At 40.3% G+C, this 243,793-nt stretch overlaps 3 protein-coding genes and 1 long non-coding RNA gene across 17 annotated transcripts; 2 read left to right on the top strand and 2 right to left on the bottom strand.

Annotated features, from left to right (window-relative positions):
* Positions 1-5,091: 5,091 nt before the first annotated feature.
* On the bottom strand, positions 5,092-33,361 carry TNFRSF11A (TNF receptor superfamily member 11a). Its single transcript, XM_061449299.1, has 10 exons — positions 32,882-33,361; positions 20,066-20,147; positions 19,479-19,604; positions 18,788-18,931; positions 17,707-17,800; positions 17,243-17,337; positions 16,561-16,668; positions 14,846-14,898; positions 12,356-13,214; positions 5,092-8,169 (listed from the first exon to the last, which is right to left on the bottom strand). The coding sequence occupies exons 1-10, from the start codon at positions 32,939-32,941 to the stop codon at positions 7,790-7,792; spliced, it is 2,001 nt and encodes a 666-aa protein (XP_061305283.1). The 5' UTR covers positions 32,942-33,361; the 3' UTR covers positions 5,092-7,789.
* LOC133267197 (uncharacterized) lies at positions 7,966-15,769 on the top strand. Its single transcript, XR_009742669.1, has 3 exons — positions 7,966-8,086; positions 13,947-14,096; positions 15,496-15,769. It is a non-coding gene; the product is annotated as an uncharacterized LOC133267197 (long non-coding RNA).
* A 7,818-nt stretch (positions 33,362-41,179) lies between the features above and the next one.
* RELCH (RAB11 binding and LisH domain, coiled-coil and HEAT repeat containing) lies at positions 41,180-115,840 on the bottom strand. 6 transcript variants are annotated; one of them, XM_061449293.1, is made up of 29 exons: positions 115,151-115,839; positions 99,054-99,143; positions 91,458-91,529; positions 91,293-91,348; positions 91,064-91,177; positions 89,048-89,251; positions 88,865-88,956; positions 87,564-87,872; positions 83,452-83,527; positions 82,941-83,036; positions 74,799-74,911; positions 70,525-70,615; positions 65,760-65,831; positions 64,833-64,973; positions 64,017-64,181; positions 62,987-63,134; positions 61,357-61,513; positions 60,692-60,815; positions 59,574-59,622; positions 59,023-59,102; positions 58,111-58,217; positions 57,390-57,489; positions 53,233-53,315; positions 52,237-52,300; positions 50,562-50,700; positions 49,520-49,636; positions 48,411-48,499; positions 46,587-46,657; positions 41,180-43,016 (listed from the first exon to the last, which is right to left on the bottom strand). In XM_061449293.1, exons 1-29 carry the CDS (start codon positions 115,650-115,652, stop codon positions 42,896-42,898), a joined length of 3,642 nt encoding a protein of 1,213 aa, XP_061305277.1. In that variant the 5' UTR covers positions 115,653-115,839; the 3' UTR covers positions 41,180-42,895. The 6 variants fall into 6 exon arrangements, 5 of the variants coding, with proteins under 5 accessions (XP_061305277.1, XP_061305279.1, XP_061305280.1 ...); XM_061449295.1 differs by lacking the exon at positions 53,233-53,315 and adding an exon at positions 52,500-52,582; XM_061449296.1 differs by lacking the exon at positions 91,458-91,529.
* Positions 115,841-116,087: 247 nt separating this feature from the next.
* Positions 116,088-217,570, top strand: PIGN (phosphatidylinositol glycan anchor biosynthesis class N). Of its 9 annotated transcripts, none has more exons than XM_061449287.1 (29): positions 116,088-116,106; positions 128,733-128,992; positions 132,304-132,425; positions 133,577-133,675; positions 138,230-138,336; positions 144,860-144,984; positions 148,812-148,942; positions 152,012-152,128; positions 155,667-155,707; positions 157,545-157,604; positions 158,669-158,761; positions 160,602-160,657; positions 175,043-175,121; positions 177,259-177,441; positions 180,729-180,865; positions 181,886-181,985; positions 182,116-182,208; positions 183,650-183,741; positions 186,836-186,947; positions 190,578-190,686; positions 194,490-194,592; positions 197,606-197,708; positions 200,048-200,134; positions 202,358-202,413; positions 202,895-202,970; positions 204,318-204,391; positions 207,355-207,397; positions 209,137-209,189; positions 217,158-217,570. In XM_061449287.1, the coding sequence occupies exons 2-29, from the start codon at positions 128,766-128,768 to the stop codon at positions 217,279-217,281; spliced, it is 2,802 nt and encodes a 933-aa protein (XP_061305271.1). In that variant the 5' UTR covers positions 116,088-116,106; positions 128,733-128,765; the 3' UTR covers positions 217,282-217,570. The 9 variants fall into 9 exon arrangements, with proteins under 9 accessions (XP_061305271.1, XP_061305269.1, XP_061305270.1 ...); XM_061449285.1 differs by having other exon boundaries at positions 116,098-116,120; XM_061449286.1 differs by lacking the exon at positions 116,088-116,106 and adding an exon at positions 123,755-123,988.
* Positions 217,571-243,793: the final 26,223 nt, after the last annotated feature.

Raw genomic sequence — 243,793 nt, 5'->3', positions numbered from 1 at the left:
GATCATAGGAGCAGCCTATTAGGGCAGCAATTTTGGCATTTGGTTTGTTCTCATGTATTGCTATGGCCAATTTCACTTCATTTTCTATACACCAATTTTTTTTGAGACACAAACACAGAGGTCTGATTTCACCTGATGGAAACCCTGGATCACGTGCCGGCTGCTTCTTCCCCTGCAGAAGAGGGGGTATCCAGGTCTCACTGGCAAAGTCTCCAGGATGCTGTTGCCCAGCTTGCCTCCACCAGAGGGGCAAGGGTTTTCTCCCTCCACCCCCACAGGGCAGTGGGAAGAGCAGCTCTTTCAGCATTTCCTCCTTGTACCAGCTCCAACCCTTGCCTCTCACCTTCTCCTTCCTACAGGTAAGAAATTTGAAAGCCCATCCTATGCCCAAGATAGAGCTTTCAGACCTATAACCAAAGGCTCAACAGTGGGAACTCACTGAAATGTTGGGGGCTTTCTGTAGTTTTAGAAACCAGCTGAGGAAATAGCTCTGTTAGAACAAAAGCAACAGCTTCCATGCTTTTGAGGAAAGACAAAATAGGTGGAAGAGGAGGAAGGGTTATGCTCTCTGTAAAAGTGTGATTTGAGGACATAGGCAAGAGGACAGGCCAGCTGAGTACCTTCAGGTCAAAGTCAGAGATGTCACCAATCAGAGGACATGGGAGTGCTTGTGGTGTGGGTGTCTGCTATGGACAACCTGATAGGGAAAGAAAAACAGATGACATTTTCTTCAGACAACTCAAAGACTGAGAATGACATCCTTGGCTGCAGTGCTAAGATCATAGAGCTGAACATCCTAAGGAGTGTGAAGAAGATAAGTAGTAGAATAAAGCCCCAGAACTTGTAAGAGAAGATTTTATCTTGCTCAGGGAGCTGTTTAAAGGTATCCAAGAAGTCTACTTTGGAAGCTAAAGGTATTCAGTAGTACTGGGAGGCTTTCAGAGACAGCCTTCTTCAAGCACAAGAGCAGTCCATCCACCTAAGCAGGAAAAGCAGCCAGCACAGCAAGATACCAGCCTGTGAGCTACTGAGAGAACTGAGATGCAAAAAAAGGAACATGAGAGATAGAAAAGGGAACAAGCTTCCACAGCAAAATATAGAAATACCACTCTGGCATGCAGAGATGAAGAGCAAAAGCCCAGCTAAATATGTCAAGAGTAGTAAGTAAGTACTAATATACTGTATGCATGTTAGCAAGCAGAAGGAAAAAACAGGTCCACTGCTGAGTGGGGTTGGCCAGTTAGTTACAAATGCCAGAGGAAAACGTGAAGGTTTTCCTTCATGCCTTCTTTGCCTTGATCTTTATAAGTAAGGTCAGCCTCTCAAGTTTCTACAGAAGCAGTAACAAAGCAAACAATGAATTGCTGACAGTGGGACAGGGTTGAGTTAGCTGAGGTGTGTTGGTTTCTCCTAGTTGCATTCTTGTCTTTCATGCCTGGAAATAGCTTTCATGAGGACCTGTTCCACCATTTTTCAAGGGACTCAAGTAAGGCTGATTCACTGGTAATTTCCCAAATCTTCTTTTTTTTCCCCTTTTTGTAGATGGGTGTAATATTTGCCCTTTTCCAGTCAGCTGGGACTTCCCCTCAACTCCATGGCCTGTCAAGGACGTTAAGGTGTGGTTTTGCAGTGATGTGGCAGCCTTGGATGCATTCTGCCAAGTCCCATTGTCTTGCATATGTACAGCTTGTCCAAGTGGTCCCCAGTACTCCTGAGCACCTTTTTCCTCCTTGGAAACCTTTCTAACAGTTTTCTAGGAAGTTGAAATCAGGAGCAATTTTGTGTATGATCATCTGTATATAATGTATAGAAATCTGGGACTCCCAATAGCAACATTATGCCACAAACCTGTCAACTTTGATGCAAGTTAAAGTGAGTACAACACCTAAGGACTGATCAAGTGATCAGGCATGTTAAAGAATGAGCCAGAAGGGCTTTGGTAATCCTCAGTCAAAAAAACAAAGAAACCATAGATAGCTAGACAAAAGAAGGAAAAAAGCAGTGTTAAAACACATCCAATCAGACACTGTGGCTTACATTAAAAAAAGAAAAAAACAACAACCAAAAATCAAACCCGAAACCAAAACCATAACAAGTATATGACAATGCAACAAGAATACTGGAGGACCTGAAGGCAAGAGCAGAGGGCTAGCAAACCTTGCTGCGGAGATGACACAATTACTTGTTGGCCACAAGAAGCTTTGGTGCCTTGTAGAAAGAAAAGGCAGGCAATCACACTTACTGAAGTAAGAGCAATGAGAAATACAAGCTAGGGTCTGTCAAGGGTGAGTCCTCATGGGGACCCCTTAGGGTACAAATACTGGACGACAACAGAGGCCTTTGAAGGTACATGCAAAAACTGCACATTGCCCATCAAGGAGTGCAGCCTTGGTTGCTGGATAGAATGGGTTTGAACGCCTAACAATGGTTGAAAATAACATATATTCAGCTCAGGAAAATTGTCCCATACTTGGTGAAAGTAGGGAAAGAAATAAGAAGGTATAAAACCCTCTACAAGAACAGGAAAAAAAGAAGGGCAAGGAATTTCTCCTGCACCATCTCCTCAGGTAAAGACACTGTGTGATCAGCAACACCACTTAAACAAAAGCAGTTCCTCCTCTGAATTCGGGGCAGGAGAGGGGGGAAATGCTCTTCTTTACTTGCCCCTTACAACATTTGTTAATGTGGACTTAGCAATCATATGTAACGTAGTACCTTTTACTATGGAATCAAGTTCAAGAAACTGGGATGTGAAGGAGCTGTTTGCATTTCGTTTTCTGCTTCAGCCTTCCCACTCAACAAGGTGATTGACACTGTAACACAAAGGCACAGTAAAATTTCCTATGGCAGAGCTCTGTGAGAAATCATTTATTGTATAGCAACAATTCACTCTTCATTCTGGAAATAAGGATAATGCCAGGCAAGAAGAGACAATCTTTCTGTCTGAAATAGGACTTGCTTCCATCAACACCTGGAATCACATGTCCCTTGCTTCAGCAGTGATTGTGACTGCTGTAAAATTACCAATTTGGCTTTTTCAGAGATATCATTACAACCCAGCCAAGGTGAATGCCAACTATTGGCATTTAACGTTGTGAGGAGCAGGGGGTGGGAAACCTCAAAGGTCAAATGCTGCCAGGCAGAGCTTTCTAGTGCCAACATGTCCCAGCAAGCGTGCTGTAAAGCAGCGCTGTGGGCAGGTTTCCCTAGCATGTGCCTTTCAGGTCAACATCAAATTACTCCTGGTAGACTGAAAACAGCAACAGCCATTTGGAAGGAGGTTTGGAAAATTAGCTTATAAAGTTTGGAGTGGTTCAGCATCACAAAGTTCAATGAGGCCAAGTGCAAGGGCCTCCATTTGAGTTGGGGCAACCCCAAGCAAAAAGCCAGACTGGGTGGAAAATGGATTGAGAGCCATCCTGAGGAGAAAGACTTGGTGGTGTTGGTTGAGGAGAAACTTAACATAAGCTAGCAACGTGCATTTGCAGCACAGAAAGCCACCTGTATATCTTGGACTGCATCAAAAGAAGCATGATCAACAGGTCAAGGGAGGTGATCCTGACCCTCTGCTCTGGTGAGACCCCACCTGGAGTACTGTGTCCAGCTCTGGGGTCCCCAACACAAGAAGGACGTGGAACTGTTGGAGCAAGTCCAGAGGAGGCCATGAAGATGATCAGAGGGCTGGAGCACCTCTCCTGTGAAGATAGGCTGAGAGAGTTGGGGTTGTTCACCCTGGAGAACAGAAGGCTCTGTGAGACCTTACAGAAGCCTTCCAGTACCTAAAGAAATCTGGAGAGGGAATTTTTACAACGGTGTGTAGGGATAAGGTAAGATAAGGGGGGAATAGCTTTAAACTGACAAAAGGTAGATTTAGATGAGGTATAAGGAAGAGATTCTTCACTATGAGGGTGGTGAGGCACTGGCACAGGTTGCCCAGAGAAGCTGTGGCTGCCTCATCCCTGGCAGTGTTCAAGGCCCGGTTGGACAGGGCTTTGAGCAACCTGGTAAGGTGGGAGGTGTCCCTGCCCATGGCAGGTGGCTTGGAACGAGATTGTCTTGAAGGTGCCTTCCAACCCAAACCAGTCAATGATTCCTTGCAAGAAACCTCAGGCAACTTGATCAAGTACACTGCAAATTTTCAGTGACTATTATTAAGTATCTATTAATAATATATGCTACATATTCCAGAAATAACTTTTTCACACAAAGAGTTTGCAGCCATTTTACCATGTCTAGTATCATGCACTAGCAGAAGTGAATTCTCCAGTTGCTGCAGATGGTTTTTAAGGGTGCTAGTGAGGGTGCACTGCTGCCTAAGTTGAATAGAGGTATCTGATAAAACTACAGCTTTGTTAAATACCTGATTAGCACAGACATCCTTCAGCAGAGTTCTGTTTTCTAATAGGCACAGGAGTGTAATTGCTCAGACACCATCAGTATGATAAAATGAAGGGAACTTGAATGAACAAGTAAAAATTATATGACATTTTAGTGATGCTACTCCCAGATATGCTGTAAGCCTCTTAAAGTGATTTCCAATCTCTATGTGAACATGTAGCAGAGTACACAGATTAACAGCAGTTACTGCTTATACTGATCTTTGCTATCTTGTTTTCCATGTGGATAAGAATGGCTGTTCCAGTGCCCTTGAGCAATAGATTGCTCCTCATTTTTCCATGGTTATATGCAGAAGTACTGCTGCCCTGCCAGGCCTGAAGTAGCTGAGTTTCAAGAGCACCTAGTATATTCATCATTAATAATGCATGTTGTGGCTTCTCAGAATGAAAGACTTGTAAAAATGCATGCTGTGCAGGAGGACACTTCAGGAATGAGCTGGAATAGGTGACCAGTTCTCAGCAGTAAGGCATTACTACACCAGATCTATGAGAGTTCCTGTTTGGTTCTGTGTATGAGCATGGGTTTCTGTTCTGTTAAAACAATTCTACGTGCAAAAGATATTAAAAAGACTTGACTGGGAAAGTTTTTATGTTCACATTAAATTCTTCTTTTTTTTTTGGTCAAAATAGGCATATAAAAATGTATTTGCTTTTGTCCATTAATTTAAAGAAAATCTTCACTTTTTCTCAAGTAGATCTTTAAGATTTTTATTATCATTAATTATGTGTATTACAATAGCAGCCAGAAGCCTCCAAATTAGTGCCCAATGCATAGGGCCCCATTGTACAAACAGATGTTAAAAACCAGCCCCAGCTCCAAACTGATGGCAAATGAAATCATGAGGATAAAAAGTCCCTTTGGATCCTTGTCTAAGCAGCCAGGCAGAGACCCAGGGAACATGCAGCACAATGATGAGTGTGATATGGTTTCTTCACTTTTGGGTAGACTTTATAGGAAATATGGATCTGTTGGAACATCACGTTTCCCATAAGGAAGTGGACAAAATGCCAAGATTGTTATGATCCATTTCTTCACGCTTGATGATCTTAGTTTCAGTCCTTGCTCAGGAGGATCCTGAAATTCAGAGGACTAAGGACACCTAGTAAACGTGCCATTGTCTTCTCTGAAATCAGGATTTTGAGCCTGCTTTCTGGTGGCAGATACAAACTAATGGAAGAAAAAAGCTGCAGAGGGAGAAGGAGTAGAAGATGGACTTGCGGCCAGGTAGTTTAGCCAGAGCCAAGCACAAGAATTCTGCCCTGTAAGTGGTGCTGATATCCTGGATTAATGCTTTCCAGGAAAACATGACTGAAAATATGAAGTGGGGAAGTATCTGCACCACCTTGCATCAAGGTGTTGATGGCTCTGTGTCCTTGTCCCTACTGCACCAGTGCCTAGGGTATACTGAATTAGGCCAGCAGAGGCTAGAAGTAGGTTGTAAAGGATCCAGCAGGAAGGACAAAAGAATACCACAGATAAAAGAGCCTCAGTTACACACCTTCAAAGAGGCAGACGTAGCCATCTGAATGGGACAACCTACCTGCCTGGCTGAGTCTAGGCTAGGAGGGCCATGCAGAGGTGAAAGGGAGACTGGTTGTTCAGTGCCCTTTTTGACAGCCACCCAAGAGAGACTTGAAATTTTGTACTGAACTTTATATCCCAGATATATAAATAATGCAGAACTGTTCTCCTGAGAGGTGAAGTTGTCTAAGCCCTTCCTTTTGTATTATGGGTGACACATCCATTATCATGACACAGTGGTCACCTTGTCAGCTTTATAGGTGCTCTTCACCTGCAGAGAAATACTATTGCAAACAGAGCAGCTACACAGTGAACCCCTCAGCTTTAAAACTTCCTCAAGGAGGAGCCCTCCCTACCAGAGACCTCTTCCATCACACTAGGTAAGAGATCCCTTTACTGTCTGGCAAGAAACACAGCAGTGACCCTCCTGAAGGCTCAGACTGAAGATAGCCTCCTGCAGTACTCACTTGCGCAGGAGAATGTCAGAGAATTACCCCTTGTCAGGAAATCATTAAAAATATTATCTTTTCCTCTTGTGAGTTCCTTGAGACTCTGTTCCCTTCACCTTTCTCTCCACAGTGGCTGCTGGAGGAGGCTGCAGGATACAGGACCTGAACCAAAGCCAATCCAGTAGCTAAGACTCCCTTCTAACTACAACTACTATTATTCTTTAAATCTGAACCTTTGGTCCCATTGCTTATCGGCTCTCATTGTAATGGTGGCTACAGTTTGATTTCAGCTCAGGCAGGCTGAGCTCTGGAAATAGCTTCATGCTACCTAAGTAAAGCTCTGTTTGCTAATGAAAATGTCAGAGGGAATGACAGAATTGTTTGGGCAGATGAAGGCATGTGTGTTTGACCCTGATCAAACTCTCCATTGCTAGGTAATCCCTCCCTCTCCTGTCACTCAGGAAATGACCACAGCTGGTTATCACAGACCCTTCCTCCACCTGCTAGCAGCATTGTGTCTTAAACTTCAGTGACATTATTCATGCAGCAGCATGCCAGGCACTTGTCACTCTCATCTTCAGGGGTGTAGATTCCTCTGGCGAGGTGCAATATGGCAGAGGTGAATCAGGCTCCAAAACTATAAATGATCTTTGCTCAGGATTTATCTAATATGCTTCTAAGGCATACCAGCTGTTTTGCCTGTCACAGTGCTCGTGGGGCAGCATTACACCGATGCTTACCCACACGGTAATAAGAGGCAGGCCAGGATCTTGGCTCTGGCCGTTTGGAGACTGGAACATCTGCTTCCTTGGGGACAGATGGGAAGGGATGACAGCACCTGCCTGATCTCTGCAGGGAGGCAAAGGTTGCCTGTGTCACTACGCTCAGCAGCAGAGGTGGCTGCCACTTCCTTCCACCACAGAGGCATGGAGGAGGCCCAGGACCCACCAGAATGGGCGCAGCTTAGTTACAAAAAGAAACACCCACGGCAGAGCTCAGGGCCCCTTTCAGTGCATCCTCCACCATGTTATCCTCTTTCTGGGAGTGCCCCACATGCCCGGCCAGCAACGTTTTCCTCCTCACCACGCCCTGGGCTACAAGGATCAACCCTCCTTTGCTGCTTGCTGTGGAGAGGTGCCAGGGAGTGGGGTCCAGTGGGAGCCAACCACCTTGTGAGGGAGAGGAGAAAGCCCTGCTGCTGCTTCTGCAACGAGGGCAGCGTGCCTGCTTCACGTGTGTGCCTTTCCCTACCAGTAACCTCCTCAGCAAGAGCACCACCGCTGGCACTTGTGCCACAAGCGTCCTTTCCAGCTGTAAGACTTCCTGGGATACCCCACGGGCAGCAACAGTCTCCATACCTGTAGCAACACCCGGGATTTCGGCAGCCCCATGGCAGCCCCACCACCCCTTGCCGGTTGGCCTCAGTTCAACACCTTCTCCGAGAAGTGTCCCAGCTTCCCCTCCTCCTGCACCGGCCGCAAGGCCTGGCTGCGGCAGGATGGGCTGTGCTGGGGCAGGGATCCGGCAGGCCACCGTGGCCCCCCGCTCCCCGCCGCCAGGCAGGAGCCCTGCTGCAGCTCCGCACACTTCTCCTTGTAGTGCTGGGCATTGCCGGCAAACGTCTCGCAGCGGCTGAGGTTTTCCTCCTGCACCGGGCTGCCCACGTTCTCCTCGCTGGGCCCCGAGGCCGCTGCGCCCTCCTGGGAGTTCTGGCTAAGGTAGACTACAATGATGTCGCCCTTGAAATTCATTACTTGTCCGCTTGAGATAAAGGTGGAGTTACTGTTTCCAGTCACATTTCCTGGGGAAGGAGGGGGAGAGAAGAAGACACATGTGATTAGTGTTTTCCCCTCACAAGATGGACACTCAGCACTGTGAATTTAATCCGCAGTGGTGGCTTTACTCTTGTTCCACTGTTTTTTCCCCGTGACACAAGGATGCTCTTTTAATCTATGTCTTCCACTGTACCTTCTCATTATTTCCATTTTTGCCTCCTTAGGATGAAGTCAGTCACCCACAGGGATCCTGACTGGAAGGCCTGGAAACATTTTCTCTCTCAGCTGTGCTCTTGGAAGCAAAAGTGAGAGCATCAATCTCATGCCCTCCGTGCTGCCCGATGCACAAGCTGCATCCAAAGTGCCTCTGCCCATGATTTGTGAGGAAATGGTCATTATTTCTAATTATGAGATAATTTTTTTAGAGTCCCAAGCAATACATTGGGGTTCTTTTCCCCTTTGGTAAACAATCAATCGCACCGTATGAGCTAGGTAGCAAGCTTCTTGAATATATACTGAAAGACTTAACATCAGACCATACAGTCACACAGTGTCCTAATGACAGAGGCAGTTATCTGATATTGTCCTGATCCTCCCTGTAGGTACACTCTGGTACTCATCTAGTGCTCTCATGGATTTTCTTGGATATCTGCTGACTCCAGTGAAGAGGCAGTCTATATTACAGCAACATAACATAGTTACTTTTTCAGTCTATCTGCCCGTGGTTAGGGATTTGTCAGTATAAATTCAATCTTTCTACCATTCAGGGACTAAGCTGCTGACACAAGTGACAGTACGACCAGGCTTGGGAATTAATAGACTACCCTCAGAGCAGAAAGAAAGTAACTCAGAGCAAACTTTCAACCACAAACTAACAAACTTGTTCAAGTTTCAAAATCAAACCGAAGCAACCAAGTTAAAAAGAGAAAAATCTTCCTAGCCTATGAACACTCTACCTAAGGAATGTTCTTCCTGCTGTGCTTCACTTCATCATTTCTTGCGGACTGATCTGACAGCTCTTAGATGTTTTGTGCCTTTCCTCATTATGATCCTCAACACTTGAGACACTCTTTCACTGCAGCTAAGCATGGCCTAGCGCAGAGAAATCCTGTTTTCCTAGCAGTCACAGGTGATGTTTGCACATCAGCATAGGACACTGGGCTCCAGCTGTGTTGAGTTCGGACCCATATCTGCTCATAGCCGAGTCTGAATGTCCCTCTAAATGTCCCTCTAAATAGCCCCCCTCAAGCAATCCTATTTATTTCTGCTAAACCACTGCATTGCTAGCTCTTCGCTTTCTTTCCAAGTGTTGTTGATTAACATGAGGTGTCAATAGGAGTTTTCTCTGCAGGAGTTTTTTCCCTGCCAGTTGCATCCCCTGTGTTCGATTTGTTTCAGCTGTTTGCCATCAACAAAACTATTAGGCATAATGGGAATACAGAAACAACTGTTTGCCTTCATTCAGGTGTCCTATCACTTGTGAAAGGTACTGCAGAGATGTTTTACCAGTGCTCAGTACGAGGTCAAGAATTTAGAAATATATGTGACAGTGGGGATGAGGGGCAGATTAACACATTTATAATGTCTAGCTGAATGTGGCTGCCAAATCTTCATTGCTTTCTGAAGGCACTGTGATGAAACAAAAGGGTATTTGAGGCCCAAACCCACGGAAAATGGACACAAGAGCTTCCTGGACTGTACTAAGACATGTGCTTCCAACCTGAAAAGTATAATGGACACGTTCAGGGGATAAGTGAAGGCATCGTTCTCTGCAAGGTTTCAGCCTTTTGATCTCTTCATACTACCTGACGATAGTAATTACAATAACAGGTTAATTTTTGCACTAATTATTCACTATGAACTGGAACAATGCAGGTGATTAATTTTCTCTAAGCCATCTGATGGCCTCTGGGTGGTAAGAACTGTTGCTGCCAAACTGGGCTGGTTTGGAATCTGGAAGAGAAAGGCATTCGGAGAAAACCATTCCAAGTTGCAAGTCACCTAAGTCTTCCTGCACCCATGCTTTATATTGTAGCCCTACACATGATTTGGGGTGGTCATGAACTGATGCTTCATGTTGAGACTGTCTTCAGGCTTGGGGGTTTTGAAAGTGCACTTAAAGGCTCACTCCGTCACTGGCAGTGATCCCTCTAAGTGGTACCTGTCTAGAGGTTTACTTTGGTCTTCTAGGATTATTTCACAGAAGGAACAGAGTTTGCAATTTCTATTGTCATTTTGAGTGTTATGAAACTAAAACCAAAACTTCATGGAATTACGGATAGCCTTTTTCTTCCCATTTTTTAAGCCGTCCTCTTTTGAACTGTTCTGTCTTAGCATGACTGTGCGAAGCCTGGTGGCTTCAGTTGCTTTAAGAAGCTTTACAGAAAGTTATTTTGCATGCATGTTTATTCCATCTGGTCACTGCAGAAGGCCCAGCAAAATGACTGATGCCGCTGCAGCTCCACGTGGAGCCCCAGCGTGGCCAGGGTGCTTCAGTGTGGAAACTATGGCTAAGCCCTGTCCCACTCCTTGTGCAACCAGGCATTGCCAGAAGGGCATGGCCGTTCTGCGGACAGAAGAAACCCTTTGCCAGCAAGCCACCTGACCTGCAGATTAACTAACCCACACTCCCATGCTGCCCACAGCTCAGTCAGTACCTTCCAGCATTCATGCCTAAAAAATGGCACATTAGGAAGACAGCATCTGTGCTTGTTTCACCAGATGGCACTGTAGCATCTACATACCTGAAGGCACAGGCACAATAAAAATCCCATAGAAATTATTCTGCTGCAGATCCAAGATGGCACTTTCTAGCATGTCACTTAAATCCAAACTCTCTTGTTTGCCCTACTGTTCCTTAATATTTTCTCTTCCTCTTCCTGTCGGATTTAGAAAGAAAAGCAATAACTTCTGCAGTGCCAAATATGATGTCGCTTTCGGTTGCACCTCAGAGTCACCTTCCAACAACAACAACAAAAGATAATCTTGTGTTCTCTTTACCAGTGCGGAATTTTGTATGGACTAGGCAGTGGAACTGTGTCAGGATTTCAGGAAACTGAAATGGCATAAGGAGTATCTGCTCTCAGAAAGATTGAGACACACATTTTCAGATTCCCACATGGCATGTGCATTGAGAGAAGGGCCTTCCAAAGTGCTGCTTGTGGGCTTTGGCAGACTGACAAGAATGTCTCCGTAAGAAACTTTAAAGCATAACATGGTTTTAAAGAAGAGCAACTGCTTACAACTGTTACGTGTATTACAGTAATCCTTAGACGTCCCAGTCAAAACCAAGGTCTCATTATGCTTGGCAATGTGTTGACATAAATAAAAATAAAGCATTGGACCTTAAGAGATTATAATCTAAAGTGACTGGTAACACATGACAGGCAGATTGCAGACTTTTATAGCAAAAAGAGAGGAAGGTTTCATCCAGAAAAGGCTCATAACATCCCTTCCACCAGTTTTGCTTCAGTGATATTTCACCTGCTTTCATTTGACAATTTTGATATAGTTACACAATTAGTAAATTGACAACAGTGTTCCAGTACTGTTTAGGAGACAGAGCATAGAGAAACAATGTCTGCATGAAATTATTTTTAGGTGAATGCTTATATCATTGCAAATTAAAACAGAGAGCTAGAAGCACAAAACTGAGCATAATCTTTCAGACTCAGTCACGGCCACCACATTAACAGCTCAAGCCTGGAATTTCACTGACCACCACATAAATGTAACTGGACTTAAACCTAATGGCAAAAATGTGAGTGCAGACTGTTGAATGGAAAATTGCCCTTCTGAGTGCTATGCATCCTTTCTTAACTCAGTCTCTAGGATCCTATACTCTCCTCCTTCTCAGTTTTCTCCAACACACACATCTGCTATCACTAAAATAGTTCAGTAACAGAGTTGCCTGGCCTCTGCAGCGACAACCAGAAGATGGGCTTGGCATTGCTGGTTAGATCAGGGCAGGACAATGGTCCTTCACAGTGCTCGTACTTGTCGCAGAAATCATTACAAACCAAATGGCTTTACTATTTCAGGATTCAGTTTGTTGGGTGTTTTTTTTCAGTTTAGCTTCAGGGCAATTAAGTGAAAAGTCATAATTTCATTCTTCTCCCCCCCCTTTTCCTAAATCAGACCTCTGAATAATACTGAGCTAGCAGAGAGAATAATCCTATATGACTGTGTACGGGTCAAGCCTAGTGGGCTTACCAGATGCTGGAGGGAGGTCTGAAGTGCTGCTGTTTGTCCCTGAAGTGCTTTTGTTTGTCCCTGAAGTGCTTCTGCTTGTGTTCTGGTACTTCATGTTGGTACTATCTGAAGATGCATCTTCCATACCATGGTCACTTGCTAGTGTGCTCTGACCAGCAGAGAGAAAATTCAAGCCACAGGTGCACTGTGCATAGGATCCAGTTTCTGGGGAGGTGGAGTCACTGTCAGCTGCAGCAAAACAGGATTTGCTCCACTTTCTGGGAGATTCCCTGTACAAAATGCCACACCTCACGCAGATCTTCTCTGAGTCAGAGTTTGTTACACAATGATCTGTGTCTTTGTTGCCAATTTCCTTTGGGCAACTGTGGGCATGTTGGCAAGATTTCTGAAGAAGTTTGTCCGTGTCAGTGTGTGCCCCATCTGTGAAAGGGTGAAAGCCTTGAGAGACTGATATGTCCTCTGTGCTCCCAATCCCTGAAAAGTACTGATTTAAACTGTCATTCTCCCCTGCCTCCATCGGTTCAGAAAATGACGACACGGTTTTACTGGCAGTCCTGCTCGGTAAGGACAAATAATCAGCGGTACTGAGATCCTTATCCGTGTATTCATCTTCTGTGGGAACTGGTGGGAAATGATCATCATCAGTCTCAGTTACCACAGAAAACCCTTGTAGGCTCCCTCCCACCTCGCACGGTGCCATGCTGGGCCTCCCATTCCTGCAAGGAGAATGTCCGCTGATGCAGCATGAGTTTCCAGGGGCAGGAGAGCCAGCGGGATCCAGGAGGCGCATGCCTTCAGAGGTCTGGGGGACAACAACATTCACGATGTTCATGGTAACAGAGGTATCTCTGGGGGTCTCCTGAAAGAAATTCAAAAGAAAAACTTATTTACAAAACAGATCAGCAGAAGGTTATCTTTCTAGACAGAGGAAAAGGCAAATCTCAGTTCCTTCTTGGTGTGGAGCTGCTGAGGTTTAGGAACACCACTATATTTGACTCTTCAGGGGTAATTCCATTCTGCTGTGAAACTGTGAGCAGTGGTGCTGGGCTCAGTGGGTGTTCAGAAAAATATCTTGAGGCCTCAGGGGCAATAGCATTTAATTTTGGGAGATGATTATTCCTAGCTCTTAAGAAGGCACTTAGGAGTTAATAAATCTAGAAGAGTCACTGCATTCTGTTGTTCCTTATGGACCATCAATAGGAATTACCTAACAGCTTATAAGGGTTTCGAAACTCCCTCTGTGTTTGAAAGGCTGTTGAACTGTGAGGGCCTTACTGGGAGTAAAATCTTCATTATCAGTAATGATGGAAGAAAGAAACTGAGTTGATTCAGAGGGACCAAGACAAGCTAGAAAAAAAGAAGTCACATGGGTAATGTTCCTTGAACCTAGAAAATGTTCGGACAACAAATGCAAAGCCCCACAATGCCATTCATGTTGCCACTACTTGTCAAAGTACAGCTGTATTTTTGATTGCAGCCTCCCCAAAAAAGGTTGGGAAATACTTCAAGGATTCCCTTCAGTTCATGGAAGTTGTGCTGTAAAAACTGTCACTTGGAAACTGATAACCTTTCATCTGAAATGTCTGTTCAGATCTTCCAGGATAAAAAGGAAAGTGTAAATGCTGCCAGCTACTAATTGCTGTTGATTCACTCCTTTGTCTCAGAGGATCTGAGAAGCTGCCAAGGCAGGTTGCACAAAAAATTATGGGACAAAAGAGGAACTTCCTGATCAGAAAGGTGGGTTTATTTGGTATGGGGTTTTTTTAGTAATGGAATTTGAGTCTTTCAACAGCTAAACTAGACAGAGCTCCAGACGGGGTGGTGAGAGCATGCACCTGAACACCTCAGTCCACGTCCATGGTGTGAAGCAGGCAGTGCACATGCATTTGAATCTGTGTCCCCATCTGGGTGTTTCAAGCATGAGATCTGTTTTTCTTCCAGAGAAAAACCTCATACTTTTTTCACATCTGAATAGATAAGAAGGATTTCTGCAAGCACTAGAATGCAGGTGTCTCCCAGCCAGTTTCTTTAACTGATGGCTCTTGTGCTTACTGCCTTTCATGTCTGGCATTCTTGCCATTGCTGCAAGTCCAGGTTTCTCTCCTGTGAGCACTTTGGTATATAAAAATGTGCAAACTGAGCTGAAGCTTTTCCTGCTCTTAGGATTGAGAAAGGCTTTCTGCTAGGTAGAAAGTAAGGTGTTCAGCAACCGGTGGGCTTAACTTTCTCCTCCTAAATATTTAACCATCACAGAGACTTTTCCAACTGTTCAAACTGGCTGAAATAGGAGAGCAAGTTCAGAAGCTCGTTGAGAATGGTGATTTCATATGCCTCACATTTACAGAAAACCAGACTGAAAAAAACCAAGGAGGAACCCAAAAACTTGATTTTTAGCCAAATGTTAATGTGAAGTCTGTTTCAGGAGGGGTTTAAGGAATGCTGCAAGGAAAACATAAACCAAAGAGAAAATGCTAGTGGCTTTGACTTTACCTTTGTGCCTTTTATTTGGCTGCACACTTCGCTAGCCCAATTCTGTAGATCTGCTGCAGGGAAAACAAAAAGAGTAGCTGTTACATATAGCAGGCACTGCAGTTAGCCACAAACCAAAACACCCACAGTCATGCACAGTCCACAATATCATATTAAATAAAAGCCAGCAAGACTGTTTTTACTGACTGTTCAAGTGTCCCAGCATCACTCTAGCTGAGGATTCATTGTAACTGGAACAGGGATATATTTCTGTGGAACAAATGTTTCCAAGCTCCTAAAATAGACCACAGTTAAACTGTGTTCCACATCAAATGGGGTTTCTTTCCTGGTCATATGTCACACCAGGCTATGACTGGCCCAATACCGACCCACTTGCAGCCGTATGGTCTATTTCAAGAGAAGTCACATGGATGGCCAAAAGGCCATTCTCAGACAGGAGTGAGGAGCCTGGGGAGAAGAGGGTAAGCCACTGAAACCACAGGATGGCAGGCTCAAATGCAGCCTATTCCTTAATCAGGTTGTACTTAATGAGGAAATTCATTTAATTGGAGCATTTTCCAAGGAAAAGCTTTAAGTTCAACATACTTTATAGTAAAGGCTGCCACTTAATAGAGTTATCAATTCCTGTTTTCTGTTTATACTTTCAGAAGATTTTTAGGGCTCGAGTCTCATGTACACTTGCTGGTTTTGTATGTCTGAAGATAGATCAGCCATGTAGCCACTGCCAGTTCCCAGCAATGACTCTGTTCTTCTGATGTTGAGCCTGCACATTTACCATCAATTCCCTGTCTTGTCAGGCAGGCAGAGCTTCTTCCTGAGCCTACAAGCCTCTGGGGCTCTGGTTAGCAGAACAGACCACTCAAAGGCAATGAAGGACTCTCACTGCAGAACAGCAGGGCAATAAAAATGTCAAATAAAAAGAACTCCCCCCTAACCTGCTTTGCATCATATTTGGTTTGCAAGAAGAGTCACCATTTCCTCCAGCCCATCCCAGGAATTCCAGATTTAGCACAACCCATGTTTAGTGTGGCAGAGGCACCCTATTTCTAAAACACAGGCTGAAATATACTTTAGAAGACAGGGTTACTGTTCTTCCCTTCCACTGTTCCCAAAACATTTCATATATTGCTAGGGCTTGGGAAAGGAAACAATGGGAAAACTACACAAGGAAAAACATTCCATGTTTCAGGGGAGAAAATAAAATGTGAACAGAACAGTATGGGTATGTCCTTAACTAACGAGATCCAGGGCTTAACAGAGAGTTGAGTAACTGTTGAAGGTAATTCCACTGAATTAATAATATACTGAGAACCCCAATGTCATTCAGCATGTCTTTGCTGAATTTTTTCTGATTTTCTAATTTTACTGTTTTATTCTGTTTCCTTCTAGTATTTCCCCCATACCTCATCAGAACTTCAGCTAAAAACACTGCCTCCATTATGTTTTCAAAAGCACAACAGGCCTTTGTCTTGAAATCCATATTTTAACCTGTCCAGACGTCAGTTTCAGGGGAGGAGGGAGAGTGGGACAAAGGAGACAAGAGGTAGTGAAAGCTACCTGTGTCTGTGTCTGCTTCCCTTTGGCCAAGGGCTCTTCTGTGCCACGTGGTGCAGAGCAGCATGTAGTTAAACATGGTAATGGTAGTTATCCATGAAATCAGAGTGTACAGAGAGCCATGCAGTTTCACATGCATGAATATTGTTAGCTACACGTACCTGTCAGCTTTTTCCCCTTATTTTTGTAGTATACAATGAAGATGACAATGCCAATTACTGCCACAAAAAATGAGACGACAATCAACACGTATAAGATCTGGTTTGTTCCTGCAGGATGTAAAAAAGATAGTGCCATCAACACACAGCTTGTACTCAGCTGTATGACAACCCTTGCTCATTTCAACTGCTTTTCCACAAGAGATTTTTTTTCCTTCCTATTTGATTTTCAGTTTCTGTAATAAAGACAACAGCTTAGAACTCATGCAGTTCTGTGACAAGCAGCCTTACTGAAGGTACCATCTCTATAAGAATCCAGAGTCATTGTGTCTCAGAGAGGTGTGACCCAGTCATATTCCTCTGGAAGTCCTCTTTCAAGCTGCCAGCAGCCCACGGGCTGTGGTTTCTCCCCTGGAGGTCATGGGTATAACAGCATTTCTGCTTGCCATGCAGTTTCAGTTGGAGGTGTAAAGGTCTGCTTAGCAGTAGACATGGGCCCTAGAGCCACAAGGCTTCAAGTAATCTTTAATGGTGGGATTTTCCAAGAACACGGTCTTGGCCTACAGCAGCTCCCCCTAAAGTCACCCACAATGGGAATGGAGTTAAGCCAGCCAAAACCGCTAGTAAACACATCCCTCCTCCTGCCTGCCACTTTCTAACAGGTAACCTGTACAAGAACATGTACCATCTTCCGACGGCTCTGGCACCTTCCATTCTGCACAAACTGCATCTGACTTCTCAGTCCCAGGCATGTCTTCTGTCATTCCTAGGGCTGTACAGCTGAAAAAGAAAGACAAAGAGCCTAGGTTCTCAAAGAGGAAGCTTGTCACAGCTCCTACATTTATGCAGAGTAGCACTTTCTGTTGTAACATACAACATTTCTCCTGCATTTCTCCACCCATAAGAACCTCAAATACCATCTTTATTTTCAGCGGCATCAGCTCAGCAGTTCTGTTGTTACTGCTCTCTCTTACTCCAAGAGAGAGAACTCAAGCTTCAGTGTGAGAATGCTTTTATTGCTGCACTACCAACAGAGATGCTCTGTGTGCTCTGCAGACAGCCTGAAAAGCCCCACTGAAATATGCTTTTACCCAAGCTTCTCCCAGTCTCCTGGATGTTGTGGTCCTCTTACAAGATACAGGGACTTACTTGGTCCAGGATTTACACTCGTCAGTAGATGAAGCAACCTTTGAGAAGTAACCTCTGGGACATGGTATACACATTGTGTCCTGGTCTTGTTGCACTGTGTGGAGTAGAGAAAGAAAAACTTCATAGCTGAATTTCCTTTCAGGTGAGGAGAAGGTAATTATGCTCCCCATCCTCCTGCTTCACCCCACCAGCCCCCTTGAAAGCCTCCCTGACAAGAGAAGGAACTTAGATTACATTGGAGCAGCAATCACAGTCACATGTAAACAGAAAAAAATATGTTAGTCTCACCTGAGTACTTCTCTACATGATCAAAATGAGAAATGACCAGGAGCCATTTGTAGTTGTTGTGAAATAACACACAGCTATTATATCCTTCCCCTTCCATTAACTTCCTCATGTCAATGCTATGCCACAGACAGTGACACTAACTGGTTTCTTCACTTCTGTGAAGCCACAGTAAACAAAATGCTGTATCATCAGGACTTGCTAGAGTGGAGAAAAAACAGCACTACTGTGCTCCAGTCCATGCAGCATTTCATCCTCCATGACTCTATTACATACTGCTTTTTTGGGGTTCCTCACATGCTTGGCACAGCTTTTCTCAGTGCTCATTACAACTTTCAGCTTGCTTATAACACTATAAAATGCCAATGCAAAGTCGTTGAACAAAACCTGATTTCAAATCCAACCTCAGGAACAATCCCTGAAGATTGCTTCTCTGAATGGACTGCTGTTCTGAACACTGGAACAATTCATGACCTAGTGACTCACAGTCAGACACCTCAGCAAGCACTAGAAATACACTGAACACCTTGCAACTAGTGCCAGGTCCACATGGTATCTTGTAAAAATCACTTGATACAAGATACTACTTTAACTACAAACATAGAAGCCTTCAAAATGCAAACAGTCCAGGAGGATCATATGCAGTAGTAAAGATAACTCAGATATGCATCTTCTGTTGACAGTCATCTGAGAGTCCAAAGTGTCCTCTCTAACATCACAATGCACATAATGCTGGCCTTACCTTGTAGGCCAAGGCTGGACATTTCACTCTGTATGTCCCCTTTCTGTATCTTACCAGGATGCTTGACTCCAAATCCTGGAGCACATATGGTATTTCGCTGACAGCAGTCACAGTCTTCATTCCAGTGGTAGCCCACTGTACAAGCACACTGCCTCTGGAAAGTGCTGTTCCCTGGGTTCACTTCTCTCAGGGCTTTCCCTGAAAGAGAAAGCAGATGGGAGTAAAAATGTCTTTGGTAATAAGCCTCAAGTTTATGAACCTCCTGTTCTACCTACTGACTGCCTAAATGCCAGACACAAACCCACCCATGTTAGAGGAAATGTTATCTTTGAAGAAGCATAGCAGACCCTTGATCAGTACAGGGAGCTCTTCACTGATTGCACTCCTGAACAATACTTATTTTCCTTGTTGCTGCTGTGGGAAATAAACCTTTTCCAATAGGGAGATGAATGTGTTAAGAGGAAGTGAATGCACGGTGTGCTGGGCAAAAGGACAGCTTTTAAGATCAACTCACAGGAGGTGAATGGCCCCAGTGAAGATAATAATTATCAGTAGCATGGAGACTGTGGTTGCGGTGCTCAGCATAGAAGCTCTGCTGTCTGGGGACCTCCCTCTCCATCAGGCTCTTCTCCAAGCCCAGCCTCCAGTGCTGGGTACCTGAACAAAGCCACTTCCCTAGATCCACTTTCCCATATTTGTGCTTCATTAATTTGGATTGAAAGGTTCTTCAGTATGAACAGCTCACCTTGATCACATATTTTATGTAGTAAGCATTTATCTTCTTCATTCCAGACATCCATGTACTCATTTGGGCCACATGGCTTGCACACACTATCAGAAGTCTCAGTGCATCTGGCAGACATGTACTTTCCTGTGAATGACAGAAGGACAAGTAGGCCGTTTGCAAGTTGCACACTAGCTGTCTAAGGAGCTTAGGGAAAATAACAGGTTGGGCTAACACTGCTGTGGACAATCATTTCTTCCTGCCACCTTTTCACTTCCTCAGTCTGGCCCCCATCTAGTGTGGCACTGAAACATCCACAAAGCCTATGGCCTGGGAGCAGCCCTACCTACGTTCACAAGAATCAAGTTGCTTTCTATCTCCTGCAGTGGTTAAGTGCTATCCCAACAAAATAACTGCTATGGCTTTTGCTGAAGTCAGCAGGGCCACTCCTGCACCAGAAGGCACTTGTAAGCCTAAAATCATGTACCTGCAAGAGTATGTGCCAATAGATTAGCAGAGTCGCAAGACTGAGCTGCCTTACTGACTCACAGAGCTGGTTTTAATGAGCTCTTCAGTTCTGAAGCTGCTACAGCCCAGCGCCCACATACCTGGCTCACACTTTGTGCAGCACCGTCCAGAGTATTCATAGTGTTGTTCGCTTTCACACAGCGGGGTAATTTGTAGTGACAGCTGGAATAAGGAAGGAGAGAGAACACATGAGAACCAATATATTCGAATTGCTTCAGACCTGCCTAGTCACAGTGCTGGCAGAGAAGAGGAAAACATTTCTTTTGTATAGCATTTTTGATAGCTAAGCAGTAAAAATTACCTAACATTTATGACTTCAAAGGCGCTTTGTAGACATGCTAAGAATATGTACTTGATACTGTACACACAGGGACTTGTAATACAGCCAGGTGGTAAAAAAATAATACAATCTGGCAATTGTCATGAACTTTTGGCCTGCTATATAACCTTTTCTTACAGTACTCTAATATTTGAAATCTATGACTTTAGAACAATTGTAAAGAAAAGAAAATTGGCACAGAGATACTAATTGGCACAGAGATACTTCTGTAGTCTCTTCCACAGATATGACCTCACACCGAGACCTGAGCAACTGACATTTTTAAGGTATAACATTCAGCAAACAAGTAAGGTGAATGATTTATACTGCTGGAAAAGAAGTTCCCAGCTTCCAAGTGGGATATACAACACCCCTGGCTAGCTCCAGGAAACACTAGGCTTTAATTTTGCAGCGTTTTCGAGCTCTCACTGTGTCCTGCAGAGATGATACAATTAAGATAACAGCTTTTTGCTTCTCAAAACTCAAAACCAAACCAGCCCCAAAACACCTGAAACTGTTATGTGAGAGAGCATGGGCAAAGCAGGTAGCAGTGTTGCCTCTAGCTCTTATGGGCCTTCATTTGCCCTCCCTGCTCCCTGGTCCTACACACAGCCGGGCACAAGGTCCTCCTCATTGACCCTGCTTCTTCTGCCCAGGAGTCCCCCAGTACCAATCCTTCAAGCAAACTCAACACCTTGCAAACAGCTGTTGATCTTTCAATAGATAAGATGATTCAAAATCTGACACATAGCAAGCAGTCCTTCATTATTAGATACAGTTGTTAAAATCCCACTTACCTTGGGTAAACTGCAATACAGCTTCTGCTGCTGGGTAAAGTAAGCTTTTGCCATCTAATAGCATAAGACAGCCATAACAATAACACTGGTTTCTATTTTTCTACTTAGCATTCTCCTCTTGTTTCCTCTAAGTCTTTACTTCCTTTCTTCTCCTTTTCTAGTTTCAGCAACAGCAACCTCTTTAAACAGAAATTCTTTATCCCTAAGCCTCTTGCCCTCTTCTAATGCTGGGAAGGTCTTGTAACTTACAGATGACCAAAAAGGTTGACATTTTTCTTTAGAATACCACCTTTTGGCTTGGAGTTTGAGCCATGGATTGGTGCATGACTTGTTTTTATCAAAACTGCACTAGATGTGTCTGGAACAGAATAAGTACCTCAAGTCAGAGGTCTTGAGTTTCTATATTTTTGCAGCTTATGAACAACTTTAAGCCATTTTTCTTTATTATTACAACAATCCCAGGTCAAATTAAAAGCCTAGTCTTATAAGAAACTTTCTGTGGTCTCCCCGTTTCCTTGTCTCTTTGCATTCATTACAGTACCCATCTTGTGATTAGGTTATATAGGTTTAGGAACAAACATTGCGTTTTGTGTTTGTGCAGCACCTCCCAGGAGGAGCACAGGATAACGATCAGTGCTGGCAAGGCAGGAGGTGATCTAGGAAATGGAAAGCTGGGCCAGCCGGGCAGTGGAACAGTGACACCGCTCAGTGTCGCAGGGGAACCACTGAAAACACTCCTGTCATCGAAGGAGCTTGGTTTCTGTAACGCTGTTCAGGCGGTGTCTGCTAAAGCATTAAGCTGTCCAGCACAGGACTGAGGAAATGCTGAGGGACTGAGCAGCAGAGGGAAGGTCTTGACCAACTGATTCGCTATTCCCAGCCATCTGAAAAGGCAACAAAAGTGATGAGACCAACAACAGGTCCGGTCTCTCACTTTTTGTCACAGAATGTCCTCTCCTTCCTTGTTTGCCCCAGTTTGATAGTTCCTCTTCAGAAGAAAGACTAAAAAATTACTGAAGTGTCAAACAAGGGCAAAGTCATCCTTTTTAAGGAAGGATATACAAATAAAGAGCATTCAGCTAGAAGTTCTGGAATAATTACTGAGAATCACAGCTCAGCCTGAGGAGAAGCAGCAATTCCCTGGTGCCAAGGCTAGTGGAGCAGGCGAATTGCTCAGCCACCTTTTGGAAATCATCTCATACCTCTGTGCTTTACTATATAAAAAGGGCTATTGTTATGGTATAACTCACAGCTGCATAAATCTACATTCTATGTCAACAAGTAGTCTCTTCTGTGACTGTGTCCTTCCCCTTTTTACACAAGCCAATGCATTCACAGAGCTACAGTTCTCCCTCCTTTGATTTACGCCCAGCGCTGTAAAGACAAGGCTCTCAGCATCCATGTGCTAACCTCCATGTGAACACAGCCTCCTCCCAAAGGCAAGGGATTTTGCACTGGTATGGACTGACTGGGCCTGCCAAGCATACAGGATGCAAGGGGAGAGAGGACAGGAAAGGAAACAAAAGCCACCTGGGATCTTCTTAGGGTAGGAGCTGAACTTGGGCCCTTTTGCTAACACAGCCCCATTGAAGATGGATTGTCCCTTGTTTATTCTTCTGCAGGGGACCATGCATGTCCCATTGTCAAACAGTAAATTGGCTTCCCTTGGCAGCTAAGATGCACTCGTGCACGAGGACCTGATGCTTCACCGTCACCAGCACATTCCCGCCACAGTGTCCCTCTGAGACGGGGAAGTGTAATCTGTTTCACAGATGAGGAACTTGCACCCAGAGGCCAGCTAGCTTCACAGAGGTGACAGGAAACCAAACCAAGTCTCCCAAGTCTCAAGTTCGCCTCATAACCCCTGGAACATCCTTCCTCTCATCGGGTGCTGGCCTGTGGGTCAGAGTGATTTGGACAATACTGAGAGAGAAGGGGCCTCGATGAATGAGGTGGCATCAACCTCCTCTGAAGTGGTAAGACAAAACCCAACCTGGCTGTTCCTTTAACTGTCTCACTATCGACGAAGCTGCCCATTAAATCCAACCACCATGTGCAAATGAGTGCTTCAAAGCACTCTAGGTAGGTATCATATGTAAATATAATTTGTCACTTTTAAAGTGTGCAAAGCACACAGGTTTGCACCAGTTCCTAACTCCAGTCAGCTTGTCTTCTAATTACCTTCAGGTAATTAACATTACCTCAGAACAAGTATACCTGACAGAGGAAAGACAAACCTCCTCCAGGCCTTGTGGATCCAGTTTGGTAAAGCATGCCAATACCTGCTTACCCTTTGAGCACGTGAGTAGCACCACTGACTTCTCTGGGAAAGCAGGCATGCTCATGTCAAAGTTTGCAGGAGGACTCTGTTTTGGTGTCAAGCTGCAGGCAGACCTTCAGCCCTTTGTTGGTTTTCGTTTATTTGCCTATTTGTTAAAAAGGACGCCAAGCAAGAGTATGTTTGTGCTTGTACGGTTGGAAAGCTGCGATGACTCAGAGCTACAAAGCACCACTCTGTTACTCGGGCCTTGAAAAAACACACACACAGGTGCTTCTGAAGGGGGAACCAGCAGCATTCTGATTCCTGTCCTCAGGCTTAAGGAAATATTTATTCTTTGTGCCGTTGAGCAATCGGATGGCTGCAGAAGCTGTGTGTCATGGATGCTAAAATTACTTTCTCGCTCAGATGAACGTCCAGACAGACATTTCAGAGACGATAGAGTTGCATGGGCCTCTTTCCTTTAAAAGAAAAAATCTGGAAGAACAAGCTCGGGGGTTTCCACAGTCTTTTTCCCATGTCACTTCTGAACAAGACCCTGAGGCCTCAATGAGGATTGCTCATTAGCGATAATCGTAGTTTTACAAAAAACCTGAGATGTAGAGGGACACGCCAAGGGGTAACTACCTTGAAATGACACCTTCCTGATCACTGTAGCTGCTGCTGGACAGCAGTCAAGTCATCTGTCATCATTTCACACGGCAAAGCACATTTTTTTTCTCCATTTAGTATTATAGAACCAAAGCACCTATGGGAGAAACAACTGCAGTCTGTCCTGTCTTACACACAACACTTCTTTGTACTTTGGAGCCTGAGTTTATTCAAACCACTTGCCTTTGAGATCCTTAGACATGCCTGCTGTAGAACTATAATACTTCTGTGGATTTGGGGCTTTATTCACCTTTGTCAAGGGGACTGAGCTTTGACCAGCATTTCTTGGTCCAAAGCAGCTCCGCAAGCACAGCACCTTGGTATTCAGCTAGGATGGCCTCTGCAGTTGCCTGCTGCTTTTTCTACTTCAAATACAAGAAGCAGGTACTGGTTGTGTGCCCGCAGCCTTCCAGCTTCCTACCTGAGGAACTGGGTCTTCAGTATCGCTAAGCAGACCCCAGATTGCTGCGGTTTGTTGCCAGTTTCAGAGGCTTGCATGGAAAATTATTGAAGAATAAAACTAGAATGTGGCTTTCGATGGGTGCTGCTCTGAGGCTGGTGCTCCCTGGCGCTCTGCTGAGGTGCATAACAGAAACATGCACAGTGAATGATGCTGGAAATTTTTACAGTTCTGGGTTTGCAAGGGGAAAGAAGAGTCTTATGTTAAAGGCTTAATCATAATCACATGAACGCTGAATGCAACAGTTCCTTCATAGACAGTCTCCACTGTCAATAAAAACTGGATCAAAGCAGCACAGAAGTCTCAGCTTTGCAATTCCAGTTATTTGCTTGCAGGTCTGTAATTCATCATAAAAATCTTAGATTGTGAATGAGATGCCTTTGGTGATGTCAATTTTCCAGTGACCAGTAAACCACATCACAGAAATACCACCATGTGGTAAAATATATCCGGGAAATGGTAACAGCTAAATCTTAAATATTATTTCACTCTTAAAAAATAGGTCCTTGAAACCCTACTAGGGCCTGAATACCTGAAGTGGCCAGAAAGACCATGAGGGATAAAACCAATAGTAAAAGAGGTCAAGAGAAAACAGTAACTTGCAGCCAGAAAGCAGGCAAACGGTGCCCCATCCTGACTATTCCCCTTGCCCCCCTGTTTTAGTGCACAACAAAAAGCAAATACCTGAGCACAGGTGCTGCTCCATCAGCGGGAAGGACCACTTACCAATCTCAAGCCTACCAGAGTTATTTCTAGCCAGCAGACTATGTGAAGGAGAAGTGCTGCACTGACCACTTTTAAAGCAGCACGGTGTGGGTAAGGCAGACAGGAACCTCAGGTGTATCAGACGGGAGATGACAGAAGTGATAAATGGCAAGGCTGAAATGGCTACTGACTGAACCTGTGAATGAGCCAGCTTTCTTCTGTGGGCTGAAAGTTCACTATCACTTGCACAGCATTCATTATTCAGAGAAAATCATCTGCATACAACAGCCAGAAGGGTACACCTTACATTTTCATCAGCTCAGTGGTTGGTAGCAGCTGCACATTGTGCTCTGGTGCAAAACCTCATGCTTTAAACCTACATGTCCTCACTGCCACAGCAATTGAAAGACTAACAGCCACTAGGTAGAATATTTTAAAGACGAATCAGAAAGCACAAACCCAAAGGCTAACAAAACCAAAACATGTAACAAAAAGGCCTGGCAGCAAGACAACGGCCTGTAACAAACAGAAATAAACCCAGCAGAACAGTGACATTAACAAAGCTAATACCCAGACGTTCTTGAGAAAAGGCCTGCAAAGGCAAATCTCTTCTGGATTAAACAGGTGCAACAGCAGCTCTCAGCAGATTAGTTCTGCAGATTATTTTTCCATGCTTGATCGACCGAAGTTGAATCTTAATGAATAAATGACCATGAGAGATTTCTTGGGTTGGGCTATTTCTGGATGTCAGATTGGAAGTTCAATGGGGACTTTCTATGCTTAAAAATCTGTTTATGTACCTTTCCTTCCAGCCTGCATGTGGGTCAGGGCAATTCCAAGCACAGCTACAGGCTGAGCAGAGATCGAATTGAGAAATGCTCTGCAGAGAAGGACCTGGGGGTGTTGGTTGATGAGAAAATGAACATGAGCCGGCTTCAGTGTGTGCTCACAGCCCAGAAAGCCAACGGTATCCTGGGCTGCATGAAAAGGAGCGTGACCAGCAGGTCGAAGGAGGTGATCCTGCCCCTCGATTCTGCTCTTGTGAGACCCCACCTGGAGTACTGTGTTCAGCTCTGGGGCCCCCAACACAAGAGCAAGTTGTTGGAGCAAATCCAGAGAAGGGCCATGAGGATGATCAGGGGACTGGAGCACCTCCTGTATGAAGACAGGCTGAGAAAGTTGGGGCTGTTCAGCCTAGAGAAGGTTGCATGGAGACCTCATAGCAGCCTTCCAGTATCTGAAGGAAGCCTACAAGGATGCTGGAGAGGGACAGGGGCATGTAGGGATCAGAAAACGGGGAACAGCTTTAAAATGAAAGAGGGTAGGTTTAGATTAGGCAATAGGAAGAAGTTCTTTACAGTGACGGTGGCGAGTCACTTGCACAGGTTTCCCAGGGAAGCTGTGAATGTTCCATCCCTGGAGGTGTTCAAGGTCAGGCTGGACAGGACTTGGAGTAACCTGTCTAGTGGAAGGGGCCCCTGCCCATGGCAGGGGCTGGAACTGGGTGAGCTTTAGGGTCTCTTCCAACCCAAACCAGTCTGTGATTCCATGATTAATCTCTTACACTGTGAGGCAAGATACTGCAATCCTAGCTGAGATGCCAGAGAGAATAAAAAGAGGGGAAGCCTGCTTTCACCACCTGATTCTCTGCTTTGGCATCCTTCTCTTGGATTTTAGCATACCACATGGAACAAATGCTGAATATTTTGCAGGCAGAATTACAAAGAGTAGTGGTAGGGCCATAGCCCTTAGTCTGGAGAGTAGCTGTATAATAGGGATACATATAATAGGGATACATATAATACCCACAGACCCTTCTGCCTTGGTGTGAATTACAGTAAGTATTGCTTGATCAGATCTGCACCTTCTCCATCGTGAAGGAATTGCTGCCTTTATTAGAGGCTTAGGACTTGGTTCATTTACTCTTCAGGTGTCACCATGGGGACCATGGACCAGTCAAGTAGGTGGAAATACTCCTCCCTGATTTGGCTCATTTCCTTGAGCAGCCTGGTTTGCTACATGTGGTATTGCAGGGGAGAATATTTCTTCTGTGAGAGCAAATTCAAGGAATCATCACATCCTTGCTCCTGACCAATGAAAGAACATGAAGAAGAACACGCTGCTCATAAGGCAAAGCTATTTGCTGGAGCAAAATAACATGCTGAAAATAGATTCCTTTGCGTGCTACATAAGCAACTTTTAGGACTTTACATGAACCTAGTAGCACATTTTCCCCTATCTGCATCCCAGATTAATGGGTTGCCTAACAAAACTTCACAGTATTTTTTTTTCCATGCGAGATCTTTTCTTTTCCCTCCACTTTGACCACTGACTAAATATATCCTGCACCCATCTGCAGTCACACATGTTGTTCTTTGTCATTCTTGAACAGATCCTACATACTTCTTTTTCTTTTGGAGTAGCCACAAAGTGGTGAGGGTGAATGACCTCATTTTTTTTTCCCCTCCTTGGCTTGTCGGCTCTTGCAGAGTGGATTAAACCGGCCAGCTTGGCTCTTCTACACAACACTGCCTTGCCTGGGCTCCTTACTGGGATTTTAAGAGGGAAGAAGCAGCCAGCGAGTTCTGCAGAATTGAGAGATGGCTCTGGGTCTCAGCTCTCTGCCTGCCTACTGAGCTGTGATCCTCTGCAGCAGCCCCTGCTCCAGCCTCTCCTTTGGGAATATTGCAGGGAAGAGGCTGGGAAGCACCAGGAACACATTTGGCCAAATGGTGCAGGGTACATGCCTCCACTGCAGGCGGAAGGATACCCAGAGAATAAGGGTGAGGGTTGGTTTGATGCTGCAGCCTGGGTGATGGCAGTCAGCCGGGGGGATGTATCCACTCGCTTCCTGGCTCCGCATGGGCAGAATTCCCTGTGACTTTGGTGGGAAATGGACATGGCTCTATCCTGTGGTGATTAATGATTCTTCAGCTTTGTTTGCAGCCATGACATCCTAAGTGCTGTACAAACACTGAAGAAAGCCAAGCCCTCAGCCCAGGTAACTCACGCCCTGGAAAGGCAAACAGAAAAGGTAAACATGGGAAGCACTGTGAAGAGCAGCTGGGGAAGCTGCATAGGAATGGGACAAAGACCAGGATGTCCCAGAGCACCAGGCCTAAGTCAGCGTTGTTCCTCTGGTGCAGTGCTGAGCCCTCACACAGAATCCCATCACAAATACGACCACATGTTGTGGTGACACATGAACAAATCAGGAAACTTGCATTTGCCCCGAGCTGAAGCATCACACCAAACCCTGCTGCCATGGCACAGACGTCACAGCAGCCTGCCCTGGGTGCAGTGCAGAGCAGTATTCCCTCCTGCAGCCCACCCAGCTACTCCCAGCCACTGCTGCTTGTGGAGGTCCAGCAACATTCTCTCTTCTGCTATATGAACTTTGGACCGTATTCAAAATCATAAAAAGGAGCAAGCTCTTGCAGGCAGGCTATTGTATCATACACACTGAGGCCTAACCAAGTCCATAGTGCAACCTGGTCAAACAGCCCTTATTATACTGCTTTTATAACATACAAATATTTGCCTTTGTGCTTTCCATCAGTAAGAATGATCCATTCTCAGAGCAGCTGCTTTTCTGTGCAGGCAATGCCAACCTTAAACCAGAGGGTGAGCAGCTGCAGCAGAAGTCAGCAGCAGCCAGCAAGTTTCCTTCCATGGAAAGGAAGGGGACAGCCTATGCAAGAAGCACATTTGCAGCAGAGGGCATGATGAACCATCTGCATTTCCCTCTTCTTCCCTCTGTCTGCCTCCAGTAAGCTAAACCAGCCCCTAAAGCAACCCCCTCCTCCAGGCATCCAGCAACCTTCACACTGCAGAGGAGCCCTGATGGAAGGAGGTCTGGATTCTGTGGTAACAGGATGTGGTGGCAGGAACCCTCCTGACTCTGGTCACCGCAAACACCTCCTGGAAACCCAGTCATACAGACAGATGCAGGACGAGGACATCCTTGCAACAGGGGTTACCTTTCATTGTGTTTACACCTGTACCTCATAGAGCAGTGTTTTTCACCACAAGGGACTGATGGATAAATGAGGCAGAGTGACTCAAATACGATTCCTCTAAATATCATTAAAGTACAAATGCCAGAGGGCACCAATTTGAGGTTTTGTGATTTTCTAGGCAGTAGTTACGCACACATCCCTTTTACGGTCTGCACTGTCTCTTGCAGAGTGGTCAGATTACATCCCACTTTTCTGAGCTTGAGGGTGCTCGGGATGACATCAACAGGCAATAGAAACAGATCCTTTGGGCCACAGTTAAATCTCTCTGATTGATCTGCTTTTTCTTGCTCTGTTTTCCTTCTGGCACAGTATGAAGAAAGCCCTGCACCATAAATGATGTCAGTCAGTGCCCTAGAGATGGATGATGAGCTTTGAATTCTATTGACTTCTGAAATGTGGTGAAGGTTTGTTTTGGTCCCATTTGTGGGAAAGAAGAAATTACATCAGGAAGGTGACACTTAACATGAACAGAGAAGTGTCAGAGGTTTCTTAAGTGTATATATTGCTTTTATATGAGATTTTTTACATGTGCTGGGGAAAACTGCAAAGCAAGGAAAACTTTCGCATTTTGCTTGCAAGAACCATACAAATTCAAGGGCACTTTGACACTTGAACTGGCTGAATTACAGTAACTTTGAAACCCATGCTGTTAACAACAGAGTAAATACAGGAGTTTAGATTAGATATTGTAGAAGTTCTGCTCTACCGAGTAATTCCTTTGGCCTTGATCAGAGCAGGAATACTGGACCAGGAGAGCCCACGATATAAGACAGCATGGACATTTTTAAGCTCTTCACCCCCCTCCCTCATCATAAAGAGTGTGTATTTTAGGAAGTTAAAAGTAATCTTTACTTTGGCCAAATCCTTTCTATCTTACAAAGAATTCCAGATGCTTTGAGTGAGCCAACTTGCCCTATAAAGTAAATATTACGGAGTAGTGGAAGAACCCATCCCATTGCCACAGAGGGGAAGAGGAGTCCTTGTCATTAAACCAGATAACTGGTTTATTGCATATTTGCTAATGCACACTCCCACAGGCTTGAACTCCCATCTGACAGAAACATTTATGCTCTTCACCAGTGCTAAGCAAGGAAAGGGATGTGACTGCTCTGCACAAAGAAGCTGAGCAGATGGTGCCTCAGGAAGCAAACCCCCCGTGTCCTCTGACAGGCACCCAAGACAAACCACTTGGAAAGATCATCTTGTGGCTGAAGCACAAGACAAGGAGGGCTGAGCCTTGCTCCCAGCAGAGCTGCTCCACGCTCAGTGTGTGACCCAGAGCAAGTCACGAATTCTCTGTTCCTGTTTCCTCCTTGGTGATATGACGATGATCATGCCTATTCTCAGCAGAACTGTGAGTATTCATTAACTTACATTTCCAAGAGTTTCTCATTCTTTGCAGGAAATACGTTGCAAATATCACTGCCCTACCACTATGCCACCATATTATCAACTCTAAACTAACAAGTGCATCATACAAACTTCACCCCTTCCACACTTACTCTCACAATATGCTCCATCAGAAAACAGCGCTCACAAGAAAGCACTGTTCAGATCAGTCAAACAAAGGAGAACCTGAAAGGCTGGCTGGGAGTAGCATCTCTCCAGGCTTGCCTTGCAGGTTATTAGAATACAGGATATTAGATCAATGGGTTCTTTGACAAAGTACTGCTGCTTGTCCAAAGTGTTGGCTATGGAAAGTTGTGTCCTGTGCAACCACTTACAGACTCGGAATTAAGCACATGTTGAACGCAGTGGAAAGTCTTTACAGATCAGCCCCAAATAAATACAAGTTCCCTGTTTTGCATCCTCTGAAAAGCTATGAAACAAGAGGTGAGAAATAATGAGGAGCTCCTCCTGATCTCCTGGGTTCTACCTCAGAGTACCCAAAACATGCTGGGAGCTACAGGATGGAAATCTGAATTTCCAAGGTTTGGTCAAGAGTTGAGTAGGTTCCAGGCAGTAAGGAGATTCCAAAGGGAACAACTGCCCAAACCCAAATGGCTCCAGAAGGAAGCAAACTGCAACAGTTAGTGACCTGAAGAAAAGGTATGAAGAACACTGAGGTCTGCTCATCACACTGCACTGATCACAGTTGTGAACACCAGGGCTGTGTATCAGGAAGACTGATACAGCAGATACTGAGGAACAGGACAAACCACCTGAAAGCTATGATGTAACTTCACTTGTGAATCATGTGGGCTCATTCACATACATATGGAGGGCACCTGGAAAGCAGCAATTGAAGAGAAGCCTAAGGAGGGAAGATGGTCAGAACTAAACATATGTTTTAGAGGGGGAAAAAAGGCCTGTGTGGTTTTAGGCAACATATTTAGGAGCAGGGATCCAGGGGAAGGGCTGTCAGGACTATGCGGTCAGATATCAAATTGTAAGCTGTAGACACCAGAGGGTTTTTGTTTTGGTTTGTTTCCTTAACTTGTGTTTTCATGAAGCTGCACCTTGTTCTCAGGGAACGCAGCCATGGCCCAGTTATGGCACTGAGCGAGGGAGGCACTTAAAGTGACACAGCTGATCAAGACTGATGAGGCAGAGAGAAATACTAGATGTTCAAATGAAAGACATGCAAATGGTAGCGAGAGTGCCAAACGTTGATTAATGGAGGAAATAAAGTGTCTGTAGGATTTGCAGACAGTCTGCCAGTCTAGAAGGGTCTAAATAACCTGAAGAGAGAGGAGTCATTTTTAAGATGTACAATTAGAAAGAGCAAAGCAAGATTCTGTTTTCAGAATCTGAACTGCTGGAGGAAACCCAACATGTGCCACTCATGAGACTCAGCAAGAGCTGGCGGTAGACAGCAGTCTTTCTGAAGACAGGGGAAGACCAGCCATGGTGCCAACCGTAAAGCACGCTGACCATTAGCCACCTGGCACTGCATGAAGCCGCAAAACAAGCACGCTCTGTTTGCAAACAGCCAAAGAGCCAAACCTTGCTTTGTTCTTTCCCCTCCAGAGGAAAGGGCTGTTCCTGTGGGGCCACTGACCTGGGGCTGGGGCTTGGCTCCCAGCTCGGTCCTGAGCGACACGTGAACCTCCAAGAGGGTTACAGAGCAGATCTGGGCCTCAGTGTTTCGGGGGGTCACAACACAGTCCCTGCTCTTGGGGCTGCACAGGGGTGCCTGCACTGGGAATGGTGGGGTGGTCAGAGCACGAGGAACGCTGGAAAGCTGCAGCGCGGCTCATCCTACATCGGAGGAACAAGAGTGCTCACGCTTTCTTGTATCCATCTGTTTGGTAGGGTGGAGTCTGCCTTAGTTTTACTCCACATGCAAATTATATCCCTCAGCGACCTCACTGCAAACGTTTTCTGGCTTCTCACACCCTTCCCTGGGCAGGAGCGGGCTGCTTTCCCCGCAGATCCTCCGACTTCCTTTGGAACTTTGGGTTTGGGATATTTCGATTTTAGAGAAGGGCGGGAAGGCTGAGACCGGCCAAGCTGCTGGGGAAAACAAAACCAAAACCCAGCCAAGCAGGAGGCAGGAGAAGCCAGGCGAAGCTGCTGTGCTGACACCGCTCTCGCAGTGCCGCAGGGGCCAGATGCCGCGGGATCCGGCTTCGCCACCTCCTCCGAGCGAAGTAACAAACCCCCCGGGCTGTGATGCGACACCCGCCTCCCCCTGCTCCCGCTCACCCTGGCAGCGCACCCTTACCTGCTTGCCAGCAGCAGCGAGGCACAGGAGAAGGAGCCAGCGGCCTGACGGGACGGGCATGTCTGGGTGTCCGTCTCTGCCTCCTCCTGTGGCTCCTTTTCCTGCCACAGAAGAGAAACTAGATCCTTCCAGCCAAGCCCCGGCGCCCCAGCAGCAGAGCGAGGCACATTTGAGCCAGTTACTTCTCTTTCTTCCTTTCCTTCCTCTCAGCTACACGAGGGGAGAAGAGAGAAGAAGAAGGAGGATAAAAAAAGTGCCTGGCTGCAGTTCCCACAGCATTTCCTCAGCCCTGACATGCAGGCTTCCCCCCCGCCTTCTTGTCCCTCCCTTTCCCTTCTCCACCCCCTTTTACAAGAAGTTTAGTCACCATGCCCATGTCCCTCCTCCCGCTGATGGAGACGGCTTTCCCGGTCCTTCTCAGCAGGGATACCCATCCATCTACCTCCCACCTGCTGTGCCTTCCCATCCCAGCCTTCCTCTTACCTGGCACCATCCCTCACCCTCCATCTGCCTGCAACCACTGCCTTCTCCCCACCACTTCTGGATATCGCCATACGCTGTTAGAGGACATCCCGGGCCTCGGGCAGCTTCCCACCTCACTCTTCAATCCACCCTGGTGCAACCGCCCTCTTGCTGGCTCCTGCCTCTGGCATGGGGAAAGCCTCCTATCCTGTCCCATGATCTATCCCATCCCTGCTCCCATGCAAGAGCCCTGCAAGTGGCAGCCTTGGCATTCTGGCACAGCTCGAGGCCTCCCTGCATCCTGTGCTTCGGCTGATGGCCAGAGCTGGAGGGTGGGATTGCTTCCAGGGAGAAGAAAAGTGGAAGACGAGCTTTGAGAGCTCTTCTCAAACACTACACATGGATGGGCCCAGTCCCTGCAACACAACGTGGGGCAGTGCAGAGCAGCCTCCTGACCCCCAGAACACATTCATCACCAACACCACTGACCCAGCAGCAGCTGCCTGTGCTGTTCAAGCCTGGGCACAGCACACAATGCCCCTTGTCTCGCAAAGGGAGCGGGAACCCTCTGTGGTAGGGCAGGACAGGGCAGTGCTGCTTGACAGCACCGATCTAATGGGGGCTGAGGATCTGGCAGAGCCAGCCATGGCATTACACCACCTTCCCTGCCTCCTGTGCTCACATGCCACTGTGAAATGAGCCAGGAGTGTGCTTGACTTCAACAAAAAAGGAAGCTGTTCTTTCACTTGTGTATTTAGATTTAACCCTTGACCAGGAAAAAAAACAGTTACAAGTTGCTCTACACTTGCAAATAAACAAATAAATGTGAAAGATTAAGAGAATATTAAAAACCAATAAAATCCTTTACCTGTGTTGCTGTGGTGGGATTTCTGCACAGAGGAGTGACCCTCAGAGCCTTGGAGCCATGACCTTCACTTCACCTCTACATGGTTTCCAGGTGCCATAGAGCCAGACCCTTTCAATCTTCCTAAATTTCCTTTCAGTAGCTAACACCTGCAAGCGTTGGGCCCTGCAAGCTGCTGAGACCTGTGCTCAGACAGGTCTCAGTGCCCACATTTCCTCATGGTGGCCCCTACATGGGTTTGATGCTCTGCAATGGGCTATGGGGCAAAATGTCTCTGATGTGCTGGCTTAGGGCCAGCACCTACTCCTGCTGCACATTCGCCTCAAGAAGAGCTAGGGCCAGTGACATGCTGGTGGGGTTTAGCAAGCCACAGAGCTTGTGATTGCAGTGTCAGAGCCCTGTTGATGTGCCAGATGAGCTGGTGTTCCACCACTCTTGGGCTGGACAGGCTACAGCTTTAGTACTGAACAGAAACACTGTTGGGAATGAGAGGTGGGAGGGATGACCATGGCACCCAGCTTGCCGGTAGGCAACATGTGCACAGCCAGCTTCACTGTGGGCTTTGCGAGGTAAGGGTCATGTATGTTGTCGTGCCTTACTCACGGCAGCAGCGGTATTCCCCATCGGTCCTACAAGCAGCTTGGCAAGATGTGGGGCAATGCTGGGTGGAGACTCTTCTGCCAGAGCCACATTCATCCACTGCTGACAACCCACAGCCCTGTGCTGGCCAGGGTGTTATAGAATGTTCGTATTTAAGGTACAAGGAAATGTTTCTTTTCAAACAGAACAGCCTGTTGAGCCTGTTCCCCTTTTCATGTTCAGCACAATACCAAGGCCATAGGCTATGCTTATTTACCAGCTGCTCATTCTAACCACAGATTTACAGGAGCAAACTCACACTGCCATGAGCAGTTAGATGTGTTATTGGCTCGCTTTAAAGGTGTTGAGTAAAGGCTTTGGAGGTGTTTAGTAAAGCCAAGCCCTGATCAGCCCAGGGGAGCTCCAGACGGTTCAGTATTGCATGCTAGCTCCATCACTGTTGCATTCTCACTCCTGATCCTGCCTACAGTATTTCATGTTTAGGCTGAAATCTCTCTCCTTTTCTACCACTATGTGAAAACAGCCTCTTTCTGAAAGCTCAGACATTTCCCTCCGAGCTGAACTTTATGTTTCGAGCCAAACCAGCAAAAGCCACTACTGGGTGCTTTACATTCTTAATTATGTATCTCAGTAGGCTGTTAGAAACTGAAATGTGAATGCTAGAAAATATGAACTAGGGAACGCATAGGAGAAAGTGCTGTCAATGCTCTTGCATTTATCGCATGTATCATTCTATGCAGCACAAGTAAAACCTAAATTACACCAAAACTGCTTTGTCGGCCTTTTGTATAGAGTAGGTTTTTTCTATAATACTTTTCTTCAGCTGCCTTTGCCAAGCACCTATTTTGAATAAAACCAAAATGCTTGAAATCTGAAAGCTCTAAACTTACAGTGGTGTTCAGGTGCCTCCTGTTTCCGTTCACCACTGCGGCACGCAAAGCCTCAACTGCACTGGCCTTCGGGATGCTGTTTCTAAAGAAGAGACATGGAAAACCACGTGCAGCCTCAGAGGTGCCACGCGATGGAAACAGCTCCCTGGGTAACAGCAGGATCCCTTCCTTGGTGAAGCCTGCCACGGGAAGCAAACTGAGCATGGCTGACTGCTTAGTAGGGCTGTGGTCAGTACGGATGTCTTCTTGCCTCCTTCCTGGAGAGAGAAAAATGGACATTACGGACTAAACATCGTACAAGAAGTACGGCAGTGCAAAACTGCAAGTTCTGGAACTGTCTGAAAATAGAACCACTTTGTGCCTCTCTTCTGGAGCCTGAATAAACAATGACACACTCCTCCCCTGCCCCTAACCTGCACAAAGCCCCTAACCGCTCACGATGCTCCGTTTCCCCAGGAGGGAGAACAGGAGGCTGCCTGTTAATCCTGGGTATTCAAATGATGTGAAGGAAACCTGGGCAGAGAAGCAAAACTGAAAAGTATGTGGTTGCATCCCAGGATGCCTTCCTTTCACACTGTGCAGGAAGGCTGTGATGGAGCTCCATCCTCCCACCTCTCACGTCCTGTTGAGGGATGGGGGTGAGAGGAGGGGTTTTATTGAATACAGATCAATATTTTTCTCCTGTTAGACGCTGTGAAGGTTGGTTAAAGTTTTGGACTCTGAACTAAACACAGGCTTTGTAAATATGAGCACCTGTCTCTCGGCAGGTGAGGGAGAAACCCAATGCAAAGTTAGAGCTGCAGGAAGGAGCCCTCTAAAACAGGGAGATCCCTGGGAGGCAGGTGGGTCACAGCAAAGCTCCTGCAGTAGCAGCAACCCAGGCACAGAGCTCTCTGTGGGGGCAGGGAGAAGGGCTGCCTCCAGCTGCTTCATCACTTGCTGTAGGGAGAGGGACCTACTGTATGACCCAGTATGTGGAGCTTTCTGCACTGGGCTAAAGAGAAAAAAGGTAGAAAAGTATCTGTGCACTTTTAGTACAGAGGGCTCTAATTTTATTTCTAGCTATTAAAATAATCCATTAAAAAGACATTAAAATCTATTCTTTACAATAAGAAAATCATACACAAAACCATGGCACCAACCTGAAACTGCTTTCTTCCTGTGAAACCCAAGTTTCCATAGCAGACTATTGCCCAATCTCCCCGAGATTCTCAAACGCACACATTTTTCATGACAGAGCAACTATAACAACGCTCCTGTCGCACTGGTGTGGCTTACACACCTTTTACAATCCCACAGAACTGTACCAGTGCTGAATGCCTGTCAAGACCCTGAAGTTTGCAGCATTCAGAAGGTAAAAGCTCACAACCAGCCACCACTAATGTGTCAAATGTTTGAAGTATGTACAAGCGTGCAGTGAGCCTACAGGTTATCGCCCGCCGCTGTGGCAGTAACAATGCCTACATGCTTCTGGAAGGAAATGCAAAATTGTGGTGAGTTTTTAACTTGGAGTATTTGTTCGTGCTTGTAAGAGAGATCAACCCGATGACCTCCGAGACTTACGTCGTATGTTCATCCTTAGGACAAGAGCCATGCTGGCACAAACTGGGGAGCTTGTGCTGCCCAGGACACACCTCAAGCTCTGTCCTGCCTGGAGATGAGTGTTTTAGGCTGGCAAACATCCACCAACCCCTCACTCAGCAGGATAACTGAGACCATAACTCCTCAAGCGCCATTCAACACCCTGTTTCCAGTTCCACAGAACCAGCCTGTCATTTTATCTACAAGCACACTTAATCTTGAGCGCCTTTGAAAACTCACCAGAGTAATGAGATGACTCATACTAAGATCAATAGAGAGCATTCATCCCTCAGCAAAGGATCTAATCTAAACAAAACCTTATTGCCTATTAAACACTGCAGCTGCTTCTTCCCTATCCGCACTTCCCCATCCCTTTACAGCATATTTAAAGGGAAGGTGAACACACCTGGCAGAACGACACAAAGGATCCTACAAGGCACGTACATATTTGCTGCTGCAACTTCAGCAGATCTCCATCGCAGTGCCTCCACCTCAGCTGTAACTGAGGCTGAAGAGGTTTCTCAGGTTTTGGAGAATGGGAAAAATCTCCATTAAAGCACAGGGCAAACAGCAGCAGCACAAGAGTACAATCACTGGTTTTGGAATGGCAATATTAAAATATACTGCAAACAGCCCTATTTGTATACATGCAATATTTAAATGGTAGAACGAAAAAGGTATCTACCTCCGTGGGATACAAAAGCTGACAGTTCGGGTGCAGACCAGCCTGAAATATGAGGAATAAGGGATGTGGTGAGGAGCACATGTGATACCAGTGCTGGGAAAGGAACCAGACTGACCAACCACTGTCACGGTGTCAGCCCTTTAAGCCAGCTTCCAAGTCACCTTTTCAAGTCACAGACTTCTACAGTAGAACTGCTCATGCTCCAAGTTTCTAGGAACTAGACATCTTCAGTCCAGGAAGTCTTTCACTACCTTGGAAGTGAGCTGGAAGCTCAAGCTCAGCATGTAGTGAAGGTCCCCCAAAGATGCAGGCTGTTTGCCACTGACTTGCCCATTACAAACTCTACAAGCAGAACCACCTTTTCTTACAGCTTACCTGTAAGCATGAAACCTAAAGACAAAACTCTTCAGAAACAGCTTCTCTGGAAAACGATTACTCATTCATGGTTACTCATCTAGATTAGTAAACACGATATATTAGCATACGGTACTAACATCGGGGACCCGGTTAGCCTCCTTATCCAACAACAGCCTTTGTTGACCAGTTTTATAGTCTAAACCAAATTAGCTACACATCCAAATCTGTTTGCTAGAACCGTTAGCCACATGCACTCAGTAAACCACCAAACGAGTCCCCTTATTGCCCGGCACCATTCTGCAGTCCTGTAATTAATCAGCATTTGCATCTGATGCAAGAAATCCTGCGATTCTACCCAGGATTAATGCCATGCCAATCAGCTCGCTACATCACCCTAATCAATGATTTTCTGCTCCATGCTGGTAGTCTCTGGTTTATTTAAATACCAGCATCAGTAAGTTTCACATGGGAAATTACTTAGAACAGCTTAAAGTCCTGACACCTACCTTCAGGAACTGCAGTAAAACGTAGAGCCGCTTACTCCTGGAACAGGAAAATGCCATTAACGCTGTCACAACAGCGACAGAACAGAAATATTCCACACTTCTGCTTTTTTCTGTACCATTTTGAATCATCATCCATATGTAGCAATGAATTCCCATAACATATTACAAAAATTGTTATTCACAACAGATCTTTTTTTATGGGTATTTGTTCATCTTTCAATCTTAACAGTTTAATTTGCAAACGTGAGCTTCCTCAGTTTCCAAATCTGTTCAAACCCTGCCTTTAGCTCCCCTAACGAAAATATACTTTTATGCATAGTGATAGCGTGTAGTGCGAAAGCAGTGGGAAGAGGCTGACAAGAGAAGAATGTGCAGCTTTTCTTAAGGAGCTCCCTTTATTCACCTCAATTAGAAGACTGGAAAAGAGTAATTTGCCACATTTATGCTTTAGAAAACAATCTCTTTCAGAACAAACCATGTAACATCAGTCAGCCTTATCTGCAGAATTAAATCATTAACACTCATTCAGGCAGCTGAAGAGCCATTTAGCCCACTGATCATTTTTGCTTAAGAGAGCAAGAGTCAGTCTTTTAAATAAAGATACTAAGACTCTGAAATTTCACCAAGGGCAGCAGGAGACCTTCAACGTACCCCGTATTTACAGCAAACAAGATTCAGAAGTTCAGGCAGAGCTAATGAAGCCATCATCCTGTTTTTACAGAATCCTTATTTAGGCAAAGTCATAAGCAACTGAAGATAAGACTTCGGGGGTGATTTGCTTTCCATGCGGGATATCCAGCTGTTGTCTTTTAATGATGCATTTTCTCCCTCACTTATTTTGTATAATAGGAGGGAAAAAAAACCAACAAACCCAACACTTTTCTCTCCCAACCTTTTCTTTCCCAATTTCACTCTTTTCTCTCCCAGTCCTGAATTGGAACAGTGCCATAGCTAGGAGGAGAAAGAACAAAACACACCCTGAACATTCCAAAAAGCCGCACGGAGCAACTTTTTGCAATCTTCCTGAAAATCTGTCAGTACCTGCTAAGTTAACAAACAGAGACCTGAAATGTAGGAGATAAAACTCCTGAAGACAACCTGCACAATTGTTGCCCACTTAGAAATTTTTTCGCATCAGCAGTTGCTGTGCTGGTCTTCCTGGGAATCTCACTCAAATTCCTTCTTGGATCAATTGGTATGAAGTAAAATGCAGACTAGAAAAAGCTAAACTATGCAAGGGCTTGGAGAGATTGGACCTACCTGGGCAAAGACACTACATTTATACTGACAAACCAGAGTCTCATCCCACAATCGCCCATAGCTAAACTGCTGTCACAGGTTTTTGGCTGTGACATTAGCAGGTTTCCAGACCCTGGCCGAGGTTCAGTGTGGACTAGGGAGTCACTCTCAGAGGCAGCCTGCAAGGCAGCTGCCCTGCTTTGGAAAGTAGAAGTTTAACCATAAAGAAATCATTTTGGTCTCATGACTAGAGAGTTCTCTGGCACTGCAGCTACTGCAACAGACACAGAAGAGAGAAGGAAGAGGGGTGGGGGGGAACACAGCACAGGAGAGGAGGAGGCCCTGCACCCTGCATGAAAATGGCAGTAAAGCCACACGACCAGTCTGCCATCTACTACATAAAGAAATTTCAGCCTAAATAATGCTTGCACATTAGAACTCTCTCCTGTAATAGCTGTTTTGCTGTGACAACCGTATCCTGGGCTGCATCAAAAGGAGCGTGACCAGCAGGTCAAAGGAGGTGATCCTGCCCCTCTACTCTGCTCTCGTGAGACCTCACCTGGAGTATTGTGTGCAGTTCTGGTGTCCTCAACATAAAAAGGACATGGAACTGTTAGAACAAGTCCAGAGAAGGACCATGAGGATGATCAGGGGACTGGAGCACCTCCCATATGAAGACAGGCTGAGGAAGTTGGGGCTGTTCAGCCTGGAGAAGAGAAGGCTGCGTGGAGACCTCATAGCAGCCTTCTAGTATCTGAAGGTGGCTCACAAGGATGCTGGGGAAGGACTCTTCATTAGGGACTGTAGTGACAGGACAAGGGGTGACAGGTTAAAACTTAAACAGGGGAAGTTTAGATTGGATATAAGGAAGAAATTCTTTCCTGTTAGGGTGGTGAGGCACTGGAATGGGTTGCCCAGGGAGGTTGTGAATGCTCCACCCCTGGCAGTGTTCAAGGCCAGGTCAGACAGAGCCTTGGGTAGCATGGTTTAGAGTGAGGTGTCCCTGCCCATGGAAGGCGGGTTGGAAATGGATGATCTGAAGGTCCTTTCCAACCCTAACTATTCTATGATTCTATTATCTTTCTTGGAGAAGACTATAAGTAACAAGACAAGGCAGGTATACAAAACTTTTTATTGACAACAGAACAATAGAGAGGAATGTCACCACATCCCATTCCTCAGGAATGTCTCCATTTCACAGTCAGTCTGCTAAAAGCATACTTTCATGGTAACAAGCAATACGAAGGCATGGAGCTGTCTGTAATCTCAAGAACATGTTTCATTCAGTGCAGTGTAAAGAGACTGACAGTGTGCAAGTGTGCCTTGTCACAACACAAACATGGCAGGCAACTGTATATGCAGAGCCAACAGGCACAGACATGAAGCAGTTAGAAGAAGACCCAAGTTACTTGTTATTTTTGTCTAAGGGCGATACCTGAAGTGCTACTCCATCCAATTCTGCTTCAGATGTGAGTACTTTCTTCCCTCATGCCTTTTGCTTCCCCTGTCCTCAAAGATGTTAATGCTTCCAACTGAATGGAACCATGTCAGAGAATGCCTGAGCTTTCATATTTTGCAACCTCACACCAGTTCATGCATGCACTTAAGTTTACTTTCAGAAGCTTACATCGACATAAAGAAGGAGAGAAAAAAAGAAAGTGCTGCATAGAATAGAAGGATTTAGTTATTAATGCTTCCTTGCTAACAAAAGTATTTGGTAGTTGTTGAAGATACTCCTTGCAATGTCATTTGTATAAAGTATGTATGCAGCCTACCTAACGTTTTAAAGAAACTGCATGTCAAACTTAACAATTTCAAATACTCTGATGTTAAATTTGAACTGAGATTCAACCTAAATGACAACTAAAAGAAAAATCTTAATTTTAGCTTTCATACTACACAGAACTGCACACTGAATGCAAGATGAAAGCACTCTTTCTCCTACTTCCCTCTGCCTGCAGGACTGTTCTGGGACCCTTAGTCCTTAAGTATATTAGCGTATACATTTATTAACCTGTATTAATTTATCATGTGTTTCCTTTACTTAGTGGATGTGCCTCTGGATGTGTAGACTGGCTGTTAAAGTGCTTTAAAATAAACCAAAAAACCCCAACAAAAGAAAACATCCCTCAAAAAACCACAACAGATGTGAGAATATTATCTGAAGGACTTTGTACAGCATTTACAATGTCAGCGTAAAGCATCTGAAACATGAGCATTCCCTGCAGACTGATGCCAAGTGCAAACAGCTCGTACATTAGCTACTGCAATTCCTCTGGATTCAAGATGCACAATACTTACAAAAACAATCCTAGAAGCACAGACAAATGCTGGTGGCTCTTCCTCTTCTTTTTAGAAACATCATAAAAAAATTTGCATTACTCTGTCATAATTTAAATACATAAGTAATCTCCACTTTTATTACTTCATGACAATGACTTCAAATTTACATTATTTTAAGTACCATCATAATAGCTCCATGTATAATACAGATACTTGCTGATATCCTGTCAGAAAATAAAATAAAATAAAAAAAAACCAAAACCCAAACAACCTTCCACTATATAAAAAAAAAATTATTCTGGAAAGACAAGAACACAGAACAGGGACTTGGTACAGACTGATTTCAGTTGTATATCAACCACAGGTAACCCAAAATTAACAGATACACAGCGATATTCAAAAGCAGTGCAAATATCTTTGGAGGTTAGAATAAAATTATACTACAAGAACATAAGACAGAAGAAATTTAAAGGCAAGTACTTCAAGTACAGGAACCAGTCTCTGTGAGGTCCATTTTAGTGTTAGCTGGGGGTTCCTTTTCCCACTTTACTTCTTCCTCTGAAACACATTAGCCAACATTGCACCTGATGTTGTCAGCTGGCCCATCTTGTTCAAAAACTTGGTCTTTGTGTCTTCACTCACAAGGCTCGCCGCAATCGACATTGAGCTAGGAAAGTAAAGATGTTAGTGACATAAGACTACAAAGGAGAAAACAACACTGTGCTGTTATTTAATAAGCAGCTGAATTGTCCTTGCATTCTAGAGGTTTCAACATCACAAAAGACCAGTCCATTAAGAACTGAAAAATCATGAGCACCCAGCCCAAATATACACCGTTATATTGATTATTGTGTTCACATAGTCCTAGTGAAACCTGTAGAATATTTTTGTGCACACTACTTTTCACTGCCTTTGGAAGTCACCACATTAGCACTTGCTAGCTATTGGGCGACTGCCCTAGTGACAAATACCTCTGTGGAAGACTGACTTAATCTCCTCATAAGAAATGTCAATCCTTACACTCAACTAGTATAAGAACAGTGGTACTGCGTCAGAGCAAGGACCTGTCTAGCCCACATATCTTGCTTCCAACAGTGACCATTAGGAGGTATGTAGGGAACAGTAAATAAAAAGTAAGTACAAAACAGTGACCTCTCTGAATTTGCAACTCTCTTATTTTCCAACTATTTCGCCATGAGCAAAGTTTAAAATTGGTGTGGACGGTCAACTAGTAACTTCCAATGAATCTTTATTTAACATTACTTGTTTGGCTTTCTCTCAATCCCCTTGTAAACTTGTAAATCCCACTCTGGAGCATCAAGTCCCACTAGGTCGTTAGCCCTTGTTGGGTAAAGAGCCTTATCCTGGATGGTGTGAATGTGACTCCTACAACCTTTCCTTGCATGTTCTTACTTCATATGCACTAGAGAAAACAATGGAGAGTCCAAAATCTCCGCCAGAAACTGGACTAGAAGGAGCAACCCAATAAATGCTGAGCCTGTCAGATGCTACAACCTTAAACATTACTAAATTATCCAAATGCTGCAATTTATTTTTTTTTTTAATTTGAAATGTATGAGTGAGCTGTATTTCAGATATATGTAACTTCAGCATAGTAGGAGTAATCTGTCTTAAGACAGAGTGTAACAGGCAAAAATATGAGAGCAGGAGTATTAATAAATATTCCATACTTCCTATATTTGTAGTTAAAATGGCAAACATTTTTCAACATTAGACAAGACCAATTTTACAAAACATTCCCAGTGAAATTCTCCCTTGTGAGTCCAGCATGGACTCTGCATTTCAAAATTATACCTAAGAGCAGATCTGTTTCACTGGCACAGGCCAGCTTCCAGAAACTGACTTTTCAGTCTGCAAGGTTATAAACAGTTCTGCAGACACTTCTGCATCAAGGCAGGTCAAATTAACTCCAAGCTGCTTAAACAGAATTTGAATGATTTCTTCAAAGGTAGCAGGGATGCAATCAGTAATTTTTTGCCATTTCATACCAAAAAAAGGTAATGAATACAGGTTCTTTTTAAACAGAGTACTTGAAAAACCAAAAGGGAAGCTTCTCACTAATGCTGTCTTATGGATTTACAGGTAACTTAATTGTATCATAAATATATCCCCTCAAATGTATCCCACATCCCTTCTACTTTTTAAGCGGAATTGACTCCCTGTCTTCTGCAGGACCTAGATCTTTGAAGAGGCCTTAGGTTCACACAGCACATCTGAAGAGTATCACAAAGCATACAGTTGTTAACTGCTAAAGAAAACGTTTAACAAAAGCAGCTATCCAAGATCTAAAAAGACAAAATTTAATCTTTTTTTTTAAAACCTACTTCTGTGACCCTGTATTGTTTGATCAACCTTTTCTAACAGTAAGATGACCAGCGGCATCTTACAACTGCTTTTGCATACAATCTTGGGGCTTTTGTGCATTTATTCTCATGTTGTTAAAAATTAGTAATTTATCTCCTAGTTGTACTTAAATCCTTCATCAAAAATATATTTAATACTGAAATTAGGAGCTGAAATTGGCACGGGCTTAGCAAGGGAAAAAAAACCATATTCATGTATATGAAAAGGTAATTTCTTCAGTGGCAAAATATTTCATGTTAATGTTGTACAGTAAAATATTGCAACCACAGCCTGGCTTTGAATAAGAAAGGTGAAGGCTAATTAAAGAATGAAGCAACGCATTTCAAAGACATCCTTTTCAAATCCTGCAGTTTTCAGCAGCTGCATTCTAAAAGAAAACACACTGGATGTTGAATCATGATTGCATTTATCTGTTTCTGCAAGTGCTTAACAGGACTAACTGCCATTTCAAAATATTTTCATAAGAGGGATTTTAAGTAATACAGACCTCTTACATTTAGGTTGACACATCTTGCACTGATACAAGCTAAAGCAAGGTAAGCCTAAACCTACATAAAAAAAAAGCTGATCACTCAAACTCTAGCCACACAGAGAACAGCTCTGATGAATTAAATAGGTTAATGCATTTGAGGGGCAAAAGCACGCATCAAAAAAGTTAAAACTCTTGTCCAACTGAAGAACATCACTTGAGAACTAGGAAGAGCTCAGCCAAGGAATTTTGTTTCATAACCTTTGGTTTCACAGTTCAGTTAATACAGGTAAGAAAATTAAACTCCCTTCAGGTTAAGATTAATGGTGCTGTTTGAGGAGACCAGCTTGATACCATGTATATTTGCTGCATTCTGGGAATATGACTGCTTGAGAAGGAATCAATTTCATATTTTCGAATGATCTCTCCTAAACGGCTGTCAAGTAGTTGCTTAAGAAATGATAAACATTTATCAGACATAAAAGTTTTATATATTTAGACAGATATATTGCTTTTATTTTTTTCTTTCCATAGTCAAAGTCTGAGGTGGTGGCTCTTTTATTGCACAAAGAATGAAAACAAAAATCAAAGATAAGTATTAGTTAGTCTGTAGAACTTTGAAAAAAAAGAGTCCATAAAATCCCTACAGGGGAAATATTGACAAAGTAATAGATGCCCACGTAGGCAACTGATCCTAATAAATCAATTTGTTAGGCAAAATGTTAAGTCATTGCTTATGTGGAGGGATGTCCTTGCACAGGTTGGTTGGTGAGTCTACAGCAATTGCTTAGCATCAGATCTGCAAAGAGTCTGGCTGTTAATTCTGACTTACCACAACTACCTACTGGGTACCTACTACACCAGGTACATAGTACAGGGAAGACCTTGATGAAACTAGCAGACACTATATGAGGTCACTTTATACACTGGAAGAAACTGTTCTTGTGTACACTAGCCACAAGCAAAACCAGCAGCCTGGAGTAGGTTATTACCATGACCAGAACAATTCTTTCAGCCTGCAGGCCACCCTGATGAAAGTGAGTTGCAAGGTGTGTGCCACATCCATTGCTCTATGCATATAGGTCAAGCATTCCCTGCTGTCTTGGATTCAGGACAGAAATTCAATTATTGGTTTAAATGGATAAACAATTAAGAACTAACGAACATGGGAAAACAAGAGTATCGCTGCAATGACAAAAAAATGTCCTGTGTTTTACACTGGAGACAAACAATCACAAACTGAAGTTCCTAAAATCTGCTTTCAAATACAGAGTATGTCAGTGCTGGATTTCTGGTCACAAGCTTCAGACACCATTACGGAATACACTCTGCAGAACATAACTCTGGAGACATAGAAAAAAAAAAAAGAGAAGTTGAACTTACCCCTGTGGCTCTTGGACTGTCTTGTTTTCCACTTTCTGTTCACACTCTTTTATCATGGAGCTTAAAATAACCTAAGACACATAAGAGATACACGTGATTTTCTTTTACATTAACACTTTGTACAAAATCTACTCCACAACTAATTCTAACATTAGCAGAATTATTTAAAGAGACTCTGTTGTTTTCCAAGTGCATTTAAATTCCAGCTATCTCATAACACCTTATGGCTAGAAACAACAAAACCATTCAGAATAGTTAAAGGAAGAAAATGTTTTTGAAATAGTTATGGGAGTCCAAGACTCCCTCCTGTTTCCCCTGGCTTTTTAAAATAGATCCAAAGCAAACTCACTTCTGAGACACACTTCCTTATCTTCTTTTTTTTCAAACAATACTTTTACTTATTAGCCATTAACTTCAACACACATTCATCTTCCCTCTATTTTCCTTTTGAAAGTTTTCAAGTACCTTTTAAAATTCGTATCTTTACCAGCATTACACATGAAAGAAAAAGCAAGGAAAGAAACCAGTGTGATGGCACCCTGAGACAAGTTTTTAGTGGAAAGGAAGTGCTAAAACCAACTCGGTATCATTTTGCTGTTGTTTTCAAGGGTTTCTGTGAATTATGGCTTTTTTGCTTTACTTAGGCAACTGCAGTGTTAAAGGTTTCTACAGAATATTTAAGACTAAAAACACACCCACACTGACATTTTACATTTCCCCAGCATATCAAAAATAAAGGAATGATTCCCAACAGCAGGCTTTAAAAGAAATCATACCATTCATTGGACAGATATATAACTCTGCTAACAACAGTACTGCTTTAACACATTAAAACAAAAGCATTTGAAACACACAAAGCAGCTGCAATGCAGAGTGTGAAACTATAAACATACATAATGAATGGCAGCTTTCTCTACTCACAGCTCAGGAGAAAGCTAAGCACTTTGAGACACTAAACCTTAAATGTCAAAGCTACAAGCAACTAAAATAGTAGCGTTTTACCAAAACTTGAATGAATACAATGAAGGAAAAAACAATCTCCAAAATACAGATCAGTCACAAATGGTTACTACCAAGTGATAACTATTTAAAAATGGATTTTTATACATAAAAAAGCTGGTTTCTGTCAAATCCTTGTAAGACAGCTGCATCACAAAATATCCTTTGAAACCATTTATTACACTGGTAAGCTGTGGCCTAGTCTGCAGATCAGTGCCACTCGTCACTATATTTTTCCAGAAGTATTACTCTTGACACTTGAAGCAGTTTGGGCAGCAGCTGTTAACACACCCTTGAATGTTTCAGAAAGCAGCATTCAAACATGCGTATGAGTAACACGACTACAACTCCTACTGCTGAATTTGCTGCCCTTCATTTGCATAAAATATGCAAGTACTTAAGAGTACAGAGGTACAAGAGAAATGCATTCATAATTCCAGTGAAAAAGCAAGCTTTTCTTCCTGTATCAAAAGAAAGCCAAGATTTCTCAGTACAGCAGCCATAATTTTTGTTACTTAGCAATTCTACCTGCCTGTTGGAACGCTTCTGCATTTCGTACATCTAAGATGTGTGTTTCCACATGCGTTTCTGGCAGTTGACTATTTCTCCACAGAGGTCTTCAGCACAGAAATACATTTTAGAAGTTTTTCTGTTTTTTAAATTGTGTGAGCTATTCCTTACAACATCCCCCCCAACCCCCCCCATGCTATGTTTTGATACCACTTATAAGTAAGCTGTCCTTAACTTTTGGTTTTAAATACCATTATGCTTCAAATTTTGCTGCCACCTGCATCTCATACTTGGTTAGCAAACATAGCTGCTCACCTCATGCTCTGGAGAGAGATGTTCCATATCAGTTCGTAAACACTTAAGTCCTGGTAAAAAGTGATTGACCATTAGATCCTCTGAAATAACTAAACCCCAGGTGGTTAAGGCATTATAAGGATTGTCTTCTGAAATTATACATTTTTTTTATTTTCTCTGTCTTCTGTTAATGTTCTACTGAACACAAGGACAAGCCACAGCAGCAAAACCCAAGAAAATGACAGCATTTAGCACTTCATGACTAGCAAATAGTAAAAATATCTTAAAACATATTTAACTTTACATATTTCATATAGCTGTGCTATCTTATTTTTTTTTTTAATTTACTGTTTAAGATCAAGGGCTTTGGTTTTGTAGGGTTCGTTTTGTAGGGTTCTTTTTGTGGGTTTTTTTTTGCTTTTTGAAGTATCTAGCAGTTCCACTGTGTTGGGTCTGACTGAGATGTAGTGAATTTCCTGCAAAACAGCCCTGATAGTGCTGTGCTTAGTAGTGGTAGCTAGAAAGGTGCTGACAACACCCCAGTGTTTGGCTGCTCCCAGGCAGTGCTTGCACACCATCAAGGCTGTCTCTCCAACATTGCCCCCTTACCTCCAGACTGGGGGTAGGCAAGAGCTGGGAGGACACAGCTGGGAAGGCTGACCCAACTGACCAAAGGGACAGTACCTACCATATGATGTCTGCTCAGTGATAAAAGCTAAGAGAAAGGAATAGGAGCAGGGGCATTCATTATTATGACATTTATCTTCTAGAGCAACCACTACCTGAACTTGAGGCCCTGCTTCCTAGAAGTGAATAAACCTTGTTTTCCTTGGCTTCTATGTGCAGCATTTGCTTTTGCTTTATTAAATTGACTTTATCTTGACCCACAAGACTTTTTCCATCTTCTTTTCTCCCCACCCTGTCCTGCTGAGGAAGGGATCGACAGAGCAGCTTGGTGGGCACCTGGCCTCCAGGCTAACCCAGCACACTCAGCTTCTGTGAAAACCTCTTCTTTACACTGATCAGATAGTGTTTTACATCACATATTCAAAGACAAACTTAGTTATTTCTCAAGTATTAATCTTTTCCCCACACCAAACAATTAACAGCTTTGCCTAAAAAAAGGATACAACAACAAGAAAGAGCACTGTAAGCTTCAAACAGGTGAGTAGCGATATCCAGTCTCTTCGAATCCACAGACTGCTGGTTGTTAACCAAGGCTAACTTGAGCAAGTGTGGAATAACAACTGTAAAAGTAAATACTGGAATAAGTATTTCAAATTGCTTTCTAGAGACTTGCTTTGCATGAAACAGTTCCTAAGTGGGAATCACAGGCATCTGAAGCATCACACATAAGTGTGGAATAAAAACTGCAAATAATGGCTTTTGATGGCACTGTCCTTGGAGATTAACTCATCAGCTCAAACTCAAACCAAAACTGTTATAATACGACCTAAAATAAGAGTACCTCAGTGTACATTTGAAATAGTAACAGTTTACATAAAATATTTTGCAACATAACTACTCTCCTGCTGCTAAAGCTGTCCAAAATATGCTTCTATTTTACAAATACAGCTGATAAGCTAGTGACAGCAATATGCATGTCATGACAAATCTTCACTGACTACAGAGGAAGCCTAAGGAGTTTATAGCCTGTTAAACTAGACACCTACAGCTGGGAGGTGTGATAGCTCCTCGTGTTTTGTTTATAAGTCTCTTTAAGACAGCCTAACAATCACTTGGCTCTTCCATGTGCTTCACATTTCAGGGCCATGAAAAAGAAGCTGTTTTGTGAATTGGTGCTGTGCTTACATTTAAAGTGTGTTGAATACTTGAAATTTATATGCCGGCAGGGGGTGAAGCAATGGGGGGTGGGGGAAAGAAGGAATTTTGCATGTCAAGTAATTAAAACCAGGTAACTTCAAACTTGCTCTGCAGCAGTGACCAGTCCCCTCTGGCTTTGAAATCATTCATCATTCTGTGCCAGTGACACAGCAATGTTAGGTAAAATGAAAATTGTATTAGCATAGTCTTAAATGTTGCGACAGATCAAACTCTGGAAACAAGTTTTCATCATGCTTTTTTGTAAGTACAAACAAACAAATCAATATAATCAGCATACTATTAGCTTTTAGAAAGAGGAAGACTGCATCCTCCAGGGATGCAACTTACATTCATCTCTAAATCTGGGCTCAGCATTAGGTCCGACTCTTCCAAATGTTTTTATGATTTCTGTATGTAAAGAATGTTGGTCTTGATATTGAGGGTCCTCCAGGAAAGATGCCAGCTGCATTTTTACTCTTTCCAGAAGCTTAAATGTTCCCAGAGAAATAAAAAGTACACAAAAGAATGAAGATACTAGAAACCAGGATGGTTAGTTCAGAGTACATTTATAATCTTCCTTATTTCAGTTGATACACCTTAGGCCTTCTGTTAGTTTACGTTTTCTTTTCTAACAAGATGTTCCAAACTCTTCGAAGCAGCTCTAAGTTTTGAAGGCTATTATCAGTGTTTTAGTCTGCGCTATCTTTAACTACAGACAGGTGCTTCCTTATAGCTGGTCTTTACTTCTGAGGTTTCCTGGTTTTGATACTCACATTTTTTACCTGCTATTAATATTTCACTCTTACTATTAATATCTATGGAGTTTTCCTGTTTAATTAGAACTGAATTCACTTTATTTTTTTGGTAATATCTCAATATGCTGAAAAAAGTTCTGCAGAGGACAGAGATGCAAGATAAGCATCATAAAACCAATGGAATGAAAAAGATTTCTTCAACTACAGGCGAGAAAACCTGAAAATACAAATATATCTAAGATGACATAAGAATTTATTTGCATTAAAAGTTGTAAAAATAACATTTTCTGATACATTTTCAGAGGCAGTATCACCTCTGTACTCTAAGGCTTATTATAATCAGTGCAATGGATACAGTAATTTTTGTGTGGTAACAAAACAGTATTCTTCCCAAAATGATTATAGGCATGCATTCCAAGCTACAAAATTGTAACTTATCCATCTTCCAAGTACTTATGAGTCATCACTGACTTCTTATTCACATTTCCTCAAACACATTCTTTTAGAAGATGTTGAAATTACAGGAAGAATGCAAGCTCTGCAAAAAGCTGCAAGGACTTCAAGAAGAAATGCGATTGTACAGTTTTCATCTAAAACAAAATACAGTGTATCTACTGCTTACAGCAGAATCCTGGGTGCCTTTTTCAGGATTCTGAACTATTAATAAAGAATTGCATACCTATAGTACCCTTAAGGATTACTTCAGTTATGTCACTATGATGTCTTTTAATGCCATCTTGAACACAATGGGCTAAATCGGAAGATGACAGGAACTACTTTAGAAGAGACTTGTGCTCTTCTAAAGTAGTTGGAAGCCAAGCAGGATATCGTAAAGCATCTTGGTAGATGAATCCTATCACATCTTTTGGTTAGAATTTTAATGTAAGACTATTCTATTTGGAAATAATGGGCTTGAATTTCTCAACTCTACTGGAAAATGTTTTTAAAAATAATTTGAGCATGGGACTTCCCATCTTCTAGCATAGGCCTCCCCCTCTACATATTTGGGTTAATTTGTTTATACTTGGTTTGGTATTTAGAGGAAATGTTTTTATTAGTTACAAGAGGGTTGGGTTGTTCCTCTCCTCCACGACCACTGAAAAACTGGAAAGCATTTTGGAAGAGAATATAACAGGAAGAAATAATTTATAAGCTGCATTTTTTTCCTTTCTCCAAGTTCGTTAATATATTACTGGATTTATGGATTTCTAAAAAAATCACCCACTTCTTATGCTACAAAAACAACAGCCTGAGAACAGGTGGCTCACCTCCCTCTGAGTTACAGTTTCCATGATGGTCCCAAAAGCAGGAATTGTTGCAATCCTTACTGAACTACAACAGAAAAATAGAGTCTTTTAATATGTGTGAAACATTAAAAATAAAATCAATAAAAAATAAAGCCAAATTACAAAATTAGTAATTTTAAGTTACATTAGTTTCTAGCAATGACAAAACAAAAAAAAAAAGAAAAAAAGAAAAAGCAGATCAGGAAAAAGACAGGATTAACTCAAGGTCTCAATCTGAAACTCACAATTCAGGATCACTGGACAAGGTAACAAGGGCCGGAGCAACCCGCTTGTCAACTAATGCTTCACTCATGCCTCGAAGAGTCAGCTGTAAACCAGTCAACATGCAATAAAAAATGGTTTGGTAAACTTGAAGAACTAGGTTAGCTGTGACTGAGGATAGGCAGGCAGAGTCTTGGGGTTTTTCTTGGTTTAGTCACCCACACAAGGCATTAAAATGATTAAAACTCTACTCATGCTGTAGCATTTATTAGTAAACCTGTTAGTGAGGTTAGCAAAGCATCCCTCCATAGCTTGAAAGAAATATCACATCAGAATGTCCAGGAAATTAAGTACTATCGTTGCCTATCAGAAATCAGATTCAGCCGAAACTGTTCTGTAATTTTAGTAATGCAGATGACATTTAATTCTGCAGTAGTAAAGCTGATGGCATTACAGAACACATTACTATCCACCTTTCTCCTAAAAAATGATATAAGCAAATTTCACAACTGAGAATATGATTAAATATAAGAAACCATAAACACTGAATGACATTAAGTTTTCTATTTAGAGTTTATTCAGCAGTTTTACCCAATATCTAGGCTGAAATAAATATTTTAATTTGTGAATTATTTAAAAGTTACATTTGTTTAAAAATATATTTCTGTTCAGCTAACTTAAGAAGCAGAACTGATGGTTATTTCTTCCTAAGTATTAAGAGGGATGCTAGGTATGTAAGGCAGTCAGAAAACTTACATTTCAGGGTCACTGGAGAGAGTAATGAGAGCAGGAACAACTCTCTGAGCTACCAGAGTTTCATGTACCCCCTTCACCAACAGCTGAATGGTCGGAGCAGGGGGGTATCACAGGTGATGCACACGGAAAGAGTGAGCACAGTATCATGGGAAGAAGAACGGCACGACCAAGAGAGAGGAAGAAAAAACACAAAAAAGCAAACCAAAATTAGAAGCTAAGCAAATACTGCTACACTAGTGCTTCATATATGCAAAGGCATGGAGAAAGCTGAAGTGGTCTAGCAGTCAGCAGAAACCTAACAAATTACACAACGTGATGATGTTTTCTCTATTTTCAGCTGTTTTAAAACTTGAACTCTCAAAAGTTCTGCAAATAATTATGTATTAAAATACTAATATAATTCTATATTATAATTATGCATCATTAAATACTAAAGTGATGCCAATTTGAGTTTGACAGTTTAATTTAAATGCTGCTACTAACTCAAGAGAATTGTATTTATTATAGTAGGTGGCTTTGACATGAAAATAGATGTCTTTAGGCCAAATGCATGTAGTTTTCCCCATCCTCAGTGATACCTTTCAGACCTTGTATAGTGTGACAAACAGCACCTTCCCAGATGCCATTAAGCCTTCCTTAAAGTCATTCAGGACTGTTTTAGATTGAACCACCATCCAAGCGGTATGTATGCAAAACTTCCCAAGTTTCCCTTGCTGGTCTATGCAAGTAGAAAATGGATAATCTTGTGATTATCCATGATATGTATTTCAACAAGTCTTTCTGCAAACTAAGGAAGGAGATTTATTTGTTGCAATACATCCCAAATGTTAAAATCTGAGATCACAGTGAAATTTATTATCAATAAATACGTGGAAATTGTTTGAATTTAGATGTTCCCAGGTGATTTTTTTTTTGCAGTACTTATACAGCTATACATAAGCACACATTTGCTGCATATGTAGCAGATCCCCTTTAAATGCTTTCAACGTATCAAAACCTACAATTTTTCAAAAATTACAAGTTCCAAACTTTCTTATTTTCAAGAAAACAGGGTGAGTTTTTTGTCTGCGTTAATAAAAAATGGAAAGACTTGATATTTCCATTTTGTATCTCATGTAAGGAAGTCTGCATATATTTGCCAGTTTTAAGAGATAAACATAAAAAGCTTATCTGTAGTCCCTGTGAGAAATCTGAAATGTCATTTGATTATTTATCTGCAATCTAATTACTCAATTTACATCATAAACACAAATTAAACTATGCTTTTCACCCCAGCAGTGTAACAAAAGAACACATAAGATCCACAGGACACAGGGAAATCAGTAGCTGCCAGTATAGCGTGCAGTACTGAAAGCAAGCAATATTTTCTCTAACTAGAGAGGGTTTTACATTCTGCTTTACATTTGAGTGTTCCTGCTTACAAACTCTGAAATTAAACCAAAGTAAATTGTGAAAGACTGCAAGGAACCTGACTTTCCAGAAGCGTTCTATACAAAGCAGTCATTTTCATTAAGCAATATTTCTCTGTGCTCGTACGAGCATGCATGCATATGTGCACACATGCAGAAAACATATTGTGGCCTTACAGATAGTAACTGGAGGAGGAAGAATGGGGAGAAAATTGTTAAGCTGTGTAAAAGTACTCGGAGGGGGACAGCTGCAACTTCCTACACTATCTACTCAGAAACTATTAGGGATGCCAGTTCAAGTACTACATTTTAACATCAGTATATTTCAGGATTATTTGCAGTGGCAAGAATTTTAAGTGCTGATGTGTTGAGCTTATGGGCTAACTCTTCAAACAGCTGTTAAGGACATAGCTCACTGTTTGACTATGATGAACTTACTCTCATATATAGATTTACCAGTCTTCCCATTGCTTAAAATAGAGTATGCTTACTATTTTTAATTTTGAACAAATAGGGAACTGAGTTTTCTTTACTAATCTTAATTTTGAGAAAAGCCTAAAGGTAATACAGTGCTTTGAAATACAAAATGCTTGGGATTTGTAGAATTATCAAACAATTCAGAATGATCTTGCTACATAACTATGTGGACTGCCACACTTCTAATTATGGTAAAGCACGGTAAATACCATTGTTCTGTTTTATAGAAAATAAAACATGCTTTATAATTCAAGTGTTATTCTGAAGATAAGTGTCCCTAGCCTTGAACCTAAACAAATCAGTGAAATTTATAACTCAACTATGAGCTTCACGTTCAAACCAGCAGCAATAAAATCCATTTGCATCAACATTCAAATGGGAAACTACTGACTGAAAACATTAACACAGAAGCAACAGAAACAGCTGGATGGGCAAAGCTGCGTAGCAGCATGTTAAGGTTACAGTGGGACATACAAAGCAAATTTTTACCCTGCTTTGAATTCTCTAGACCAGTGTGTAATAATTACTTATGCACACTACACCTTAAAAATGGTAGCACATAGCTTCCTGCTCCTGAAGGAGAGAAAGGATAGAATGACTCCAAATCACTTCTGTGTCCTTCCACTCCTTAACAGGTTTGGTAATGCAATCTGGTAGGCCCAAATCATGGCAGTCTCTGTGCTGCTGTACAGACCGACCACTGTGCTGCTTTAGAATCTTTATAGCTCCAAGAGCTGTCCTGCAGGTGACAAGCTATTTATTACATTATCTAATTGCTGGGCTTTGCCATTCAGTAGCCTCTGAGGTGTCAAATTCCTTGAATGAAGGAATCTTCCAAAACTGAGGTGACTTCCCAAATTTACGTACTGCCATATATGCGTACCATGGCTACTAAGTAAATGGCACTATAATACTATTTGCAAAAGAGAAAAGGGTCTTCAGCACAGTTGCCTATGCTTTAGTAAAAATTCACCTATACTAGGCAAGAAGCAATCAAATAGCGTGAAGGTCTGCCTAAAAATAATCAACATAAAGTTGAATTTGAAAAGAAGCTGCAATCAGGACAACAAACAGCCTGCTGTAAGTGAGGTTTTTCACACATTTGGCTAATGCTTATTAAAAAAATAATCATTAAAAAAGTGTGTTATTACAAATATAAAATATAAACACTTTACTTGTTAAATTAAAGGAAAAAAACAAACAAAAACAACAACAAAAAACCCAAAGCCAAACAACAACTCAGAAACAGTCTAAGGGTAACCATGGGCAGGGACACCTCCCACGAGACCAGGTTGCTTAAAGCCCCTTCCAACCTGGCTTTGAACACTTCCAGGAATGGGGCAGCCACAACTTCTCTAGGAAACCCATTCCTGTCACCATTTTTGTAGTGAAGAATTTCTTCCTTTAATCTAAATCTACCCTCTTTCAATTTAAAGCCATTACCCCTTGGCTTAAAGATTGTTTACTGCTTATCTGCAATGACTTGCAGAGCTACAGCAAAGAACACTAATGGTTAAGTGTTTTTTTTTTCCTAGGCAAATTTGAGATTTGGTTTTGCAGACAGATACAAGGTTGAAGCTTCAGCCAGAGGTTCACTGCAAAGCTATCCAAATCAGTCAAATGTAGAAGAAACACTGAGAACAGAAGAAAAAATAAATGGACAGTGATAGCGTGATTACAAGTATGTCTAACGTGCAAAAAAAGTAATCTTTGTTCAGCAAGTGGAGTATGTCCCAGAGTTTTTGTATATGCCCCTTTTAATTAACACTTGATGAAACAAAGGCATGATACGGAAATAAAAGCAAACTTATTAGTTAAATGAAACAGTTATCCTGAACAAATATATAGCTATTAAGGGAAAGATGAAGCTGTCACCTAGTGGCAAGTAAAGTAATCGTAAAATATTTTAATTCTCACAAAAAATACAAAACTGATTAAATGTTTTTACCACCATATTTGGCAACAATAGAAACTAGTTTGAATTACCATGCAAGTGTATTGTACAAGTATACACAAAAAGGACGGAAAACTGCTTATTTGTGAATTAGGCTACTGATGTGTTGAATAGCAAAAGCAACAGTTTATCTACAGATATACAGAAAAATGTGCTGTTGATACAGAATACAACTGCACCACAGCTTCGTGCTCCATCACACAGTACACAACTTACAGAAGTTGTAATTTTTAATGCAACAGCATTATCTGAATCACTGTTTTTAAAAATAAACTCTAGTTTTAAAAAGGTGTAAAAAACGTTTGGATAACACTTACCTCAAACATTCTAGCAGCTGTACATCGAACAAGAGCAGAAGTATGGACAACTCCATACCATAAGACTGTTAATAGCAGCTCATGATAAGCTGGGTTTGCACTAAAAGAAAACAGTTGAGCAATCAAAAAAACCCACCTCAATCCCAAAGAATGAAGCACAACCAACAACACCTCCCAAATCCTGAATATGTTCTTGCCTACAAAATGCAGTCTCTAGAATTCATTACTCAAATCGACTCCAACTCCTTTCTGAAGGATACATAACATTTATCTAATTCTGAAGGACATGCAACATGCTGCTGTCTAGAAAACATGCTGCAATTTGAAGTTCATTAAAAAAAATAATCAATAACTTTAAAGAATATAATTTTCAATACATTATGACATTGAACTCAGTGCAAATACATATTTAGAATATATCTTACTATTACAGAAAATACAAAATTAATTTCCATTTTATTCTCGATGGGTGATTTTTGCAGGTTTGTTGCTTTTGTTCGGCCTTTTGTTTGGTTGCTTTTTGGTTTAAATTTCTGAATTTTTTACAACTACATTTTTAATTTGGAGATTAAAAGTTTTAATTTTGTGAAACACCTAGGAATAAAAGCAAGTATACTCCTTTTTCACCCAAAGCATCACAGTTATTACAGACAGATTAGCAGGTTTTGATAAAAACTTCTGATGTATTTAGATCTAGTCAACTCCAAGGTATACTCTTTACCCCAGTTCCACAAAGGAAGCTTTCAGGCTATCAAGAGGAGCATGGGATAGTGAAAGCATGGTCATTACATCTTCTAAGAATCCAACTAACAGTTTGCGGTCTTCTTCCTGAAAGAAAAGCATACAATGTTTAATGTAGTAGAGGTATTGCTGTGGTTCTGATGACCTACAGCTACAAGAAAGGCAAACTATGAATGAGAACAAACTAGATTTAGCCTTTAACAACCTTTTCATGAACTTCAAAAATGCGGTTTTAACTACAAGAACCTTTCAAAGCAAACACAAACCAACACTGTATTTCATCAACTAAGCGCATACTCTTGCATAACTTATTTGAAGTGGTTTACTAAAGAAACTTTAAAGAAGAGGACTTGAGCACTTTCATGGCTCCTGACAGTTTGTGATTGCTCACAGTCCTCTAAACATCTGTGAGATGAAGAAGTATATACTTTTTTCCTATAAGCTATATATATGCCAGTCCATAACTGCTGGTCACTGGAGGATTAGGTAGTATTATTTATGGAGCATTTCTTCTAATACTAGGTAACACTGAAATTTTAAGACTCCAACTATGCTGCCCAAAATCATGATTTACCTACTTATCTGTTTTATGTATTTCAGGAAATTTTTCAAATTTACATTTGCAGGGGTCAGAGTTTAATATCCAAGAACCCATTTACGGAATAACATTAATATTCCTGATAAAGGCACATAGAAGCATATCATCTAAATTTAGTGGACAACCTTACAAGAAAACTTGGCTTTTAAATGTGTTTACAGCTGTCTACTTTACCAGGTATCTTCAAAGCACAAGAACACTCTAAGTTTTCAAAGAAAACAGTAAGTGGGCTTTGGCAGAATATTTTTTTCATATTGTTATACATTTAAGAAAGAAATAGAAAAACAAACCTACCTGAATATAACATGTAAGGACCCCTGTTGCATAGATGGGAACTGTGGCTTTTGTTAGCACTCCGTTACCTGCTGTAGAATCTAATGAAACACAATGAAGAAATCAGCTTTTATATATACATATATGTGTATATGTGTGCTTAATAGATACTATGTATTTTTATATATAGAAGGTAGATGTGTGTGTTATAATGTGTGGCAAAATTGTACCAGTATTATAATAATACATGTGTGTCTTATTATAGTCACCTTTTTTATATATACATGAAGAATTTATATACATATATATATGCATATATACACGCGCATACATGCTAAAATAATGTTTATGTGGTATTTGGATTTGAGATTTTATTTGTACTTTACACACATACACACAATCCACAGCTTCAGAGCATTCAATTCAGATTAAGATTAGATTTTCAACATTTCAGGATAACTTTTTCAGACTGCAATTCTCGAATTTGTTATCTGAACAGGAGATTGACATGTTTTCTTTTCCAGTTGTGGTTTAAAATCAATTTTTATTCATTTGAGTGAAAAGCTACTTACCTATGTTTTCCTCAGACAGTCTTAAGATTTCCTGGAACTGTGGTTTTACCTATACAAAGGATGATGAATCCCATGTAAGAAAACCTGTTACCAGTGTCAATAAATTTAAGAGCAAATTAAGAGTAAAAAAACCCCAATCAACCAAAAAAAAACCAACCCCAAAAAAACAAACCAACAGAAAAAAGACATTTTGAAGGTACAGAAAAAAAAAAATCTTTTAGAAGCATAGCCAACTTTTATGAAAATTGAAAGTATTACATGAGAGCATGATAATTTCTACTGAGTACCCTCATTGCGGTAGCAGTATTTAGCACTCCTGATACCAAAAGTTGAAGTCCCTTGGCAATATTCTTAGCTGGGCTTTAGAGTATACGGTTTTACATGGGCGTGTGTGTGGGGCGAAAGATTTTTGCTTTGTATTTTTGCTGTCTAGTAAATACTTTCCTCCGAAACATAGCTGTGATAATCAGTATCAGAACAGTTTTATAGAAGGAAGGGTTTTAAAGATAACTTAAAGAAAGGGCTTTCAAAGACCAGAGACTGGTTTAAATCTCTCTGGAGGCAGAACATAATGCTAACTCTGTTCTGTAATTTTAGCTTTAGGTAATCTTGTGTTTTACAGTTTGAAATGTTTGAATTATATCCAAAAGTTATTTTGTTAAGAAACATGACGTATTTCCTTGACAAAAATATTCAGATATCATCTATGTAAATATTTGGGGCAGGGAAAGCATTAATTTTAAATTTCCAATCAAGTACAGGCTAGAGTACTTATGTACACCACAAATAGTGAACAGTGTATTGTTTTGAAGGAAATTTTTAAATCACTAGAACTAGGATGGATCTCTCCCACTGTCTATGCCATTCACAAAGCAATATGACAAATACAATTTTGTTGGGCAAGACAAAAAGGCCATTCCAAAATGGTCAAAACCCAGGGCCTTTGTATCAAAAGGATACAAACAAAGATTTAATAATAGCAGGCTTAAATGTACTTATGGAAAAGTATCAGTGTGTCATGCAAATATAAAGTGCAGGTATTCAAACACACTGCAATTATGGAGACTATATATATTATCAGGTGCCCTTTTTGTAGAATATTTAAGATAATATCTTACCTTAGTGTTTGTAAAAATCTTTCCAAATGTCCTACAAAGTCTCCAGAAAAATCTAGAGAACTCATGGACACAGGCAGTTGATGCTACATTGATCTTGCCAACTATTTCTATAAGCTGTGGTAGCCTAAAAATAAGGAAACAAAACCATATTAAACACTACTCCAATCCTTCGTTTCTATTCACTTATATTTGCATAGATTTACTGTTTATATTGATAAATACATACATATACACACACGGAGCACTACTGTTTTTTATGAAATTATGTACATGTTCTGTACAATTCCTGGCCCTTGAAGAAAGCAAGGGTTTAAGTGCCAAAAAAGGGTGATCTATATTTTCAAACTCAGTATTTTTCATGAGATATTCAGAATACAACAATCTTCACTTCAACAGAGAATTGACTACACGCTAGTGCAAAGATGAAATAAAACATTTTCTGGAGCAAGAGGTTACTTACAAGTTCTGCTAGATAGCTGGTATTTTCTGAATAAAATCAAAGTCAACTCGGTATAAAAATAACACCATCTAAAAAAAGTCAAATTCTTAAGCACAATCATACTTAAAATTCTGCCATTTAATAATTGCTAAAAATAATCATGCTTAAGAACTATTAATTTTGACATATTTTAAAATAAGAAATCATGAGATACAAATGAACTCACAGCTGATTAACTACCCATAGCAAAGTCTCCCAGCCTGTGGTACCCTCATGTTCTAGCTGATAATCATACAGTTGCAACAACACTGCTAATTGTTCACGGCTTCCAATGATGATGGCCACATCCTGAAGAGGCGATACGGGTCGGGGAAATCTAGTGACTGTAACAGCAGGGAACAAGCAATCATGAACAAAAGAAGATGAAAATAACTTAAGAGGTGATGTCAGCAAAGATAGCTAAGTGAGTCTGAACCTCTTTACTGCATTCTGTGTAAGGTTATGCAATTGCTTTTTAAAAATCTGTGAGTTAAATCCATCTCTGAAGAGATGGAATAGCCCTCACTTAAAAAGGGAAAATGCTAGTACAGGGAGATTATAGAACTATCATCACCAGCATAGCTTCTACTAAGGGCAAATGTTGCCTGACCAACCTGGTGTTCTATGATGACTAAATCAGTGAACAAGAGAAGAACTACAGATGCCACCTTCACTCAAATAGAGAAATATGCATTTGATGGACAGACTTTTTGTTGGATAAGAAATTGGCTCAATGGTTGCATCAAGAGAGTAGTGGTGAGAGGCTCAGTGTTTAGATGGAGACTGGTGATGAGCAGTGTTCTTCAGGGATCTGTGTTGGGACTGGTAGTTTAGTATCTTCATCAACAACAGAGAGTAAGAGTGACTGCACCCCAGCAACTTTGTAGGCAACACCAAGCTGAGTGGTACGGTTGACACGCTTGAGGGATGGGATGCATTCAGAGGAACCTGGGCAAGCTCAAGTGTTGGGCCCATATGAACCTTGTGAGGTCAAATGCAAGGTCTGGCACTTAGGTCAGGGCAAGCCCTCGTAACAATACAGGCTGGGGATGAAGAGATTGAGAGCAGCCCTGAGGAGAAAGACTTAAGGGTGTTGGTTAATGAAACTTAACATGAATCCACAAGTGTGCACTTGCAACCCAAAAAGCCAACCATATGCTGGGTCATAAGAGGTAGCCAACCTTATGCAGTACCAAAGATGTTGTTGTTGCTTAACTTCTTCGCTGAATAATATTAAGTATACGCTACATGAATTGAGCATAATAAAAACAATGCTAGTATAGCAGAACTTCAATGTCCACATATTTTAATGGTCTCAAATGTTTTTTTGGGGTCTTGCTTTTTATTTGTAAATTATTCTCTTCTGACAATTCATTTAATTAATGAGGTGGGGGAGGGAGTGAGGACTGGCAAAATCTACTTCGTATATAAAGGCTGAAGCAGTTAAATGATTAAAGTGCTGAATCTATAAAAAAAATATTCACAATATGAGAGAAATTTAGGGAACCTCTTTCTCTGTACTTGTTATATATGAAAATACAACATAAAGAACAGGTGGATTAGAAAAAAGGCTTGGGGGCATAAACAGTAAGGCACAAGTCCTTACTGTACAGTGTGCTATAAAAAAAAAACCCAAACACATAGATTCTACAACTTATGTTTGTGTAGTAACCTTAAATACACACAAACCCAAAGTAAATCTAGACTATGGACTACTTCCTGAAATTGTTTCTTTGCAGTTGATAGTGGTTTGAGGTTTGTTGTTGAATTATACTTTAATTTATAAGAATGCCACATACCAGAAATTAATAATTTACCTTCTATTTGTGGTACTTCTCCCTGAAGTTTAGCCTTGCTTGTGAAAGGCGCATTCTGTAGCACCAGTGCAAACAGTGAAGGAATCAGTGACTGAAGAGCAGACAGATACATGTGGAGCTTATGCTCATCCAAGCCATGCTCTCCTTCCTGAAAGAAACAAGATAGTTAAAGTTTTCAGTTTGCATAATCTGTTGCTTAGACATGTATTTCCTGGCAAGAGATCAACAAATCTGTGATGAGTTTCTACACAGACACACTAATTATATAGTAATTTATCCCAACCACAAGCTTACTTTGTGTCACCATCCGAATCTCCTTGTCACCCTTCAGTCACTTCCACTCTAAAGATTCAAGCAATACAGCCTCTAGCATTTAGTAGTTCATATCAGTGAACATATTGATATTCTGAAAGAACATTTTCCAGCACATTTTCAAAATAGGAATCCTTGGTCTCTGAGACCAATGCCTTTTAAAACCTGAATAAACTAGTTGCCTGTATTCTGAAAACAAGCATCTTGGTTAAGCGTGTTAGACTGTTGATACCCTATTTTCCAGGCCTTTCCACGTATCTACCAAATCAAGTATGCAGACAAACTAGCTCATAATTGCAAATGACCTAACTAAACCATTCAATTCTATTTTGTTTAATAAATATTGCACTTTATTAAAAACTACACTATGTGACACTTAAACCAAATTTAAATAAAGGGCAAATGCACTCAGAATAACACACCATGTAGTCACAACCGCAAGCAAGCGTTTTCTGAACTGCAGTTTGATCATTAGGTTATAAGGCAAAAACACTCTTAAAGAGGAACACGTTTGGTTTGGGCAATTTTGGTGTTAGGTTTATTTCCCTTCTTCCCAAGGACAAGTAATAATTACAGAGTTACAACAAGAACCTCCAGAAAATCCCCACCCCCCGCCTTGGGTAGCAATTACTTACCTTTTCTATATATTTTAAAAAGCCTGCTTATATAATAAAGACACAAAGAAAATTCTCCAATGTGGAAACAGCTGAACACATACCCTGAGCAATTTTTCAATTTTGTTAAGCAGTGTAGGTATAAGATGGAATTGTAAATTTCCCAGTTCTGTTGTCCAGGCAGCATAAGCAGGTAAGAATACCTGATGTGTTGCGCTAACTACACGTTCTGAAGGGTCTCCTAAAGCTGAAAGCAGCAGTTCAAAGCCCTGGCAAAAGACAATAAGGAATGGAATTAATTTCCCAACATTTATATTGAAGTCTCTCACACAAAACATGCATGTTAAAAAAGAGTATAATCAATTTTTGAAACTTGACGCTAATAAAAATAAAACAAGGTAGTACATGAAGCCTTTGAACATGTATTCCCACCTCATCTACAAAGGTAAACAGTAGGTGGTTCAACGATCCTGCTAGTACTTTGCAGTCAACTTACCAGAATCAGTACAAACACATTTTATCACTCCGCCTTCAAAAACTCAAGGACAGGATTCAAAGTTCTTTGTTTTCACACTTACCTGAAACATTATTGGGCAGTATTAAGTTCTATTACAACTTAGCAGGCTTTACTGTAGCAGACAAATTTCTGTTAGCAAGTGATGATATCAACCAGCTAATAGCATGTGTGGGCAATTAAGTGGTATGTTCTTGAAGCAAATTATGAACTCCTAGAGAAGCTTCTGTATAATGCTTATACCTTAGGTTGCAATGATACTTGTTAGTATGCGTTTTCTTTTTGTTCCTGGTGATACAATAAAAATCAACATTCATATACACATCAACATCTACTGAAATATTAGGAAAGATATGAAATAATTATATAAGACATTTTCTACGTACAAATCAAAATCATATTATACCTGTTGATATTTGTCTGGATCATCAATATATCCCATAATGATGCCAAGGCTTTTGATCACAGCTTCTCGTACCAGATCTGCCTTATCTTCCATTAGCATTTGCTGAAGCATGGAAAGTACTAATGAACTACGAATTTCTTTCTGTTTGTAATCAAGAAACATACTTGTTAAATCCAGTGAAACAAGAAATGTGGGTTTATATCAATTTTTGTAAAATCATTTGCACATCTATTAGTGCTCACAAATAAAATCCCTTCCTCCAATCATCGATCCCTTTATGAATACTACAGTCACAGTAGCCACATCAGAAGATGAATGAATATAAAATGTCAGACTCATTAGAAAGCCTTTTGTCCTACTAAGCACAGAACTCGGGTCCTTTCATTCATATGGAACCAAAAGTAACTAGGAGCAAAACACTACTACAGGGCTAGACTTAAAACAGAATCTTTAATCACTGCACTGGTAAATTGGAGAAGTGCTTGTTTTTTTTTAAAAATGTAGCTTATTTTCCCCTTTCTCTGAAGCTTCCAGCTCACCACTGACTTAATTTTGCTGCTGCTTCTGACTGACAGAAGTATTCATGGAACATTCCATGCTGTCTGAAGAACTCTGCTATTGAATGCCAATTTTTTTGAGAGATTATTTCCTCTGTTGGTCTTAACTATCTTTAATCTTCACTGAAACAAAGATGATTTTTTCAGAACATCCTGTTTTAAAAGACATTTTATAGCTAGATTGACCTGTATTCCTTTATAGTGACTCAATGTGATTTACTGAATCTCACGTGAGATATAAAGTAGAAGACTGACTGCCTATGCATAACATACACACTTGGAAATATTTAAAATTATAAAGGATGTTTTCATCACACAACATCACCTTGCTTTCACTAGCAAAGCATGTAGAGGCAGTATCGATACTTACTGGTAGGTAAGGTGCTAGAGCTCCACAGGATTCTGCTACCAGTAGCCGTCTCTCTGGGTATTTGTGGTTGATCTGGTAAAGAGAAACAGAATGGTTATTTGCTTTGCAGTAACCAGCATTTAAAATGTGGTTAGAATGAACTGCAACAGAGAAATGCACCTTTTTGATAAACACTGACTATGCCTGTAAAAGTTGTATATGGGTACTAAGCAGCCTCAAATTGTTGCATTGAGGCACAAAGGCAAGACTTTGTCTTGTCCTATAAAATAGAGTTTCTAGTAAGAGAAGAATCGGAGAAGCATGGATGTATATGCAGTAAAAAGAATGGCAGAAAGCCGCATATGGGCTGCTTTGCTTTAAAGAATATGCATAACTTCTGAGCTAGCACATCATGGAGTATTTTGTGTTGCGTAGCCCTTCCGGACCATCACTCCTCTAGGAATCACACAAGTGCCCTCTAGTGTTCTAAGCCAAGCAGTGCAGTGTAGCTGCCTACATCTTGCGCAACTGAGGTCAAAATATGACCCACATACTAAGCCAAGAAGTACTTGCACACTATTGAGGTTCTGCCCAAGTCCAGCATAAATGCGTCACACCCCTAAAATGTGACTGAAAACAGCTCCTATTCCCAAGAACCTCTTGATCCCATGCTACCTCCCCTTTCCACTCAAAAGCTTTTTGAAAACTCTTACAAATTTAATATTGACACTTTGGAACCAAGTTTGCATCCCCATGGAGTTAGCTTTAACAGGCAGCATAATGGTTGTACAATGAAACATGTGACATGTTTCAATATATTCTGTAACAAAAAAACAAAAAGAAAACAAAAACAAAAATGGTGAGAGGGAAATGTGAATAGTTTGATCCTGTCAGATAAAATAGGATATGCATGTTGTGAGATTACTTCTCTCTCTTGCTATGCAGTGCACAGCCTTGATAAGACAACCACCTTAACACAGAAAAAACAAAGGTGCTCACTACCTTCTTTGTCTCAGCCTTTACTGGGAAGACTTGTCTTCAGTAGTCCAAGATCCCTAAACCCCATGTGAAAGTCTGGAGCAAGGAAGGCTTACTTTGGCAAAGAATTATCAGATTAGGAAACATCTAAACAGATTGGACGTACACTGATCTGTGGGGCATGATGGAGATGCAACCTTAAGTGCTGAGCAAGCTGGCGGATGTCACTGCAAGACCACTCTTGACAATCAACAAAATGCTGTGGCAATGGGGGAGGGCTCCTGAGAACTGGAAAAAAGCAAACATCATTGCTATCTTCAGGAAGGGCAAGACAGGATTCAGAGAAACACAGGCCAGTCTATGGCCATTAGTTCCTAGAAAGGTGCTGGAACAATTAATCCTGGAAAGCATTTTCAAACATACAAAGGACAAGAAGGTGGTTGGGAATAGTCAGCATGAATTTATCTAGGAAAAAACATGCATGACCAACCTGATAGCTTTCCAAGATGACTGGCTCAGTGAACAAACCATGAGGAGCAAATATTTTTATGCTGACCTCAGCAAGACTTGATACCATTTCCCATAACATCCTCATTTGCAGATTGATGAGGTCTGGACTAGGTAAGGACAGTGAGGGAGACAGAAAACTGGCTGAACTAATTACAGACTCAAACAGTTGCAGGTGGGGGCCAGTCCCCAGTGGTGCACCCCAGGGGTTGATTCTGAAGCCAACAACAAAGATGTGTAACATCTTTATTAATGACCTGGATGACAAGATAGAATGCACCTCAACAGGTATGCCGATGACAAAACTGGAAGAAGTGGATAATATGCCCAGACAGGTGTACTGCCATTCAGAGGTACCTCAACAACCTGAAGAAATGGGCAGTCACGACCCTTATGAAATTCAAGAAAGGGAAGTGAAAAGTCCTGAACCTCAACAGAAAAAAAAATTTCTGTGCATCAAGACAGACTGGGGGCCAACTGGCTGGAAAGCAGCTTAGGAGAGAAGGACCTGGAGGGCCTGACAGATACCAAGCAGAGTTAGCAATGCACTCCTTGCAGCAAGGAAGACCAATGGACAGCACCGAGATAAACATCACCAGCAGGTAAGCAAAGTGATTATCCCTCTTTACTCAGCACTGGTGGACCCCATCTGGAGTGCTGTGTACACTTCTGGATTTCCCAGCTACAGAAACACATTTTATTGCAAGTCCAGCAGACAGACATGAAGATGATTAAGAGACAGCGTAAATGACATATGGGGGGTAGGCTGAGAGAGTTAGGGTTGTTTGGTCTTGAGAAAAGAGAACTCAAAAGGGATCTTATTTATATGTATAAAATTAATACCTGTACCTATCTGCAGAGATGTAAAGAACACAGAGGTGCCCAAAGAAAGGACGAGAGGAAATGAAATACAAAAATTTCTATTTTACTGGGAGGCTGGCCAAATGGAACATGTTACCCAGCGATCTTATGGAGCCTCCATCTTTGGACATACTCAAAACCAGACTGGTCTTGAGCAACCTGCTTTAGTTGACCGTTTTAAGTTGACTTGGACAGCAAGATGTTCAAAGGTCCCTTTCAACCTCAGCCATTCTGTGGTTTGCTCAATTCTACCAGCTTAAGAAAAACTATAGGTGAAGACAGAGTAACAAAACAACTTTGGACAACTTCTTGTCTTTATTTCCACAGCACAATGAGCAATGGTACCTGACCACTGATGTAGTATTAATGTCTTTAACTTTCTCACTGTTCTGATCTGGAATCACTGAAATCGCAAGAGCAAAATGTGGCAAAAATAATTTGAAAGAGACTTAAAAGGCAAAAATCATAAGCCTCAGGACTGAAGTCTCAGGCATTGGAGAACAGTCTTTGAGCATGTCTATTATCGTTTGCCATTCATCAGTAGGCACTTGCAATACCTTTTTTGGAAGAATGGAGATTTCATAGATGAGAAATATTAAAGGCGCACAACAGGCTGCTTTAATACCTGTAGCATCTTTGACTTATGTGCCATCTTCCCAAATGCAAATTCCCTACTGGTAACAGAGACACACTTTGCCTTTTGGTGCTTTGCCTTCCTGATAGAAAGAGCAAAGACCTGTTTTAACTGGTTGAGGTGGACCGGTAAGACAGTATAAATAACACCTCTGATACTGTGAGGACACACTGACATGCTGGAGTGTCAAGACTCAAGTTTCTTCAAGGCTTGTGTTCAGGGAAGATTATTAGCCTTTGGAAACCTACACAGAACTAATGTTTATTACCATTTCTCTTCCTTTTGTCTTTAAGAAGCAGTAGTGCAATTTTGGAAGCCAATTAACTGGTCACTAGCTCTGAAGGAACTTTCAGCATTCAGAGAGCCTTGATCTAAACTCGGATGAGCCACCTACTAAATTTTAGCTGCAAAGAGCAGGTAGAAAGATTACAAAGACTAGCCAATAACTCTGAATTCCAGAATGTGTGGATGAAAATGCTCAATCTTCTGAGGGTCCAGACCTTTGCATCTGTAAAAAGATTTTGACTGGAAACTAACTGCATGAACGCTTTCATGATTAAGGCATCTACTCAGAAAATGTAGAAAATTATGTATATTTGAGTTCCTTCTACAAATTCAGTCTTATGACAATGAGATTCAGCTGGTATTTTGCTGGATAAAATAATGACCTGCAAACAAAGTCTGGCAAACTGCATTAAATAAATGAATGGTGACATATGGCTTGGCAGCCTGATACACTCTATTGTTACAGTTGGACTTGTTTCTCTTTTGCATCAATTAGCAAGAAACTGGTATGGTGAAGATGTGCTCTTACTGAGGTGAGACTGTTCTGTTCTTTTTTAAGCACTGCTCAAATTTCATGAGAGGGCCTAAGAAAAAAGTGATTATTTTGTGTTCAACTGCTATTGACGTGAGGACTTCTTTTAATCTACAGATACACCAGGCACACACATACTAAGTATTTCTATTGTCAGAAAGCATTAATACTATTTAAGTTTGGACTTTATTGAGAAACACAGATGGCTGTGTTATGCAAGAAGCAGTAGAGAATTATTAGACCAGAAAGACTGTACCATCAAAGCAAAACCATATCACTCTGTCATATTCACTGTGTTTTAGGCAATGACGAACTCGCTTTTCTTTCTTATGCTAGGAAAACACCATGCATTTTCACCTCAACTCATGTTGTTCTTATGCCTCAGATGAAAGCGTAGCAAGAGCATTTCAGTTTGGTTGGTCAGTTATTCCTATTAACTTAGAATATCTGTGAAAAATGTCACTGTGACTCTAGAAGTCACATGTAAACTTCATTCTGATCTTACAGGTGTAAAATCATGCCCATCTACAGGGGACCTATTTCTGACTACTCTGATCTTTAATTTTCTGTGTAAGAATTTAAACTAGCTGAAATGTGGACAGTGCTCCAGGGACATAATACAATATAAAAATCAGCAAATGAAATCTTCAAATGAAAATGGATTTTCAACAGTCTGGAAATTACAGTACAAACTATAATGGCACCTACCTGGCAACAGGTTAGGCAACAATGATGAACATGTGCATATCTACATTTCAATACAACAAACATGTGCAGGTAACTAGAATCTTCACACATTTTCTGCTTTTGAGTTAATTTTCATGTTATATAAAAGCATATGTATAATGAGGAGAAATAATGTCCAAATAACTTTCTGTAGAATATTCTGAACTGCCATTTGTTGAAAACCAAAACAAGCCACACTCAAACAAGTAAAACTCAACTTTTAGAACTAAATTTTTAGTGTAAAGCACAAAATAATCAGTTACCTGTTCCCAACACTGTGGTAAAAGCTCAGCTTCTACACGTGTTGGTCCAACGTGTCGGGCAAATGCCACACACCCAGTCAGTATCATCTGTCTGAAAAAATAAATTTAAAGCTTTAATCTGTTCATGAAGTTCTATAATATAGAATATATTCTGTAAACTAGGAAAAGTAGATGCTGTCAGGCAACAGGTAATTGTCTACAGTCAAAATTTCACACCATACACACTGACTTAAAGGCTAAATCTTGAACTAAAAGCCATGATTGCCCCTGCTCATTGGAAGGGGGTTTGGACTAGATGATCAAGGTCCCTTCCAACCCAAACTATTCTATGATTTTATCTTGCTTTCTACTTAATATACCTTTTCCAGAAACTTGCAGATGCCAAACTCCATGAACTAGACCCTGAGAATCTCAGATTTGGAAATCTGATTTCCTCATGTCTGAGATTGGGAAACTAACTAAATCTATCATTTAATTTTCATTACTGAACATTATGATTCATCATGAAGTAAAAGGATCTAAATTACTTAATACTACCATGCTATCAGTATTTTAGTCAAGTACACATACTGCTTTTATTTAGAAGCATTCGTGAGATTTAATAAAGTGTTCAAAACAAGGAAATTTTTTATGACATGGTTTTATAACATTCTAACATGTAAGTTACTGTCATTTCTCCCAAAATACCGAACTCCACTCTCATCAGAAACCTTCCGAAGCCCATTATGAAGAGGAAGAAATTAATCACAGTAGTATCTACAATCACACAAGTTATCTGTATTTATATTCTTGCATTTTTTAACTTTCCTCAAAGTTTGCAAGAAATCACTGTTGTTCCATTTATTTCAAAGGCACCATTTTTTTTATTTTTTTAATAAAATTGTACTTAACTGTAATTTGTGGTATTTTAACTTTTACTTAAGTTTTTACTTCTACTTCTGTTAATGGGATTGGAATGATCTTGACTTTGCATGCAATGCACCAGTTCTATTTACTTTCAGTGTGTACACAAATACTTAATTAGCCAGTTCCAAAGAATACCACATGGACATAAGACACTCTTTTATCACCTCCACAGTAAGACTAGGACATCACTGAGAACTTCTTCATTATTCCTTTGTGGAAAGTAAGATAGGATTTGCATCTGGTTTAGTGTCATGTCTAAGCTCCTAAATATCTACTGCAGCTAATAGAGTGCTCTTAAGGTTGAAAGGCAGAGATTCTGCTGGTTGTTTGACAGTTATATAATACCCATTAAAAAAAACAACAACAACAACAAAAAAACCCCTCAATCACTTTCAGACCCTTTTCAAAGAGCAACAGTCAATTAAAAACAGATTCATTTTTTCCAGCATTCTTTAGGCAAACAGTCAGAGCAATCTCTTTGGTGTTGTGTTTGTTGCTCACCCCCCCACCTCTCCACCACATGCAAAGAACTAGACTTTTGATCAAGGTAAAAAGGTTGGGGGAAACAAGAATGCAGTGACTAGATATGACTCAAGAAATCAACAGCCGATGCATGATAGCAGTATGGAGACAAAAGCTTGTGGTAATTTCAAGTTCTACAACAAACAAAATAGTTACCCAAATGACTGCCTTTGATTCTACACCCTGCACCTAATCGCAGAACTGGGCAACTGTAACCATCTTGAAAGTATATGGCAACAGCTGGTATTTCAGAGGAAGGGAAGGCTGTAAGGATCTCAACACAGGTCACTGAAACAAAACACATTAACACTAAGCTGTTGCAAAAATTGCAGTCTAGGCTGGACAAGGGAAAAATATTTTTGTCTTTACTGCCATAATGACCTCGTTTGTTAACAAGATGCTAGGAATGCTTTTCTCAAAAAGCTCTCACCAGGATATGCATTTATGGTCACCTAGGCAAGAACATAAAGTAAATCAGTATGATTTAGCAGAATAGTTTGCTTCATCACTACAGAAACTGAAGCAAAATCAAGACTCAGACTACAGGAACACTCCTAAACTCTAGAGGTTTTAGAAATTAACTGCAGGCAATTCAGATCTTCCATTACACAGTTCAAGATTCTTTTGCCACCCCTAAAGATTAAATTAAAAACTTACTAGAGTTTTCCTTAAGTCAGCAAGTTATGAGTGTTGTAAAGGAGGCGACATCATACGACTGATGAAAACTCATACTAGATACACTAAGCTGAACATGTTTTAGCTTCTTTTCATCAAGAGTGCTGCTTCAGGGTACATTACTTGGAAATGTTGAAGATTATTCAACAAACAGAACTACATTTTAACCTTGTCCTAAAAGACTTTAACATTAATTGGACTTTTTCATAGCTTCTTAGTGTCCAAACCCAACATAATTGTTCCAAAAGATGTTTAAGTAAAGCTAACATGTATTTGTTCCTTTGCTGTATCTGCATGCATCAAAAAGCCTCCCATGGGCAAGAATTATAATAGAGGCTTTCCACATAATTGTTCACATAGTTTACAAAGTTATATATTTAAAGTAAAATAATGGGTTCATTATTAGAATTGAAATGTCATATTTCAGTCTCTCACATTTAACAAATTAAAAAAGTCAACCTGTTATCCACTGCTACTTTAATGTATCACATAGGCCTGTACAGTATAGCAGAAGGTAAACAAATAACATATGCAATAATTAATACCGTTATTCTGGTGACTGAAGCTGAATGTCTCTGCTTACTTCATATCACACAAGGCTGCTAAAATATTATTTAAACTTATTTAGATAAAAAGCAATGATGCATAATAGACTTCCGTGCAAATATATAAAAAACCCAACTGAAATTCTGAATACGTATTTTCTGTCTAACTTTGTATTCAAGATCCATTTTACTTGATGGAATTTTACTTATTCTTCAGTTAGGTGTTATGTCATCTTTAAAACACATTTTGATTTCTATGTGTGTAAATGGTCGTCCTGCAAAATCTCCTATCCCGGAGATTTTGGCAGAATATTCTTCTCAAATTTCTGATGACAATGAGTTATTTTTAGATATAAATCTAGGTCACGACAAAGAAAGAAGAAGGAAACTTCAAGGAAAAATAAGCTTGGCTTTTCTCCTTCATTAGCTGCTGGAGAAGACACACCTAACTGCAGCTAAACAGGCATATGAAAACTACTTGAGAGGCCACCAATACTGTGACAAATTAACTACAAGAGGCTACAAGGAGAGATGTAACTTCCTCCTCCCCTCAACCACAAAATAATTGTAGCTTCTCAATCTGCATGGGACATTTAAAACATTTTAGATAATAGTAGATGCTTCAGAAGCAGATTTCTAATGAGTATGAAGTAAAACGAGGACTATTATCTTTCTGTAATTCCAGTATACATGGTGCCACTGTGCTAACAAGCTGTCTTTATCTATGCATTTTTTTGTCTCCAGAGCCATGTCTTTCAATTGTACCTCATCTCTAAACTTTACAATGGGAACACAATTGATGGATGTAGATACAATAGAATGACACCAGAACACTTCAGAAAATCTTCAAAAGAAATGCTTCCAACCTCTTCCACAATGATTGTTCTGTCTGAAGACAGAACAGAGCAACAATAGATACAGATGCTTGCAAAACACCTCTAATGAAAATAATGGAAGAACCTTAGATCAAATATGAAAAATCCTTCCATAGTTAGAGAAGGAAACATACCAGCTAGGGTACTTACTGTCTTTCAACCTTAAGGATACACTTATCAGGTCAGTACAAAGATGTTAGATTTCCTGAGTACTAAGGAGGAACTATATTTATAAAACAAAAAATATACTTTGTTTCAAAGTCTTAACTAAAACAAAACAAAGCTCTTAACACTTGTCAGAACTAAACCACTGCTTCAGTCTTCTGATTTTTTATTGCCAGCATAGCAGTGAACCACAAGAGGAAAGAATACTACTTTCTCACGCTATTTCCCCCAACTGAATATCATAGTTAAGAGAAGCTGTTTTGATTTCTATATCAACCATTGCTAGAACTTATGATCTTAAAGCTCATTTTAACAAAGCATTTCAGTTTAAACAAAAAAAGGAACTGAAATGTTACACTGCAGCTTAGCAAGAGCATTCTTACATTTCGGTAACTAGAAAGTACAGGTCATAGAAATGGAAAGTCCTGAAGTCCACATAAATTTGTCAACACTGTACCAGCAAAATATCAGCTTAAGTGAAACTTGGTTAAAATTGTCCAATAATATCCAGTTCCTATTAGTTCTGCTCCTTTGACAAAGAAAAACAAGTTCCTTCTTATCCCGCAACACACAAACGCAAACACACCTTTGCTCATCATCTGGTCGTTTGATCAAATTGAACAGTATGTGTAGAAGCTGATCTCTCTCTTTGGGTTCAGGATGGAGGCAGGCTGTACACAGTATGAGTGGGATCAATTCCTAAAAAATTGTGGGTAGGGGAGAACCAAACAAAGTAAAAACGCTTTGGGCATATATTCATTAATGGCAAAAGAAACTAAGAAGATAAATCTAGACACATAGTATCAGAACATTAAGAGAAGGTGTTTCTAGAGTCTTGATCTCTTATTAAGTGACCTGAAAAAAGTGAAGGTCTACAAAAGTTAGAATTATTTTCCTGCTAGGAAAGACGAGGGGAGAACCAGCACATAAAAGAAAAGCTCTGCAAAGATCACAATTAACAAATGCAGGTCACCTGTAACCAGAATTAGAGAATAATCATGGTTTAAATTGTCTTCACTACCTACTGAACTAAAGCAAGCTTCACATATATCTATGGAATAAAGTTCCTATGGAAAAAGCTACTTGTGATAGCATGGAGTTAAAGATTAAAATTTCTAATTAAGCATGTACACAGTTTTGTGCACAAGTTTGAATAAGCACTGAGAAACATACACTGGTAAAGGAGGCATTAAATATCCTCTATTTTATGTTGACTGAGAACAATGTGATTTTATTTAAAGATCTGCTGTTGTTGGTTTTGTGTTTTCTTTTTGTTTGTTTTTCAATGAAGCAGCAATATCTGAAGCTGAATCTTTTTTTTTTTTTTTTTTTTTTTTAGAGCAATTCAATTCCCTGAAGGGGCAAACTACCAGGAAACTACTATGTAAAACATTAACTGAAAGAAAATACAAGGCTGTTCACAATGATGAAGACCTCCTCTCCTTTCTAAACACACCTTCAAAGCTCATGGTATTCATTCCCAGCAGAAACAAATGTTTCTGGAACATTAACTGGAAGTCCCTTTCCTCAACTTTTTTTGAGGTGAGCCTTTGCTTAGAAATAGTGTAGTTTCCGAATTCAGTTAAATATTTTAGGGACAGAAACATCACACTGGGAGGTTAGGAGGAAAGAACAAGACAAATCTAGGTGTCTGCAAACAAAACATGGGCAAGTAATTCGGAGACTTCCTCTCCCACCTGCACATGTGGCAAGCTTTTTGTGAATTAATAAACTGTGACAATCAAGTAGATGAAAGTGGGAAACACTCCTGAAGTTACTAGGAAAGATCATATGAAACCTGGAAAAACCTGTAATTATTTGTAATAACTTCGCAGGGAGGTGACAATTTCTTCTTGCAGGTATTCAAAGTGACCTATTCATGATGTTCTTGACAGTAGGCCCATGAAACGAGGTGGACATGTGGAAACAGCATTAAAGACACCCTCACTGCTCAACCTGTAATTTCCTAAACAGCAAGTGCTATTTATTTTAAATATAGAACAACACTCTATTTTAGAGCAGTGCCTAAGCTAGCCAACTCCTGATAAGCTTTATGTTTTCATTTTACAAGGATTCTACTCAGCGCACTATTTTTCTCCCCTGTACATCCTAATGTGCATTTTAACATTCTGGGAGATATCTTGGCAATATTTAACCCAATTATGATACAGATTAGGAATTTATAATGAGATGGAGGAATGAATGTGGAAAAACCCTAACTACCACTTAAAAAATCTGAAAGTACAGAAGGAAAAATAATCAATAAATTTCAACAGTTTGGACTTATCTATTTCTCAGTATTTTGAGATCTATCTTTCTGAAATCTCCATTAAGTTTGCATTATCCAACTGCTCTTGCAATTATTCTTACAAAGAGTTTAAAATAAAAAAGAATTACCCCATGAAATTGGACATGCCTATTTTTTATGGTCTGGGTTTTTTGTTTCATCTGTTGAAATCACCACACTGACTTCATTTTCCCAGTATGCTTGAGTACCTAGTCAGAAATCATAACAGCTTACTCAGAATTACTACTAAGATTTTTGAAACAGTGCCTTTCAAATTGAAGGAAGTTAAAGTTGTCTTTTCCCAGCTGAGTCTTAATGAAAGGAAAACACGTCTGAATATTCACCTCAGTACTACTGCCTTGTGTGTGAAAGGCTAATGAATAACCTAACACAATTGACAGGGGGCATATACAAGGCTGGTTCTTTACCTTGCAGAAAGCTGGTTATTATAGCTGATGGAATTAGCTGTATTTTCTTCTCCATTGGTCACATTCTTTCATGCATACTATGGGAGAAGTGAATGTTCTCTGCATCGCTGCATCAGTGCTTCTACAGTTCCTTCTATTAAGGGGAGTGGAGAAACAGTGAGAAGTCTTAACAGTGTTTTATGCGCTCCCTACAGACTTAATGGACAGGAAGGTAAAAGTGGAGGGAAAAGGGACTTTCTGTGGGACAAGAACAATTATACTGATCTCAGAGATGGAGAAAACAAGTCAACTGAAGTCTCTTAAAGGCGTAAAAGCGGACAGACTTTTCTTGGGATGTTCAGGATTATTAAGAACCAAAAAAAACAACCTACAGGCAGGCTCGAGCTCATTCTTTCCTCTTACCATGCCTTAGATGTAACTTGTTCAATAAACCTCAGATTTTTTTCAATTCTCAAAACCAGCAGAAAAGTGCTGTAGGAAGTGGTAGTTTTCCAATAAGACACAATAATATTAGCATTTGGCTATTTAAATTCAAGAGGAAAGTAAATAACATTGTTATGGAGACTGTATGTAATTATTAATTATCAAGAAGAGAACTTCCAGTGATATTTGAAACACTGCCTTCCTTGGGAAGGAATACCACTTCTGCTGACAATCGTAAAGCAAGAATGCTAGGTTTTTAAAAAGCCAACAACCCTCCATTTAATTTGAATCCTTCCTAAATGTTCTGTACCACTTTTCCCCTTTTGTTTCTTACTTAGGAAAACTGATTAGTTCATGCTGATGTTAGTCGACACTACCAGGAGGAGTGACTTTCAGAACTGCAACACTGTTTTCCCACTAGATGCCAACCAGACTGCCACTGTAACCTCATTAGCATTTGCAACTTGATTAAATAAAGCACTGTGTGTCAGAGGTCTCACCTCTGCCACTGATAAGGCAAATTAGTATCTAAGGTAGTTTATATCTGTGAGCTACCCAGATGTAGAACTGGGAGAAGAAATTTGTTTATACTGTGACACAAGCTACATAGAGATGAGCAATGGACAATCATAGAATCAACTAGGCTGGAAAAGACCTTTAAGATCACCAAGTCCAACCATTACCCCAGGATTGCAAAGTCCACCACTAAACCATATCACTGAAGGCCTCATCTACATGGTTTCTGAACACTTCCAGGGATGGTAATACTACCACTTCCCTCTGAAAACTGATACTACAAAGCTGACCTAATGTATTGCATAGAACTTAAAAGGCCCATCTGTTCTACTTCTGTGCAAATATCCACCTATGTCTCTCCAAAGAGACAATTTTTTTTCCACCATAGTACCTTTGAACAACTTCTCCCTAACTTAAAAAAAAACCCATGTTCTGTTACCTTTGAAAAGGATTCATTATTTGAGTTGATTCAATTCTCAATAAAGACAGTATTTACATGGGCATATGTAAATGAGCAGCTATTCATTATGGTCAAAAGGTGGCTTTGTAATGGTTACTTCAATAGCTTAAGATAGCCATCTTTATCATTATTTCAAATATTAATCTTTATTTCAAATATGGCAAACAGGTGACAATTTAATATATAAACTAGGACACAGTTATGATTGATTTTGCAAATGCATGCCCTTTTAATGTTCTCCATGTAAAAATTATTCTGTAACATAGCTTCTGACAACAAGTAAATAAATAATCTGCAGCAACTGAAATAGCTGCAGGTACTAACACATTACTGATATGGAGTATCTTGTGCGAGAACGTATCTGAAGTTTAGAATTCATCCTTTTAATTCTAAAATGAAAAAAGTATTTAATCGCAAGATTAACATGACTCAGAACTTTGTGCTACTCAATCATATTAAGATTACAACTCTAATCACATTTCATAGGATCAGCCTACTATTCCAGGATCCAATTAAGCCTTTCACTGAACCCCAAAGGGGTGATTTTACATAAGAATCAATGTAGATATTGGTGCGGAAAAAAAACCTGTACTTCTTTGTTTGTATCTACTATTTATTTGGAAAGCTCCCTATAACAGCACTGTGATAAAACTAGTAACAATTGGCAATACAATTTAAACATCAAACTCCTTGCATCTATAAATCATATTATGCTTAAAGACATGGTGTTGAAGTCAGCTTTCAGACTAGAAATGGAAAGGATACTCTACGAGGTTAAGCTATTTCATTCTAAGAAAATTACATTAGCCCCTCACATCCAGAGAAGGGAACTAAAGGACCTAAATTAAAAAATGGTTATGCCATTGTTTCGTGTGCCTGGGGCACCTCTACCCCTCCTTCCCCCCCCCCCCCGGAAAAAAGCCCCCTGAGCCAAAACCAACAACCCAACTACATGAGAAAGAGAACCAGCAAACCTGCTGTGGTCAACACTATCCCTGTTTTTCAGAAACACAATCTACAGAAGCCTACCACAACCTAAGTTTTACAGAGCAACACAAAGTATTTTAATTGTTCATTTAAGTTTTTCCATTCTCTCCTATTCTGTGAAATAGAAACAGTCATTTAGAAGATACTGATGGCTGACAATTTTCATGCCCAGAAACTCAAACTTGTAGACCTTTATCCATATACAACCAGAATGACATCTGCTTGACACAGCCACTGGAAACAGCCAATGCCAAGCTCTGATGCAGCATTCTTCTACATTTTTTAACAAAGCCAGTATTTTATGGCTTTTAAAATGTAAGACCGAGATGAAAATCTGCAGTAAGATAGATATTCAGCTGTACCATGCTTTAAGAAATAGTTACCTATGAAAAATGTCAGAGAATAAAAGTGCCTCAGTGATGTCTATGTGTAAATACTACACGTTAACATGAACAAGTTTAAATCTACAGCATTGCTTGCTGTCAAGAATGCCACTCATTCAGAGTTTGTAGATTCAGCATTCTTTGCTTCAGCTTTAAATAGAAATAAAAGCAAACTTCTATTCTTAACATTTTGAGCTCTATGTAAGTTACAGTTTCTCAGTGCGTGTGTGTATATATATATATAAATCAGTGGTGTAATTTAGTAAACCATTACTGTTGTGATTTTGCTAAGTTTGCATAACACAAATGAAAGTTACACAAACTAACTCTGGAATAAAAGGCGGGATGAAAGGCAAGGAAAAGTGTTTCCTGATAAAGAGTAACAAAAACTTGATATTAAACCAGCAAGTTTACTCTAGCCCAAACTCTGCTAAAAGACTACATACTGCAGAGTGTGGAAATTGTACATACAAACAACATTATTTTGTTACCTGCCAAAAAAGATACTAGTTTTTTACATCTTATACAAGGTGAGAAATCAGTATTGCTAAAATTTTAAAAGACTGATTTCCTCTAATTAGAGTTTAGTTTTAAAGGAATCATTTTATGGTATACATCTTGAGAAATGGAAGGTGGCTGATTTTATTTTTTAAATCTTAAATGTGTTTTAAGTGGTAAAAACACAAATGAGGATCCAGATTCCAATGCAGATGAAATTCTATGATCAAGCTGCTCATATGCAGGAAGTGTTATCACAGACTGCACACGCAGCCAAATGGGTGTTGGTTTGTTTTTCTTTTTGAAGAGTTATAGTAAGTTTTTAGCATTTTCTTACTGTTCATTCCAGTTACTATTTGGCTTGCAGTATCTCCTTTGTTTGCGATTATATTCGCATACCAATCTAAACATTGACACACACATTCTCAAGCAGTTAGAATAATCCAGACACTTAGACAAAACCAAAATTCTATTTATATGTTGATAACTGGAATTTGAATGACTACAAATTGCTTTCAGGCAATTATCCTATATTAGGCATTATCGATTTGACCCAATTGAACTGCCCTGCCAGAAACTACTAAAATGATCTCCTCAGCTGCCCTATTCAATACTGTGGTTTTCCTTCTTTGTTATCTTCCACTGGAACCTAAACTACAGACACTGAAGTACAATGAAAGCTGCAGCAATACATAAAAATAACGGAGAATTTCAGAGATGCATAAGTAATTCTGACACTAACCGAATCACTCAGGTATCAACTGTAATATTTACCAGACCACTTATAATCAAATCAGGCAGGCTGTTATTAACCTTAAGCAGGTTAAAAGCATTGCTGAAATGGCTTCTGAATCTCTGGTAAAAGACAATACCTACTGAGAGAGCGTCAACCTCCACAAGGCCAGTTTCTCCAAATTGAAAATGTATAGCACAAGTATAGATTTCAGCTTAAGATTTTGCAACTAATTTCAACACAATGAATACTTAAAGAACAAAGACAGGTACTTTAGGGAGTCATCACAAAACTGTCTTTAATTCTCATGTCTAACACTGACAGTGTACAATCTTAAATACTACCACAGTATCTTTTCAGAGCAGATGGGCTATCACTTTGCATTACAGAGTGAACCTGTTAGGTATCTTTCTCAAGTCAGTGATCGTTTGTTGTATTTTTACATAACTTCTCTGCAAAATTGTGCCAAGACTCTTTCACAATAAGGTTGGTTTTGGAAGAGACACGCTCTTAGGCTAGCTTTTGTAATAAGGATATTAATAAATATTAACAGATGGTTTACCCGAGTTTTCCTTCAAATTCCACAACTACATCTGAAAGAACATTACAATAGTTATAGCAATAGATGGGTAACTGAGAAAGTTATTTTTAAAGCAAATTTCAATTCTCAAAACATTAAAAGCATCCCATGAAATCCAGTTACACAATTCTCACTTGTGGCTTTTTCAGTCAAATTGAAACAGATGATTCGTTTAAGGCAAAAATACATGTAATCAAAAGCAACTTCAACTGTAAAATAAATGAAATAGGAAATACTTTTGGTAGCCTAAAAGGTCACAAAAATACTAAATGCATTATATATATTATGCTACAAAGCTGTGAAAAGAAGCCAAAATACCACATCCTGTCAAGCAGAGGGAAAGGAATAAAACAGAAATTAAGCACTGATCCAGGAACATTTACAGAATTATTCTGAGAGACTATTAACAGAATCACTTCCAGAACACCCAGTTCATACTCCCAGCCTCTCAGAAAAATTCCACCTTTTTATAAAGTTTGAGATTTTCAAAATGTGGTACATGTTGAACTCACCGTAACGACTGCTGATAATTACTTGCATGCTATAAAATTTTAAATTATTGGATCAGTACAAATTTCTTGAGGATTTTTCAAAGCCTTCAAATGAATTTATGCAAAACACACTACTAAGTCTACCATACTGTAGGTCCCTTCAACAAGGACTAAAACTTACTCAACAAGCTATGCCACTTCAAACCTTTTATTTCAGTGTCAACTATGAGGCTGCTGAATTTTTGATTGATACATTTTCTAATTTTTAATTTTTACACAGTTGCTAATGTGCAATATTGACAACAAAGCAACACAGAATCAGTCTTTCTTTTTCCCCCCATCTTCAGTCACAGTCTTCCCTTTCTACAGTACATAGTATGAATACACCATCTTCATTTATATCAGAATATACATTTTCATAATTTTACTTAGCTTTGTTACAAATTTAAGGAAAATGTGTAAGCAAGATGGCTAATTTTCTTATGAAGGGGTGTTTTTGATGAATGTGGGGCTTCTAGAAACAGATGGTAAAATAATTTTTTGTTGAAGTGCCTAGTGCTGCAAAAGAACCTGTAAATTAATCCTTATTAAAACAAAATTTAATGTTTAAACTTATATTCTCTGCTCTTCGTAACACACATTAACCATGGTTGTCTCTAACAAAATCTCTTGTGCAACCACAAAAAGATGGACCTACAGTAACAGGCTTGCTGAACGCTAATGGGTGCCTTAAGCAAAGGAAGAAAATATTAGGATACCATGCAGGTTTAACTGAACTCACCTGACAGAGATGTAAAACCATTCTCTAGGAGCAGAGATGCATGCACAAAAGTAAGAATATGATTGCAAGTAACAGAGTTCATGAAATTAGACACAAGATCTTCAAAATGAATGAGAAAACATATAGGTAAAAACAAGAAGTAAAATTTCAGGGTTCCTCACCTCTCGCTTTGCAAGCAGCACATTAGGAACAATATGAGGCAGGCAGCGTCCCAACATTAACATGACACTTTTTTCACTGTCTGCAATCCGAGATACCTAGAAAACCAAGTTGTTTGTTTGTGTTGTTTTAAATGAAGCACAGGAATAGAAAAGCAACATTTCAAAAGAGTAATAGGAATTGCAGCAGGCTGATCACTTACAAGAAAATACTTATTTTACTCACACACATTAAGCCACAGGTTTGACCTGGCAGTACCAACAAAAGCATGAAACCACTCATACATACTCAAAGCTTCCCAGTAATTACACATCACTAGGTTTCATGTTTAATCTAAAATCTAAAAGCATATCCTTATTTCTTAAGTTTCATGCACATAAACTATTCTCTCCATCTATGTTAACAGATCTCTCCATCTATGTTAATAGATCCTGTTTCAAAGCAATTACTGCTTAACTATTGCTGCCATGCAGAACAATGCATCTTCCAGTTTATGTCAACTGGGAAATTTACCTCTGATCCCAAACGACTGTCTGCTGACATCCGACAAAACGACAGTAGTGCCTGATGGAAAGCTGGTGACAATTTCCTAAAATATTGTCAAAAAGGGAGGGGAAATCATAAATCAGAGAGGTGACTGAACAACTCCTTTCACTCTGGTTTAACCAGCTAGGTTAAATGACATTCAGAAAACGTTTTAAGTGAAGCACACCACAGAAGTTTTTCTTGAAAATTATCTTTAACTTTTAGGATGTTTAGTTTGTAGCAACGAAAGAAGTGGGCATCCCAATTAAGAAGTTACTTTCAGTTCCAAAAAATTTAACATCTTTCAAGCCACTGCACAGACATAAATAGGACTAAAGCATGAAGAAGAGGAAGCTTTAGCAGTACAAGAGGAAGTATACAATTATGCAAACAGAGAAGGGGCAGGCAGAAATCACAAGAAACCGTATTCTTGCTTAACGCTCCAATTCCGAACATTGCATAAAACCATCTGAGTAGTCAGTCACTTACAAGCCTCAGGATTAAATAGTGATTGCTCAACTGCCACTCTGGGATATAAATGTTGGATTCAAATATATAGTGATAACCTCAAAACTAAATTGCTACCTGATCCCTGATGTCAATGTGTATCTACAGAACTACTGCCTCACAGCCATGCACAGCACCAGCCAACACAGCCAAGCTACTCAAAGCCTTAAAGCATACACATAAAACCCTAATAAGTGTTTCAAAACAACCTTGTCACAGGAGGATAACTTGGCAGAAACATACCTCAGAAAGAAATTACTGGATTGACCATTACATAAAACAGGCAAGCAGCAGCACCAGCAGCATTCTATTCTTCCCAGTAATGACAACTCCCTGTGCCTTATCTGAGGCCTGTATATACATGCTAATCTAACACTGTCTCATCCACTATGCTTGAAGAGGAAAAAGAACATGTGTCTTCCAAAACATTCAGAGAAAGCATCTAACCCTGTATCATCATGTACTGTTTGAGTCCTCTAATGACACTTTATGAGTTTGAGGACAGGAATAGGCAATTCCTATTTCTCAAGTGTAAAGTGGTTAGCACTTTTCAACTCTTAAAAATGCTATTTTGTACATGTGAGCACACAAAATCCTACACCCATGCAATTATGCATATGGACACATTTTTTATCTAAGACACTGTTTATTAGAAATACATCATCATTCACTCTTTTCTAGAAAAAAAAAGGCAGATTAAGAATCCGTGTTCCTACTTAAAACTGTTTAAACGAATCCACATGGACACAGATACATACAAAGTAATTTTTGTCTTTTATTTACAAAATCTGATATATAAGAATTTATTACTTCCATTCAAGTTTCTTTCTTGACAATACAGGGTTTTAAAACATGTTTTAAATTTTAATGAGTTTGGTTTAATTCCAGTCAGATTGGTCTTTTGCTAGGGCTCACTTTTTAAAAGTTACTAAATGACTTAGATGGCAACAAATTGTAGAGGACCTCTGTTTAAGAATGCCCTAGACCTTATTCTGTAACAGTATTCTTGAAAGACAGATTTACAGTCTCTATTCAAGGCTTTTAGGTTTATCTACACTGGGAGAACAGGAGCAAGTGTTGCAAAGCAGCAACTTGATGTTAAGAGAGTGGCAAGGCATTGGCCAGTCTTTTGTTGGGGCTCTCCTTCACCTTGGTGTTTGTTCTGCCGAACCTCAGATCTTTCCCCACTTGAAATTTTAATTACATCCTACACAAGCGCAAAGTTCTATCCCCATTTTGCAGAGACTGAAAACTATGACGGTATGTTGCTGTATTTCACTTGGGGTTCATTAACAGCAAGCTCTGGGCAGGATGGATCCCATTCAGTTGCTGGCTATATTTAGAATCAAGAAAGCTTCTCCTCGAAGAAGTCTAGTAAAATCCTTGAGGGCTACACTGGACAGAAATTCTGATAAACTCAGGTCTCCTGCACACAAGCCAGGGGAGAGTCTTTTCAAAGGCTAATAGATGCCACTAGTGAAGATTTTAAAGTATAAGAAAATCTGATGAATATGAAATGCAAGCACACTATTCTGTGTAACACTAGAACAAAAGACTCCATTTACTGAAAAAGGTAGAAGTGACTGCTATATACAGAAAACACCTTGTTATTGGTGCAAACCACCAAACACCTTAGATGAGCTGAATAAATACATGTGGTATGGTCTACTTAAACTCCTGCTAGTGCTTCCTACTGCAATCTGTTAGATGGCATTTTTCCAATGATGGCCACATCCTCATTCATGGGCATGCACACACAGCTGCTGAGCGCAGGCACACAAAGCAGGCACACTTGCTCTTCTATCCTCTCCTCCCATCTGGGCAAAATTTCTGCCAAGAATCCACTCCCCAGCTACAGTAGCAACAATCTTGCCTTTTAGATAGAGTCTTAGCTTTTAATGCCTCTCAATACTTTCTGAATAAATTATAGTAATTGTCTTCTATAAATAACCACCCTTGGACTGATATAAATATCCAGCACTTCCAACATGCTACTTCTCCCACAGATCTCAAAATACTTAGACAGCTCTTACTGCAAAAAATGACCACATTGTTAAAAACCAAGTGCATAATTCCAGAAGAAAATGTAGTGATATCTATCTATAAAACACTGTATCAAGTATAGCTTCCGTTGACCCTTCACTAACATGTTAAGCCCAAAACTCAGTACAAAAATAGCTACGCATGCATTAATTTATTTCTGAAGTGAACTGCATTTGAGGGGACTTCTGAAGTTAACCCAGTCGTGACTCAAGGATTTATTCGACCACTTTAAAAATAAATCCATGTGCAGTTATATTTGTGAGTGACAAAACAAATTCTGTTTTTCTAGACTACTGTGTTAAATCCCAGAGATACTCACAGTTCCTTCCTCACTCAAGCGATCTCATCCTATTTTGATACTCATCCTCACTATCTCTAAACCATCAATCTAACATTCATGCATTTAATGCCTCCCAGAATTCCCAATTACTCTGAGCAAAAAGAAACTTGCTGCAAGCCACAGATGAAAGTAGGCAGACAAGTTTATTTTGCAAGAAAAGTAAATTACTAGCAGGGGTAAGCAATTACTTTGTTTCTTATCCCCCATCTTGCCACGTCTATTGATTTTCCATCTGCACAGAATATCACACAGATTTCTACTCGGTATTTTCAGATAGAAGGTAACTCTAGAAACATATTACTGTACCAACACCTGTAAAAGAACACCAAGGTTAACTGGCAAAATACAAAGCAGAATGGGTACCTGCTCCCCAGGGAACAGCAAAAGACCAACCATGAGGTGAGCTACTTGGGCAACTCTGTCCGCAACAGTAATTTTCGAAGTTCTACATACCCTCACTAGGTTTCTGCTTTGTATTACTCCTGATGGCTATACAATGGTCTATCTATGATTCTACCTATTATTAAATGAACATGTGTCATGGTTCCCCTCTTCACTATAATGCTTGAAAAGACTGTGTAGATTGGAGAGGCTTTCTCAAGAACACTCGAACACACAAACCCAGTCTCCATGTAATAACATGAATACCGTATTTTAATTAAAAGAATCATAGCAGTCCAATGAAGACTTGCCCCAAATTCAAAACTCAGAAAGCAGAATTATTAAAAAAATACATAATTTTAATAATCTGATTATTAAGAAGTCAAATCATACAGGTCTTAGAGTACCCAAAGAGTTATACAAATCAACATAGGAAAAATAAAAAAAACCTCCCAACCACTCTTCATGCAGAAAAGAAGAGGTTTCATTATGAAATTAACAGTTAAAAGAGAATGGAGATACCCTGTCTTTCCATTCACCATCTTGAATTTAGGTTTTCTTTTTTGTTGTTGCAAGATACAGGACTGGTTTTAGAAACAAGCAGGAGGTGAAAAGAAACCCTTAAACTTAAAAATACAGGTCTATCAAAGGTACTGCCTCCTAAAAAGATTAGGAATAATATTAAAATATTAGCACTGTACCCTAACAGTAAGTCTTTCACTTTGAAACACAAATGGTCTAAAAATTCTGCAGAATTTTACTGTCAGAAAAATATCTACTTTACAAGAACTTTTAATTAAAGCATTCCAGTTTAAAACTTATCACTAACCTATTAGGTTTATCAAAGTGGACTGCAGCTTTTGTTGATGAAGCACAAGAGGACAGTTTCTCTGTTTCTTTACAGGGCACAGAATTTAGTGTTTCATCTTTAGAAGTCCTTGAATCCACTGCAGCTGATAAAGAAAGGCTTGTGTCCTCAGTGTTTCCATGCTTACTGTCATTCTCAGAGCTCCTGATATCCAAGTACCGTCCATTGTCCTCCGAGACTGTGAGAGGCACTTGTTTTAAAGAAGGATGGGGAGCTACACCATAAACTGTTGACACCGCATAGTTTTCATTCTTGAGAAAGTCTATTTCGCTAAAGAAAGGAAAAGCAAAAAATTAAATGGTTGTGTAGCTTTCACAAGAAGGTTGTTAAAATCACAAGACTGAAGCACAGAAATCAAGCCAACATAGGGAAGAGCTCTCTCTTCAATTCCATTAAGCTCAGAAATTCCTTTGATACAAATGTTATATCACACAAGCTGTTCAAATTAGCACCTATTCAACTGAGTTCTTTGGTCAATAATTAGTAGAAGGAATAATGTTGCCCTCTGAGTGGATCAATGAACTAAGCAAATAACAATAGTGTTATCTGCTTCTGACTGAAATCTGAGCACTAAGATACAAGCTGTCACAAGACAGAACTTTGTCTTGGATATAAAACTTAAAATACTACAGTGGTGAATTATCCCACCTGACTTTGATACAAGTCAATAAAGGCACTTAAAAATTATACACTTGCCCACGTGTTGTACTGGTGCATCTCCTAAGAGGAATGGTATTTTATAGCTTAGAATCCTATGTTTTGACCAAACTTTTAAAGTCTATTTTGTTGCTGTTAAAGACACTTTCATTGCTACTTTCTTGCTCTGTATGAAGAAAAACTGTGTTGAAAATAAGTCATTAAAATAATACTACAGTGTGTACAGCTCACTAACACTAAGGAGTGAAATAAAGCTAACTTAAGAGTTAAGTGACACAAAACACAACAGAACTGATTCTGTTTTCAAGGAAATCAAGAAGTTGCACTGAAAGAACAAAACTGATTACAAAATTAAATAATGTAGCTAATAAAAGGGAAATAAGTCAGTCTGAAATCTCTTTTTCTAAATCAAATCCCATGTATTTGGAAGAAATATCCCATGTATTTGGAAAAATTTGGAAGAAGGAAAGACTGCCCTGCTCCGAAGAACTCCTAGTAATTTTTTAAGCATAAGTAAATTGTAAGTTTTCATATATGTGCTAGAAAAAAGACCGAGAAGTTATTCCAACATTTTACAGCAGTCGAGCATATTTATAAATACATACCTCTCAAGTCTTTGGATTTGTTCCATCAAAGACCATTTCTCACTGTTTAACACACTAATTTGATCTTCTAATTTTTGCACTATTAAACATTGCTAAATACAAGATAGAAACAAAAGAGTTTAGTCCAATGAAGCTTAGCAGTACTGCAAACAGCTGAAAAATTTCTTCTGTACAATCTCTTACTTCTATGGACTGAGGTGTTGTTTCAAACACAGGGATGTTCCCAAGTACAGGAGTAGCAGCCTCTAACTCATCATCTTCTACACCAACTGATACATCCACCACATCTTTCGCAGTAATATGATGGTTTCCAAAGTCACGATAAAGTTGTAACAGGTCTGGAGGTTTTGGAATGTTCAATCCTACATCATCCCAAAGTTCAAAATCCTTCAAAGGAATAAAAGAAACTAAAGTATACCATACACTTCCTTTTATTTTTGTTTCTTTTCCTCATCACAGTGCAGGTCACACAACAGCAAAATAGTCACTGTAGTAAAGCAGATGAAAGCTTAAATCAGACATCAAGTAACAAAAGTAGAAAAAGGAGCCATTTCATGACCTAAGGCAATTTCATCCTAAAGGCAGCTCTAGCCAATGTACTAACGACAGGACCTCTCAAAACCACATAGCTCACAATCTTTTTTTTTTTTTTTTTTTTAATCTAGGATATGAACACTTTTTACAATCAGATATAACATCACCAAATTCTAGCAAAAGCCGGTGCAGCTGTTAAAAGGCTTTCTACAGATAGCAGCATAGTTTTGTTCCCTGTATCATTCACAAGTATAGGTGTATTTTTCCAGAAGCAGACAGTCAAACCACTCTATAAATAGGGTACATATTCTCAGTGTAATTTAGACATAACTATTAATTGTGTAGAGGTGTAAACAATACTAGGGCCTCCTGCCTCAGACTAGCATTGTATGTCCTTTCTTTTCTCACTGACATGTTACCATCTCATTACTACATGATTATTCCATATCTATTAATAAATAAGCATATGCACTATTATACAGGAGTTACGATGGTCTCTAATGACATTAAATTTCAATTACTTTTTTTTACAACTTTTTCCCTACTGTTTGTAGTTTTCATAGTATTTTTCCATAGACCTATTTGAAGAAAGGTTATTTTCCTGACAGAATTATGTGAATAATCTAGGAAAAAATGTGCATTCTGTATGTTAAGTATGTTTAATATGTAGCTTTCCTAGGTTTTTTCTTGATTTTCTCCCAACATAAACCAGTTTCATCAAGTTTCATTTATCCTTACATAAAAAGGATAAATGATTGATCTTTTATCTTCTTGGGGCTGTATCCTCACAAGTATTTGTGTGAAACCTAGCAGTGTCAAACTCAAATCTTAAGTGGGTGGTCCAGAAATCTTATTTAACAACCCAGTGTCCTTATGGATTAGGATAGGAATTGTAGGAAAAATACAGGAGGACCAGTTATATATAGAACTGGTTGAAATTTAGTATTATTGAGTTCAACATTTAATTCTTCTGGCAATATTCCAGTTTTGTGCTGAATATATATTGGGTGTTGATGCTGCTGGGTGTTTTGTTCACTCAGTAACAGTCAAGATGTGATCAGGAACTTCCCCATGAAATGCAAGTCAAAGGAGACATAAAACTCATCATCTTAAGAAAACCACATCAAAGCACAGCTATGTTTGGAAATATCTAATATAAAACCTTATTACTGAGAGATTCCCCAAGATTGTATTCAAAGCCACAGTATGACTAAGTACACACATGCACATATGTATGTCCAGGAGACAACAATAAGTGAGTATATCGTATATCCTGCACAACTGAGAAAGATTTGAGGAAAAGATTATGTTTAAAATTTTACTACACCCAGATCCCTGAGTTTAACTAAAAGGAAGTCCCCATCAGAATCCAGGAAAGCGTGTAAGTAGCTATAACTCACAGTATTTTTCTTCATGTTCTTCTTCCTTTAAAGAATACATGTATTCTGCCTCCCTCCAATTTGAGAAAATACTCCTCCAAGTTCTGTGTTTTCAAACTAGGCTTCCTACATGAAAATGCTAACTAACTTATTTGAACTTTTTTCATACTTGTATGAATGAAAGGAACTTACATGCACAAGACATATTATTTAACTTCATCTGAGTTTATGGCAAGATCAGAATACGGAAAGCATGCATGTAAAAACACCACAAGAAAATCCTTACCTGATCATGATTTTCATCTGAAAATGTTATTGATGTAAGCTTGTAACTATTCTTCAATAAAAATTCATTAACTAGGAAGTTTAGAGCTCTTTTCTCAAGAGGTCTGATTGGCTCCTGCAAAAAAACAACAAAACAATACACTACATACTCGGCTCATCTTTCTCCCAACTACAGAAGTGTATCTGTCTTGTAAAGTCCATGCAAAGCTCAGTTATCACCAGCCACCTACCTGAATTTCAGGACTTGATTTATAATTTTTTCGTTCCTGCAAAGGAACTTCATTTTCTGGGGAAGGAAAAAAAAGTAACTAGATTTTACTCTTTCACACAGGATAAGCTCAGCTACTTCTACGTTGTTCGAAGTAGAGACTTAAGAAAAGGTTTATGTACACCACCTGCAGCCTGAGTCAGGTTGGCTCGGAGGGCCTGTATGGTCTCCTTGGCTTTCCGCAGTTCAAACTCCAGGACTGGACAGGGATTTGGATTAAACACACACAGGCATCCAACCAAGGCAAGGGAAACAAAAATAAAATATAAAAAGCAAGGATGGGTGTGAAAAAAAATATACAGTTTGTATTAACAGAAAGCATGCAATCTTCATGGAACTTATGAACACATGCAGCAGAGTTGGTCTGAAAGCAAACTGGTGAACATTTTCCATAGTTTCATTGGACTTAAGTTAGCTAGATCGAAATTTCAAGCTGTCTGACAAGGACTCGCTGTAAGGTTTTGGGGTCTTCCCCCCTCTCCCCCCCACCCCCCACTTTTGCATTTTCTTTTGCTTGCTTTTCACTGCTTATTCTGGGAAATAATTGTTACTCCTTTCCCATTCTTACAATCAGCTGATACTTCCAAACGTTTTGACTTCTAGGGACAAGAGGAGTATGAGGGCAAACAGAGGACAGATATAAACGAAGCAAATACATGCTGGCAGCAGAGGAAGCTGTCTCCATGTAGCAAAGCTTAAAACATAAAGTGAATGTACTCTCCCATTAAGACTACGGGGTTTTTTATTTGAAAATGAAATTACACACAGAAATTTTAGTAGTTTAAATGGCAGAACTGGAAACATACTTTATTTTACTACTAAGAATAACTTTGTTTTAAGCATAAACCTAAAAATAGTGGAGTTTTAGGAATAACCTAGAGTTGATTAAGATTTTGAATTTAATTGAATACATTAAGAGAAGCACAAGACAAAAGAAAAAAAAAAGGCAAAATATGCAGCTTTCCTACAGTACTTGGAGAAGCTTGAAACAAAACATTCTTTGCTCCATTATTCTTAAAAGTTTCTAGTGATTCTAGACTATACAACATTTTCAGTGATCTAGAGTCAACTTTAGAGATTCAAAAATATGTAATTCTAGTTGCTATTATTACCTGCTCCACCTCCCAGTCCCCTTGGCCACTGCTCTATTTTTCTCATATTCTAACATTTCCTCCAAAAAAGGGCCAGTAGTGGCTTGTTTGCACTGAAACTTCTCATGTTTTGATGTTGAGGTAATATGCATACCGCAGCTTTAAATTTTAAAACCCTGTACCTTTGCAAGACATACAGTAAATGTTCTTTTTATACCCATTTAAGGTTAGAGCATCTAACGGAACCTATATAAGAATCTATCAGATAATTACATGCATTTCATTAATGCTCAGATTACTCACACTTAAACTAGAATTACCAGAAAGGATTCTCACACTTAACTAGGAGAGATGAGCAGAGAACAGCTACCATACTGAAGTGTTAAACTAAAAATGTTGTAGCTGCTTTTAATAAGAAAATATTAACGAGATTTTTAATCACTGCCTGCAAATGAATTAACATGGCATTTTGACATATTTATACAGAGGAAAATGCATGGCAGAAGCACTGCATTGGCTCTTGCTTATAAGAAACGCTACTGAAGACTGCCAATAGAACTGTTTCCTCTTTTGAACATCTGCTAAGAATCTTTTGATAATTAGCACACATGGAAAAAAAGATTCACTCAGTTTGCATTTACCCATAAAAACTGAAGGAATAACTACCGTACACCACATTTGCTACATGAAAGTAACTTGTTTGATGCACAGAATTTTACTGCAGCAATACAGAAGCACAACTGAGGATACGATGAATAAAATATGTAAAAAAGCTCTCTAGTATTCAGCAATGCTGATCTGCAAATACTTCTGTGCAACAAAGTTAGAAAACGCTCTTGAAGTAAAGTATCTAATAATTTTAGCACTTCCTTGCATTTGAGTTACTAATTCACAGTTATGATTCTAAGTTGTAAGTTACTCATTTGTTAGCTTTTGAAAATTGTGAAGAATTCAATTTAAGCAAATGTTCTGATGGAAATGGCTACATGTAATCATCTTGTTCTTTGAAAATATTTTCACAGACCAGAAGAGTTGCAGATCAGGAGTGCCCTGCACTAGAATGATATAAATAATGAAGAAAAAAAAAATAGAAACAACACCAAAAACTAGAAGAACTCAGGAATCCCATTAAGAAAAATAGGAATAAGACATGCCTGAAGGTGTAGAAAGCCAAAAAACTCATGTCAGACAAACCCATGTCAGACGGCAAGAATTTTTAGTGAATTGTCATGATGTTGAAAATTCTTAGAAACCATTAGGACTTTACCCTTTCAACCTTAAGAGTAGATTACTCTGCTGCATGTTTCTCTGTATACAGTGGAAGATTCTGGGTACAATATATTTGAGAAGCTGTCACTTTGCAGCATGTCACAATAGCTACACAATTTATTACAACACAGCATTGTTTCAGTCATACCTCATCTCCTGGTCATACTAATGCCACCATCATGATCACCATAATAAAAACCTTGATGCATCTAAGTCAGTCACAAATTTAGTTCTTATTTGAAGGATTTTTTTTTTTGTTAATATATGCATAAATATTTGTAAATATGCACAATATAATTCTAATCAATTTTTAGAAGACGATTAAAAGCTCTTTATTTTAGAAGCTATACTGAAATGTAATCTCCTGCCAAAATACTAGTAATTTTTAACTCAACATGTGTATTAATGAAAACAACCCTGGAAATCCACATTTTTTTATGATATAACATTCTCTTCAATTAAAAAAGCCACCTCTAACCCCTTTCTTTGAAACTACTATCAAGTACTGACTTTGAAAATAATGACCTGATCTCTCTCTCCCCCTCTCCTTCTGTTGTAAAGCTTTTGTACCTTTGAGAAGTTAAGCCTTCAAAACCATTGATAAAGCCAGCTAAAGTTTAACTTCATGTTGACTGAACTGATAACATGCATAACTCATAGTACTAGATAAAAGGTGCTGACACTCCTTAAGAATGCTACACAGAAGAGTTTTGTTGCAGACAACCTAGGAGAGAACCAAATTAATTCTCCTCTCTATCAGAAAAACAGAGAACAGAAATTTAGAGCTCTGAGGTTGGTTAATCTTCCTACAAAAAAAGGGTATTTCTGAAGAATCTGTTTTGCCTCAGGGGAGAAAACTATTCCAAATTGAAGTGGCTCTTTTTCTTTTTGTGAAGAACTCAAATCATTACAACTACCATTCTGAAAAAAGAAAAAAATTACTCAGACTTACTTAAAAGAGCTGATACTTTCAAGCAAGCAACTGAGTATCAGACCAAGATTTTCAGATTAGTGATTTTTAAGTGTTTCCATTTTCATGCAGCTAATCTAATAACCTTAAAAGAGAAGCGTGTATCAGGAGTGGGTAGCTTGTCAGCTCAGCTCTGAAATTTAAAAATGAAGCTTTCTCAAGGATCATATTCTATTCACTCACATTTATTAATGATTTTGTAAGTTACTAAACCATAAATTGCAGTAGTTAGCCATAGAGAACAAACTGTGAGTTGAGATATTAAAACAAGTTGAAATCAACATGAACAGTGGTCTTGTTGGTCCAAGGCCAAAAAGTTGAAAAAATAACAGCACTTGTAAAAGTTTTCAGTACTTGCTTTTGCATAAGCAATATTGCATAAGCAATATTTTTTCAAATTATACTAGAAGTTTACATTCTACGTATGAATTATCTTGTCAGACTTTTGATACTTCACTATGAAATATTTCAGAGAACTGTAGAAAGGTAGTTTTGTGCTGTGAAGCCACTATATGGCATTCTGGAATTTTCTTTTAAAATCAGTTCTCCTCTGAAGTATTAAGGGCCCCTGTGCTTACCTGGCTTTCCCCAAATTTGGAGCTACAAGTTACAGTTACAAGTTTAGTTGTTTGTTTCTTAACTGTCATTTCAAGTTCTTCCTCCTTGTAAAGTAAATGTAGAACTCTAGGTGTCCTAAACTACATCCTCTAAAACATATATGACATCCCATTACTTTTGATAGATTGGCACATACATTTTGAGTTAATCAGAAGAAATTTAAACTCACTGACTACAGTCAGCAATGAAGACACTATTATCGCATACTTCAAGACCTGAGGTTTCCTAATTCCCACTTTCCTGGTATAACTGTTATGAAGAAGTGACCATATTTAGAGTTGGTAAGAACTTGGACTCAAATCCCGATAGGGACAGTATTTTATGCAGCTAATCAGAGATACATAGTCTAGCTGGAAATCCATGCTAATGCAGGGAGATCTGAGAACACAAATGCTTGAAATGAAGTCTGACTATGAGAATTTTATCATCATTGAAAACACAGCATTATGTTTTTAAAAATTATCAGATTCTCAGAATAGTAGATGTCAAAGGCGGGTTAGCAATTCTAAATGTTTTCAGTTATGGAAAGCAGGTGGTTGTGTACACAGTCAATTTAAGATGTGGCAGAAGATTCTGTTCCTTAGATCGAATGTCAGATGACCTATTTTCACCAAATGCTGTGGGTATTTGACTTCAAGTTAAGCGTACTCTTACTCCACAGGAACGGAACAGGTTTTTCTATTCTCTGGTTGTTTTGTGGCAATGAATATTTGGAGGAGGTTTACTATGCCAAATAAATCCTTCAGTACTATATTAGCACGAACTGTTTCAGCACCTAATATGTGAATTTATATTCAAGACTTTTTAGTCTTAGAGAACAAGTTGTTCCATCTAGTAAATTGCCAGCTCTAGGGATGTGTCTATTTTTTGAAACTTTGTGGATTGCAAACGTGTTACTTAATTTGTTACACAGTTGTCTATGTTAAGATCAGGTACACAAGGAAGACAACCGATGCCTTCTAAACTGCCGTTCCTTTCATCATGCTCATCCACATTCTGATGCGGTTTTGTGACTTCTGTCTTTTCAGTCAAGCTGATACTATTACAGAAGAGATTAATTTAGCTTCCCTTGATCAGATTTCCCAAGTGAGAAGTTCACATCAACTCACGTTTGCTTCTAGCCCAAATTTTGATTCTAACACCAGAAGGAATGAATTGGGTTAACAGATTTGAAATACCAAAACCCATTTCCAGGAATTTTTGGGTTGGTAAAATAAAAAATATGGCAACTGAATTTAACACCATTTATAATGTCAAAATACAAATGTGAAGGCTTTCAATGGTATACCTGCATAAGTTTTTCATTTGTGCTTTCAAACACTGTCATGGTATTAAAGTATTTGCAACTTGATACATTTTAATTTCAGTTTTAAAGTCCTTCTGACTGGGGACCAGTTTCTTTTGACGGACGATGTACATTTATTTCCTACCCTTTATCTGACATTCGACTAGGGAATTGATGTGGAAATCATGGGTTCTGTTCGAACAGTATAAAACAAAGATAACAGCATAAGAAAAAACATTTACAAAGAGAAACTATTCGAACCTCCCTCTGAGAACTACCAAAAGAAAAATATGCCTATCAGATCGTGGCTTCAAGCTTCCACAACAGATTACGATTTTATCTCCTAAGATCAAACCTCTTTCCTGAGAAGAAAGAACAGGAGAAGAAATAAGCAGGGTGGGTTTCCAGTTATGTTTCAAAGTGCAACTGCAGCTCAGAACTACTTCAAAAGCAGAAGTTAAACCAGTTTGTTCAAAGAAGGAACTGAATATGAAAAGTTTGAAACCTCTACCGATATAATTTATTTACATGCAAATTAAGTACTTACCATTTTTCTGAAGTTTATTGCTCAGGTTTTAAACAATAATGAGGCAGAAGACTTTAAGCAATTATAATTGAATCAGAAATTTAAGCAGAAATAGGATATTTTGAAGAACTGAGTCTTCACAAACATTCAGAAATAACATCGAGGCTTATTTTGTTCAAGTTCTTATGTTACTTTTTAACAACTCTTAGGAACTTTTTTAACAACTCTTTAAAGGAACACAGAAACAATGTAAATATCCTGACATATACTTTGCTTGCCTATTACATATGACAATGGCCAACTAATACATTGCAATCTTCAAAACAACCTATTTGTGATTTACTTTATTTTAGGATATATTCTTTTTATACTGGAATTAATCAACTTTTTGGCACTAATGTTCCATCAGAACATTAATGGCTCTAACTGGATGTCAATTTTGACTGATCTTCACTTTCTACAAGCATCTCTAATCCAATTCAGTTACTAAAGACAGCTCCATGCAAAGATGAAACTAGCTCTCCCAGTAATACTATGCTGAGAAATACTGACTAAGATGATGAAAAAAATATATTTTTTCTAATTTGCTTGTTTCTGTCTTATATTCCTGGACACAATTTAGAAATACTTGGGTTCCTTAAACACATTTTATTTAGAAAATTAGCTGCATATTTACAACTCTTGCCTCCCTTGAAACTGACTATGTATATAGAAAAAGACAGTAATTAGAAGGTAATAAGAACGTGGAAACTTACATATAAATCAAAGAACAGCAAGTACCTAAAGTTCAAGACCAGAGCATTAAAATACCTGAATCTGCTTTATGCTCATGAATTTAATCTAGTCCTTTACCTCAGAAACACTAACTGTGCAAGAAAATGAGGCTTTTCCAACACTTACACATCTTCTCTCTCGGTCAATACTGGTTGCCATTTCAGACTGACCGGGAGAAAAAATTTCAAAAACAAGATCCTTAACAGAACTATGTTTCACCAGCCTTTTCTTTGCTTAAGAACATGAAAGTATTTCTGCTAGGATGAATCATGGTGGTTCAGAAGTGTGGAAGAGAGACATAGCAGCTTGCAATTTCAGGTTTCATAAAGCTGAACTGTGTGAATAAAGGTCACAGCACGGACAATCTTCAGGCGCTCATGATATTAAACAGTCTTAACTAACAAGAAAGAAAGCGTTCTGTAGCAGTTTCTGAAAAGCTTTTATGGGTTTCTCTATAGAAGCTGTGCATAACAATATCTGAAATTTATTAAAAAGCCTGGATTAGAGAAATGTCTCATATGTAAATGAGATTATTATAATAATTTCAAATGTAAGTGAAAATCAGTCTCTGCCTTTGCAGAGATAATCATAAACCTTTAAATTAAAAATGCCACAGGCTCTTTAAGTTCAGAACAACTGCAAGAGGCAAAAAAACTCTGTCACTTCCTTAAAGACTTACACAATCAAGGAATCAAATGGGAGATGAAAAAAGCACTACAATTAAGATTTGTAGCAAAGAAGGTTTACAGAACTGAGTAAATCCCCAAACTTCTCTAGGTTTGATAATGCTCATTTGATCTACACAGAAGCTGTATTTAAGAGGCTTGTTACAGATCCATGCAGTAGTCACAGACTACTATGTAGAATATTTTAGCATAAGTTTCAGCTGAACAGTAGTAGTCAGTAGGCAGTATCAAGATACTATTCTACTGCCAAAAGCTGGGCAGTTTTCAAGCATCTGGCTGCTTCTATCCTGGTTACATATAGAATCATACAGAAGTACACTTGCCTGAATATTTACAGTAAATAGAGTAGAAGTGACTGAAACACAATTCTATCATTAAGCAACCAGCTAAATCACCACAGTGAAGTCTTGTCATCTTCAGGAATGTTCATTTAAACACATTCAAGAAACATCAAGTCAAATAATGTTAGCATCCTATGATTTCTAAATCACATAAAAAACTTACCTGCTACTCTTTCGTCCGTTTCCCTATTGCCGTCATCAGAGTATCTTGCAAAATCTAAGGAATCAAGAGTACTGATGCTTCCAGCGCGATCTTAAAGGGGAGGGGGAAATAAAAAAGGTATCAAAAAATCCTGAAGAGTTTACTGGTTTTGACAGATAAAGTCACAACATCTTTTAATTTCAAAAACTATAATCAAAAGGCTAAGTGTTCTGCAACACCAAAATTTTACTGCATTACAGCAAGTTTAGTGAGTTCAGTTGGACATACAGGTTCACAAGAAACCAAACATATAAAGTTCTGCAATAACTTTCAAGCAACTCTGCTCCCATTCCACAGAAACCTATAACTGCCGCAAATACACTACTTCATTTTCCCTTTTCTGGTATTTTAAGGCCTGTTAAGGTGACCAAATACTTTTTTACATCTCTTTTGAATCTAGCCATTAACTTCAGCACCTTCCTACTTAATAGAACATTTACTAAGGAATTTATTACCTAGCCAAATCAAAGCAAAGCAACTACAGATCATGCTACTGCAGGTAAAATATTCAGAGTCCAGAATTAAATTATGAAGAAAAAAAACAAAACATTAAATTCAGTAACCAGCACAAGGCTTTGATTTGACCTTGACATCTTTCCTTTTGGGTAGAAAGTGGTATGTTTAATTAAAAAGCAATTTTGATAATTTCAAGTCTTTAAAATACACATTCGCCTTTTCATTAGAAAAATGCGCAATTACTTGATGACAGAACCCAAAATAAATAGAACACATCCCTAGCACAATTGAACATCGAAAATTGTATTAACTAACTTAGTATCTTGCCCCTCCTTTTGAAATTAATTTCTATGTAGCACTTCAGAAATAATTTTAATTATGTTAGAGCTGTTGTCACATTCACAAAGAACTAATTTGATCAGGCTGTCAAAAACCCTCATAACTGTCAGTGGAAATAGAAGCAATTTCATCACTTGTCAAATTCTGGCGTGACTACCATCACAAAAAGTATTTAAATCCCCCCCACCTGCTCCCAGTTCTGCATTATGTTAAAAACACAAATATCTATTAATGAGTTTCTTTTTGTTATATTTAAGCCTTGTTGTCCCTTAAGGCTTTGTGGCAGCCTCCCTACATATAGGCCAGCACTAGACTAAAATAAAAACACCTGGACTGAGACTGATTAAAGCATCTACACTCACCTAAAAAAGCGATAGAGAATACTAAAGTTGCCAACTCTTGCACTGTTACACAGTACCAAACCTGAAGTGCCTGGCAACCCTAATTTGTCTGTTTCATGAGCATGAAGTATGTGATATCACAGAGTTTATGCTTAACCACTGTTTTTTTCCCCCCGGACTATACTTTGTCATTCAGTCAATGAAACAGACTGTATGCTCTTCAATGAGTCTCTAATAAGCATTTATTTTTGAAACTCACTGTTTGCAGGTTTTGGTCTTATCTACTGCATTTTTTCCAGACATTAATGTGATTTAATAATTCTCTCTAGGCGGTTCCATAGTGCATCATAGTACAAACTCTCTTAGCAGCATCTTTGCAAAATGGATTGTTGTGAAAATAAACCAGATTTTATACACAGAGAAAAATCTTCAGAATGCTTAAGTTCAAAAGTGAATATGAATTTTGCATGCACAGCATGAAAATCTTCAGAGCTTTTTTTCAAAACTGCTAACACCTTGTTCAGTAAGTACTGCTCAATTTATTTAACTGGAGCTGCAAGATCATTTTTTTTTTTTAAATCAACTTAAAGACTCAAGTTAAAGAAACACACAATATTCAAACAGAGATCGCAATTAAAATCTGATGTTTAAGAAAAGTGACCCAGCTATGCCAAAAACAGAAACACAACTCTGTTTCCTCCTGCAATTTTGCCATGTTCATAGACTAATTTTCTGTTTCTGTTATGAAGCCAGTAGCATCAGAGAAACAACACTCAAATTTTCAGGTGAAGTCAACCACATCATAATTATTTAAGCTCCCAAAGCTATAAGCAACAAAACCTTCTTCATATGACTAGTGGCACATTTGAGAGGCAAAGGCTCTCCCCCTTACAATTGATGAAACAAAACCAGTCATAAGCCAAAAACTTATTTGCCAAAACAGCAAAAAACTTCCTGGAAAAAAATAAGCAAACACACACAAAACCCCCACAGTTGCCCAGAAAAAAAAGCATGGGGTAATCAAAGTCCATCAAAGGATGTACACAACAGAACACATTTAAAATCATAAGCAGTTGTATAATCTTAATTCACAAGATCAATTTCACAACCTTAACAGTCCTTCTAGAAACTAAACAAAACCAAAGGGTTTCATTATTTGAATCCCTAGAAACTGCCTTAAGCACCACATCTACACAAACGGCAGCATTTCTCCTCATCAGTGTTCATGATAACAGCAAACATCTGACACACTCTTTTTAACAGGTTAGCATTGCAGAGATGCAAATATCTGGATTCATACTGATTAAACCAAGCAATGATGTGCTAAGGAACACCAGCTTTATGGCCTGTTACCTGCTACCAGCACTTCTCTTTCCCAGTAATGCTGATCCTCCTTCCTAGTACAAAATTACCTGCCCAGATAACATCATTACCCAAGCATGCTGTCATTAGTAAACCAAGCTAATCTGGGTGCTAGACGTCATTATGTCCACAGTGTTCAATCCAAAGATAAGGTGCAAAATCAAAACTTATTTTACACAGCACATTGGTGGAACATGAATCTACATAGTGAACTGCTCACAGCTATCCAAATGAAGGTAGAAGGAAATGAAACAGTAACAGACAACTGTATTGATACATACTGCAGAACTCAACTTGGGAGATTGTAACTTCCATAACACCAGTCAAACTAAATTGTTACTTTGCTACAGGATACTGCCTCTTAAAATACATGGTGTGGCTACAGAACTGCTTCTTGCTACTAAGGTAAGAGGCCATCTGTGTTGAAGCACTTCAGCTGAGGTATTTCCAGGCCAAACTGGCTCCACAGGCATCAATGAATCACCAGTGCTAAGGTACATCCTGCCAAGTCCCAGCTATGGGGAAAGCCCAACCACAGCTGCCACAGCTCCCACTGAAACAAGTGTTGCAAGCAGCAGGAAAAACAGCCATGCGGGAGCTGCTTCCTTTGCCTTCAGTGCTCGTGCAGGTACTCTGCTACCCACATGGAAAGACAGACTTCCACCACAGCCAGGCACTCATACTGCAAAGCTTGTGGGGCCACATGGCCCTTGCCTGCCTTGGCTACACTGCAGTCTCTGCCCCCGGGCACAGCTGCTGTGGAAGCAAGGCTGAAGGGATAGCAGGCAGCAAAGAGTGCTGTTGCTCCTATCAAAAGCCACAGCAGCACTAGTGAAAAGGACCCTGCCCCACCGGGAGTAGGCAAAACGAATTTTGGAGCTATCATTGCATATCATGTGGAAGCTTCTCAAGAAACAGAGCCAAGCACCACATGTGGACTTACGCAGTGGGTTTAAACAGCAAAGACGGATTTCTGATAGAGCCTACTAAAGTACCAGGCATGGGATAACACAGTGAGAAGAAAAGCTAAAATGAGACAGTTAACTGAACATACTACCTGGAAGGTAACGGCTGGAAGGCTCTGCCAGATCCATCATCGACAGCAGAGTCATGGCACAGGCACTGCTGCCTGGCAGAGCTCTGCTGAAGGCTGCCCAAAGCTGAACAGCAGCAGTTCTGCCCTGTAACTTCACCTACCCAAAATGTTACCACCATGGGGGTAACTGCACCTGTTGCCTCACTCTTTACCACTGCCTTTGTAGGCAGTCGTCTGTGGAGATTTCTCTCCTGAGACCAATGCCATCATCCAGGGAAATACAAAATAACATAACATCAAATCTTATGCTTCTATTAAGGATTTACCTCTCAACAAAGGATCAGAGGGTGAACATAGAATCATAGAAGAGTTTGGGTTGGAAAGGACCTTAAGATCATCTAGTTCCAACCCCCCTGCCATGGGCAGGGACACCTCACACTAAACCGTATCACCCAAGGCTCTGTCCAACCCAGCCTTGAACACTGCCAGGGATGGAGCATTCACAACCTCCCTGGGCAACCTATTCCAGTGCCTCACCACCCTAACAGGAAAGAATTTCCTCCTTATATCCAATCTAAACTTCCCCTGCGTAAGTTTTAACCCATTACCCCTTGTCCTATCACTACAGTCCCTAATGAAGAGTCCCTCCCCAGCATCCCTATAGGCCCCCTTCAGATATTGGAAGGCTGCTATGAGGTCTCCACGCAGTCTTCTCTTCTCCAGGCTGAACAGACCCAACTTTCTCAGCCTGTCTTCATACAGGAGGTGCTCCAGCCCCCTGATCATCCTCGTGGCCCTTCTCTGGACTTGTTCCAACAGTTCCATGTCCTTTTTATGTTGAGGACACCAGAACTGCACACAATACTTCAGGTGAGGTCTCACAAGAGCAGAGTAGAGGGGCAGGATCATCTCCTTCAACCTGCTAGTCACGCTCCTTTTGATGCAGCCCGGGATATAGTTGGCTTTCTGGGCTGCAAGTGCACACTGAAGCCAGCTCATGTTGAGTTTCTCACTGATCAACACCCCCAAGTCCTTCTCCACAGGGCTGCTCTGAATCTCTTCTCTGCCCAACCTGTAGCTGTGCCTGGATTGCTCCCACCCAGGTGTAGGACCTTGCACTTGGCATGGTTAAACTTCATGAGGTTGGCATCAGCCCACCTCACAAGCATGTCGAGGTCCCTCTGGATGGCATTCCTTCCCTCCAGTGTATCAACTGAACCACACAGCTTGGTGTCATCGGCAAACTTGCTGAGGGCGCACTCAATCCCACCGTCCATGTCAGCAACAAAGATGTTAAACAAGACTGATCCCAACAGTGATCCCTGAGGGACACCACTCGTTACTGGTCTCCAGCCGGACACTGAGCCACTGACCACACCTCTTTGCGTGTGGCCATCCAGCCAGATCTTTATCCACCGAGTGGTCCACCTATCAAATTGATGTCTCTCCAATTCAGAGGCAAGGATATTGTGTGGGACAGTGTCGAATGCTTTGCACAAGTCCAGGTAAATGACATCAACTGCTCTACCCCTGTCCATCAGTTCCGTAGCCCCATCATAGAAGGCCACCAAATTGGTCAGGCAGGATTTCCCCTTAGTGAAGCCATGCTGGCTGTCACCAACCACCTTGTTGTTTTTCCTGTGCCTTAGCATGCCTTCCAGGAGAATCTGCTCCAAGATTTTGCCAGGCACAGAGGTGAGACTGACTGGTCTAACATGGTACCTCCCTGCTGGCAACGAAACTGCCTCATTCACCAGCAAAATGAGCAGACCTTTGAAGGAGAGCAATCAGCAAGGGAAGGGCTGTGCTCAGCCACATAGCTCCCCTGAAGAATGCAAAACTTCACCATTTTTCTGAAGTACAAATAGTTGTACTCCAGTACACTGAACCCTTAGATATAAGTTACTTGGCAAAGAGCATCAAGGCAGAATCTTGCAGGGGGAAACTGCTGAAAAGGAGAAGTACGCTTTGGCTGCATTCTGTTTCTTTTCTAGGAAAAAAACCCAATGCGACACAGCAGCATGAAGCCATTGTGCTGTCATGGTGCGCACATTCTTACCAACAATCTTCTGTATCTGGATTTTATACTTCTTTTTGTAGTATCCTGAGTTAGAACACTTTATCAACAACTTATTTTTGCTAAAGGCTTTCCTAGTAAACACTGAAAAAATAACTGCTGTCAGTTTGTTTCAGAAACAATAAAGCAACATAAAAACTGTTTTGACAACTAGGTATAAACAACTCCAGAAAGCATATTACTTCAATATGGAACAAAAGTCTGCCACAGAGGTGCATAGAAAACACATGAAAAAGACTTAGGCCTCTCATCACTCATACTGGTGAAATACCAGGAGAGAGACTGGAAAAGTTACAGAGAGCATGTGTATAGCTCTTGTCTTTTACCTCTAACACTGAAAAAGGATTAACAAAAATCAGAAAGCTAAGATACATATTAGATACTCAAAGCTAAAAAGTTCTTTTAATCCATCTGCTAAAAAATGCAATTTTTTTAATGTCTTTTGTGAAGTTAAAAATCAGGTTCACTGCCATGTTTCACTTTTAAACTTGTACTGCTTCAGCGATTGCTTCATTCCAGAGGAAGAGAATTTAACTCCTTTCTTATTCCCAGAACTGCTACCTGTATGACATACAGATTTCTGCTGACAGCTTATGTTCCCGAGGCATATTCAGCTCTTTCACTGAAACCTGAACTTAACTATATGAAGAGAAAAATGTAAAAAAAAACCCAAACTAAAATGGTAGTTTAAAGTTCAAATCCCTTTCAAATGACATATGCAAGATGAAAAAGGTTAAGTTTCGTTCACTCTGATGGTACAACCAATTTATTGTTACCAGCTTACCTAAAGGGACAGCAAGAGGGATCGTATTAACCATAGTTTCACAGTACATGAATTATGCAGAAATCAGTTGCAGTCTTCCATAAAAATGGATTATTGAATAATCTTTACATGAGCACATTATAAATCAGCTAAAACCACTGACAAACAAAACAATTACTTCTTGGCAGAAAGGCAGAAGAAAAAAAAATTAAGAATTAAATCTTTCAGAAGCTATTTGGATGAGACCTAAATTGATTTTTAAAATTACTAGTTGGTAAAGCAGCCAATAAGTTGTTACATTTCTCTGAGTTCACAGGAAAACACATTGTCACGCACTAACAATTAACCAAATGGAGCATACGAAGACCAAGAACTCTGTATTTTTCCTTGAAGTTCAAGAAATAATAATAGTAGTACACTTGTACAAGACATTCACTTTGCATGTTTTTACTTTTTCATTTTTTCTCTCTGTGGTACAGGCACAATAAAAGAAATGCTGAAGTTCAGTCCTAAGGAAATGCAAGTGTATAAATATGTATTTTAGATGTTTCTGATAGCTAAAGAGAAGTCAGTAAACCAGGTATTTTACCTACTTTAAACATTCCAGACCCAGATTAAACCAGCTCTTATGGCCGTAAAAGAGATGGCTTGCTCTCCCGTAGAGATACTTGTCCAGAAAAGCATGTCCTTGAATAATTTGCATTTTCAGCTGTCCTGCACAATATCAAAGGCACAAACCGGCAGAAACCAGGGAAACTGGGGACAGAGACTATCTGGGAGAAAAAAAAAATAGCTTCCTCTTGTATATACTTGCAGTTGCTTAAGCCCTGTATTAGTACTGAACTGCACATATGTATATGTGAAGAAACCAGCTGGCAAGATGGACAGCACTCACAGAAGATGTGGGATAGTGCAAAAACCTGAAACTTTAATGGAGTCCTTCCTACATTAAATCAAAGGATCAGACATCATTAACAATTTCACAAGTGATCTACAGGTCAGTTTGTATCTGTGTCTGCATTATGTAGCAACTGAAATAGGTATGTTGTGCAATACATATGAATAAATGAAACTAGTTCTCCATAAATAACACCAAAAATTTCTTTAAGCCTTCCCAAATTTCACAAGACAACTCTGAAGCACTATTACTTTGACAAGTCTTATATGGCTGCTGCATTTAAAATGTCTGGCTTGTTTCAACTTGTTCCAAGCTTACCAATACTTCATCAGCCAGCAAAGAAAACTTGATCTGTGGCAGCAGATACCTGGTATAGCATAACACCTTTATGGTACTAACAGACTTATGTGTCAGTTTTTTAAACCAATTTGAACTTGCAGAGTAAATTTTACCAGATCAACATGTTCCACATCTTTAAGATAACTCTAAGATGGAACTTCTACTGTCTACTCTTCTATATGGGTCTGAATCATGGGTTATCTACTGCCATCACCTGCGACTCCTTGAACACTTTCATCAGTGCTGCCTCTGTACAATTCTAAACATTCACTGGACTGACTATGTGTCAAATGTTACTGTCCTTGAACAGGCAGGGGTCACCAGTATCGAGACCATATTGTTGAAATTGCAGCTGTGCTGGGCAGGGCACGTTCTTTAGGATGAAGGATCACCGCCCCCCTAAGTTCATGTTTTATGGTGAACTTGCCACCAGTTGCCGCAAGAGAAGTGCCCCAAAGAAGAGATATAAGGACTCACTGAAACAATATCTTAGCCTTGGCCATATTGACTACCATCAGTGGTCCACCTTGGCCTCCAATTGGGAGACTTGGAGACTCACCATACATAATGCCGTTGTCTCCTTTGAGAACTCACGCAGAACTAGTCTCGAGGAGAAAAGACAACGTAGAAAGAATCGTGGCCCGCCTATACCACCCAAGGAGACTTTTCACTGTGCTTTTTGCAACTGAATTTGCCTACCTCACATTGGCCTTTTCGGTCATCAGCGCACTTGCAGTAAGCATGGGTAAAGCCCTTCCCACATCTTTGTTTGCGAAGTCATAGAATCATAGAATAGCTAGGGCTGGAAAGGACCTTAAGATCATCTAGTTCCAACCCCCCTGCCATGGGCAGGGACACCTCACACTAAACCATATCACCCAAGGCCTCGTCCAACCTGGTCTTGAACACTGCCAGGGATGGAGCATTCAGAACCTCCCTGGGCAACCTATTCCAGTGCCTCACCACCCTAACAGGAAAGAATTTCCTCCTTATATCCAATCTAAACTTCCCCTGTTTTAACCCGTTACCCCTTGTCCTATCACTACAGTCCCTAATGAAGAGTCCCTCCCCAGCATCCCTATAGGCCCCCTTCAGATACTGGAAGGCTGCTATGAGGTCTTCACGCAGCCTTCTCTTCTCCAGGCTGAACAGACCCAACTTTGTCAGCCTATCCTCATACGGGAGGTGCTCCAGTCCCCTGATCATCCTCGTGGCCCTTCTCTGGACTTGTTCCAACAACAGCTGGAACAGCTCCATGTCCCAGGCAATGATGATGATGATGATGAAGAAGATGGAACTAAGAGCTTTAAAGTCATTCACTGCAGCAGACACTGAACTGTAAACACGTATCAACCTTGTTTTGCAGTTGCTTCTTTTGTTCTCCCAGATCTTCTTACTCAATGAGACCTGAATTTTCAAGGTTGGTATGTTCTGAAAAGAAGTCCTCATATCATCATTAAACTAAAAGGAAACAGAGTTAAATAAAGCAACTAGAATAAAACTAACTTTCAAAATGCCAGAGCAATCCACTAACAAATTACTAGAACAGGCATTCTGGATGATCACAGTAGTAGTCCATGCTGGACAAGCCACAACAGATTGACCAAACAGATGGTCATTGTGTTGACCTATTTCATATTACTAACAAATATGAAAATTCATAGAAAGTATATGAGGGTAAAAACCTTAAAGCTACTTGGAGAAAACTAACCTATGCTTGCTAATCAAGAACAGCAGGAAAAAAAAAACAAAACACCCCAAAAGTAAAAACCTCATAATCACTAAAACAAATCACTACAACCAAAAAACAATCACTAGATAGGTAAAACAAATACTCTGCAGATACACTGCAGTAAAAAGACAACCTTCACTCCTATGACAGGGACAGAGCATAAGCTCATGAGGAAAAATGCACCAAGCCATTTGAATGTTGCTGCAGTGAACACTGAGTTCCAGGGGCATCCGACATTGGGGAAAACATTAAACCCAGCCTGGCTCTGTACATAAGTGCTGTAGCATGCTTGAGCTACTAGAGCTTCCCAAAGCAAAAAAGCTAGGGGACAGAGCATGGCACAGAGGTGCTTCTTCCAACTCAAGACCCCAGGGGGCTTCAGAAGAAATCAGAAAGCATAAAAAGCATAAAAATCAACTCCATATGGTTGATGTTGCAGCACTGCATTTCCCAAAATGTATCAATTAACTTGCATTACAAGTTATTTTTCCATTCTCTGCAGTAACCCAGCTTTCCGTTATACTCTCTGACATCAAGCAAAATTGTATCAATCTACTCCTTAAATGGCTGCCTTTGCTGAGGGACTACTTAAAGTGTATAGATAATATTCATCTTAATTTTCAGGCGTTGCATTCTCTCAGTTTTCTTTTTATTCCAATTCTAGTATGATCCCCCTTTTCCTGATTTCTGTATTTATCTCAGGACAGTAGTATATGTTCCAGTTAAGTTTTAGCAGTGTGTGTCCAGGTGGATTCTATAAACAATTGAAAAATACATTAAAAAAACCCTCAAAATCTAGCAACTAGAGACCGAAGCATCTCTCCTATGAAGAGAGGCTAAGAGAACTGGGGCTGTTCACCCTGGAGAAAAGCAGGCTTAGGGGGGAATCTCAGTGTGTATAAATACCTGAAAAGAGGGTGCAAAGAGGATGGAGCCAGGCTCATCTCAGCAGGGCTCAGTGACAGGACCAGAGTCAATGAGCACAAACTGAAACACAAGAGATTCCCTCTGAACATCATTAAACACTTTCTATTGTTCAGGTGACTGAGCACTGACACAGGTTGCACACGGAGATTGTGGAGTCTCCATCCTTGGACATACTCAAAAGCCATCTGGACACGGTCCTGGGCAACTGGCTCCAGGTGACCCTGCTTGGACCTCAAGGTCTCGGACAACGTCAACCATCCTGTGGATTCTGTGACTATTTTTACCATAATTTCTCTTACTCCAACAGCTTCATAAATGATAGGACAACTGTTGTATCTCTCTCCCCTCCAACATCAAACCAAGATTAAAAAGTACTTTTTACATAAATACGAAATTCTTAGTCTCTGAGTTTTTTACATAACAGTATTTCCTTCAATTCAGCAACAAAGTAATCAGTTGCATCACCATCATGCAGTGTTATATTGCAGGAAGCGAGAAAGTAAATTGCATCTCCCCTGTGGTGCACCAGGGGAAAGACTTCAGTATTTCTCAGTCTTTCCCAGTTTGGTCTGTCTTAAAGAAAGCAGGGGGATCAAGGGGAAGTAGAAAATCTTTACTTCCGCCCCCAATCTTTTTGATTAACAAACTCACTATAGTCTGGGCCATGCTTCAGGCACATGCATCATAAATGAAAAATACAAGGCCTATGATCTTTGCTAAATGTCTCAAAGTTTTTACCTATCCTAGAGAAGAATTCAACTCAGTTTCTCAACCCCGCATCTTTACAAAAGCCACAGTAAAAAACCAAATGTAAGTAATACATTGACAATAAAGAGTTATAACTTTGAACACAAACCAACGTGTTTATGAGTTATCTTTATATACCGATAGGAAAAAGACTTCTGATGCTATAAATAATTCCATACATATATATATGAATTACCTAATTTAGAAGTTGTGGCAGATCTTAGTTCTAAAGCATGAGAAGTTCTGAAAAAGATTTTTTTCCATATTTTCATTGATTATGAATTTATAAAATAAGCCCAGCTTTACAATTTTTAAATTAACAGAGACGATGAACTACACACAGATCAGCTTCCACCAAAACTGAGATCAACACCTACTTGATCATGACTTGCTTGCAAATACTGGATAAATCTTTTTATACCAGATAACGATGAAATTTCCAGCAAGCATCCTCTCAGCTGAACAGAATGCACAAATCACATCTTCAGTCAAGAAAAAGATAATTCTCAAAGGAAGAAAAGTTACAGGAAACTTGATGTAACTTATGCAGAATTCACATTATGTACAGGGAAGTTTAAAGAAGTTTTCAATGGTTAGTTCTGAAACACAAAATTCTAGATAATCTTTTTGCTGTTCCCTTTCTCTCCACCCAGCCCCCCACCAAAATCTCTCCTTTCTCCATCAGCAAAACTGCCAGAAGGAAATCTGTGCTGCTTCAGCACAAAGCCTACTTTGCTGAAGCTTTCAACCAAGGCATGGTTAAACTCACAAATAACTGAACTAGCTACAGTGCCTATATAGAGGTTCACTTCTGCTTTCCCCAGCAGAGGAAAGTAGCAGTGACTCTGGCACAGGGACAGAACAGAAAGTCAGGACTACAGCAGCTAAATTCCCTTAACATATCTATAAACATCCTAAGGGAACAAGAACAGGCAAATAAATTACTACAAGGTAAAATATAATATGGTTACATGGTACCCTTGCTACTCAGTGATAATTCTGTAAACAACTTTATTTTGGAAATAACTAGAACCAAATCGCCTCCTGAAAAAAACATCTATGTAACAATGTTTAAACCCCTTCTTTATGATTTTCATAAAGCCATTTTAAATGTTGAGAATGTTAAGCTTTTGTAGACATGAAGACAAAATAAAGGACAGATTTTAAGACTCAAGCTAGTTCTAACAGTGTCCCTGAATCCCTTCAGGAAAGGGCATTTGCCAAGCATAGCAATCAAAGAGCACCATAGCAATCATATGAAAATATATATATATATACACACATATATATAAAAATAAAAAATAGTTTCTTCACCCAGAAAGCTCAAGCTTGAGTTACTGTCACCTGTATATACGGGAGAACATTCCTGGATTGGGAATAAGGATGAGACAGGTGACAGTTTTATTTTTAAATTTCAAGTATCTCAGCCTGTACTGTATACAAATTTAATACGTGGGTGCTAACTAAAGCCTTGTAAAATATCTGGAATACTGTATGAAGAAGGAAATTCCACCATACCACTCACAGAGGCAGCATTAGAAAAGTGGTTACCAAAATGGTCTAGCAGATATGGAGCTACTGTTATTGAAACAAATGGAAGAAGCTGTCATAGAAGTTTGGAAAGATCTATCAGAGATACAGGACATGAAGAAATGACTATACACAAGTACTGTGCATCTAAAAGAACAGTACTGACTCCTTCACAGGGAAGAGCAAAATTGCTAGACACAATACACATTTCCATATTTTTCATTACAATATATCTTACTCTCTTTGCAGCTGCGACATTATCGCTGCTGGAGAATGGAAGGGTGTTTTTCAAAAAACCTAGGAAATCCAAGTCATCTGACTATCTCTGCTTTTGTAACTAAGCATTCTGAAGCACAGTTCAAAGACAAAACAGCGTTTAAGTCACTAGCTTACCACATGATGCTAGTTGTTTAAATCCTATGATACTTCATCAAAATTTCTTTATAGCAGTATATAAACAGAAAGATGGGGGAGGGAGGGAGGAAGATTAAAAAAATCTAGCCTGCACGCATAGTTCAGCTTGCCTAAAAGGATTCTGAGAAGTGCCAAACAACACTTGCACCGAAATTCTCCTATTCTGTACAGGAACACACAGTATGAAAGGTTTCCATTGCTCAGTGGAAATCCTCAGGCAGCATTCCAAACATACTTCACATTCAAGAAGAATTGCCAGTCATACTTTTTCTCCATCCACTCAAATTATCAAAAAACTCAGCATAAACCCACAGAAATTCATCTAATTTGGGGGGGCATGGAGGAATAAGTACAAAGCTAGTGCCGAGAAGAAATTCTGACTTTAGGTATCAACAGAAACAAATAACTTTTTTATCTGATCACATTAAGAATTTTTCTTTACTAAAGCATTAAATCCAAGTGACCTTGAAATGACAATCATGCCAAACTCTGCTACTTTCTGCATCAACAGTTTCTATGAGGAAAGCTATTGGTTTATTCTCAAATACCTTTTGGCATGCTACAGCAAAAGAAGGTACCTGCACTACTCTCAAATACACCCTCTGCAAGTCTCCATGTGAGGATCCACAAATATAAGCACAACAGACAGGATCTCCCCCCAAAAACCTAAACTTTTTAACTAACTTAGGAACTATTTAGACTTACTATTGGATTTGACCTGTGACTTATCCTCTATGTAAATACAGTAATAACAGATGTTTAACAAGAAAGTGAAAAGAACTCCTACAAAGACCATATAATTTTCCATTTTTTAATACTGGAAACTGGTATAAATTCAGAGGCATAAGGCTATCAGCTCCTGCTGACACTAACCACAATCAGGCTGAACAGCACTGTCACAATTGCTAGCTCAATGCTAGACTCCAAAGTGCAAGAAAGTCTGAAGGCAGTAAGTACAAAAATCTACTTGAGCTATACAAAAATACATTTTTTTCCATTGTTCTGGATCTGTCACCTTTCAGTGTCACTCAATATAAACTGCCCTTTGAATCATTGTTGAGAAAAAAAAAAAAAAAAAATCCTTGGAGAACCACACTCCAAGCTGTAGATACCAGAATCCACAACACTGACATTTAACCTTTAACATAAGCTCTAGCATGTTAATTTCAGCACACCTCAGTATTATTACACTGCTCCAAAATAAATTTTAATGTCCCATCCTTTCCCTCCCTTTTTTAATAGTTATGTCCCATCCTTATCTATCATTCAGCAGGTCAACATAATATAATCATTAAGATGTCCTCACATAAGTGTACATTGTTCTAGGATTGTAAGAGATCATTTTTTTTTAATGTATTACACCACAGTTACACAGGCTGGTGTTTTTCTGACTCTACTGGAATATGCATATTATCAATAACTGGAAACAGTATGTCAACAAAGAAAAATAGAAAGTTTAATCAAGCAATTGAATTGACTGGAATCCCCAAGGATGCTGCTTTTAATAAAACGAAAATATATATTGGTTTGAAGCCTTAAAGCACAAGTTTTTCCAACATTCACCTATCTTAGTATGAAGACCACCACACTGAAGCTCTTGGACAAAGCCAAGTATGAAATCCTAAGTACTCATAAACACAATAACCAAAATATAAACAACACATCATGAAAAAAAAATCCATACCATTTTAAGATATTGAAAAACAGTAACAAATTTAAAGCTCAGATGTCCATTATCCAGCCATATAGATACTATCAGTTATTTCTAAATTTTAAGTCTAAGTGCATGTCTTTGCAACATTAGAAACTTATTTTTAAAAAAAACCAAAAGTATGGTTAGATATAAGGAGGAAGTTCTTTATTGTGAAGGTGGTGAGGCACTGGAACAAGTTGCTTAAACAAGTGGCAAATGCTCCATCCTTGGCAGTGTTCAAGGCCAGGTTGGACAGAGCCTTGGACAGCATGGTCTAGTGTGAGGTGTCCCTGCTTATGGCAGAGGGGGTGGAACTAGATGATCTTAAAGTCATTTCCAGCCCTAACCATTCTAGGATTCTATGGGACTATTTACAAAATGCTAGGGACTATTTTCAAAATTTAGGTGTTTTAGAATGCACATACATATAAACAAGTCTTTAAAGCGATAACCACAACTTCTTTCACTTCAATACTTTTCCTGTGAGTTCATTAAGTCTTCATGAGTGCTGTGTCTGGGCATCTTCTCTCTCTCAAAGCCACTTCCACAAGCCACTTCCTTATTAGAATTCTGTTTCTTGACAGTAACACTGATAAAATACACAGCTGATTCTTTTCTAGGCCATCTGCTCTACTACTAAAACTCAAGAACTTGCAAGGCCAGCTATGCAATGATTGTCCAAATACCTGCACTGCTTTTTCTCATTAAAGATACGGTAACTCAATAAATTTACTGCTCTCTAACTCCAGATCCCAGAAAGGCTACTCAACGGCTGCAGACACTTGGTAAACACTCCAGCATTAATTATAGGAAACATTGTATTAATTGTGCATGACCTGTGAAATTCAGATCTATCGTTGCATGACTTTGTCATTCCAATGCATCAGCAGAAATAACATGCTGGCTCCTGACACCCCATTTTTGACAAAAGGCAGCCATGGCTTAAACCCCAACTTTCTCCTAGCTACCTATAGTTTGTCTCTTGACAGCAGTCACTAAAGACGGCAAACGAAACCCCAAGGCAGTTAAAAATTAAGCCTACACCACGAGACTACTGAAAATTCAGGCTAAAATCTCCGTCACTCACACTTCTTCCGCGTTTGGCACACGCACGATCTTCATGGAAACACTGAAGCTCGATCAAGTCCGTGAGAAGGACCAGGGTAACACCAGTCCTGACACCCCATCTCCTCAGCCCCCGAATGACTCCTTCGGCCTCCCCCAGCTCCACACACGCGGGTTGCAGAAAACACAAAGCAATACAAACCGACCTCCCTGGCCGCCCAGCTTCCCTGAAGACACGCACCAGGCAAAGTGCCGCGCCATGAATTATCCCCGGCCAGCCCCGATTCCTCTCCCATACAACCCGCCGCACCCTTCCCTCCCCGAGCCAGGGTCACTTACTGAGCTGCCCGGTCCCGGGCTCCCTGCCGCCAGCTCCCCCAAGCACGCTGCCGCCCAGCCCGCTCAGGGCCCCGCCGGCGGGCGGCGTGCCACTCTGCCGCTCGAAGTTCCCCGGGTTGGAGAAGAAATCGCGGAGTCGGGGCAGCTCCCGGCCGCTCTCCAGCAGCTCCGTGTGCAGCTCCAGAGCCGTCAGCAAGAACTGGTCCCGCAGAAGCTGCGCCGCTATCGCGTCCATCGGCACCCGCGCCGGCTCCCCTGCGCAGGTCCCGCCGCCCGCCCCCACCCCGCCGCCAGCATCGCCCGGTGCCGCCGCACGCAAACCCGGCAACTCATCGGGGCTCCCCGCGGCCACTACCGCCTCCTGCTGCTGCTGCGGGTACACCGGCCCCCCGGGCTCGTTGCTGCTACTGCTGCCGCCGCCGGGCCTGGACTCCTCAGGCTCGTCCTCCTCGGAGTCGCTGAGGAAGGGGTTCACGCTGCTGCCCCCGCCCGCCGCCGCCATCTTACAGCCCAACACGGCGCGACCACTACCAAGGCGTTACCCCGGCAAAGCCTGAGCGGAGCCGCCACCGCCGCAGCCACTTCTAGGAAGGCCGGGGCAACTGCCAGCCCGCTTCACTATTGCGGACGCTGCCGCCAGCGGCGGCAATGACGGCTACCTCCTCCTCCTCCTACCACCACCTCAGCCACCTCCCACGAGCACCACTGCCACTTCCGGATCACAACTCTCGCGAGAGCTTCCAGGACCAACCGCAAGCAGCGCTCGGAAACCCGGAGCCCCTCTCCTGCCGGCCGCACGCCCGCCCCCTCCGCCGCGGGAGCCGGGGCGCATCGGAGGGCGGGGCGGAGGGTGGAGTCTGTGCGGGGGCGCGGGAGCAGGCAGGCAGGCAGGCAGGCAGGCAGGCGGAAGCGGAAGCGGAAGCGGAAGCGGCCGGGGCTCACTGCGAGGGAGATGAGTGAGTGCTGGCGCGTGCGCAGTGGGCGCTTCCTTCGGGGGCTTGGGGGTGGTGGGCCCCTGGTCCTGGTTGTGGGGCGGGTTCTGGCCTGCACTTCCCTGCTCCCGGAGGGCTCTGGCCGCTGTGGGCGGCTGCACAGCCTGCGGTATATGGGTGTTGCTGGGGCGGAGGGTTCGGAGCTCGTCTTCAGGACCCGGGCCCCATGAGACCCGCCGGCCTTCCCGCGTAATCTCCTAGGTTGTGTTGGCTCCGGCCTGAAATCAGGGGGAGGGGCAGTGTAAGCACATCTGGTGATAACTTGTGTGTCTGGGAGTGTGATGCGGAGGTGTAACCTGGCAAGAAACAGCCAGAGTGTAGCAACAGCTGGTGTTTGCTCCTGAGTGGAAGTTCAGCTCGCTAAAAATGGTACAGAATGGGGTCAGCTCTGGTATCTTCTGTTTTTGAAAATCATGTCCCGTTCCCCCTATACTTGCCAGATTTGTGTTTGCGTAAAGCTGATTCAGTAGGAATTACTTGCTTTACTGAAAGCAAAGTTGGGATCAAAATACTGATAAGAATTTGCATTGATCCTGACATGTTTCAGTCTTTGCAAATAATTAAAAACTCTTGAATCAAGATTATAAGTACAACCTTTAAAATTTACTGGGCCTTATTAAGATTTCTAGATCTAGAAGCTGTATTCAGTACTGTGACAGCAAACCCTTGCCATATCATGCGAATTTTCTACAAAAGACTACTCAGCCTGGAGAAGAGAAGGCTGTGTGGAGACTCACAGCAGCCTTCCAGTATCTGAAGGGGACTTACAAGGTTGCTGGAGAGGGACTCTTCCTGAGGGACTGTAGTGATAGAACAAGGGGCAATGGGTTCAAACTTAAACAGAGGGAGTTCAAGTTAGATATAAGGAAGGAGTTCTTTGAGGGTGGTGAGGCACTGGAACAGGTTGTCCAAAGTGGTAAATGCTCCGTTGCTGGCAGTATTTAAGGCCAGGTTGGACAGAGCCTTAGGCAACATGGTCTAGTGTGAGGAGTCCCTGCCCATGGGTTGCCAACCCAAACCATTCTGGCTGGCACTTCCCTTGTGTTTTTAATTTGCATGAATTTTTGTAAGCAGTGTAATCAATTTTCCACTGTGCTGTAATAAACTTCGACTTTTTTTGCTATATTACTGTTTTGCGTTGTCGATACTATGCAAAAAGTAAGTAGTGGAATGTGAACTGGTTGTTGCATGGAGTAAAATGGTGGTGTATTGAAAATGCTTTAAAATTTGACTCGGACCACAATAAAAATAAGAACAAAAACATTTCAGTGTTGCTGCTCCGGTAGAAATAGGAACACTTAAGGAAATCTTATGCTTTTCCTTTCTGCAGTGTTAAAACATATTAATTATCAACTTGATAATAGTTGATACGCGGGTGGTGGGGTGCCTCCTCCTTGAAATGGAGGGGAAAAACTGGTGTCCTGTAGCAGCCTCTAGTGGCGATCGGTCGTGTTTGCATGTGTCTTGGAGTTGTTAAATGTAGCTCGGACACTACATTCTACCTTTTAGGGGTCTGATTTCTGCCGACTCAAGTGTGCTGCTACAGTAAGGACCAATCTTTTTCCCCATCCCTCCCCTAAAATAATGTAAAACTTGAAGTACTTGAGATGGAAAATAAGTAGAGAAATTTAAGTCTTTGCTTTTACTGTGTTGATTTTGGTGGGGGTGCTAAATCTTGAGCTGATGAAGTTCAATGACCTTAAATATATGACCAGTTTTGGGTTCTCTCTATTCCTGTGCTGCTCTGGTGCAGTGTCAGTTGCTCTCAGAGTGACTGCGCACTGCAAGTCAAGTTACAAGGGGGTTTGTGTTTCAATTGCTACATAATTCCATTAGGTTCATATTGAGGTTTTCTGTTCTGGACACTTGAAATGTATAAATTCATGTGTTCTAGTGAATGAAGTAGGGTAGGCTTTTTCCATCTGATTGGAATCCCAATCAAGACACAGGGAACAGAATGAGGAAAATCTGAGCCAATCTGATATTTGCTTTAAAACAGTGCAGATCTGTGAGTTCCACGAACTCTTACTTACATTTTCTTCTAACATGGAGCTACCTGAATCTTTATATGTTTAAGACTTTCACCTCCTTTTAGAATAAACTTTTCAGAAGTTAACAGTCTTTATGGTTATTTTAATACCTTAAAAAATTGAATTTTAGTGCTTTGTCAACACTTTAACCTCAAAAATATTTTTATATGCTGCAGGAGCAGAATAGTGCAGGTGTTAAGACTCATAATGGTGGTGGTTTGTGGTTAAAGACTTCTGTCATTTCTCTGAAACTGTATCTGTCCCTTCCAGTTTTAAGGGTATGTTATTTTAAGGAGGATGGCTTATATCGCAGGTTAATAGTTACCTGTGTGTCAAGTACAGTTGCAGCTTTACTTGGAGAAGCTGACTTTAGAAAGTGCTTGTTAAATTGGGGTTTGAAGTCGAAGTAGTACAGCAGTATGAAGGGGCTCTTGGAAATATTGTCTGCCTCACCAAAAATGTTATCTCCCATGAATGTCTGATAAGGACCAGAATTAAACAAAACAAAACCCCCTAAATCCCTTTGAATCAAAGTTTGTGTTTGTTTTTCCATCTCTAAAACTGTTGTTTTGAAGCATTACTATGAACAGTGGATTTTTGGAAGCCTACCATCAAAAATACAGTAAGTAAACACGCTCAGAGACTGAGGAGTGCTACAGAGAACTTGTTCATGCTTCATAATGTGTGTATTATGTTTTTGTGAGAATGAATAGATGGGGAAAACTCACTCAACTGTTACAGTTGAGTAAGGAGACATAATTTGGGAACAAAAGATAGGACCTTTTAAAAAAAAAAAAAGATAGGACTTTTTAAGACACCACAAACACTTCAGTTGCTTGGGCTTCACTCACTGTAGTCTGGAAGATGGTGTGTATTGCCTGGAAATGTTGGCTGCACAGAAAGCAGTTGTATAAGTTAGCTCTAAGATGGTGTGCTATGCCATAGTGAAGGATCATGTGGATGGAAAAGGGAAACAATGTGTTGAAGTATGAAAACCGTAATTGTAAAGTCATTCTTGAGTTCTGAGGTCTAAAGATACTTCTATTCAAATGAAAAGCTGTTTTGCCTGAATTTAAGGTGTCTTTCATTGAAGCTTTGTGGAGGCCTAGGCAATTGAGGCTTGACATTGAAAAGGTCAGCAGCCAAAAAGTAAAGGTGTCTTCCAGAAATGAAAAGTGGCCTGGCTTTGTTTAAAAAAACAGTAAGTTCACAGGGTTTCAACAGAGGGTGTTTACAAGTTGATATATCAAGAATGATAATGAATGCTGCTTACCATGGCAATAGAGATTGCTGAGGAGCAAAAAGAACTTAATTCTAAACTAAGTATTTCAGGCTGCAGTAACTTATAGTTTGGATGGGTAGTGGATAGTTTTGTGCACAGCCTTATGCACACTTAGGAATACTCTTTTTATGTGAATACGTTGTAAGTATGACCACTAGTTGAAGAGGAGGTAACTCCTTTGCATATGGATTTCTTACTAGACCTCCAAGTATCGTTGGGACAAATACTGTATATACTTACATTACTAGTTGAGAACTTGAGTGCTTTCTTGAAGGTGATATAAACCAGCCTCTTTATCTTATTCTGCATTTCACAACTTGGCTATTGCAATTTCTATAGAATAGTTTGTTTCATGTGGTGATTGAAGGAATTGAAAACATACCCCATACTCTCCCCTCCCTTTGTGCTTATTTCTTTATGATGAAGCAGTGATTTCTGACGGTGTGTTTTCAGAATGGGGTTACCTAGGGACTTGGGTCTGTTCTGGTCCTGAAAACTTGGTTGTACCGATGAGCACCATTGGCTTTGTGGGGGCTGGTAGGGGTGCGGGACCCATAGAGTGCCTGCCTGCTGCAGGTGGGGGCTATATGTCCATGTCCCGGGTGGGCACTGGCCATCACTGTGCTCGCAGGTTGCTCTTCAGAGCTGTGCTTATCAATAAATTGTGTTGTACAATGTGTCTCTGATTTGGATTGCTTTCCTCAGGCTTTAAATGAGTTTCTGTTCTCAGTGGGAAACTTAACTTACCTCAGTCTGTGTCAGCTTTGCTTTGAACTGAAGTTTGGTAGGGAAAGATAAATAAAATAACAATTATGCTAGCCAGTTGAATAGCATTCAGTAATACATTATATTCAACTGGCTAGGATAATTAAGTAGGACTTTTGAATTCAAAAGTTCTAAAGGTCTTATTTTGGCTTTGTTTTTTTGTGTTTGTTTTTTTTTAAAAAAAACTTTGAAAGCAAGGGAACCTACAAATTGATATTTGACTTCCGTATTCCTTTCATTGAGAGTACTACTGTATGCTTGGAAGGTTGTCTTTTAGTCCTTTTTTTTTCCTTTTTGTACTGGCAAATTAGCATTCACAGGCTTGTGTGCAAGATTCAACAGATGTGGCTTGTTACTATTTGAGGTAATTCTTGTTTATTTGTAATGGTTGATATTGATAAGAAAATGTGACTTTAATAAAGACAAACAACTTCTGTCAGCTCTTTAAAGTCTTCCTTAGTCCCACTAGCTTCTGTGGAACATACTTTAAGCACTGTTTTACTTTGAAAGGGTGTTTCCTTTGTGTGTATACAGAATATATTTGCAAGCTGCTTTTGCCAAGCTCATTGCACCTAAAAATTGTTCTTTTTCCAATATTTTCCCTGTGTGCTCTATGTTAATATTTGTTGTATGACTTTAAAGAGTTTGATCCTTGTCCCTTTTATTACTAAGGGGAGGAACTGTAGTGCTTGTATTGGTGCATATACTTTATTGCTTTTGTCTTTAGTTTTGCAAGTCGCTTTAAAAATATCTCGGGAGGCTTTCCTTCAGCCTTGATTTGCCATGGAGGGCTGCAGTGAGACTGGAGGGCACAGCAAGACTGATGTAGCAAGCTGTCTTCCTGTGCTTGTGTTTTTCTTAAGTGCCACTTGTCCCTTGACCCTAACAGCTGTGGTGGTTGGTGGGCTGGGTTCTGTTAGACACTCTCAGGCTGATCTTCCTTTACCAAAAGTATATCTCAAAGCTTGTAATACTAAAAATCTGTCTACAAGATCTCCAAGAAAAAACAATGATTAAAAAAAAAAAAATCCTAGTTTTTTGCAATAATGGAGAAATCTGAGTAATGCAAGCCTTTTGGTGTTCTTGGAAGCACAAAAGGAATTAAACAGTCCATCTTAAGTTGAAAATATGACATGAAGCTGTAAAACAGTGATGCTTGAAGAAGACTTGTTGATAAGAGTATTGCTGAAATACCCAGAAGTCAAGAAATACAGAAGATTTGCAAATACCTCTTGAAAATAGATATAGCCCTCCACCCCTCCACCACATCCCCTCCATCAAATGCTGTTGTCCAGTGAAATAGATGATTCACAGCAAAACCACCAAGGGTTTGTTGTTGTTGTGTTTTCCTTTTTCTGAGTTCTGAATTTGTAGCTGCCTGCATACCGAGCAGATGTAAAGCTGAATTTCTATTCTTTGGGGGTTTTTCTCCACTTGGCTGAAGGGCTGCCAAAGGGTGATGCTCTTTTTAATCTTTCATGCCTCAAAGCAGTCATCATTTCTTACAGAAGTACCCATGTACACTTTATCAATGATGTCCTGTTATCAGTATCGGTTTTAATTATGTTTTTGTGCCTGGGAGACTTGTGGGTACAATTTTCCACGTTTACAGAATAATTCAGAGAAAATTGTGTAGGTTGACATTGGGCTAAGTGATTTGCAGTACATTCAAGTATTAGAACACTTGATGTTTTATTGGCGCCTTGCAGGCCATAGTCAAATTTCTCCTTGAAAGGTTTTGGCAAGGCAGGCAGAGTAATTTTGATTATCAAGTAATGTTAAAAAGAAAATTAAATATTCTTTGAGGTTTTTGCCTCAGGTTTGGATGTGCTTTTCTGAACCACATTTAAAATTTAAAACAGATGTCATTTGTTATTATAATCCCTAAAATGCTCAGTGAAGATGTCGAACAAAAATAATTTTAAACAGATGGTTTGAATTACAAAAGCCACTTCAGTGCCAGAGCAAGTGGAAGTACTGTAGTTGCAGTTTCATTGTCTGTCAGAGCATGTTATGCCTCAATATAGAAAGAAAATGAAGTTTTGGAAAGGAGGAAAAGTGACTTCATTGTAATCCCACTTTTCTTCATTGTATGGTTTTACAATGAAGTCAAAATGAGGATTTGGGGTTTCCTATGTTTAGGTACTGTGTAAAGATATGAGAGAATTATTCTGAGACTGACTGCTAAGTCTGTTGTATAATTTGTGCAGTCAATAGGTGTATGTGCTGTTACATCAGGAATGACTTGATAGCATTTCTTGACTAATATAACTCCTTTAAAATCTCAGTTAGTAAAAGAATATGGTAGGGGCTGCTACAGCATCTTAGATGATGTGTAACTGCCATGGCATGCGAAATATTGTCAGTTAGACCACACAACTTTCACTTTGCTCACCAACCCTAAGCAAAAGCATATTTTTTTAATGTACGGACAAATTGTACAGTCACCACTTTGACAGTTTAAATTACAGAATACACAACACTGTTTAGTTGAAAAATGTATCAGTCATCCAGAAGCATAGCAAACATTTGTGCCTGTTTCTTTTTCTGTAAAAGATACTTGCTAAGGCCATTGATGCTTATTGAAAATGCATTTCCAATGGTTTTTATTCATCTTAATCAAGAGACTTGGCTGTATTAGTGAAGCATGGTCCCTCTAAAAGAAATGACTAATGTATCTTGAGCTTCCTTTCCTGACATTTTATTATCCTTAAAAAAATATTCCTGCCAATGGGGCATATTCCATGTAGTATTTTGTGCATGTTTTATTGCATATTTGAAGAAAGAAAAATATAAAAGGGAAATGTTACATTTCTCACAAAGAACTATATTGTATTGCGGTACAAGTATGGTTTTCTTTGCCTTATAAATAATGCTGAGAGATTATAACTTCAGAGGGAATATAGCTTAGATGTAGATTACTTTGGGAAAATTAGAGCTGCACTTAATTACATCAGCTTTCCTGTTAAGCACTGAGGAACCTGGCCCAGCTTGAGGCTGTGGATGTAGCTTCTGTAGCATGAGTCAAAAAAAGGAAGGAAAAAAAAGTCTTGTCAGCAAGTTATGGATCAACTTGAAAAGAGGGAAAAGCTCATGGGGAATAAACTGCCTGCTTCTTGCCTCTGATGTTTGGGCTTAGGTGGCTCACTGCTTATGTCTTGTTCCCCTGCTGCTGTCACAGTCTGGTATTTTAGTCCTTGCACTGACATGACTGTTGGTGAGGCACTTACAGCTAATACCCAGATTTTTTGGTATTGTTTTGATAGGTGTGAGTCCGAAGAAAGAGAGGGTCTTTTCATCCCATCTGCCACCAGCAGGAAGCTGAGCTTTCTGAGGATTCTGGGGAAAAGAAACAAAACAAGCAAACCAAAACAAGCAACCAAGGAAACCAACCAACAAAAGCACACCACCACCAAAACAATATCACCACCAAAAAAAAACCCCAACCAAACAAAAAAAACCCAACCAAAATTCCCTTCTCTAATCTGTGTACATTGCTTTATTCTAGAAAAATAACTATTTCTGGTCAGGAGGTACTTGCTGCTTTTCTTTCTTCAATCTCCTGGAGTTTAAGAAAAGCATCCGCTCCTTTTGCCTTCTTGCTTCTCCAAAGGATTGCTCCCCTCTGTCTGCTCACTCTGTTCTCTACTTATGTACAATATCCGAAAAAGTGAGAAGCTTTGAAGTCTGCTGAAGCCCCCAGCATAGCCAGGTCAGTGCTGATTTTCTGCTTGCTCTGTTCATATGGACAGCTCACATTTAACTGGCAGTGAGTAGCTTGGTGGATCTTTAATACTCTCCAGGTAAGGATCTGAAAAGGGGCTTGAAAAATCCACACCAGCTTTGTGTTGTTCGCTCCAAATTGTTTGAACAAAAATACCTTATTGGGATAGCCTACATTCTGACATCTTGGAGGTTGGACAGTATCATGATTTGCTCTGTGTATAGTTTAGGAGGTTGGAACAGCAGCAAAAAAGTATAGAAAGAAAAGAATACATCTGAGTCTGATACATAGTTTACTAGCTGGGCTGAGTCTATAGAGGAGGTGAATTGGCCGTCTGAACTGCATTGTAAGAAATTCTATGTTTGGATGAACAGTAAAAATTGTCATGTGGGAGATAGGTTGCAACATGGTCCTCTATTATCTAGAAGACTAGAAGCTTCTTTCCTCTTGGTTTGACAGGCAGTGGCTTAACAGAATTAGGTAGAATAATGCAGTCAGGATTGGGGCAAAGCTTGTGTTTTGGTTTGAAAATAAGGATTGTGGGATGTAGTGCACTAAGTCACTTGCAAAGGGATTGTTTGGGAAAGTATCAGAGAACACAAGAATGTTGAGATATCCTTGGCTTAAGATTCCTTGACAGAAAGATGTAAGATATATTTTCAAGTGACAGTTTGTTTGCCCACTTTTTGGATGGCCAGGCACCTGAAGGCGGACATTTTGCACTAGTAATAAATATTTAGACCTGGCTCCTTATCCTCCAAAGTATGTGTTTAATATACTTCTATTTTTCTTCTCTTGACAGGCTGTGGCTTTTGATTTTTCTTTCAAGCTAGTGCTTAATCCACTTTTTGCCTTGTTATTTCTTTGTTTTAGCATGCTTTGCAATGTTTCTGCCTTCAACAATCAATCATTAGGCTTGACAGAGAGATTTGCTCGTGGTGACCTCTGTAATGGAAGGGAGAAAAAACTAAGGGACTCTTCCTTTGTGTGATATCCTATAGAAACTGGATTTCATTGCTGTATCTCATGTGATATATGGAGAAATAGTATATAGATAAGCATGTTTCCTGCTAGGCATATGCATACACAGTGCTAGCTGTGCTTTCTCTGTGCCTGGAAGGCATGAGAGTTGGCACTGTAGGTCTGAGCACTCAGATTTTATTGGGTGTCCTGGTTTTGGCTGGGTTAGCTGCACGCTCTTTTTCCCAGCCAGAAAAGGATGCCAGAAAGCAGCTGGGCATGAAGGAGTTTAATATTGATGCTTCCATTTGCAGCTCCTCCTGATGCCGATAGGCCTGTCAGAACATCTACGAGATCCTGATCAGCCTGGGGTTCCCACACTAGACCTGCAGGTTGAGACTTAGTTTTTAATGACCCTGTCAAAAGGTGATGCAAAAGCAGAAAGGGTGAAGAAAAGAGGAAGGAAAGAGATCTTTGTATGGCAGAGGACTCAGATGAATGAAGAACTGTGCATTTTCAAATTTAGAGGTGCCATCAACTAGTTCCAGCTCTTCCTGTACTGGTTGTGTGGAGGTTGTGTTGACTGCTAAGCAACATCCTGCCTTGGAGTTGCATTCAATCTCTGAGAACACAGATAAACTGATGATACCACCCTTCTTGGAAATGGGGGTGGGGGGAAGGTGTAATGCTAGAGCTTATCATAAGCAGAAAATACCTCAGGTGTCCCAAGAGATCTATGCTGAGGTTTTTCCACAAATCTCATTTTCCCCAAATCTCCTTTTTTTTCTGGCTCATGAAGATTATTTCCAGATCTTGTAAGGAAAAGGATACTTTCAAGATAAATATTTGACTTTTCCTCTCCATATTGATGGTCCCTCATTTGCAAGAGTGCAAAGGAGGGGAGATGACTGCATTTATACTTGAAGTGAGACAAATTCATTTTTTCATGACACAAACACTTGTAGCTGCAGTTACACAGCACAAACATTAATGATGTGATGGTATCACAAATGTGTGGCATTAATCATCCTTTTCTATGGAGGTCCATTCACAAATTCCAGAGGTCCATCTGTCTTTTACCTTTGCTTTTTTCCTTGATGGTTTACCTTCTGTGGTTCAGTGATCCATAGTAAATCAGCTTTTAATAGTAGCTTCCCAGGGCATGGCTGACTGTTCCAATAAGAGATATTTTTCTCTGTTGCCTTGGCATCCGCTGAACTAATGACTCTTCATATCAAGTAGCTAGAAATGCATGGATGAAATTATCTTGCTCCACAGCAGAATGAAAGGTGGTAGTCCATCCTAGATTTAAGAAGCTTAAATACCTGCAAATGTGACTTTAGTATTCCTGATTAGGGAAGAGGGTTGTCCTTCGATTTGCAGGGCATATATCTAACACATTGAAATCCAAACGTTTACATTTAAATATTGATAGTGAAAGGCTGGTGGTCTGGCCTTGTCAACTCTGTTGGCATTGGATTGTTGCTTGAGTGCCTCTCTTCTAGAAAGAGAGGTAAAGCAGTCTCGTTTTTCTAACCAGGGTTGGTGTAAACTGAAGGGGACTTCTGAGTGGTATCTTTGCTCTTTTTTTTTTTCTTTGACTTCTTATCTTACTGGCTTTTTTTTCCCAAAGAAAAGAACTGTGTGAAGTATCATTTGGTAGCAATTCAGCCAAGAAATGAACCAGTATGAGCCAAGACCTGTTTTTGCACAGCAATAGATCACTTGGACAAGCTATTTCTCAAAATGCGAACTGTTTTTTTGTATGGGAAAGGGCCATTTCAGCCTATTGTTTTGTTGCCGGGGGGGGGGGGTAATTATTTTTAAAGATTTTTTTTTTTTTAATTAATTCTGTAGATCACTATAGTCTAAGCATTGAATTTGAATTGTGTTGATTGCAGTCTTTGCTGCAAGCAAGGGCTCAGACCTGGGAAGAGTTAAAGAGAAATAGTGCTGAAAGCAGATTAGGTTACTAATACTTTAATTAGAAGAATTTAGAATATGTTAAGTTATAGAATTGTAGTGCTGGGAGTATACAACAGCAAGTATCTGATTGAGGTAACTGCTTCATTTAGTAGAGCGTTTAGTCTCATCAGGTATGAATAGCTTGGATTCTCTTACCAAGCACAACTACATGAAAAGAGAAAGCCCTATGGAAAATAAAACTGCTTGAATAAAATGAGGTCCAGCATTGAATTTAATGGTTTGCTGTGTCTATGGTTTCATGTATTTAAATTCACTCTGGAACCCTGAATACTTAAAAAAGTAAACAAATTGATATTTACAAATATACCCAGTCTCGTGGAATCTCAGTTGTAGATGTAGAAGCATATAAGCTCCTGATTAATGAAAAATCTCCGTTTGATCACTTAAGCGTGACTACTGTCTCTTTGAAACATTGTATTTAGTTATCTTAATCTTGTTATGTGGTTTTCTCTCCAAATCTCTAAAATGAGGAATTACTACGTTAGTGTTTCTGATTCAGGTTGTAGTTGTTGCGTCTGCGTTTCAGAAGGGAAAATGGGTGGTATTGGAAGTTATAGTTAAGTTGCGTACAGATTTGAGGGTTTTGTTTTTGGACTAATAAGTAATGAATATATATATAAACTTTAAAATCTTTTTTCCTTTGGTTTTTCTGGCCCTTTAAAATTTTTATGTTAAAAAAAAACCCAACATCTTGCAGAGTTTTGATCAGAGTTATGGTTGTGTGGTACTGAAATCCTTTATTTGATAAAAGTGGTGTCTGTCTGTGCCTGTCCAGCTACTGGAATTCTGTAAGTAACAAAATAAATGTATATATAGTCATTTAGAAGCACCAACTAGATCCTGAAACAAAGAGTTTCTTTTATAGAGCAGTGTGTATTTACATAGGTAATGGAATATCTGAAACTTCCAGGCTGTTAGGTACATCTGTTTCTAAATTGGTGAGTGGAGGTGGTATTTTTATTAAGGTTGATAATTAGCTAATATTTAAGTAACTAACCAGCCTGGACAGCACTAATAGAACTTTGCCAGAGCTAAGTCTCATGCAGGCTCAGATCCCACACTTACCTGAGTCAGTGCACACTTGCATTGCTTTCAGTAGACATCATATGAACGCCCTGGTGCACGTGGCAGACACGTACATTTCCAGTGTACCTGTTATTGAGTATATTTTTGTCCCTAAGCTAACTTCAGAGGATGACGGAGCAGAAAAAAACGTTTGAAAAGGGAATATATCCATGAAACATAATCCTTCAGCTGTTGTGCTTTTGTCACATGTTTTAGAGGAGGAATAATGTTCTGCACTCAGCATTTTTTTTTCCTTTAAAAGAAATTTTCCGTTTCTGTGCAGAATAAAATGAGCCCAGAATTGGTAGTAAACATAGAAAAAGCAACTTTGAGTGGGTGTTTGTTATACGATGGCGTTCCTTAGCTGTCTTTGGCTTGTGTTTACCTGAACAGACCTTAACAGTGTCATGCAATCAGCTGGTAAAGGGTAGTATGTTCACAGAGGCATTGTGTTGCCTGAGTATTCTCTTACTGGTGCAGGTAACAAAAGACTGCTGGATTTCGGGCAAACTGGCTTGATTCAATAATCTTTTGAAGCCATCTGATACCTCACTGAGCACCATAGATGCTGAGATGTAATGACTATCTGAAAGTCTGCATTAGCCATGTAGTGACTTTTGACCAAAACTCCCGGGGAAAAGTTTGTCGAAAGCAGAGATTGGTTGTGGGTCCTGGGCAATGGCTGTGGTTGTGGTACTCCCATTTTATAATAAATGAAATAAATACTGATCCTGATAAATCTCACCTGCCTAACTTTATTTTTCTCACTCCCTCTCAGTGTTGGACTTTGCTTTGCCAGCCTGCTGTTGCCATGGGTATATCGGTCTTCATACTCGCTGGTCTCCTTGTGCATTGTGTGTTCTTGGTCTCCATTTTTGACATCTACTTCAGCTCTCCCCTGGTTCATGGTATGACTCCTCAGCAGACTCCACTGCCACCTCCAGCAAAACGTCTTGTGCTCTTTGTGGCTGATGGTCTGCGGGCAGATTCACTGTACGAATTGAACAGCAACAGTACACCCCGAGCACCTTACATGCGGTAAGTCCATCTGAAAATGCTACTCATCCAGAAGATATTGCTTCTGGAAGCAGGTCTGTGATATTGAGAAGGTAACAAGAGGAATGGTGGCAGCTTCGCTGATGGCTTGGGTACTGCCTTCCTTCTGCCTTTGAAGTAACAAGCTTCGTGGAGTTACACCTTGCAGAAGTGCATGTGTTTGCGCTGGTGTCCCTTGTTGCCCCGAAAGCTGCTAAACCATGAACAGAGTAGATTGAGTCAATATTGACCTCTGAAAACTGCGGCTAGCCAGTAACTGAGGAGGGTGTGAACTTTCTTCATTCACATCAGCATGGTATCACTTGTGAAGCCTAACAGAGTCATTAATTTAAACTGCTTCTTGGATGTTCATTTTAGGAGTAGTAGTTCATTAACGTGCTTGTCTTCTAAGCTATGGTTGAAGCTTTTTAAGGAGTGATTAAAAAAGATGGCTTGAATGGATCTAACAGCAGGCTGCCACTTCCTATTTGTTCCCCCCTTCCTGCATGTGTGACCCTGCTGCCTCTCTTGTGCTCTCCAGTGTGTGTCTGATTGCTTAACGGAATGATTTGGTTTAAGATTGTAGAAAACCTAATCCTGCCAAAAAGAGTATTGCAAGTCATATCCTTGAGTGCTTAAAACTGATTTTCAACAACCTTCCCTGTTTCCTTGTATCGAGATAATTATCTGATTTTAAGACAATTTCTTAGACTGAGGGGGGAAAAAGTAGACAGTACTGATAAAACTAGTGTTATAGCACTGGCCTGGCTTGAATATCAGGGCAAACCCAAATAATCAATCATCTGAAGCTGTTTCAGTGTTTGCAGTCTTGCTACAGGAATCTGAGGAGCACTTGTTACAGCACTTGTCAGTTTATATGGGATTACTTGTATCAGCTTCTCCTGTTGTTACTGCTTTTGTAAAGTGTTGTCTGCCACTGGTAGATGTCTGCCACATCAGTGTGAGTTTTCCTTCTTTTTTAGCAGTGTATTACATGCTTCCTCCAGAGCAGTTTCTTCTATTAGCAGTAAAACTGTTGGTCTTTTTCAGCATCAGCAAGGTGTGAATACTGTAATGGCCCCATCACTAGAAGCAGTGGAGGGTAGTGGCTAGGAAAGAGCTATAATAGATATTTTTGCCATTAAGTGGTTTGAGTTTTTCAGATTGAACTATTCAGCATTATCATACCTTTCTAGAAATAAAAAGTTAACCCATGTATTAGCCTGTCCGATAGGCTTGAGACATATTCCTGGCTGCTATATGACAAATACCTGGTCTTTTCTCTCACAAATATTCTTGAAAAAGTCTATTTTTAGCAGTGTTGTGATAGCTGTGAAGGACCATAGGTGGTCTGAATTGCTGTAGTGATAATTTTGGGAAAGGTGCTTTTTTTCCTTGCCTGCCTTGTTTCAGACTTAGTACTATATCATATTCATCATTGTTACTGTGGGTAGATGATGTTAATACTGTCAAGGAATATTTTTTTTTAATGATTTTTCTAGGTGAAAAGATTTGAAATAATTCAAAATACTTAAATTAATTTTGAACAGGCAAATGAAAATACCTGACTATATTTTATTTTCTACCTGGTATGTGTTATTGTTGACTTCAGATCCTGTGATAAAGCCTCCCAAAAGAAAACAGAAGTGTTTACTTTCCAACTCAATAGAAATCAAAATCTAATTTAAATAATTTCCTACCTGTTGTGACAATGAAGTGTGAGGAGGGTTGTGTTTTATTTGTGTCTTAAATCTCCCACTTCTGCTAGTGTGATACATGTTCATCTCGTCTTCAGTGAGAATAAATTAGAAACCATTTTAATACTTAAATCCTTTTTTCAAATTAGTGCTTTTTTTCAGCACAACTTGTCTTAAAGCCTAGGTGATGTATGAGTTAGGAATAACGTGTCAGAGTGCTATATCACCATTCGCATTTTTCAGTGTAATATTTAGGCTATTCGAAATAGATCCTGTGAGCTTTCAAGAAGGCCTGAGAATATGAGATCTTAAGATGAGTTAAAACAAAAAAACAGCCACCAAACTCTGAATCCTGCAATCTTAGAGTGGAGCCTGAAATTTTAGGCTATGATGTAATTTGCGCTTCATTACTGAGAGATCTATTTAGAGCTGAGTGTACAGATCTTACAATTAACAGTTGTATAATATCTCTGTTAAAAGTGAAGTTACAAATCCTGAACTTAGAATCTGCTTTGGCTAAAACACATCTGATAAAAATATAGCAAACTTTGTAGTGTATATAATGAGAAACAAAAATACCATATCCCAGTAATTTGACTCTTAAAAACGGCTTAGAATTTGTTCTGAAGATTCTGCTGCTTTTTTGCTAAACATTTATATAAGGTATGTCCTAGTGTGTTTTGTTTTCTTTCTTTCTCCCCTTGCTCTGACAGTGGGCAGTGATTCTTTCTCTTCTTCCAGAAGGTGGAGACATGAAAACAGCATATTGTTATGCTCACTGCTTGCTCTATAACAGGCTCCAGCTGTTAGTATCTTCAGCAGACAAGAGTAGTTTGAGGCTTTCCTGTACTTGGGCTTTGTCTTCTGTTTTCTTTGCTTTTTATCTGTATGTATATATATATATATATATATATATATATAAAATATATATATTATGTGCATAATCGCTAGACAAGTCATGTATTTCTGAATATGTGGGGAGACGGTATTCTCCATTTCAGTGTAATTGCAAAAGATACAAGGTTTACTAAATTTTCTCTGTGTTCCTCAAGTGATTTGCATGTTAGATTTACATGGGTTTTAAATTCTTTTGATGCTGGCTTCCAGTATTCAGCGCAGATAAAGACAGACATGGTCACAAGAGGTAATTATAATGGAGCATATTTAATGAGGAGACTGAACTAGGCACTTTCAAGCTAAATGGAAAGAACAAAGAAAAGAAGCACCAGGCAGAAACAATCTCTTAGGGAGGGGGGAAAGCAAGCTATAGCAGAAAGCAGCAGAAAAAAAATGTTAATTCTAAGTGTATTAGGACACTGGCTAAACTTATCTGTTTGCAGTGCTGATAGGTGACACTGGAAATGTTCTCTGTGGGGTGTTATAATATAGAACTACTTGCAGGTTAATGTTCTGCTTGTTTTGCTGCACAGCTGGCAGTAGTGAAAATCTGTTTTAGCCTTTTTTGTTTGTTTGTTTTGGTTTGTTTGTTGTTTTTCTTTTTTTTTTTTTTTTTTGCATTTCCTGCATCACATCTGTCTATCTGCCACTCTTTTTGTCTGCAATTTATTGTAATTTCAAGAAGGTGTAAGCATTAACTGCCTCCTATCCTGTTTTCAGAAGTATTCTAGAGAACAATGGCAGCTGGGGAATCTCTCACACAAGGGTCCCAACAGAATCCAGGCCAGGGCATGTTGCACTTATAGCTGGATTTTATGAAGATGTCAGTGCAGTTGCTAAAGGTATGTTGGTCCTGAAGTTTTGAAAACTGTCCTCAAAAAAAAGGTATTTCAGTGATGTGCTGGGCTTCTAAATAATTAAGTACCTGCATAGTGTTTTGTATACCAAGGTTGTATGGAAAAGAATGATTTTTGGATGGATTTCTCACTTTTAATATTGATAGTTATGAAAATAGCTTACCTAAGTTAACATTTTGTAACATGGTAAAATTCAGCACCCTGAGTCTAAATGCAAAAGTGTCTTACGGAGTGACCTCTTCATGTAACAGTTTTTAATTATCATATGTTATGCAATGGAAGATGGCTAAGAAGATGTTGCAAACAAGAAGTGAACTGCAGTGTCTTAGCTGAATCATTGCTAGGCTGAGTTGGAGAACGAGTAGCAAAACAGGGTGAAAACCCCAGCTATGTGTTTTGTCCAGAGCTAGTTGTTACTGCATGCTTGGTGGTAAATAATGTGGAACAAACCTTCGCATTACTGATTTGGTCTTTTGTGTGGTCCTCTGCCTTCCCCCAGGCTTCCAGGCCTGAACGCTTGCAATGTTATGTATTGGCTTTGGCCAGGGGAGGTAAGAGGAATTACTTGGTCTTGTCCATGCTTCTAATCAAAAGATTCTTCCTCCTGACATCTGCTACAAATGCAGGTTTGGCAGGAATTGCCGTCAAGAGCATCTCTATTTGTTAGCTGCCTTGTCATGGAAACTGAAGATCTTGAAGGTTTTACTGTTTTTATTTTATATCGTGACTGCTGGAAATACGACAGAGGAGTGTGTAAATTATTGCCTTAAATGCCAAAAACTGAGTTCAGACAACAGGGGATTCAGAATCAAGGAGAATTTTAGCTGTCTAGAAGGTAAACCAGCTGTGTGTTTTGTCTGTTTGAATCCTTGGCATAATGAGATTGGCTTAGGTTTTCAGCTCACTTCTTCGTAAATGGAGGACTAATTGCAAATAGAGGTTGAAATGGAAGTAAAACCAGGACTTGAAAAGTGAATGCGTTGTAGAGTAATACAAGAAAAACTTAAAAGAAAGCCCAAACAAACAAAAAACCCAAGCATTTTGCTTAGACTGTCAGTCTTAGCAGTCAATGAGGTCTTCTGGCAATGCCATTTAAATAAAGGTTTGGTTTGGTTTTGTTTTTTGTTTTTTATCAGGATGGAAGGAGAATCCAGTGGAATTTGACTCTGTTTTCAATGAAAGTAAATATACCTGGAGCTGGGGAAGCCCAGATATTTTGCCAATGTTTGCAAAAGGTAAGGTTTAAATTTTGTGAATCTCTAAAGCAGGGTTATCAGGTAGTACAATAGAGACACAGCTTTTGAGTTAAAAAAGGTGAATGAAGTATTTCTGCTATGTACATTTGTGTATACCTGATTTCTAATTTGTGAATTCAAGACTGGGTAGAGAAAAAGAAGCAAGCTTTTAAAGAGGATATACCTGTTTATTATTCGTCCATTTAAATAGGCCTAAGTGAATTCTATCAGCTTACTAAAGAAGGTACACCCTTAGGTAAAAGGATCTAATGTTTTTTCTTTGGTTGAGGTTTAAAGCTCTTGTTTGCAAGCCTGCAACTGGAATTTTTCTTCCTCTGCATGCTGCTCTCAGAGAGTTGGATGATAGAACTGCAGCTGTGATTTTGAGTGTCTGAGCTGGAAAAGTAGCTTATTGTGGGTTCTAGTCCAGAACAGTTATGTGTAAAGGGAAGCACTACATACAAGTACGAATTCTGGTACTATTTCTGAAGCTGAAGTCTTTTCCCCTTTGTGTGCACTGCTGTGAAGTGAGTTAAGGTCTTGTGAACCTAGTGCAATTGGTCTTTGAGCGTGCAGAGATTGCTGAGCAGCACTTCAAACATTTAAGGAGTCTCCGAGTTTAATTTCTTTTGTTCTTGGAAGAATGTGGCCTTATACACCCTTTCTCAAAATCTCAGAATAAAACAGACTGAAGTAAAAAGGGAGCAAGCTAGGGGCATATGCTGCTGTTCTAAGCACTGCCATTGCCAAATCAGAAAATGTGATAGGCAGGATAGAAGTGGAATCTAATATTGGTTTAGAAAAACTGTGCATTGTATTTCTCATTCTGATTCTTGAACTTTCTCTGAACTCCAGGCTCTTCCTTCTCTCATCCTGATATTCCCTGCACACATATCTCTTTTCTGTTCTTTGCTTAATTTTCGTAAGTTTATGGTAAGATGTAAAAATATCCCCTGATAATTTCCCATGACCTCAGATTGCATCTTGTATTTGGAAATATTGTGATGGCGACTGGGGCACGCGGAAAGGTAGTACGCTGCCCTTGCACATTATTTGAGATATGTTCTTGGGAAAATATTTGGGAAATTCAGTAATTCAGTCCTGTCCTTCTACTAGTTTTGAGTAAAAAGATTAACAGAGGACTTGGAAGCACCTTTGATGTTATCTGGAGGGATATGCAAGGGTAATACCATACTGTTTGGCTTGTTCTGAATGGCACCAACAATGGAGCTTTCTTTTGAAGGGGGAGGGAAATCCTCCAAAATTTAGAAAGTAGATGCGATATAGGACAATGAATCATAGTTTCTTGTGACAGAAAGGTAGATTAACTTCTATTAGTTTAAAAAAAAAAAAAAAAAAAAGTATTTTCCCTTCTTCCCAAGAGAAGTTTTATAATGCAGAAAGGATTTTATAATACAGTTTCCAAAGAGAAGTTTTATAATACAGAATTGAATGGAGTTAAGTGTTTCTTCTTTAATTTTACTGTTACAAAAAAGTCAAAAAGGAGACAGGGGAGCATAGCTTAATTTCTCTCTCTCTTCCTATATTTCAAATTAGTGAAGTCACAGGACTCCTCTTGTCTGTATTTTATCATACCAAAATATTCAGAGTTTTAATAACTCACCACCTTCATTGGATGATGCATAAAGAGTATTTAACACCTCTTGGGTTTTGGGAAGGAGAGGAAAATCCTTTTTGTTCTGTCATTGTCTATATTCTTCAGGTCTTTTTCCTGTTATAAAATAAATATTGTAAATGAAATGGTTGAGGATTCTATAGAGAACATAAATATAAAGATTTCTTTAAATATAAATTAGATATGCATGAAATTTAAATTTGTCTAAGTCTCAATGACTGCATGATTAGTGTTTTAGTCTGAAAAAATGTCTAAAGTACCTTTAGAACTGGTATGTAATTTACTTACATGTTAAGCAGGATTAAAAGGTGTTTGTTTCTAACAAAGTTAAGCTAAATTCAGTGGGCTGATTTTCACCTAATTTTCAATGGTACTTTTTAGATTATTACTTTGAAATGATCTGAAAATAATGTACTTAGAAAATGCCTGTTTCATTTCTACAATGCTCCTTAAAATTCTGAGTTTTACTCTAGGCTTGTCAGAATTTTGGGTTTGACATGAATAGTCTGGTCCTGTACTGTTTTGTCATGGGCCTAGGAGTGCAATTCAGAGTTATTAAATGACACGCTGAAAAAGGAGCTGAGTCTGCTGCTTCTGTTAAGGAAAGATATTGCAGATAGGAAGAAGATATCTTTTGTACCCAGATTGCCATTTGTTCCACAGGCTTCCTTCTTGGAAACTAGGCAGCAAGGCTAGGGTGATTGTTCAGCTTGAATATGTTCAGTGTTCAGCTTGAAGAAGGGTATTATCAAGAGCAATGCAGATAAACATAACAAACATTTGTCAGGGTTGTTCTGGACACACAGACCTCTTGGTCTCCTCTTCTAGTTCCTTGTTCCTATAGCACAGCAAGAAAAACGCAGAATTTCTCACATTCCTCCCTGGTTGTGGTTGATGACAACTTTCTGGTGCCCATGCTCTGTTGGCTCAGTGCCTGACTGTCCTTGTACCTTCAGTCTTTTTTCCCCCTTGTTTGTGCCTGCAAAATTTGGTAACAAAAGTCCCCTGTTTTGTTTGTTTGTTTTCTCATGTAGAAATTAGAAATGTGTAAGTAGTAGATGTGCTGCTTTGCCTGGCCTGCAGACTGCATGCTTTCGTTTGGCTTCTTTAGTGTGGCACCTCTTAAAGACAGGTGGTCTTGTGTTTGCTGTGACAGCGTGGAAAAATAGTACAGCACTTTATCATGTACCATCAGTCATCCTGACAGTGATGGCCAAGGCTTATTTCTTTTTTTGAACTCATTTATTCATCAATTGGAAATCCTGAATTCACTTTTTAATGCCTGGGAGTATTTTCTTCCTTTTTGTTTCAGACTGTGAGCACTGCAGTGACTGTTCTGGGATATAAGCAGTAGTATCATCTCCTGGGAGGCAGGGGGGAAGTGCACCAGAAAATCTGTGCCACTTTTCATCTTCTTGGCCTGAAATACCTGCATCCCTTGTGCAGGTTTGGACATAATCTTTGTCAAACAGCTCTCTTATACTGGGATATTAATTCATTCACAAGTCTGGAAGCTCACAAAACTGCATTATGTATTTGTGACATCCAGGAAATTGATTATATTCTCTCTGGCCATCAACTGATTGGAGAACATTTTCCTCTCTGGGAGTTTATGTAGTCATGGTAGAAATAGCATCCCCCAGCTGTAAAAGCTCAGCCGTTGACAGAATTATTTCATGAAACCCCACCTGAATTCTGATCTTTCCAGGACTTCAGAAATTTACTTTCTTCTAGGTCTTCATCTCTCCTCAACTCCCACCTCCCTCTTTGCTTTGCTCTCATGACTGTGAGTACAGAATGAAATTGTCTTGTCCAGATGCTGTGTTTTCACATCAGTGGCCCTCATGTACGTTATGCCTGAACACAGTCCAGTAGTTCTTTCTTTTATGTTTTGGATTGATGATTTAAAGATGCAGGCTTTGAATGCTGTCTGAGGCTGCCTGCTTGGCTTTTGGTACTCTGGTGCCTCCTAGAATTGATGTGTAGTAACTGAGTTACAGTGTGCCTGTTACCTTCCTTACATGTAATGTTTTCCTGTGTAAAAGATCTCACTGAAAGAACACTGTCTTGTATGATTCAGTTTAAAAACCAAAGCTAAGTACATTTCCTTAACACCCCTTTTCACACCCCCAAAATACTTGTGTTCAGAAAAGGCTCTTAATCATAGCATCATAGAATGGTTTGGGTTGGAAAGGACATCTACTTCCAACCCCCTGCCATGGGCAGGGACACCTCACACTAAACCATGTCACGCAAGGCTCTGTCCAGCCTGGCCTTGAACACTGCCAGGGATGTAACATTTACCACTTCCTTGGGCAGCCTGTTCCAGTGCCTCACCACCCTCACAGCAAAGAACTTCCTTATATCCAACCTGAACTTCCCCTAATTAAGTTTGAGCCCATTACTCCTTGTCCTATCACTACAGTCCCTAATGAAGAGTCCCTTCCCAGCATCCTTATAGGCCCCCTTCAGATACTGGAAGGCTGCTAGGAGGTCTCCACGCAGCCTTCTCTTCTCCAGGCTGAACAGCCCCAACTTTCTCAGTCTTGTTAGAACTTTCTCAGTGATACTTCTTGTTTCAAAACTAAATAATGTTTAATTTGCTTTATCTGGGATTTGTTCTACTCCTATATGCTTTTCCATGCTTTATTTTGTCTTCTGGGCATACTGGATAACATTGTTTCTCATTCCTCTGAGGTGCTGATAAGCTAATGAATTCAAATAGTATCCAGGCCTCAAAACCCCATAAATTATGGTAAAGTTTTTAAAATAAGAGGAAAACTTCTTTGACTTTGCTCAGGATTCTAATTTGGGATAGGTTTCTAATCCTATGTATTGATATTCATGTATTTTTTTTACTATGAGAAGAGGAAGAAAACTTTTCTCTGTCCATTGTTCCAGCTATATTGTTTTTGCAGGTGCTACTGGAGATCATGTTTATACATTTTGTTACACAGCAGAAAGTGAAGATTTTGGAGCACAAGATGCAGCCGAGCTAGACATGTGGGTTTTTGATCATGTTAAGGTGAGCAGAGAATCTTTCTGTGCTACCTGTGTATAAAAAGTAGACCTGGATATTAACTTCCTCGTAGAACGTACTAACTTAATTAAACTTGAAAATAAGAACTTTTGAAAGACCTATCACTTGAGGTCATAAGTAAAAATTGCTCAAATCGACTGTCATGACTATTGTCATGGAAGCTTAGAGGAAGTATCTGTCATTCAATGACAGTAAAAACCCTAACACTAATAAAAGTATCCTTCAAAAACATTCTTGGCTTTTCTTGTCTTACATTTAATTTAAACCCCATCTTAGAGTACTACGGACTATTTAGGATCTTGAATGTGATTAGTCAAGGATTTTATAACAATTATTATGGCATTGCAGAAGTGGTAAGTTCATTATGAGAAAGTAATGGACAATATTATTGACTTAATTATTGTCAGGCTTCTTCCCACTGTAATTATACAGTGTGGCTTGTTCTGATGCACGTGGCTGGCACCTGATTATCTACTGTGGTTCATGCTATGCTGTGGCTGCCAGAGGACTCAGGGTTAGTTTGGGGGGTGAGGCAGCATAGGCCCTGAAGCAGTGTAACTTGTTGACGTGGTGAACTGCTCAGCTGACTTGGGTCAGTGCTGTTTCGTGACTGTTGTTTTCTATGATGCCGTTACTGTAAGCATTAATAGCCCGAGGCACATAGAATCATCAAATGGTTAGGATTGGAAAGGACCTAAGGATCATCTAGCTCCAGTTCCCCTGCCATGTGCAAGGGTGCCTCACACTAGACCATGTTGCCCAAGTCTCTGTCCAACCTGGCCTTGAGCACTGCCAGGGATGGAGCATTCACTGCTTTCCTGGGCAACCCATTTCAGTGCCTCACCACCCTCACAGTAAAGAACTTGTTCTTCCCCTGTTTAAGTTTAACTCCTTTACTCCTTGTCCCATCACTACAGTCCCTGATTTCATTAATTCCTATATTCATGTTGTTCCATGTCCATGAATTCATTAGTTCATATATTCAGGTTATTCCATGCTACCTCACTTGTCCTGGATTATGAAATGCTGATCATAGAATCACAGAATGATTTGGGTTGGAAGGGAACTTAAGATCATCTAATTCCAGGACCCCTGCCACAGGCAGGGACACCTTCCACTAGACCAGGTTGCTCCAAGCCCTATCCAACCTGTCCTTGAACGCTTCCAGGGGTGGGGCAGCCACAACTTCCTTAAGCAACCTGTTCCAGTGCCTCACCACACTCATAGTAAAGAATTTAGTCCTAATACCTGATCTAAATCTACCCTCTTTCAATTTAAAGCCATTCCCTCTTGTCTTGTCAATACATGCTCTTGTAAAAAGTCCACCTTCAGATTTCTTGTACGCCCCTTTCGGTACTGGAAAGGATAGTGGGTATTGGTGTATAAATACCTGTATCAGTGGAACAATTAGGAGAGTTACTTTCTGGATCTCATAACAATGTTAATGGAGTTTAAGAATAAAATTTCTCCCACAAAATCTCTGAGCTGTATGCATTAACATTAGCTAACCAGCAGAAATCAAAGCAAATTAAACCAGGTAAATCAGTAAACCAAATCAGCATCTATATTCGGAAGCCAAGGCTGGGTCTTTAAACAGTGATGCAGGGTAGAAAAGTTCATTATAGTTTACTAATTTCAAAGGAAGTGATTTTCTGAGTTCACAGTGAAAAGATATTTCTTGTTGTGTGATTTAAGGTGTATGAATACAAATCAAATTAGGCTGTCGCACTTGAATAGCTGTTGTCTTAAAATTGTACCCTGCTGCACAGGTATGTGAGGGTGGTGCTTTAGTTTGCTTCAAAACACCTTTTTAAACTATAATGATATGTTTAATATTTTTGTCATTAGTGATGACTTTTTCCTTGGAACTAGCACCATTAATTTAAATACTAACTTTAAAGCCTTGTTTTGCCCATCTAACTTTCACACTGTGAATGGATAGGACTTGATTGACTGTTGTAAAACACTCATTCCATTAATCATCTCTTCAATTACACATCAGTGATTGCTTCAGAAGTGTGAAACTCAAGGCTGACTAAAACTGAGGTCGCTCAGTTATAACCCGAGCAACTCTCAGGTATGATGGTGGGATTATATGTAAGGAACAGTGACAGTTTGCTGAGATTTAAAATCCACTTTGATGGCTTTTTTTTTTTTTTTCCCCTCTGTTTTGAATTTTGTCTCAAATATTTAACAACATCTTATTTAACTCTATGTTGTGCAAGGTAATCCCTGGGTTTCTGCCTCTTTAGGAACTAAAAGATGCTTATGTGTACTCCCTCTCTACTGTGTAGTCAGCAGATCATGAGCATCATGAGGGCCACCTGTGGCTTCCTCTTCCCCAAGAAAGATGGGGAGAAAATGGGGAATGGATACCTAATGTTTGAGCTACTAGTAATAGCACCCTGAAATTGCTTGTTCATTTAAATAGTGGCAACTAGTGATAACACCATTGGTCAGGAGGTGTGAAAGTCTGGCTAGTTTTCATTTGTATGGGTCAGAAGCAGATTGCTTCAATCATGAGTGGAGGAAAAAATGTATGATACTTGATAGCTCCTGTCACATCCACTTACGGTATAAGGTGATCCTAGCCCTTTCTTGGGACGGAAAAAATTGAGTAAGACTAGGCTTTTTATCTGCAGCTATGTTAAAACTCAGAAATTTTAATGTGCGGTAATAGCCTGAGAGTGGCTTAGAGATCCAGATAGGTATAGAGTTGATTGATTGCAGGGTTTTTTTCTGTTTGTTTTTTGTTTGGTTGAGAGGGTTTCTTAGAAGCTTTCAAAACAATTAAGGAACTGATTGTAATTTAGTGCAATGTAGCTCAATGATTCTCAGTTAAATAACCTTTATGTCGATCATGTTTGAATCTGTAGTAAAGAAAAATTAGGCAGCAAAGTACTGGGAGTCTAGGTTAACTAACAGGGAGAAAAGTGGTCTTTTTAATGCATTTCTGATTTTTATAAGTATTTTGTGGAAAACAGTTTTGTAAGATTGAATTCTCTTTTTCGGGTAAAATGAATAAAATTGCAGGAACTCAATTCCTGCAAGTCATGGAGATGAGCCCAATAATGGTCTAACCACAATTTATTATGACCACAGGTGGGATATGCTTGAGATATTCAGTTGATGTCTTTTAAATGGGCATGTAGGTGCAGATGGCACATACTTATTTTTCCTTTTTATTTTTTTTCTCTTCTCATTTTTGAGCATACTACTTCATTCTTCCTTTGGCTTCTTTCTGCCAGACCAAGCCTTCTGACTCTCTTGTCTGTTCAGGGTAGGGGATAGAGTCCAGAACTGAATTATGTTAAACTTTGAAGATCTGCAGGCAGTCCATGGCCTTCTGTTGATTTCTGTCAGTGTATTTCAGTACAAATAGCTCTGCTGTAACTAGCAGTACAATGGTTGAATGTTTTATTTATGTGTAAGAGTTTTGTGCATGAGCATGCTCAACTGACATAAACCTGGCATATATATGTTGATCCTGCCTTCGTACATTTATTTTACACTTAAACACTGGCATAACTAAACTCTCACATCAGCACAGATCAGTGTGCACAGCTTTAATCAACCAATTTAAGTTGGTTCCAGTTTTATGTATGAAGAAGCTTTGTGGAAAGAGAAGGATTGATCTCTTTCTCCCTGTACATCCATCTGTACGTCCATGCGGTCAGCAAGAGTTTATCAGCTGTGTTAAAAGATTATAGTTCCATGGAGGGCTCTGTGGAGAAACAAATGGTCCCCAGCACCTTATGTTAAACATCTATGGAGTCCATATGTTTTTCAGACATCAGTGAATCATGTATTTGCTAGGCCTTCTAGGTAGGTTTTTTTTTCTTCTTTGCTTTCTCCATCTAGGGAGGGGAGATAATACTAAAAGATTTCATATATTTGTTACCAAACTCCTCTTGTAGTATTTTAACTAGTATTGCATTGTAATTAACTTTACATTTTGCTGTGAATATTTTAATGGAAAACTTATCACTGATCTACTAAATTGTGTATCAGTTGTCGCCAGGGAGTTGTTTGATTTTAGTTGCCAGAAAATTGTAGAAAGGTTTCCAGAATCGTAGAAAAAGAAAGTTGGAAGAAAGCTGTAGTGGTCATTGAGTCCAACTTCCTGCATGAAGGAGGTGCAGTTAGAGGAGGCTAATTGGGCCTGGAATTTCCCACATTTCAAATTGCGTTTCCCCGTGTCCCATCACTAAGGCCCTCTGAGCCATCTGTCTCAATCTTCTCTTTACCCAGTAGGCGGTTCTACAACAGAAATGAAATCGCTCCTTAGCTGCCTTTTCTTAAGACTCAGGAAACTGAGTTCTCTCAGCCTCTTGTTCTTTACTTCCATCCCTGAAACCTCATGGTGGCATTTTGGATTAAATATATGAAGGAATTAGTATTACTGAATGAAGCAAATAAAAGGGAAACAAAACAATTGAGACAGAAAGATACAGTTAACATGTAATGGTGACTCGGAAACTGGTGCTGAGTGGTGATAGGTCTCGTGTTTTGAGAATACTGAGTACCAAAAAGAAGAGGCTTTTAGCAGGCTACGAGATGATATGAGGATAGTGCTTGACAACAGTTCAGCAACCTCCAGAGAAAGGTGGGTTTTTGCCCCTCCTGTTTGGTTTACTGCTTACCAATTCAACACCCTTAGCAGTCTAAGGTAACTCCTTGTGGTGAACTTCCTATTTCTTTTTTTCAATAAACTATTAAAAAAAAAATATTCTGTGGGGTAAAGTTTGGTATTTGCTCTGGGAAAAGATGCCTCATCTTAGGTTACACTCATCTTCCTTTTGTTATCTCGCTCTTAATTAGCCAGAGATTGGGCAAGGTCTGCTGCTGCTGCTCTGGCTCACAAGATGGCTGGGGCAGTGGAGTGATTTTGGTATGTCCTAGAGACTTTTCTGGTGGGAGAGGAGAAGATCAGGCCTTGTCTTCCTTGCAACAGTTTCTTTTGCTTAGTCATTCTCTGATAGAATGATATCATCTATCTATGATAGAAAAATACCTGCCTTCCAATATTGGTCTGCATTTTAGGATTTAATTTGGGGAGTTTCCTGTTTGACTGTTTTGATGTATTGCTTCCTTTAATTAAAAATAAAAAAACAGAATTATACTGTATCCTGCAAATTACTGGTGTGCTCTGGAAGGCTTCTTTGGTCTGCCATCAAATATATGCAGGTGGGAAATGGAAATTTTCATGAGAATAATTATATTGCTATTGAATGTGATCAGATTCTGTTCTGCATCTTTATTTAAAATTTCTTTGGACTTTGGTCGTGATTTTATTTGGACAAGAGCTGAAGTTGAGAGCATGCAAATATTAGTCCATGCATTCTGTATATATTCAGGGATAAAACAGAAAAGGTGTAATAACGCATTGCCATGGTTTCCTGACGCAGCCTTCTAAATACTCCTGCTGCCAGTTTGATCTTCCTCTGTGTACAGTGACTTTCATTTACACAAGGTGTGAGCTTTAGTTTTTAAGAATTCCATCAGAATCACAGGTGTGTGTGGTGGACTGCTCTGTCCTTTGGTGGCAGAAATGGTTCACTGCCTCTACCAGCATTTTCCATAGACTCTTGTATGAAATTCAAAGACACTTTCCTTTATGCTAGTATACTGAAAGGTTCTCTGGTGTTCTTTGAGCTAAAAATCCTGCCTAACTTTGTTTCCTTGGGCAATGCTGTTACTAAGGAGATCATTTTGGAATAGCTGTCTGCCTGCATTTTGCATTGTGGCGATATGACTGGTCTAACACAGAATAGCCATGTCAAGACTCATTCAGTCTGAGGGGGAAATCCCCCATGGCATCTGCCTCAGGGATGCTTAAGTAGGACATGTGCATGGCAGATGTATGTTCTGTAGTTCATATATTTGCAAAGCATGTCTTGTTTTATTCAGTTTTAATTTAGTTTCTGCAAACAAGCTATAGCATGGTATCTCAGTCCTGCAGAACCTGCTTCCAAAGCAAGTATTTGAGACCTTTGCTTCCAGATTGAAACTGATAAATCATTGGAAGTTAAAGCCATAAGTGGTACTCAGGAATGTTCATCACTGTGATTATACAGGAGGCAAAGAAGAAATAATATTCAGTTATCTGGGATTTCTCAGGAAACTCAAAAAAAAAACAAACCAAACCAAACAAACAAAGAAAAAACCAAACAAAAACAAACAAACAAAAAAAAAATGAAAAACCAAAAAAAAAACAGACCACAAAAAAAAAGGTAAAACAAAACACCCCAAAGCCCAAACCAACCCGTCCCCAAGAAAGCAAAAACTTGAGGAGTGTTGTCTTAGATAAGCTGAAACTTTGAATGACTATACTGATGGTAGACATCCTCCAAGAAGTAAACTGGGAAGTAATTAATTCTTCTCTTTTGTCATTCTAACAGCTACTAGTATTTTGATATGAAAACAACTGTGGTTTGGTTTTAATAGGCTGCCTTTTGTCTTTTTCCATTGTACTCAGATTAATATCTTAATGGTTTATTCTATACAGAGCTTCTTTAATTCTTCTAGAAGTAATCAAACATTGTTCTCTGCACTGAATGAAGAGAAAGTGATTCTGTTCCTGCATTTGCTAGGCATAGACACGAATGGACATGCTCATCGACCAAACTCAAGGTAACTGAGAGACTAAACGTATCTTGCTTACTAGCTTTAAATGCATATGGTTACTTTTTTAACAGTGCTATTAATCAAGCATGAAACAAGGCTTGTAGTCTTGAGGATTTCTACAATAGGTTGTATGTGTCACCGTGATTACTTTATGTTCTGAATTGTCTAGGTTTTGGTTGTATTTTTTTGTTTTGTTTTAAGGTCTTCTCTGTAGAAATGGCAGAATTTTGCTATATACAGTGTTCCTGGTTATACTTCTATACTCGAATATGATTTTTAGCAGTTTGTCTTATAGTCAACACATAATATAATGTAGGAAATTGCTGTTTTAAATATAAAATGGAAGCAGTTCTTGGATTCCCCATGGCTGAAATGATATAGTTGAATTTATAGACTACAGTAACTTCAAGAATAATGGCTGCAAAATCCAGCATTATGTTTTAGCTTTCCTTAGGACACTTGAACAAAGGGAAGAGTTTAGATTAACACTACTCATCACCAATTCATTTTAAACTGTGTTATTTGAGAACTTTCTTTTTATTTCCTCACATGCTTTGAATGTAGGATATTATGTCTTCACCCTTGCATACTTTCAAAATCCTTGCTCTGATTTTCTGCATCATTACGAAGTTTATACTTCCTGAATGAATTTTTTGTTAGGATTTTTTAAAGATAGACTTTTAAAACTGACTTTAGCAATAGTAACAAATAGAAAAGTAGTTGGCTGGAAGTTAATCATGGTCATGTTTCTACAAATATATGACTCTCTGGCTTAGACTCTATTAACTAAGCTCTGGGGTCTGTGCTGATCTGTGAATCTTCTCAGAACAGACCCTGAATGGTGAGATCTCTGCTATTTAGTTACTAGCTTAAGGTAATTTTTGAAACTTACAATTTAAGGTGTTTTGAATTTTTCAGAATTCCTTAGTTCTGGTGTTAGAACCATAGAATCATAGAATAGTTAGGGTTGGAAAGGACATTAAGATCATCTAGTTCCAACCCCCCTGCCATGGGCAGAGACACCTCACACTAAACCATATCACCCAAGGCCTCGTCCAACCTGGTCTTGAACACTGCCAGGGATGGAGCATCCACAACCTCCCTGGGCAGCCTATTCCAGTGCCTCACCACCCTAACAGGAAAGAATTTCCTTCTTATATCCAGTCTAAATTTTAAGTTACCCCTTGTCCTATCACTACAGTCTCTAATGAAGAATCCCTCTCCAGCATCCCTATAGGCCCCCTTCAGATACTGGAAGGCTGCTATGAGGTCTCCATGCAGTCTTCTCTTCTCCAGGCTGAACAGCCCCAACTTCCTCAGCCTGTCTTCATACAGGAGGTGCTCCAGTCCCCTGATCATCCTCGTGGCCCTCCTCTGGACTTGTTCCACTAGTTCCATGTCCTTTTTATGTTGAGGACACCAGAACTGCACACAATACTCCAGGTGAGGTCTCACAAGAGCAGAGCAGAGGGGCAGGATCACCTCCTTTGACCTGCTGGTCACACTCCTTTTGGCGCAGCCCAGGATACAGTTGGCTTTCTGGGCTGCAAGCACACACTGCCAGCTCATGTTCATTTTCTCATTGACCAACACCCCCAAGTCCTTCTCCACAGGGCTGCTCTGAATCTCTTCTTTGCCCAACCTGTAGCTGTGCCTGGGATTGCTCCGACCCAGGTGTAGGACCTTGCGCTTGGCATGGTTAAACTTCATGAGGTTGGCATCAGCCCACCTCACAAGCGTGTCAAGGTCCCTCTGGATGGCATTCCTTCCCTCCAGGGTATCAACCAAACCACACAGCTTGGTGTCGTTGGCAAACTTGCTGTGGGCGCACTCAATCCCACTGTCTATGACACTGACAAAAGTGTTGAACAAGACCGCTCCCAACACCGATCCCTGAGGGACACCACTCGTTGCTGGTCTCCAGCCAGACATTGAGTCATTGACCACAGCTCTTGCGTGCTGCCCTCCAGCCAGTTCTTTATCCGCTGAGTGGTCCACCTATCAAATTGATGTCTCTCCAATTCAGAGGCAAGGATATTGTGTGGGACAGTGTCGAATGCTTTGCACAAGTCCATGTAGATGACATCAACTGCTCTACCCCTGTCCATCAGTTCTGTAGCCCCATCATAGAAGGCCACCAAATTGGTCAGGCAGGATTTCCCCTTAGTGAAGCCATGCTGGCTGTCACCAAGCACCTTGTTGTTTTTCCTGTGCCTTAGCATGCCTTCCAGGAGAATCTGCGCCAAGATTTTGCCAGGCACAGAGGTGAGACTGACTGGTCTGTAATTCCCCAGGTCATCCATTTTCCCCTTCTTGAAAATGGGGGTTATATTTCCCTGTTTCCAGTTGTCGGGAACTTCACCTGACTGCCATGATTTCTCAAATATGATAGCCAGTGGCTTCACAACTTCCTTTGCCAGCTCCTTCAGGACCCACGGATGGATCTCATCGGGACCCATGGACTTGTGCACATTCAGATTTTTAAGGTGGTCTCAAACCAGTTCCTCTCCTACAGTGGGCTCAAGGTCTTCATTCTCACAGTCCCTGCGCCTGTCTTCCAAGACTTGGGTGGTGTGGTCAGAGCCTTTGCCAGGGAAGACCGAGGCAAAGAAGTCATTCAGAACCTCAGCCTTTTCCAAATCCTGTGTAGCCAGTTCTCCTGATAGCTTCCTGAGAGGGCCTACATTCTCCCTAGTCTGTTTTTTATTTCCTATGTACTTGTAGAATCCCTTCCTGTTTTCTTTAATACCTCTAGCTGAGTTTAATTCTAACTGGGCCTTAGCTTTCCTAACCTGGTCCCTAGCTTCCCGGACAACATCCCTGTACTCTTCCCATGCCACCTGTCCTTGCTTCCACTTATTATAAGCCTCTTTTTTCATTTGAATTTTCCTCAGGAGCTCCTTATCCATCCAAGGAGGTCTCCTGGCCCTCCTGCTGCACTTCCTTCTGGTTGGGATGCAACACTCCTGAGCTTGTAGCAGGTGGTCCTTGAATATCAACCAAGAGTCTTGGGCCACCCTGCCCTCTAGGGCTGTATCCCATGGAACCTTACTAAGCAGGTTCCTGAAGAGGCCAAAGTCTGCTCTTTTGAAGTCCAGGGCAGTGAGCTTGCTGCACGTTCTTCTCACTGTCCTGAGGATCTCGTATTCGACCATCTCATGATCGCTGCATCCAAGGCTGCCCTGGAGAGTCACATTTCCAACGAGCCCTTCCCTGTTGGTGAGCACGAGGTCAAGCACGGCACCTCTCCTTGCCGGCTCCTCTATTACTTGCAGAAGGAAGTTGTCTTCTACACAATCGAGGAACCTCCTGGATTGCTTGTGCCGGGCCGTACCATGCTTCCAACAGATGTCAGGGTGGTTGAAGTCTCCCATGAGAACAGTGGCCTGTGAGCGTGAGGCTTTTCCTATCTGTCTGTAGAGTGCTTCATCTGCAGGTTCTCCTTGATCAGGCGGTCTATAACAGATCCCCACAGTAATGTCTCCCATAGCTATATTCCCTTTAACCCTGTTCTCCTTAACTTGCCTGATAGCTGTGGGTGATTACATTATAGTCTTCAATCAAGGACAGGTCAGATTTGAAATACAAATAAACTTCTATTTAAGATGGTAATTTCAGGAACCTTCAAACTGTGCTGTGGCAATTTAGTATGTTTAATAAGACTTAGAGGAGGAGAGATTTTACATCTAGGAAGCCTTTTGTAAGCTTGAGGTTCTGTAGAGGATAAAGCTGTCTATAATCAAAGGACTGGACATTCTGACTATGAGAAACTTGCTTTATACCAAGCGTGAGAGCCATCTTGAATCTAACAACATTTTTTCTTATTTTTCTAGGGAATACAAGGAGAATATTAAAAAAGTTGATGAGGGTGTAAAAGAAATTGCTTCGATGATTGACAATTTCTATGGAAATGATGGAAAAACTGCATTTATTTTAACTTCTGACCATGGAATGACAGATTGGGGTGAGTCTTTTCAAATGTTGAGTCAGCTGAGTTTATGAGTGAGTGTCTTAAGTGTGATTAGAGCTCTGTTCCCTTAGAAGCTTTGTTGCCCCTGTTTTGAATTGAATCATCTGAATCACCTGGAAAAGATGGCAGATATGTCCAGAAGCTGGTGAAAAAGTTGGGGAGAAGGGGGCCCTGTTGATCTTCACTGATTTCTGTTCCATTACAGTAAATATAACTTGTTTTCCATGGCGTGGAAAGAAAAGGTGACAGGGCATGCCTATGGAGGATATTTATTTATGTAATTATTATCTGCTCATTTGCAAAATGGTTTGGTTTGAATATTATTTACTGGTGAGCTGGCTGCCACTTGCAATATATTTTAATTCTTTCAAGTAATACTTTCATAATTTTTTTATAAAAGAGATGTGTATATGTATTTTTTTAGACTATATACGATCATAGCAACCTCAGGAGCTCAAGCTACCTACTCAAAGCAGGATTAGCTTTGGGATCAGACACAGTTGCTTGGGCTTAATCCAGCAAGGTCTTCAAAACCTGAAAGAGTGGAGCCCATGCGATCCCTTTGGGCAGCCGGCTCTGCTGCTTAGTTGCCCTCATGGAGGGGAAAATGTTTTCTTTATCTGCAGTCTTGAGCCTCCTTTGTTCTTATGCCTATTCTCTTTTGTCCTCCCACCACTGTGTTTCAGTGAGACTGCCTCCATCCTCTCAGACCCCCTTGAAGTGGGGTACAGGCAGTATGCTGTTATGTCCTCCCCAAATCCATTTCTTCAGGCTGAACAAATCTCAATCCCTCAGCCTCTCCTGACCAATTTGGGGGCTCCCCACTAAGATCATTCTAGATGGTTGATGTCTTTCTTGTACTGAAGGGGCCCAAAACTGGATCCAGTGTCTAAAGGCTGTTTCACAGGTAGAGGAGGATAATCCCTTTCCTTGGACCATCCTGCTGTTAACACAGCCCAGGGTGCTGTTGGCCTTCCTTGCTGCCAGAGTGTGCTCCTGCGGTTTTCTCATTATGCACTGGATCCTTTGAAGGAGGAATAAAAGGTGATAGGAGTAACTCTTCAGGCTTTGAGAACTGCTGGGCTGTCATAGTTTTCTGTCATCTCTTTCTGTCTTGAAGTAAAGGTTGATCTGCTGGAAGTGTTAATAACTTTAATGTTGACTTTAGTCAATCCAAGATCAAATGATGCTCAGCTCACCTATAGCTGGTGGGCTGAAGGCTAGTTCAGTAGCTTTTGATCTGAGCTTGTAATATCAGCAACTGCTGCACTCTTTCAGCCATTATCTGCAGAATGGGACGTGCACCAATTTTAAAACAAATATTAGGAGGGCAGGGAGGACCTATTAAGGAAGAGAACATGTTCTGAACTTGACATGATCAAAGAAGCTGTGGTTATTGGCAAAGACCAGTAAAATCACTTGCTTTCTCAGCCTGACTCTGTGGTATTGCTTAAGCTGTTCTCAAATGGAACTGTTGACTGAGATAGGTGGTCCCGCAACCACTCTCACCTTGGCCACTTGTTCCTGCTACCAGCCTGGCACAAGTACTCTTCCATGTTACACATGAAACAGAGAAAAGAAAAACTGAACAACAGCAGCCTTTCCCTCCCTTTCACTTGAAAAGGTGTGTTTGGAGGGTGCTGAGGGGTGGAACAGGGAACTAACCCAGCTGAAAATCGGGGGTTTGCCCCTTCTTATAATTCAGATAAGCCTGTTTTATAATAGGGGGAGGGTATATGCAGCTTCCTCTCTCAGTTATATCTGCCTTGAAGTATCAGTAGAGGCAGAGTCTCAGTAAAATTCTGATAGAGTTGGTGGCTTGGCTAAAAAGAAAGCAAAAAATTCCACTTCTGCAACAGAAAGAAATAACTGATGCCTGGAAGATGGAGGAAGCATGGTCTCAACCTGTTCTTTTCCCAAGCTCTGAGAAGAAGAGCAGTCGTTGCCGCTTTTGAAACCAGAACGTGCCTTCCATGGGATTTCTGAACATGGGAAATCTTATTCCCAGACCTGTGTGTTCTTAGGCATAGCTCTGTCTAAAGAATGCAAAGCTGGCTCTGCAGCTCTGCCATAATGTTTGCTGTTCAGCCTCAATGCTATTACCAATTTCATACCCAATTCTGTTTTGTAAAGAAAAAAACAAAAAGACAGATGTTATTATCTGTCCTTCAGAATTATTAAGAATATATATACACACAGAGAGGGAATAGTGTGCTTCTATGCAAATACAAGGAAAATGGATAATCTTGTAGACCATGCAGTGAACAACACAGAGTTTGTATAACAATGTAATTCCTTTTGATTCTGGGTTATCGCACTGCTGTGGTACCTCATCCACTGAGTTCAATGACCACTGTTTCTTTCAAGCTTGTGTGACTTCTGCTTCAGTGCACCTGCTGTTGAGATGCCATAGTTCTAAAGCTCCCTCTTTTTGGCAGCTGATAGGTTAATTGTAATCTGGAGGGAATTAATTTCCCTGGGGAAGGAAGTCATGTTTTATCAGTTTTTAAGGAGTGTGCTACCAGGCTTTAAAACCTGAAAAATGAAATTATATTGATGGGGAAGAGATGATAGGTGCAATGCATATTGTGTCCTGGTTTTGAAATGAAAGTCTAATCCTTATTCGGGGACCAGAGTTCAGTTCTGTATGATATTTTGGGCATGTGCCTTATTCTATTCAAATGAACCATTCCTGGTTTCCATGGGGTGCTCAGGATAAACACATGCATATGTTTTGATCAGGTAACTCTGCTACGTCTTGAGGCTTTCAATTACTTTGGCTTTAGTTTCTCTATGTTAACAGTGGGATTTTTTTATGCACAAATCTATAACTTTATGGTCTTAACTTGAGTAGTACCATTTTCCTAACTTGGATATTGAATTTAGCCTCTTTTGTTAGTAGCAGAAAAATAAGCTACGAAGCTGGGATAGGTTGTCTGTAATAGGATTTTAGTATGTATATTGTAACAAGAATTTAGTGTATGTGTGTATATGTATAGATTTTGTTTGGGTTTACACCATGTATCTTAAAGTTTATGCTTTTTTTGTTTTGGTGTATCTTAGGAACCCATGGAGCTGGTCATCCCTCAGAAACTTTAACACCACTGATTGTTTGGGGTGCTGGGGTGAATTATCCACAGAGAGTCACATCCCAAAAATTTGAAGACAATTTTTTGAAAGGTAGGTAAAATATAAAACTCAAGTGCAAAATTTTGGTGGAAAGGGAGGTCTTTCACCATTATGCCTGTTGAACTTCACTATAAACATGAACTATAAACATGACCTTCACAATAAACATGACTTGTTTTGTGGAATGTAGGAAGAAAAGGTGATGGGGCATGCCTATGGAGGAAACTGCAAAATTGGGTAGATGTCAGAGTCAGGGTTTTTTTCTAATCATGGAATTGGAGGCTTTCTCTCTTTGGGTGCAGAGGTACAAGAGGCTGTTATTCACACTCCCAAAACTTAGTTCCAGAGGAGACTTAATTCTTAGGAAGACTCTCAGAGCCTAAAAGCTATTTGTACAGAAACTTGTTAAGCTGACATGTCCGAAGACTCTTTTCTAGCTTCAGAGTACAACCCTGGGGACTTTGAGGGCTGTTTTGTCTTACTTGCATCCTTGTGGCTGTTGTGGAAATGTAAACAGTCTTTTTTAATGAAAAACTGTGACTCTTTACTGTTATTTTCCCCCTTTTGTAATTTTATTTTCACAAAGTTAATATAAGAAAGAAAAATGCTTAAAAGATGTCTCTTGAAAGGCTCTTTGAATTTGGTTTTCCTGCTTCATATAAATGCAGCTGAGACTGTGTGTAGGAGATGAGAGTGTTTTCAAGACTACTTCATTACTGATGTATGCAGGTGTCCAACTTTTATTTGCAAATGCACATACCAGTGGTCAAGTTCTTGTGTCTATTGACAGTCCTTCCTAATTTCTCAGTTAAAAGTTTATGGAAACAGCAGAATATTTCCAATGCTGACAAGCTTCACTTGTTCAGTTCAAGCAGGCTGTAGGCAGCTCAGTGGGTTGTCTCTCTTCTCATCATTGCCTTCAAGGGTTGATACCCCAAAGATGGCACCAACAGGCAGGACTTTGTCCAGTTTGTTATGAAAAAATTAATATGCTCCTTGATTAGCTGAAAGGACACTGTCTGCTTTGAGATGACAGCCTTCTCACCAGTCTTTCACCTGTGCTCTGCCTTTCTTTATGCAATCATCTTGGAAAGATTTATGATGGGAGCCCTGCTTCCTGCAACTAAGTGTATTATTACCTATTTGGCTGTTGGCTTGGCCCTTCTTCAGAAAGAAGGAGAATACAGATCTGTTCTCTGGCTCCTCAGTGCAGGCCCCACAGGGGTGGCCTTTGGGGCACAAGTCCAGAGAAGCTTGTGAGTGAAGGCACAGCCTTCTTCAGCAGAAGGAGGTGGAATGGTTTTCATCTGTACACATCCTGTTTTGGAGGGGGCTCAGCCTGCTCTGCTGCAGCTGAGGAAGCTCAGTATTCACTGTTTTTGCTTCTATGAGGTTTTATGTGAGATTTTCTTTGGTTCATGTAGCCTCAGCCTCTGCCTCTTGAGCTGGCGCTCTGCTGTTTCCCCTGGACTGTTCGCATCTGAGTGCCCAGCAGCCTGCAGTAAAAGCAGGGCAGGGTAAAGAAAAGAAAATAAAACCTATCAGATGGGTGGGAAACTATGCTGAGCACTGTACAGGAAACCTGGACAGTAAGCTGGAATTGTAAACTGGCACGGGCAGCATGTATAACCACTCCTGGGTGTACAGCCTCCACTGGCAAGCCTGCAGATGTGTCCTGGTCCTATGGCTCCTGGTCCAAGGCAGATATCTTCAACTCTTTGTTGTGGGAATATCTGAGTAGGGGAAGCAGAAATGTAAAAGCTTTTGATAAAGCTAGAGATATTCTCCAAGCAGATCTATGGTTTCTTCCTACCTTAAGCACATTGGGTGCATGGAGACAATTTTTCAACATTTTTCATGGGAAAATGTTATTTAAAGTAAAACAGACAATGCATTTATATGATAGAAATATGAGTGAGAATCTATATCTGTAGAAATATAAACCCATTTCCATTTCTGGGAAGCAAAAGCAAGCAAACTTGTTTTCATTTTGTTGTGAGTTTAACACAATTCATGATTAATGTTGATAATGCTTCCCCTGCGTTGCCATGGGAACTTGCTGTAACTGTATGACCTGCTGCTTTTAAGGTACATGGTTGGGTTTTCGGCACCCTTGGGACCATACAGCAGTGGGCCTGTACTCAGATCTCCAAAGCTAGCATTAGTATGAATTAATTGCTGAAAATAAGCTTGGTACTTACAATACTGCAAATGTGGATGTTGCCTGGCTCAGTCTGTTTTCAGCCAAAACAGCTTTGGGTCTGGCAGAGATGGAGAAAGGGTAGTGTGGTCTAGGAATTAGATGCCTGATTGGAGAATATAAATGAGGTTGAGACAGAGCTTTGAGTGATGGTTTACAGGTATTTTTCATAAAGCCTGTTTCTGGTACATTTAAACTTAGACTTCACATAAAGCCAAAGGGTACTTTTGGGCAGCATGGCTACACCATCACTGGTTGAGTGCTGCTTCTGTCTATGCTGTTTCTGCAGTGTCATTTCAGCAAGTGGAATAGTGAGTGCCCCATTTATCTATCTTTGGGTGCTCAGGAAGGTGTCTGTGCCCCTGTTGCTAGCAGTAAGTCTGCTTCCCAAGCTTAGTGCAGGTGCCCCCAGCATCTTTACTTGAGATTTGCTGTAGGGTAGGTAACTGACAGTATTTTAAGTACTCTATCAGCAAGTCTGTTTCAGCCCCTATCATGTTTTCCTGTGTATTTGATGCTTTTTAAAGCTTGAATAATAAAAAAGAAAGTGATGTGTCATCTTTTGGGGGGGTGGGGTTGTTTTTTCCATGCTCATATTATTGCTGTGGGTTGTTGTGGGGCAGCAAACTTAAACATTAGGAGGAGAAGACATGAAAAAAAACAAACCACCAATCCCTGCTAAACTGGTTTTAAATACCCCCCCCCTCCCCGCTCTCCTCCCCCCCCCCCCCCAAGAAAACAGGCAATTTGCTCTTTATTTCCTAAAAGGCTAATGGGGAGCAGGAAAATACAGTTTTGAAACAGCTTTTTGTATGATGCCCCACAGCTTTAGGGGCTTGTATGTTTGGCTTTGTCTCTGCCTTCATTGTAGTTGTTCTGACTGCTAAATCTTTGAACTTTTTCCCTTGAGCTTGCTCTCGGCTGGTATGGCTTATGGCAGACATGAAGTATGTTTGTACCACTCTGTACCAGTACATCTGGGACCTTGGGTTAACCTTTTTTAAAAACTACTGAAGAGATTTAACAGCCCTTCTCCTAAACCTGAGTTTGAGCCTTCTAGTTGGCACAGGAGGTAATACATCACTTTCTGTACTGTGCTGAAAAAACAAAAACCTTGGACTTTGTTCAGCTGATACTGGTCACAGTTGCAAGCAGCAATTTATCCTGATGGATAAAAGAAAACGTGAACTGAAATGAAAGCATTTTGTTGTTTCTGCCTGTTGAGTTCCATCTGTAACCCCTCTTGAGCTAGCATCCTAAAGCCAAATTATAATTTTCTTTAGCAACAACACTTTATAGAAAATGGCAACCAGACATTAAATGTCAACTGAATTACCCCTTTCAAGTCTGTGTAGATTAGCTGTTCATGTGCTCTGTTATGTTTTGCAGAGTGGAAACTGGAGAATTTGAAGAGGCTGGATGTCAATCAGGTATCAATGGAATTTCAGTGATCAAACTGATGTAGCATTTCCCTGGAATGTGTTACTTAAAAGTTAAGGGTTGCAGGAACTGCACCCATACCAAACCTAATATGAAAAAGTTTAAATAGCTTGTTAACACATGTGCAGCTATGTACAGCTTCTCCTGAAGATGCATTATCACATCATTTATAGTTAAGTGATTATATACCATTGTAGAAAGTATGGTACAATATATCAGGTACTTCTCAAATTTTGTGCCAGTTACCTAAAAGTAACTTGAATAGCATCTAACATATTTTCAGAGTGGGATTTGGTTTTGCAAACCTTTAAAATTAACTTGTGATGCTTTTCCCTTTGCTTTCTACTTTGAACATGTTCTGGAGCTGAGCTTAAACCTTTTTGGTATCTCCTATAAAGGTGCCCAGCGAAACACAAAAGAAGCATGGTCTCACGACCATGATTCCCAAGTTTGTGAACATCTGTTTTATGCTTTTTGCTACACTTAAGTTTTCCATATGTATGTTTAGTTTAGTTTTTCAGAGCTATCTGTTTCAATGTCTGTATTTTGTCACTTTTGATTCAAAACCAGTTCTTGTTATACTGTTAAATTTGGTTTTTTTGTCAGCGGGGTCTGTGATTATGGCCCAGCCACTTAGTAATTTAGACAATTTGTACTGTAAATGAAGAAAAAAGTGGATGACTTAACCCTTGATACTAAATTAGCCAAGCTTTTTTAAATCACGATGATAACACCTATACATGTATGCCCCTGAAGCTTGTTTGCTTTTTAATTCCTATTATCCTACAAAACCCAATATATGAATAACAAGCTACAAACCTGCTCAAACAAGGGAAATAATCTTGTGCTAGAAGGTTGAACCTGGGAATGTTCTGGACCATCTGCTTTCAGCCAAGCTCTCATGCAGAATTAGAGACCACTTTTCCTCTCAAGGTGGGCAGGAATTATGGGAATGTTATTTTGGGATTGTATAGAAGAGTCTAGAGTGTTGCTTTGTTCCAGGTAATGGAGTCCCCAAAGACAGAGCTTTCGTCCTGTAGTACATGTGAGACTGTAAAAATAGCAAAGTAGACTTCTGGTTGCTATTACAGTTACATGTATATTGTCCTTTACAAATAATGGTTTGGAGTCTGCTTCTGCACAGTAGATCTGAGGCTGGAGCAGTGCTTGCGGTTTCGGTGTATTTTCTCCAGTTTATGTTAGTGAAACAAAGGATTTTCATGTAGTTTTATATTAAAAGAAAATATAAACCTGGTGAGAGGCAGTGTTTATCATCGCTAGTAAAAGGTATGCCTATGGGATGCCTTAGCATAAATTGAAGGGCCTTTTTGAGGATCGACTGGACACAAATAAAAGTGCAGAATTCCTCTCTGAAGGGGAGAAAGTAAGTAGTCGGCATGCTGGAAACACAGGATAAGGAGTGCTGTGAAAAGCAGTATATTCAATGTACTTACAGCTTAAAACTGTAAATATGAAATTCTTTTTGTGGTATAAATAGTCATAAAAGGTGGTATGCCTCTCTGAGTGCCTTGAAGGAGGTAAGGTACTGAATTACTGTGAATAAGTACTGTGGGGCTTCAGATTTACTTTTTAAACTAAATGTATTTTTTAAGCTTTATCAGTAGTGGAGCCTCACATTTTGAATCTAATCATGCAGTGATGACTACTGGAAACCAAAAAAAAAAAAAAGTAAAGGAGAATTGTGTGTTATAACTTCCAGTATTATACCATTTACTTTTGCAAATGCAGATATGTTAAAATTAAACTGAATTTATTAGCCCTGGCAGCTGGAATCATTTTAAAATGGGAATGCTTCTGTTTGCACAGGCTGATGTAGCACCACTGATGGCTTCCCTTATTGGTGTGCCTTTTCCCCTGAATTCTGTGGTAAGTAGTACAATGTTTTTCTGTATTACAGAAATCTGCTCACCATAGAGGAGGAGGTGCTGGGGACAAGACTTGAGGCATATGAGGGAGCAGATTGTATATTTGGAAAGGTGGAGACTGCTTGTAGTTTTAGCTTTATGTCTATGTGTCTTCAGTTTAAAGTATAAACTCAATCATTTTATATATTGTATATTACTTTCAATTGAAAAGGCAGCTGATCTCTTATAATCTGCAACTTTATACTCCCGAGCTACATAAAAGTTTTTTGTTACTTTGTTTTTTAGGGATGGAAAAAATGCGGTATGGTTTGAATAACACTTGATTTTGATCATGAAAGCTGAGCCTGGAAACAGGCTGGTTCCTGCAATTTAATGTTTAATTATTTCTTGTTTAAACTAGTGTACTTTCTTCAGATGGTATCTTGTGCCTCAATTTAATGAACAGTGACTGCCCTCACTGTGAGATGTTTTTTTCTTTGAATTCTTGTATATTATTACACAGTGCGAAGGTTGTCTCATAAATACCTAATTCACAGTTAGCATTACATTTGTATGCTGTCATGCTGCTTTACAGCACATATTTTGAAATATTTCTTCTGGACACTGTCCCATATTCTGTCCTCCTGTCTTGCACTCACTGCAGGTCATGTGAGGAGAGCTGCCCAACACAGGGCAGCACGGCAACTGTTCTCTTTCCCATCACAAGTATTGGGTTAGTCAGGCCCAGGCAAGGCACGGGATGGAAGACGTCTAGGTATTTAAAAAATGGCTTCTGATGAGAGGTTGAAATTGTATTTCTATGTAGTATGTAGCTTAATAAAAACTGATATTACTTACCTTTTTTGCATTCCTGGAATATTATAAACAGTACCTGTGATGTTGAGAAATGATGTGAGAAGAGTATTTTCAAAGGAGTTACGGTAGTTCTTTCAGCAGTAATTGGAAGTATTCTTACTGCTTATTTGGGCTGCAATTCAGAATTCAGTTACAGAAATTCCTGTTTCTACTTCTTCTTCTTTATTTTTTTTTTTTTTTTTAATCTATATATGTATTTTTCTTCCCCAGGGAACTCTGCCTCTGGAATATCTGAACAATAGTGCTCATTTCAAAGCAGAGAGCATGTTTACCAATGCTGTTCAGATCGTTGAGCAATTTAAGGTAACTAAACATACGGTAAAGAAAAAATATTTCTTTGAATAATAGTTGTTGCTGTGTTTAAAATGATTATACGAGGACACATGCTGTATATAGCATGCTGTAATTCAAAAGATTAAAATTGAATGCGCATACTGGGTGATGATGATTGACTAGCTGCAAGACATTTCTTAAGGCATTGGAAAGATTTTAATAAAACCTGTTTTTTTTGAGGAGAGTGAGTAACTTTTTTCTGGAGTCTTAACATAAATGCTGATGTATACTGATGTTAGTATAAACCTATTGCAGTATGTAGGTAGAGCCTGAGTGCTGATAACTGAAAAGGGAAATAATGCCTTTGCAACAGGGGCTGGCAGACAAAGCTCTAAAGATCAGTACACAAACAGGTCATAAAGGTAACAGGCACCTGTCTATTAAATAAATTAAATTAGTGGCCTAACTTTAGCTAAATGCTGTTGTATCTGTTGTTTTGCTTTGCAAGGATTCATCTGTGGCTTCTCTGTCTTGATTCATCTAATATTGGATATCACTGTATTAGGAGAACACATACATGGTCCAAACAAAAAAAAAGTTCTCTTTCACTAGATGGTAGAATAAGAAACAGTCAAAAATCCAAAAATCACAGGTTTTGCAAGATGTAGAAATGCTCTGAGGGAAAACTATCCTTTCACAGACAGGAAGCTGAGCCACATGAAAACTGTTGCCCTGTCAGAAATAGTGAAGCAATGAAATAGCGTGAGATCACCTGCAAGACACTAGCAACTTCTGTCCCTTGAATGACAGGTTCCCAAAGGCATGGATACCATATTGCAGTGTCAGCACCAGGGTTGCTTCCAAATCTGTCCTGGAAAGCTGGCAAGTAGCAGCAGGGGAAGTGACTGGTGGTCTGGATGTGAAGCTGAAGCATGCTGATATACCCTTCATAGATGGAATGCTTCTGCTGTAAGAATTAAGGATGTGATTCAGGACTTTTTCAGTTAAATTGGTCTCTTGGGGATTATTTGGGAAAAAAAAAAAAAGCCCAGAACATTTTCTGTCTTCTTTCATTTAAGTTTATTTTATTCTTTCATTTTTGTGGTGCTAAATTATCTCTTTTCTTGTTGACTGGCTTGTTTCTAGCGTTGTTTTGGAATGATCGTGTGTGTGTTTAGTTTGTACTTCTCTCCTGAAGCAGAAGTAGCACACTGGCTTAGACATGCCAAGCGGGTTTTCACTTTTCCTGTGGTGGACTGACCTGACCACAGTTTGTAACTCCCCAGAGAGGCTGTTGCCTTGGATAGATAGGATGAAATGTGCAGGTTGCTACTTCAAGCTGCCAGGTTTTGGGAGCAGTGAGCTTAGAAAGTTCCGGTCTTCACTTTATGCTGACAGTCACGCACAAGTCAGGCTGCTGCAGGAGGCCTTAAAGATGTTTTGAAGAGCCTTGGGCAAAGTGGCTCTGCTGGCATCAAAACCTATTTTTATCCACTGGTTAATCGGTCCAACAGCATTGCTTCAGCAGTGATGCCAGATGGGAACTAGTACACTGCAGCAAAAGTAATACATTGAGGGAGGCTATCACTGAAGTCTGGTAGCACTTCTAACCATATCTTCCTTTTATTCTGCAAACTGTAAAAGTTCTGTGAAAATCAGTGGCTAGGAAGTGGTTTATTTTACCTACTATAGGCAGATCTGGTTTTCCAGGAACTCAGAGGAGCTACACATTGACAGTGTGATTTCATAACTTTTCCAAAGTCTTAGAACTGTTCTGTGATATTTTTTTTTTTTTAGTTTAATTCCTGATAGAATTTTAAGTGTTGTTGCAACTTGCATATAATGGTTTAATGCTTTTTTTTTAATGCAGGTTAAGATGAGTCAGAAAAGGGAAACTACTCTGTCATTTCTATTCACACCATTCAAGTAAGTGTCTGTAAAAACTGTATGCATTTTAGTTGATTATTTGTCTTACTGTTTTGGTATTTCAGTGAGATGCAACAAGAGAAATGAGTCTCTTTAGCCATTTTTTAAATGATAGTGCTTATCTGGCTATGAAGCTGTGCACTAGAACTCTATGCAATTAACTTCTATTGAAAAATTCTGGTTAGAAGTAGATCTATTCCTTATATTTGGTTTCCCATTAAGGGTTTTTTGCCTAAGCTTTTTCACAATATAGCTATGTGCACAGTATATACACAGTAATTTTCACTGACTTTTTTTTTGTTGTTTTTGCTGTGTTCTTTTAGCATTTCTTGGGAGATAGAAGTCCCTGTAGGATCAGGAAATACAATCTGGTCTTGTTTTCCTATATATAAAGGTTTAAATAAGAATGGTTTTCCCTGTGATATAAATTCTAATGAAAACCAACCAGAAAGCAAGCTCAAAATTGTGAGAATTTGTGCTGCCTAGTGTTGGTGTTTCCAGGGCTCTGAAGGAGTCTCTGCAGTGATTTGTGTATCTACAAGCTCTGTGTTCTAGTGTATGGAGCAGTAACTGACCTGCTCACCCTTCAGTCTTATCCAATTGAAGCTGCTTTTTCATTTTTCTTTTCCCCCTAAAGGTTTTTGAAAGCTTTGCTCTGGGTGCATGTGATACTGTTGAATTCTGCTTTCAGTTTGTGGAGTGCTCCAGAAATGCTTTGTTACTGAGAGCAGCTGTTATCCTTTGGGAAATAAAACTGATGTTAATTAAGATCTTTAAATCATACCAGCAGTAAAAAGTACTTGAATCTCTTCCTTTGAAGCATATTTGGTTGCTAAAATAGATTGCTGTCTTTCTGAACAGAGATTTACTGTGTATACTACTAACTTCTTGAAAGGGAGTCGTTCAAGACAATATCTGAGACACAAGCAGAGTTGATCTTGGGCACATAATGAATGTTTTAGATCAAATTCCGATTAACAATGACAGGTGCATTATCAAAGAATTTACCGATTGTGGAGCAAAAATGCTGTATGGAAAGGATGGCCATCTATGATTCTTCGGAAAGACCATTAATCTGATTTCACAGCTCTTGTTTGAATTTTACCTTTCCCAAGAAATAAGACTGATTCTGTAAAATAGGATGTGTTTTTATTAATTCTAAATTTATCTTTAAAGGAACTGTTATTGATTGCCTTATGGACAATTGTATTTTTGTATTATATATTAGATTGCTTTAAGTAGAGATGCCTGAGACATCACTTTTGAAAATATGACTAAAACTTGGTATGAATATGTTGTTACTTTGGTATAGTCCATTGCAAGAATAAATTTAATTTACTTTCTTTAGATATTCTTAAAACTTTTCTGAATCAAAATTTGGGTTAATGGTTCTCCCCGATAAAGTTTTTGTATGAGACCAAAAAAATTCTTTGGATGTGTGAATTACCTTACAAAAGGTGCTCCTGTTTGCATGTTGTATGGGTGAAGACTTTCTTTGGTTTCTCAAGATGATGTTTGTTATCTTCACTCTAGAAAAACATTGTCAGACGTTAAGGCAAATACTTATCCATGGGGGGGGGGGGGGGGGAGAGGGCAGGAATTTAGCCAAATTTTCTAATGTCTCATTCATCTTCACAACTTTCCTTGACTTTCAAATCTTGGAACATGTCTGGGAAGCTACTAAAGGCATTGTCCAACCAATTACTAATAGTTGGGGTAAGGTGGTTGAGCACCAATTTATTTTTAAGCAGACAAGTAACTTCCTAGTGCTCCAGCTTGCAGGGGCTGAAGGAAAACCTGAGGTAATTTTAGACACGATCTGTCTACAAATCTATCCCCTCCTTCACATGGAAGTGTCTGACTGTGAGCAGTGAGCACAAGCCTGCACTTCAGCTGCAGGTCATGATCTGTGTCATTACTGTAACAGAACCCTCATCAGTTCTTCAAACAAATTTTGCTTGAATCCGAGTAAGATACCGAAAGAAGGGCATCTGTCCCGCTTTTGCTGCCTTCACTGTGACACTGGGTTGGTGTTTTTTGTGGTAGATAAAAGCATGTAGAAGAGTACAGTTACTCTCCCTATTTCAGGAGAAATTAAAAAGACAAATCTGGGGATAACTTACTTCTGTGTCTGGAGCAAGAGATTTCTTGGTATAGTGTGCTGTATTTCAGAATGATTGGGAATAGTATGGAGATTGCATTTCTACACAGCCATATGCTATTTGGACTTTGCAGCCCAGGTTTAATGACAGGTTTGCCCCCTGATTTGTGTTACACTGTGGCTGGCTTTGCTGCTGCAGCTGAGCACAGTTCTGTGCTGTGTTTCTGCTAGGCGCTGTTCATTCAGACATGAATAGCTTCTTCCACCATTTTTCATTGATTTCAGTTGTTGTACAAAATAGCTATATCCTTTATTAATCCTTCTGGTGCCTGAAATCTGTCACTTGAAGCTCAGAAAGTGTGTGCTCTGGCATAATGCTTTATTTCTTCCAAGCTTATTTGAGGTTAGTGAAGTGTAATTCTTATCTGAAGTGCTTTGGGACCATTAATGGAGAAATTGATAATGTAAATATTTTTTTAAATATGATACATTTTATGTACATTCAGCATCTTGATAACCTGGAAATGAGCAAAGATATCTCTAAGAACTGCCTTTCTTAAGTTACTTAAATGGTGTCATTGAATAAAGTCTGTATAACAAAAATACATACAAATAGATGAGAGTTTCAGAAGAAACCTGAATCTAAACTTTTAGATAGAGACATTCTGGTTTCAGAGAAGTTGATAAAGTTACTGTTGAAAATGTGTTTCCAAAAGGAGAGGGGAGGGAGAATATGTTCACAAATAATGTGTTCTGTAGAAACTACAACTTAACAAAAACTTCAAGTTAATTTTTCAGTCAGAAATAGCATTTTAAAAAGTTGGTTTTAATATTCTGAGGGGGAAATCTTGCTTCTGAGCTTGAGTTCTTGAATTTTACATGTTTTATTACCAAGTGACTAGAAAATTGTTCATGACCTTCAGATGCAGTGACTTAAAAACTAGTGTTTGAGTTGCATGTTGCATATATTGCACCAAAAGCATTGAGCTAGTTCATATATACATATATCTATATATGCACAGCCTATTTTTACTCCTTATTAACACAGTGTTGGAAACAGATGAAGTATCTGGAATTGATATAAGGATTCTGATTTCTGTAGGGAATCTCATCCCTCATAGAAGTGTGCTTGGCACATTAGACAGGCAAAGAAGGAGGCCATATGCCCCTTCCTACTTGGATCTAAATTGCATCTCTCTCTGAAAACCATCTGTCAAGTGTGTAATGAGGAGGAGGAAGATGGAGCTGATCATTGTGTTCTGTGATGGAAACTTGAATAGTGTCTACTTGACCAGGTTTGAGGCAGAATTTGGATAGCTGTATATATTAAGATGTGTCTGTCTGCCACTAATGCCACTTTCATTTTTGTCAAAGTGCCTTCATCAAGGAACAGATCTGTGTAAAAGTGTATCTTGAGGCTACCTGTGAAACTGTTGAGGATACATGGCAGAAAGATCAGCTGCAAGTGTATGAACACCTGGCCTTGCAGAATTGGCAGCCTGCTCACAGGGAAGTGAATATGCAGGAGCAGAACAGTGTCCCTTGCTGTTATTGAAATACCTGTTAAGAATGCTTATCTGCAGTTCAGTTGGATACCTGAATAGATTTACTGTCTGTAATTAGTTTCCTTCCCACTTCCTTCCACTCCGTACCTTTTTTTTCTACCAGCTGTGAAAGACATGTTTTAAAAAATGGTTTGCTTAGCAAAATCAGAGGCTTTTCTTATCACGATTCTGAGACAGAGGCACAGTACTTTGACGTTGATGTGTAAGAAAAGCAGGTACTAAAAGATGCCAGATGCTTTGAGGTGAGGACGAATCTGAAGATTGCTGACATAGGCAAACTGATGTCCAGGATAGTGAACTATCTTACTAGCTTTCTGACCATTTGTGTACCTTATGGCGACTGCCGAGCTGGCACAGTTCAAAGAGGAGTATGGCAAAGGGCCACATGCTACTGTTGCAAAAGCATTCCCAAAGCTGGCATCTCTGGGCTGTGAAAGTAATCCTATGAGGAGTAGCAGGAGGATAGTGTAGTGAGGCGAGTAGGTGAGACATCAGTGTTTGACTAAAATACTCTTAACCAATTAATACAATTTGATTATCCCAACAGGTAAGACAGATTTCATATATGAAATTACACAAAAGCACAGGAGTCCTGTTTTATATGCCTGGTGTATACAGTGCTTTCAGGGAAGATTGTGCTTCCAGCTGTTCAGGTTCTGGTACCTCACAGTAAGATGGGAAGATCAGTAGTTTAAGCACCACCATATATGAAAAAAAAAACAAGAAATAAGCAGCCGAATTTATAATCAGTGCTTGCTTTCCACTGGCTGTGCTTTTTTGTTGAATGTCTTGAAGTTAACATCAGTAAGGGTTTGGGGGGGGGGCAGGGGGGCTCTAAGGAATCAGCTTAAGTATCTTGTCTAAAGTCAAACTTGTGTTTTCTCATATGTGAAAAATTCCATACCATCTTGATGCTGCATTTTTCAAGTAACTTAACTGTTTGAATACTACATTTTGATCATCACAAATGCTTACTTCTGTGTGTATAATCAAGTTAGAACTTGCATAGTGATATAGAAAGTCACTGCATTTTTAATGTGCAGTGTGCAGCTACTAAATAAAAATGTGCCTCTCCCTTGCTGTACGAAAATATAACTTTCTCTCTCCTCTACCCTCCAATATGAACTGAGATATAACTCACTTCAACATTTGCATGGATTTGTTGCAAGGAAGTATCAATCATGTATTTGTCATGGTGTTAGAAAAGAAAATAGTTCTTTCATAATGTAGAGTGTCTTTGAAGATGTACAGCAACTTCAAAGAAATGGCATAGTCACAAATACCTTGTCTTCCTTTCTCTGATAACTGGAGATATAGCACTACATTACTGTCTGGCCTTTCAAAACAAATAATGGATATTTCCACAAAATTGACATTTGGAGCAAAGTGAAGAAAGTGATTTCTCCTCTGCTCTTAAGTGGGGCAAAGTTCCTTAAGATGTCAGTAAACACAGTACATCCTTTGAAGCATCCTGGTCTTGCTTTGTTTAAATCAATGGTATTTATTGTCGTGGTTTAAAACCAAGCAGAGGGCTCGTTCACTCACTCCCCCCCCCTTCTTGCTCTCCCCCTACTCCTGGAGGGACAGAGAGGAGAATCGAAAAGAATGCAACTCCCACGGGTTGAGATAAGAACAGTTTAGTAACTAAGGTATAACACAAATCACTACTGCTACCACCAGTGATAACAATGATAAAGGAAATAACAGGGGAAGAGAATACAACATCTCACCACCACCTGACAGATAACTCCCCCCCCCCCCCAGCCTGACCAAGCTCTGACCAATACCTCCTCCAACCCTGCAGTCTCACAGCCCTTCCGGCTAACTCCCAGTTACATCCTGGGCCATGACGTGCTGTGGTATGGAATACCTCTTTGGTCAGTTTGGGTCAGGTGTCCTGTTTCTGCTTCCTCCCGGCTTCCCCTCCTCCCTGGCAGAGCATGAGGCTCACAAAGTCCTTGGCCAAACAAAAACATCATTGTTATCAGCTCTGTTCCCAGGCCAAAAGTCAAAACACAGTTCTGCACCAGCTACCAAGGAGGAGAAAAATGACTGCTACTGCTGAACCCAGGACATTTATTTAAATAAATGGTAGTATATGAGATATTTGTGATACATGTGGCGAGGCATTGCAAGAGGAAACATTAAAGACTGAATGTCAGGAGGCTATTGTGGTAGGGAAGGGTATTTCTAACAGCAGTTACCCTCCCTATCCATTTGTCTGAATACTTACAGGCTCCACAGGAACTTTGATTTAGCAGAGGCACAGACTTATCTGGGAAGGCATTTCAGCCCCTTTGTCCTGTGGTCAACAATGAGGGATGGCACTTCTGACAATTTCTAGTGAACCCTGGAAAGGCTTTTTCCTTTCTTGACTTTGTCCCCACTGTGTTACCTAGTGGGAATCTAGGCATCAGCCTGCTTCTAGGGCAGCTGATACAAGAAATTGCAGTGCTGTAGACATAAAAGTGCTCATATTATGGCTTCATATTATTTAAAAGAGAAAAAAAGTAAAAAGGATTTAATGGAGGATGTATTATCTCTTTAGGGAGAAATCAATGCCTATGCTATAAAATGTGTGTTCTTTGGCGAAAATGTCAGCTTCTCTTTCGCTGAATGGGCAGTGTCAGAAGCACTCTGTTAAACTGCTGTTCAGGGAGGATGCAATCCTCTTAGAAAGCAGACATCCTGCTGGTCTCCAGTTTCAGCAGCGTGCTCAGGAGCTTTTAGTTTGTACATGAAAAGCTTACTAGCAGTGGCTTCTGTGCAGGAGGACCATGCATAACTGGATTTGCTATCAAGTAGAAAGTAGCTAAAGTCTTTAGAAGAAGCTAAGAGGCCAATGTATAAGATAAAATACTGCAAGATTTCTGTACATTTCTCTGTTCCCTTGTATAAATCCCTTTGGCCTTTTCTTGGAACTTGTGAGGCTGAGGGAGGGCGTAGAGGCAGGTGGTGGGATGGGATGGGCAGGGGATGTTCTGCAGTGGGACATCTAGAAGAAGAGAGGGATTGAGGGGCTCTTTCTGGATCACAGTAAGAAAGGCCCAATAACAAATGGCATGATAAAATACCTGCTTTAATAAGTTAAAATAAAAAGATAAATACAGATAGCAAGAAATCACACATCCCTTCAGATGCTGCATACCCTGCATTTGTGCAGCATCATGTGAAGCTCAGATGGATTTTCCCATGGTGCTGCACAGATCCTGGCTCTGGAGAGGTTACCTCTTTCTGGTCATTCAAGCTATTATATCATTTTCTTGCAATAAATCAACTCTAGTAATTATTTCTGCTGTCAAATAGAATGGAGGTTTATGTGAGAACTTCTTACCTCACTTCTAGGTAAATATGAGGACAGGCAGGTGGCATGACTGCCAGTATGGAGTGGGAGCTGCCTGCAGGCTTCTGTGTTACTAAAAACTGTCTGGGTTAGTCCTGCGGCCAAGGTATTTGTGCAGCACAGCCTGAAGCCATGCTAGATGTGCAGCACAGGCCTGGGCTTACTCAGGTTAACTCTCATGTGGATCACAGACTCCTTGATGTATGATGGTGGTCTGGTCAGGATGAATATGGGGGACCTACCCAAACATGTTTTGTTGGACATGGGGCACTGCTACTAGGTACCTGCCTGTTCTGGGTGCAGCTGGCTGGAAACTTGTTGCTGTGGTTTAGGCTTGGCATGTAAGATTGCGGAGCAGAAGACAGCTTGTGGTACAACACTACATAGCCACTACACTGCAGGTAGCTAGATCCAGGTCAATGAATGACATAAATAATCGTGTTTTGCAGAGGTAAGGGCTGACTTAACAGCAAAGGTAGGGCATTGTTATTTAGTCAGCACATGTCCCCTGCAGAACTAAAATAGAAGAGACTTGAAAAATAATATATTTCCTTTCCTTCAAGGATCTTCATCTTCCCTATTAAGCAGTTTCCCTTTCCAAGGCTGTTGCATCATGTCCTGCTGGCTCTTCAGGCTGAACCTTGCCCTGGCTAGATCCATGCATCCAGCTTTTCAGTGCCATTGTGAGTGGGCTGGAGGGAAGGCATCAGAGCGTGGCCTCTTTCCTCCTGGCCTCTGTTGTCAAAGCTCTTGCTGTAGTAGTTTGCATGCAAAATCTGCTGTGTGCAGCCCAGTTATCTTAACTGTTTCTCTGTTCAGTGAATTGTCACCTGACAGCTTGCCTGCTCCTTTTCCTCTCACTCTGCTATCTAAAGGATTTACATAAATATCCTAAGGCACTTTGCTGTTGAATATGTGAATATGCTGCGTCAGGGACACTGACTTGTGGAAATTAAAAGGCTATTTTAATTCCTCCAACTTGACAGTCCAGAACGAGACCATTAGCAGTCAGACCACTTCCTGTGGTTTCACTGATGTATGACTTGCTCTTTCCTCCTTTGCATGTTTGTGAATCTGAATACAAAAAGCATACATGTACTGGTAGGTTTTTGTGATGTGTCAGTAAAGATCCTTTTTTGCTGTCTTGGATGCGTGGAAGTGTGTGTCCTTTCATTTCATTATGGTTTAAAGAACAAAATTCCCAGAGCTTAAATCAGGAGCCTCATACTGACTTTCTTATTCCTTTCTTTTGTAGTGTCTGATGCACGCAGTGATGCTTATTAATGCTTCTTAAAAGGAAAAAAAGTAGCAAAGATAACTGAGTGCAGCCCTACAGCTAGAGTGGCTGATTTACAATCTAACATACTAGTCAGAATTCCCAGAAACAGAAAAACCTAATTGAAATGTAGACGCTCCAAAACTGAAACTCCTGGCAGTAAAACAGCAGGACAAAAGTAGTTCAAGCTGAGAGAGGGAATACTGAGGGTCCTGGGCTTTAGGAAGCTGAAGAACTACCTTTTAGTGTAGGTTTATGTGGAGTACCTTTTCTTTCAAAAAGCACAGCTTTATCACACTAAACACATTGCTGTATATTTTATCTCTAGGCTAAATTCATCTTGCTTCTGAATTATGAAAATCAAGTTTCATATGGCTTGCCTGTTTAAACAGCTTCCCTGAAAATATTTTAGAAAACAAAATTCCAGCTATCTGAACAAATTAAGGATCACTGAATTTACCCACCAAATCATTTAATCTTTGACCCTTCGCTGACCAAAACTAAAACATATGCAAAGGACTGGCTGTGTATCTCATAGTATGTGCTTTCAGTCTGTCTTTAGCAGATAGAGTGAAACAATTATTTCTTTGGAATAGGCACATGTAAAGAACATTTTGAAAACTGGAAGAGTCAGCTTCTGGCAATTAAAATTCATGTAAATATGACTTCTTTTTTTTTTTTCCTGATCACTGCCTTTATGAGCCTCATGTACTCTATTACAAAGGAAGATCAACAGAAAGTAAACACCATGGTTCCAGACTTTGATTTTTTAAATACCTACTTGGTTGATTTTTCCATGTTTTGCTAAGTGAACTCATATCTTCGCATCACTTGCCATTCACTTTTTCTGATGATTCTTTGCTGTCAGTGGAGAAGTGGGAAGTTTTTATATTGTGCATCTCATCCTGCTCCTAGGAGACTGTGCACCATACCTTCAAAAGAAATCATAGAATGATTAAAGTTAGGATAGTCTGTGATTGCACTATCATTAATAGCAACCCATGAGTGCAGAGACTTGGTAACTTAGGTGAATTTGATGTGGAGCAAAAAAAAGCATGCAGTCATGTTTTGCTAAGTTAATGGTGTTCAGTGCAAGATCTGTGCCTATGCTTTCTCCTTACTCATGTGATGCTTCTGAGGTGCCATCTTTGTTGTGCGCCGGGAATGTCTTGAAGACAGCTCTCATGGGAGACTGACTTTGATTCTGAAGCCTGTTGCTGCTTTGAAAGAGGCTTTGAAAAAAGCGTTGCTCAATTACTTGTATTAACTTTTGAATAACAGCCCTGCAAAAACATCAGGCCAGTCTTACAGTTGCACTTTCAAGATGACATTTTGCCAGCAGTGGTGGTGTGGATCAAAGCTGTAATAGTGTAATACTGTAAGTAGTACTCTGCCTGATTGCAGAACTGATGGACTGAAAGGCATCTTTTATCCTTGGTGTGGCTTTCTCAGAGAGGGATGGGTGGCAGCAGTTTGAACATGGTCACCTGCCCCTCTCAGAGTGCCAGTGATAGGAGGACAGGGGTGACTGGCAGAGGCCTAGGCTGCTTCTATGGGATGGTGCCAATGGAAGAGCTTTGTGGCGAGTGGGGCAATATTAACCTGGGTGACTTCTTTTGGGCTGCAAGTTACTAAGATACCAGGAATCTTCTTTCTGAAGAAGAGGACAAGAACCTGCGATTGCTCTGCCTTTTGGCAGAAGAGGTTGCTGGGATTGTTTGGACAGTGGCAGTCTGATGCCTGTTTCACTGCTAACAATTTTGGACTTGGGAATTTTGTAGCAAAGCAAGTGAGAAGGTTTGCCTTACATGGCATTCAGGAGAAGGTAACCCATGCAAAAACCTAGCAGGCTTTATTCAGATGGCCTTGCTCCATCTGGGGGCTATCATGAGGTTCAAGGAATATATATCCTTATCCTCCAGCTCTTTTAGTTTTGCGTCAGCAGCAGGTCCTTTTCTCCCCATCCCCTAAACAGCCAATATGCAAAGTTAGAAGACTGAAGTCTGCTGAGCAGCTACTTCTGATTTACTGCTAGATATGAGTTATAGAAATGTAATCACTGTCTACTGCAAATCTTGCCACTCTGAAAGGGTTGTAGGATGCCCAGGTTTTTTTGGGGGGTGGGAGAAGGGGTTGGGGTGCATGGGTTGTTTTTCTTTTCTGATGGGAAGAATGAAAAAGCGTTAGCAGAAGTGTGTAGATGTGTGTGAGCTGACACTAGTCATGTACTTGGAGTTTGTGTGTGTGGAGTGAAGCAGCTGAGATAAATTTGTTTCCTTCTGACAGCAAGCTAGGCAAAGATTTCAGCCTTTCTGTTTGTACATTGCATCTGTAGGTCTGTGATGCTTCCTTGACTTTCATTATAAAACCTTCAGCATTGTAGGTGCTAAACTACTACAGATCCTGAAGGGTTACACTTTATAGCAGAATTCTGGAAAAATTTCTGTACAATAAAGTAATTATAAATCATTACCCAAATAGCCAGACATAATAAAAATAGCAAACTAGCAGTGGTGGATACATATGTATTTGCCAGATATCTCTTTCTGTTCCAAGATTTTTATTTCATGGTTTGACTGCAGCATGCTACCTGTGCTGTTGGGGATGGTAATTTCTGTAGTGTGATGATAAACGTGACTCACTGGACAAAGAGAGGTCCCCTTAATATTGCTCTGGTTAATGTACTTCATCACAGTCTTGTTGTTAGTGCTGTCAAATAGCTTAGATGAAGCATGAATGGTGTGATGGAAAGATTAATTTTGTCAGGTATACTTACAGCAAGGGTAGCTAACATCTCAGAAGGGGTAGTTTGCAAGCACTTGCATGATTAGCCCAACTGTTTTGCTTCATAATTAATTCATGAATGAAGCTGTGATTCCTGTCTGGAACTAGAAAGTTAATCTTTGATAGTCATCATGAAAAAACAAAATTACTCTTCTAGGACCAGTATCATCAAAGAATGTAATCTTCTGTCTTCAGAATCCTGATGATATTGTGACTGCATGTGTTCATAATATATGTGACCATAGAGTCCTTGTTTTTTCAAGTTAAACCTTAGAGTAACTATACTATACTTTATAGTGCATGTGTACTTTCAAGAGTAGGAGGACTGAGTTGAGTCCACTGACTGAATTCTCTTTGTGCGTGTTTGCTAATTAATAGGACAGGTATTTTTCTGTTATAGAAGAAGACTTACTGATTTTACTCTTCAAAACTATTGACTGTGAATTTGATAGAATTCTGTTTCGGTGATGGGTAGCTAATGGTGAGCATATATATACATACATAGCTTAGTTTTCTCTATAGAGTTCAGAATCTTTCTAATAATGATCATTAAATTCACTTCATCACTTAATACTAATTGCATGGATGTGTGTGTTAAGTGACCTTGAGAATACATCGTCATACTAGTAGTACCTCTGGCACTACACATGGAAGTAACTGATCAGTTTCTTCTTTTGTAACAATAACTGCCTCTTATTCAAAACCTTTTAAATAGTTTAAGTAAAAATTTAGTGGTGCTAAGAATAGTTCAAGCTTTAACATTGCAGATTTAGATTTTCCTTTTGGTTTTGTTGTTTGGTGAGCCTTCTAAATTTTATAGAATCACCATGTCTAAATTTCCAGTTCCTGGCTTCTTTCAACTGGCAACTTTCTTTTTCTGTTCATGGCTGAGCTTTGTCTCTTCATGCTTTCTGCTGCATCTGGCAAAGGTTCCTTGTAAATCTTCCATCAACTTTATCAGCTTTAGGAAGTGAACCAGGGTCCTCAACGGATGATAAACTGCTTAGGTGAACTATACCCATTCTTTAATTGAGAGATAGGCTGAGAAAGTTGGGGCTGTTCAGCCTGGAGAAGAGAAGGCTTCGTGGAGACCTCCTAGCAGCCTTCCAGTATCTGAAGGGAGGCCTATGGGGATGCTGGGGATGGACTCTTCATTAGGGACTGTAGTGACAGGACAAGGGGTAATGGGTTAAAACTTAAACAGGGGAAGTTTAGATTGGATATAAGGAGGAAATTCTTTCCTGTTAGGGTGGTGAGGCACTGGAATAGGTTGCCAGGGAAGTTGTGAATGCTCCATCCCTGGCAGTGTTCAAGGCCAGGTTGGACAGAGCCTTGGGTGGCATGGTTTAGTGTGAGGTGTCCCTGCTCATGGCAGGGGGTTGGAACTAGATGATCTTAAGGTCCTTTCCAACCCTAACTATTCTTTGATTCTATAACCAGCATATTTGGTAACTCTTCTTTCTAGTCTGGTGTGATATGCACCAATTCTTTAACCACTTTGAGGTTTTTGTTTAATACAGAAGCAAAAAGTATCTGAAGATGACAATCAACCTTTGCATTCAGGATGAAACTTGTATTTTGATACAGTTATATATGAACAGTCCTTAGCTTCTGGTGGAATTCAAACTTTACAAAAACAATTGTAAATTCAGCATCTTGAAAAGCACACATACGGAAGTAAGGTAAAATGTGTGGTATGTTAGCTATTGAAAATTAACAATGTACCTGCTAATGGTAACCCTATTTGACAAAATAATTGCCTTCTGCATTTGACTTACTGAAGCTTTACTGTTTAAAAACCCTATTTATTCTGTTACACCATTCATGCACAGAGATTCCAGATGCTGTCATCTAAGAAGGAATAGGTGAAGATGATTGTTCATTAATAATAAAATGATTCATTGAGAGTAAAACAATAATTAAGGGGTTTATAGCTAAATGACTGAAGATATTAAGTGCGAGATAATTTTAGCATATTAGAAATTTGTGTTGAATATGACAAGGATAAAATCAATGGAAAACAGTATGTGTAAAACAATAAAAAATGAGACAGTGAACATAGGAACATCTTGGATGTATTTAAGTCCTAAATAAAGCTGCTTAATATTTATTCCAGATTTTTAATATCCTTACCTAAAAGCAAAGATACCTTTTTTCCCTTCTGTTAATCTCCATACATGGTGGAAACTCCCACCTTGGTTTTGTGTTTTTCTCCCTTTCCCCTGCCAAAAAAAAATAGCAAAACTTGGGGGTTACATATTCCTTGAGGCAGTATGTGGGGCTGATTTGCCTACTTGAAGAATTGGTTCTAACTTCAGTCACTATCAGCTTTGGTGAACACTTGCTGGCTGCATGCTAGTAAGCCTCAGCATATAGAGCTGTAAGGTTGGCTTTCATAAGGACATGTCCTGAAGGTGCAGGAGCAACCAACATTCACTCTCCTATTTTTCAACTCCTTTGTTCTGTCTCCCAGAGTTATGGTGATCAAACACTTACCAACACCTTGTCATCATGTTTTCCTCCCTTTTTCCACAAGATCTCTCTCTTCCTGCTTGTTTATAAATACCATCTTTTGATTCTTTTTTAGATTGAAAAGAGTAAAACCAGTTCTTAATACAGTTATTTCATTTACTCTTTTTTACTTTGTTCAGTGAGGGTTGGTTGACTGCCTTGTTTCTCATGTTGCTGGTTTCTGTAAGGGAAGAATTGTAGTAAGTATTTAGGTTGATGATCAAGTTTATTAAAATCAGATATTTTTATTACTGGCCTCAGTGTAGCCAGGTAACTGTGTTAACCCCTGCTCTGGGGACTGTGCTGATAGTTCCCTGTGTAAGAGGAAAGAAGCTCTTGTTTTTCAAAGAGAAGATTGTTGAGTATCATCTGCTCTTAGTGTGGAATCTGAACAATTTGTCCTATGCTGACAGGTTTATGAACTGCTTAACAATCATCTATCAAATCAGTTAAATTGGTTAATTCTTGTATGTGCCAGAGCAATGGTGAATAATAACACACAAGGGATAAAATTTTCAGCAGTATTAGATAGAAACACCTACATTAAAAAAAAAAACTTGATAATGAAAAGATCTTGGGATATGTTAGCAGCAGTGTTGACGTAAGTGTGAATATGAATGTAGAGGAATGGATTAGTTCCAATTACCTAATTCTCTTTCATGAAGTTCAGAATATTTGTATGTTTCATTCTGCAGTAATTTTTTTTGTAAGGAAATTTTTACTTTTTTGTAAAGCAAATTTTCACTGCCTCTTCCTTTGCTCATGAAAAGGAGAAACATTAATATCTCTTTATATTGTTGTACAGACCACTTTCTGACTCTGAACAGATCAACTATTTAAAGAAAGCAAGACTATATATTCAGCAGCAGAAGTATGATGAAGCGGTAAGTCTGCTTTTGCTATATGCTTTCTTACAGGAATTTCTATTATATATAAATATTTAGATTTGTTTAACTTGAAACTGGGAAATAAAACATTTTTTTCCTTCCTTATGATGTACATCTCATTAACATAAATAAAATCCCACTGTAAGTCTCCAAAATTTTGCTTTTTGACATCAGTTCTAATGAATAATACTGGCTTCTGTATTTCTTCTCATACTTATTAAATTGTTTGTTACCATTTCATAGTATGCTAACCCACAGTGTATGTTTTCATTTCTCACTGTAGAAAAGGGTGAATTGAGAGAGTAACTGAGGAATGTAGTTTATGTTCACACTTCTTAGGCTTATACATATATAAAGAAAATAATCTTATATAAAGGAAATAAAGTATAATGTCTTGCTTCATTAGATCCTGCTTTGTTTTGTTCTTTTAGTTGAACCAGCTGTTCTTGTTTTTAGTTTCACATTTCAGTTTATCAGAGACTGGGAGCCATATGTGGAGTCAATCTGTGCTTCTCACTTCCGGTATTACTTTCCTAAGCATTTGCTACCATTCACTGTGCAACAGGGTACTTCATGGGTACAGTTCACCAGTGCTTGCATTCTTGCATTCACAGAAATAATTTGTAGAACTAAATGATACAAAGAACTCTTTAACAGGTTTAGTTTGGTCACTGACTTTTGTGTTAGAAAGTACATGAAAAAGTTGAGTATGCAATGTTACATTTAACCTGCCAGATGCATGGAAGAATAACTCCATTATGTGTTAGGGTTCAGCTCTTCTTTTTCCCTAATATGCTTCTTGGGGTAATAAATTACTGGTTTATGCCCAGAACAGATAAATCTGTTTTATAACTCGTCCCTTTTTATTTACCTTATTGTAAATGGGAAATCACTCAGTTTAAATCAGTGGATCTATTTTGCTGTGGAAGCAGGTTTTCTTTTTGGTTTCCTAGTACTACTACTTGCCTTGCACACATTTACTTATAGGAGACATTTTATACATTTCAGCAGTAGAACCAGTGAGTTTGTGTTGTTGGCTATGTATAAATTTTATCCCTCATTCACTTGAGTGCCCCATGTGTTCAAGTTCACTCTTGATCACTAACACACCAGGCTTGTGCCTGTGCCCAGGTTGTCCTCAGCTTCCTACAGTACGATGCAGAAAGGTTGGTGCATTACCAGCTGCTGGGATTTAGATGACTCTTTGCCTCCTCTACTCTGCAGCTCTTTGCATTGCAGATATGCATTCATAATTGCATCTTCAGGAATGATTTGATTTTGGGTGAGTTTGACTATTGGCAGACTTATAATCTCTTCAGGAGTTGACATACCTTTTTCTGTTGATTGTTGCTGTTAAGTCAACCTGGACATGTAAAGAAGCACCATCATGTATCTCGTCTTCTTATTACAATCTTCCTGACAGATCTTTTAATCACAGAGAACCCTCTGTGACCACAAATTACACAGCTGAGCTTCCCATCTTTGGGTAAATCACAGGAGTCAGTACACTTTTGTGTAACAAATGACATGGTGAGGGGAAAAAACCCAAGTGATCTGTGTCCTGAGAGCCCCAAGAAGCTGCTTTGTGAATGAAACTGAGGTTCCAGTTGTCTCTCTGAGTTTAGGCAAAGCACTGGGTATATCAGGTGCTACTGAAGTGGAGGACATCAGACCCCAGCTAGGGGTGACCAAGTTTTGGCTGCATCCATAATCCTTCTTCTATGTAAGTGTTGTGCCTTCAGAAGTACACAATGTTTTTTTTGTGGGGTTACTTATACTGGAATATGTATGATTGAATTCTATGATTCTATGATTCTATGAATATTAATGGAGAAAAAAAGCAGCATGCTTGGTAGTAGGTGGGGTTCAAGATGTGCTCTCTCTGTGGCTTTCACCTGTTGTGGCCAAGGATGATGGTGAAGGAGCCAAATAATGGTTGACTTTATGTCCAGCAGGAGTCCAAAGCAGTGTATACTCCAGCAGTCTGTGCTCGCCAAAACACTACACCTCAGTATGGAGAGGACACATATTCCAAGAGTAATGGAGGTTCTTGAGCTCCACTTGTGCTCAGTTACACTGATTTGTAAAATGGAACTTACTCTAAACTGTTGCTTCTATGTTTTATCTGCCTTAGATATCTCTGTGCAAAACGCTGATTAACCTTGCTTTGGAAGGCTTGTCTTATTACCATACTTACGACAGATTATTCCTGGGTTTAAGTATTGCAATGAGTTTTGTGGGCTGGACGACTTACGTGATTTTGGTGATTATCAAGACCCATACTAATTTGACCAAGGCTGTCCAGACTAATAATAAGGTAGGTTGGAAACATGCAGTGATTTTTTTCTAACAGTTTTCAGCATTATACGTATGCGCAGTCTCTCTTCTTTTGATTACATGTGGAAACTGGCAAACTGTAGAATTTTCTAGTTACAGTAATCCTCCATAGTGTTACCATTTGGTTACAAACATGTTTGGTCCATTTATTAGGATCCATATTCCTAAACTGTGTAAGAGTGAGTATGCAGTACAATGCTTTCTTGGTTTCTTCCTTCTTACAGCTGTGCATTTTACTAGAAGCTAATGCAAGTGTAAGCAAATGTACTGATTTAAAACTCTTACAGAGTCTGTCTTTAACCAGAAGCCAGTTTTCAGTGTTAATTGTAGCAAAGTCAGCACTCTATTGTAATAATACTTGTTTGCAAGTACTCAGACTTCAGGCTTCCATTTTGATTTTTGGCTGTAAGGATAAAAAAAAATAGCATGTAAATTACTTTATTCCTGTTCTCTCTGGCAATGTGAAGTCAGTTTTCAGAAGCTGTGCAGTCCAGTCATGGCATTTTTAAAATGTATCACCTGTTTCAATAAAAAGGTGAACCATGGTTTCACAGATGGGCTTCCTCTTGTACTCTGTGATTTGCAAGGGTGCAACAGAAGACATCAAAGATGAAGGAAGCTTTTTGACAATATTATTATGGTTTGATTTTTTGACAAAGCACAAAATTCTATGTATATACTTTCAGCCATTCACAAGGAACCAAAATACGTTGAAAAAGTGAATAAGCAAAGAGCTACCGTTTCAGTAGGGAAGGATTAAAGCCTTGGTGGGGGAGGGTATCCCAAACTCAAAAATTTGTTTCGAAATAAAGGGAATTGTTTCATTTGATAATGTAACTGAGAATGAGCACTCACGTAACATCTTTACTGCCTTCAGTATACTACTCTGAGAAAATTCCTATCATGCTATCTTGAGGTTTTTTAGTACTGGTTGAAATGAGATAGTCTTAGCCTTTAATGAAAGTGATCAAGCAAAATTGAAATGGGAAATATTCATAAGTGCTGTAATGCATGATTTAAGTTTTTTTCATCAAATAACTGAGAAGAAATAATCCAAGATGCATGTTATGTCAGATATGAGCAAAATAATTACAGTAAATAGAGTGAGTATCAGGCGTGTTAGTAACTGTATTAAGCAAAAACTTCACATTTTTAGTTGGCATCAGATTTTAATTTGGTATATTGGTTTTACTTGTTGAAGGCAAATTTTATACTAGTGACAGTGGGAGAAAAAAAAACACTAGGTTTCTTAGTTCTTTATTTATATAATTTTTCTTTACTCAGTTTTAGTAAGAGGTCTTTTTTTGTAGAAACCTTTTTTAGTGTTCCTAAATACTTATGGAATCATAGTGTGAAGCTAATCCTTCATATATGGAAGTTATTTCGTTTATAGCTAATATTGGAGCTACTTAAAGAATTTTGCTGAGAAACTAATCTACCATTGACAAATAGTCTTCTACAAAGCACTGCCTTATAAGATCTGAAAGGAGCCTCTGAATAATGAAACTGCACATCCTGTACATATAATCTTCAAAAGTTTTTGGTTTCTTATGAAGCATATGAAAGAACTTCTGCTTTTAGAGCAGTGTGTTGTTTTGCTTAGCAGAAGCCTAACCTTTTAATCTATTTTTTAAACATCCTAGGAAATGCAAGTCTGATTTCCATTTTCAATGCATGACCAACTATATTGAACTCTATAACATTTATATCTCTATATGGAATAAAATGTTGATTGTATGTGTTTAATTATTTGATGATAAATCATTGTGTGCCTATCATTCCTATACATATTCATTCTGTCTATATGTCAGCAAATGTAAGATTTAAAACGACGAAACTAAAATTGCATTAGGTCAGCTTTCTATATAACATATTTTTTTCTTTCTTTAATGGCAGATCTTATTAGGAATTCTATTTAAAAAATCATTTAGAACTTGCATTTAGTGTTAGTTTAGATCAAGGCAGTTGTAAGTCACTTACAGGAAGGCAGAAAAAGTTAACCCATATATGTGAACTGCTAACTGAATATCTTTTCTCCTCAGCATATTTAACATAGTCATGTATTTGTCTGCATAACTCATTCAAAGAAACTGGTATTCATGTAGAAGAAAAGTGTCGTCAGTCATTACCTATACTATGTACTAAAGACTGCTCAGTCACTAAAGCTGCCTTTGCTATGTCAGGTTGCCTTACAGGAAGATAAAATTGTTTATTTAAAACATAATCTTCCCTTGCCTCTAAATCTTGTAGTATCTGAATGTCCCTAAACAAGGAAGAATAGTTCAATGACCATGTAAAATACAGATTCACAGTGACTGTTTAATGCTTCTTTTTGCATGAAAAAGAGATTACTGCTACCTGATGATTAAGGACTAACTTACCTGACTGAGATTATCCATTTTAAAAATTTCCTTTCTCTTTGATGTGCCTCCTTCCAGCTCTGTTAGTCCAAGAACATGTTTCTTTGAATACATTTCGTGCCTTAATCCTTTTGTTTGTTTTTAGAAAGCACAAAGCTGGTGATGTAGTATATACCGGATTAAGTATATTGACAGCTCTAGCTATGATAGGAATCTTTTAGAACCATGTGACTCGAGTAGTCTGTTGTATCTTGAAATTGCAGATTCTTTTAAGTAAGGCTGTCTTTCCTGTGAGAGGTTGGTTGCAAGCCTCCTTCAGTAGTTGTCACTAGATCCTGAGGAGCTGGTATTTTCCAGTAGGAGTTAATGCCTTATATTTTAATTTAATTACTTCTCTTTCAAATGTCTCAGTCAGGAGGAGGAAACGTGTGCTAATGGAATTTTCATTAAATGTTTTGACCTTAATGCTACAAACTTGAACTCAAAAGGTTATATGCTAAGTGAAGTCTGGTTTTTGAATCCAAATTTAAGAGAGTTCTTTTTTCCAAGACCCTTAGCGTCTCAGACTTCCAATGGATTTTATGTATTCATTGAACATAAACAATACTGCGTACACTGGGCTTCCAAACTGTACAAGTGTGCTTTGCCTGTGCAGATTTTACTGCAGGACCTTATGCAGGGAGATATTTAGAATTAAATCTTCAAATCCGGTGGTTGGTTTGCCTTTTGTTTTTTTTCATCTGCCTGGAAACAGTGTCCAAAGTTGTGCACAGAGACATAAGGCAGTTTGAGTGGCTGTGTTAAAGTAACATTTGCTTTACTGTGTAACTAACAAATGGAAAACAGTGTGGAGTTTAAAACATTTTACTGATGTCTCAGGAATGTTTGTCCAACATTTGTTTTACAGGAATCTACTGTTGTCTTCTACGGTTTTGCCTTTGTTGGAATGATAATAGCTTTTTTCCTGTTGATTCAAACATGTCCTTGGACATACTACATATACTGTCTCTTGCCAGTACCAGTGTGGTATGCAGTTGTGAAAGAGTGAGTAAAGAATACATTTTACAAAGAATGCTTTATAAAACTGGGTCTGTGCTTCCTGTTTGTTGACAAATATTTTTTTTCCCATAAATTTGGGAAAAAAGGTTAAATATAAATTTATTAAACTGCCTGAAGTGTTCCTGAGACATCCCAGAGGACTGTAGTTCATATTTCACTTGACATATAGGGTAGTTTCCAAACTGACTGATATAGCTGCCTATTCTAGAAGTTACCTTTCCTATTAGCAAAAATAAATTAATGTCTTTCCAAGACAAAATGGTTTTAGTACTCTTGTAACTGTAACAAAAGGGGGCTAAATTCTTGGGCAAATACCTGTAGCAGCTGACTTCCTTTGTAAAATGGGACAGGCTGTTTTTTTCCAGTAATTTTGGAATAGTTTGATCCTGGAAAGTATGCTGAACTCCATCTGCTTTTGGAGAAGATGTACTAGTCCTGTTTAAGACTGTGCTCTGATATTAAAACAAAGTTGTCTTGTCTGGGTCTCCTTTCACTCTTAAATCCAAAAATACCTATCATATTGTGATTTCTATTACCTAATATACTGGCAATTCTGTAGATACTAACTCAGTATTATTCAGAGAAAATAAGACCAACTGCAGTTAGATAATGAGCTGCTTCATAAAACACTGGAAAAGCTAACTGGGGATTTTTTTCCACTCTCTCTAAAGCTTCTGAATGTTTCATCAGTTATGATGGACATTAAGCGCAGCCTAACTAAAACTGTTCATAAAGTCAAGTTGATTTAGGTGTCTGAAGCTTGTCCAAATACTGGTGAATATGATCCAGAAATGGGAGGGGGAAAAGCTGGAGGGTTTTATTGTGGATCCTATATCAAGTAAAACTGGGCAGAAGGAGCCTGAGGCCATCACCCACTCTGTTTCTAAATCGGCAATACCTGAAATGTTTTTGGGGCTCTGACTCCTCACCTTTCCCTTGAAAGAGAAAATCCTTTGATCTGTTTGGTTTTTTTAAATAATTATCTTGTTCCATCATTTTGAACAGACTTCCTGTTATTCAAGACCTTGCCACAAATCTCTTGTCACATAATATGGTTCAGTCTATAGGATTCATCTTCATTTGTATACTGGGAATTGAAATACTAGTAAGTATTTTATCCATCTGTATCAACAGGTTATCTCACAACTAGCATTCTACCTCTTTGAGGAATTGTAAGTTTTATTAATGTGCTTGGTTTTCAGTCTTCTGTTGGATTTTCTTTTCTTTTTAATTAGGTCTTCAGCTTTTTCTACCGCTCCACACTTACTCTTGGTCTTCTTGTTTTTGCTGGCTGGCCAGTGATCACGCAACTGTGGACTCAAGCAAAGGTACTGTATTGCTTGGCTTCGAAAGAACATTTTAAATGGCTAATAGTTGATTACATCTCAGGATATTGGGACTGGTCTCTTTGGAATGCTGCTTTAGGTCTTTGTTCAGTTATGCTTTTATTCTGATCTCCATCATGAGCAGCATATAGCAAGGCAGAGGAGTTTAATATGGTCTGGATAGATTTCATACAATATAAGTAAATAAGACTGCTTAAGAATTTTGCAGTAGCTATGAGTTAGCTATCAGTTTTCTGTTGTTAATGATAACTAAAAAATGCTTGACTGAGTGGTATGAAATGCCCATCACTTACCAAATTGTCACAGTAACAAAAGAGTTGACATGCACGATTGGTAGAAGTGCCACCCTTTGAGTAATATGATCATTTATTGAAAAAAAAACACAGCAAACCCAAAAGAAAGAGAAGATAACTGAAAAATGCTTGTTCAATTCGTTACTGTCTGCAATCAGCTGGCACACATTGTTCCTCCGAGGCAGCTTTCTGTACCATTTTTCCCAGGAAAAAAACTCCACTTCTGTAGATATGGGTGTGAAGTAAATCAGCGTTTAATATAAGAGACATTTCTTCCATTAGTTTATTCAAACATCTCTTATTTCACAGAATATCTAAAACCTAGAGTTCTGGAGTAACATTAGCATTTTAATTAAACAACAGAAAAACTGGAATTGAATTGCTAAGTCCTACTCTGCAAGAACTGTCAGGAATGGAGGCTTGTATTTGTTTATTTACATTTTTTTTATTGTATTTGAGTAATTAAGTAACTTGTCTTAAAGCTGGGTATACAGAGAAGATGTTTTATAGTGCTGAAAATTTCTTTTGGGGAATTTGAATCTGCCTGGAGCTTGATTCTGCCTATAGCTTTTAATGTTTTTATTTGGAGTGAAATACCTGGGATCAGGTTGGGTTTTTTGTCTCCTAGCAAAGAATGTAGATAACTACTTAGATGATTATCGTAGTTAAATCAAATGGAATTCAGATTCAAAGACTGGAAAATGTTGCCATATTGCCAGAGAATAGGTGATTGGTGAGCTGCTGCGGACTTCTGATGAGATTAGTTTTATTCCTCTCTTCCATAAGGTTACTCATCAGCTTTCTAGTGACTGCAATGTGTGTAAAGGCCACACTTGGAGAAGGTGCTTTTAAGTGTAATCTTAGCTCTGATTCTCATTGTCTTTGATAGGATTTTGACAGCCCTGTAAATGAGATTCTTTTCTAAATGAAATTGAAGTACTGTAACACTGTAACACCAATGATCCTGTGCTCTATTTTCAGTTCAGTTTACTCTTGATAAGGGGGGGTGGGGGGGTGTTGCTTTGGGAGATGCTAGTAGCCATTAGTAATTCACTGAGGTATTTTTTTGTGATAAGACAATTCTCCACTTGACCTCCAAAATAATCCTTTTATATATTTATTTCCTTTAGACAAGCGCATCAATCTGGACTTTTCTATGTGTGCTCCTGGCAATATTTCCTTTAATGCCTGTTGTAGGAAGAGAAGCAAACATTCCTCTGGTGTAAGACTCTCATTTAGTTCTTTAAACCTTTTTATTTCCCTTTTTGATATTCATAATTTAGGCTGCCTTTTGAGATACACGAGGAATTGTATTATTGAAAGCTGGCTGAGACAGGTATTAAAATTCAGAATTTAAATGATTATAGGAAACATGATTATAAAGACCTCAGTTACTCACTAATATGAATGAGGATAAGCTTTTAATTCTTTTGCCTCATCTATTTGCTCTTTACATTATTCTGTAGTTTCTTGGCAAGGGAAACATTTCTTACAATACAAAAATTTGCAAACTTTACATAAAAATGAAGGTCATCATTAAAGAAGGAGCTTCACTGGGGTGCAAATGTGGTAAATAGTACTGGCACGTAAGAATGTTTCTTCAAAAGCAATTTACTCTGACAGCATCTTTCTGAATTCCTCCATCTAATTTTGAATAATCTGTCTTTGAATAGCACTCTGTGCCTAATGAGATAATCAGGGAAATAGAATAAATAGGATAGGCAAAGCCCTCTTCTTCCTCGCTGTCTCCTTTGTCTCTTCTTTTTCCACCTTCACTTGCTCTCTGTTCTGTGTTTTCCTTTCTGGTGTTGCTTGTCTGATTTTCTACAGTTGTTGATTTGCATCTTTTTTTGCATCTAGTGCATCTTTGTCATCTGTTCCTCTCCTCTTGTAAGCCACTCTTTCATCATGCCAGCATTCTCTCACATCTGGATGCAGTCCACGTGGTTGCCCTGAGGGCCTTAGGCTTGTGGTGTTATTACAGAGAAAGACTTCAATTGACCTACACTGCAATGGTTCCTTCTGCTGTCTGGCAGAAGATACTGTGCCCCATCAGAGCAGGGTGCCTGATCCTCAGTAAAATACGGGATTGGAGCATTAGTGTATGATTGCAGATAGAATTATGAGCCCAGATATTTCCAGAATTATTGACATTCTGCCTTTATATTTTTCATTGTGACTTAAATGTATCTACTGAAAACTCCTAGTCTTGATGCTCGGGCATGTTAGAAATATTCAGGACAGATTTTCTTTGGCTGTGTTACAGCCTCTCAGCTGTATATACATTTATGTATTTCTGCTGATCCAAACTGAGGGGTTTTTATTCTTTAAAACTTTCGAGCACAGCTTAGAAATCAAAATGGAATTAAATTACCTTTAGATCTTCCTCCCTGACACTTCTTTACATACACCTTACCCAGGCTGTACATCTTCCTATTTATTCTTCTAATGCAACATTGTACCTCTGAAATGGTTTGTGCCTGTCTGAATCCTGTCAAGTGAGTTTTGAAGCTGAAAAGGCTTGAAGCAACAATTAAAAATATATGTATGTGTGGCACCTCAGGATACTGAAGTTAAGGAGATGCTGGGAGAAAATATATGGGAGGGAGAAATTAGAGTGTCAGAGTGCATTTATTAGATCTGTTTTTGAGCAGTGACACTATATATTGGGACAGGGCTTCTTGAGTACATTAATAAAACTTGTATGGTACAAACAGGGAGCTCCTAACTCAGACATAAAAAGGAAGCATACAGGAGGTGAAAGCTGGGTCAGATGGTCCAGGAGGAACATAGATATGCTGTCTGAACATGCAGGATAGGTTAGGAAATCCAAAGCTTTCCTGAAGTTAAATCTGGTGTGGGATGTGCAGTGCAACAAGACAGTATACGGCAGCAAAAGGAAGACTAGGAAAAATGTGGCCCTGCAGCTGATTGGGATGGAGACCTGGAGATAAAAGGACTTTGAAGTCTGAGGCCTTCTTTTACCTCCTTTACTGGTAAGACTGGCCATCAGGAGCCCAGGCTTCAGACTGCTGAGACCTGTTTGAAAGTCTGGGGCAAGGACTAGAATGTGCCTCTTGCAGGAAAGTCCAGCGGTATCCTTGGCATCACCAGGATGGTGGGCAGGAGGAAGGTGATTATTTGTCCTTACTCATCCCTGCCAAGACTCATCTGAAATTGCTGCATCCAGTCCTTGGCCCTCTGGAAAGAGTAATGTGGATATACTAGGCCTGGTCCAGAGAATGGTCATTAAGATGAATAAGGGATTAGAGAATCTGTCACAGGAGAGTGAGCAAGAGCTGGGGCTGCTTATTCTGGAGGAGAGGTGAGAGAGCTGGAACTGGTTATTCTGGAGAAGACTCAAAGATCTTATCAATGTATATAAATACCTGTCTGGGGGAGAAGAGTAAAGATGACAGATTTTTCTCGGTGTCTAGTGAAGAGACAGGAAATGGGCAAAAATTCAAATGCAGGAAATTCCATTTAAATGTATGAACAAACACACTTATTTTACACTGAGGAGGGTCAATCACTGGAACAGGTTCCCTAGACAGGTTGTGGAGTCTCCATCAGTGGAAGTATTCATCACCTACGTAGGTATGGCCCTGAGCAGCCAAAGCCCTACTCACTGCTTTGAGTAGGGAATTAGACTGGCCTGATCTCCAGGGATACCTTCCAGCCTTCAGCCTGTGAGTAGCCTGCAACTATGTTCCTCTATTCATTAGATCATTACTTGGAAACTGCTATTGAGATATATATGCCTGTGTGGCCTGATTTTACTGAATGTGAGGTATTTCTACATAACTATGTATGTGTTAGTTATTGTGGTATAAATACCCTGATAGATGGTTGGACAAACATTGAAGACCTAACTTCAGATCACCGATCACTGTTACTATTTTGTTCAAAATATTATTTGGAGGTAATCAAAAGTACCTAAAAATAATGAGTGGTAGAGCATTCACGTGGCCAAAATGGAGGGTTTCTTTTGCCACTGCCATGAAAAAAAAAAATAATTGTATTTGTGGATGGCAAGCTTGTATTAAAAAAAATCCCGTAACACCAAGCCCAAACACACCCACCCCCACCCCAAAAAACCCTCAAGCTGACCACTACATTAAAAAATAAACCCAAACCAACGAAACCACGCTTGATTGGATTTTGTTTTTCTAAAGCTGGATGTTGATGTTTCCTCAATGTAATAACTCTTGATACTGTAATGAATTATTTGATCTTAGTGAAGAGCACTTCTGTAAAAGTTTCCTGAAAGTTTTGATGATGCTTCCTGGGATTTTATTGTTCTTTTGTTTTTACAGAATAGCAACTGGTTTGCTGACTCTCCTGATCTCTTGCCTCTCGCTGGCATCTCTTTGTAAAAACAAAAATAAATACAGAAATAATGAAGATCTGAAAGTGTATTTTTATCAGGTCAGTTGCTATTTTCCAGTAATTCTCGATGTTGAAGGGGTTTTGTGTGCAAATGTTTACATACTTTTCTAAGAACGTGTTCCTACCAAGGCCATCCCTTTGAAGAAGGAAATGGTTGTTCGTTAGAGTTTTCCCCTTGACCATTTTAAGAGGACCATGTGCTTATGGTAATATTCATGTTTAAATATCATAATGCTGTGTTCTCAAAGCTCATGTTGTGCATATTTGTGTATATAGATAGAGTGATGTACTTACACACTTGATGCTCTACTTGGAGAGTTTGAGAGTTTGTCCTGCCGTCAGTCTGTCTATGTAACTTCCAGTGACCTTTGTGGGAATTGCACATGAACACTAAGGACAGGCTTGCTGGTTCAGGGCATTCTTTCCTGTTTCTAGCTGTTGAGTAACAATGTGAGACTAATACTGAGCTGACATTCTGTTGGCTAAATCTTGTTTCAGATGAAAGATTAGTGTTTTTTATTCTTTATAGCTTCATGAAATAGGTAGATCTTTTCATAGTAGGTGCTAATTAAGTTCTAGAGAGCTTTTCAGATTTTAATAATACCTTGCATGTCTGCTGTCCTCCTTTCTTTTTTTTTTTTAACTTCTTAGAAGATAATGGTTTTATCTCAGGACCAGCTTTATTAGCTATAACTTATGTGCTAGAGTTTCTTACTGAGCTAAGCAATGCATTCATTACACCAGTGGTATAGGTATGGAGCTCAAATTGGTTATTTTCATAATTGGAGCTCAAAAGAAGGAGGGGAAAGAATGATGAATGGCTAAAATACATACCTGTATGGACGTGAGCAGTCATTTATAGGCTACTCATTTATTCATTGTTTTTTGTAGCTACACACTATGAATTTCCAGCATGGGTATTAGCCTTAAAGAAATAAAAAAGTCCCAGAGAACCAAACAGCACAATCAAAAAGATTTTTCAGCAAAAATGTGCAAATAAAGAAATGTTAGAAAGTACAAATATAATCCTGAGTAACTTCATATGGATATATTTGCATTTCTGTTACAAAAAAAAATGTTTAGATCTAATTTTGAAGTTTTGATACATGTCACTGTTTGCTTGAGGCGGAAGAATCTGATTGTACCCTCACAGTTTCAGAAAATTGCCAGCAGTTTCTCAGGTTTCCTCTTGATATCACTAAAGCAGGAATGGTGGATTGTCTTTTGATTAATGCTACTCCTCTCTTCCAGTGAGGTGGGGATAGGTTTATTTTTCCAAGTGACAGGACAAGAGGAAACAGTCTCACGACATACCAAGGTAGGGTTAGTTTGGGTATTAGGAAGTACTTCTTGTCCAAAAGGGTTGTTGAGCATTGGAACAGGCTGCCCAGGGAAGTAGTGGAATTGCAATCCCTGGAGCTATTTAAAAGATACGTAGACATGATGTTTAGGGACATGGTTTAGTGGTGGACTTTGATGGACTTGGCAGAGTTAACAGTTGGACTTGGTGACCGTAAAGGTGTTTTGCAACCTAAATGATTCTATGATGTTTGAGAAGTCATTGAGGCCTCTGGAATGGTGAAAAGAGGAGTGAGTTATTTATAATCCATCAGGTAGACTGCTGTGGTGCTTACTGTACAACTTAATATTTTTTGCTGCAGAGAACATCAGTTACTCTTTGTCAGCAGTTTCATAGGTAAAGTCCAGTTTTTGCTGCGCTGCTGAAAACACTGCTGGTTCCATTGTTTGGTAATGTTGGGCCAGGCTGTTATTCCTGGGAGGCTTGAACTTCATGTGTGTCCAAGGGGGTCAGTTTATTTGTATTCTCTAAATTAGGAGAAATGAGCAGTAGGGATCCGTGCTCTGTCGGTGGAACTAGGGATCAGGAGGACTGTTTTCAACAAGCCTTGTACAGCATCCAGCTGATGATGCTGGTTCTCCTACCATTCTCTCTATGGGTTATCATGTTAGTTGCTTAGGAGACCTTCTGGCAAAGATGTGTTGGACTGCAGATGTCACCCTTGGTTTCCTCTTTCTAGCTGTAACCTACAGATGAGTGTTTCTCAGAGGCCTGCTCTTAAACTGTGCAAGAATAATCTCTTCATTCTGGAGAAGGTTGTGGAGGATGAAAGAAGACATATTTTTAGCAGGAGACCTCATTTTGCATCTCCATATACCTTCTGTGTCGTTCTAGTTCTGATGTTGGTGAAAGCAGAGAGCAATTTGAACATTACTTAAACTGTGAAAACGGGAGTCTCAGAAGTGGGTGCTGATCCCTTCCCTGGACACTGGCATAGATCTAGCAGCACTAAATTTGGTGTAATAATGTGCCCAGGTCATCACAAGTCTTTCAAGGCATGAGATGTATTATGGGAGATGACACAAAGTGAGTGCAGAGTGACTTCACCAGTGACTAGGGAATAGCAGAGGGATTACCAGAGCTCATGACGCTAAAAGTTGAAAAGATGCATCAAAGGGGAAGCAGCTGGCCTGAATACAGCAAAAGGATCCCAAATAAATATCAGAGGTCTAAAGGGGACAGTTCCCTGAGCTTTTGGAGGCTTAATGCTTTGACCTAGCTTCTTGATGTCACACAGAAATACAGGTTACGTGTTATTGTGGCCTGAAATTAAATAGAAGCAACAGATAAAAAGCACTTGTGAAACCAGAACAAAAAAGGATGCTGACTGCTAAGTGTATCCTCTGAGCAGGTACCACTAAGTATCACTCTGTCTGTCAGGGGAATGGTAGCGATTCATATGGTAAAAAGTGATGAATGTGAAGACTGTGTATATGCTTTGCACTAAAAAAAAAAAACACAACAGCAATTATATCTTGTAATGCAGTTTTAAAGTGTCTGCAAAGTACTGCTTGATTTGTCCTTTAGTGGAACTGCAGAGTTATGAATAAATGGCAATAATTGAAAACTTGGGTCAAGTATTTTCTTGGATAATTGTAATCTTTCAGAAATAACTGACTCATGGGGTAATTTTCGTCAGTTTTTTTGCACCTACTTGATGACTGAGTGGTGTCTCTACAATTAGTCAAGGGAAAAAGAAAAAAACAATCTTCAGCGTCACTGCTTCTACAAAGCAGAGGGCTTTGCTTGAGGTGGTGCAGACAATTTCATTTTAACAGTCTGCCAAGATTGCAGCAGCTTTTTACCTCTTAAAATCCACCTCCAATCTGCTCTGCTGCTGCTGTCTTTTCTTAGAGGAGCTGTGCTGCCCATGCATAGTTCTTGCTTCAACTACCCTTGCCCTTCACCCTATACCCAATGCTGCAGCAAAGCCAGAGAGGTTCTGCTAGTTCATGGTTACTGTTCGAGGACAAGTGCTCCTTAAAGAACTTGGGGCATGTGTTTTTTGTGGTTTACGTGAGTGTTTAAGTGACAAGGAGTGTATCATGTCAAATCAGTGATCCGGGGTTCTTCTTTAAATCAAAAATAGCACAAATTGTTAATAGTAATGATAAACTAGAAGAAAGTTTTTAAAAGGAATTTTTTTGTTAAATCTATAAATACTCAACACTACATATAAGACTTCCTGCTCTTATATTGATTCAGATGAGGGATTTATGCAAATCTGAAGCATATTTACATATTTGGGTTGGGATGACAGAGATCCATGCATTTATTATGCCTTTCTTTGTCTGATTTCTGCTTTGTAGATGTTGAGTATTGCACTTTCGACATATGTTGTGAGCAGTACCCATGACAGTCTTAAGAACAAACAGGGATTGCCTCTATTGAATCAAATTATCAGCTGGATGACTCTAGGTAAGAACAACTTCTTTCCCAAACTTGTATGTTACTAGTTTATGGGGCTTGGGGTTGGGGCAGTGACATTTCTTTATTGACATCTTACTGTTACACATATTCCTTTATTTGGCTCCTGATAGTTCTTCCATTCTTTCCTAAGTAAGGTTTTTGGAGAAATATGTTAGAAAGTCTTCTAAAATATTACTCTTTTGTAGGCTTGTAATAAAATGCAAACAACTTTGATTTACAGGTAGCTTTGTCTTTTGAATATTAATATCTTGAAGACCCCTTTTAGAAATATAATGGCTTAAATTCGCTTTTTGTTTCACTTGGAGTCAGATAAGGGTGATCTGAGATGTTCTACAAGCAATCCAGTTAAGCATAAGAAAGTGAGGAAAGGTTGTTGCTGTATTTCAATAGAAACTTGAAGTTGCAGCTGATGGCAGAGACCCTTGGGGTATGAAAGTGCTTTTCAGAGATAATTTGTAAAATACCTGTGAACTAAAGTTGCTAATGTATGTTTGATATGTTAGAACCTGATAATTAAAGAAGAAGAACAATTTACAAGTCTGTGGCTTTTTCACAACTCTAAAATTAAATTCTTAAGATGATTAAACAGTACAAATGTAATTATCACTGGGGTTATGGAATACAGTAAAGCAACACCTTTCATGTTTTAGCTATAAAACAATTTCTAATTTTCATTAGAAAATATTTAGCATTGTTTATCCCTGAGTGATCTGGAATGCAGATTTGTTTTACAGCTAAACATACACCGTGCAAAGTTTGGTAGCAGCTCTTTGCTAGAAGTCAAGACCAGGAATTGCAGCATAACTTAATGGAAGAATTCTGACTCTTGTTATCTTGTTGCTGGATGCGTTGTACTGGTGACATTGTTTTAACTTGAGCAGGTCCTGTCAGTTTTAGCAAACCTGCTTCAGTTTGAGCAAATGGATTCAAGATTAATACAAGTGATTGTGATCAGTGTCTGTATGTGAGCAGTGCTCCCTTTGTAATATAGTTTTCTTTGAAGTATTTTCCTTTCCATCATGCTTTTCTAACTCTCTGTAGCCTGCTAAGCTAAGTGGGTATCTCTGTGTGGATGAATTCCTTGCAGCTGTGAAGTCAATGAAATCAATGATGTCCTGCTTGGCTTACTGGAGCAGGAATTGAGGGTAAAGGCTATCTTTCTCTTCTGTGTGAGGGTGAGAGAAAAACATTTTTCATCTGAGAGATGGTTTGGGAAGTCAAGAGGTCTGAAGTTATGAGGAAAAAGTATATTAGACATCTTCGCTGTGGGTGATGTTTCTATGATAAATAAAGCTAACAGTGAAGTAGACTGTATGTATGTTTCCAAAAAGTCTACTTAATGCCACAGTAGTATTGAATATTTTAACAGTGTCTTTCAGACTGGAAGTAATTATTTTAAGTTAATAGGATATACAAGGTAGAAGCTTGCTGAAGTAGCTCTACATAATTAAACACGGAACTAAGCAGGTAAAATACTAAGGCATCCAGCAACATATCCTCAATATTCCTGGTGGAGGGAAATGCTGTGTCAGTACCATAGCCACAACTAGCATCTATCTTATCACTATTGAGTACAAGAACAGTGGCATCATAGTAATTAAGGTACTGTAGCTTTTCCAGGGTTGGTGGCATTACAGGTGATCAAACTCCTTTTCATGTGTTTGTTTAGTTGTAGAATAGCACTGTTTCTTACTGAACTCTCATTTTGATCCTCTGTATGTATTTATATAACCAGAAACACAGAGGTATCAGTATTTATTCATAATAATACTGATTGAGTGTTATTATCATGTCAGTATGATAATAAGACTTCTGAAGTTACCTAGCAAATTGTTCTCCCTTCCCAGCTACTCATTTGTTTGCTATGAAGCCTACCTTACTTAAAGGTTTCATTTAGGCCTAAAATTTCTTTCTGAAGAAAGACATAGAGAACAATACAAATGAATTAGTGATGGGTGGGTTACTGCAGGCCTGTGTCAAGCTGTCTTTAGCTGTTACACCATATGGTTTTTGCAGTGTATGTTATCCACAAACAGAGGTAAAACGAGGAGGCATAAAGTTAATCCAGCTGCTTTCCATGTTCTTCAGAACCATCTTTATGTTAGCAGATACGTCTAAATGAATGTGCATTATGTTGTAAAGGTTTCACCAGTGGAAATCTATCATAGCAATTTGCCAAATATTGAGGAATTTGTTGTAACTGCTGAATGTGGGGGACACATACAGAGATTTGTATAGGTTAGCCAGAAACCCGCAGGTCTTTTGATGGTTAGTATCAGATGTGTCACATCAGGTGTGGAAAGGAAAGGCTAATTATCACCTACCAGCCACTCATCTGTTTTCATCTATGATTGCACTAAGGGAGCTTATACATGTCTGTTGCACTGAGTGTCATTCACAGAGGCTGAATTTCTTTCCAGCAGTTCTGACTTGCGGTGAGGTTCCTCCTTGGGTTGGGCCTTCTTTAAATACAGAAAGCTACAAGTGATGCTGAAAGGCTGGAGCATCCTTGAAATGAAGTCATTGATTCTGTAACTAGCAGTGGCCAAGGCTGAAAGCCAGGAAATAAAAGATACTGACCCACAGGTTTTAGAAATAGCCTCATTTCTCTTTTGTTGATACATTTACTACATATGCAAGTGTATACTATTACAGTGAGCGCAAGCAAGCACTTTCTGTATATTATAGTTTTGTTTCTGTTCCATAATAGAGCGATTATTGTGACACACTGTTGATGCAGTCTTTGAATGATTCAGTAATGTGAGGCACTATACCACAGTGAAGAATCACACCAATGTTATTTTTCTGTGCACTTCTTCATAAACACATAAAATTTAAATATTTAAAAAAAACCAAACACAAATCAGGAAAAAAAAAAAGGAAAAACAACCAAAACCCAAAAAAAACTCCACCGAAACCAAGTTTAAAGGTTAAATCACAGCAGTGCTTTTCCTTCTTCCTTTCCTTGCTTCAAAGACTGGCCAATTTTCATTGGCTTTTCTTTGTTTTTGCTCACTTTTCCAGTAGCCCATTTCCTCTCTTCCCAATTTTCCTCACCACCTACAACTGTTGGGCCCCATCTTCACCTCCAGAAGTTTCCCAGCGAGAAGAGTCACTTTAGAGACAGCATGGATTCTGCTAACCAGGGCTGAATGGTCAGCTGACCAATGGATTACACCAAGGAGTGAAATGCAGCTCTTAAGGTCCCTCACTTGCATTAGAGAAATGTATTACAAGTTGAAGGCAAGAGGCATAAGTCATGACGGATAGGTCCCTTGCAGTTCCTTAAATATTCTTGCCTTAAAACGTTTGAGTAAAGAGGCTGGTAAGTTGGTAGTTTCTGTATCTTTACTACCACTATTTTCGGTTGCACCTCAAAATGTAGCAGGTTTCCTAATCTAATACAATGGAGCAGAGGCTGTCTTTTAGCTGTCAGAGATCCTCAGGGCAATGGTAAGTGGCTCTCAAATTAGTATTAAACAGTCGAGCTTCACTGTTTTTTGGGGTAGTACTTCTGCATCATCTGAAGGACTTACTAACATCAGTTCATGAGAAATTATAAAGGCTGTGAGGTAGAAAGCCCGGGAATTAAAATGGTAGAGAACTAAAAGTACTTTTGATTATCAAAGCATTATATTAAGCATTCCAAACACTGGGTTTTCTTTAGCAAAAGTGACTTCTGAAAATAGAAGGGCATATAGGACCAGTATTGAATATCTGTACAGTTATCTTGTTACTGAGGGTGAAATGTTTTGCATGTAGTGACTGATGCATCTTTTATCTGTTTGCAGTTTCTTCCTCTGTGTTGCCATTCCTGAGCTCCACATTCCTCTTTCAGCGACTGTTCAGCATATTGCTCTCCCTGATGTCTACCTACCTGCTCCTCAGCACAGGGTATTTCTTTCTTACTCTGTCTGGATTGGATTTACATATGAAAATCAAGGGCAAAATGTGAAACTGCTGAATCCCATGAACATTTCTGTTCAAGGTGTAATGTGTGCTTCCAGCAGTGATCTCACCATTTATCTCCTTGTTTAGTTTCCTAAATAAAATTTCAGGGGAGCTTCCCCATTCCTCTTTGTGTTATAAACACTGTTTTGTTGACATTCCTTTCAGCTAGACCAAGCAGTGGCTGGAAGGGTATGTATTCAAACAATCTTGCACCAAAATAAGAAAGTCTGATTTAATTTGTCTTTTGTTATTTTGGCATATGCTTTTGTGCTCACAAACAAGAGGAAATTACTTCTCTTGCAGCTGCTTAGCACTGGTATCTAGTTATGGCTTAAATGACATGTGACAGGAAGCAGGAAGCCCTAAAATGAAGGAAAATTTTATTCAGAGAGATTTTCGTGGAAGTAATATTTTTTTTAGAGGGATTCTGGTTCCCATAAAGAGCAGCGCTTGCTTCTGGTTCCCATAAAGAGCAGCGCTTGCTTCTTTTTTGGATAAAGACAAATCCTCAGAGCTTTTAAATGAAGAAAACACTGTGTCAGCCAACCCTTTTTCTTTTTTCTAGACTCAGTAGCTTTTAAGAGCATAATTAATGGGGAGTATAGGAACCATTCTTTCCGCCTTCCCTCCCACTTATCTCCTGGATTTAATTACACTGGAAAATTAAGTGGAATAAAACATCTTGCAGCAGACATTTTGCAATAGCTGCCTCTTGTGGATACTCTTGTTTTAGATGAAGTATCTCAGCTTTTTTAATCTCCCACCTCCCCTTCTTCCCACTTCCCCATTAAGATTTTGATCTTAATCTGACTCCTGTCCTTACACACACTCTTTTGCTCAACCTTCTTAGCCTGTCCTGGCTACTGGATTAAGCATTAATGTTGTTCTCTCTTTGGCTGGCGACCTTGCTCTTTGTATTTGGCCCTGCACCAGACCACTTAAACGCTGATAGCTCTCTGCTGTCTCCCTGCAATGATCAAATAGACCAACAATTTGGAACAATTCTTAAACAAAAAAAAAACAAAAACAAAACAAAAAAACAAAACAAAACAAAAAAAACAAACAAAACCCTGAAAATGAAAACCAAACCAACCAAACAGAAAAAAAAAGCAACACAAAAGGTCCCCCCAGCCAACTACTCATAGCAAACCCAAGGCACTCAATGCCGAGAATATCAACTGTTTTGATAACCCAGTGCATTGCCCAGATGATTGCAGCACCTCTCTGGGTGTGCAGTTAAGTGAAACCAGCTGAGGAGCAACTGGTTGTCACTGACTCAGTTAAAAACATTCATTTTGTAGGCAGGTGTACACCACTGTGAGGATTAGAGATCCTTTTGTTACTGATAACCATTGTTGTTTTTGTGTTTGATTGCTTGTCATTCTGATAATTAAAGCAGAATTTGTCTATTCAAATTTTTTGTTCAGTTTGAAACTGCTTTGTGGCTACACTAGGGGGTAGGCACAGCAGAAATAATATCAAGATTAACTGCAATAATTTTCTTACTTTTGGACAAATAAGTTCGTATGTCCAAGGTGGAAAAAATAAAAAGAACCCCATACAGTCTTGTCAGCATAGGATCACAGTCAGTGTCAGTATTATAATTTTATCCTTAAAAAAAATAACCAACTCCAAAACCGAGAGGCACCATGCAGTATAATTGGAATGTAGAGGGCAAGGAGAAACTAATATTATTATCCAATGACAATCTACACCCTCAAGTTATCTGGGGCTTTTAGCGTCTCACATACGTACACTCGTAGTTTGTGTTAAAGGAAATTCTTTATCCTAGGTTTCCCACACCAAACTCTTAGCTGTCCAATTCTTAGAAAATTAGTAATTGAGCGGTACAGGAATAGCAGCAGCTCCAGCTGGATGCCTCTGGGGTGGCACCCACAATAAAGAAATTCCTGGAGTTTTATACCCTTATGTTCTGTGCACCCAACCATCACACGCTGTTCATGTGCTTTGCACATGCCTCTTGGTCCAGTAATGAATTCTGGTGTGGTGTCTCTTCATTCCTCATCAAGCTATTTCATTGTCTTGAGGTGGGTGTCAATTTCTTCATGTGTCTGGTTGTTGCTCCTTACTAGGATGCAACTCCTTTATCTTCCAGTTTGCACTGGTCTCAAGGCCTTCATTTATATAACTAAGCACAGATTAAGTTCAGCTTTATCTAGGTAGGAGTTAGAGCTTGTGGCCTAAGGCTCCAGTGACTTCAGTTTTCACATGCTAAGTGACTACTCATGCTAAACAAAATCACTCAGTCAAAAGAACTCAGTGAAAGGAATCCAGCTAACTAAATGTAATTCACATCATCTGCTATGTTTGAGTGCTCATAGGAGCCGGAAGTACTCCTCTAAGATCGGGGGTGTAGCTAGAACAGTTTAGTGACATGACTTGGTGCTGCAATTGCAACGGATTGTTACATAGTGAAGACAAGGACATTTCACTTCAGTGAAATGTAATGCTCTTTTTATTATACAGATGCTTCTGTCCTTGGAATTAGACTGAGATTACCAGAATAAATTTATGTGATTAGGTCCTAAAGACACAATCTCTAGTTGCTGTCTAGATTGGACTGTAACCTCAGTTCCAGATAGCTCTCATTACAAAATTTTCCATTTTGCAGAAAATAGGAGCCAGATGTGAGTATTTTTTTCTCCTGTTTCTTTTTAATTTTATTCCAGTGACACAAAGGGCACTCACCCAATGTTGTGGCAGCCATCAAATGAGGACATGGGTGCAAAACATGGCAAGGCTGAGGCAGTCTCTTTCTCCTACTTTTGCCATTTAATTACTGCATAGATTTAAACTTCAGAAATGAGGAAAGAAGGGGGAAGAATGCCACTAGGTTTTTGATATATCACTTGTGTGATGAGAAAAGAAATATGCCTGTATTTGATGTTAAATTGTTGTTAGTGACTGTACTTATTATGATTATGTTACTCTTCAGGTATGAAGCTCTGTTTCCACTGGTGCTATCTGGTTTGATGTTTGTGTGGATAAATATGGAACAAGAAGCACTGCAGCACTATGGTCTTTCACTTAAACCAAAGGTAACTGCTCCAGATACATGTATGAGGTTAATTGTCTGGGGTTTTCTTTTCTTTTTCCTTGATGATATAATAAAGATTTTGAGTGATTTTCAGAGAGCAACAGTTTGCATTTCTTTAAGTTTGGGAAGCCCATATCAGCTGTTTTATGAAATAGGAATGTGACCTTGTAAGAGAGATTTATAGTTTATGTCATTGAAAATGTTCCATATCAGAGCCATTTCTTGGAATGCAGGAAGTCAGTTTGACTTAGTGGTATGTTCTGTAGGCTACAAAGCTCTGTTTGAGTGTAGTGCTAGTTCAGCATAAGGTACAGTAACTCTTCAGAGTAAGTCAATGTACACTGTACAATGTCACTGTACTTTTTCATTCTGATGGCAGAATCATGAGTGAGTGGCTGAAAAGAAATAATTTTATTTCAGAAATGACCCATAGAAAATAGCAGAAATCTTAGTTTGATTTTGTCCTTCCACTCGTTCTTCAAGGACAGAGTTTTATTTCTAGTTAGATGGACAAGGAGCTGGAGACTAATTTGGAAGTAGCACCTACTTGGAGTTGCCTGGAGAAGGAGTTTTGTAATCAACGCAACTTCTAACTTCTTTCACCTTAAGTTGCTGACAGTATATTTCTCAATTTCTCAAACCCCGTGCTGCTTGCCCTGTTATTTAGCTTTTAGATTAGGTCAAGGGTTTAACAAACTGTGGCTATGCATTGGTTCAGTTAGATGCGAAGTGCTGGTTATAGAGTCACAGTATCACAGTATGCTAGATATTGGAAGGGACCTCAAAGGATCATCTAGTCCAATCCCCCTGCCGGAGCAGGAACACCTAGATAATGTTACACAGGAATGTGTCCAGGCGGGTTTTGAATGTCTCCAGGGAAGGAGACTCCACAGCCTCCCTGGGCAGCCTGTTCCAGTGTTCCGTCACCCTCACTGAGAAGTTTCTTCTCAAGTTTAAGTGGAACCTCTTGTGTTCCAGTTTGTACCCATTACCCCTTGTCCTATCATTGTTTGCCACTGAGTAGAGCCTGGCTCCATCCTCGTGACACTCCCCCTTTATATATTTATATACACTAATAAGGTCACCCCTCAGTCTCCTCCAAACTATAGAGACCCAGCTCCCTCAGTCTTTCCTCATAAGGGAGATGCTCCACTCCCTTAATCATCTTTGTTGCCCTGTGCTGGACTCTCTCCAGCAGCTCCCTGTCCTTCTTGAACTGAGGAGCCCAGAACTGGACACGATATTCCAGATGCGGTCTCACCAGGGCAGAGTAGAGGGGAAGGAGGACCTCTCTCGATCTACTAACCACCGCCCTTCTAATACACCCCAGGATGCCATTGGCCTTCTTAGCCACAAGGGCACAGTGTTGGCTCATGGTCATCCTGTCGTCCACCAGGACCCCCAGGTCCCTCTCCCCTACACTGCTCTCTAACAGGTCGTTCCCCAACCTATACTGGAACCTGGGGTTGTTCCTGCCCAGATGCAGGACTCTACACTTTCCCTTGTTACATTTCATCAAGTTATTCCCTGCCCAACTCTCCAGCCTGTCCAGGTCTCGCTGGATGGCAGCACAGCCTTCTGGCGTGTCAGCCACTCCTCCCAGCTTAGTGTCATCAGCAAACTTGCTGATAGAGTCAGAGCCAGGCGGATGTGCACCACAGCTCTCCTTGGCTTCTCCCACATGTGCTGTCCTTGGTGGAGTTGGCAGAAAACCTACCACAAAATAAATCATGTATTAGAGAATCCAGCTCAGGCCTCTGATAATATGTGATTATTTTTAATTAAAATGTTGTCAATGTTGAGTGTCTGTTATTTGAGTTTTTCCTTTTCCCAAGTGAAAAGGAGTTACTTGACCTCTTAAATTCCATGAAGGCTATTTCTCTTCAGGTCAAGTGATATTGTGCTGAGAACTGAGTGAAGGAGATGGAGAATATTTTAGTGTTCTCATTCACAACTTAAATCAACTGAGGATAATCGCAGTCTTTTATTTCTGTGGGTCTTTATCCACATGCTTGTGAGCAGTGGAAGTGTGTGCATGTGAAGAATATTTATGATGAAAAAAGATGATAAATCTACAGCATTAAAATTCATTTTTAGTGTAGATAACAGCGGAAGCTCCGCTAATAATTTGATCGTCTCACTTGTACAATCTTTCTGGCAGATTCATTAAAGTATGATGAAAATATGGGAAAGATTTGCACTCTTCATTGTAATACTGCTCTAATAGCAGCTGATAGGGAAGTAGGTTTATTTCTCATTCTTTTAAGTAAAAATACGGTGGTTCTGTCAAAGTTGATATTAGTTGATATTTGGTATTGATTTCTTCTGCTGTCTTTCCAGCTTGCTGTTTTCAACTTCACCTATGCTACTGATATAACTCAGTTTCGACAGCTCCACCTAGATGATGTCCGCCGGTCTTTCTTCTTTGTATCCTTTTGCTGGTTGTTGTGTTCCAGGGAAAAGATGGGTTTGTTGCAAAAGGACCTACAATCAAAAGTTACGGTAACCACTAGATACAGAAGCTGGTAAAGATTATTTGACTCATGTTGCTCAATAGACAATGGTCTTGTACATTATGTATTTTGATTTATTTAATCAGTATGAACTGCACTGTTTTGGAATCTGGTTCCTCGGCCGCTTTGAAAAGGATGGTGACCATTTAAGACCATTACAGTTGAGGTAAACTTTCTTCTTGAGGAGTTCTGGTTTTCGTTCGGTTTTGACATTTTGGCTTGAGAAAACTTACTCAGCCTTCACAGATCAGTTGGAAAGGGTAATATTAAATTTTTTCTCATTTTCTCATGTTTAGAGTGTGGTAGCATGTTAGGAAGAAAACATTAAGGGCCAGGCAATGAACATGGCCAGGCAGATGAAATGAGGGAAAGTTCTTGCAGCCTTTGTGAAAGTAATGTGGGACAAAGGGAACCTGCAGCAGAGGAAGTATGGTATATTCCTTGTTGAGAAGGTGGTTCAGTGCTAAGGAAGGAGGCAAAACACTTTGCTAGGTGTTGAGCTTTTGTGTACGCTTTGGAGTATACCTGAAAAGCAGCAGTAAATTTATTGATTTCTTTTGCTATTTTAACAAAAAAAGAAGCTAACTTTTAATAAAGCTGCTGCTGTCTGTCAGATGCTAAAAGTTAGCCAAAGCAAAAATCAATCCAGTGGTATTTTTTTAAATCCAGCATAGTACTACTGTAATCTAACACCTGAATATAGGACTACTTTAATCTTATCTTAATCTAAAACACTTGAATGTATTTTGTCCAGATCCTGAAAAAATTCAGTTTGCAGGTCTCCTTTGCAGAGACCAGGTATGATACACACCTGCTTGAAAAATGTTGTGGCTTTTTTGATTTAGATGCTGTTTAATATTTAGAAATAGTGGTACATCTTTTCTACTAGAGCAGTCACATTGCCATGATGACCCTGTGAGCTGCATATCTTAAGATTGTCCCACGGTTCCTATGTAGGGCCCAAAAGTCAGAATGTGCAGAAAGGCTTTATAGCCTGGTCTTCCAGAAGATTCAGATTGCTTACACTTACCATTTTGATTAGACATATGTGCTGCTGTCTTTTTGTTTTATTGCAAAACTGTTGTTCTTGTAAATCTTTAACTGGCAGAACTGTGCTATGCTGTTAGACTGCTGTGTTACTAAACTTGAAATGATGTGGTACTCGGGAAGCATCATTTCTTTAGTTATGCTGACCTCATCCTTGCAAAATATTGCAAGAATCCCAACAATTCTGCTGAGCAGTTGGCAGCAAACTGTTTATGCAGGGACTTAAATGGTCCAGTGCAGGAGCTATAACAGGAGTGGAAGGACTGGAGGGAGCTCTGGCAACAATAGCCATTGTCAGAGCCTAACCTCTGCCAGATGCAAAAAAGCAGTTAAAACCCATTCTTCTGCTGAAGAGGTATGAGCTAAAATGGGCCCCAATGAGCTCAGGAGGTAGAAAGGTATCTTTAATGGGCTTATGTGGCAGCAAGTGTTGTACCTAGATGAAAAACGTAGGGTTTATAAAAAAAACTTCCAGCTATACAGATACTGCCAGAGTTGTCCTCCCTTCCTCAAGGAAGGAAAAAACTGGGAGTCCCATGTTGCAATGGATAGACTTTGTATAACATTTGGACAACAAACCTGTGGGAGGAATAACATAAGAACCTTTAGTCTTGTTTCATAGTCAGCTACCTCTTCCAGTCAGTTCCTCTGTAAAGCCATCTCTTTTGGTGTGCAGTGTACATGCGTATGTCATTACTTTCTGCAAAAGCACGTGTGTTTAAAAGCACAGCTGGGATTGTGGTCCAATATGTGTTCCTATATTGCTAAGTAGGAGCCCAGAAAATACAAGCTGCTGTTCTCTTGCAGGTAGCTCAAGATAGGCTCTAAAGCCTTACCCAGTCTTACCAGTCTTACCCTGTCTTCTTACTCTGTCTCCTAAATCTACATAGTCATGTATGAAATCTTGGGTAGAGCTAGACAATACTTTGGGTTTCTTAATGCGGTGTAAAGCTGTAATAGTGGGTTAGCGTCTTGTAGTTTCATGATAGGATTTTGAAAGTGAATTGAAATGAAGTGGGAGAAAGGCTAGAATGCTGGGTCTGTTTTACTGCAGCCATTTCTGTGGTGTACTTTCCTTAAATACGTTTAGGTTTTCTTCATAGTCACAGCTTTTTTTGGCACTGGAAACATAGCTTCTGTTAACAGGTATGTTTTATTCATTGATTTGAAACACAGAATACAAAAAATTTCTTTGTGCAGTTGGCAGACTAAATATAAATTTGGTTAGCAAAATCAGGGCAGCAGAATTAAAACAATAGTGGAATAATGATAACAATTTATTTCATTTCTGCTCTCTGTAACATGTTCCCTAAGAGCCTGAGATTGTTGGTTATGAGGTTGTCTCAATTTCCATTAGAAGTTACTGGCAGTATAAGCAGCAAGAGCTCGGCTGCTCACCATCAGCATGACACCTTGAGAGACAAAAGCAGAGAAAAATTATAGACAAAGAAAAGTGAGGTTGGTAGTCCCTGCTAATTTAATATTTGTGTAAGAGAAGAGAGCATTGGAAGCCCTGTTTAAAAATGTATGCACAGTGTGTTACAGAGATAAATAAATGCACTTTTTTTTTTTAATTTAAAATGCTATTTTAAAGATAGGTTATAATGTCTTTTTAATGTTTCTCTAGTTTTGATCCTGCTTCTGTCTATTGTTTCTTGACTGTGTTCAGTCCCTTCATGATGGGAAGCTTGCTTTTGCTGAAGGTTAGTAATCTTACCTTAGTGAAATTCTCTCAAAAGATCTGTTTAATAAATACCATATACACAGCTGTTAATTTGCATTTCACAAAAACATATATATGTATTTGAGCTTCATTAGCCTTCTTAACATGTGTGAAGCTTTAAGTCTTTGTAGTGTATCTAGAGATAGATCCTTCTGTTCCCCAGAAGAGAGAAGCTAAAGTGCACAGAAGTACAATTTAACTGCATTAGACTGGTTTATTAAATTAAAATGGAAATTTTAAATGTTGAAAAGACAAGTTATTTAAAATATTATAAGCTTTCCTGTAGTATCATATCTACACAATACCGTGGAGGTGTGTATATATATATATATATATATATATATATATACATATATATATATATGACTAGCTTTATCTACATTTCATTAAGTACAGGTTTTGAATGCTCTACTGATTTGGCTGCCACTTTACAATAAATAGTATTTCTTAGATTTTTTACTGGTCTGTCAAAGATTGGATTGCACTTTCTGTTTGCAGGCAAGATGTGAGAGCTCTTTTCTAATATTTGAGTAAAGGATCTGCCAGAGAGGTAAAGAGGCAGGTGAGAAGATGTGGAATTTAGGGTTATTTCTAAAATAAGCAGTATTTCCTGCCTCTGCCTTTCTGCTGCTTCTGTCCTAGAGAAAGCACTTAAGTTACAGGTATACTGCATGTTATACTGCAGGACATATGTTAATAATGCAAACCTCCAGGATGTGGGAGAACAGGTTTTAGCAATGCATTTACGCTATTAACTTCAGGATTACAAGTCAGTTTTGGAAAGAGAAGAAGACAACATTCATATTTCTAACGTGTTTGTTTTGTTCTTAATTCACTGAAGTATTTACATTTGCTTGGTTTGGTTTTGGAGGGGCAGTGTGATCCTTGCCTTCCTGAATACATTTATATATTCAGGTTTCTTTTTGTGGTTGAGATGAAATTGTGCTATTCCACTGGGAGCTCTGCCGTCTGTCACATGAGCTGTTGGATGAGAATAGTTCTGTCTTCTAGCCTCATTGAAATGTTTATCACTAGTGCTAAAATGGATAAATGAAGTGAGGATCATTAATGTGTTTTAATTAACGTTATCCATATTGCCTCATGGCTTATTTCACTGCAGTTCAGCTGTGACCATAGAAGGGTTTTTTTTACTCATTTGCTAAACACGCTTCCTGCAAAATTATTTTCTACTCATTCTTGCCCCTATTTTATTTTTTCAACATGCACATTCTGTGATAATTTCAAAAGCAGGAAAATGTTTCCACACCCTGACAAGTTGTTTTGTAAATATGGCTATAAATCAAAATGTAGCTTGTATTTTAAACAGGTTGCCGTCCCGTTTGTTCTGGTGTCATGTGCTTTTGAAGCTATTCAAGTCACAACACAACTGTCTTCCAAGAGGTATAGTAAGTGCTATATTTCTGCGTCAGTAAGGGTTTCAAATCCATTTTGCAAGAATTCAGAATTGTCAAGTCTCAATCTCAATTTAAAAACCAAAACCAACCAACCAAAAAACTCAACCCAAACAAAACCCAGTAGATCACATTGTTACTTTTATTTATTATTACGGTTTTGGTTTTTATTCAATGATTTTTGCAATTCAGCAATTCTTTTCTTACTATTAAATGAGTATAAATGGAAGTGTTGGCCCTGTCTGAAACAATCAGATACTTAATATTCTTTGTTGACAACACAAAGGAGCACTTTTCCCCCCCATAATGTAGAAAAATTATCAGAATTTAAAGTCTGATTTCTGTTTTAAATTGCATCTGTGCCTACAGTATTCTATTTTTAATGTAACCTATTTATAATGTAACCAATTTGCAGCTTTGCAGCACTGACCTCACCACAAATAGCCTTTAAAAAAAAAGAAAAAAATCAAAAAAGCTGGATGCCTTTCCATTGCATTTCAGTGCTTCCCAGGTGTGTTTGTATTACATATTTTTTGCAGTAGGACTAGATAGCTGGCAGTCCTTTCTTCACCTATAAAGATATTTCAGAGAGAATGTGAGACAGGTGCCCAGACTATGCAGAGTGCTGTATCCAGACTTGAAATACTTTTACTTCAAGACCTTTGTTTTAAATGTTAGACTTCCCTCCGCCTTTCAGTGGATGTGACTGAATCCTCTGCTCATCATGTGCGATTACAGATGGTGCTGAGACAGAGGAGACCCCTGTCAGCCACAGGATTTTGCGTTTGTCACTGTGTGATGTTGTGGGGTTGACTGAAAATCTCACTGTCAGTGGCAGGACCACTGCAGAGACTGTCCTGAATATGCTTAGCTGAGCAGGAGGAAGCTGCCTTTGCTCAGTGTGATGCCCTCTGACTTTGTTTTCATCCTGCCTGTGCCCTGCTGTTTGTCTCCTTACACAACATCAGTCAGTACTAACAAGGAGCAGGGCAGCTTGAAATCTGACTTCTTGTTGAAGGGCAGTGCAAGGTTCACTATCCCTCTTACCTTCGCTGCCTTAGCTGTGTGTGCAGCGTAGTTGGGCTGTTCTTGGACCCCCAGGGGGTGAGCCCCAGGGTCTTTTACTCCTCACTAAGGCTTATACAAGTGCAGGGCTGCACTGAGAAATTGGGATTGCTCAAAAGACCAGCTTGCGATTTCTATTGCTAGGGCTCAGGCATCATAAAGGTCAGCATTTCCTAACTTGTGAATGCTTGCCTTGGCAGTGCTGGTGATGTTTCAAACTTCTATGTAATGTGCATCTGAGTGTGTGAGAGGGGAAACAATACCAGCTTCTTAAAGGAGGGGATATGAGCACATCTGTGCCACTTTGAGGCTGTGGTTGCAACTCCAGCTGGTATTTGTGCGGGCTTCATTTAGCTGTGCCTAGGTACCAGGAGCAGTGACACTGCCACAGCATCAGCCTGGGAACAAGGCAGAAACCACAAGATGTGCCCAGGATCCCTGGAGAGATTGTACTCTGATTATCAGCATGTCCTAAAGTCTGTGTTGCACTCTTTATTGCTTTTGCTACCCCTGCTAGATAAATTGAGCCATCACAGGGGACAGTCTTGCCTTTGCAGTGCATAAACATGCTCTGAAATTAGTATTGTACTTCTGTTGTGAAAAGCTTCCTGCAGTTCAGAAAGGCAAAAAGTAGACTTTTGTGATTTGGCCAAATTGCTCCTAAACTCCCTGTTTAGAGATTAAAGGGAGTTTCTGGGTTTTTGTCTGTTTGTTTGTTTGGGTTGTTTTGCTGTTCATGGGTAATGTTCTGTCAGAATATGTTCTTGAAGCTTGCCTGTGAAAACAACCCTCTAGTTGAGTACTTGCTAGGCTCTACAAGATTGCAACATCCTATCTGAGTCATTAGGAAGTAGGAAGAGGCCATTCAGTGTGTCTGAGGTACAGTTGGTTTGTTGCATCCTTATTTACTAATGAAGCATAGCTGATGTAGGAAATACCAGAAACTTCCTAATCAGGAGGCATTGATATGTATGGGTGTCCCTCCAGCACATGTTTGAGCAATACTGCAGCGGGACATTTTCCCCAAAAAAGCTTTGTGGATTTGTGATGGTAGTACTGACAAATTAACTCTATTCTAGTTAAAGACTTCTCTGTTAATGGGTCAGCTGTTTGCAACATTGCTTCAATGTCATTAACTTAGAAACTAGTTTTAACCAGTTATAGCAATTGCTTTCCTGTAATGTAGGATTTACATAGTTTAATGAAAAGAAGATTAGGTTAATGGGGGGAAAAATAATTCTGCGTGCTCCCTTCTGGTTCCTTTTACTGGCTGCAGCCTACTTTGCAGAAGTAACCTGTCACCTGACAGAAAGGCTCATGGGTTTGGGAGCATGCCACCAAAATGCTGGGTGTTTGCAGAGCAGCTTAAAGGCACTCAGAGATCTGAAAGGGGGGGGGGTGGGGAGCACCTTCCTTAGCAACCTCCTACCCCATGGGGTGCTTGTCAGAATAGGACCAATCAGCTCGGGTATCTGTCTGCCTATGCCCCACAGCTTTGCTCACTCTTGAGTCCATCTTGAAGCTTCTAAATCAGCTTTATTTGGTCTGACTGGTATGCGAGCTCCTTGCTCAGGAATGGGCAGGTGCTGTTTGTAAGATGCTTTTGTTCTCCAAAAAATTACTTGTGTTAGGTTTCTCTGTTGCAAAACTGAAACTCTGTTCATATGAAGTGTCTTTTTCACTTGGCCATTCCAAGTGCCCAGTGTCCTACTCTGGCATTTGTAGGACAATGCCAGAGATCAAACTGCTTTGAGTGATTGAAAGGCAACTGCAACAAATCATATCTTATTTTAATTTCTTCATGGGGGTTTTAATAATCTTTGTAACATCTATGGCCATAAATAAAGGTTGATGGTCTGTTTGCTTTGTTTTGTTTTTTCTTTGCAGCCTTTTACTCCTTGTTCTTGTGATTTCAGACATCATGGCTTTGGTAAGTTGTTGTTGCACGCTCTCTTCAAATAAGATCAAGAAGCAGAGAGCTCTCCTAATTCCGTCAAGAGAGATCTGAATTAGTTTCAGACTTCAAAGTTTTTGTAACTAGGGCAGTGAATTGGATTTAAATCCTGGCATAATTTAGAGATAAAACTCCTCCAATTGAGGAGGAGTTTGTGCTTTGAATTTCATGTAATTAATGCTTCTGAGGAAGCAATATTCTCATACTAACAAGAGACCAAAATTAAGTAGTAAGTTATCATTCTGAGTTTTCCCTGTGCTTTCCAATCAAATTCTTAGGAAGAGTTGCAACAAAATATTGGTTGTAGCTGTATGCAAAGTTTAGTTAATTTTTCAGGAATTTTGAACTTTTTACTCACCCTACCTGCTCTTGGAAAAAAGAAGAAAAAAAGAAATGCATTACCCACCAGCTCTGTTAGGAGTTGCTAGAATCCAAGAGACCAGCAACATCTGAAAAGATATTTAGTGCCCTGTTAGGAAATGGTATCTTCAGAAAGCTTGTGTCCAAAACTGAGGCTAGCTAACACAACGCAAGGCTGAACCGTACCCCAACATAATTTTTACAGATTAAAAGTATGTTTTCATTGTCCCCTCAAACTGTCTTCAGCACAGCAAGCAGTGCCACTGGGTATCACAAGATAAACAGAAACCTGGTTGAGCTGGTGTTCTCAGCTAGCAGATGCTTGGTGTAGCATCGTTCCTCTGGAGTAAGCGTTCCTGATGTGATTTCCTTATACAGTGTGATCTGTCAATCTCACCTGATAGGAAAATCAGTGAGTAAAAAGCAAGTAATGACTAGTTTGTCTGTAGACTGAGAAATGGAGAAGGTACCGTTTTGTGTAGCTTCAAATAAATATTTGTGACTAATCTGATTTTTTTATCACTTCCACAGGAAAAGGATTTAACTACCAATAAACCAGACTTTTAGCATTTTACTAGTGAAATCAGTCTAACTAGACGAAGAGTGCGGGCATGTACTGGTGGTGTATAGCAAGCCCCACTATATCCAATATGTCTGATATCTCATGCATTCTCCTATTCTGATTTAAACATTTTAAAACAGAAAATATGTGCTTGGTCTACAAAACAAAGTATTACCAAATAGACTTGATGTGCAGCAGCTGTGTGTATATCAAGAAATGAGAAAGTTGGCAGGAAAGAAAAAGAGAACTGGTTTGTGGTCTTGGATCAATGTAGCCACCAGCTAGAATTTGGGGGATTCACTAACACACATGTGCTGTCTTCTCCCAGCATTATTCCCATTTTACAGGTGGGGAACTGCCAGAATTGCCCAAACACACTTGTGGTGGAAAACAATATACAGCTTTCTCTTTGGCACTATGTGTTATTTGTGAACCCATTATTTCAAACAATGAGATGGCTTGGCTTTTCTTATTGATAAAGTTCTCTAGTTTTCTTACTGATAAAGTTCTCTCTCCAGTAATTTTCTGCTTCTTGCAAGCCCAGCTTGACAGAACTTAGTCCATCTTTATCTGTTTGTGTTTACATGTGTAACGTGTAAACCATGTTAAATCTATTTCTGGCTCCTAGACTATTCTTTACTTTGGTCCAAATGAGCATTCCTTGAAAGATCTTGCCCTTGTTCTACTTGAAAAATTAGAAACTTGGAATAAACAGCCTGAAAACATGGTTTTAAAATGTATATTTCAAACTGTGCAGTGTTTATGTACTAATCAAAGTTGTTTTATTTCCTAGCATTTTTTCTTTTTGGTTAAAGATTATGGAAGCTGGCTGGATATTGGAACAAGGTACACTATTTTTTTGCCTCCATTGCATTTTTGACAGGCTCAGAGGTTAATATTGTTGTTTACTTACTCAGAACTCTTGTAATTTTTTTCCAATTAGTCTCCTTAATCAGGTGCTTCAGTTATGTTCCCCATACTTAAAAAACATATGCATGCATGTGTGCACACAGGTATACATATATATATGTATATATCCCAAGCTAAAACTTGGGTCTTAAAATCTGTGCCAGAGCAACATGGAGTAAGTGACAAATCTGGCATGGCAAGAAATAGTTGGTAGGATTTGTTTGATTTCTAAAGAACAGTGATTACATAAAAAATATTTTTATTGTTGTTTTGCATTTTAATTAGTTTTAATCACTGCTAAAATAACAAAACTGTTTATTGTCTTGAATCTAGTTATGTTGTTACATACAATCTCCTGCAAATTAATGAACCATGCGCAATTATGTTGGTGGCTACCAAGACCCCTGCATTTATCTTTCCCCTAGTTAGAGAAGAGTAAATCTGTAGCATTTAAACATAGAAATCACAGCTTAAATGAGAAAATTTGTTTTGCATTATGAGTCGTACTAGCCTCCACAGCACGCATCGTGGGGTAGGTTTTCAACTGTTCGGTCTGTCCTGGGTTACTTGTGAATAGTCCAGAAATAACAAATACAAGGAATACACATTTCAGATTTACCTTCCCTGGGTTGTGGAAATAGATAATATGCTGTAATAAGATTAGTAGGAAATGTGTTCTTAGTAATCCAGCCAATCTGGTCACTTGACACTGTTACTTAAACAGAAGTTGAATAGTGACCCATTGTTAATGTTCTGTTTAGTCTACATTTACTCTGTGCTTTGCTGAGCCCCAGTGTTCCCTGCAGTGCATGCACGTGTGTGTGCACACGTATTCTGCCTGTTTTCTTTGGAGGTTCAAATTCCTGCTTGTAGCTACCTTTTGAAGGTTCCTAATGGGAGGAGACACAGATCAATGAGTGGAAACTGTGCTTTAACATCACACTTCCTTGCTATGATCGGTTTATGGTAAATCATACAGCCTCATCTTTTGGTTTGAATTCCTGTGCAGACTAATAAGGGTAGTAAAGACCTCAGAGAAGTTCCGTTCTGCTGGGCGAGAAGCTTTCTAATTGGGAGTTAGCAAGCAAAAATATAAATTGTTGCAAGGACTCAAAACCTTGCTCTCTGATATACAGTCTTCATAGTGTAGAGATTTACAACGCTGATGAATTGTTGGATCCATTTCAGCTGGAAGTTTGCCTTATCCTGAAGAGTTTAGGGGAGCTCATTATGCCCAATTGTAATTCTGCCTCCGTGTGTGTATGCTTTGAGCGCTGAAGAAAGCACTGAAAAAGCCCTTTTAAAAGAGTAATTTGTAATTAATTTTTAACATGGTAATGCATAATGCTCAGGCAGCCTTAAATTTGTCATTACTTCACTTTTGAGTGCTTGACTTTACTACTACCTGTGTTAGTTTATTGTAGTCCCTTTATACATGTTTTGTGTGTGCGTGTGTATGTGCACAAAAGGTAATAATGATGAGGTTGCATAAGAAACAAGTGAAGCCATAGGTGCAGAGCTGAAGTGGTCCTTCTATTCAGCATGAGCAATACTTTGGCTGCTGAACCTTCTTCTCTGTGAGCATATTTCTAATGTGTGATTCTCAAGCCTGGCGAAATTAGTAGGCAACAGCAGATTTTTATTTATTTATTCCTGAAAGGGAAGATGAGCTTCTTGGGGTTTTGGGCAATTCCCAAAACCAGTGGGAGAGAGATACTAACGTGGCTCTTTCCTGTCCTCCTGTTGCAACAGCAGTGACATCTCTGTGGCATTCCCATTGCAGTGTCATCTGTTGTTGCTTTGACAGCAAGGTCTGAAAATATCCTGTCTCAGCTGGCATTTTAGGCGTTGCCAAAATTTTACCGGGAAGGCTGAGTCAGTTAAGGAAATGATAGTTCTTTTTCTTCCAACTGTTTGTATCTCAGCAAAACCTGTGTAGATTTCATGGAACAAAGAATAGGAGCACCCTTAGGGACAGCTGCGCTCATTTTTCTTTTTTTCCTTTTTTTTTCTCTCTCTCTTTTTTCTTTTCTTCTGGTTTTTTCCTTACCCCCCTCCCCCACACCTTTTTTCCTTTTTTTTTTTTTTTTTTGTGGCACTGATAGGAAATGTGTGTGTGCACGCACACAGTTAGCAAGGTTCATTTGACATTACTAGTTACCACATCATTGAAGTCACAGGTGGAAAAGCAGGAATTTAATTGCCCAGCAAAGATTGGTTCCTCTGAAGTCTGTCAGAGTTCAGTGGTATATGTGCTGCATTTGCAAGGTTGGTGATGTAGATTTCCATACTCATTCTGCTTTGTGGTGATAGCTTTCTACGGATTTTCTAATTACCACGCTTCAGAACTTTTGTCCGTCCTCTCTCTTACTGAGAATGTGCAAGTTCAGTAGGAAACTCTCTTTAGGCAATACTTGTGTTTTCCAATACCGGTGCTCTAAAGTGTCATGTGTAAGTAGAGCTGGTTTTAAATCCCTTATGATAAAAAGACAACCTTCACTGCTTTTTTATGGTGATTTTTATTTCGTAGTGGATCTCTCACATTGTTTGGAAGTAGGGTTTGTTTACTAACATATTTACTTTTTTTCTTTAAATTTCACCACTGTTTCCTGGCTTTTACATCTCATTCTACCATGCCTTAACATGCCATTTTACCGTGCCCCACATCTGCCTTAACAATGTGATGCCTTTATTCTTCTGGTTGAATTTATCATGCCACTTAAATACTGTCTTTGAATGTAAAGAGATTTCTACCTTTCCCACTCTTCCAGATCATTAATGAAATGCTGAGCCACAACAGATCCAACGTGCAGTCCTGCATTACCACATTCTGCAAATTATCAACGCACCATTGATTCCCTCTTTTCAGTAAATTATCAATTACTATAAATATTTATGGTGTCTTAGAAAGTTTTAAAGCTCCTTTGCTTAATGGTCATGCCAAAATCAATGTGAACTTGTGTTTCAGGGAGTGTTTTTTATTGTTTTGATATAATAACAGGATGATAGTCTTGTAGTGAATGCAAAACTCATAGCACTGACTTACGCAAGCTTGTAAAGTCTGCTAATCTTAGCCTCTACTACGTATCTCGAGGTCACCCTAAACTGCATCATATGCCCTAGTAGAAGACACCATTACATTTCATAAAATAATAATGCTGTTTTCCTAGTATTTTAAATATCAGTGTGTAGTATGTAGCTCATGAGAAGCTTGTTCTGACAGTCTTTTGTTTTTGAAGAACAAACAAATTGAATAGCTAGCTTTTCCTCTTCATTGTCACTAAAATAATTTCTCTGTAGCTTTAAAGGTATGTTTACCTCTACAGATAGAGAGATATCTATATAGTGCATGCAATTTGTAAATAGCTATATATTCAAATAGTCAAGATAAATTCTAAAGCTTCTTTATATAACAGTATTATATAGTTTTATATAGACACATTGTACTATCCCCTTGCTCTTTTTGTAACAGTGGCTGGAAGATAAAGATACAATCTTAACTGTCTTCTGCAGTTTCAAAGTTCAGGGGACATAGATAAAGCACAACAGACTGTTTGTTTTAGGATAGCAGAACTGATGTTAGGTTTGGGATGTTGGGGCTTCTATGTCTGACCATTAAACTAGAGGTCTTGTAACTAGAAAGAAGACAGTGTTTACCAGTGATTTCTAAAACAGGAGTGATGCCATTTGTGGTTTGTTTTGTGTGAAAGAGATGGTATGAGATCCTGACTGGAAATGCAGGAGACCAGGAGACTTAAAATCCAGAATCTGAATCTGGGGTCTCAGTGTGTGCTTGGGGACAATCTTGCAGTTTAGAATAGCATGTCATGAAGAAATAAGGTCTTTGGACTCTTGTGGAGAGTGTTCTTCCAAGTCCTTGCATGAATTGGTTTTGGTTTACTTGCTTTATTTCTAGGGTTTTTAATTGTCATGATAACTTACTCCATCTTCCTGTCTTCCCAGCTTCTATCAGGTCTGCCATCTTAGGAATTAGTTTCTTTTGGGAGAAAGCCACGTTTTGGAGCAAGATTGATTCTCCCCCCCACCCCCCGATCTTTGATTCTGATTGTCTTTCCATATATCTTGCTGATGTACACTGTCACAAAGCCAGGAGATGGTAGTACCTCATATGGTCTCCTCTTTGCCCTTAACACCAAAACAGTGTCTTCCTCCCTCATAAAAAATTTCCTACCAGCAGCTTTACCTGTTCAATTCATACCTAGGGCACTCACCTTTCCACTGAACAGACCTGCCTTGCCTTAGCTCATCTGTGATCCTCTCCACCAACTACCTCTTTTCTACCATTCTGTCCCTGCTCATCTCATCATTTATAAGCATTGCCCCACTGTGCCCCACTACACCATTCTCTTGTATCTGTTTAATGTCTCTTCTCTTTCCACTTCCTGGAGCCTAAAATCTCACTCCTTTTTCTTATTAGCTCAGGTTTGACTTATGATGGAGGAAGCTTGTTTTAAGAATTACCTTGCTTCACTGTATCTGCAGATCCAGTCAAGGGTGAAGTTCTGACCAAGATTTTGCCACAGGTGTTGTAGCATATACCTGTGTCTTGCTTTATTTATTTAAGCACTCCATTACCCCAGCCTGAGAACTAATCTACCAAGCAGAGCTGCCTACAGGCACTTCACCACCAGTTGCTGGTAGCCCTAGAGATGCTGGCTGTTTGTAATCATGTGACAAGTAGACTGAAATTGGTTTCAATTGTGCTCTATGGCATAATATATGTATTTCTTTATTCTGAACATCTGATATTTTAATGAAGGAGTATAACTATTCAGCCTTTTGCAATATAGCAAGGGAGAAGTGTGTTCATCACTCTCTTTACTAAAGTATGGAGGACCCAGTCCCTTGAATGACAGGTAGCAAAGCAGAGTTTGTGTAGATGTTTTTCCTTTGAGAAAGCCCCTCTGTGTCTCCCAGAATCATTGATTAACACCTACATCTGGAAAAGCTCCTTTTAGGGTGGACAAGAACTCAGATGTCTATGTAGGAACCATGCTGATGGCAGCAAGTTGACAATTCTCTGGTTACTGTCTCAGAGTGTCTGTAGGAGTAAAGGCAGGATCTTCATTTGGCTTCTGATTTTCAGATTTCTCATTCAAGCTTTCTTTGAAAGCTAGAAGGAAAGTGGTGTTTCTACTTCTATGAAAAAATGCAATTCTGGTTCTAGGTGAGGAGATGAGGTGTTACCAGCAATGCACGAGATGTTAAGCCATCCAGCTGTTTACTGGAGTGGCTGTTCTTTTAAAAGCCGTGCAAACTTCTGTACCTGTAGTGCTTGTACTTGGTGTAATGCGCCCTTGGTGCTTGCCCAAGGGCACCATTACACCATGAAGATAACTGCAGGGAGGCTTTGACTTTCAGTTGGCAACATATGCTTTCCCATGGAGAACTGAGATCAAACCTGTAACACACCCAGGTGGACTTCCAAAGGCAGCTCTTGAGGGAGTTGTGTTATCTTTCTTACTTGTAAATATGCTGTGAGCTACGAAGTCCAAAGTGCACTGAGCAGGTGAGAGTAGGCTTTGTGCCTGACTTCATGCTCTCTTTCTGTCATCTTACACCTTGCCACAGAAGCAGGGCAGGATATGGCTCTTGTAGGTGTACTGCTCTGCTTAGCTAAAGCTGGAGGAGGGAGATACTTACGGGAAATGCATATAAGAAAGATGGTTCCTGATATTTTAAACCTTGAGTTGTTCACATTATTTGCTCCATATGGGTGGGAGTTTATGTGGGTGCAAAGTGCAGGCTGTTAGGGTAGGCTGTTGCTTCTTGAGGTCTGGGCCCATTTATGCTGATAGATTTTTGTAATTGATTTCTTAAAATTATGTATTTTGAGCAAGGTGTTTGTAAGAAGGTTTAGTCAGACTTAACAGAAACAGAAAAATCTTGTACCGTGAGTCAAGTCCCCTTCAGTGTACTCCATCCTCTTTGGTCAGACCTTGGCAACTTTAGTTGCTGGTACTCTGGCTGTGGAAGAGCTTCTGCTCATTAGTGAACTTACTGGATTACTTTTATTCTCTCACACTGATTAGCAGCCCAGCTTTAAGAGCTGGTGCTTCTCCACTTCACAGAGCTAAATTGCACTAGGCTAGTGCCAGGGTTGTCACAGTCTCGGGGTCGTGAGGATTGATAGTGTTGGCATTATGAGCTTTACTGCTCTTCCGTGGCTAAACTCTCAAACTGAATGGGTCCTCTGGCAGAAATTCCAGGTCATTAAACCAGCAAGTGCTCCTTGCAATCCTTTTTGTGGCTAAACTCAGACTTCATTGAGTCTGATGCTACCCTGCTCATCCTAAAGAGCCATCTGCTTTGAAATAGTGGGTATAGGTGCATCAGGAGGTTTGTGTACCTTTCATATTAGAAGGCCATTATCTTCAATAGTGCCAGGAGAAAAACAAACAGCTGCACTGGATGGACGATGGACATGGGTGCAGCACTCTTTTGTCTGCAACTTTAACCTGAAATGTCACTGGATTTGGAAAAATTCTAATTTCTTAATGGCTTGTGGTTTATGTTAACAGCAGCCTGCTTCAGACATTGAACACAGGATGCTGGCTATACTAGGTCATCTCTCAGTCTGACCCTAAATGCCCACCTGTAACACTAGTGAATATCAGGTACCAGAATTTGAGCAAGAGAACAGTTCTCTACATGCTATCCTTTTAAATCATTAGTGACTGTCCTGGGTTCAGCAGTAGCAGTCATTTTTTCTCCTTCTTAGTAGCTGGTGCAGTGCTGTGGTTTTGACTTTTGGCCTGGGAACAGCACTGATAACACTGATGTTTTCAGTTGTTGCTAAGTGATGTTTACCCTGACCAAGGACTTTCTGAGCGTCATGCTCTGCCAGGGAGGAGGGGAAGCCAGGAGGAAGCAGGGACAGGACACCTGACCCAAACTAGCCAAAGAGGTATTCCATACCATAGCACGTCATGCCCAGCATATAAACTGGGGGCAGTTACCCAAAAGGGTGAGATCACTGCTGGGGTGGGGCTGGGTATTGGTCAGCGAGTGGTGAGCAGTTGTATTCTCTTCCCTTGTTATTTTCTCTTACCATTGTTGTCGGTGGTGGTAGTGGTGGTGATTTGTGTTGTACATTGGTTGCTGGACTGTTCTTGTCTCAACCTGTGGGAGTTACATTCTTTTGATTCTTCTCCCCATCCCTCCAGGAGCGAAGGGAGGAAGAGGGGGGAGTGAGCCAGTTGCTGCATGGTACTGAGTACCAGCTGGGCTTAAACCCCGACAGTGACTTAAGCACTTCCTAACCCAGAAGCTGCATCTTTGTATTGTGTTTATTAGCCAGTCTTGAATTCATTTCTTTAATCTCTTTGAAACCATTTTTCACCACAGCAGAGAAATACAAAAATTTTAGAAATGTTGAGTGAAAAAGTAGTGTTTGTTTGGTTTTTCTTTAAAGCTGCTCATCACTGGAATAGTTTTCTCTAGAAAATTTGCACTTCAGCTGACAGAAATACCTAAATATCTGAGTTGCCTTACTAGCAAGGACTGTATATCTGATAGCAAGCTCTCCCTAGATTTTGTGTTATCAATTCACAGCAAACAGAAGTTTTGCAATGTTTTCAGCCACATATGTTGAATTACCCACTTGAATGAACTACACCCAGTACCACTTATTCACTTGGGTATACGCTCAGCTGTGTTTTCTATCGTGCCCACCATTTTATTTTGTCACGGACTTTGTATTTTATACGATAGTGCTACTATGACTTTTGTCTTCTAGGAGCAGCATATATAAAATGACATGCTGGGCCAGCAATTAGGCCTAGTTAGAAAAGCAAATATTTGGAGGTTGTTTATGTCAGGGTTTTTTTTACTCTGTAAATTTGCTTTTTTCTCTCACCTCTTTTATCTGTTTCCTCCTTGCAGCATTAGCCACTATGTGCTGGTGATGTCACTGACCATATTTATGATGCTGATGAATGGGCTGGCCCAGCTGCTGACTACACAGAGACTTCAACTTTCCAGAGGGACTAAGCATCATTCTACATGATGAAGTGATACGTGTTCCTGCCTTGTTCCCATCCTCAGGCTTCCTCTGAACCAAACTCCACCTCTGGAATGTAAATAAAAGTTGATGGACTAGAGTGCCAAAATCCCATCCAGGGATCAGAGTGCTCTGCTGATACAAATTAAGTGCTGCCTGTGCCTGAAATTTGCATTTGGAGGTTGCCATTTAGGCATCAGTGGGGCTCAAAAAGCCTCCGCTTTCTTCTCCAAGTGTACGTATTTCTTGAAAATAAAACCAGAAAAAATCTTTTTAGAAGAAATAGGCAACCATCTTTTGGGTCGGGTATTTGTTCTGGTTGTTATAACTTGTCTGCCAGCTATTTGTCTCACACATGCTCACTCTCAGTAGGAGTCTGCAAAGTCCTAGATTTGTTTCATGTCTTGCATAAGCATCTCACAGACTAAAGCATAAATGAAATCAGTCTGGGCAGATCACTGATTTTTATGTGCCCAATGTGGCATGCACATTTGAATATCTCTGAAACTGGCTATACTTTTTGCAAGCTGTGTCAACATGCATGTGAGAATATGTTGAGGCAGGTTAAGACTGGTGCTATGTGAGGCTGCTGCTGTGAGACATCACCTTTTAGCTAACCTTGCTGTGAACTGCTGCCGCTGACCGTGCTCTGCTGCTGCCTCCTGTGCTCTGGCAGGCCGAGCAGCATGACAGCTCAGGTAATTGATCCAAATGAAAAGGAACCTGATGAAAGAACTGTAAAATCACATTCCAATTCCCTGCTCCAGCTCGTGCCAGGGCAGGCAGGAAGGCTAGGGCTGGTTGTTCCAGTGGCAGCCCAGAGTTAAATCAGCATAAAGAGGTCATGAAACTGCAGCTGGAGGTGGTGGTTTGCATAGCATGATGCCATATGGAGGCTTTTCCCTTTGTTTCCTTGCTTTCATTTCTTTTTATGTTCTAATTACAAGCAGCCTGGGTAGTGGCTGCGCCATGAATCAAACACAGACACAAATTCCCTGGTTGTATGCTGATTACAAGTGAGAGCAAAGAGCCAGGGTGCTTAGAGGCTCTGCTGTGGCAGATGCATCTGGGGACCCAGTAACGGCAAATCCATTGCAGCAGGCTTTGAGGTAGACTTGTAACTTTGTAGGCCTTCCAAGAGCAAACACTAGCTTCCCTACCACTACCCCACAGTTGAATAAGTAGCACAGACCTACACCTCACTGCTTCATCATTCCCTGAAGTCAGCTGTTGGGAGAATTACACAAAAATTGTATCTCCTGAAGCAAAAAATGTATCTCCTGCTCAGCAGGAGGCTGCACAGAGCTGGGCGTCCTGCCTTTGAAATGGGTTTTTCCATTTACACCATCAGTAAAAGGGCCTTTGAAGCAGCTCCCTTTGCACAGCAGAGGAAGCAAGTGAAAGGGAAAAAATTTCTTCTTTCTGTCCCATTATATGATGGCATCGCTAAAAGTTGTGCTATGCAATATCTCTATGGCACACCCCCAACTTGCAGCCAGGCCTTCCTACCTGGCAGCTGATGCATATGGTACATGATGTTGGCAGCCAAGGCAAGACATTCGTCATGAGGGTTGCTCCAGTGCTCTTTCTGGCCATCTGGCATTTGGCCATGGTCACACGTCTGTTTAACGCTCTGGAAACTAGTCATCCCTCTGCAGGAAGTTTGGCTGGGAGAAACTAGTCACAAACCTCCATCTGCTTCTTGAGTGTTACAGAAAATATCCTATCATGGGCCTGCAGTCATCTGTGCAGCTTTCGGCTGCCTCTTTACAGTGTCTGAGCACTAGAGTGGGAGTAATTTGCCCACTAGGTAGTGGTACAGTGAACGTAGAATCATAGAATGGTTTGGGTTGGAAAGGACCTTAAAGCTCACCCAGTTCCAACCCCCCCTACCACAGGCAGGGACACCTCCCGCTAGACCAGGTTGCTGAAAGCCCTGTCCAACCTGGCTTTGAACACTGCCAGGGATGGGGCAGCCACAGCTTCTCTGGGCAACCTGTGCCAGTGCCTCACCACCTTCATGGTAAAGAGCTTCCTAACATCTAATATACATGCATCTTCTTTCAGTTTAAAGTCATTCCCCTTTGTCGTGTCACTGCTTGCTCCTATAAGTCCCTCTCCAGCTTTCTTGTAAGGCCCCTTTAGGTACTGGAAAGCTGCTCAAAGTCTCCCAGATCCTTCTCTTCTCCAGGCTGTCTCCATAGGAGAGGTGCTGCAGTCCTCTGATCATCATCATCACCCTCCTCTGGACTTGCTCCAACAGCTCCATGTCCTTATGTTGGGGGCCCCAGAGCTGAACACAGTACTCCAGAGCAGAGTAGAAGGGGAGACCTCCCTCGACCTGCTGGTCATGCTTTTTTCCTACTAGGAATGTGCTAGCACAACAGTCACAGAAGGTATTTCACATCTGTTACAGGCTATACCCACAGATTTCCATGTGGGAAGGTGGACATATGCCTGCTGCTGGTAGTTGACCATAAAGAAAAGGCAAGGAGCAACCATGGGCAGGTGGAAAATTGCTGCTAGCGTAAAACCTGTGTGTAGGCATGGGAATCTGCCACGCTTGTTCTCCTTAAATCCAGTGAGTCTCTGCTATGGAGAGCTGTCCCCACCTCAGCCCCAGCCTCCAGCTGTCTACAGTGTACTGTATCATTGCAGGGTACTGCGTCATCAGCTTTGTGGGACCTTCCTCATGCCTTGAGACCTCTATCTGCAGTGCCATCATTTCAGTACACGCAGCTACAGGCAGCTGTACCACTTAGCATCCCAGTCTACATTGCTGGAGCAATTTTTTTGCAAAACTACTGTTTGTAGAGCAAATTCACTGATAGGAGCAGCTGAATAGCTGGCATTGGTGTGATGTGAAGGAATTGACTGAAAAAGTGGGAATGTGAGACCCACAGGCTGTCACTCTGAAGGCACATCTTCTGCAAGCCTGTCAAAACTGTGTGTTATTTATGACAAGACCAAGTGGATATTCTACCCTCTAAGTGAAAACACTGGAGGTAGATACTGTCTGGTGCTGCAGGCTCCTGGGAGCCTGCACAGGAGCTCAGGCCTGATGTCTTTCCTTACCACAGGGCTGGTAATAAAACAGCATCTCACCCCACTGCATCTGCTGCTGCTCATCTGTGCTAGTAGGAATAATCCATATGCTCTGCTATGCAGGCAAGTGGAAATGGCTGTCCAAAGTACAACCTGCATCAATTACTCTTTCTGCTTATGGTCTCTTTCCACAAGGTGGGTTTTGATTATTACATCCATTCTTGTACTAGCTGAAAGCTATTGGTGAGCATGGGAAAAAGTTTGCAACACGTGCACTGGTTTTCCCCTGTGCTCCTCTGCAGGGGTCTGCTCTTGTTTGCCGTTTGCTCTGAATGGGCCGTAGTGGTAGCAGCCTTAGCTGACCTTTCTCTTTCCCAGCACTGGTCCTTTGCATCTCTGCCGTTCATGGATTCAGTTTGTAGCTGAGGCTGCGGGAGCGCTGGAGCACAGCTCAGGTGGAGAGGCAGGATTGGCTGTGCTATTCCTGTGTCTCCCCGGGGAAGGCTCTTGCCAGAGTCTTGGCCCGCACTTTTGGGTTTATTTCAGCACAGGACAGTGTCAGAAATTCTCCCACTCAGCTAATTTGCACAGCCCCGTGGGGTGTGTTTGTGACAGTGTCAGCTCTTCCCTCCCATGGATGTGTGCTCCTCTCCTTTCCAGAAGCAAATGTCATCAGCAATAAAAAGTCCTCCCCAGCCCTGGGAGCTAAGGTAGGGGAAAAAATTTGTACTCAGCTGAGTTTAAGCTTTCTTTGTCTCTGATGTGGGTCTTTGAGCATCATCCCTCTTCGTGGAGTCCAGAAAGGGCTTGGGCCACAGAAGGGGGTCTCTGAGCCTGCAGTGCCTTGCAGGCCACTGCAGGTATCACCCAGCCCCTGTGTTTTCTGCTGAGGGCAAGAAGGCAGAATTATCCCGAGCCCTCCCGCCTGCCTTCTTTCACCTGCAGCAGGATTGCAGGCTCTCTGACTGCTAGAGCAGGTGAGGCTCCAGACAGTGCAAACCTCCGGCAGGGACAGATAGGTAGATTGACGCTGTTATCTATGCCTGGGGCTGCACAGCTGTTTTTTTAACTATGCTGATATTATATAAACCTCTGCAAAGCCTGTATCTTCTTGATTTCAGAGCCATGAGCCCATGAAGAGCTAACCATAAGCCTGGAGTGCCCATCAGGTGATGTAATGTGAGAGAAACTGTACTGAAAAGCAGCTGATACAAAGATCTTGTACTCTTCCGTGCTAAGAGCTGTTCTCTGCTATTGTGTTATTAAGGCTATACACTGCAGCCTTTTGATATCCGTCCAGGGAGTGAGCTGTTTCTTCGGAGATGATGAAGCTTAGATTGTATCAAGACCTCTTATGACTCAAACTAAATGACTTCCCCCTCCCCCTCACAGGGTATATCAGATTTTACAAGCTTTGGCAATTGCAATGCATGCCGTGGCTGTTAGTTGTAAAGCTGCTACAGCCTTCACATTCTTGAATGGGAATATATGAATGAACGTTTGTGGTCTTACCCAAACCTTGCTTTCTAGCATCACCCTTGAACCCTTGAGGTTTCTGGTTTGGCTACAGCACGAAATGTCATTTCAGTTCCTACTACCCCAGCTAATCTGTAAGCATCTGGTGCTCATTGCTTTTCAAATCTTTTCTGATTTGCTTTCAAATCCCTTTTCCTGTGTCCCTGGGGTGTTGAGGGTACTTCTCTCAGATGCCTTTGGCAAAGTGGATGAGAGCATGGAGGGTGCCATGCTTGCTGCTGCATCCTGGTAGATGTGGGGTGCTGTGAGTAGGAGCCAGCTAGAAGGAATGTTCTGGGGAGCTACAGCTGTGGTGGAGAAGGGATGACATCTCTGTCTTGTACCTGCTGTGGGTATGCTCTGCATCACAGTGGTGGGGCAGCTCCAGGTGCCCCTTCTCCATCTTCACATGGCTTCATCCAGCCCAAAGGCAAGAAGCTTTGTCTTCTCCTGTGTATTGTCTTTGGGCAGCTGCTTTGTGAGCTGCCGTGTCTGGGGAAGGTTTGGGAACCTACCTTGCATTGCTGTCATGTATAGAACAACTCTGGTCATTCTTGAGGCAGGGCTTGTGGTGAGCTGGAACTGATTGTCACAGCGCTGGTGGTCACCAACTCTCTCCTCAACTAGTCTCTCCTGGACTGTTTATGTTAATAAGGATGAGCAGGGTTGAATCCAGTTAATCAGCTGAAAGAGGGTCTGGATTCAGTTGCTTTCTGCAAGAGCTCCTTTCTCATCATGAGGCAGGAAACAGCTTTTTGGCTTTTGAGGTCTGAAAAGGGGAAGGAGAAGGCTGAAATTATGGCACTCGCGTCCTTCCCGTGACCTTTGAAATCCAGTTTGTCGATATTTTCTTTACTTGTTTATCTATTGACTTATGCTTGGCAGTGAGCTTCATAACTTTCTGACTTTGAAGGAAGGTAACATCAAGTGGAAATAGAGGAAAACACAACTTTTTTGTTTATGTTTGATTTTCTATGTGACTTGTAGGAGCAGATGCCTTTTTTTTATCCTTTTTTTTCCTTTAATGTTACATAAGGTGAAGCTGACATACCGGTTTACCTTTCACTCAAGTGACTCTGCTGACAAACCTGTTAATGGTTGGAAATCATCCATTGAATTCTCTGAGAGGGAGAGAGAGAAAGCACCGCACTAACACACGCACCAAGATCCCCAGCCAAATGTGCTTGCAATGGGAAATGACCAGTGATGGAGCCCACTTCTCCTCTGAATTTCTTGCCGACAGTAGCCCTGCTTCTCTGGGTCAGGAGGTCGTTCCTGACCTGAATCGTCCTGTGATGCAGTGCACAGGCTGCCACCGTTTTTGCTTGCAGCAAGCTGGGAGGAGAAATATGTCATTAGCATGACTCTGCTGTTCCTGCCACCTCCTCGGAGTGTTTGTAGTGTTGCTTCAGCAGTACCTACCCAAGCCCAACCCCAAGCTTCAGCAACCGCAAGCTGATCCGAAGGGCATGGGTACAGTAACAAACATTGCAAAATTAAACCACTGGCATTTAGGGTTCAGGAAATCTCTGACCAAGGCCTAAACTCCTCTAATTAAGCTTAGTTTATCACTCTTGCAGAAATGCTAAAGGACAAGGCATTCTGAGTGCAGTTCTGTTATTGACTTTCTGTGGAATAACCTTTATATATCTCAATAGACATGGCCTTTTGTGATGGACGTCATTATTCCGTCTTCTTGGCATATGAGACAGTGCGAGACAAAAACTGCAGAGTAATTTCAGCAGAAGCTGGAATTTGGTGGTGTGAGTCCCGTGAGCACACAAGCAGAGACCGGCTATGAAAATACTGTTGTTTTATTTTTGTAGCTATTTCCATATTAAGTTAAGAGGCACTAGAACTTACTGTTCAAAGCACTACTATCCAGAGCTATATTTAGCTGCTGAGATGTTTATGTCTCCATCTCACTGTATCTCCAGAAACGAGTAGATATTTTCCACCATGGGCTTTGCAGAGGAAGCTTGTTATATCTGACCTATTGTGAAAGGAAAATATCTGTTTCACTGCCATGCACTTCGTACAAGCAGTATCCTTGTGCATCTCTTCTAACCCACGCTGACACATTGTAATTTGTTTGAAATGCTTCAAACTTACTTGATGTACTTTAAGCTGGCAATTGGCTGGTGTTTAAAGCCAAAAGTAGAAAGGAAAATGCGTGTGTGATTTTTAAAGAATTACGCAGTGAAGGAAAACCTCCCGGTGTTTGGTATGATGGCCAAATCTTCATCTGGGACCTGAACAGAATAAAACCTTCCAAAACATTGTCCCAGGCTCCTCCATTTCCTGGGACTTTATTTCCCTGACAGTCACGCAGAGAACCCTGCCTAGGATTTCTTCCCTGAGTGTGGCTATCAGCAAGTCCCTCCTGCCCCTGCTCCTCCACCTATGTCTGGGTGCCCAGAACCCCACCTCCAGCCTGGCTCTGTGGCAGAAGCATTTGCAGAGTCAGCACCCAGGCCTAGGACAGTTCAGGGGACGAGCTCTGTCCTGTTTGGTAGGTCATGATGAGAACCTGTCTTTCATGGGGGAGCCTGTTCACTTGGTTCGCTGCTTTTGTTTGTTTGCTTAGGACTTTTTTTAACGATGCTTACAGCTTGGAGTTTGGTTTTTTTCAGTTAATGATTGGGAGCCCAGCTGTCAGCATTAATTCATTTTAATATGATTCAATCCGAGAAGTGCTCAGGCTTCCTCTCAGGAAAAGTGGCTGACTGCATTTTTTTATTTTCCAGGCAATTTTCTTGACAGCAAAAAAATTTCTACCAAAATTGCTCTACAGAGCAAGGGAACAGACTCTGGCATTTCCCCTTCCCAGTACTCATTTCTTGCAAAAGTACCTGATGTCTGGGGAAAAGCAGTCTTTTCATTAGTGGATGCGCGGAAGGCCTCACGGGCACGAGTGTGGAGTAACTGGCTCTGCAATTTACAGGACTGCAGCTAATTGTATTTTAAGTCTCTATTTCAGTGAGGCACCATTGCCGCCTATCATTCCAATACAATGTATTGGAACGGAATGGCAGTAACTATATTTGCTCTCCTCTTGGCAATTTTAATTCTTTGTGAAAAAAGGAGCTGTGAGCTTTTGGAATACAAAGCAGCAGGGCACAGGTAAGTGGAGGTGACATTCCCTTGTAGTTCACAGCAGTTAACCTCAGTGAGGGAAAGAAAAATCAAAATGGTCATTTGTTTTTGGGAGAATTACCTTGTGATCCATTGCAAATATCCTCCTTGTAGGCTTATTTAACTTGATCTGTGTCACAGTTATGCAAAGGTGCTTATCATGCCTTGATAGCTTGCTCCCTTTCTCACTCAGAGGGGCTGTGTGTGTAAGATGGATCGATGTACGCACTCCTAAAGGCAAAACGCGTGACACTTGTCAGGTTAGAGCTAAAAGGCGTTATTTATTTGTTGATTTTGCAAGTCTGTGAATGCACCTCATTATTAAGAAGAGGAACGTGGTAATGATTCTGTCTAATTAACGGAGAAGTAACTTTCTTGCCAGTTCTAAGTGCTGTTTGATCTATCTCGGATGTCACAGGACTGGAGAACTCCTGTAAAGGGCTGAGAAAGCATTATTTGTGCTTGTTGTGCGGAGCTTTATGAAAGCAATTTACATATTTGCACACTGAAGCATAACTACCAGCACATAAGCAGAGTGGTAAATGATAAACTATGAAAGATTGACAGTTTGGGCAAAAATCCAGCATAGCACTTAAGCATGTGCTTAACTTCAAACAACCTGGCTCTGCTGACTGTGGTGGGGCAGTGTCAGGTCCTCTCTTAAGTTCAAGAAACTGCTAGTGCACTTCTGTTAAACATGTGCTGAAGTGACCTGGAGTGCCACAGTCTGCCTAAGAGAGCTTATAGAAGAAAGCTTTCTCATATAACGTTTAAATCAGGATGGCAGCAGTAAGCAGGACTGTAAACAGGCCAGAGCTTGTCATGGATGGAGCATCCTCAGCTCCTGTTGATGAAGTGGGAGTTGCCCAGCATTTCTCAGACTTAGGGAAAAAATAGAGGTATTCCAGCAAAAGACTAGTCTGCCCATTTCAGAACAATGTTTTGTTCTGTGTGTTTTGTTCTATTTTGAACTTTTGGGAACATAAACATTCTGAATATTTTATTGTTGTTCTGTGAAAATCTCATTCTGCTTTGGCCAAATATTGCTTTCACTAAATGGATTAATTTGAAAAGGAACTGGGCCAAAACCAGCCAAAACCCCCAACCTCCCAACAAGCAGTGTTTTTGTTTTCCAGTAACTCGAAACTCTTCTCCAGCATTCATCTGGCACTGGCCTCACATTACCCACCAGGGATCCTGTTAGTAACTTTGCTTCATCACAAGCCACTTTATTACAGTACATTTGGAAGCTCCTGAAGCTGGAGGTGGAAAAAGCTGCTCTGAACCAAAAGTGTTGAGCAAAAGTTGAAGGTCCGAATCGAGGCCATTCAATGAAGTTGGTTGGGACTCCATGTAACAATGCAGGAATGTTTTTATGTGCTTCTTGAGTTACCTTTTCCACCTCCACCAGATACCTGAAAGCAATGGCTGCTCTACATTCATCAGGCATTCACTCAAGCGCTCAATCTTCAGAAACATCCCGGTGGGCTTTTCCATTACCACAGAGCAGTACACACTATTGTTGCATGTTCTTTGCTTTTTGGGAAGCTTTTTGACTCCATAATTTATTTTGTTTTCTTTATTTTTCCTCTGCTAATAATATCACTCTTCAAATATGTCTGAAGTTCATGGTGGTTTGGAGAGGCTTAATTAAAGCGCGTCAGTGTGATGGCATCTTTCATTCAGGAGACATGCAGGAAGACAAAGATCTCCCTTTAAAGACGTGGATTCAGTGCCCAAAACATAGGCTCTGGATAAATAACAAGAAACAGAAAAGGATGGTGAAAAGGTTATTCTCGGGCCCAGTTTCAGATCTAAGCAATAAGATACTGTTACTGGAGCACATATATTCCAGAACCAGGAAACAAGCAAGAAAAATTATGTGGGAAGTCCCAGAGACAGAAATAAGTTGGAAATATGATCCAGAGAGAATGGCTGAAAAATCTCTTTATAGGTTTCAGAGCAGGCTAGAAAATGATAAATTATCTCTGACTTATTTCAGGCTATCATCTTCAAGACTTTTGTATTTCTTTTTTTCTATTTTTTTTCCAAAATCAACAAGATTGCATAAAAATACCTGAATCCCTCAGCAATTTCTCTTCCTAATGGGAATAGCTTGAAAGACACTGAACAATGATCAAACAGCATGACATACAACTACTGTGAAAGTAGCCAGGCTTTTGTAGTCAGAGGGGAGGGAGTGTTGGAGCTTTCTCCATACCTTTTTAAAGCACCAAAATAGACTTCATGCTTCTGTAATGCATGAATCTTGGATATAAGCCAACAACTGCCAAAATTAGCAGGAACTTCCCAAAGCCTGTGGAATACAATGGATCAAAATGTTGATTGTACAGAGATCAATAGTCAAACTGCTCTCTCAATAGCATAACTTAAAGGCTGGTTGTTGCAAAAATCAAGTGCTTAAATTTTTTGTGAGTCTGTCATCATTCCATATTTGATATACTGGACTTACTTACATGCAAGTCCAAGTGGCTTTCTGGTATATGCTATTACAAGTGCCACAATTCTGCAACTTTTCCAAGTAATGGTTCTGGTTGGGGGGATAAGCTGATTGTCATCTCCTATCCAACCGACTGCACTCCCTCCAGACAAATTGTTCAGCTCCCTTGGTCTCAGATTTGAAATCCCCACCCTTACTCAGAAATCTTTTTATATTGGTCAGCTCACAGAATCACAGAATCATAGGCTGGTTTGGGTTGGGAAGGACCTTAAGGTCATCTAGTTCCAGCCCCCCTGCCATGGGCAAGGACTTCTAACACTAGACCACATCAGCCAAAGCTCACTGAGTGTGGGCTGGAGCAGCACCTGATCGGCTGTGAAGATGGAAAAATCACTAGTGTTCATTTTCATAATCAGCCCTGGTTCCTTGAGAGAAGGTACATTGGGGTAGATTTTATTGCCAAAAAATTAACTTGAGAATGTGTGAGGGATGTGGAAGAGGAGCTCACAACTCCTTTACTACCATTATGGAATGGTTTGGGTCTGCTTCTTTTACCAGAGGAAACTATACAGATAGTCTTTGTTGTTGTTGTTCTTTTCCTCTGGACTCAGAAATCAGTAAATCACATAAATACATTATCAGGAAAGGCAAGTTTATGGTTTTGTTTTAAACCAATTCTTCTGAGTTTTGTCTTGTCTGCAAAATCCTTCCTGCTTCTCAAATGCAAGATAATGCAGGCAGGCAGATATAAACTTTTAATATAAACCAGAAAAGAGAGAATGATAAATGTTTAACTGCAGTTTTCCATTCCACATGTTGACAGTAAGAAATGGGGGGAAAAATAGACATATTAATGGTGTTCTATCATCATCATATTCTATTGAGCTAACATGGAAGGAGGAAGCATAATTACCTGGACAGAAACTAAGTATTCACTGTCCCACACGACATCCTTGTCTCTAAATTGGAGCAACATCAATTTGATGGATGGACCACTCAGTGGATAAAGAACTGGCTGGATGGCCGCACACAGAGTTGTGGTCAATGGCTCAATGTCCGGCTGGAGACCAGTAACGAGTGGTGTCCCTCAGGGATCGGTGTTGGGACTGGTCTTGTTTAACATCTTTGTTGGTGACATGGACAGTGGGATTGAGTGCGCCCTCAGCAAGGTTGCCGATGACACCAAGCTGTGTGGTTTGGTTGGTACACTGGAGGGAAGGAATGCCATCCAGAGGGACCTTGACACGCTTGTGAGGTGGGCTGATGCCAACCCTATGAAGTTTAACCATGCTAAGTGCAAGGTCCTACACCTGGGTCGGAGCAATCCCAGGCACAGCTACAGGTTGGGCAGAGAAGAGATTCAGAGCAGCCCTGCTGAGAAGGACTTGGGGGTGTTGGTCGATGAGAAAATGAACATGGGCCGGCAGTGTGTGCTCGCAGCCCAGAAAGCCAACCGTATCCTGGGCTGCATCAAAAGGAGCGTGACCAGCAGGTTGAAGGAGATGATCCTGCCCCTCTGCTCTGCTCTCGTGAGACCTCACCTGGAGTATTGTGTGCAGCTCTGGTGTCCTCAACATAAAAAGGACATGGAACTGTTGGAACAAGTCCAGAGAAGGACCACAAGGATGATCAGGGAACTGGAGCACCTCCTGTATGAAGACAGTCTGAGGAAGTTGGGGCCTATAGGGATGCTGGGGAGGGACTCTTTATTAGGGACTGTAGTGATAGGACAAGGGGTAACGGGTTAAAACTTAAACAGGGTAAGTTTAGATTGGATATAAGGAGGAAATTCTTTCCTGTTAGGGTGGTGAGGCACTGGAATAGGTTGCCCAGGGAGGTTGTGAATACTCCATCCCTGGCAGTGTTCAAGACCAGGTTGGACGAGGCCTTGGGTGACATGGTTTAGTGTGAGGTGTCCCTGCCCAGGAGAGGGGGGTTGGAACTTGATGATCTTAAGGTCCTTTCCAACCCTAACTATTCTATGATTCTATGATTCTAAGTATACTGACTTCAGTTATTCTTCAGCTGGAGCTGTTTTTCAGTGTGAGAGCACAAAAAGCTCTAAGTAATAATACATAAAAATGCTATTATCTTTAGAAAAAGCAATATTCGGCTGACTTGGCCATTATGTAGGTGAAAGCATGATGGGTACCAAGACTGCCAAGTACATTTCCATGAGATTAGTTAAATCATCTAAGCAGAATGTCCCCCTAGTCTGTCCCCCTATGCAGAATGTCCCACTAGCAGAATATCCCCCCCATGCTCAGCTGGTGGGGAACTTGGAAGCAAAACTAGCAGTGAAGGTGCAACATTGCATGAGAAATTCCATCTTTTTTTCTTATAGAAGAGGCACAAAAAGGTGGAAAGAGACTGACTCGTGCAAGTGGGGAAATCAGTAGCTCTGGGTTCTGTGGCAAAGACCTCAGGCAACTTGATGAAGTGTCTGGAATCACTCTTTTGCACTTGATTAATTTTGAACAAAAGGCATGACACCAGAATTCCACTGAGATCCACAGCATTTGGTAGGAGACACAGCTGACATCAATTCCCATGTGAAATGGGAATTGTTTGAAAGGATGGCCCACCCTTTGCCCCTTCTCTGAAATGTTAATAGCCCACCTGGGCGTGAGAGGCAATTTCCTATTGCTGCCTTTGTACTGTGTGTAGCAGGAATCTGATCTTGGTTGGCATCTCTGGGAACCACCATCAGGCAAGTAATACCTCCCTCCCAGCATTGGCTGAACACCATTTCACAGGTTTTGATTCCCTGGTGCCAATACAATCCAGTGATACTTGCTGCAGCCAAGACAGATGCTCACCTTTCCAGCATACCACTAGATGTGATTGCCGGGATGGATGGGGTCTTTTTGTGGGCTGGTTTTGTTCTGTTCCAAAACCCTCATAGGCAATTTAGAGAATATGTCCCCAGGATATTGTGCTTTGGAAAACAGGCATAGGGATTGGGGCATGTTAGCTCAGCTGTGGTTTTATTTGCAATATGGGACATGAAATAACACAAAGTTTTCATCTGGCCATAGAAATGACTAAATAGAAGTACTTTGCAACTTCGGGAGTGTTACATTCGTGTCATGTTACAACTTTTGCAGACCCAACAGATGAAGCAAATTAAATTATGCATGCAGTAAAGGAAGGCATTGTTAGTCACAGTCTTTGTTAATTTGCCTTTAAAGAAGCAAATACAAATAACTAGAAGATGTACCCTGAACATTTGGTAGGTTGAGGGGTTTTCTTGCCTTGTGCTTGTATGTGTATGTATCTGTAGGTGACCTGTAAGCCGTACCTGCTGCCCTTGTTACGTGGTAGGTCTTACAGTATAGGAGGAGACACATGGGTGCACATCGCTCATTTTCACTCCAGTTGTATACAGCTTTAGCAATTTGTTTATGCAACTGACTGTATGTAACCATTAATAACACAGTCTGCAGTAAGTCCCAATTAATTTTGCTGTAGGAATCTTCCTTCATGTTTGTGCTGGCTTCTGTAGTTTTAAATGCTCAACCTTAATGATGCTTTAATGTTGTTTTCCTTTTTTTTTTTAATGCTGTGTTTGCTGTATAAAGTCCACAATTTATTTTATTTTCTTTGCCCAACAGGGATATTTTTTCCACTGACTCTTTAATAAGAAACCTTCATGAGTACAAGAACCATTTATCTTTATTAGTTGTATATTTTGCTCATCACCTCGCTTACATTTAGGAATTAAGTATTTATTGATCTTTCTCATGAAGAAGAATGCCCCACTGCTCAGTAAGAACAATTACCAACAGCTTTGCACAGAGAATTGTAAGCAAAACAAACTTGCATTACTTCTGTAAGTCACGTCAGAAGTGGTAGGAACTGAATCCGTCTTTTAATAGAGATCCTTGTGGAGTTATTAGGGATCTTTTAAAGAAATCTGTAAAATGAGCTGAGAAAGAGGGGCTTGCATCTCTCTGCTTTGCTTAATTTTCTTTTCTTGCTTTGTGATACACAAGCAAAGGTGAAGGAATGTTTATTCTCTTCCCTACTTTTGATTATAATCTCATGCATAGGCTAAGAACTGGTGAGCGTTTGCTCTATCTTACATCATGTGAAACCTGTTCAGTGGTAACTGAAAGTGATTAGCTCACTCTCATTTTGTTATGAATGAATTTTAAGGCTCAAATGACCAGTGTGGTTGGCTACCAGGTATTACTGCATCAAGCCTACAGCTCTAACTGTAAGTTGCTGAAGACAGATGTACAACCCTGAGCAGAACTTTGTGTTCATATTAGCATACATGGCAAATCCCCATCACCTCAGAAAACATGAAGCTTGTTTTAACATAACTTCAAATGGCAGCCACGCAATTTGTTGCTCAGTCTGTACCTGCAGCACAGAAACCCCCCATTGAGGAAATCAGTCACTGAAAATAACTCTAAAACCTCTTTCCACTCCCCACTGACACCCTGTGTTTTCTGAAGCTGCATCCAGTGAGCAGAAGACTCTGCAGAGCCTGGACAAGGCTGTGCCTGTGTCCCTGACCCATGGGTGCCCAGGCAGGGGACAGCTCAGCAAGTGGTGTTTGCTGACCCAGTCTTGACCGCATACTATTCCCTGCAATCTCTTATTCTCCCAGACTGCTGTGTCTCATCAGCCTTGTAGAAATTCAATTATTTTGGAGACTTATACCTCTGAGACTCCATTGAATTCAGCTGAAATTGGCTGAGAGAGAGAGACAAAGAGAGGGATGCAGGAAGCCTTCTCTCCTGAGGACACAGGCTATTAACTGTGGGCTCCTGTGTGCATCCTTCCCCTCCCTTATCCCTTGGCAGTTGGAGATTAAAGACAACCTGTGCCCTCTGGTAGAAATCATCTAGGTAGATCACCCTTCTTTTGGAGCATACTGCTTCTGGGGAGTCAGCCCTCTGCACCTTGTGGTCCAAATAGGCCAAAACTAAGCTCGTCCCACTGTTTTCTACCAACCCTCTTGAAGTCGGCAGGGTGCCCCCAGGACCTGAACTGTGATGCTTTATTCAGGATTGATGAAGTTTGGGAAGGAAAGGGAGCTTCTGTCCCCCACGGGCTTGATGTGTGCAAGAGGCTCCCCTGCCAGGCTGGGCCTGCAGCTGGGGCTCAGCCCCTCACTGGCCTCTCCTGAGTGCACAAGCCACTATAATTGCTGTGTTTTCCCTGCTTTTTTCAGCTGGGCTGGCACTACCCATTAGGTGGGATCACCCTAAGGAAGGACACACATGAAAACGTGGGAAAAAGCCCTTTTGCCCAAAGCTCTTCACTGAGGGATGCACGGGGTTTAACACTAGTGGAGCCAGCAAGCTCAAATGGCTTCATGCTGGATGTATGTTTCAGTGGTGTCCCATAAGAAACAAAACACTTTTTGCCAGCACTTCAGGGTTTGCTATTTTTATTTTAAAGGAATAGAAACACAGAGAGAAAAAAGCCTTTCCTCAGCAGCACTGCTGACCCACTCACAGCATTCATCTGCCGCACTTTTCCTCCATGGCAGCAATAATGTCACCTCCCTCCCGCTCCTTTGGGCTCTTCTGACACATCAGTCAAATGCCCACAGCAAGATTGCCACAAAATGTCTGTTGACAGGAAGGGCCTACAGCTGTGAGAGCTGCTGCATTCAGCATGAGCGCAGCACAGGGGGCAAGCACCGAGGTGGTGTCAGGCATCGGGTCTTGTGCCGTGTTCTGCAGAACACTCTTCTGTGCAGCTTCTCCCACTTCACTTCTGATGGATTAATTCCTCCCTGGGGCCGCATCCCTGTGTTTGCTGTTATCTCTGCAGTGAAACACCTCTGTAATGATATATTTGAGCTCTACTGATATTGCGTCTTCATTTTATTGTTTCTATGGCAGGTAAGTCCTTTGTTTGCAAGATGCTTTCCTCTAGCTAGGGGTATGCGGCCCTCCATGGAGGTGACCATGGTGCTGCGATAAATACCCCCAAGGGCCAGGAACCGCAGTGGCAGGAGGTCCAACTGGAAGCGAGGCTGCCCTTTGGTGTTAACAACCCTGGCTTTTATGTTAAGGTGAGCAATGTACATTCAAATGTGCCCATCTCATCTATCTGCCTTCCCCACTACTCTTCCTAGTGTAAGATGTTGCAATGGGAGGACCACATCCCTTGGCTGCCAGGGTGCTCTCAGGTGTGCAGAAGAAGGTCAGCTCCATATCCTTTGCTGCTACACACTCTCCAAGGCAAAAACAGGTTTCTCCATGGGCAGGGTTTGGACCCAAGGGGACTGTGCCCACCCAGAAGAGCCCAGGGCTTTCCAGCAGGTTTGTTGCTGCCAGTCAGAATTGGCCCCGATCAGCCTGACAGTGAGTGATATATTATCTGGTGGCATTAATCCACTTGCAGCTTCATCCACGTCAGGTTTGTGATGAAAACTACCCTCCTTTGCTACATCCTCCTCCTCCTCCCCAGGACTGATTCTTTGAAAACCACGGCTGGCTTTCAAAAGGTGGTAGTTGAAAGAGATAAGCAATGTGCCTGCCCATGAAAGCTAACCATCCTGAATGAGCTCATGGGAAAATCTGATCTAACCTGCCTGTCTGAACAGTGTTTATAAACACTGCTACCCCAGGATTAGGCAGCCCAGCCTGGCTGCACTGCTGTGCTCAGTAAAAGCAGCTGTTTGCATTTCAAACCTTCTGATGTAGCAGGGTTTTATAAAAAAGTCACAAGGTCACACTTGTTTTTTACTTTTTTTCTTCCCCCCCCCCCCCAAAAGCCTCTAAAGGAACAAGCAGTGCTTCAAAACATTGCTGCCTCCATTATGTAAACATTTCAGGATGCTGATGTCACATCCCCATCCGAAGCCTCAGCAAACATCAAGATTTATTTGTCTTTGGATCTATAAAGGAAACTCAGATTCATTCTACAGACCAGTGCCTCACTGGATGTAAATACCTACAGGTGGACACACTGAGCTGATCTACTCCAGCTGATGAGCTTTAACTGGGATGGGAGGTCACTACTTTTGGTCCACTTGCATGGGGCCATGGGGAGCCCAGCTCTGCTGTCAGTGCTCTGCCAAGGCAGCCCACTGACATGCACACAACACTCAGTGCGTGCTGCCAGCGCTCTGCTGCATGTGGGCATGGGATCTTCAATCAGGTCTGGCCACAATGCATCTGCTGCCCCCCTCCTGGGTTGTGAGCCACTCAGAGGGGGTGCCCTCTGGGCTGTAGGTTTCAGGTGGCCTGGGGTTGGGGGATTATGGGAAGTAGCTGGGGGATGAGGATCTGCTTGCTGAGCCCAAGAAGTGGGATTGCTGGGGGCTTTTTGGTTATGGTTGCCTAGGAAGGTTGTGAATGCTCCATCCCTGGCAGTGTTCAAGACCAGGCTGGACGAGGCCTTGGGTAATATGATTTAGCGCAAGGTGTCCTTGCCCACGGCAGGGGGGTTGGAACTAGATGATCTTAAGGTCCTTTCCAACCCTAATTATTCTATGATTCTATGTTCTTTCTGATGGCTCCAGTGTTCCTCCTCCTACCCTGGGCTTTTTCAGGTACATGTCTTGGGCTCTTGCTGTATGGGGTGTTTGGTATGTGGCGGTTGTTTCTAAGGCTTTCAAAGCTGCTAGTGTAGCTGCTCTGGATACCCGTGCTGTGTTTTGCTCAGTGTCCTTCTACTCTCTTACTGCACATCAGAGAGGCTCCCATGGCCAGCTGCTGTTGAAGGGGATTTCCCCCCTAGCAGCTAAGTGACGTTCTATGCTGCTGCTTTTGTGGTACCACAGGAATATGTTTTTCAGCTGCTGTTTATTGTAAAAGCATGCTGATTCTCTGATTACACCCTTGTAGGAATGGAAACCCTGGCTGGTTTACGTTACTTGCCTGTCAGCATTTTCACTAGATGAGATTGAAGGTTAAAGGATGTTCACTTAGGACCACAGGTGTGGGACACTATAATAAAGTTAATAAAAAAAAAAAGTTAATAATATTGCACTTTGCTTTAAGTATTTGTTTTGGGGTGTTTTGTTTTTTTTTTTTTTACTATTTCTGCAACCCAGCTTTCTTTTTGGGGTGGTTCATTAGCTCCTGCCACTGGGGCTGGCATATTCTGCTGCCTTTTCCTCCGACTCTAAAGGTGGCTGCTAGAGAAACTGTTCCGTTTGCCATGTTCCTTTACGGCAAAGCTTTCTTTTCTTCCTGTCTGATTGCTTCTTGCTGCTTGAGACTTACCCCTGGGACCAGGCTCTGTAAGGACTTGCATATTTTCTGTCTTCCCTTACCCCTTTTTCAGGTTGCAGAATTTACAGTTCTATTGAACGAGCAATTACCTCATTCCTGGCTTCAGGCTGCCGTTTTACATAGGAAAATACTGTGTTGCCACTCTATAAATGGTATATTATGAGAAATGTACAAACTCCCTTCATGATTTAGAATTGATAGCTCCCCACAAACTTTGCATACAGCCTAAATGCATAAATACAACCGAAGAGTGATATGAGGACATGGTTCCCAATTCAATGTGACATTTTCTTCCCATTTTAGTAGGTTTTCTGGGATTCCACCCCATGTAGCTACAGAAGAGGTGCTGGGTTCCCATAGCCGATGATGGGCAAACCATCCCACTGCCTATATATATATATCCCCCAAGAAAATCCATCAAAAAGCCTTGCTCTTCCCCAAAAGCTCAACTCTTTCAGACTTCACGTTATGATCTTTGACAAAGTAGTTTGGAAAACCACTCTTAACTGAAAGGCAAGTCTAAAGAGGAAATGTTTTGCTGAAAAATGATCTCTATCTCAAAATCTACCTCTCCTGTGCCTAGTTTCTATATTTAAAATGTTATCAGAGAGAAAAAGCTATTTTGCAGCAAGGTTTCTATGCAGAAATGTTGATTGGTTCAGTGCAGAAGTCAGAGTTGCAACAGAGGGTAACTCTTCACTGAGCCATTTTCACAGAGTATTCCAAAAAACAAGCCTCTGATTAATTTTCTTTTTACTGAAAAATACTCTCTGTCACTTGCTGAGCCGTGTCTGGCGAATTTCAGGCTAACAGTTCTGTATGGCAAAGCTCGGCTGGCACTGAAATAGGGCTTTACATTGAAAAGCAACTGTGACCTTCTGTCCCTTTTCTATTGAATCTTTATGATGGATGTAAATCCATGAGATTAATTGTCAAAATGGGTCTGAAGGGCTCATTTGTCATAACCCTATACGTATGTATGTTTGCTGTTCTCAAGTAGGGATAACGTTCATAATTTGCAGCCAAGATTCATAGATGATAAAGCAGCAATGAAATGTGTAAGCTTGCTTGATGTAACCCTCCTAAAAATAATTCCCAGGATTAAAAATCTCTGTCAGAAAGCCAACTAAACGGTAAAGCTAATAACCTCTGCCAGGGCCTCAGGCATAGGTTGCCACCCAACAAACGGTTGAGTTTGTGGACTTTTAAGAGCAAACATCTACAGCACAGCTCATGGATTAGTAATGCTATGATGCAACTTAGTGACATTTTAGAAGCACTGGGGGGAAAGTCAATGCATATATCTTGCAGTTATTATCTACTTTAAAACAAGCGCACTGAGTATAGTTTTACAGGCCTTAAGGTTTTGACTGTTAAAACAGAAGAGCAGTAGTTTTTGTAACAGTTACATGCTAATGCTTTCCTTCGTGAGGGTAATACTATTTTATAATTAATTTCCATTAAAAATCATACCACTCTCCTTCTCCATAATCTCACAACACATTTACAATGATAAAGGCAGAAAATGAGCTTCATTCTGCTTATTACTGAGGGGTCTGTGCATGCTGGAGCATGGAGAGGGGCCTGTCCTGCAGAGGGGGTTCCTCAGCAGTGGGCAACCCCTTTCTCGATCACTGAAGTTTGGAAGGGCTCAAGAGCTGTGAGAAGGCACAGAGCTCCCTGTGAGAATGGGATCAAGGTATACGATGGGCTGTAAAGACTCTCTAGAGTCTCTGCTCCACTGTGGGGTGCAAACAGGACCAAGGGTACTGGTGGTCCTGATGCCCTGCTGCAAGAGAGTGAGCCTGGGCAGGTGGGTGATAACCGCAGTCAGGTTTTGCATTTGATTGCTTGGGTCCAGAATAGGCGTGTTCATCCTGCAAAATGTTCAGAAAGGGAATGTTCTTGTTCTCTCTCTTGATCAAAGACTTTATTTCCTTGATCCTCTTGCTGGATGACAGCATCAGGATGAAACTGTCACCCCTTTCATCCTCATGGGTCGGTCTTTTAAAATCTAACTGAAATGGCTACCTGGTAGGGAAGCATGTTTTAGTATAGTAGTTCTTAAAAGTGTGTTCAGAAACATCAGCCTAATGGATATCCACCTATGTGAGTTTTTAGATGTTTTTAAAATCAAAAACGCCAGGACAAACTAGTCTAAAATCAGCTCTAAGCTCAGAATAAAAAATGAAAATTGGAAAATGCATTCAAAGCTTTCAGAATTGAACATTTCTTGATTCCTGGTATTAAGAAAAGAAATGGATCTCCCAGTTTTTTGGTCCTGCAATGTGGGGGGGGGGGGGGAGTATCTCCAAGAAAAGCTGGGAGCAGAGATCTTAAAGCAGTTTTTGCTTTTAGCATTTCACCCATTGCTCATCTTAGCATGAGGTCTGCAGTTGAGGAAGCCATGCAGTTTGTAATCTTCTGGTCTGTTGCTTTAGATGGGGCTGGGTTTTTTGTTTCTTGATTGTTTGGGGTTTTTTATTTTGGGAAAACAGTTTTAATGAAGGGCCAAATTAACTACAGCACTTGAATGCAACAAATAGTCACTGCCTTGTAATGCTCCATCTTGATAGAAACATGAGGACACAAAGGCTTTGGGGGCTGGAATTGACTGTTCTGCACTATTTTTCTCTCTCCTCCTCTCCCCCTCTTCCCTTCCAGAATCACTGATGCATCTCTAATAGGAAAAATGCAAAGTGTGCAAGTTGTCTTGGCACCGTGGCTCAACATCTTGTCATGTTGCAGTATTACATTGACTCTTCTACACAGGCAGAGTGCATGAAAAATTCCCAGAATCACTGTTCTGGTTCAGGCAGCCACAAAAGCAATTCCCCTTTTTGTTGGCTGTGGGGAAAGATTGTCTACAGAGACAGGCATCTTGGAGCTGATCAACTGGTTTGACTAAAATTGCTGTATGGAGGAAAACCAGCAGCACATTGCAGACCTAACTGTGCTCAGACATCGCTATTGTTTCAATTGCCCACTTTTTTGGATGCAGAAAGAAAAGAGAAGGAGCTGAAGAATTCTGCTTCCAAAACCTGACTGTGTTCATTGGTCATAATTACCTTATAAAACGGGAGGGGATGAAATAGGGAAACTTAACTCAATTGTTTTCAAGACTTCTGAGGCATGAATTCCATTATTTGGGTATTTTGTGGTTATGCCCACTGAAGTATGAAGTCCTTCAGCTACATGTGTCTTTCCATATGTTTTTATTGTAAGGTATTTACAGAGCTTCACTACTGTGGTAGCTGCGCCTTTCACAATCTATAGTTCAGCACATTGCTCTGAACTAATATTGGTGATGGCCCCACTCTTTGCACAAAGGGAACTGAGACAAAGCATACACATTTGGGGAACTTGTGAGAGGGTTCTTTCTCATTTAAAAAAGTGTATGTGTTTCAGTATATGTTTTATTATCATGTTTAACCTATTTGTCAGGTCTTGAAGAGCTTCAGCACAATGATTCGAAAACATTAAACCTTATCCCAGATGATGAAGCCGATGCTGTAGTGCTTATAGCTCCCACCTGCCTCATATCACATGCATCCTGTAACATAGACTTAGTGCAGTCTGCTGCGGGTAAGAAATGGGACCCAGTCCTTTCCAGAAGCAAAGAGTCCTTGGCAAAAGCAGATAAAAAAGCTCAGCAACGAAGCAAAGACCTTCATGCCCCCTTTTCCACTTGGTTGCAGAAAGATTCATAGCAGACCTAAGGCTAAATTCTTTGATCAGAGAAAAAACTTCCTAACTTTTTCTCATTGGCTGTGGTTTTTGTAGCAGTGTTTCATGAAAAACAAGGGTGCTCTCTGTTCTACTTAACAAAAGCAGCAGCAAAACACCAGGCTGTTAAATTGCTGGTTGCTGGTTTGCTTACACAATGTGTACCTGCTGAAAATGCTACCTTAGGTCAAAATGAAACTGAATAGTAGAGCCATTTGACTGCTAAAGAACAGAAAAGGCAGGAAGAATAATGCAGTGGCATATTTGAAAACACTTGTTAGAGGTTTGGTTGGAAAAGTATTGAAGTTAATAATGATATCTTCAGCGGGTTTGGATCAGGCTTTCACAGAAAAGCATTTGAGCTCATTCTATGGTTAGTTTATATATGAAAGATCTGTGGTTTGATTATTGCAACAGAGGATGCCTCAAGGGGCTTTGCAAAAGTCACTTGCATATGAGCAGCAGCCTGGTCACACTTTGTTGGAGCAGGGGCCTGGGATGATGCTCCTGGGGGTCGTTCCCTACTCCCTGCTCTCAAACCTTGCTTCAGCGATTCCCACACTACGGTGATTAGAGTCCCTTAGAAATTTGCATGGTTACAGTTGTTCCAAGCTGTGAAGTTGACACACTAGCTTTACTATTAAAGTTTACACATGAGCAGTCAGTCCTCTTTTATCGGAAAGGTATGCCAGACAGAAAAGGCCTCTGAAGCTATTTTTGGCTAGTCTTGCTATTTTTGCTGTGGTGCAAACCATTTGGGTTCAGGCATGTTAGTGCTGTCTCACAGGAGGTCTTTGGACTTCTCAGGCCTGGTTGTTTATCAGAGGTGAATCCTTACCCCCAGAGCCCTGCAGTAGCATCCACTGTGTGGTTCAACTTGGGAGCTGGATGCTTTAGGCGAGACTCTGGATCACAACTCAGCATCCCATACTGCAGTCCTAGAGATCTGCTGTGCCAAGGAGCATGGTATGCAGGCACCGCAGCATCTCTGCTGAAGTGACCATGGGTCCAGCCAGACCTGTCAGGCTGTTGGGCACTGGCTGGCCCAGAGTACCTGGGGAACCTTGTTGTGTCAGTGTCTGGAAGGGGCTGAGAGATAAACCCATCTGTCTCTGCCAAGCTGTCTGGCTAGTTCAGGGTCCCTGCTACACAAAAATGGGGTACCTCCTCCTGCAGCTGAGCTGCTTTGGAGCTAGCCTTTGGCAGGTCACTGTGTTGGGGCAGATCAGTCTCCCAAAGCTTGAGCTCACTTTTCATAGAGCTAGTTTCAACTCACACAGTGGGTTGCTGTGCTAGTCTGCAGCCACAATAAGTCATATAGCTGAAAGGTGTCTCTCTATAGTTTATTCCCTGCTATAACAATACATGTTTTAATACTGGTGTCAGTGTGTACACATAAGCATGCACTTGTTGCACTGTTGGTTTATCAGTACCTAACCCACAACCTTCTCTCCTTGTCTATTGCCTGTGATACAAGAAAGGTAGGGCAGATGGTCAGTGAGGAAAAAATATGAGGTACCTTCACGGTATTGTTAGCTGAGGTCACCTTGCTTTTGTTAGGGTCACATCAAGATATTTGTCTTAAGGTAGCATGGTGCTTCTGCAGGGAAGACAGAAGACCTGCAGGATTTCAGGCCATTAGACCAGAGCGGTTCGTAATACCTCTCTGCCCTGCTCTCACTTTGTAAAGGGAAATTTTCTGGTCTGGTATTAATCTGGTAGCTCTCCCCCTGAAATATTTAATTCCTAATGAGTAAAGCTTCAGAAAGGGCCATAAACCCCAGATAACACAGCTTTTGGGATGCTGAGGTGATGCTGTGGCTGGCTCACAGTGTGAGTGTGGATTATACCCTGGTGTTGGCAAAGCATTTAGAAACTCTACAAGGAGAGCACCCTAAATTCATAAGTCATGTGGTATAAGGCCAGAAGGGACTACTGGATTGTCCAGCCTGACCTGTATAATGCAGGTCATAGCATTTTGCTGAATAATTTCTGTTCCAGTCCTGTAACTTCTGTTTGAGCCACAGTGTACCTTAGAAAAGAACATGTAGTTTTAACTAAATGAATCCAGAAATTAAGTTTAGGGTTTTTTTATTCAGCAGTAATTTGGTTTAGCAGCTAATTGCTCTTGATGGCATGTGATGAAAAAAATGAACTGTATCTTGTTTCTAAGCTAAGTTTCCAGACCTGAGATCTCGTTATGCTTTTGCCTCCTACAATAAAAAGCCATCTACTATCAAAAATATCTTTTAAACATGAAAGCTTTAGCTATGAATTACAAAATCCTGGAGCTCAAGATCCTGATCGCTTCAACTGGACACAATGAAGAGAATGCTTCTATTCCTTAGATCTCACTTCTTTTTCTGTACATTCATTATGCCTGCAGAATGGACTTGGTATTTGTGGAAATTAATAAAATATCATCTAATACATTAGCAAACATGGTTCAAATCCTGTTCTTCAGTCAGGTGGAGGAATTGCCTCCTGCCTTGGTTGAAAAAACCATCAGCTGAAACAAAAAATGATATTAGAGCAATGCAAAGCATTTCGTCAGACCTCAGAAACAGCTGAACTTAGCCTTAGCCAGAAACAGAGAGAGCTTGTGAACCTCAGCTCATGCTGGCAAAAATTCACATGAGAGAAACGCTGCTGCTCCTCCTCCTATGACAACTTGCACCTTCTACCAAGCTCCCCAGAGCCACTCACTCAAGGAAGATGTGGAGGGAGACAAAAGCGGACGGAAGCAGCTTGCACTGCCTGTCACCACTCATTTTCCCTGGGGAAGGATTTGGTTTTCCTTCCCCGCTTTTCCCTTAGTGCGGGGGGATGCAGGATGGCATGAGAGTGTCTGAGACATCCTTTATGTAAACTGCCTTGCGTTGTCCTTGAAGGACTTTTGGGGTTGTCGGATACTAAGGCTGCCAAGAGGAAAAGTAAATAAGCAAAATAACTTGCATCTCATCTGATAATGTTTGTCGGAATGGGGAGGAGTGGCATACTTTTGCTAGAGCAAGACATCTCCATTGGAAGCTCTCTGCTGGTAAAGTGCTCCTGACACAGAAGCAGTTTACAAGAGTCCCCTAAACTAAATATATAGTGACTGCAAAATCATGTTATTGCAACTCACAACTTCTGTTCTTAAATCATAAAATGGAGGTGCTTGCTGCAGCTATGCTAAAACCATTAAGTGTGGGCCTGACTCAATCCAAGAGAATCTCTGTTGAGGTGGTTGGTGCATCTGGCTCATCACCACAGTGAGAAGTCAACTGTGAGGAAGAGCTGCATGATTAGCAAGTTTTTTTGTTTGTTTTAGTACAGAAAGCAAATTCTCAAAGAGTAAGGGTTACAGACAGGGTTACCACATAACTGTCATCTCTGATAGCTATGCAACAGATGCTACATACCTACATAACTGCTTTGATGTTTAGGTCTCCTCCAATAGGTGGTTACTGATATTCTCATCTTCCTATTTCAGCAACCTACCCTAATTTCCCTTTTACTTTGCAAGTTCTTCAGCTATGCCTACACTGGAGAAATGTGCTCTTATGGATTGGGTTCTGCAGTGTGTTGTACAACAAGAAGCTGGTCAGGAGTGAAGCACCTATGTGTTGTTGGGTTAGCACCAATACTTGGCCAGCTACATGAGGGTTTCCATCAGCAAGCCAGACACCATTGCATCTTCAGCCCTCCATGCCATACTGTTCCTATGCCGTGGGCTGAGGAGGAAGCAAGAGATCTGTTAAAAGCATCCCCTCCACTTAGCATGTGCCCATTCTAGAGTAGAGAAGTCCTTGGTGGCCCTTTTGGATGTAGTCATCATTCTCTCAGCTTTGATAGCAGGCTAGTCCCCACCGGCAGCTTTTTAACATCCAAGTTGCTCTTCATTTGTTCTGGCTTAGCCTCTGCTTGTTGGTATATAGCCCTTCTGAAAGAAACCAAACCAAATGGAAGTTGGAGAGAAAAGAAAGTACATACAAGTGATACCATAATTCATAGGTGTGATGAAAGGTACAGGGGAAAGTGAACAGCAAGCTTGATTGGAAAGCTCTTGCCATACTTTTGTGAAGACCCAGCATAAAGGAAAAATCCCTCTTTTTTTTGGCTGCTTGTTCCTGCCTCCTTTGTTTGGCACAAAAGATGATGTAGCTGGGGATTGGAGTACTGAACTAGCTGAAAATAAACGTGAACCAACAGTCTGCTAAGTTGCTGGCTGCAAGTTGTGAGCAATCTGTGCAGAGCTTGCTAAATAGGTGCAAAACCTGATGTCAGATCTTCCTGTGAAAAGCAGTCATTATCTATCCCCCAGCCACGCTGCTTTCCCTGGTAACTACACTCAGGAAAGCAAACCAAGGCAGGAGTCCATAACTGTTTTGATAAACCAGACTGATCGCTTGCCAAGTCATCTGCTGTTACTTAGCTTTATCTTCAC

The sequence above is a fragment of the Pezoporus flaviventris genome, unplaced genomic scaffold (genome assembly GCF_033815535.1).
Source record: "Pezoporus flaviventris isolate CSIRO_AGI_PZ_B2104156 unplaced genomic scaffold, CSIRO_AGI_Pfla_v1 ptg000007l, whole genome shotgun sequence".
In the NCBI taxonomy this organism is placed as follows: Eukaryota; Metazoa; Chordata; class Aves; order Psittaciformes; family Psittacidae; genus Pezoporus; species Pezoporus flaviventris.
This window is presented reverse-complemented; position numbering and strand designations above follow the sequence as displayed.

Bases quoted from the DNA above. Each gene is read 5' to 3' on its own strand.
- PIGN (XM_061449284.1), top strand. From the start codon at position 128,387: ATGTTCACAGAGGCATTGTGTTGCCTGAGTATTCTCTTACTGGTGCAG. The intron at 144,985-148,811 runs GTAACTGAGAGA...TTATTTTTCTAG, and splicing joins GCTCATCGACCAAACTCAAG to GGAATACAAGGAGAATATTA. The intron at 155,708-157,544 runs GTATCAATGGAA...CTGTTTGCACAG, and splicing joins AGAGGCTGGATGTCAATCAG to GCTGATGTAGCACCACTGAT.
- TNFRSF11A (XM_061449299.1), bottom strand. From the start codon at position 32,941: ATGCCCGTCCCGTCAGGCCGCTGGCTCCTTCTCCTGTGCCTCGCTGCT. The intron at 20,148-32,881 runs GTAAGGGTGCGC...TCCTTATTCCAG, and splicing joins TCGCTGCTGCTGGCAAGCAG to CTGTCACTACAAATTACCCC. The intron at 17,338-17,706 runs GTAAGTCCCTGT...TTTCTTTTTCAG, and splicing joins GAGTGTAAATCCTGGACCAA to CTGTACAGCCCTAGGAATGA.
- RELCH (XM_061449293.1), bottom strand. From the start codon at position 115,652: ATGGCGGCGGCGGGCGGGGGCAGCAGCGTGAACCCCTTCCTCAGCGAC. The intron at 91,530-99,053 runs GTAAGTTTTTTA...ATCCCTGTCCAG, and splicing joins AACGGACGAAAGAGTAGCAG to TCCTGGAGTTTGAACTGCGG. The intron at 46,658-48,410 runs GTGAGCAGCTAT...TATGTGTCTTAG, and splicing joins ATCTCTCTCCAGAGCATGAG to GTTATTTTAAGCTCCATGAT.